At 45.7% G+C, this 251,430-nt stretch overlaps 2 protein-coding genes and 2 long non-coding RNA genes across 4 annotated transcripts; 2 read left to right on the forward strand and 2 right to left on the reverse strand.

Annotated features, from left to right (window-relative positions):
• Positions 1-3,538: 3,538 nt before the first annotated feature.
• LOC141092032 (uncharacterized) lies at positions 3,539-4,853 on the forward strand. The gene is made up of 3 exons (XR_012232660.1): positions 3,539-3,595; positions 4,279-4,345; positions 4,460-4,853. It is a non-coding gene; the product is annotated as an uncharacterized lncRNA (long non-coding RNA).
• A 53,959-nt stretch (positions 4,854-58,812) lies between these two features.
• LOC141091928 (cholesterol 24-hydroxylase-like) lies at positions 58,813-126,708 on the reverse strand. The gene is made up of 13 exons (XM_073577715.1): positions 126,632-126,708; positions 124,727-124,797; positions 123,764-123,850; positions 116,470-116,608; positions 99,311-99,421; positions 98,811-98,967; positions 98,322-98,384; positions 98,121-98,193; positions 77,087-77,171; positions 76,782-76,892; positions 75,976-76,064; positions 68,270-68,339; positions 58,813-59,652 (listed from the first exon to the last, which is right to left on the reverse strand). The coding sequence occupies exons 1-13, from the start codon at positions 126,662-126,664 to the stop codon at positions 59,491-59,493; spliced, it is 1,251 nt and encodes a 416-aa protein (XP_073433816.1). The 5' UTR covers positions 126,665-126,708; the 3' UTR covers positions 58,813-59,490.
• On the forward strand, positions 116,802-175,539 carry LOC141091929 (uncharacterized). Its single transcript, XR_012232623.1, has 3 exons — positions 116,802-117,123; positions 147,339-147,501; positions 175,403-175,539. It is a non-coding gene; the product is annotated as an uncharacterized lncRNA (long non-coding RNA).
• LOC141091925 (cholesterol 24-hydroxylase-like) lies at positions 175,116-233,129 on the reverse strand. The gene is made up of 15 exons (XM_073577710.1): positions 232,903-233,129; positions 229,716-229,793; positions 227,224-227,305; positions 225,225-225,295; positions 213,599-213,685; positions 189,628-189,766; positions 189,345-189,455; positions 187,845-188,001; positions 186,170-186,232; positions 184,547-184,619; positions 184,036-184,120; positions 182,771-182,881; positions 175,970-176,058; positions 175,820-175,886; positions 175,116-175,532 (listed from the first exon to the last, which is right to left on the reverse strand). The coding sequence occupies exons 1-15, from the start codon at positions 233,037-233,039 to the stop codon at positions 175,359-175,361; spliced, it is 1,524 nt and encodes a 507-aa protein (XP_073433811.1). The 5' UTR covers positions 233,040-233,129; the 3' UTR covers positions 175,116-175,358.
• Positions 233,130-251,430: the final 18,301 nt, after the last annotated feature.

Consider the following 251,430-nt stretch of genomic DNA (forward strand, 5'->3'; position numbering starts at 1 on the left):
TCAGTTCTCGACACTGTTGCTTCTGGCCCGGCGATAGCGTCTCAGTAATTGTGACCTCCTCCACTTTGGCTTCAGGACAGATCCCCAGGCAAGGAGGTTCCAGTGATTCCCGATCTCAAGATGATTTGAGCAAGTTCACATTTTACACCTGGTGCGGTTTCCTGCAACCGGTTTTTGCACCTTGTAATTCATGTCACCCAGTTTTTCCACCACCTCATATGGCCCTTGAAACTTGGCTAGTAACTTTCTCTTCACCGTGGGTATAAGCACTAGCATGTGGCCCCCTGGCTGGATTTGCCTCAGCCTTGCTGATCGGTTATATAATCCCGCCTGTGCTTCCTGTGTCTGGAGATGTTCCTTCACGATAGGCATCACATGAGCCATCTTCTCCTGCAACTGAACAACTTGCTCAAAAACAGGTTTCCTTGGCAATGTCCAGGAGCCCTCGCAGATGTCGACCGTACAGAAGATCGAAGTGCGAGAAGCCAGTGGAGGCTTGTGGGACGTCTCTGATGGAAAAAAGCAGAAATGAAAGTAGATAGTCCCAGTCTCAACCATTCTTTGCAACCACCTTCCTGAGCATGGACTTCAAGGTCTTATTGAAGCGTTCCACCAGGCCATCGGTTTGCGGATGGTAAACTGAGGTTCACAGCTGGGCAATTTGGAGGATTCTACTTTGCTCATAAAGACCCGTCCTAGCAAAGATATGGACAAGCTCCCGGGCAATACTCTTAGCTGAAGAGTTCCTTAGTGGCACCGCTTCGGGGTACTGGGTCGCATAATCCATGACCACTAGGATGTACTCATGGCCCTGTGAAGATTTCACTAAGGGACCTACTAGGAAAGTGAAAGCGGTTATCTGACAGATGGGGCAGGACATCTATCACAGGCAATTCGACTAAGGGGCTTTGAAAGTGAGAAGTGAAAGCGGTTATCTGACAGATGGGGCAGGACCTACAATAATTTAAGATCTCTCGGTAACATCCTGGCCAATAGAAACTCTACATTACTCTTTCCTGAGTTTTCTCCACCCCAAGATGTCCCCCAAAACATGGAAATGGGTCATGTCTAAAAACTTCCACAAGTTGGGTCCTGGAAATAACAGCTGCTCCACTATCTCACTTCCCCTCAATTCGGTCACCCGATACAACAAATCGCCAAAGTGAGGGAACCTGGTATCAGCCCCCAGCTCTTGAGCAACCCCATTACATACAGTAACATTATCAAACGCCCCCTTCAATGTAAGATTTCTAAGTTGAGCAGTCCCAAAGTTCTCTTCAGTCACTTCTAACTCAGTGAAGATGGGCTCCTCTGTCACCATCTCGTCCTCCTCTCCAGCGAGGACACAAAGGGGAACCTCCTCCATCTTTACTTTTGACAGAGTTTCTTCCAGAGGGACCTGGGTTTTGTCTGTAATACTCTGTGCAACCCCCTTTTGCCACAAGTTCCAAAACCGTGAAAAATCCCGCAACAGTATGATAGGATGTATTAAATTTTTTACTACCCCAACCTCATGGGACTTAGTACCACAGTATGTTCCCATGGTCACTCTGGCTACAGGTTAGTCCTTAGCGTCTCCGTGTATGCAATGCACGCCCACAAACTTATTAGGGATAAATTCGTGGGACAGTGTAGCACTGATTAGGGTCACTAGACTGCCAGAATCCAAAAGCCCAAGAACCATGACCCCATTGACTGACATGGTAAACGACTGCAGCCCCTTGCCTGGTTGACAGTCCACACTGCAGGCTGCATAGGAATAATAGGAGCAGCACCTGCCTAGGCGTCAGTTTATCGGTTCAGGGGACATATGACACTGGGCAGCTACGTGTCCAGGATTGTGACATCACCAACAGACCACATCCTTAATAATAGCCTTAGGGGACCCCTCAGTGGGATTGACGAGCCCCCCATTTGTGGGTCTAGCCACCCTCCATGGTAAGCCCACCCCCTTTGGGTATCCCATTACGGGAAGTGGCGATGTATGGTTTCCTGAGGGATTTCGCAACAAACTGGTATCTCTCAATCAGGCTAACCAGGCTGTGCGCATTCCAAGGGTCATCCTGGGTAACCCTGGTCTGTATTGGCCTAGGAAGGGAGTGGATGAATCGTGAATCGGTGCATCACCATCCACTCGACCATCTGGGCAATAGTGGAAGTCTCTGACTGCAACCACTTCTGGACTAGGCACAACAAGTCCAACCTTTGCAAGCGAGGGGGTTTGTCGCCAGCATATGCCCAGCAGTGGACTTGCTGAGCTCTAACGGACATCGTTACTCCCAGGCATGCCAAGATATCAGTTTTTAATTTGGTGTAATCTTTCGCATCCTGGAGGGATAAGTCATTTTTGAGCACCTCTGCCCACTGCTTTGGCAGAAGTTTTTCCCGTTCAGCCACCCTCTCAAAAACAGTCAGAAAGGCTTCCACATCATCCCCCGGGGGTCATTTTTTGCATGGTTTGTCTTACCGTTTTCTGAACGTACAAGTTATCACAAGGAGCTGGGAAGGGGACCACCAACCTCCCATGAACCACCTCTGCGAGGAGTTCCATTTGCCATGTTAGCGCCTCCTGCTGCTGTCGCTACTGCTGCTGAAGCTGCTGCTGTTGACTGGCGAGCTGGTGCTGGGGTTGGACCTGGACCAGATGGACAAGCTCCTCCAAGCTGCAGGACGTCTCGTGCGGGATGGCGAATTTTACCCAGGATATCCAGTTGTCCACAGCCACTATGCATGTTCCTGGTGTAACAAGGTGGCACGAGGTGGTAGTCGCAGGCGAGTCTACTGCAGCAGAGTCAGTCCAAACGCCGGCCCCTTGCACATAAAATGACAGTTCTGGTCCCAGACCCAGGTCACAGTGGGTTACCTCAGTTCTGCGGTTGTTCTCCATGATGAATGGCGTCCTCCAGATGTACCACACTTCATATTGTATAGGGCCAAACAGTGGTAACTTGTATTTAATAATGAAGATGTAGAAAGAAACAATAGACATAGAATTACTGCTCAGTCCCTAGTCACAGTCATGGCTGCAAAACTCCCAGTAAGCTCTATGAAGCTAAAAATCTCAGGTGAGGTACACATTCAGTCCTGGCAGTTCTGTCCCAGATAGGAGACACATATTCCCCAGAAGGGGTCCCTTCTGTCCCTGGTGAGGAGTGGGGACACACATCATGCCTCAGGCAGTCCTGCCTGAGCTCTGACCAGAAAGCCTCAGCTTCCTCTTCCTTAGAGGCTGTTGGCTCAGCCCCCTAAATTAACCCCTTCTGTTCCTGCCTCTGACATGTGCATTACAAACATATATGGCAGACAGCACAGTTGACAGAGTAAAACACAAGGGGATAACATTAATATGTTATCATACAGGTACTGCAAACAGTGTATATATATATATATACACTGTATACACTGTATATATATATATATATATATATATATATATATACTGTTTGCTGTATATTTTTTATGATTATTTTGATTATCTTCTTATTTTCATCTTTTCTCCTTCTGTTTAACTCACACATCATGGGAACAATGAAGTGGTTTTTTTTCCAGACTCTCTTGTATTCAATCCAGACAGATTCCACCCAGACGCTCCCAAGTAAATACCTTTATTACCTTTAAATAATATATTTAATATTTTTTTAAGGGAAAATCCATTATCAAATATTCAGGGGATTGAAGGGAGTTCCTTCAGTCTTAAAGATTTTCCCACCTTACTGATTTCTTGCTCTTCTAGTGCTGCCTGGATCTGTACTTGACATGCATGTGACCGCTGCAGTCAATCACTGGCCATTGGTGATTAACTGCATGGGCTACGTGTCCATATGGACAAAATAAGATATACAGAGGCAGGCTTCGTATGTACTGTACTGTCTTGGCCAAATGTATATGTGACTACTTCAGCCAATCACTGTTGGTGACCGACATGGCCATTGATTGACTGCAGTGGTCATATGCCTGTTATGTGTAAATAGGAAAAACAAAGACTGAAGGGGAGATCTGTGCAGCTCTGGAGGACAAGTGGCACGGGATCTCTAAGGTGACCATACTGAATTTAATTTTATTTTTGAGCATTTTGAATCATTTAAAAAAATGCAGTGGTGAGCTACTTCTTTAATCTTCAGGCTGGCTACAAAGAACGCCTCTATCTTTGAGGGGCCCAATACACTGTGAAATGCTTAGCCCCTATAATGTTTGGTTACCAAGGTCTAAGTGTCACCAGCGTTTCCCCAGACTGATTAACATTGCCTTGCTTTTAACTCATTTTCCTTATGCACACAGGCCATATTTTTCATACTTCCCGTTCTCTTTGGGACCACGTTCTTGCATTGGTCAAGTCTTTGCACAGGTGAGTTATGGACGTCTCTAGTGAAGATGAAGGCACCAACTGGGACAAATATAAGAACGATCCGAGGGGTATGAATCAGATATGAGTAATTATGTATGTTCTCATTGTATTCAGATGGAAGCCAAGGTTGTCATGGCCAAGCTCCTCCAGAGATTTCATTTTGAGCTTGTGGAAGGTCAGAACCTTCGAATCATGGACAGCGGCACCCTGCGACCCATGGACGGCGTGATCTGCAGACTACGACCCAGAACCAACTCAGGAAAAGCAAATAAAGTAGACTAGACTTGTATATTAGGCTGAGCCATGTGGAAAAAAGTTGCACTGATGTGTGGTTCTTGCCATGAATTGACAATGTCACTTTTTCAACTTCCCCTCCAAAAACTCACATCACAATTGCAATTTGTCTTCAACTAAAAGTCGTTATGTAGTCCCAAGCATGTAAGGGGAATGTCTGCCATTGCAACCAATTTTTTCATGCAACTTTGCTAACCCTTATGGATACACCTGCCGTTTGGCCGTTTGATGTACCGTATGCAGCTTATTTCCAGATGTATAAGTATCCATGGTTACAGACTACAAAGAACCCTTGAGTAGTCGGATTTTTCAGTCATATTTCCTTCTATCTGTTCACTACTTCTTAAGAACCCAAACAACATGTGGAGGGAATGGGTGCAAGTCTCACTGAAGAATGAAACGCCACAGAGTGTATGTTAGGCTATGTGCACACATTGCAGATGCTGCTGCGGATTTTTCCACGTGGATTTTGCTAAATCCGCAGGTAAAATGACCTGTAATAACAAACTGTAATAATCAAACAAAAAAATCAGAAATAGAAAAGGTATAAAACATTAAATGCAGATTTTAGGATTTTGGTGCAGTCTCTGGATTGAGATGGATGCAACGTTCAGGAGACATAACACAGGATCCCAGCTGAGATGAGTTTGCACATGAATAGCAGAAGTGAATAAGCAGTCACAGAAGAGCAGCTTATTACAACCACAGATGCAGGGCACTGGATAGAAGCACAGGTCCAGGGTTATAGGATAATGGATATGGGATAGGCAGCAGAGCTACGAGTCAATCAGTAGGGTTGCAACAGGCACATCCTCATCATACCAGGATACAAGCATAAGACAGGTTTTACAGGGGTAGCACAAGGATGAAGACAAATCAAAGGTTGACGGTTTATATCATATCGGGGTTAATTACCCTGCTGGTCACAAAGAGGAAGCTGTGGGGAGGAGTAACCAAATGCAAATACATAAACATTTCATTACAAAACGAACCAATAATAAAAGACAACAATAACTTACTCCCCATAAATCACAAATTGGACTAGATTAAAAAGAAAAAAAAATAAATTAATTTTTAAAGAGAAAAAAAAAAAACTTCTCTTACCAGAATCAAACCTATGAGGTTGTGGGACTAAAAGTATGTATGTGAACTAAAATCATCCACTTTAACTAGTAGTGCTATAGGCACACTATTATATTGGACTAAAAAGAGCCATCTATTTAAGATAAAAAGAGAACATTATATACACAGAAAACCAAGACCGTGAAGAACCAGACTGGTTTTCCACTTACAGTACTAACATAAGAAGTCAGGAAACCTTTTCAGAGTGACAGAAAAATAAACGCATCTGAGAAGAAATTTCACTCGAAAATATCGCACACCTCATTGAGTCCATTTGGATTTATGGTATTCAACCTATAAATCCAGTAGATTTCTCTTTTACACAAAGCCTGGAGTCTGTTAGGGGTATTAGAATCAACTCGGTCAATAGGTAAAAACCGCAAACCCGAAAAATCCCGTCCTTGTATGATAGCGCAGTGTCTGGACAGGCTGTGCTTTAAAAGTATGAAAAGAAACATTGACCCTGGTTTCTGATATTCATTTACATGTGGATGTGAAACCTAAATCAGAATTTTTTCCTACAGAGAATATGGGGAGTTTTATTAATGTATTTGGGGATCTGATATTGAAGGAATTTAAATCCTTGAAAAATTTCAATGATAAAAAATGTAACCTGACTAGATTAGAGAAAATGGCACTGAAAAATCTGGCAAACAATCGTGAAATAGTTATACGCCCAGCAGAGAAGGGTGGGGGGATTGTTATACAAGATTTTAATATTTACTGCCAAGAGGCGTTTAGAATTTTATCAGACTCAAATTTTTATTTGAAAGTAAAATCTTATCCTGGTACTAATATTCTAAAGGAGTATTTATCATTTATAAAAAATGCAAAAAAAGATGGTATCCTTAATGAGAAAGAGGGGAGGTTTTTAATGGTAAAAAACCCGAATATTCCTTTTTTTTTATCATCTCCCCTAGATACATAAAGATCTTAATAACCCCCCAGGCAGGCCCATTATATCTAGCATTGGTTCTATTTATAACGGATTGGCTGAATATATTGATTCTGTGATGAAAATCCATGTTTTTACATTACCTAGTTTTTTAAGGGACTCAGCTCACTTGATTCAGCTTCTGAAGACTGTACAATGGAAGGATTCATATATATTTGTGACTCTCGATATTACAGCACTTTATTCAAATATCCAACAGGATGTAGCTCTATCTTGTTTACTATTTTATTTGGAGTCTGATGATCGGCTTTCGGCCCCCCAAAGAACTTTTATATATAAGGGTATTTCATTATTCATGAAAAATGATTTCTTTACCTTCTTGGGTGTTTTTTATCATCAATTAACGGGTGTGGCTATGGGATCTAAAGTAGCACCAACCATTGCTAATCTTGTTATGGGACGTTTTGAGAACATTTTTATAGAGAATTCTGTTTTTAAAAACGAGATCATTTTTTATAAGCGCTTTATTGATGAATTTTAATTTGGGATAATCGGCACAATAACCTTGGTGTTTTTATTGATCATCTTAATTCTAACAAATGGGGTTTTAATTTTACTCCACATTTTAGTGATACTGCCATTGATTTTTTGGATTTAAATTTATTTATTGAATCCTGCAGTATTCACACTAAGACGTTTTTTAAGAAGGTGGACGCTAATAGTTTTTTTACATTTTGGAAGCGGGCATTATTTTAAATGGGTTTTCAATATACCAGTAAATCAGTTTAAGAGAATTAGGAGGAATTGTACTGAGGAGAAAGATTATTTGGAGCAGGCTGATTTTAAAAAAAAAAAGGTTTTATGCACAAAACTATCCAAAAAAACTTATTGAAAATTCCCTCAGACATGTACAGACTGAGTGTAATCAGGAAACGCTGCTTACAAAGAAAAAGAGCCGAGAGGAGGGGGACTTCTCGTTTAATTTTTTAACTACATTTAATAAGTGCCACAAACAAATGAAAAAATATATTAAGGAGGAATTGGCACATCCTCCGCAGTGATCCCATTTTGGGGAAGTTCTTGCCGGAGAACCCCAGGGTCACCTATAGGAGGGCTCCCACGATCAGACATATATTAGCCCCCAGTCGTTTGAAGGAAAAAACCCTGAATCCCTCTGTGAATATTAAAATAGCTAGTAATGTTGGAGTGTTTCGGTGTGGGGAACTGAAATGCCATTGTTGTAAAGGCATCACTCATAATATGCCCTCTTTCAGCTCTACCTCCACCAATGAATCCTTTCCCATATGTGAAAGGTTGTCCTGCGAGTCGGACTTTGTCATTTATTTGATACAGTGCAGCTGCAATAAGCAGTATATAGGGCGGACAACACAAACATTAAGAAAGAGAAGTAATGCACATCGTCACAATGTCAAAAAAGGCTTTATGAAGCACGGCCTGTCCAGACACTGTGCTATCACACATGGACGGGATTTTTCGGGTTTGCGGTTTTTACCTATTGACCGAGTTGATTCTAATAACCCTAACAGATTCCAGGCTTTGTGTAGAAGAGAAATCTACTGGATTTATAGGTTGAATACCATAAATCCAAATGGCCTCAATGAGGTGTGCGATATTTTCGAGTGAAATTTCTTCTCAGATGCGTTTATTTTTCTGTCACTCTGAAAAGGTTTCCTGACTTCTTATGTTAGTACTGTAAGGCTATGTGCACACGTTGCGGATTCTGCTGCGTTTCCACAGCGGTTTTGGCCCTGCGGAAACGCAGCAGTTCCGCTTACCATGTACAGTACAATGAAACCCTATGGGGTTTCAAAAACGCTGTGCTGACGGTGCGGATTTTTCCGCAGTTTACAAACCGCAGCATGTCAATTGTTTGTGCGGATTCCGCAGCGGTTTCATACCTTTACCATAGTAGAGGTGTGAAACCGCAGGGCAAAACCGCAGACCAAACCGCAGGAAAACCGCAGGTAACTTTACCTGCGGTTTTACCTGCGTTTCCGCGTGGAAAAACCCACAGCGGAATCCGCAACATTTGCACATAGCCTAAGTGGAAAACCAGTCTGGTTATGCACGGTCTTGGTTTTCTGTGTATATAATGCTCACTTTTTATCTTAAATAGATGGCTCTTTTTAGTCTAATTTAATAGTGTGCCTATAGCACTACTAGTTAAAGTGGATGATTTTAGTTCACATACATACTTTTAGTCCCACAACCTTATAGGTTTGATTCTGGTAAGAGAAGTTTTTTTTTGTTTGTTTGTTTTTTTTTATTTCTCTTTAACCCCTTCACCCCCAAGGGTGGTTTGCACATTCATGACCGGGCCAATTTTTACAATTCTGACCACTGTCCCTTTATGAGGTCATAACTCTGGAACGCTTCCATGGATCCTGGTGATTCTGACATTGTTTTCTCGTGACACATTGTACTTCATGATAGTGGTAAAATTTCATTCAAATAACTTGCGTTTATTTGTGAAAAAATGGAAATTTGGCAAAAATTTCGCAATTTTCCAACTTTGAATTTTTATGCCCTGAAATCACAGAGATACGGCACACAAAAAACTTGATAAGTAATATTTCCCACATGTTTACTTTACATCAGCTCAAATTTGGAACCAAAATTTTTCTTTGTTAGGAAGTTTATAAGGGTTAAAAATTGACCAGCGATTTCTCATTTTTGCAACACCATTTTATTTTTACGGACCACATCACATTTGAAGCCAGTTTGAGGGGTCTATATGATAGAAAATACCCAAAAGTGACACCATTCTAAAAACTGCACCGCTTAAGGTGCTCAAAACCACATTCAAGAAGTTTATTAACTCTTTAGATGCATCACAGGAATTTTTTGAATATTTAAAAAAAATGAACATCTAACTTTTTTCCACAAAAAAAATATTTCTGGTTCAATTTTTTTAATTTTACCAAGAGTAACAGGAGAAATTGGACAGCAAAAGTTATTGTGCAATTTGTCCTGAGTACGCTGATACCTGATATGTGGGGGGAACCACTGTTTCGGCGCATGGCAGAGCTCAGAAGGGAAGGAGCGCCATTTGACTTTTTCAATGCAAAATTGGCTGGAATTCAGATCGGACGCCATGTCACGTTTGGAGAGCCCCTGATGTACCTAAACAGTGGAAACCCCCCACAAGTGACCCCATTTGGGAAACTAGACAGACCCCCCAAGGAACTTATCTAGATATGTGGTGAGAACTTTGAACCCACAAGGGCTTCACAGAAGTTTATAACGTACAGCGGTACAATAAAAAAAATCTTATTTTTTCCACAAAAATGATCTTTTCACCCCCAATTTTTATTTTTCCAAGGGTAACAGGACCCTAAAAGTTATTGTGCAATTTGTCCTGAGTACGCTGATACCCCACATGTGGGGGTAAACCACTATTTGGGCGCATGGCAGAGCTCGGAAGGGAAGCAGCGTCATTTGACGTTTTTGGCTGGAATTGAGATCGGATAACATGTCGCGATTGGAAAACCCCTGATGTATGAAAACAGTGGAAACCCCCCACAAATGACACCATTTTGGAAACTAGACCCCCCAAGGAACTTATCTAGATGTGTGGTGAGAACTTTGAACCCCCCAGTGCTTCACAGAGGTTTATAACGCCCGGGCGTGAAAATAAAAAATTCGTATTTTTTCCACAAACATGATTAATTAGTCCCCAATTTTTTTATTTTCCCAAGGGTAACAGGAGAAATTGAACCCCAAAAGTTGTTGTCCAATTTGTCCTGAGTACGCTGACACCCCATATGTGGGAGAAAACTACTGTATGGGCACACGTCGGGGCTCGGAAGGGAAGTAGTGACGTTTTGGAATGCAGACTTTGATGGAATGGTTTGCGGGTGTCATGTGCGTTTGGAGAGCCCCTGATGTACCTAAACTATTGAAACTCCCCACAAATGACCCCATTTTGGACACTAGACCCCCCACGGAACTTATCTAGATGTGTGGTGAGCACTTTGAACCCCCAAGGGCTTCACAGAAGTTTATAATGCCCGGGCATGAAAATAAAAAAATTGTATTTTTTCCACAAACATGATCAATTAGTCCCTAATTTTTTTATTTTAACAAGGGTAACAGGAGAAATTGAACCCCAAAAGTTGTTGTCCAATTTGTCCTGAGTACGCTGACACCCCATATGTGGGAGAAAACTACTGTATGGACACACGTCGGGACTCGGAAGGGAAGTAGTGACGTTTTGGAATGCAGACTTTGTTGGAATGGTCTGCGGGTGTCATGTGCGTTTATAGAGCCCCTGATGTACCTAAACTATTGAAACTCCCCACAGGTTTCCCCATTTTGGACACTAGACCCCCCACGGAACTTATCTAGATGTGTGGTGAGCACTTTGAACCCCCAAGTGCTTCACAGAAGTTTATAACGCCCGGGCGTGAAAATAAAAAAATCATTTTTTTCCACAAAAATGATATTTTTGCCCCCAATTTTTTATTTTTCTAAGAATAACAGGAGATATTGGACCCCAAAAGTTGTTTTGCAATTTGTCCTTAGTAGGCTGATACCCTACATGTGGGGGTAAAACACTGTTTGGGCGCATGGCAGAGCTTGGAAGGGAAGGAGCACCATTTGACTTTTTCAACTCAGAATTGGCTGGAATTGAGATCAGACGCCATGCTGCATTTGGAGAGCACCTGATGTGCCCAAACAGTGGAATCCCCCAATTCTAACTCCAACCCTAATGCCAACACGCCCCTAACTCTAATCTCAGCCCTAACCCTAACCCTAGCCCTAACCCTAGCCCTAGCCCTAGCCCTAACCCTAGCCCTAGCCCTAGCCCTAACCCTAACCCTAGCCCTGGCCCTAACCCTAGCCCTAACCCTAATGGGAAAATGGAAATAAATACATTTTCTTTTAATTTTTTTTCCCTAAGGGGGTGATAACGGGGGTTTGATTTACTATTTATAGCGGGTTTTTATGTTTGGCAGCTGTCATACGCTAAAAGATGCTTTTTATTGTAAAAATAGTTTTTGCATCACCACATATTGAGAGCTATAATTTTTCCGTATTTTGACCCACCGAGTCATGTGAGGTCTTATTTTTTGCGGGACAAGTTGACGTTTTTATTGGTACCATTTTCGGGCACGTGACTTTTTTGATCGCTTTTTATTCCGATTTTTGGGACGCAGAATGAACAAAAACCAGCGTTTCATGAATTTCTTTTGGGGGTGCGTTTACACCGTTCCGCGTGCGGTAAAATTGATAAAGCGGTTTTATTCTTCGGGTCGGTACGGTTACAGCGATACCTCATTTAGGTCTTTTTTTATGTTTTGTCAGTTTTATGCAATGAAAACTATTTTATATAAAAAATAATTATTTTTGCATTGCTTTATTCTGCGAGCTATAACTTTTTAATTTTTTCGCTGATGATGCAGCTCGTTTTTTGCGGGACAAGATGACGTTTTCAGCGGTACCACGGACATTGCGCTGCTGTGGGGGGCTCAGGGAAGCACGGAGGGAGCCCCCTCCCTGCCGATGCTTCCCTTTAACCCCTGGTACACTGCGATCGTGTTTGATCGCGGTGTGCAAGGGGTTAACGTGTCGGGGCCGGGTGTCAGCTGTGATAATCAGCTGACACCCGGCCGCGAACAGCGGCGCTCACCACGTGGGCGCCGCTGATCGCGCTAGACGTAGTATCCTGTCCATGGGCATAGGAGCCCGGGTCTCATGGACGGGATAGTACGTCTGATGTCAGAAAGGGGTTAAAAATGTAAAAAAAATTTTTTTGTTTTGTTTTTTTCTTTTTAATCTACTCCAATTTGTGATTTATGGGGAGTAAGTTATTGTGTCTTTTAATATTGGTTCGTTTTGTAATGAAATGTTTATGTATTTGCATTTGGTTACTCCACCCGACAGCTTCCTCTTTGTGACCAGCAGGGTAATTAACCCCGATATGATATAAACCGTCAACCTTTGATTTGTCTTCATCCTTGTACATCTGACCTGAGGAAGAGGTCATGGAATGGACCTCGAAACGCGTTGGCCTTGTATGTACCATGAAATAAAGCATTGATATTGGAACCTACTCCTAGAATCGACTGGATTTCCTCCATTTGAGGGTTGAAGTATAGCAGCGCAGGAACCAGGTGTTTTTTTTTTTTTTTTCCCTTTTGGGATCTCCTCTTTGAGTAATGGAAGCAGACGCTGTCTGTCTACACCCTCCTGCTGCAGCTTCATTATATGGGATTGAGCGTATTTAGTAGTTGTGGTGCTACACAACCTTTGAGGGTGAGTACCCTGAACAATTCAAATTTTACTTATTATATCTGGTAAAGCCCTATGGGCGCGCTTTTGTGGTTTCTTTTATCTTTATAGCTTTTGCTTTATAAAATGCATGCAAAAATGAAAGTGTGAATACCTCCTTATAATTTGTACTCTGTTACCATTGAAACACACATATTAATATGGAAGCATACTCAAAATAGTTGAAGATTTCTACTCAGGATTTTTCAGAGCATACTTTTTTTTTTTGCTTTGTTTTACTTGCATTGAAGCAATAAAAATAGTTGCAAAAGTATACATGTCCTTTACCTAATTAAGTGAATGTCTGTCTATTTGATGTTTATCCATGTACATTAAATATATTCCATAGCATTATCCACAACCACTGTCTATATTTCTAGTATCTTTGTCTTAAAGAATTTCCTTTTTATGTACCTGTGCCCTTCTAATAATCATACAGGGAGTGATTTGGGTAAAATAAGAACTAATACTTTTTTATTGCTTGCTAAAGGTGAATGTTTTAGTGGAGACCGCAATATAAAAGATTCTTGTTTTAGCCCACCAGAGGTCAGACACGTGCCAGCAGACAGAAGGAAGAGAAATGTGCAACAGCAGAGAAATGTCTGCACCATAGCTAAATAACAAGTGGGGGTGAGTAGCACTCACTATAAAAGTGCACTACCTCAAGTCCTAGTATGGAGGAGCCTGTACAAAGTATTCAGCTTGAGCTGTTGTCGGTATAGTTAATTTCAGGTGAAGGAGACTGGCCTACTAGAATGAGAAAGTACCACTACTACAGAAAAAGAGTGTGTATTGCCACTACAGAGTCAAGTTAATTACTGCTAGTTTATAGTGCATCAGCAGATATAGCCAAATCAGAAGCTATCTGAAAGTTATTGCCTATGTGTGAAGATGCCACAGTAGAAATAGTTAAGAGACTGGTGTTTGAGCATGCCTGAGCATGAGAGACTAATACGTGGTAACAAATTACCAGACAACTTAATGTGGGGCATTTCTTCCAAAGGCTACTTTCACACTAGCGTTTTTTTGCGCTGCGTGCGCAGTCCAAACGCATACAAAAAACGCATCAAGCGTTTTGCATGCGTTTGCTTATTTAATGCGCATGCATTTTAACCAGTTTGTAGCCATATTGACTCTTAAAACGCATGCGATCTTAAACGCTGACGTGCGCATGTCCATGCGCACGTCTGCGTTCCCATAGGCTGTAATGTGTTATTTCGTCGCATTACGTGCGCACGCGTGCGCATACTTTTTTTGAGACAGGTCGGACAGACCAAAAATGCAACAGGTTGCGTCCAGCGCGCCTGGGTGCACACCACAAAAAACCGCATGCGCACAAAACGCATACGAACGCGTGCAAGCGCTAGACCATGCGCCCAATGTTAAAGATAGGGGATCAGGACGCATGCGCATGTACGCGCACGATGCGCTGCGTTAAAAACCGCTAGTGTGAAACCAGCCTAAGGCAACCAAAAGAAGGGCTTTGACGGTCATCACAAATGTGTGCATACTGACTATAAGACTTTGGCAACGTGGAGGAGAAGCTGCTGAAGAGATTGCCAGCAGGCTGTGACAAATGCCAGTAAAGTGTAGCAGGTGTCAGGCCACCAAATTGTCTATCTCTGTTCAAAACAATTGTTGCTTTAAAGTTTCTGTAAAAGTTTGCAACCTTCAAGTTCATTGCCTTTTGTTGAGTAAAGCTGTTGATCTATCAGTCGACAATTTTCATTCTTCCCAGAAGTGATAACTGCTTGCTGCGAGATGTGGCTAGGTGTAGGAGGAAGGGCCCCCGCCGAGTGTCCGGGCCGGAACCAAGGGGACTGTCCTCTAAGTTCCTAGGGAACCTGTTTCCCGGGGAGCAGAATTAGGGGATGGACCGCTGAGACTGACAGAACGGTAGGGGGAGGAGCCGGTATAAAAGGGGTGGAGCACGCCAGTCAGAGTGAGTCAGCAGAACGGGAGAGAAGGAGCAGGAGACCGTGGGAGCGCCAATGAGACCCGAGCAGAAACCAGAGAGGAGGACAGCTACAGGAGGGAGGCTCACGGTGGACTGCAGAGAGACGGCGCCAAGCCGACCGACAGAAGATCGCTACTTCACTCCAACCCGCGGGCGTTGCCGCCTCACTAGAGACACAGCCGCTGCCGTTCCACTCCCGACCGCGGCTGCGGCTTGTCCATTGCCGCTTGCACCCGCTTCAGTCCGTGGCAAGGGCTGGGCCGTCGCCCGCCACGGGTCCCCTAGTGCAAATGCTGGCTGCGCCAGTGGCCTACCAACCGCCACTCAGCCCCGCCACTGCCTGCTCCCATTCAGGGGATGCGGCCTCGACTCTCCAACCCCCAAGCTGTGTCCCACTGCCTTTGTCGGCTGACATCCCGCCAAAGAACCTTTCTAGGGCCTGTTGTGCCCCTGCTTCGCCTGGGCGTCGGTACGCCTGAAGACTACGCCAAATCCTCAGTTGCTGGGCCCAGCGGCTGCAACGCCGAAGCACCATCGTCCAGGACGCCGAGGGACTTCAGGATGGATAAATGACACCACATATTTAAGGACCCGTAGCCGGCCATACCGCAACCCTATAGTGACCGGCCTTTGCCGGAGTAGTCGTGTTCTTATAACCAGTGTTTGTCTGTACTGAGTCCCTACGAGGACAAGTTCTGTTATTTTGTGTGGTTGCTTAGGATAGCCCTACCGGCATCAAACCATAAAAGTTATTACTAAAAGCAAAATCCGTCTCGCGGCTCGTCACTGCATCCCTCGTACATGTCATGACCACATTTGGCGTAGTCGGCAGGATGCAGTCTCCGAGCGCAGACGACGATGCCCCAGATCAACGTGGGGCCGTAGATTCAGCAAATAACGGAGGCCCCGGTCCAGCATTTCTTTGGGGGCTATGCTAAGCAACCTGCCTAGGTTCTCCGGCAGCTGGACAGAGAATGCGAGGGCTCTTCCGAATGCATCCGATGACCCCTGACCTGGAAGCCGAGGTAGCCATCATGGCATTAGATGGGGAGGCCTGAGATTCAGTAGTGTTGAGGCCCCCGGGACACCGCAACACTTTTGCTCGGGTCTTGCGGATTCTAGAAGAGACCCATGGGGATCCAACAAAGGTGGGGGAGTTGAAGACCTGGTTGTTCAGTAGAATGCAGGGAGAGGGCGAGACCATTACCCAGTATATGAATGTCCTCCAGGAGTTATGCACATCCATTGAGCGGAAGGACGGCGTAGGGGTAGGACCTGTCTTGATACCAGTGCTGGGTGACCGGCACTTCTGGGGTTAATGTTCTGATCTGCTCTCACCTGCACACCTGGGACCTATTATGGTGGCCATTCATTGGTTCTGGGGAGGCTTCTTATAGCCTCAGGAAGCTCCCATCCCCCGTCAGTTATACTTTCGCCCTTGGCATTGTGTTGTGACCCCTGAGTGTGTTAGTGCTGTGTTCTGGTTGCTTGATTCTCTGTGTATGACTCGGTCTCTTCTCTGGATATCGCTTTGGATTCTGCTTGGTACCTTCTATGTCCGTTTGGTTTTTGATCTCTGCTTGGCCCTGACTGTCCGTTCTGTCTCATCCCTGGTACTGTATTGATATCTTGTGTATGACCCTTGGATTTGTCTGACCTTCCATCTGTTTATCCCTCCTGTACCTCGCTTGTCTGTATTGTGCTTGACCTCTGCTTTGCCCGACTCTGAGTTTTCTTCCTCCTCTGAAAGCAGGACGCTAAGCCCCACCCCCTTGCAGTCACATGACCGTTCACATGACCGTAGGTCCTGTGCCTGCTTTCTAAACTTCTACATTCAGGTCCCGTGCATCTTTATTTTCCGGCTGTTCTTGTCCCCAGGGGTCCCTGCGGTGCGGGTGAGTCCCTGCTTAGCGGAGGCTGTACACCGGCGCTGTCAGGACCCTGACATTATAACTGACCATTAAGTTTCTTGGGGTTTTTTTATGCAGAGAGTTATGGATTCCATACAGTCTCTGGCTGACCAGATGAAAAGTCTGAGTCAGATGTTTCAGGGTTTATCCCTGGAGCAGCAAGCTCTGGCTCGTTCTCAGCAGCAGGTTTCTGAGACAGTGCGGGGAGCTCTAGCTGCTGGGTCTCTGGGGGCTGGGGCGATTGATGTTGTTTTGGTGTCCCCAGAACCACCTGTTAAACTGCCTGACTTTTTTTCTGGAAACAAAAAGGAGTTCAGGGTCTTCATGGAGGGGTGCAAACTTTTTTTTAGTTTGAGACCACGTTCCTCTGGGGACGAAAGTCAGAAGGTTGGGGTCGTTATGTCTCTATTAAGAGGGTCCCCACAATCTTGGGCTTTCTCCCTCTCTCCCACTGCCCCTGAGAGAGTGTCTGTGAATGCATTTTTTGAGGCCCTTGGGCACATTTATGATGAGCCTGACCGAGTGCGATTGGCAGAGGACATGGTGATGAGTGTCTGTCAGGGGAAACACTCAGCTGAGTGGTTTTGTACTGAATTCCGCCGCTGGGCCGCAGAGGTCTCTTGGAACGACGCCGCACTCCGAGGACTCTTTCGCAGAGGCTTGTCCGAGCGGCTGCAGGATGCCTTGGCTTTACATCCCCCACCTAACTCTCTCGAGGACGCCATGACCCAGGCAGTCCGGATGGACCGCAGGCTGCGGGCCAGAGGGGTGATGCAGATGGACACTCTATTGTTCCCCAGTGGAAAAGAGACTGCCCCTGAGCTCATGGATGTAGGCGCCCTCTCCCTGAAGGATACGGAGAGGAAACGCCGGAAGGACAAGCAGTTATGCTTTTACTGAGGTAAAACGGGACATTGGAAAAGGGAGTGTCCTGATTGCCCGTCTTCAAATCCGGTCGGCGGGAAACGACTAGGTCTGGGTAGTCAACGGGGAGACTACTCAGACCCTCAGGTACCCTTTTCCTCGTTTTCTAAAGTGTTACTGCCTGTGGAACTGTTTGTGGACGGTAGTTCTTTTTCCTCTACAGCCTTCGGGGACTGCGGGTCATCGATTAATCTCATTGACTCCCAATTGGTCACACACTGCAAGATAGGGACAGTTAGGCTCAAGGTTCCGATCAAGGTGATGGCCATTGACTCCTCTCCCCTCACTAAGGAGGGAATTTGCTTTATGTCTGACTTGTTTTCGCTCAGAGTGGGAGCTACTCATGTGGAAATCCTAAGTTGTTTTGTGCTGGACAATCTACCTTCAGGGTTGGTGTTGGGCATGCCCTGGTTACAACGCCATAACCCAGTTATTTACTGGAAAACGGGGGAGATTGTTCAATGGGGGTTTAATGATTTTGAGTTATGTGATAAATCCGCACTGGTGGTTGAACCTGTTAAATCTGTGTCTGTATCATCTGTCGAGCTGGAAGGTATTCCGGAATGCCTGAAGGACTTCGAAGATGTATTCTCCGAAAGCGAGGCCGAGACGTTACCGCCACATAGACCCTTTGACTGCGCTATTGAGCTGGTCCTGGGGGCTAAATTACCTAAAGCCCGTCTGTTTAATTTGTCCGGTCCTGAGCGCTTGGCTATGAAGGAGTACATTGCTGAAAGTCTGCGCAAAGGACACATACATCCTTCAGTCTCAACTGTGGCGGCAGGTTTCTTTTTTGTAAAGAAAAAAGATGGGGGGTTACGTCCCTGTCTCGACTTCCGGGAGCTTAATCAGATTACTGTACGGAATACGTACCCCCTTTCGTTGATTCCCGATTTATGTAACCAACTATCAGGGGCAAAGTGGTTTTCTAAACTGGATCTTCGGGGGGCATATAATTTGATAAGGGTCCGAGAGGGGGATGAATGGAAAACCGCGTTCCTCACGACCGAGGGACTATTTGAAAATTTAGTCATGTCGTTTGGTCTTACCAACGCCCCCGCCATATTTCAGAATTTCATCAACGTGGTATTCTCGGATCTCATTGGTCGTTTTGTCGTTATCTATTTAGATGATATTTTGATATACTCCCCCGACAAGCATTCTCATTTGGAACATGTACGAACTGTTCTCTGTTGTGATTTCATTTTCCCCTTCATTACTGAGGCCCAAGGAACTCCCTCTTCTGGTAAAGAAAGGTAGTGAGCCTGATTATCAAACACCTGAGGCTGATGATGATGACTGGCTGAGTGGAGTTACTGACTGAATATAAGGCTGCCGAAGCCCTTCTGCCCTGCGGGTGATTTCTCTGTGGGATCCTTGGAGACCAGTCTGAATTCCTGCTCCTCTAAAGCTAAGTTTGCTGCTCGGCCTTTTGCTTTGGTGCTTTGACTTTGTTTTGCTTTGTTTTTCTGGATTTCTGCCATTCCCTGCTGGGGTGTGCTGAATTCCTTTAGCTCTGTCTTCTGAAAATACCTGAGTGCTGATTTAGTTTTTGAAGCCTAGCTGCTTCAGGGCCTTTTTCATATCAGCTTGTTGGCTTATGTCTTTGATAGGGTTTTGGCAGATTGCAGACAGCAGCCTTCCTGTCCTTTCCTATCTAGGTAGTTTTGGGCCCCGTCTTTGCTCAGTCTATCTTTCTGTCTGTGTTAGTGTTTTCATCTTGCTTCACCGTCATTATATGTTGGGGGCTGCCTATTGCTTTGGGGTCTGCTCTGGGGCAGTTTAGATTTCCCCTTTCTTTCTTTAGGCTTATTTAATTCTCCGGCTGTGATCGAGGGGTCTAGGGCATCGTAGGAACCCCCCACGGCTACTGCTAGTTGTGTTGATAGGTTCAGGGGTCTGCAATCTGATAGTTGCCAACTTCTCTGGTTTTCTGGACTTAGCTTGTATTTCTGCTTTTGCCTCCTATGGTGACTCATTCATAACAGAATCACCCGCCATACCGCAGATCCTAGGGTACTCAATAGCAGGAAAGAATTGTAAAAAAAAAAAAAAAAAAGTGTGTATATTTTTTCCTCTATATCTCTGACGCCGTAGGGGGAATTTTTTTTCTCTCAATGGAGATAAAGCAATTGTCTGATCGTGTGGAGCAGCTCGCTGCGGAAGTGCGGGGAATTTCCGCCTACCTTGCTCATTCACATGCTGCTGAACCAAAGATTCCTACACCTGATGTATTTTTTGGGGATCGGTCTAAATTTTTGAATTTCAAAAATAATTGTAAATTATTTTTTGCCTTGAAGCCTAACTCGTCAGGAGCTCCGCGCAGCAGGTTAAAATTGTCATCTCTTTGCTGCGTGGCGATCCCCAGGATTGGGCGTTTTCTTTGAAACCAAATGATCCTATTCTGACTAATGTGAACGCATTTTTTCAGGCCTTGGGGTTGTTGTATGACGAACCTAATGCCATTGATCAGGCTGAAAAGACCCTGCTGGCATTGAACCAGGGTCGTGATTCTGCAGAATTGTACTGTCAAAAATTCCGAAAGTGGGCAGTACTTACTACCTGGAATGATAATGCCTTGGCTGCTCTCTTTCGGAAGGGGTTCCCTCTGGTCTTGACGATTCTATGTCAGTAGCCATTCAGGTTGATCGGCGTTTGCGCAAACGCAAAGCTGCACGAGAGGTGTTGCCACCTGTTGAACAAATGTCTGAACCTATGCAATGTGATAGAGTTTTTTCCAGAGAGCAGCGTCAGGAGTTCAGAAGGCGTAATAAGTTGTGTTTTTTTCTGTGGAGATGCCTCGCATATTATTTCTGTCTGTCCTAAACGAGAGAAACGCTTTGCACACACGTTTTCTGTTGGGGGTGTTCAACCTAAGTTTCTTCTGGCTATTACTCTGATCTGCTCCCTGTCCACATTTTCCGCCAAGGCTTTTGTGGATTCGGGAGCAGCCCTAAACCTAATGGACTTGGATTTTGCTAAACGTTGTGGATTTCCGATGACACCTCTGCAGACGCCTATCCCTTTGAGGGGGATTGATGCTACTCCTTTGGCTAAAAATAAACCTCAGTTTTGGACCCAGGTGGTAATGCGGGTCGCCCCAGACCATCAAGAAAATTGCAGATTTTTGGTGTTGCATAATCTGCATGATACTATTGTTCTGGGGTTTCCCTGGTTACAAATTCATAATCCAGTTTTGGATTGGAAATCTGTGTCTGTGGTGAGTTGGGGTTGTCGGTGTGCCTTTAGTGAGGCTCCGGTGTTTTCCACCTCTCCTCAGTCGCATGATGTTCCTGATTATTTGGCGGACTTTTATGATGTATTTAGTGAGAATGAGTCTGCGTCTCTGCCTCCTCATAGGAGTTATGACTGTGCAATTGAACTGAGCCCGGGGTGTAAATTTCCCAAGGGTTGGCTCTTCAATTTATCTGTACCCGAGCATGAGGCTATGCGATCCTATATTAAGGAGGCGTTGGAGAAGGGTCATATTAGACCATCCTCGTCACCCTTAGGTGCCGTTTTTTTTTTTGTAGCCAAAAAGGATGGATCATTAAGACCTTGTATTGATTATCGTGCCCTCAACAAAATTACTGTTAAATATCAGTATCCGTTACCCCTGATTTCTGATCTATTCTCCAGAGTTAAAGGTGCTTGCTGGTTTACCAAGCTTGACCTCAGGGGGGCGTATAATCTTATTCGCATTAAGCATGGGGATGAATGGAAGATGGCGTTTAATACTCCGGAGGGACATTTTGAGTGCCTGGTGATGCCTTTTGGGCTCACTAATGCCCCTTCTGTCTTCCAGTGCTTCATGAACGATATTTTCCGAGATTTTGTCGATAAATTTTTGATTATCTATCTGGATGATATTTTGATCTTCTCCAAGGATTGGGATTCTCATGTGGAACATATTCGGACTGTGTTCCGGATCTTGAGGGAGAATTCCCTGTATGTCAAAGGATCTAAATGCCTTTTTGGAGTACAGAGGATTTCTTTTTTGGGATTTATTTTGTCCCCGTCAACTATTGAAATGGACCCGGCCAAGGTACAGGCCATTTACGATTGGGTTCAGCCCACTTCTTTGAAGGCCCTCCAGAAGTTTTTGGGTTTTGCTAATTTTTATCGGAAATTTATAGCAAAATTTTCTATTATTGCCAAGCCATTGACTGATTTGACTAAGAAAGGTGCTGATGTGTTAAATTGGTCTCCAGAGGCTGTTTCTTCCTTTCAGGAGCTGAAGCGAAGATTCACCTCCGCCCCGGTTTTGCGGCAACCTGATGTCTCACTTCCATTCCAGGTAGAGGTGGATGCTTCTGAGATTGGTGCAGGAGCTGTTTTGTCCCAAAAGGATCCTGTAACATCTAAAATGAATCCCTGTGCTTTCTTTTCCCAAAAGTTCTCTCCATCTGAACGTAACTATGATGTGGGGAATAGGGAACTGTTGGCCATGAAATGGGCATTTGAGGAGTGGAGACATTGGTCGGAGGGAGCTAAGCATCAAGTCGTGGTCCTCACTGACCACAAGAATTTGATTTACCTAGAGTCGGCTAAGCGCTTGAACCCTAGACAGGCTAGGTAGGCCTTGTTTTTTACACGTTCTGATTTTGTGGTTTCTTTTCTTCCTGGAACGAAGAATGTCAAGGCAGACGCCCTCTCTAGGAGCTTCTTTGCTGATTCTCCTGTGGTGACCAAGCCTGCTACCATCTTAGGCGAAGGGGTAGTTCTTTCTGCCATCTCGCCCGATTTGAGACGTACTCTGGAAGAGTTCCAGGAGGACAAACCTGAGCGTTGTCCCAGTGGAAAGTTGTATGTTCCTGACCAGTGGAAGAAGAGAGTGATGTCTGAAATTCATTGCTCTGCTTTGGCTGGTCATCCAGGTATTTTTGGTACTAGAGATCTGGTGAGTCGTTTTTTTTGGTGGCCCTCCTTGTCTCGTGATGTCAGGAATTTTGTGCAGTCCTGTGGGACGTGCTCCCGGTCTAAATTGTGTTCTCGCTCTAGTGGGTTGTTGATGCCTTTGCCTGTCCCCAAGAGGCCATGGACCCATATTTCAATGGATTTCATCTCTGATATGCCTGTCTCTCAAAGGATTACTGTTATTTGGGTGATTTGTGATAGGTTCTCTAAGATGGTTCATCTTGTACCACTCCCTAAGTTGCCGTCTTCCTCTGAGTTGGTGCCCCTGTTTTTACAACAGGTGGTTCGTTTGCACGGGATTCCTGAGAACATTGTGTCTGACAGAGGAGTCCAGTTTGTGTCTAGATTTTGGAGAACTTTCTGTTCCAGGCTGGGAATTCAGTTGTCCTCCTCTGCTTTTCACCCTCAGACCAATGGGCAGACAGAGAGAACAAACCAGACCTTGGAGTCATATTTGAGATGTTTTATTTCTGCTGATCAGGATGATTGGGTTTCATTTTTGCCCTTGGCCGAATTTGCTTTAAATAATAGAGCTAGTTCTGCCACTTTGATGTCACCTTTTTTTTGTAACTTTGGGTTTCATCCTCGATTATCTTCAGGGGAGGTGGAGCCCTCTGCCTGCCCAGGTGTTGACACTGTGGTGGAGAGAATGCACCAGATCTGGGACTAAGTGGTGGATAAGTTATCTCTCTCCCAGGAAAAGGCCCAGCGGTTTTCCAACCGACATAGGACCATTGGTCCCCAGTTTAAGGTTGGTGATATGGTGTGGTTATCATCAAAAAATATTGCTATGAAGGTGGCTTCTCCTAAGTTTAAGCCTAGATTTATTGGACCTTACAAGATTGTGGAGATTATTAATCCGGTCTCTTTTCGTTTGGCTCTTACTGTCACATTTAAAATCCATAATGTGTTCCATAAATCTTTGTTGAAGAGATTTGTTGAACCTGTTGTTCCGGGGGTGGCACCTCCAGACCCTCTATTGGTTGAAGGTAACATGGAATATGAGGTAGAGAAAGTACTGGATTCCCATCTGCCTAGACGGAGACTCCAGTATTTGGTTAAGTGGAAGGGTTATGGTCAGGAGGATAATTCTTGGGTCCCTGCCTCTGATATTCATGCCAAAAGATTGGTGCGTGCCTTTCATCGGGCTCACCCTGATCGCCCTGGTGGCGTAGTTGAGGGTTCGGTGACCCCTCCTCAAGGGGGAGGTACTGTTGTGAGTTCATTTTCCCCTTCATTACTGAGGCCCGAGGAACTCCCTCTTCTGGTAAAGAAAGGTAGTGAGCCTGATTATCAAACACCTGAGGCTGATGATGATGACTGGCTGAGTGGAGTTACTGACTGGATATAAGGCTGCCGACGCCCTTCTGCCCTGCGGGTGATTTCTCTGTGGGATCCTTGGAGACCAGTCTGAATTCCTGCTCCTCTAAAGCTAAGTTTGCTGCTCGGCCTTTTGCTTTGGTGCTTTGACTTTGTTTTGCTTTGTTTTTCTGGATTTCTGCCATTCCCTGCTGGGGTGTGCTGAATTCCTTTAGCTCTGTCTTCTGAAAATACCTGAGTGCTGATTTAGTTTTTGAAGCCTAGCTGCTTCAGGGCCTTTTTCATATCAGTTTGTTGGCTTATTTCTTTGATAGGGTTTTGGCAGATTGCAGACAGCAGCCTTCCTGTCCTTTCCTATCTAGGTAGTTTTGGGCCCCGTCTTTGCTCAGTCTATCTTTCTGTCTGTGTTAGTGTTTTCATCTTGCTTCACCGTCATTATATGTTGGGGGCTGCCTATTGCTTTGGGGTCTGCTCTGGGGCAGTTTAGATTTCCCCTTTCTTTCTTTAGGCTTATTTAATTCTCCGGCTGTGATCGAGGGGTCTAGGGCATCGTAAGAACCCCCCACGGCTACTGCTAGTTGTGTTGATAGGCTCAGGGGTCTGCAATCTGAGAGTTGCCAACTTCTCTGGTTTTCTGGACTTAGCTTGTATTTCTGCTTTTGCCTCCTACGGTGACTCATTCATAACAGTTCTCCAAAGACTGAGAGAAAATCATCTGTATGCCAAATTGGAGAAATGTGTATTCTGTGTGCAAGAATTGTCTTTTTTGGGGTTAATTGTATCCGGTGAGGGTTTTCGCATGGACCCCAAGAAGGTGCAGGCCATTGCGAATTGGGTGCAACCCCGAGATCTTAAGGGTCTTCAGCCCTTCTTGGGGTCCGCCAATTATTACCGCAAATTTATCCGGGGGTTTTCGCAAGTGGTCAAACCTCTCACGGATCTAACATGCAAAGGTGCGGATGTGAGAAATTGGTCCTCACTCACAAAAGAGGCCTTTGCGACGCTGAAAAAATGTTTTATGTCTGCTCCTGTCTTGGTACAGCCAGATCCTTCCAAGCCATTTGTGGTGGAGGTGGACGCCTCAGAGGTGGGGTGGGGGCGGTGTTGTCCCAAGGGCCTGCCACTCTAACCAAACTCAGGCCATGTGCCCTCTTTTCCAGGAAGTTCTCTGCTGCTGAAAGAAATTATGATGTAGGCAATAGAGAGCTTCTTGCGGTTCAGTTGGCGTTTGAGGAATGGAGGCACTTTTTGGTGGGGGCCAGTCACCCGGTTACTGTGATCACTGATCACAAAAATTTGTCTTACATCGAGTCTGCTAAAAGATTAACGCCCAGACAGGCCCGTTGGTCACTTTTTTTTTTCTCGTTTCCAGTTTACTATTACATTCCGTCCAGGGTCAAAGAATGTCAAGGCTGACGCCTTATCTCGTAGTTTTCAACCTGTGTCTGTCCCTGAGCCACCGTCCTCCATTCTGCACCCTGGGGTGGTGTTAGCAGGGATCTCGTCTGAATTGGAACGGGAAATTGAGGGGGGCCAAGTCGCTGGCTCCTGCGGCCAAGCCAGGGGGCAAGTTGTTTGTCCCAGAGCAACTTCGCCTTAAACTCTTGCAAGAGTTCCACGAATCCAAGTTGTGTGCTCACCCTGGTATATCAGCCACGCGACTGGCGGTGGCTAAGATCTTCTGGTGGCCTACTCCGGGTTCTGGTATAAAGAAATTCATTTCTGGTTGTGGGGTCTGCGCTCGTTCTAAAAGCTCCCATAGCCGGCCGGTGGGGAGCTGATGCCCTTGGAAGTTCCCGAAAGACCGTGGACCCATCTGTCCATGGATTTTATCACCAATCTTCCCTCTTCCAGGGGTAATATGGTGGTATGGGTAGTGGTGGACAGATTTTCTAAGCAGGCTCATTTTGTACCCCTGTCCGCATTACCTTCTGCTGAGATCTTATCCAGATTGTTTGTGCAGCATGTGGTCCGCTTGCATGGGGTACCCCTGAATGTGGTGTCTGATCGTGGTGTGCAGTTTGTGGCTAAGTTTTGGCGTGCTTTCTGCAAAAAATTAGGGATATCTCTGTCCTTTTCGTCTGCATACCATCCTGAGAGTAATGGTCAGACAGAACGCACTAATCAGTCTCTGGAACAGATCCTCAGATGTCTGACTTCTGCTAGACAGAATGACTGGTGTGATATACTGCCGTTGGCTGAATTTGCCTTCAATAGTCTGGTGAGTCAATCCACTGGTATGTCCCCTTTCTTGATCAACTATGGGTTCAGTCCTCATTTTGGTGAGTTTTCTCGTCTGGATTTGGGGTGCCCCGGGGCTGAGGACTCTGTTCAGCGGTTAAAAGAAACATGGGCAGAAGTCCAGCAGCGTATATCTAGGTCTCAAGGCAGGTATAAGTTTTTTGCGTACAGGAAACGAACACCTGGTCCCATGTTTCAGGTGGGAGAGAAAGTTTGACTCTCCACGCGAAACATTAAGTTAAAGATTCCGTCAGCCAAGTTGGGCCCCAAATTCATTGGCCCGTACAAGATTGTGGAAAACATCAACCCAGTAGCGTACAGGCTGTGCCTTCCACCCTCTTTCAAGATCCCTAACGTCTTCCATAGATCTCTACTGAAGCCGTTTGAAGCAGTCCGGGGAGAATCCGAGTCCGCTGCTCCTCCGGTTTCGGTTGAGGGACATGTGGAATATGAGATTGGTCACATTGTAGATTCTAGGTTGGTACGGCGGTCAGTACAGTACCTAGTTCATTGGAAGGGGTATGGGCCGGAGGACAGGTCATGGGTGCCGGCCCGGTTGATGCATGCTGATCGTCTGGTTTGGGCTTTCCATGCTAGGTACCCGGGAAAGCCTGGGGGTCCAGAGACCCCCCTTTGAGAGGAGGGTACTGTCATGATACCAGTGCTGGGCGACCGGCACTTCTGGGGTTAATGTTCTGATCGCAGTGCAGACTTTGGCAACGTGGAGGAGAAGCTGCTGAAGAGATTGCCAGCAGGCTGTGACAAATGCCAGTAAAGTGTAGCAGGTGTCAGGCCACCAAATTGTCTATCTCTGTTCAAAACAATTGTTGCTTTAAAGTTTCTGTAAAAGTTTGCAACCTTCAAGTTCATTGCTTTTTGTTGAGTAAAGCTGTTGATCTATCAGTCGACAATTTTCATTCTTTCCAGAAGTGATAACTGCTTGCTGGGAGATGTGGCTAGGTGTAGGAGGAAGGGCCCCCGCCGAGTGTCCGGGCCGGAACCAAGGGGACTGTCCTCTAAGTTCCTAGGGAACCTGTTTCCGGGGAGCAGAGTTAGGGGATGGACCGCTGAGACTGACAGAACGGTAGGGGGCGGAGCTGATATAAAAGGGGCGGAGCACGCCAGTCAGAGTGAGTCAGCAGAACGGGAGAGAAGGAGCAGGAGACCGTGGGAGCGCCAACGAGACCCGAGCAGAGACCAGAGAGGAGGACAGCTACAGGAGGGAGGCTCACGGTGGACTGCAGAGAGACGGCGCCAAGCCGACCGACAGAAGATCGCTGCTTCACTCCAACCCGCGGCCGTTGCCGCCTCACTACACACAGCCGCTGCCGCTCCACTCCCGACCGCAGCTGCGGCTTGTCCATTGCCGCTTGCACCCGCTTCAGTCCGTGGCAAGGGCTGGGCCGTCGCCCGCCACGGGTCCCCTAGTGCAAATGCTGGCTGCGCCAGTGGCCTACCAACCGCCACTCAGCCCCGCCGCTGCCTGCTCCCATTCAGGGGCTGCGGCCTCGACTCTCCAACCCCCAAGCTGTGTCCCGCTGCCTTTGTCGGCGGACATCCCGCCAAAGAACCTTTCTAGGGCCTGTTGTGCCCCTGCTTCGCCTGGGCGTCGGTACGCCTGAAGACTACGCCAAATCCTCAGTTGCTGGGCCCTGCGGCTGCAGCGCCGAAGCACCATCGTCCAGGACGCCGAGGGACGTCAGGATGGATAAATGACACCACATATTTAAGGACCCGTAGCCGGCCATACTGCGGCCCTATAGTGACCGGCCTTTGCCGGAGTAGTCGTGTTCTTATAACCAGTGTTTGTCTGTACTGAGTCCCTACGAGGACAAGTTCTGTTATTTTGTGTGGTTGCTTAGGATAGCCCTACCGGCATCAAACCATAAAAGTTATTACTAAAAGCAAAATCCGTCACTGCATCCCTCGTACATGTCATGACCACATTTGGCGTAGTCGGCAGGATGCAGTCTCCGAGCGCAGACGACGATGCCCCAGATCAACGTGGGGCCATAGATTCAGCAAATAACGGAGGCCCCGGTCCAGCATTTCTTTGGGGGCTATGCTAAGCAACCTGCCTAGATTCTCCGGCAGCTGGACAGAGAATGCGAGGGCTCTTCCGAATGCATCCGATGACCCCTGACCTGGAAGCCGATGTAGCCATAATGGCATTAGATGGGGAGGCCCGAGATTCAGTAATGTTGAGGCCCCCGGGACAGCGCAACACTTTTGCTCGGGTCTTGCGGATTCTAGAAGAGACCCATGGGGATCCAACAAAGGTGGGGGAGTTGAAGACCTGGTTGTTCAGTAGAATGCAGGGAGAGGGGGAGACCATCACCCAGTATATGAATGTCCTCCAGGTGTTATATACATCCATTGAGCGGAAGGACGGCGTAGGGGTAGGACCTGTCTTGATACCAATGCTGGGTGACCGGCACTTCTGGGGTTAATGTTCTGATCGCAGTGCAGGCTCTCACCTGCACACCTGGGACCTATTATGGTGGCCTCTCATTGGTTCTGGGGAGGCTTCTTATAGCCTCAGGAAGCTCCCATCCCCCGTCAGTTATACTTTCGCCCTTGGCATTGTGTGGTGACCCCTGAGTGTGTTAGTGCTGTGTTCTGGTTGCTTGATTCTCTGTGTATGACTCGGTCTCTTCTCTGGATATCGCTTTGGATTCTGCTTGGTATCTTCTATGTCCGTTTGGTTTTTGATCTCTGCTTGGCCCTGACTGTTCGTTCTGTCTCATCCCTGGTACTGTATTGATATCTTGTGTATGACCCTTGGATTTGTCTGACCTTCCGTCTGTTTATCCCTCCTGTACCTCGCTTGTCTGTATTGTGCTTGACCTCTGCTGTGCCCGACTCTGAGTTTTCTGCCTCCTCTGAAAGCAGAACGCTAAGCCCCGCCCCTTGCAGTCACATGACCACATGACCGTTCACATGACCGTAGGTCCTGTGCCTGCTTTCTAAACTTCTACATTCAGGTCCCGTGCATCTTTATTTTCCGGCTGTTCTTGTCCCCAGGGGTCCCTGCGGTGCGGGTGAGTCCCTGCTTAGCGGAGGCTCTACGCCGGCGCTGTCAGGACCCTGACAGGACCCATCGACATTACTCTACGTGGCCTGTTAGTGACTGGACTCCGAGACCCGTTAATAAAGCAGGCATTACGAGAGCAGGTCCGAGTAAACCCACGTTTTGCCTTCACTGAGGTGGGGAGTCAGGCACTTGCTCGAGAGCAGGAGCAGGAAATGACGGTCCCCGTGGGGAAGGTCTGGAATGTGGAGGCCTCTGTGACCGCTGTCGGGGAGCCCCAATGGATAGAAGAGATGAGACAAGAACTGAAGAGCATCAGGGGTGAGTTGGCCGAAGTGAAAAGAAGGGCCGAGCCCACGCCTGGTTGGCCTAGTTTCAATCCCAGGCCCGGGGGGCCTCGCAATGCCCGGAGCGGCAGGGCCTTGCAGCCCCGGTGCTATGAGTGCAGGCAGCTTGGCCATTTCGCACGAGAGTGTCCACGGCGTGGGAGGTGCCCACCCCGGTGGCCATTAAACTAGAGGGCTCCAGTCTGGGGGGACGCGGATCGGAGCCAGAAGCCACGACATGGGGTGGTGGAAGTCCCGAAGATCTGGTCACAAAATGTCCGGTGGGATGGGCAGAGGTCGAGGGCCGTGCCTAGTGGACACAGGGTCGCAAGTAACGACCATGCCTGCAACTTATTTCCGGCAGCATTTTCCCGAGGCAGCAAGACCCCAATGGGGGGTCCACAATAAGACTGGTAGCCGCCAATCAGCAGCCGGTCCCTGTCGTCGGGGTAGTTTGGATGCAAGTGACGCTGTGTGGCAAATCCCTCGGTCGCCGGGGAGTGATCCTGACCCAAGGGGAAACTAACAGCGAACATCCAGTTATCCTGGGCATGAAAATACTGCGGGAGTTTGGCAATTTACTCCTCAACGACCCCACACAAGAGACCTTGATCCAGTGGGGTTCCCGCACGGCCCAAGGGCAGGTCTTCCAGCAGTTGGTACGGGAGGCGCGAGTACTCCAGGAGTGCCAGGAGGGTGAGGCACTGGGCAAAGTCATCGCGTCAGCAGCTCCTCCGCTCGTACTGCCCCCCAGGCAGACAGTGGTGGCCCTGCCTATTCGGGCCCCAGTGCCTTTGGAGGGCGTGGAGATGCAGGTGGTGCCATGCTTTTCAGAACACCTGCCCCCTGGCATACTGGTGGCCCGCTCCCTGGCCACGGTGCGGAGAGGGACTGTCCTAGTGCGCTGCGTCAACCTAGAAGGCCAAGACATCGTCTTGAAACCCCAGGCCGAAATGGCCAAGCTGGTAAGGCCATTGGAAGAGGTGCTGCCAGCCCCTACGGTCCTGCTAAAGGTGCAACCCGAGGACCCTTGGGCAGTGACTATTCGTACTCTGCAGACTGCCGAGTCCTCGACCCAGTAGAAGGGTCGAAACATCCTGGAAAGAATGCAGGCCGAAGTCTCCGGCCTGGCTCCAGCCCAACTCCTTCAGGTAGAAACTATACTCGGACAATACCACGAGGTATTTGCCAGCCACGAGGACGATTTTGGATGCAGCACGCATGGAATTCCCACGGCGGGAACAGTCCCCATCCGGGAACGATATTGGCAGATCCCTCCACAGCTCTACCAGGAGGTGAAAACTTTACTGGGCCAAATGCTCCGGAAGGGGGTCATACGAGAAAGCCAGAACCCCTGGGTGGCCCCCATCGTGTTGGTCCGCAAAAAGGACGGCACCTTGCAATTCTGCGTGGACTGTCGGAAGTTGAACGCCTGCACCATCAAAGACTCGTACTCGCTGCCCCGCATTTAAGAGTCCCTGTCCACTTTAGGGAAGGCAATATACTTCTCGACTTTAGATCTGGCTAGTGGGTACTTGCAGGTGCCGATGTCGGAAGAAGACAGAGCCAAGACGGCGTTCATTCTTCCCATGGGACTGTTTGAGTTCAACCGGATGCCGTTTTGGGCTGGCCAATGCCCTGGGAACCTTTCAACGTCTGATGGAGCGGTGTCTGGGAGATCTCAACTTCGAAGCCACGCTGATATATCTGGATGATATCATCATCTATGCTGCCACGTTTGAGGACCACCTGCGGCAGTTGGGGCAGGTGCTCGGCCGGCTGCAGAAGTACGGTTTGAAGGTAAAACCCCAGAAATGCCACCTGTTCTGCACCCAGATCGAATATCTGGGGCATATCATCTCCGCCAAGGGCGTTAGACCGTCTCTGGAGAAATTTGCTGCCATCCAGGGATGGCCTACTCCCGAGACGGTAAAAGACGTGCGGGCCTTCTTGGGGTTGGCCGGATACAACCGTCGTTTCGTAAAGAATTTTGCACGCCGAGCCCGGGCGCTGCAGGACCTGCTAAAGGGTGCTCCTGCCGGGGTAAATGGGCGAAAGATCCACTGGCAACAACCGCAAGAAAAAGCTTTTCAAGACCTAAAGGCTGCACTCTCGGGTGCCCCAGTGTTAGCTTATGCGGATTTCTCGCAACCGTTCATCCTGCACACCGATGGGAGCCTCCACGGGCTAGGGGCTGTGTTGTCCCAAGTTCAGGATGACCGGGAGAGAGTGATCGCCTACGGTAGCCAATCACTTCATGACTCTGAGCGTAACCCTGACAATTTCAGCTCCTTTAAGCTCGAGCTCCTCGCGGTAGTGTTGGCCATGACAGAGCGGTTCGCAGAGTACCTGGCAGGCTACAAGGTGGTGGTGCGGACCGACAACAACCCGCTGGCCCATTTGGAAAACACCAAACTAGGGGCTCTGGAGCAGCGATGGGTGGCCCGGATGGCCAAGTTCAACTATAAGATCATCTATAAAAGAGGAGCAAAAAACGTACACGCTGACGACATCTCCAGGATCCGGCATACAACCCCAGAGAAAAGTCGGGCCAACAAATTGGAAGGGGAAGAGACGCCATTCGCCCTCACCGCCGCTGTGCTCACAACTGCTACACAGGAGGAATCCCAGCTAGGACCCTCACGGGGTATGCTGGAACAATCACGTGAGAGATGGATCCAACAGCAGCAAGAAGACGGAGAAGTTGGACTCTTGCGCTGATGGGTGACCACCGGCAGATTACCCACTGACTCTCAGAGACAGACCTTAACTCAGGATATGCTGCTGATGTTACGCCAATGGGAGAAACTGGTCATCAAAAAGGAGCTGTTGTGTCGTAAGGCCGTATCACGGGCGACGTCCGCAACAACTTGGCAGGTAGTCGTGCCCGAAGCCCAACTGAGTGAACTGGCTTGGGAAGCCCACGATAAAGGGGCTCATTTCGGAGCTCAAAAGACCTTGCAATGGTTGCAGCAGATAGTTTACCACCCACGCTTGCATGCTGCTGTAGAGGAAACTTGTCAGGCCTGCCGCCTATGCGAGCTAGCTAAACCACCCGTACAACGGGCCCCGTGGAAACGACAGTGACGTCAGCGCCCCTTGAGCTCTTGACAGTGGACTATCTGACCATTGGTCCCGCGTACCAGGGGTATGAACATTGTCTCGTTATGGTAGATCATTTCACCAAATTTGCCGTGGTAAGCTCCACCCAAGACCAAACTGTGGAGTCGTCCGCCTATGCAATTTGTAAAAGCTTTATCCAAGTGTACGGCTGCCCTCAACGGATACATTCAGACCAGGGAGCGTGCTTTCTGGGAAAAGTCATGGAGGAACTACATCGCCTCAATGGAATTGATAAAACCTGGATCACACCATACCACCCCCAAGGGAACGGGGCTTGCGAGTGATTTAATCGAACCTTAATTCAAATGTTGCGTACTCTGGAGAATGACCGAAAGGCCCGCTGGCCTGAGTATATACCTGTACTAGTGTGGGTCTATAACAATCGGGTACACCGGGTTACCGGCTATACCCCCTACTCACTACTATTTGGACGAGAAGGCAAAGGGATCACAGAAGTAGAATTGAACCCAAAGGAACCCCAACCCTGGACCGGGGTGTCATCATGGGTCCAAAACCACCGACACCGGTTACAGACCCTCCACCGTATCGTCCATACAAAACTCCTTGACCTAGAGCACCCATGGGGAACTCTGCCTCCGCCCACCGACTTTCAAACTGGGGATTCAGTACTCGTGCTAGACCAGTGCCCCCAGAACAAGTTAGAACCTCGGTGGGAAGAAAGCCCTTACCGAGTGTTGCACCGAATAAGCTCTGACGGGCCTGTCTACGAGATACAACCTGAGTAAGACGGGGCACTTCCCACTCGTACTGTGCACCTTAATATGCTATGACCCTGTACATCCGCTGATCCCAAGCGGCCCAAGCCTACTCCTCATGTCCCCGACCCACTGCCAACGGTCTGGGACCTGGATGACGAAGATGTTCCAGCAGTACCCGCCGACCCTCCAAGGAATGACATTTCCGTAGCCCCCATCGACCCGCCAGAATCGACCAGCCCACCACCTTCCATCACCCCAGAAAGCTCCACCACAGTCGAACTAAGACGCTCCGAGCGATCAACAGCTGGCAAAGCCCCCGAACGTTACGAACAGGATCAGTTCGTATGGCAACAAGAACTCTCGCCTCCAAAAGCCAACCCGAGCCTACTAAGGCCCTCGCCCGAGGACTGGCGAGCATACAGGATGGGGGAGTGTAGGAGGAAGGGCCCCCGCCGAGTGTCCAGGCCGGAACCAAGGGGACCGTCATCTAAGTTCCTAGAGAACCTGTTTCCGGGGAGCAGTGTTAGGGGACGGACCGCTGAGACTGACAGAGCGGTAGGGTACGGAGCCGATATAAAAAGGGCGGAGCACGCCAGTCTGAGTGAGTCAGCAGAACGGGAGAGAAGAAGCAGGAGACCGTGGCAGCGCCAGGGAGCGAGAGACCCGAGCAGAAACCAGAGAGGAGGACAGCGACGGGAGGGAGGCTCACGGTGGACTGCAGAGAGACGGCGCCAAGCCGACCGACAGAAGACCGCTGATTCACTCCAACCCGCGGCCGTTGCCGCCTCACTTCAGCTCGCGGGTGCGGCCTGCCCACAGCCACCCGCAGCCTCTGCCACCTCACCCTAGCTCGCGTCTGCGGCCTGCCCGCAGTCACCTGCGGCCGCTGCCACCTCACTCCAACTCACAGCTGCGGCCTGCCCGCTGCTACACACAGCCATTGCTGCTCCACTCCCGACCGCGGCTGCGGCTTGTCCATTGCCGCTCGCAGTCGCCACCAGCCGCTCTCCAGTCCGTGGCAAGGGCCGGCCATTGCCCGCCATGGGTCCCCTAGTGCATCCACTGGCTGCACTAGTGGCCTACCAACCGCCACTCAGCCCTGCCGCTACCTGCTCCCATTCAGGGGCTGCGGCCTCGACTCTCCAACCCCCAGGCTGTGTCCCGCTGCCTCTGTCGGGGAACATCCCGCCAAAGAACCTTTCTAGGGCCTGTTGTGCCCCTGCTTCGCCTGGGCGTCGGTACGCCCGAAGACTACGCCAGATCCTCAGCTACTGGGCTACAACGCCAAAGCACCATCGTCCAGGACGCCGAGGGATGTCAGGACGGATAAGTGACACCACATATTTAAGGACCCGTAGCCGGCCATACCGCGGCCCTATAGTGACCAGCCTTTGCCGGAGTAGTCGTGTTCTTATAACCAGTGTTTGTCTGTACTGAGTCCCTGCGAGGACAAGTTCTGTTATTTTGTGTGGTTGCTTAGGATAGCCCTACCGGCATCAAACCATATAAGCTATTACTAGAGATGAGCGAATTTGCCTTTTTTCGGGTCGAGTTGGGTTTCGTGAAACCCGACTTTCGCAAAAGTCGGGTCGAACGAAATCGGCCGATTATCGTGAAAAGTCGAAGGCCGACTGAAACACGAAACCCAATGCAAGACAATGGGGAAGCAAAGTCGGCAGGGAGTGGAGGACAGGAAACACACCTACAGTGCCCTTTTGAATGCCAAAAACATCAATTCTTATTACTGAAGCATTTCAACCTTAATTTACTTCATAATACTACAGTCATGGCCAAAAGTTTAGAGAATGACACAAATATTAATTTTTACAAAATCTACTGCTTCATTTTTTCTAATGGCAATTTGCATATACTCCAGAATGTTATAAAGAGTGATCAGCTTAACAGCAATTACTTGCAAAGTCAATATTTGCCTAGAAAATTAACTTTATCCCCCAAAACACATTTCAACATCATTGCAGCCCTGCCTTAAAAGGACCAGATAACATCGTTTCAGTGATTGCACCATTAACACAGGTGTGGGTGTTGATGAGGACAGGGCTGGAGATCAATCTGTCATGATTAAGTAAGAATGACACCACTGGACACTTTAAAAGGAGGCTGGTGCTTGGAATCATTGTTTCTCTTCTGTTAACCATGGTTATCTCTAAAGAAATACGTGCAGTCATCATTGCAGTGCACAAAAATGGCCTAACAGGGAAGAGTATTGCAGCTAGAAAGATTGCACCTCAGTCAACAATCTATCGCATCATCAAGAACTTCAAGGAGAGAGGTTCCCTTGTTGCCAAAAAGGCTCCAGGGCGCCCAAGAAAGACCAGCAAGCGCCAGGACCGTCTCTTAAAAGTGTTTCAGCTGCGGGATCGGGCTACCAGCAGTGCAGAGCTTGCTCAGGAATGGCAGCAGGCAGGTGTGAGTGCATCTGCACGCACTGTGAGGCGGAGACTCTTGGAGCAAGGCCTGGTCTCAAGGAGGGCAGCAAAGAAGCCACTTCTCTCCAGAAAAAACATCATGGACAGACTGATATTCTGCAAGAGGTACAAGGAGTGGACTGCTGAGGGCTGGGGTAAAGTCATTTTCTCTGATGAATCCCCTTTTCGATTGTTTGGGACTAGAGTTGAGCGAAACGGGTCGAAAAATTTCAAAAGTCGCCGACTTTTGGCAAAGTCGGGTTTCATGAAACGAAACCCGACCCTAGGATGAGGTCGGCCAAGAGGTCGGCGACTTACGCGCCAAAGTCGCGTTTCAAAAGTTTGTTTTGCGCTTTTTTTCAGCCAATCAGGATCCACGGACACTGTGGGCAACGTGATGACATAGGCAGGGGTCACCACCATCTTTCAGAAGGGCATGCAAGTGATTGGCTTGCTTTGGTGGGCGTCACAGGGGGTATAAAAGGGCGTGCACGCCGACCGCCATCTTACTTCTGCCGATCTCAGTATAGGGAGAGGTTGCTGCTGATTCTGTAGGGAGAGCGTTAGGCAGGGAAGAAGACAAAAAAACTGCTTCTGCTGCTAGCGATTTGGCCTGCACAACACACCAGTCACTGTGTGTGCAGTGCAAGGGGAGGCTATATAGTGGTGTATCAGTGGTGTTGGTTGTTGGGCTGCCTTCTAAGGCTTCCTGACATTCCTGCATTGCTGTTTACCCACTGCTCCGCAAACTGCTTTTTTAAAAGCAATCCCAATTTTTTTTTTTTGTCCTGCTGAGAAGAAAAAAAAACTGCTTCTGCTGCTAGCGATTTGGCCTGCACAACACACCAGTCACTGTGTGTGCAGTGCAAGGGGAGGCTATATTGTGGTGTATCAGTGGTGTTGGTTGTTGGGCTGCCTTTTAAGGTTTCCTGACAGGCTGGCATTGCTGTTTACCCACTGCTCTGCAAACTGCATTCCTAAAAGCAATCCAATCTCCCTTATCCTCTAGTCACTTTTGTCACAGCTGTGCCATCGAGCCTGTGACATAGCGCTCAGATATCAGTGGGCCTCACACAATCCAAAAGTGTCCAGTGTCCACAAGTGTCTGCAGAAATTCAAAATCTCCCTTATCCTCTCGTCACTTTTGTCACAGCTGTGCCATCGAGCCTGTGACATAGCGCTAAGATATCAGTGGGCCTCACACAATCCAAAAGTGTCCAGTGTCCACAAGTGTCTGCAGAAATTCAAAATCTCCCTTATCCTCTAGTCACTTTGGTCACAGCTGTGCCATCGAGCCTGTCACATAGCGCTCAGATATTCATTGGGCCTCACACAATCCAAAAGTGTCCAGTGTCCACAAGTGTGTGCAGAAATTCAAAATCTCCCTTATCCTCTCGTCACTTTGGTCACAGCTGTGCCATCGAGCCTGTCACATAGCGCTCAGATATTCATTGGGCCTCACACAATCCAAAAGTGTCCAGTGTCCACAAGTGTGTGCAGAAATTCAAAATCTCCCTTATCCTCTCGTCACTTTTGTCACAGCTGTGCCATCGAGCCTGTGACATAGCGCTCAGATATCAGTGGGCCTCACACAATCCAAAAGTGTCCAGTGTCCACAAGTGTCTGCAGAAATTCAAAATCTCCCTTATCCTCTCGTCACTTTTGTCACAGCTGTGCCATCGAGCCTGTGACATAGCGCTCAGATATCAGTGGGCCTCACACAATCCAAAAGTGTCCAGTGTCCACAAGTGTCTGCAGAAATTCAAAATCTCCCTTATCCTCTCGTCACTTTTGTCACAGCTGTGCCATCGAGCCTGTCACATAGCGCTCAGATATTCATTGGGCCTCACACAATCCAAAAGTGTCCAGTGTCCACAAGTGTGTGCAGAAATTCAAAATCTCCTTTGTCCTCTAGTCACTTTGGTCACAGCTGTGCCATCAAGCCTGTCACATAGCGCTCAGATATTCATTGGGCCTCACACAATCCAAAAGTGTCCAGTGTCCACAAGTGTGTGCAGAAATTCAAAATCTCCCTTATCCTCTAGTCACTTTGGTCACAGCTGTGCCATCGAGCCTGTCACATAGCGCTCAGATATCAGTGGGCCTCACACAATCCAAAAGTGTCCAGTGTCCACAAGTGTCTGCAGAAATTCAAAATCTCCCTTATCCTCTAGTCACTTTGGTCACAGCTGTGCCATCGAGCCTGTCACATAGCGCTCAGATATTCATTGGGCCTCACACAATCCAAAAGTGTCCAGTGTCCACAAGTGTGTGCAGAAATTCAAAATCTCCCTTATCCTCTCGTCACTTTTGTCACAGCTGTGCCATCGAGCCTGTGACATAGCGCTCAGATATCAGTGGGCCTCACACAATCCAAAAGTGTCCAGTGTCCACAAGTGTCTGCAGAAATTCAAAATCTCCCTTATCCTCTAGTCACTTTGGTCACAGCTGTGCCATCGAGCCTGTCACATAGCGCTCAGATATTCATTGGGCCTCACACAATCCAAAAGTGTCCAGTGTCCACAAGTGTATGCAGAAATTCAAAATCTCCCTTATCCTCTCGTCACTTTTGTCACAGCTGTGCCATCGAGCCTGTGACATAGCGCTCAGATATCAGTGGGCCTCACACAATCCAAAAGTGTCCAGTGTCCACAAGTGTCTGCAGAAATTCAAAATCTCCCTTATCCTCTAGTCACTTTGGTCACAGCTGTGCCATCGAGCCTGTCACATAGCGCTCAGATATTCATTGGGCCTCACACAATCCAAAAGTGTCCAGTGTCCACAAGTGTGTGCAGAAATTCAAAATCTCCCTTATCCTCTCGTCACTTTTGTCACAGCTGTGCCTTCGAGCCTGTGACATAGCGCTCAGATATCAGTGGGCCTCACACAATCCAAAAGTGTCCAGTGTCCACAAGTGTCTGCAGAATTTCAAAATCTCCCTTATCCTCTAGTCACTTTGGTCACAGCTGTGCCATCGAGCCTGTCACATAGCGCTCAGATATTCATTGGGCCTCACACAATCCAAAACTGTCCAGTGTCCAAAAGTGTCTGCAGAAATTCAAACTCTCCCTTATCCTCTCGTCACTTTTGTCACAGCTGTGCCATCGAGCCTGTCACATAGCGCTCAGATATCAGTGGGCCTCACACAATCCAAAAGTGTCCAGTGTCCACAAGTGTCTGCAGAAATTCAAAATCTCCCTTATCCTCTCGTCACTTTTGTCACAGCTGTGCCATCGAGCCTGTGACATAGCGCTCAGATATCAGTGGCCCTCACACAATCCAAAAGTGTCCAGTGTCCACAAGTGTCTGCAGAAATTCAAAATCTCCCTTATCCTCTCGTCACTTTTGTCACAGCTGTGCCATCGAGCCTGTGACATAGCGCTCAGATATCAGTGGCCCTCACACAATCCAAAAGTGTCCAGTGTCCACAGGTGTCTGCAGAAATTCAAAATCTCCCTTATCCTCTCATCACTTTTGTCACAGCTGTGCCATCGAGCCTGTGACATAGCGCTCAGATATCAGTGGGCCTCACACAATCCAAAAGTGTCCAGTGTCCACAAGTGTCTGCAGAAATTCAAAATCTCTCCTGTCCTATAGACACCTTGTACCTTGTTTTACATTACTATATTGTTTGTTGGATTTTGTCTACATTTCTACCAAAAATGAGGAAGGCTGGTGGAAGAGGCCGTGGAATTGGGCGGGGGTTGGCAGCTGGTAATGATGGTGTTGGTGGTGGATCTGATGGTAGTGGCAAGAGCAAAATAGGACCGAATGCAGGAGGTGTTGAGCCTGCGTCATCATCTGGCTACATAAGGCCTCGAATGTTTAGTTTTCTAGGAGTTGGCAAACCGCTTTTAAAGCCAGAGCATCAGGAAAAAGTTTTGTCTTACATTGCTGACTCAGCCTCCAGCTCTATCGCCTCCTCTTCTTCAATTGTAAAAAGTAAAAGCACTGAGTCGTCATTGGAGGCTCATGTTCATGAACCACACCTTTCCTTGTGTCCTTCACCCCAACCAAGATTGAAGGATGACGCAGGCCATACTACTGATTACTCCATGGAGCTGTTTTCACATACCATGCCTGGATTATCAAGTCAAATGGTGAATTACCCAGGCCAAGATGAATCTGACATGGAGTGCACTGATCCATCAGCGGATGGATGATTCTGCTGGTACATTCACTCAGAGCACTACATTGTCCTCGCAGTGTACAGAGCCAGATTCTGACCCTGATGAGACTCAGGTGCCCCTTCCCGCACACTATACCACCATACACGGTGACACAGAGGAAGGTGCACATGACATAGAAGAGGAGGTGATGAATGACCCAGTTGTTGACCCAGATTGGCATCCATTGGGGGAAGAGGGTGCTGCTTCCAATAGCTCAGATGAGGAGCATCCACAGCAGACATCGACATCGCAACAGCTGTTATCTGGCAGGCCCGGAGCACTCCAAAGACAGGTTCCAAACATCAAAAGAGTTGCTGGACAGCTTGTCCAGAGGGTCAAAAGATCACAGCGTGCTAGGCCGCAAAATGTCTGCCAAAGTAGGAAGAGTGCAGTGTGGCACTTTTTTGACCAAAATCCTCATGATCAGGCCAAGGTTATCTGTAAGAAGTGCGCAAAGACCTTTAGCCGAGGGAAAAATCTGAAAAATTTGAATACCAGTTGCATGCTTAGACATTTAACCAGCATGCACTTGCAAGCGTGGACACAACACCAATCCTCAAGTGCCACATGTGCAACTGATCACAACGAAGGTAGTCAGCAACGCTACATTGTTTCCCCCACTGTAAGCCCACCGGTTAGCACAGCAGCAAATGTTGAGGTGTCGTTGCAAGGCCACAGCAGTCAGGGAATCCCACTGTTATATCAACGAAAGACTGATTCTAGGCCATCAGAAAGAACACCAACTCCATCACCATCATCAACCCTCTCTCAGTCCGCCCTGTCCACCGCTACTTCCACCATATGCAGCTCTCAAGTCCAGCTCACCCTCCCAGACACTATGAGTAGGTCAAGAAAGTACTCAGTCTCTCATCCGCGTACACTGGGTTTGAACGCCCACATTGCCAAACTAATCTCGTTTGAGATGATGCCCTTTCGGTTGGTGGAAAGCACAGCTTTCCGCGAACTCATGGCCTATGCAGTACCACGCTATGACCTACCCAGTCGCCACTTCTTCTCTCGCAAAGCCATCCCAGCCCTCCACCATCATGTGAAAGACCGCATTGTCCATGCACTCAAGCAGTCAGTGAGCGGAAAGGTGCACCTCACAACTGATGCATGGTCCAGTCGGCATGGCCAGGGCCATCACTGCGCACTGGGTTAATGTGGTGGATGCAGGGTCCACAGGGGACAGCGGTGGTGGGACAGTGCTGCCTAGCCCACGGTATAGGAAACAGTTGGCTGTAGGCGTTCGACCCTCCTCCTCCTCCTCCTCCAGAAGCAAAAGCTCGTCCACAGAGCGCAGTCGTACGAGCACTCCATCTGCAGCTGCCACTGTTGCACACGATGTGTCCCCCTATCGAGCAGCTAGTGGAAAGCGTCAGCAGGCTGTGTTGCAGATGATGTGTTTGGGCAACAGACACACCGCCGAGGTGCTGGCCGAGTACTTGAAGCGACAAACTGAGTCATGGCTGGGCAGTGTACATCTTGAGGCAGGCAAGGTAGTTAGTGATAACGGCCGTAATTTTGTGGCAGCCATAGCCCTTTCAAAACTCATCCATATACCTTGCTTGGCTCACACCTTGAACCTGGTGGTGCAGTGCTTCCTCAAAAATTATCCGGAGTTAACAGCCCTGCTCCAGAAGGTGCGAAGACTGTGCGCGCACATCCGCCGGTCGCCTGTACACTCCGTTCGTATGCAGAAGCTGCAGCGATTGCTCCACCTTCCCAACCACCGCCTCATTATCGACATTGCAACAAGGTGGAACTCCACCCTGCACATGGTGGAGCGGCCTGGCGAGCAGAGGCAGGCCATAATGCATTTGTGGGAGGATACACGGCCAGGCACTTTGAGAGCAGACATGGAGTTGACAGGTGTGCAGTGGTCGAAGCTGAAAGACCTCTGTAAAGTCCTTCAGTGTTTTGAGGAATGCACACGGCTGGTAAGCACAGACGACGCCATCCTAAGCATGAGCATCCCACTTATGCGTCTGCTCATGCAAACTTTGACGCACCTTAAGGAGCAGGCATCTGCAGCCAATGTTGATGAGGAGGAAGAGGAGGAGGGAATCCTTGATGACATTCAGCCATTGTCTGCTCAGGGACCTCTCCTGGACGAGGTGGAGGAAGAAGAGGAGGAGGAGGAGGATGATGGGGATGATTACTTAGGGGAGGAGGATGCATCTCGTGGGGCAAGTGAAAATGTTGGCGTGGCAAGGTCTGGTACAGGGTTTGTGCGTGACTGGAGGGATGTGGATTTGCCAGAAAGTGCTCCTCCAACCAGCACTCGCAGTGCATCATTGACACCGGGAACATTGGCCCACATGTCAGATTATGCCTTGCAGATCCTAAAAAGGGACCCACGCATTGCCAAAATGATGAACGATGACGACTACTGGTTGGCCAGCATCCTGGATCCACGCTATAAAGGCAAATTACAAAACATCATGCCACAGGAGAACCTTGACCTAATATTGGCTAATAAACAAGCAACTCTGGTAAATCGGTTGCTTGAGGCATTCCCAGCACACAGCAGCGGTGATGGTTCTCACACGAGCCGTACGGGCCGGGGGCAGCTTGGCAGAGGTGTTCGTGGTGCACACAGCAGAAGTGGCGTTGGAGACAGGGGTTTCATGACAATGTTGTGGACTGATTTTTCAAGTACCGCTCACACAACTGTTAATACTGCATCGATGGAAAGTGACAGGAGACAGCAGTTGTCAACTATGGTTACAAACTACTTTTCCTCCCATATCGATGTTCTCCCACACAGGTCATTCCCCTTTGACTATTGGGCCGCTAAACTGGACACCTGGCCTGACTTGGCCCAATATGCCTTACAGGAGCTCGCTTGCCCAGCTGCAAGTGTGCTATCGGAAAGAGTCTTCAGTGCAGCTGGATCAATCCTGACAGAGAAAAGAACCCGTCTGTCAACCCAAAATGTGGATGATCTAACCTTCATTAAAATGAACCATGCATGGGTTTCCAAGGATTTTGTCCCACCTTCCCCTGATGACACATAGGGTGACAGAAAAATGGCTTGCTTTGGTCCACCTCTTCCTGGGACTTCACCTATTTCGCCTTTTGCATCAGCTGAATGTCCAACATCAACATATGCCACTTTCTAAAACTCCCTAACTGTGCTGCCTCCCCCCCTCCATGGCCGGGGTCACCACCTAGTGCACGACACCGTGCGAGTGCCGTTGCCCTGGACAGGTGAGTAGGCCGACTCTTGGGTGCGGGCACTGGCACAGGGTCCCTCATAGTGCAATCAAGTGTCTCTGACGGTGGTGGTGCACACCCGCCGTCAGACACACCGCCGTACTATGAGGGGCCCAGTGCCAGTACCGACGCCCACGAGTGGGCCCCCCTTGCTTGGGCAGGGCCCCAGCATTTGCAATCTTTACCTCTCCCTGCTCCTCCGCTGTGTAATCTGGGCCGTCAAATCCATACTGTGCCTGACACCGTCTGAGCCTGCCTCCTGATGTACAGACATATATTTTGAATGTGTACGCTATCCATACATGTTATCCGGGGATACGGTACCCTTTCTAACCTTTGTGCAATCACGTGCAATCCATACTGGGCCTAACATCGTCTGAGCCTGCCTCCTGATGTATAGACATATATTTTGAATGTGTACGCTATCCATACATGTTATCCGGGGATACGGTACCCTTTCTAACCTTTGTGCAATCACGTGAAATCCATACTGGGCCTAACACCATCTGAGCCTGCCTCCTGATGTATAGACATATATTTTGAATGTGTACGCTATCCATACATGTTATCCGGGGATACGGTACCCTTTCTAACCTTTGTGCAATCACGTGCAATCCATACTGGGCCTAACACCGTCTGAGCCTGCCTCCTGATGTACAGACATATATTTTGAATGTGTACGCTATCCATACATGTTATCCGGGGATACGATACCCTTTCTAACCTTTGTGCAATCACGTGCAATCCATACTGGGCCTAACACTGTCTGAGCCTGCCTCCTGATGTACAGACATATATTTTGAATGTGTACGCTAGCCATACATGTTTTCCGGGGATACGGTACCCTTTCTAACCTTTGTGCAATCACGTGCAATCCATACTGGGCCTAACACCGTCTGAGCCTGCCTCCTGATGTAAAGACATATATTTTGAATGTGTACGCTATCCATACATGTTATCCGGGGATACGGTACCCTTTCTAACCTTTTTGCAATCACGTGCAATCCATACTGGGCCTAACACCGTCTGAGCCTGCCTCCTGATGTACAGACATATATTTTGAATGTGTACGCTATCCATACATGTTATCCGGGGATACAGTACCCTTTCTAACCTTTGTGCAATCACGTGCAATCCATACTGGGCCTAACACCGTCTGAGCCTGCCTCCTGATGTATAGACATATATTTTGAATGTGTACGCTAACCATACATGTTATCTGGGGATACGGTACCCTTTCTAACCTTTGTGCAATCACGTGCAATCCATACTGGGCCTAACACCGTCTGAGCCTGCCTCCTGATGTATAGACATATATTTTGAATGTGTACGCTATCCATACATGTTATCCGGGGATACGGTACCCTTTCTAACCTTTGTGCAATCACGTGCAATCCATACTGGGCCTAACACCGTCTGAGCCTGCCTCCTGATGTATAGACATATATTTTGAATGTGTACGCTATCCATACATGTTATCCGGGGATACGGTACCCTTTCTAACCTTTGTGCAATCACGTGCAATCCATACTGGGCCTAACACCGTCTGAGCCTGCCTCCTGATGTATAGACATATATTTTGAATGTGTACGCTATCCATACATGTTATCCGGGGATACGGTACCCTTTCTAACCTTTGTGCAATCACGTGCAATCCATACTGGGCCTAACACCGTCTGAGCCTGCCTCCTGATGTATAGACATATATTTTGAATATGTATGCTATCCATACATGTTATCCGGGGATACGGTACCCTTTCTAACCTTTGTGCAATCACGTGCAATCCATACTGGGCCTAACACCGTCTGAGCCTGCCTCCTGATGTATAGACATATATTTTGAATGTGTACGCTATCCATACATGTTATCCGGGGATACGGTACCCTTTCTAACCTTTGTGCAATCACGTGCAATCCATACTGGGCCTAACACCGTCTGAGCCTGCCTCCTGATGTACAGACATATATTTTGAATGTGTACGCTATCCATACATGTTATCCGGGGATACGGTACCCTTTCTAACCTTTGTGCAATCACGTGCAATCCATACTGGGCCTAACACCGTCTGAGCCTGCCTCCTGATGTACAGACATATATTTTGAATGTGTACGCTATCCATACATGTTATCCGGGGATACGGTACCCTTTCTAACCTTTGTGCAATCACGTGCAATCCATACTGGGCCTAACACCGTCTGAGCCTGCCTCCTGATGTATAGACATATATTTTGAATGTGTACGCTATCCATACATGTTATCCGGGGATACGGTACCCTTTCTAACCTTTGTGCAATCACGTGCAATCCATACTGGGCGTGAGAACGGCTGGCGAGCTGTTAAGCAAGCTACAGCACCTGTGGTTTGCACACGTAAGTTTTTCATTTTTTCAGGAATGACGGTTAGGCCTAATTCCGGAACTGCGGTTGACCTGCACTTACTGGGAAATCATTGTTCGCGGGTAATAATTGTCATCAGTGATCCCCATCACTAACGTTGTTCAGCGGGTTATCTGCACCTGTAAGCGACAAACGCTGGCCTTTTCAGTGTAGCGCACATGCAGCCACGGACATGTAATGGCATGACACACCAGTTATTGGCCAATCTCATGTGCCAGAGCCTAACGTGTCCCTCTAGTAAGCCGGACTCGGACCGCGGGGCATGACGGAGTCTCGTTCGTTAACGGAATTAAGCTTGCAATGTGTGCATCTGTTCTGTAGCTGGCATGGTTGAGGTTTCCCAGGTGGAGTCGAATTTAACCGTAGGCTCCACTCCTGGTGGTGCCCTTCTGGACATTCCTTTAAGGTTCAGCTTTGCAACCATACTGCCCACGTAAAACAAACACTTTGCCTTCATGAACGCTGTTTGGAGGGTCATGACTCGTGGGAATAACGCCGCCCAATCAGTTAACCTGCTAGAGAGATCGTTCGTTGCTCCCAAGCATGACATCACACTCCCTAGGAAGAAGGTAATGCCACTGTGGCGACCGTACTGCTGGGGGCGACACAAGTGCACTGATGCCCAGCCACTGCTCGATGAATCTGCTGGTACATTGACCCAGACCACTACATTCCCCTCGCACGCTACACGGCCTGAATCTGACCCTGATGAAACTCAGGTTACCCTTCCCATATACAGTTCCATCTTACACGGTGACAAAGAGGAAGCTGCAGATGAAAGTGCAGGTTCGGCCCACCCGCCATCAGACACACCACCGTACTATCAGGGGCCCTGTGCCAGTGCCGTCGCCAATGAGTGGGCCCCCCCCTGCTTGCTCAGGATCACAGCACTTGCAAAGTTGAAATACTGTGCAGTGAGATGGAAGATGGGGACGACGAGGAGTCCAGACAAGTACAGGGATTCCCTAGCGAGGAGACTTATTTGATTGTTTTCAATGTTGGGACAGCAATTTTTGGGGAGCACTATACTCTGGAGAATGATAGATGGTGCCCACCATACACTGGAACATTCCAAAGGTGGACATCAGACACTGGAGCAGCATTTACAGGGCCCATTATACACTAGAGCATTAGAAATGGGGCCCATTATGTTTGGAGCATTATTTGGGCCCATAAGACAGTGGAGCTTCATCCATGGGGACCAACATATACTGTAGCATTATGTGGAGCTCATCATATACTGTTTCAAACATTATATGGGACCAATGATTCTGTATGGAGAAATAGATGGGCGTCGTCATGAGATGTAAAAAGTGAAGTATTTTTCATTGTACTATACCGCTATTTCTCTGCCGTATCGGAGCATGATGAGTTGTGGTATGTGTTAAAGGGGCGCTCTTTCGCCCAGGGCACATGAAAACCTGGAGCCAGCCCTCACCCCCACAACTTTAGCCAAATAACCCCCATTTTTCAGTGCGTAACTTGTATTATGAAGTTAATTAAGGTTGACAAGCTTAAGTAAGAAGAATTGATGCTATTGGCATTGAAATGGGCACTGCAGGTGTGTTTCCTGTCCTCCTCTCACTGCCGACTTTTATTCCCCATTGACTTACATTGGGTTTCGTGTTTCGGGACGACCCCGACTTTTCCCTATAATCGGACGATCTTGCTCGACCCGACTTTTGGAAAAGTCGGGTTTCACGAAACGAAACGCGACCCTAAAAAACCAAAAGTCGCTCAACTCTATTTGGGATATCTGGAAAACGGCTTATTCGGAGAAGACCAGGTGAGCGCTACCACCAGTCTTGTCTCATGCCAACTGTCAAGCATCCTGAAACCATTCATGTGTGGGGTGGCTTCTCAGCCAAGGGAATGGGCTCTCTCTCAGCCATGAATAAAGAATGGTACCAGAATGTCCTCCAAGAGCAACTTCTCCCAACCGTCCAAGAGCAGTTTGGCGATCAACAATGCCTTTTTCAACATGGATGATGAAAAGCACCTTGCCATAAAGCAAAGGTGATAACTAAATGGCTCAGGGAACAAAACATAGAGAATTTGGGACCATGGCCTGGAAACTCCCCAGATCTTAATCCCATTGAGAACTTGTGGTCAATCATCAAGAGACGGGTGGACAAACAAAAACCTTCAAATTCAGACAAAATAAAAGCATTGATTTTGCAAGAATGGACTGCTATCAGTCAGGATTTGATCCAGAAGTTGATTGAGAGCATGCCAGGGAGAATTGCTGAGGTCCTGAAGAAGAAGGGTCAACACTGTAAATATTGACTTGCTGCATTAACTCATTCTAACTGTCAATATAACCTTTTGTTACTCATAATATGATTGCAATTATATTTCTGTATGTGATAAAAACATCTGACAAACACACATAAAAACCAGAGGGCAGCAGATCATGTGAAAATATAATATTTGTGTCATTCTCTAAACTTTTGGCCATGACTGTAGTTACGCACTGAAAAATGGGGGTTATTTGGCTAAATTTGTGGGGGGGTAGGGCTGGCTCCAGGTTTTCATGTGCCCTGGGCCAAAGAGTCCTCCTTTAACACATAGCACAACTCATGATGCTCCGATACGGCAGAGAAATAGCGGTATAGTACAATGAAAAATATTTCACTTTTTACATCTCATGACTGATATCCATTTTAAATTCTCCAGTAGCTCCAAAAATGGACAGTATATTACTCCATACAGTATTATGGCCACCGCATAGTGTGCTATACAGAGTAATGAGGCCCATATATTTCTCCATACAGAATCATTGGTCCCATATAATGTTTGAAACAGGATATGATGAGCTCCACATAATGCTACAGTATATGTTGGTCCCCATGGATGAAGCTGCACTGTCTTATGGGCCCAAATAATGCTCTATATATAATGGGCCCCATTTCTAATGCTCTAGTATATAATGGGCCCTGTAAATGCTGCTCCAGTGTCTGATGTCCACCTTTGGAATGCTCCAGTGTATGGTGGACTCCATATATCATTCTCCAGAGTATAGTGCTCCCCAAAAATTGCTGTCCCAACATTGACAACAATTAAATTAGTCTCCTCAAATAAGTCTCCTCGCTAGGGAATCCCTGTACTAGTCTGGGCATACAGACGTAATGTCATTGCGCTCTCTGATCAGAATATCACTGTCAGGAAATGCGGAAGAGGTCATGGCAGTGGAGCAGGGAGAGGTACAGTTAGTATTTCAACTTTGCAAGTGCTGTGATCCTGAGCAAGCAGGGGGGCCCACTCGTTGGCAACGGCACTGGCACAGGGCCCCTCATAGTACTGTGGTGTGTCTGACGGCGGGTGGTCCGAACCTGCACTTTCATCTGCACCTTCCTCTTTGTCACCGTGTAAGGTGGTACAGTATATGGGAAGTGTAACCTGAGTTTCATCAGGGTCAGATTCTGGCTGTGTAAAGTGCGAGGGGAATGTAGTGTTCTGGGTCAATGTACCAGCAGAATCATCTAGCAGTGGCTGGGCATCAGTGCACTTGTGGCACTCCCAGGAGTACGGTCGCCACATTGGCATTACCTTCCTCCTAGGGAGTGTGATGTCATGCTTGGGAGCAACGAAGGATCTCTCTAGCAGTTAAACCAACACACAACACATTTCCCACTCCAAGCCAGCAGGGAGACCTCTGAACCTGACTGCTCAGGAGCTGCTCTCTGTGGTCGGGAGGAGGCAAGTTAGGGCAGTCTGTGAAGGGAAGGGGAAGTGTGTGGACGTGAGAAGGGGAGCTGGAGGATGAGCAGAGTTAAGGCTCACTCCTAGCTGGAGTGCATGGTCCGGATTCCGGTCTCCGAGTTTGTAGGGACACTGACGTTCCTGCAGCCGAAACCGGAAGAAGTAGCAGTTGTAAATGCTCTGTACACAACTAAGGCTCGGAAGCCCCAGCAGCGACGTGTGGGAGCCAGAAGGAAAAGGCTACGGCTGCCTGCCATACGAGAAAGTTCCAAAAGAGAGTCAACAGGCGGAACTTCATTGAACTCAGCACTGCGAGTACCTCAGACAAGCGTTAGAACGGAGGCCACACTACCTACCTGCAGAGAGAGAATTCCAAATTGGCTTCCAGGCTGACCAACTCCTTCTCCATCTGTACTCTGGGTCCTGGACGGCACTTACCAAGTACAGGTAAAGGAACTGCACGACTGTGTCTGTCATCTTTCTCCTGCGCCTGGCACACGGCTCTGCTACATCCTGCACTGCACACCATCTACCAACTCTTTCATCTGCCCTGCGACTACGGCCCTACCTGTGCAGGGCTTCTACATCTTAGCTGCACCAAAACATCTGTCCCAGAGAAGCGACACTGCAGCGCTGGTCAATCTAATCAGAAACCACAGGTGGCGTCACGTATCATTCACCTATAACCGTAATTCACCCCTTTGCATGGACGCCCAGGGCCACGGAACAGGTCACCACCACTGTGACACATCCCTGTGAGACACCGGCCGGGTACCGATTAACCCCACTGCCCTGGCTGGCCACCCACACTTCATGTCAGATTCATCTTGGACTGGGGAATTCACGATTTGACTTGATAACCCAGGCATGGTATGATAGAAAGAGCTACATGGACTAATGTGAAGTGTGGCCTGCTGCATCATTCACTTTGGGTGGGGGTGCAGGACACAAGGAAAGGGGTTCTTCCTGACCAGGAGCCAGCACTTGACGACTCAGTGCTTGCATTTTTTGAAACTTCAGAAGAGTAGGGCATATTTGCTGGAGTCTGTTTCGGCAATGTAAGCCAAAACCAGTTCCTCATGCTCCGGCTTTAAAAGCGGTTAACCTACTCCCAGAAAAGGTAGCCTTCCAGGCGTTCTGGAACCAGACCAAGATGCAGGCTCAACACCTCCTGCCTTAGCTGCTATTGTGCTTTTGCCACTACCATCAGATGCACCACCACCATCAGCACCAGCTGGCCCCCTCACGCCCACGTCCGTGGCCTCTTCCACCAAACTTCAAAATTTAGCACAAAATAGACACAAAATAACATCAGATATATGGCACTGTATCAGAAGCGTACAGCTCTATTCAGTCAAAGGATAATTGTCAATCTCCATATATATTCCATCAGTCACACAGAGATGCTCACAGGCTCAGTATGGATTAGACAAGAATATAAAAAGTAGACAAAGTGTACAGTATCATCAGATAGCAGGTATATATAGCATAGTTTAAACATTAACAACATACATCTATATATCAGGAGTAGTGTTGAGCCACCCCGCTACTGTTTTGGTTCGTCGCACAGGAGGCAAGTTCGTCGAATGTTCGTCGAACCACATTGAAAACAATGGCAGGCAAGCACAAACACATACAAACACATAGAAAACAATTACAAAACACCTTAAAAGGTGTCCCAAAGCCGAAAAAATGCTCAGAAGACAAAAAGTAACATGAAAAAGGGCAACTACATTTAGAAAAGAGGTGGAGGAGTAAAAGGAGGAGGTGGAGGAGACATAGATATAGGCTTGTCATGCCCTTATGAAGTCAAGAAAGGCTGGAATAAAAATGTAAAATGCAAACCAAAAAAAAAAAATTCTGAAATCACACACGATCATATACCGTCGGACTTCCCACCAATAAATTATGCCAACTGGCGATCGGGCGGCATTATTCCCACGAACCTCCAAACAGCGTCCATGAAGGCAAAGTGTTTGCTTTCCGGGGGCAGTATGATTGCAAAGCTGAACCTTAAAGGAATGTCCAAAAGGGCACCACCAGGAGTGGAGCCTGCGGCTTAATTGGACTCCACCCGGGAAACCACAACCATGCCACCTCAAGAAAAGATGCACACATTCAAAGTTTTGTTGATTCTGTGTGTGGTGTGGTATGCCCGTTTGTAGTTGTACTAGCGATTTGTCAGCTTTATTCCGTTAATGAACAAGACTCCGGCATGCCCCCGCGGTACGCGTCAAGCTTACTAGAGGGATACGCGAGGCTCTGGCACGCGAGATCGAGCAATAACAGGTCTATCATGGCCTTACATGTCCGGGGCTGCATGCGCGCTACACTGAAAGGACAGGCTTTTGTCGCTTACTGGTGCAGATAACCCGCTGAACACCGTTAGTGATGGGGATCTGTGATTCCAATTATTCCCCGAGAACGATGATTTCCCAGTAAGTGCAGGTCAACTGCAATTCCTGAATTAGGCCTAACCGGCATTCCTGAAAAAATGCAAAAAATTACGTGTCCAAACCACAGGTGCTGTAGCTTGCTTAACAGCTCGGCAGCCGTTCTCAGGCCCAGTATGGATTCGACAAGATTCTAGAAAGTTGATAAAGGGTACAGTTTCACCGGATAACACGTATATATGTAGCATAGTTTACACATTAAAAACCTATGTCTATATATCAGGAGGCAGGCTCAGACGGTCTCAGGCCCAGTATGGATTAGACGTGATTGGACAAAGGTGAGAAAGTGCACCGTATCACTGGATAACAGGTATGTATACCATAGTTTACACATTAAAAACCTATGTCTATAGATCAGGAGGCAGGCTCAGACGGTCTCAGGCCCAGTATGGATTTGACCAGATTGTAGAAAGTTGAGAAAGGGTACATTATCACTGGATAGCAGGTATATATAGCATAGTTTAAACATTTAAAATCTCCGTGTTCTCAGTATGGATTAGACAACAATCTAAAAAGTTGAAAAAAGGAAATGTATTTGAAGCGTACACCAGTATACACTTTTGGTGGTATTTTTTAATCTTCATATATATTTCTGTCTCAGTAAAAAAGTCCAGACTCTCCGCAATAGGAAATGAGATGCATACAATTACTGACATAAAGTCTAGTGATTGTAGAAATCTAGGAATTACTATTCACGGGAAAAACTTCCATCACAATTCTCAGACACGATGCTGACCCTCAATAAATTAGTGTGTGGAGACAGCAAAAACCTTTCTTTGTGAAGAAAGTGTTGCTGTATCGCAGTACCGTTTATCCCATCGCCGTTACTCATATCCATCCAATTTTGATCACAGGGAGAGATGTAAACATGGCGCTCGCTGCCTATCATGATCTGTCACGTAACTTTGGAGTGCAAAACACAGAAGCCACAGGCCGTAGGCGATTCAATTGGATTGGCATGAGAGGGCACATTTAAAAATGTGCGCTGGAATGTCCCACGTCTGTGGGTAGGAAAACTGTGAAAGCTGATGAGAAACCACCACTGCATCTCATTGTGAGTCGACGTCCATAAGAAATGGAAGCCATCGATCATCTGAAGCTAGAGCCCGGCCAGCGGGACAGGGCATAGCTATGTCTTAACCATCATCTTCTATCAGTTCACCAAATTTGTAGTGGCAGTCCCAGTGAAGGATTTGACAGCCCAGACTACACAGCGGAGGAGCAGGAAGAGGTAAATATTGCAAATGCTAGGGCCCTGCCCGAGCAAGGGGGGCCCACTCGTGGGCATCGGTACTGGCACTGGGCCCCTCATAGTACGGCGGTGTATCTGACGGGTGTGCACTCCCACCATCAGAGACAGTTGATTGCACTATGAGGGACCCTGTGCCAGTGCCCGCGCCCAAGAGTCGGCCCACCCACCTGTCCAGGGCAACGGCACTCGCACGGTTGCGTGCGCTAGGTGGTGACCCCGGCCATGGGGGGAGGAGGCAGCCCAGTTAGGGAGGTTTACAAAATGGCATATGTTGATGTGGGACATTCACCTGCTGCTAAAGGCGAAATTGGTCAAGTCCCAGGAAGAGGCGGACCAAAGAAAGTCATTTTTCTGTCAACCTTTGTGTCATCAGGGTAAGGTGTGACAAAATCCTTGGAAACCCATGCATGGTTCATTTTAATGAAGGTTACATCATCCACATTTTGGGTCGAGAGATGGGTCCTTTTTTCTGTCAGGATTGATCCAGCAGCACTGAAGACTCTTTCCGATAGCACACTTGCAGCTGGGCAAGCGAGCTCCTGTAAGGCATATTGTGCCAATTCAGGCCCGGTGTCCAGTTTAGCTGCCCAATAGTCAAATGGGAATGACCTGTGAGGGAGAACATCGATATGGGATGAGAAGTAGTTTGTAACCATAGTTGACAAGTGCTGTCTCCTGTCACTTTCAATCGATGCAGTATTACCAGTCGTGTGAGCGGGACTTGAAAAATCAGTCCACAACATGGTCATGAAACCCCTGTCTCCAACACCTCTTCCAAGCTGCCCTCGGCCCCTACGGCTCGTGTGAGAACCATCACCGCTGCTGTGTGCGGGGAATGCCTCAACCAACCGGTTTACCAGAGTTGTTTGTTTATTAGCCAATATTAGGTCAAGGTTCTCCTGTGGCATGATGTTTTGGAATTTGCCTTTATAGCGTGGATCCAGGATGCTGGCCAACCAGTAGTCGTCATCGTTCATCATTTTGGCAATGCAGGGGTCCCTTTTTAGGATCTGCAAGGCATAATCTGACATGTGGGCCAATGTACCCGGTGTCAATGATGCTCTGCGAGTGCTGGGTGGAGAAGCACTTTCTGGCAAATCCACATCCCTCCAGTAACGCACAAACCCTGTAGCAGGCCATGCCATGCCAACATTTTCTCTTGCCCCACGAGAAGCATCCTCCTCCCCTAAATAATCATCTCCATCATCATCCTCCTCCTCTTCCTCTTCTTCCTCCACCTCGTCCAGGAGAGTTCCCGGAGCAGATAATGGCTGACTGTCATCAAGGCTTCCCTCCTCCTCTTCCTCATCATCCTCGGCTGCAGACGCCTGCTCCTTAATGTGCGTCAAAGTTTGCATGAGCAGACGCATAAGTGGGATGCTCATGCTTAGGATGGCGTCGTCTGCGCTTACCAGCCATGTGCATTCCTCAAAACACTGAAGGACTTTACAGAGGTCTTTCAGCTTCGACCACTGCACACCTGTCAACTCCATGTCTGCCCTCAAAGTGCCTGCCCGTGTATCCTCCCACGAATGCATTACGGCCTGCCTCTGTTCGCACAGCTGCTCAACCATGTGCAGGGTGGAGTTCCACCTTGTTGCAATGTCGCTAATTAAGCGGTGCTTGGGAAGGTGGAGCAATCGCTGCAGCTTCTGCATACGACTGAGGTGTACCGGCTACCGGCAGATGTGCGAGCACAGTCTTCGGATCTTCTGGAGCAGGCCTGTTAACTCCGGATAATTATTGAGGAAGCACTGCACCACCAGTTTCAAGGTGTGAGCCAAGCAAGGGATGTGTCTGAGTTTTGAAAGGGCTATGGCTGCCACAATATTGCGGCCGTTATCACTAACTACCTTGCCTGCCTCAAGATGTAGACTGCCCAGCCATGACTCAGTTTGTCTCTGAAAGTAGTCGGCCAGTACCTCTGCGGTGTGTCTGTCGCCCAAACACATCATCTTCAACACAGCCTGCTGACGCTTTCCACTAGCTGATCGATAGGGGGACACCCCGTGTGCAACACTGGCAGCTGCGGATGGAGTGCTCGTGCGACTGCGTTCTGTGGACGAGCTTTCGCTTCTGGAGGAGGAGGAGGGTTGAACGCCTACAGCCAACTGTTTCCTATACCGTGGGCTAGGCAGCACTGTCCCACCACCGCTGTCCCCTGTGGACCCTGCATCCACCACATTAATCCAGTGCACAGTGATGGACACGTAACAGCCCTGGCCATGCCTACTGGACCATGCATCAGTTGTGAGGTGCACCTTTCCACTCACTGATTGCTTGAGTGCATGTACAATGCGGTCTTTCACATGAAGGTGGAGGGCTGGGATGGCTTTGTGAGAAAAGAAGTGGCGACTGGGTAGGTCATAGCGTGGTACTGCGTAGACCATGAGTTCGCGGAAAGCTGCGCTTTCAACCAACCGATAGGGCATCATCTCTAACGAGAACAGTTTGGCAATGTGGGCGTTCAAATCCAGTGTACGCAGATGAGAGGATGAGTACTTTCTTGTCCTACTCATAGTCTCTGGTAGGGTGAGCTGGACTTGAGAGCTGCATATGGTCGAACTAGCGGTGGACATGGCGGACTGAGAGAGGGTTGATGATGGTGATGGAGTTGGTGTTCTTTCTGATGGCCTAGATTCAGTCTTTCGTTGCAATAACAGTGTGATTCCCTGACTGATTTGGCCTTGCGACGACAACTCAACATTTGCTGCTGGTGGTGTGCTATCCAGTGGACTTACAGTGGGGGAAACAATGTAGTGTTGCTGACTACCTTCTTTGGGAGCAGTTGCACATGTGGTATGTTAGTTTTGGTAGTCCATCCACGCTTGCAAGTGCATGGTGGTTAAATGTCTTAGCATGCAACTGGTATTCAAATTTCTCAGATTTTTCCCTCGGCTAAAGGTCTTTGCACACTTCTTACAGATAACCTTTGCCACATTAGGATTTTGTTCAAAAAAGTGCCACACTGCACTCTTCCTACTATGGAAGACATTTTGAGGCCTTGCACGCTGTGCTATTTTGACCATCTGGCCAAGCTTTCCTGCAACTCTTTTGGTTTTTGTAACCTGTTTTTGGACTGCTCCGGGCCTGCCAGATAACAGCTGTTGTGATGTCGATGCCCGCTGCGGATGCTCCCCCTCCTCTTCTGAGATATTGGCAGCAGCACCCTCTTCCCCCAATGGATGCCAATCTGGGTCAACAACTGGGTCATCCATCACCTCCTCTTCAATGTCATGTGCACCTTCCTCTGTGTCACCGTGTATGGTGGAATAGTATGTGGGAAGGGGCACCTGAGTTTATCAGGGTCAGATTCTGCCTCAGTACACTGCGAGGACAATGTTGTGCTCTGAGTGAATGTACCAGCAGAATCATCTATCAGTGGCTGTGCATCAGTGCACTCCATGTCAGATTCATCTTGGCCTGGGTAATTCAAGATTTGACTTGATAACCCAGGCATGGTATGTGAAAACAGCTCCATGGAGTAATCTGTAGTGTGGCCTGCTGCATCCTTCAATTTTGGTTGGGGTGAAGGACACAAGGAAAGGTGTGGTTCATGACCATGAGCCTCCAATGATGACTCAGTGCTTTTATTTTTTAAAACTTCAGAAGAGGAGGCGATAGAGCTGGAGGCTGAGTCAGCAATGTAAGCCAAAACTCCGGCTTTAAAAGCGGTTTACCTACTCCCAGAAAAGGGAGCCTTCAAGGCCTTGTGGAGCCAGACGATGACGCAGGCTCAACACCTTCTGCATTAGGTGCTATTTTGCTTTTGCCACTACCAGCAGATCCACCACCAACACCAACACTATCATTACCAGCTGCCAACCCCCGCCCACTTCCACGGACTCTTCCACCACACTTCCTCATTTTTGGGGAAATGTACCCAAAAAACCACCAACTATATGGTACTATAAAACAAGGTACAAGGTGTATATAGGAGTGGGGAGAATTTGAATCTCTCTAGACTTCAGGACACAGTTGGATTCTGTCAGGCCCTGTTAATATTACACCGCAATGTGACAGGCAGATTCTGGATGGTGTATAGAGGACTGTGGAGAAATGGAATTTCTCTAGACTTCAGGACACAGTTGGATTCTGTCAGACCCTGTTTATATTACACCGCAATGTGACAGGCAGATTCTGGATGGTGTAAGAAAGGTGTATAGAGGACTGGGGAGAATTGGAATCTCTGTAGACTTCAGGACACAGTTGGATTCTGTCAGGCCCTGTTTATTTTACACCGCAATGTGACAGGCAGATTCTGGATGTTGTAAGAAAGGTGGATAGAGGACTGTGGAGAATTGGAATCTCTCTACACTTCAGGACACAGTTGGATTCTGTCAGGCCCTGTGTCTATAACATCGCAATGTGACCGGCAGAAATTGCCTAGTGTAGGACAAACTACAAGGTGTATATAGAATTGGGCAGAATTGGAATCTCCCTAGAGTGTAGGTCTGTAAGAACAGACAAACTCCTCGACTTTTCCTTACAGAGTCACACACGTAGATAGCTTCAATTTGGCCGTGATAACAGCTGTTACACGGTATTGTGTGAGGAGCGTACACCGTTGTACGGTGTGTGAAAAAATGAACGCTCACTACCTCACCAGGACAAAACAATACAATTTGGATTGCTTTTAAAAAAGCAGTTTGAACACCAGTGTGCACACAGCAATGCAGCTAGCCTTAAAAGGCAGGCTAATCACCACCAGCGCTGCTGCACAAAAGCAAAAATCTTCACCTTTCACTGCACAGTAACTACAGTGAAAAGCGCTAGCAGCAGAAGCAGTTTTTTTTTTCTTTTTGCCTTCCTAACGCTCTCCCTACAGAATCAGCAGCTGCAGCAGCTCTCCCTATTCTGAGATCAACATGAGTAACATGGCGGTCGGCGTCCCCGCCCTTTTATACCCCCTGTGATACCACACACAGCAAGCCAATCACTTGCATGCCCTTCTCCAAGATGGTGGTGACCGATGACTATGTCATCACGTTGCCCACAGTGTCCGTTCTTCCTGATTGGCTGAAAAAGGGCGCTAAAGCATCTTTTGAAACGCGACTTTGGCGCTAAAGTCGCCGACCTTGTGGCCGACCTCACGCTAAGGTCGGGTTTCGTTTCATGAAACCTGACTTTGGCGAAAGTAGGCGACTTTTGAAATTTTTCGACCCGTTTCGCTCAACTCTAACTATTACTAAAAGCATAATCCGTCTCGCAGCTCGTCACTGCATCCCTCGTACCTGCCATGACCACATAGGCACCAAGTAATGGCATTGCTCCATTGCTTCTGATATGGACTAAAAGCTTGACCGAATAAAGGGTATCCATCATTAAAAGTGTAAGGTCTGGGGTTTATTAGCTTTTGCATATCTAAATATCACCAGAACAAAATGACTAGGCATGTTGAAAAAAGCCAGAACATATGCAGCTGGAACATTCCCCCATTAGATCATCTACTGGTCACAGTAAGATCTGGTTTAGTTGGCATTAAAGGGTCATTTCCATCTATAAAAGATATTACTTACCCATAGCATAAGTGATAACTCGCTGTCCAATGGGTCTAAGGTGCCCCATTTGAATGGAACGATGGCCACATATGAGTGCCAATTGCTCTATTTAAACATGGATCTTCAGAGCCTGTTCCTAAGATTGGCGTGAGTCCCAGGGATCAGCAAGCGAACCCGTATTATAACTTGATAATTATCCTTTAATCTAATTGTGTATGACCAACTTCAGAGTATTCAGAGTAATAATAACCACAAGGCTCAATGCATTTCTGTATTAATACAAGCTTTATTGGTAAAATTGTCACAGTCATTCTTACTCTGCTCAATAAAAAACAATGAGAAATTGAAAAAAGAAAACAAAACATTCAAAATGTTGACTTTTATCTTTAGACTAATTATTACTTTTACCTACTGTTATGTATAAACATTTTACAAGTATACCAAGGAAAATCCTCATTCACACGAGTGCTGAAAAATGGGAGTCTACGTTTGGGATTTTTATTACTTTTATGCCGGTGTTTTCCTTTCGCCCTATTTTCTTTCAGCGGCAAAATTTCCACAGAGGCAACTTGCAAAATTTCCTCTAAACTATTTCGACAAAGGCAATTTCACAAAGATTAAAGCGGTTTTCCGGCATGTAACCATAGTCAACCTTTTTGAGTCTTTGGCAAAGCTTTATGAGAGCTTGTTTTTTGCAGGATGAGGGTTTTTTTGTGTTCTCCCATCATATTGCTGTACATAACGCAATGATTTTTGAGCGGTTTAAATGTATGCATTATACCATACCACAAATAACATGATACTTTTATTCTGCTGGTTGATATAGCTTTCATATAAAACACTATATTTGGCAGTGATGCAAGAGACAGAGCATCAAAAAAACTCAGAATTCGTATACTGGTATGAATGAGGACTAGTCCAGGTGTTCTTCTTTGGGAACAGGGAAGGAATTTTTATTTCTTTGCTGTCTTGAAATCTGTCCGGGGTTTCAGTCGGCAGACCACACCGTCCAAGGGGCGCAGCGTACCGGTATCAAAAAACTTAAAGCTTTGACCTTCAACCAACTCAAAATCAAATCTCTGCAAGAATTTGACCATGACGACTTTTGCCTCCATCTGTCCAGAGAGAACATAAAAATATCACCGATTTGCTGAATGTTTCCCCATTCCTTACTGATCACTTCAGTAGTTTCACGAGTAAATGACCATCTACTGTGAAAAGTGGATCCCGTTAACCACATATAGATGGTGGTCTTCCCGCCAGTGATGATAGAGACGACTGCTGAAAAATGACCTCAGAACAACGGGAGGCACAGAGGAAAATCTATACTATACACTGTGCCCCCTGATTATATGTATAATATACACTGTGCCCCCTTACTATAGGTATAATATACACTGTTCCCCTGACAACAGGTATAATATACACTGTGCCCCCTGATTATATGTACAATATACACTGTGCCCCCTGATTATATTTATAATATACACTGTGCCCCCTGACTATAAGTATAATATACACTGTATCCCCTGACTATAGGTATAATATACACTGTGCCCCCTGACTATAGGTATAATATCCACTGTGCCCCCTGACTATAAGTATAATATACACTGTGCCCCCTGACTATAGGTATAATATACACTGTATCCCCTGACAATAGGTATAATATACACTGTGCCCCCTGACTATAGGTATAATATCCACTGTGCCCCCTGACTATATGTATAATGTACACTGTGCCCCCCTGACTGTAGGTATAATATACACTGTATCCCCTGACTATAGGTATAATATACACTGTATCCCCTGACTATAGGTATAATATACACTGTGCCCCCTGACTATATGTATAATATACACTGTGCCCCCTGACTATAGGTATAATATACACTGTATCCCCTGACTATATGTATAATATACACTGTGCCCACTGACTATATGTATAATATACACTGTGCCCCCTGACTATAGGTATAATATACACTGTATCCCCTGACTATATGTATAATATACACTGTGCCCCCTGACTATAGGTATAATATACACTGTGCCCCCTGACTATATTTATAATATACACTGTGCCCCCCTGACTATAAGTATAATATACACTGTGCCCCCTTACTATAGGTATAATATACACTGTGTCCCCTGATTATACTGTATGTGCAATATACACTGTGCACCCCGATTATATGTGCAATATAAACTGTGCCCCCTGATTATATTTATAATATACACTGCGCCCCCTGACTATAAGTATAATATACACTGTTCCCCTAACAACAGGTATAATATACACTGTGCCCCCTGATTATATGTACAATATACACTGTGCCCCCTGATTATATTTATAATATACACTGTGCCCCCTGATTATATTTATAATATACACTGTGCCCCCCTGACTATAAGTGTAATATACACTGTGCCCCCTGACTATAAGTATAATATACACTGTGCCCCCTGACTATAGGTATAATATACACTGTATCCCCTGACTACAGGTATAATATACACTGTGCCCCCTGACTATAAGTATAATATACACTGTGCCCCCTGACTATAGGTATAATATACACTGTATCCCCTGACTATAGGTATAATATACACTGTGCCCCCTGACTATATGTATAATATACACTGTGCCCCCCTGACTATAGGTATAATATACACTGTATCCCCTGACTATAGGTATAATATACACTGTGCCCCCTGACTATATGTATAATATACACTGTGCCCCCTGACTATAGGTATAATATACACTGTATCCCCTGACTATATGTATAATATACACTGTGCCCCCCTGACTATAAGTATAATATACACTGTGCCCCCTGACTATATGTATAATATACACTGTTCCCTCTGACTATATGTATAATATACACTGTGCCCCCTGACTATAGGTATATTATACACTGTGCCCCCTGACTATATGTATAATATACACTGTGCCCCCCTGACTATAAGTATAATATACACTGTGCCCCCTTACTATAGGTATAATAAACACTGTGTCCCCTAATTATACTGTATGTGCAATATACACTGTGCACCCTGATTATATGTGCAATATAACCTGTGCCCCCTGATTATATTTATAATATACACTGCGCCCCCTGACTATAAGTATAATATACACTGTTCCCCTAACAACAGGTATAATATACACTGTGCCCCCTGATTATATGTACAATATACACTGTGCCCCCTGATTATATTTATAATATACACTGTGCCCCCTGATTATATTTATAATATACACTGTGCCCCCCTGACTATAAGTGTAATATACACTGTGCCCCCTGACTATAAGTATAATATACACTGTGCCGCCTGACTATAGGTATAATATACACTGTATCCCCTGGCTACAGGTATAATATACACTGTGCCCCCTGACTATAAGTATAATATACACTGTATCCCCTGACTATAGGTATAATATACACTGTGCCCCCTGACTATATGTATAATATACACTGTGCCCCCTGACTATAGGTATAATATACACTGTATCCCCTGACTATAGCTATAATATACACTGTATCCCCTGACTATCGGTATAATATACACTGTGCCCCCTGACTATATGTATAATATACACTGTGCCCCCTGACTATAGGTATAATATACACTGTATCCCCTGACTATATGTATAATATACACTGTGCCCCCCGACTATAAGTATAATATACACTGTGCCCCCTGACTATAGGTATAATATACACTGTGCCCCCTGACTATATGTATAATATACACTGTGCCCCCTGACTATATGTATAATATACACTGTGACCCCTGACTATAGGTATAATATACACTGTATCCCCTGACAATAGGTATAATATACACTGTGCCCCCTGTCTATAGGTATAATATCCACTGTGCCCCCTGACTATATGTATAATGTACACTGTGCCCCCCTGACTATAGGTATAATATACACTGTATCCCCTGACTATAGGTATAATATACACTGTATCCCCTGACTATAGGTATAATATACACTGTGCCCCCTGACTATATGTATAATATACACTGTGCCCCCTGACTATAGGTATAATATACACTGTATCCCCTGACTATATGTATAATATACACTGTGCCCACTGACTATATGTATAATATACACTGTGCCCCCTGACTATAGGTATAATATACACTGTATCCCCTGACTATATGTATAATATACACTGTGCCCCCTGACTATAGGTATAATATACACTGTGCCCCCTGACTATATTTATAATATACACAGTGCCCCCCTGACTATAAGTATAATATACACTGTGCCCCCTTACTATAGGTATATTATACACTGTGCCCCCTGACTATATGTATAATATACACTGTGCCCCCCTGACTATAAGTATAATATACACTGTGCCCCCTTACTATAGGTATAATAAACACTGTGTCCCCTGATTATACTGTATGTGCAATATACACTGTGCACCCTGATTATATGTGCAATATAACCTGTGCCCCCTGATTATATTTATAATATAAACTGCGCCCCCTGACTATAAGTATAATATACACTGTTCCCCTAACAACAGGTATAATATACACTGTGCCCCCTGATTATATGTACAATATACACTGTGCCCCCTGATTATATTTATAATATACACTGTGCCCCCTGATTATATTTATAATATACACTGTGCCCCCCTGACTATAAGTGTAATATACACTGTGCCCCCTGACTATAAGTATAATATACACTGTGCCGCCTGACTATAGGTATAATATACACTGTATCCCCTGACTACAGGTATAATATACACTGTGCCCCCTGACTATAAGTATAATATACACTGTGCCCCCTGACTATAGGTATAATATACACTGTATCCCCTGACTATAGGTATAATATACACTGTGCCCCCTGACTATATGTATAATATACACTGTGCCCCCTGACTATAGGTATAATATACACTGTATCCCCTGACTATAGCTATAATATACACTGTATCCCCTGACTATCGGTATAATATACACTGTGCCCCCTGACTATATGTATAATATACACTGTGCCCCCTGACTATAGGTATAATATACACTGTATCCCCTGACTATATGTATAATATACACTGTGCCCCCCTGACTATAAGTATAATATACACTGTGCCCCCTGACTATAGGTATAATATACACTGTGCCCCCTGACTATATGTATAATATACACTGTGCCCCCCTGACTATAAGTATAATATACACTGTGCCCCCTTACTATAGGTATAATAAACACTGTGTCCCCTGATTATACTGTATGTGCAATATACACTGTGCACCCTGATTATATGTGCAATATAACCTGTGCCCCCTGATTATATTTATAATATACACTGCGCCCCCTGACTATAAGTATAATATACACTGTTCCCCTAACAACAGGTATAATATACACTGTGCCCCCTGATTATATGTACAATATACACTGTGCCCCCTGATTATATTTATAATATACACTGTGCCCCTGATTATATTTATAATATACACTGTGCCCCCCTGACTATAAGTATAATATACACTGGGCCCCTGACTATAAGTATAATATACACTGTGCCCCCTGACTATAGGTATAATATACACTGTATCCCCTGACTACAGGTATAATATACACTGTGCCCCCTGACTATAAGTATAATATACACTGTGCCCCCTTACTATAGATATAATATACACTGTGCCCCCTTACTATAGGTATAATATACACTGTGTCCCCTGACTATAGGTATGATATAAACTGCGCCCCCTGATTATACTGTATGTGCAATATACACTGTGCCCCCTGATTATATGTGCAATATAAACTGTGCCCCCTGATTATATTTATAATATACACTGCGCCCCCTGACTATAAGTATAATATACACTGTTCCCCTAACAACAGGTATAATATACACTGTGCCCCCTGATTATATGTACAATATACACTGTGCCCCCTGATTATATTTATAATATACACTGTGCCCCCTGATTATATTTATAATATACACTGTGCCCCCCTGACTATAAGTATAATATACACTGTATCCCCTGACTATAGGTATAATATACACTGTATCCCCTGACTACAGGTATAATATACACTGTGCCCCCCTGACTATAAGTATAATATACACTGTGCCCCCTGACTATAGGTATAATATACACTGTGCCCCCTGACTATATGTATAATATACACTGTGCCCCCCTGACTATAAGTATAATATACACTGTGCCCCCTTACTATAGGTATAATAAACACTGTGTCCCCTGATTATACTGTATGTGCAATATACACTGTGCACCCTGATTATATGTGCAATATAACCTGTGCCCCCTGATTATATTTATAATATACACTGCGCCCCCTGACTATAAGTATAATATACACTGTTCCCCTAACAACAGGTATAATATACACTGTGCCCCCTGATTATATGTACAATATACACTGTGCCCCCTGATTATATTTATAATATACACTGTGCCCCTGATTATATTTATAATATACACTGTGCCCCCCTGACTATAAGTATAATATACACTGGGCCCCTGACTATAAGTATAATATACACTGTGCCCCCTGACTATAGGTATAATATACACTGTATCCCCTGACTACAGGTATAATATACACTGTGCCCCCTGACTATAAGTATAATATACACTGTGCCCCCTTACTATAGATATAATATACACTGTGCCCCCTTACTATAGGTATAATATACACTGTGTCCCCTGACTATAGGTATGATATAAACTGCGCCCCCTGATTATACTGTATGTGCAATATACACTGTGCCCCCTGATTATATGTGCAATATAAACTGTGCCCCCTGATTATATTTATAATATACACTGCGCCCCCTGACTATAAGTATAATATACACTGTTCCCCTAACAACAGGTATAATATACACTGTGCCCCCTGATTATATGTACAATATACACTGTGCCCCCTGATTATATTTATAATATACACTGTGCCCCCTGATTATATTTATAATATACACTGTGCCCCCCTGACTATAAGTATAATATACACTGTATCCCCTGACTATAGGTATAATATACACTGTATCCCCTGACTACAGGTATAATATACACTGTGCCCCCTGACTATAAGTATAATATACACTGTGCCCCCTGATTATATGTACAATATACACTGCGCCCCCTGATTATATTTATAATATACACTGTGCCCCCTGATTATATTTATAATATACACTGTGCACCCCTGACTATAAGTATAATATACACTGTATCCCCTGACTACAGGTATAATATACACTGTGCCCCCTGACTATAAGTATAATATACACTGTGCCCCCTGATTATATGTACAATATACACTGTGCCCCCTGATTATATTTATAATATACACTGTGCCCCCTGATTATATTTATAATATACACTGTACCCCCTGACTATAAGTATAATATACACTGTGCCCCCTGACTATAGGTATAATATACACTGTATCCCCTGACTACAGGTATAATATACACTGTGCCCCTTGACTATAAGTATAATATACACTGTGCCCCCTGACTATAGGTATAATATACACTGTATCCCCTGACTATAGGTATAATATACACTGTGCCCCCTGACTGTATGTATAATATACACTGTGCCCCCCTGACTATAGGTATAATATACACTGTATCCCCTGACTATAGGTATGATATACACTGTATCCCCTGACTATAGGTATAATATACACTGTATCCCCTGACTATATGTATAATATACACTGTGCCCCCCTGACTATAAGTATAATATACACTGTGCCTCCTTACTATAGATATAATATACACTGTGCCCCCTTACTATAGATATAATATACACTGTGCCCCCTTACTATAGGTATAATATACACTGTTCCCCCTGACTATAAGTATAATATGCACTGTGCCCCCTGACTTTAAGTATAATATACACTGTGCCCCCTGATTACATGTATAACATACACTGTGCCCCCTGACTATAGGTATAATATACACTGTGTCCCCTGACTATAGGTTTAATATACACTGTGCCCTCTGACTATATGTATAATATACACTGTTCCCTCTGACTATAGGTATAATATACACTGTGCCCCCTGACTATAGGTATAATATACACTGTGCCCCCTGACTATAGGTATAATATACGCTGTGTCCTCTGACTATAAGTATAATATACACTGTGCCCCCTGACTATAGGTATAATATACACTGTATCCCCTGACTACAGGTATAATATACACTGTGCCCCCTGACTATAAGTATAATATACACTGTGCCCCCCCTACTATAGATATAATATACACTGTGCCCCCTTACTATAGGTATAATATACACTGTGTCCCCTGACTATAGGTATGATATAAACTGCGCCCCCTGATTATACTGTATGTGCAATATACACTGTGCCCCCTGATTATATTTGCAATATAAACTGTGCCCCCTGATTATATTTATAATATACACTGTTACCCCTGACTATAAGTATAATATACACTGTGTTTCCTTACTATAGGTATAATATACACTGTGCCCCCTGACTATATGTATAATATACACTGTGCCCCCTGACTATAAGTATAATATACACTGTGCCACCTTACTATAGGTATAATATACACTGTGTCCCCTGACTATAGATATAATATACACTGTGCCGCCTTACTATAGATATAATATACACTGTGCCCCCTTACTATAGATATAATATACACTGTGCCCTCTTACTATAGATATAATATACACTGTGCCCCCTTACTATAGATATAATATACACTGTGCCTCCTTACTATAGATATAATATACACTGTGCCCCCTTACTATAGGTATAATATAGACTGTGCCCCCTGACTATAAGTATAATATGCACTGTGCCCCCTGACTATAAGTATAATATACACTGTGCCCCCTGATTACATGTATAACATACACTGTGCCCCCTGACTATAGGTATAATATACACTGTGTCCCCTGACTATAGGTTTAATATACACTGTGCCCTCTGACTATATGTATAATATACACTGTTCCCTCTGACTATAGGTATAATATACACTGTTTCCCCTGACTATATGTATAACATACACTGTGCCCCCTGACTATAGGTATAATATACAGTTCCCCCTGACTATAAGTATAATATACACTGTGCCCCCTAACTATAGGTATAATATGCGCTGTGTCCTCTGACTATAAGTATAATATACACTGTGCCCCCTGACTATAGGTATAATATACGCTGTGTCCTCTGACTATAAGTATAATATACACTGTGCCCCCTGATTACATGTATAATATACACTGTGCCCCCTGATTATAGGTATAATATACACTGTGTCCCCTGACTATAGGTTTAATATACACTGTGCCCCCTGACTATATGTATAATATACACTGTGCCCTGACTACAGGTATAAAAAGGGGGGCTTAAAAGAGCAAACTCCACAGCAGGGAAATAATGGAAATTCTTATCAACGCTTTTAAAAGAGAACAGAGATCAGGCTCATTTTCTGTTCTTGCTATTTGTATATAAAAACAATAAAAATATTCAGGAAATATAAGACATAAGAATAAAAGTTATTAGGTTTTGAAATATTCAGCTCCGAATTTCTAAAAAAAAAAAAAATTAGGACAGCGGTGTTACGAGTCCCTGAAATATTTTTTGCTCTCAGCAGTACAATTTGTTTAGTTCAAATTTTTAGAATCTTCCTACCTGTGAAAATACTTGTCCAATACAGGTTCGTGGCCCAAGAGAAAACGGAAAGTAAGTGTTTGAATTTGGCCTAATGGTGTAAAGATAATAAAGAAGAAATATCCAGTGCACATCAGCACAATAACAAACAGGTAATTACACAATAAAGACAAAACACGTTTACTAATAATTTACTTATTCAAAATAGAGCTTGAGTAAAGTGAACCCCAGGACATGGTGAGCTGTGACATCACCTATCTACTGTATATAGAGGTTATCAGTCCTTGAACAGGAGGGGGAGGAGGTAAGCTGTAACATCATCTATTGTGAATGGTGAATCCTGTGTTATCTACTGTATATAGAGGTGTTATCAGTCATTATACAGGAGGAGGTGAGCTGTGACATCACCTATTATGGTGGATCCTGTGCAGGGCTGGTTTTAGACAAAGTGGGACCCTAGGCAAAAGTTTAAAGTGGGGCCCCAAATGCTAACATTGTAAAATCATACATTTAGGTTACATTACATGAACAGTTGGCAGAGGGGCCTGGAGCCAGTACTGGCACTGTGGCCCCCATATTCAGGGGCCTTATATCGGCTGACGGGTCTGCCGCTATTAGCATTACACAGGAGCATTGCTAGGGTCAGAAAAGATTGGGGGGCCCAAGCCCCAAAGACAAAGAGTTGTCCCCCAACCCCCTCTTAATTTTTTTTTTTAACACTGCAGATAACACAGCAGGGCTCCCAACCGTCCTGGATCCAGCGGGACAGTCCTGATTTTGACACTCCCACCTGCGGGATTGGAGTTTTCCCGCACTGCAAATCAGCTGCCACGCCCACCTGTCATTGCAGAAGGGGCTGTATACCGATCGCCATACAGTTCCCTCTATGCACAGCACACTACAGAACAGAAGCCCTCCCCGGCTGACGTGACCAGTCACATGACTGTGACCTCATCCTATGTAACACCAGAGAGAGCAGTGATAACTCTCTGAGAACAGATAATATAGTAGATGTCACCTGCAGTCCTATGTAACACCACAGATAGTCTTACTCTGTAACGCTATGGCTATGTTCACATGCATTTTTTTCAGTAGCCAAAACCTGTTCTATTGGCAGTAAAAATGTTGCGTTCAAAACACCTGTCTTTCAGCTTGTCTTCTGGTGTTCTTTACGCTTTTTTCAGCTTTTTTTAAAGTGAGGATGTTTGCTTTGTCTACAGTATGTTTAAGACCACGTTCACGTTGAGTATTCGGTCAGTATTTCACATCAGTATGTGTAAGTCAAAACCAGGAGGGTGAGAAGTCTAGAAGTGGTGACGTGTTTCTACTATACTTTTCCTCTGATTGTTCCACTGCTGTTTCTGCATTACAAATACTGATGTGAAATACTGACCAAATACTGAACGTGTAAATGAGACCTAATAGTTTAATTCACCAAAACCACTTAAAAAATTGCAGCGAAAAATGCCGTTGCAATATCTGCAGCTTTCTTTTTTATATTCTTTCATTGCTTTCTACGGGTGAAAACACACTGAAAGAAGTGACACGCTGCAGATTTAAAAAGCGCTACAGTCCTGAAATTCAGTCAGACAAAAACAAGCGCATGCAGGAGATTTCAGAAATCTCATATGTTTTGCTGGCACTTTAAAAAGCCGCTCTTGGCCACATTCATATGCAGAATTTTTGCAGCCTTTTCTTCTGCAAATAAGAAGCTTACAGCATTTTACAGCACAAGCAATAGTGAGAGTTTCAGAAATCTCACACCCTTTTATTTTCTCCTGACTGAATTTCACACCTGCAGTGTTTTTAAATCTGCAGCGTGTCACTTCTTTCAGCAATTTTTTTCACCCGTAGAAAGCAATGAAAAACTTTTAGATAGGCTGCAAATGTCACAATGTTGTTTTTCGCTGTGGTTTTGGTGAATAAAACGAACTTTATTAAACATGTACTGTAGACAAAATGAATACTATACAAAAAAAAAACAGCAAAAGCTCTAAGGGTCTGTGTCCACAATCAGTAAACTGGATGCTGTGTACATCCGCAGCATCCAACCCGCAGCGGCCAGATGTTACAGCATAGTGGAGGGGATGAACACATGTGGAATCACCTGCATAAGATGGCAGCACTTTAGACGGAGCGCATGTCCGCTGCGTCCGAAGTGCTGCCATTTCCGAATCGTCTGCACATACCCTAAAAACGGGCATTTTGAAAGCAGTGTTTTTACTGCCAAGAGAGCTGGCTTTGGCAGCAAAAAAAAATGCACCAAAAACGCTGATTCAAATGCACACCTGTACTAGTACTATATATATGTATGGTTTACCCTTATTATTTCACATGGGAATTCATTTATTTCTATATAATAAATCCCCTGATTCAGCAGACAATATCCCTGTCTTGTGTCATCCAGACAGTAGTGACAGGAGGTCGCCCTGTGACATTACAAGCAGTGATCAGTGACTGTGGTCAGAGCTGATGCTGATCACTGCTGTATGTGTCTGTGAAGCCTGAGCCTACAGCAATCAGCACAGAGCTCTGGGACCACAGTGAGGAAATCACTGCACTCTGACCTGTTATTGCTGCTCTTACCAGGTTCTGTGGCTTCGCTTAGGCATATCCATTCTCAGGACAGTGCTAGGAGCAGCCATGATCAGGACTCAGGAGGAGACATACAGAGCTTCAGGCATCTTCCTGGCTGTCACTGTGCTGTAATCGGCCCCTCACTCTCAACTTTTAACCTAACTGCAGTGAGAAAGAGACAGGGGGCTCAAGGGGCTTTGCGAGAGACACTCCAAGACATCAGAGCAATGCACAGCATTATTCACTGCTGTACACTCTCTGGACACTTGGTAAATGGGCTGCAGATGCAGGGGGTCCCCTTTGTCGGTGGAGGCCCCAGGCATCTGCCTGGTCTGCCTGTCCCAAACGCCAGCCCTGATCCTGTGTTATCTACTGTATATAGAGGTTATTATCAGTCCTTGTACAGGAGGGGGAGGAGGTAAGCTGTGACATGACCTATTATGGTGGATCCTGAATTATCCACTGCATATAGAGGTTATCAGTCCTTGTACAGGAGGGGGAGGAGGTGAGCTGTGACATCACCTATTATGGTGTATCCTGAATTATCCACTGTATATTGAAGTTATCAGTCCTTGTACAGGAGGGGAGGAAGTAAGCTGTGACATCACCTATTATGGTGGATCCTGAATTATCTACTGTATATAGAGGTTATCAGTCCTTGTACAGGAGGGGGGAGGTAAGCTGTGACATCACTTATTATGGTGGATCCTGTGTTATCTACTGTATATAGAGGTTATCAGTCCTTGTACAGGAGGGGGAGGAGGTAAGCTGTGATATCACCTATTATGGTGGATTCTGTGTTATCTACTGTATATAGAGGTTATTATCAGTCGTTGTACAGGAGGGGGAGGAGGTAAGCTATGACATCACCTATTATGGTGGATCCTGAATTATCCACTGTATATAGAGGTTATCAGTCCTTGTACAGGAGGGGGGGAGGTAAGCTGTGACATCACCTATTATGGTGGATCCTGTGTTATCTACTGTATATAGAGGTTATTATCAGTCCTTGTACAGGAGGGGGAGGAGGTAAGCTGTGACATCACCTATTATGGTGGATCCTGTGCTATCTTCTGTATATAGAGGTTATTATCAGTCCTTGTACAGGAGGGGGAGGAGGTGATCTGTGACATCACCTATTATAGTGGATCCTGTCTTATCTACTGTATATAGAAGTGTTATCAGTCACGGTAGAGTAGGAGGAGGTGAGTTATGACATCACCGATTATGGTGGATCCTGTACTATCTGCTGTACATAGAGGTTATCAATCCTTGTACAGGAGAGGGGGAGGAGGTAAGCTGTGACATCATCTATTATGGTGGATCCTGTATTATCTGCTGTATATAGAGGTTATCAGTCCTTGTACAGGAAGGGGTGGAGGTGAGCTGTGACATCACCTATTATGGTGGATCCTGTGTTATGTACTGTATATAGAGGTGTTATCAGTCTTTGTACAGGAGGAGGAGGAGGTGAGCTGTGGCATCACCTATTATGGTGGATCTTGTGGTATGTACTGTATATAGAGGTTTTATCAGTCCTTGTACAGGAAGGGCAGGAGGTGAGCTGTGATATCACCTATTATGGTGCATCCTTTGTTATCTACTGTATATAGAAGTGTTATCAGTCCTTGTACAGGAGGAGGAGGTGAGCTGTGACATCACGTACTATGGTGGATCCTGTGTTATCTACTGTATATAGTGTTGTTAGCAGTCCTTGTGCAGGACGAAGAGGAGGTGAGCCGTGACATCACCTATTATAGTGGATCCTTCTTATCTACTGCATATAAAAGTGTTATCGGTCACTGTTAGAGGAGGAGGAGGTGAGCTGTGACATCACCTATTATGGTGGATCTTGTGGTATGTACTGTATATAGAGGTGTTATCAGTCCTTGTACAGGAGGGGTAGGAGGTGAGCTGTGACATCACCCATTATGGTGGATCCTGTGTTATCTACTGTATATAGAGGTTATCAGTCCTTGTACAGGAGGAGGATGTGAGCTGTGACATCACGTACTATGGTGAATCCTGTGTTATCTACTGTATATAGTGTTGTTAGCAGTCCTTGTGCAGGAAGAATAGGAGGTGAGCTGTGACTTCACCTATTTTAATGGATCCTGTCTTATCTGTTATGAATGGGTCACCGAGGAGGATAGCAGGCCAGGCTAAGCCACAGAAAACCAGAGAGGTTGGTAACTAAGCGGATGCAGACCTCTGATCCTGTCCCCACAACTAGCAGTAGCCGTGGAGCATACTTACGATGATCCTAGATGCCTCGGCACAGCCGGAGAGCTAACTAAGCATAAAGCAAGAAAGGGGAAATCTAAACTGCCCCGGAGCAGACCCCAAAGGAATAGATAGCCCTTAAACATATATTGTCGGTGAGACAATATGAAAACACAAACGCAGGCAGAAAAATAGACTGAGCAAACGATGGGGCCCACACTGACTAGACAGGACAGGAAGGAAAGACACTGTCTGCAATCACACATGTCTGATGCACAAAAACACGACTTCGCCCCCACTATATCAGCACTCTGGTATATTCTGAAAGCAAAGCAAAAAGAGACCAATATAAAAGGGGACAAAACAAACTGGCACATGCAGTAACATATGGGCGGTGATTCAGCAAAGCCCCAGCCGGAGCTAGCTGACCTACACAAAGCAGAGATAAACAAAACCAGATCAAATTCAAACAGAAAAGCAAGTGAACCACTTAGCTGAACATGCAGGGAAAGAGCAGGAGACTTCAGACCTCAGGAGGCACAGGAAAAAAAATCACCAGCAGGGATAGAGGGAGTCAGCTGTCTTAAATCCCAATCAGAAACCCCAGATCTCCAATCGCCTTCCTCATTATCACGTGGCAAGCCTCTGTCAATCAGATAAGCTCCACTACCTCCAGTAACCACCAGAGAGAGCCCAGAAAGAGAACTCTCAATCTGACCAGCTCCACTATCTTCAGTATTCACCAGAGGGAAGCCAGAGAGAGAATTCACAACACTTATCTACTGTATATAGAAGTGCTATCAGTCACTGTAGAGGAGGAGGAGGTGAGTTGTGACATCACCTATTGTGAATGGTGGATGCTGTGTTATCTACTATCTATAAAGGTGTTATCAGGAGGATGAGCAGGTGAGCTGTGACATCACCTATTGTGAATGGTGGATCCTTTGTTTTCTACCGTATATAGAGGTGTTATCAGTTATTGCACAGGAGGAGGAGGTGAGCTGTGACATCACCTTTTGTGAATGTTGGATCTTTTATTATCTACTGTATATGGAGGTGTTATCAGTCATTGTACAGGAGGAGGAAGATGTGAGCTGTGACACAACCTATTGTAAATGGTGGATCCTGTGTTACATACTGTATATAGAGGTGCTATCAGTCCTTGTACAGGAGGAGGAGGTGAGCTGTGATATCACCTACTATGGTGGATCCTGTCTTATCTATTTTATACAGAGGTGTTATCAATCATTGTACAGGAGGGGGAGGTGAGCTGTGACATCACCTATTGTGAATGTTGTATCTTGTGTTATCTACTGTATATAGAGGTGTTAGCAGTCATTGTACAGGAGGAGAAGGTGAGCTGTGACATCACCTAATGTGAAAGGTGGATCCTGTGTTATCCACTGTATATAGAGTTATCAGTCATTTTACAAGAGGAGGAAGACATGAGCTGTGACATCACTTATTATGGTGGATCCTGTGTTATTTACTTTATACAGAGGTGTTATCATTCATTGTACAAGAGGATGAGGAGGTGAGCTGTAACATCACCCATTGTGAATTGTGGATCTGGTGTTATCTACTGTATATAGAGTACCAAACTCTCCCCTCTCCAATCTGTCTTGAATGCTGCAGCCAGGATCATATTCCTCACCAATCGTTACACCGATGCCTCTACCTTGTGCCAGTCATTACATTGGCTACCCATCCACTCCAGAATTCAGTATAAACTTATTACCCTCACCCACAAAGCCCTCCATGGCTCAGCACCACCCTACATCTCCTCCCTTGTTTCAGTATACCACCCTACCCGCGCCCTCTGTTCTGCTGATGACCTGAGGTTAGCATCCTCAATAGTCAGAACCTCCCACTCCCGTCTCCAAGACTTTACACGTGCCTCACCAATTCTTTGGAATGTACTTCCCAGGTCAATACGATTAGTCCCCAATCCCCAAAATTTTAAGTGTGCCCTGAAAACGCATTTATTCAGACTGGCCTATCGCCTCAACACATTAACCTAATCTATCCCTGTGTGGCACAGCCAAAAGTTTTACCATAACCAGATTTCCCGCATCATGTTCCCACATGCTGTATGCATCCATTAGCCCTCTGTGTCTGTACTGTTACACACTTAACATTATGGCTGGTCCATACAATCAGGGCAACTGTTACCACCCACCTTTCGTGTCTACCTCTTTTCTCATAGACTGTAAGCTTGCGAGCAGGGCCCTCATTCCTCTTGGTATTTGTTATAATCTACTGTATGTGATTATTGTTATGCTGTAATGTTTATTGTCTGTACAAATCCCCTCTGAAATGTAAAGTGCTGCGGAATATGTCAGCGCTATAAAAATAACATTTATTATTATTATTATTATTATTATTATTATTATATTATATAGAGGTATTATCAGTCATTTTACAGGAGGAGGAAGACATGAGCTGTGACATCACCTATTGTAAATAGTGGAACCTGTGTTATGTCCTGTATATAGAGGTGTCACCAGTCACTGTACAGGAGGAGGATTTGATCTGTGTTCATCACCTATTATAAATGGGGGATCCTGTGTTATCTACTGTATATAGAGGTGTTAACAGTCATTATACTGGAGGGGGAATAGGTGAGCTGTGACGTCGCCTATTATGGTGGATCCTGTGTTATCTAGTGAAATGGTAGATCATACATTATATACTGTTTATAGAGGAGAGATGTTAAGGAGATGACTGCTGAAAGTGATGTGTCAATCTATTGGACAGTTTCAGGATTTTTCAGAAAATGTCAGGATTTTTTTATATAGAAAAATCCCACAAAATAATTTACAAATATAAATTTAACATAAAAATTAGATTTTAAACAATAGGTTCCTTTCTGAGGACACATTCCCGTTAAGATGAAAATATATATTTTATTATAGAGCCACACTTACTTAGGGGCATCAGGATGGAATCTATCAGGGTCAAAGTGCAAAGGATCTTTAAAATATTTCTCCATCCGACACATGATATATGTGTTAAACTAGAAATAAAAAGAGATTTTATTATATGATACCATCCTCACACTTATTCTAATTAGCAGTGAATAGCATTAGTGAAACTCACGGTAAAAAAGGGAATCCATAGCATATTATTTGTAAAATGTCAGGGAGACAGACCAAATTATATTTGTGGCGTTCTGTGAAATCACACCCACCAATTTCCAAAATTAGGGCACCGCTCACATTGGAAGACCACAGAACAAAGAAAGAATGCCACTTTATTATTTCTATCCCTAACTGTATCATCTGTATTTATGGTTTATTAAAGGGGTTTTGGGAAGCACTGGAGAGTATTCTTTATTATGGCAATTTTCAGCAATTAGTGTGTATTTGAAATGTTTTTATTGTCATTTAAGTGGCACTATCCCAGTGGGGCATCTTTATGGGAGTCTATGGAAAAAATGGGGAAAAAAATATGCATCTTGGAAATAAAAGGGGAAAAGATAACGGCACAAAAATGGAAACTGGCCATGATCGGAAGGGACAAACCCTTAAACACATTTAGGTACTATTCTTACTACATCTAGGACATACCAAAAGACCATTTTTACTTAGCATTGATAGTAAATTAGGTATATAAATTGAGATATTAGGAAAAGCACTAAGTATTGCCTCTCTTTGTACACTAAATATATAATATGGCATGAGGAAAGCTTTTTTTTAAGTGATAAACTTTACAATCTTATGTTTTCTCTTACCATTACATTAGATCCAGCAGGAATTCTCACTCCTTCAACAACTATTTCCTCTACTGAAAGCCTTGATGTTCCTGGTGCTGTTGGGTACAATCTCAAGGTTTCTTTTAAAACCTATAGAAGGAATATAATGAGTGACTCATATAAACCCTTTACAAGCAGCAATGTCCTCATTTATCCTTTTATTTATCAGTGTCTCGTGTAGCAAAAAGAACACACCCCACTTGTAAAATACTGACCTTATCCATTACTTGAACAGGAATATGTATATTGATTGTAAGCTCACAAGGACAAGAATCAATGAGTACCTGGGTCAAGTATCGCAGTTTTTTAAGATCTTCAAAAGCAACGTCTCGTTTAGAGCCAATAACTTCATCCACCTCAGCCTGGGCCCTAAGGAATCAGAAAATTCATGAGAATTATGAAAAAAGTCACCCTCGTCAAGCTGATTTTACAGTCTGTGAACATTACCTACAGAGAGGTGGATGTCTTTTAGTTAAATCAGAAACAAATTTTGACAATTGGGATGAATCTGACATAAACATAACTTGGAGACTGTGCTGACTCCCAATGGGTCACTAAAATACTGGTCATAAGGATTGTAACAAAGTGTCCCTGTGTAGACTGACGAGCAAAAGATTAACAATGTCTTGAACTTTCGATTTTCAGACTCCATATTTCACCATCTACTACCATTTTGAATGTGAGACTACCATCATTTTATAGACAATCATCTTGGCTATCTCTTACATAAATTTGACTTGCAACTATTTAGCATATGATTAGTTATGCAAATTCTTGTCATGTCACTACATTGCTGCTGCTTTGTTCCTAGATATCAAAATTATTTTTTTTATTATTATTTTGTTAGTATTTTATAAAACCACATTTGGCTTTCAATACTTCCTGAATCCTTCTAGACATGCTCTTGATCAGATTCACTGATATCTGATCCCAGGTCTCTTCTCAAAGTTGGTGCATACTGTTCGACTCACTTGGATATGTATACAGTGTTCCCAATCTTCCACTGTCCATTTTTTGTACTTTTTTGCCAACTTGAGCAGACATTTCTTATGACAATATTGAAGTTCAGGCTTCTTCACCTTTTTTCAGACCACCATTTCAGACTTGTGTAATGTGCGTCACATGGTGCTTGCATGATTGGGATCTAAGTATTACGAAGCATATGAGCCATCTCCACTGCCGTGTTTGCAGCGCCAGAACTGATAGAACTTGTGTTAAGCCGACTTGTTGACTCTGATGTTTTACCTGAACGGTCACCACTTGGCTTTTAAATGGATGGACAGACATCATTTCGTATTCTTCCACAGTTGACAGTCTAAGGCCCAAAACCTGGAGTAGGCAGTGAAGTCATTGTCTCATTCTCTCCTAAGAAGAAGAGGACAGTCAGGGAAGAGCAAGAGGGAATGGTGGCGGGCCTCAGGAAAGCTGGATTGCCGGACAGGGAGTCCCTAGTGCCAACAGAAGTTGTTGAGGTGGGGACAGTTTTGGCAGATTGGAGGCAGGACCTTGAAGCGCAATGTTTAACGGGAACATCAACCGGAGAGGGCTCTGCCCCATCTTGTATGCCGTAGCTGTATGTTTCTGAACTATATAGTAAAACCGAACCTGTTGAATCAGACTTAAGGTCTCCTGGTGTGTGTTTTACTAATTCTATTCCCAAGAGCAGAGATGTAACAGAGGCCATTGGCCTACAAGTAAGAGCAGAGCGCAACAACACTCATCATCACTCATGGGAAAAAAATATCTGTACACAGGGTGAATAAAAGTCAAAGCCAGACCATAGTATCGGCCCTGATCCCCCCTTTAAATGGTGCTGCGAGCAGTAACAGCAGAAAAAACAGTGAACCTATGACCTTAAAGGCGAACAAGATGGTGGACAGTGATACAAACTCCAAGATGGTGGACGGCAGCATGAGTCCCATGATGATGACGGCTGGTGGTCCAAAGCAGAGAGGTTCGACCCATTGTGGGAGTGGATGTCTGAAGTCATGAAGATAAAGTGCCCAGCCCACTGGAGTGATAATCTCAAGGATAAGGTGTGCCGGAGACAAGCTCCAATCAAGTAGAGGTGGAACATCGCAGATTGAGATGCAATCCAATAAGCAAAGTAGCCCATTGGGTGAGAAACAACGAGCGAAGGAGGTGTGTCTGGAGAGAGAGTCACAGGGAATGATAGAAGAGGTGGCAGATGAGTCACTGGTACGGCCCCTGAAAGGGCGGAGCAAATTGGGCAAAAAGTGAGCTGAGAGTAACTGGCAGATGCCAATTTGTTTACAGCACAGGACCCACAGACGCCCGTGAAGACCCCACAGTGATGGACCACGTAAGCAGAAGAAGCAGCGAAACAAAAGAAATGGAAGTATCCTTCGATGAAGAGATTATCCACCTTGCAACCTCTGGGCCGCAGCAGGAGACACCGCTGTCTATATCCATTCAGTGGCAGGCGACCCCGAAGCTGAAGGTGGGCCTGTATCAACATGAGATCCAGTTAGTCTACTGGAGCTGGATGCCTGAGGAAGACCAGATGCCGGTAATGGAGAACGTTCCCCCACCAAGTCAGACTGATCCTGTTAGGCCGACCGCATTGCATGTGAGAGAAGGGACGTTGGAAGAGAGAGAAGCCACGAAACCTGCACTTATTCCCTAAAAGAAGGCTCGATCCAAGAGGTTCGACTGGAATGATGGGAGGCAGGACACCTCAACTCCAGTGAGGCGGGCATCAAGGGGAATCCTATGGCTGCAGGAGATGCCCAATGTCATTAAGGAGTGGATGAGAACAGAATCACTGGCCTGGGAGTGTCTCACAGGGCTGAAGCGAGACCTGTTCGAGGAAAAGTGTACAGAGGGCCGGTTGGTCGATTTTAACTACATCAAGGGCTTTGGTTTCATAAAGAGCAAGGGACAGGTGATGAGGTGCATGTTAACTGGGTTAAGGTGAAGAAGGACACTTTGCCTTACTGCCTACACAGTCTTTATGTAGGTGAGAAAATCCTGTTCTGCAAAGTGTGGTGCCTCAAAGGTTGGTACGTGTTGGAGGTAACCCACTCCGCGACCAGTAAAGAAGTTGAAAAATGGAAGAAGGAGGATGATGTCGAAAGGCAACACCGGCACCAGTGCTACAACCTACCAGTGGAACCCATGTTCCAGGAGCAGAAGGGAGACAAGCAAAAGTGCCGCAAATAGGATGCAGGTACCCAGACTCCCGTTTGGGCCAAGGAAAAGAAGAAGAAACGTCCTGGTGCCAAAATATCCCATGTAGCCGGTACCGGTACTAATATTTGCCTTTCAGGGAACACCTAAGCACAGGTGTTACTGACAAGGACAGGTCTCCTGCAGGATGACCATGGGAAGTGGCAGTATACTGAACACCCGTGCAGCTGGAAGCGACCTCCATCTCTAGACTCCTATGTTACAAGGCAAGGCTACCCCTTTTCCCCTTTATTGTTTACTATCATTATGGAACCTCTGGCGGAAACTATAACAGCTAATAGTTTTATTAAAAGCATTTATGCAAGTAACAGACAGCATAAGATTGGCCTTTGTGCCTTTGTGTAGATGACACCATAGTCACAGTAACAGATCCAATTGGCTCCCTGCGTGAAACCAAAAAAAATAAAAGCTCTTTTCTCTCATATATCATACTACAAGATAGGCCTTATTGTTCTTAAGTCAGGGTCACTCGGACCCAGGGAAATCCAACTGCTCAAGGAGTTTACCTCAGTGATTCAAATTTGGTGGTCCGTTGCTGCATTGTTGCCCAGTTAAAAGAACATGGACACTCGTTCCAAGGTCCCAACCCAGTGTGGCCCACAAACAGAAAGAGAAAAGACATCGTGTACAGGAGAATAAAAGGGTAAGGGTAAGAATTAAGACTGTTGATGTAAGAGAATGGTCAGCCATAATATACTGAGCGGCCATGATGAACCAGGCATCCATCTTGTGAAAGTTAGGATACAGACTCAACTTTTACAAAAGAACTAATAAAATGTACTTTGAAATGGAGTATGTAAAATGACATCATGTCTGTTAGCAGACCTGGCAGGCGAGCAAAAAGAAGAATTGGATCAATAGGGGAATAGGGTTAACAAATATATGGTCAATGTGTGTATATGTGATATTGTTGGTAGAGAACAAACTCATTAAAATGGCAAATGCATGAATTTATTTATCAAACCTGGAAGCAGTGATAAGATTAAGGACAGTAGCTATAGACAACAATGATTTTTATGGGTTTTAATGTTGTTTGGGGATACGTTAATTAATGTCTTCATATTATGTCATTATATTCTTTGTTCTAAACCACATGGATCTCTAGAATTATCATGAAAACGCCCTCTGCGGAAAAATGCAGCTTTCTCTGTTTGTATTATGTATAAGAAGCCCCTATTACTGTTTCTCGGGGCCATTCCACCGCTATTATGCCGCTGTGGCACACCATGGCCAGGGCTGGAGCCTTTTCATCGCCAGACCTCTCAGCAAATCTTCGCCCGTCTGAATTCCTGTTTTGTGCCTGCATGCTTTAGCTCCACTGACTATCTGTACCTGTTCTGCCATATATCTCCTAATAAACTTCAACCTCAGCTTGATAAGAAGATCGTCTGCATATTTTTCCCAGCTCTTCCAGCTTTCAGTAAGAACTTTTGCTTACAGTTGAATTTCATTGAAGTATGCGATAATTTTGTGTTCTTAAGCTTGCAGAGTTCGATATGGTCGAGGACGGCCATCATTTACTGTGCAAGCATGTAAGAGGGTGAGCAGTAGCTTATGAAGACGTGATGGCAAGTTGGTTGAATTTTATAAAACTGTATTGTTTGCATATGTTATATATACAGGGAAGGAAATAATTACCGTATTTGATCCCTGCTGATTTTGTAAGTTTTCCAACTGACAAAGACATGAACAGTCTATAATTTTAAGTGTAGGTTAATTTTAACATTGAGGGATGGAATATCAAAAATAAAATCCAGAAAATCACATTGTATAAATTATATAAATTTATTTGCATTTTGCAGTGAAAAATAAGTATTTGATCCCCTACTGAGCATGAAGAGTTTTGTCTCCTACAGACCAGCTAGATGCTCCTAATCAAATCCTTACCTGCATTAAGGACAGCTGTCTTACATAGTCACCTTTATAAAAGACTCTTGTCCACAGACTCAATTAATCAGTCAGAGTCTAACCCCTTCAACATGGGCATGACCAAAGAGCTTTCTAAGGATGTCATGGACAAGATCATAGACCTGCACAAAGCTGGAATGGGCTACAAAACCATAAGTAAGACACTTGGTGAGACAACTGTTGGTGCAATAGTAAGAAAATGGAAGAAATACAAAATGACTGTCAATCGACATCGATCTGGGACACCATGCAAAATCTCATTTTGTGGGGTGTCCATGATCATGAGGAAGGTAAGAGATCAGCCTAAAAGTACATGCGGGGGAACTTGTTAATGATCTTAAGGTAGCTGGGACCACGCTGACCAAGAAAACCATTGGTAACACATTACTCTGTAATGGTTTAAAATCCTGCAGTGCCCTCAAGGTCCCCATGCTCAAGAAGGCACATGTGCAGGCCCATCTGAAGCTTGCCAATGAACATTTGGATGATTCTGTGAGTGATTGGGAGAAGGTGCTGTGGTCAGATGAGACAAAAATGTAACTATTTGGCATTAACTCAACTTGCTGTGTTTGGAGGAAGAGAAATGATGCCTATGACCCAAAGAACACCATCCCCACTCTCAAGTATGGAGGTGGATATATTATGTTTTGGGAGTGTTTCTCTGCTTGGGGCACAGGACTACTTCACCGCATCAATGTGAGAATGGATGGAGCCATGTACCTTAAAATCCTGAGTGACAACCTCCTTCCCTCCGCCAGGATATTAAAAATGGGTCACTGCTGGGTCTTCCAGCAAGACAATGACCCAAAACATACAGCCAAGGCAACAAAGGAGTGGCTCAAAAAGAAGCACATTAGGGTCATGGAGTGGCCTAGCCAGTCTCCAGTCCTTAATCCCATAGAAAACCTATGGAGGGAATTGAAGCTCTGAATTGCCACGCAACAGACTCAAAATCTTAATGATTTAGAGATGATCTGCAAAGAGGAGTGGACAAAATTCCTCCTGACATGGGCGCAAACCTCATCATCAACTACAAAAAAGTCTGACTGTTGTGCTTGCCAACAAGGGTTTTGACACCAAGCATTAAGGTGTTACGGCCGCCATGGCCACCTCCTCTCATACTCACCTTCCCGCTCCAGCGTCGCAGCCTTCCTCGGGTCGGGGCTCCGCAGCCTTCCTCGGGTCGGGGCTCATGCCATCTGACAGGCCCACGGCCAACGGCGTCTCTGCGCTCTGTGCACATGAGCCGAAAGCCGCGGATTCGTGTCATCCCCTCTCCTTGAGCTCCGGAAGCACCTCCAGACCAATGGGAGCTTGTGGCCAGGTATATAAAACCGCCCTCCTTTAATGGAGGCGCCTGATCTTAGTATAGCACAAGCATTAGGCCTGGTTACTTCTTTGCTTGCATTACCTAGTTTTCTCCCTGGTTGTCTCCCCAGCTCTGTCCTAGCCGTGCCCGCCTGTCCTGTGTTCTTGCCATGCCAGCCTTTCCTATGTCTCAGCCATGCTCACCTGTCCTGTGTTCCAGCTGTGCACTGACCACCTATCCTGTGTCCTAGCTGTGCCCGCCTGTCCTGTGTCTCAGCCATGTCCACCTGCTCTGTGTCTCAGCCGTGCCTCCTGTGTCTCGCTCCGGGTTCCCTCCGTTCCAGCTCAGTCCTGCCGTTCTGAGGTCCCTCCTAGTCCACCAGTCCCACTTCTGTTGTTCCTCCCGTACCCCGCTCAGCTCCGATACCCCGTGCTCTCTCTGTCCTGTAGAGGGGCTTTCAGCTTCCCTAAAGAGCCACCTCTCTTGGTACTGGCTATCGTGGTACTCGAACCCCAGGGCCTGCTCCTAACGATCCCTGTATAGGGGTCGGCTCCACCTGGTCCACTCGCCTGGGGGCCTCGGGTGCCAAGATCCAGAGGGTCCACTCTTGGAGACCTGCCTTGCCAAGCCGTAATATAAGTCTTGTTTGCCAGAGGGATCAAATACTTATTTCTCACTACAAAAAGGAAATAAATTTATATAATTTATACAATGTACTTTTCTGGACTTTATTTTTGATATTCTATTTCTCAATATTAAAATTAACTTATCCTTAAAATTATAGACTTCTCATTTCATTGTCAGTGGGTAAACTTACAAATCAGCAAGGGATCACATAATTATTTCCTTCACTGCTCAAAAATATAAAGGGAACATTTAAACAACAGAATATAACTCCAAGTAAATCAAACTTCTGTTAAATTAAACTGTCTACTTAGGAAGCAACACTGATTGACAATCAATTTCACATGCTGTTGTGCAAATGGAATAGACAACAGATGGAAATTATTGGCAATTATCAAGACACCCTCAATAAATGAGTGGTTCTGCAGGTGGGGACCACAGACCACATCTCAGTACCAATGCTTTCTGGCTGATGTTTTGGCCAATTTTGAATGTTGGTTGTGCTTTCAAACTCGTGGTAGCATGAAACGGATTTTACAACTCACACAAGTGGCTCAGGTAGTGCAGCTCATCCAGGATGGCACATCAATGCGAGCTGTGGCAAGGTTTGCTGTGTCTGTCAGCATAGTGTCCATAGGCTGGAGGTGCTACCAGGAGGCAGGCCAGTACACCAGGAGACGTAGAGGGGCCATAGGAGGGCAACAACCCAGCAGCAGGACCGCTACCTCCACCTTTGTGCAAGGAGGAACAGGAAGAGTACTGCCAGAGCCCTGCAAAATGACCTCCAGCAGGCCACAAATGAGCATGTGTCTGCACAAACAGTTAGAAACTGACTCCATTAGGATGGTCTGAGTGCCCGACATCCACAAATGGGGGTTGTTGTCACAGCATAACACCGTGCAGGAGGCTTGGCATTTTCCACAGAAAATCAGGATTGGCAAATTCGCCACTGGCACCCTGTGCTCTTCACAGATGAAAGCAGGTTCACACTGAGCACATGTGACAGATGTGACTGAGTCTGGAGATGTCGTGGAGAGAGATCTGCTGACCGCAACATCCTTCAGCATGACCGGTTTGGCAGTGGGTCAGTAATGGTTTGGGGTGGCATTTCTCTGGAGCGCCCTCCAGTTGCTCGCCAGAGGTTGCCTGACTGCCATTAGGTACCGAGATGAGATCCTCAGACCCCTTGTGAGATCATATGCTGGTGCGGTTGGCCCTGGGTTCCTCCTAATGCAGGACAATGCCAGACCTCATGTGGCTGGAGTGTGTCAGCAGTTCCTGCAAGATGAAGGCATAAAAACTATGGACTGTATAGTCGAAGAAGAAAAAATGCAGCACTCACCAGTTTAACTGAAAAGCTGTGCGGGTCCGGTAGAAGCATGTAATCCCGAAACGGCCGTTGTCTGGCACCTCCCTCCCCCAGCATTCCTCTAGCGTCCTGCATGTCCATAAACCTGTCGATGGAATTTATGTGAAGTAAAAGACGCACAGTTTTTCAGTTCAACTGGTGAGTGCTGCATTTTTTTCTTCTTCGACTATACATTGGATGATTCATGTTTGTTCATGCAAGCACCTCCGTTTTTTGACTGAATTGCATACGGCAATACTTCAGATAAATAGCTCCATCTGTTAATGTGGTGATTTGTGTGCCCTAGTTTGCCGTTAATCTGTTTGCTTTTCTTCTAAAGCTATGGACCGGCCCGCCCTGTTATGATTGGGTCACTGAGGAGGAAAACAAAACCAAACTAAGTCACAGAAAACCAGAGAGGTTGGTATCTAAGCGGATTGCAGACCCCTGATCCTAACCACAACACCTAGAAGTAGCCGTGGAGCGTACCTACGATGATTCTAGACGCATCGTCACAGCCGGAGGACTAAATAAGCCTAAAGCAAGAAAAGGGGAAATCTAAACTGCCCCAGAGCAGACCCCAAAGGAATAGACAGCCCCCACACATGTATTGACGGTGAAACAAGATGAAAACACAAACACAGGTAGGAAAACAGGCTGAGCAAACGATGGGGTCCACACTAACTAGAAAGGACAGGAAAGGAAATATACTGTCTGCAATCACGCCAAAGAAACCCTGCAAAAATATCCAACACTTCTGACAGCAATAAAAACCCTGAAGTCACTAGACTTCACTCACTATATCAGCACTCTGGCATATTCTGAGAACAGAGCATAAAGAGGCCAATCTAATAAGGGACAAAAAAGCAAACTGGCACATTCAGTGACATAAGAATGGAAATTCAGCACAGCCCCAGCCGGGGCTGGCTAAGCACGCAAAAACTGAATAGACCAAACCAAATGAAGTGTGAACAACAGCAGAGAACACTTAGCTTGAGAAGGCAGGAACTGAACTGGAAACTAGTACCTCAGGAGGCAGGAAAAAATCACCAGCATGGGAAAAGGGAGTCGGCTGTCTTAAATCCAGTCTGAGACTCCAGATGTCCAATCCTCGTCCTCATTATCAGGTGGTAGGTCTCTGTTAATTAGATCAGCTTCATTACCTCCTGCCACCAGCAGAGGGAGCCCGGAAAGAGAACTCACGACTCCTCTGTCAACACAACCAGCTCCTTCACCAGAAACCAGAGGCAAATTTGCAACTGGAATATTTCATTCAGAGATATCTAGGATGTGGCATTTTAGTGTTCCCTTTATTTTTTTGAGTAGCATATATATATATATATAATAGATGGAGGCCCGATGCTATCGCATTGGGAGGGCGGTAATGTCACAATGGGGGCTGCCTTTGCAGCGTTGAGAATCTCTTCCCCCATGTGCTCACCCACCTATCCACTCTCTCTTTCCCCATGTGCTGACTTCTCCCATCTGTGCTCTCTTCTTTGACCTGTCTACCCCATGTGCTATCCCCCTTGTCTGCTGTCTCTTTCCTTCCTGTGCTGTATTCTCCCCTCATGTGCTGTCCTGTTTGAGCTGTCTCACACCTGTGCTTTATCTCTCTTACCCCTGTGTCTGACTGTGTACAGAACATACCCCAGCTCCTGGGCAGGGGAGGAAGCAAAATACAATACTGACATTACATCAGGAGATCGCAGAGGATACATTTGTGAGGTAAAATATAGTTTAAAACAGGGGCAGACACAGACTGTAGTGGGCCCCTGTGCAAGAAATTTTTCGGGTCCCCCCTTACTAGCAGCAGATCCGGCAGACTTCCGCACCTCTGCTGCCTAACTGGCGACTTGTGGCACCGATCCGGCAAGCCCCTTTCATTCTCTATCGGGCTTGTGGCCGGCCACGGCAAGTGCAGTTGTGCTAGATCCGCGTTACATGGTGCCACTAAAATATACAGCGAATATGCTGCGTTTTTTAGAGCGGGAAAATCTACACAAAGTTGGATATAATATCTGTAGGGTGCTGCTGGGCTGTATTTATTATTTGCCAGTTGCAGCCTCCAAATAATATATATAGCCCACTAGCCCAGCATTTCCTCTAGTTGTTAATATATACAGCCCAGTACAGTCTCCAAATAAAATATGGTATACAGCCGAGCATAGCCTTCAGTTAATATATACAGCCCAGCACAGCCTTCAGGTAATATATACAGCCAACCACAGCCTCCAGGTGATATATACAGCCCAGCACAGCCTCCAGTTAATATATACAGCCCAGCACAGCTCCAGTTAATATATACAGTACAGCAACAGCCTTCAGATAATATATACAGCGCCCAGCACAGACTCCAGGAAATATATAATACAGCCCAGCAAAGCCTCCAGTTAATATATACAGTTCAGCATAGCTTTAAGGTAATAGATACAGTCCAGCATAGCCTTCAGGTAATATACACAGCCTCCAGGTGACATACAGTTGTGGCCAAAAGTATTGACACCCCTGCAATTCTGTCAGATAATACTCAGTTTCTTCCTGAAAATGATTGCAAACACAAATTCGTTGGTATTATTATCTTAATTTAATTTGTCTTAAATGAAAAAACACAAAAAGAATTGTCCTAAAGCCAAATTGGATATAATTCCACACCAAACATAAAAAAGAGGGTGGACAAAAGTATTGGCACTGTTCGAAAAATCATGTGATGCTTCTCTAATTTGTGTAATTAACAGCACCTGTAACTTACCTGTGGCACCTAACAGGTGTTGGCAATAACTAAATCACACTTGCAGCCAGTTGTACCACATTGAGCATGGAGAAAAGAAAGAAGACCAAAGAACTGTCTGAGGATTTGAGAAACCAAATTGTGAGGAAGCGTGAGCAATCTCAAGGTTACAAGTCCATCTCCAAAGACCTGAATGTTCCTGTGTCTACCGTGCACAGTGTCATCAAGAAGTTTAAAGCCCATGGCACTGTGGCTAACCTCCCTAGATGTGGACGGAAAAGAAAAATTGACAAGAGATTTTAACGCAAGATTGTGCGGATGTTGGATAAAGAACCTCAACTAACATCCAAACAAGTTCAAGCTGCCCTGCAGTCCGAAGGTACAACAGTGTCAACCCGTACTATCCGTCGGCGTCTGAATGAAAAGTGACTGTATGGTAGGAGACCCAGGAAGACCCCACTTCTTACCCCGAGACATAAAAAAGCCAGGCTGGAGTTTGCCAAAACTTACCTGAAAAAGCCTAAAACGTTTTGGAAAAATGTTCTCTGGTCAGATGAGACAAAAGTAGAGCTTTTTGGGCAAAGGCATCAACATAGAGTTTACAGGAGAAAAAAAGAGGCATTCAAAGAAAAGAACACGGTCCCGACAGTCAAACATGGCTGAGGTTCCCTGATGTTTTGGCGTTGCTTTGCTGCCTCTGGCACTGGACTGCTTGACCGTGTGCATGGCATTATGAAGTCAGAAGACTACCAACAAATTTTGCAGCATAATGTAGGGCCCAGTGTGAGAAAGCTGGGTCTCCCTCAGAGGTCATGGGTCTTCCAGCAGGACAATGACCCAAAACACACTTCAAAAAACACTAGAAAATGGTTTGAGAGAAAGCACTGAGGACTTCTAAGGTGGCCAGCAATGAGTCCAGACCTGAATCCCATAGAACACCTGTGGAGAGATCTAAAAATGGCAGTTTGGAGAAGGCACCCTTCAAATATTAGGGACCTGGAGCAGTTTGCCAAAGAAGAATGGTCTAAAATTCCAGCAGAGCATTGTAAGAAACTCATTGATGGTTATCAGAAGCGTTTGGTCGCAGTTATTTTGGCTAAAGGTTGAGCAACCAAGTACTAGGCTGAGGGTGCCAATACTTTTGTCTGGCCCATTTTTGGAGTTTTGTGTGAAATGATCAATGTTTTGCTTCATTCTCTTTCGTGTTTTTTCATTTAAGACAAATTAAATGAAGATAATAATACCAAAGAATTTGTGTTTGCAATCATTTTCAGGAAGAAGCTGAGTATTATCTGACAGATTTGCAGTGGTGTCAATACTTTTGGCCACAACTGTATACAGGCCAGCATAGCCTCCACTCCAAGTAATATATACAGTTCAGCATAGCTTTATGGTAATAGATACAGTCCAGCATAGCCTTCAGGTAATAGATATAGCCCAGCATAGCCTCTATATAATATATATAGCCCAAGACAGCCTCCAGGTAATATACAGTATATAGGCACCCCCATTTCCCTTTGTTTCATAATGCTCTCCACCAAATGCAGTCTACTTTTGGCATAGTGCTTCTCGCCCTATATGGCACCCCCAGTTTATGCTGCTTCTCCCCATGTGCCCCCCCCCCCAGTTTATGCTGCTTCTCCCCCTATGTGGGCCACCTGATTCAGGTTTCTTCTCCTCCCATGAGCTGCCCCATTCATGAGCAGCCAAGCATCTCTCCCAGGGGCCCAACATTCATGAGCAGCCAAGCATCTCCCCTAGGGCCCCCCATTCATTAGCAGCCAAAGCCATGCTTCTCCCCAGGCCAGGGCCCCCCCATTCATGAGCAGCCAGGCCATGCTTCTCCCCAGGCCAGGGGCCCCCCATTCATGAGCAGCCATACTTCACCCCAGGGGCCCCCCTATTCATGAGCAGCCAATGCCATGCTTCTCCCCAGGCCAGGCCCCCCCCATTCATGAGCAGCCATGCTTCTCCCCAGGGGCCCAACATTCATGAGCAGCCAAGCATCTCCCCTAGGGCCCCCCATTCATTAGCAGCCAAAGCCATGCTTCTCCCCAGGACAGGGCCCCCCCCATTCATGAGCAGCCAGGCGATGCTTCTCCCCAGGCCAGGGGCCCCCCCATTCATGAGCAGCCATGCTTCACCCCAGGGGCCCCCCTATTCATGAGCAGCCAAGGCCATGCTTCTCCCCAGGCCAGGCCCCCCCATTCATGAGCAGCCATGCTTCTCCCCAGGGCCCCCCCCTTCATGAGCAGCCAAGGCCATGTTTCTCCCCAGGCCAGGCCCCCCTTTCATGAGCAGACAGGCCATGCTTCTTCCAAGGCCACAGGCCCCCCATTCATGATCAGCCAGGTCATCATGCTTCAGTTCTCCCCCAGGATGGAGTCCCCCAAAATCATGCCTGCCATGCTTCAGTTTTCTCCCCCACCCAAGGAGCCCCCCAAAATCATGCCTGTCTCCTCGGTCCCAGTCCCTCAGTCCTGCTCAGCTCCAGTACTCTTACCTTGTGCAGGCAGGCAGGGCAGGCCAGAGTCCAGACCAAGAGGATCCACCTGTCTGCACTCTGCACATTCCTCCTGACTGAGCTGCTGCTATGGGCAGGGGCATGGTCACACAGACTCAGACAGACACGTGATGTCACACACTGACCTGCGGCTGAACTGCAGCCACCGTCTGGCCGGCGCCACAGGGTAGGCAGTGTGAGTGACAGTCAGACAGTCTGTCTACCCTCCTCTCCTAGCCCACGGCACTGACGCTGCTTTATGATCTCTGATGATCTCTCACCTCAGCCCTCAGGGCTGGCTCCTCTGCACTGGGCCGCACTGGCACGCAGCCTCAGGAGGAGTCAGACCCCTCCCGTTGCCTCCTGCGGGGGGGCTGCTCTCCTCTCCTCCTTGCTGGCTCTGCGGCGCTCGCTCTCCACAAGTCCACATGGCTAATTTGCATGAATAATTAGCCATGCGGTGCTGGAGGCTGGAGGGGCCCCCTCTCCCCCGGGGCCCCCGTGCAATGAACCAGCTGCACCGGCGGTAGGTCCGCCCCTGGTTTAAAAACAGTCAATTAAATATTTTACCTCACAAAATGAATCCTCTGTGATCCCCTACTGTAATATCAGTATTGTCTTTTGCTTCCTTCCCTGCCCAGGAGATGTGGTATGCTCCGTACATGGTCAGACACTGACAATTTTTAAAATGAACTTTCGTTTGTGGGAAAACTCCATTAATGTGACCGGCTTCCTCTGCCTGTAGACACGTTGCGCATCTACCGCCTAGATCAGCCGAATGATTCATGGCGCCTGCACAGAATTTGCACAGGTGCAGTGTGGCGGTGTTCCACTGGTGGTACTGCGCAAGAGGCTGTGTGAGTGTGTGAGAGTGTGTGTGTGTGTGTGTGTGTGTGTGTGAGTGTGTGTGAGTTTGAGTGTGTGAGTGTGACTGTGAGAGTGTGAATGTGAATGTGAGTGTGTGTGTGAGTGTGTGTGTGTTAGTGTGAGTTTGAGTGTGTGAGTGTGACTGTGAGAGTGTGAATGTGAGTGAGTGTGAGAGTGTGTGAGTGTGTGAGTGTGACTGTGAGTGTGTGAGCGTGTGAGTATGTGAGAGAGAGTGTGAGTGTCAGTGTGTGAGTGTATGAGTGTGAGTGTGATAACATATGTGTATGTTATCCTTATGGCCAGTTTGTGTCTCAGTTTCGTGGAGGTTTAACCTCAAGGCCGTCCCCAGGGAGAGGGGAGGGCTGTCCAATAAAGGAAACATTGGAAGGCGTTAGGGATATATTTAGTACACACTAAGTAAGGTACAGTTACATGGTTTGGGAATAGCTCACATACTGGAAGGCATTATAGAAAACAAACAGGAGAAGCACTTCCTAGATGGGGGTCTCAGATAGTGTTAGTGAAAGGTTCAAGTTCAGTTCACGTACAAGCTGCAATGGGTCCTAATAGTGTCAAGCTGCCAAACAGCAGGCGGGAACATCGGAAGCCTAGAGCAGATCCCTGAACGATATGGGACCTATGGTCAGGAGTAGGCATTGGGGTCCATGTCTCATTCTCTCCTAAGAAGAAAAGGAAGGTCGGGTAAGAGCGAAAGGGAACAGTGGCAGGCCTCAAGAAAGCTGGGTTGCAGGACGGGGAGTCCCAAACGCTAACAGGAGCTGTTGAGGTGGGGATGGTTAGGGCAGACCGGAGGCAGGTGTGACGATAGTCACTTTTCAAGGCCAAGCCATGAGTCAGGATAATCAAGAGGTCCAAGGTCAGAAGCCAGGATGGTACATCATAAACAGAAGTAAGAGACAAAAGCATATTAATGTAATGTTCCGAGGTCAGAATACCAGGAGGATAGTGGATCAGAGCAGAATGGGTTAACCCCTTAACGACCAGAGGTATTTTTGGTTTTGCATTTTCAGTTTTTGCTCCCCTTCTTCCCAGAGCCATAACTTTTTTACTTTTGAACAACACCATTGCTTTTACCATGTCGTGTACTCGAAAATGGGAAAAAAAATTCCAAATGCGGTGAAATTGCAAAAAAAAGTGCAATCCCACACTTGTTTTTTGGTTTTTTTTCACCATGTTCACCAAATGATAAAACTGACCTGCAATTATGATTCTCCAGGTCATTATGAGTTCAAAGACACCAAACATGTCTAGATTCTTTTTTATTTAAGTGGTGAAAAAAAATTCCAAAGTTTGTAAAAAAAAAAAATTATTGTGCTTTTTTCTGATTACCATAGCGTCTCCATTTTTTGTGATCTCAGGTTGGGTAAGGGCTTATTTTTTGCGTGCTGAGCTGACGTTTGTAATGATACCATTTTGGTGTAGATACGATCTTTTGATCGCCAGTTATTGCATTATAATGCAATGCTGCAGCGACCATAAAAACCTTATTCTGGCGTTTTTACTTTTTTTCTCGTTATGCTGTTTAGCGATCAGGTTAATTCTTTAATCATATTGATAGATCGGGCAATTCTGAACATGGCGATACCAAATATGTTTATGTTTGATTTTTTTGTAATTATTTTATCTTGAATGGGGTGAATAGGGGGTGATTTGAAGTGTTATATTTTTTAAAATTATTTTCTCCATGGGACACTAGAAGCTGCACTTGTCCAATTGACTCAGCTACATAGAGGCAATGATCAGATCGCCTGTATGTGGCAGAATTGCTCACATGCTATGAGCGCCAACCACCGGGCGGCGCTCATAGCAATCTTGCTATGACAACCATAGAGGTCTGTTGGAGACGTCTGGTTGTCATGCCAACCCATTGGTGAACTGCGATCAAGTGACGGGTTCACCGATGGGTGGATTTCAGGTGCACTGGCCGGAAGCGCGTGTTAAATGCCGCTATCAGAGTTTGACAGCGACATTTAACGGGTTAATAGTTGCGGGTGGATCGCGATTCCATCCGCGGCTGTTCCGGGCACATGTCACCTGTTCAAAACAGCTGACATATTCTGAAAAAGATGTGGGCTCACTGCCGGAGCCCACATCAAAGGGAGGGAGTCTGACATTGGTGTAAATTTACGCCCAATATCGGAAAGGGCTTACAGAGATGGATGGGGAGAATGAGGTCCAAGGTCAGGCAACGAAAGATCAACATACAGAACTTGAGGCAGAGAGGAAACAAACCATTCTAGCTGAACGTACATCTGGCAGAGGTCTGGGAAAAACAGCTCATTTAAGTAGCCTGGCAATCATCTGGGATTATAAACAATTATAAACACTTGGAGAAAGCCAGCTCCTCCCAGTCTCAGATTGGATAGTCCAGCAGTCAATAAACACACTGACAGCTCAGCATGCCCCTGTACTAGATTGGATGGCAGAGCTGTTAGTAACTGCATCCCAGATACACTGAGGTGTGGAACCGTGACAGCAGGACCTTGAAGTGTACTATTTAATGGAAAAATATTCAGAATTGAGAGTTCTCAGTGGTTGATACCTTTTAATGGCTAACTGAAAAGATGGTAACACATTGCAAGCTTTCGAGACTACTCAGGTCTCTTCATCATACATTGACTAATACAAAATCTGAAGAATCACATATTTATGCACAGCACAGAAAAAATGCAATAGATGAGACAAGAGACGTGAAGCAGAATTATGATTATGGGAGAGGGATAGACATAACTATTGGAACAGTTCATAGATAAGGAGTCTGGATGTTTTATTGTCCTCTGATTGCGGTCTGGTTCTGTGTTCTGATGCCCCACAAGGTCTTAGGAGCAAATTCCTTAATTGATGTAAAAAGACATAAATCCATGCGACACATTCATTCCTGCATTAAGAGTGCCAAAGGTCATCATGAATTTGTACTCACGGATTCTTCTCTTTCTCTGAGATGTGAAGTTACCTTTCAATACCAGTAATTTCATGTCTATGGTGCTGTGATCAGGCATACAAAAATGTTTTGCCACAGGTAGATCCATTCTTTATTCTCTTATTGTGTGGCGATGAGAATTGATCCTTGTTCTAAGCTTTTGCCCTGTCTCCCCCACATACAGACTCCCAGTTGGACATTTAGTACAAATAATTAAGTACACGACATGAATGAATGTGTCGCATGGATTTATGTCTTTTTACATCAATTAAGGAATTTGCTCCTAAGACCTTGTGGGGCATCACAACACAGAACCAGACCGCAATCAGAGGACAATAAAACATCCAGACTCCTTATCTATGAACTGTTCCAATATTTATGTCTATCCCTCTCCCATAATCATAATTCTGCTTCACGTCACTTGTCTTATCTATTACATTTTTTCTGTGCTGTGTTGTGCATAAATATGTGATTCTTCAGATTTTGTATTAGTCAATGCCTGATGAAGAAACATGTAAATCAACAGCCGCGGAGACACCATCACATGTTTCTCAACGCAAGCAATGACTACCAGGTCTTTCACCGGGAAGGAACAACCACGGGAAGGGCAGTCTCCAATGAAGGAAACCACCTATGCCAAAACATGGTATCCATCCACAGACAGCTGTTTCGGGGTATTGCCCCTCATCAGTGTGGAGTAGGAAACTGGCTAGTAGGAGCAATGCCTAGTAAAAGACTGCGAAAATGAGGATGAGTGACCTCATGGAGATCAACATCCAGCACTGCGGAGACACCATCACATGTTTCTCAACGCAGTGATTCTAGAGCAATGCACCCATCCCTTATGGGAAATATGCAAAAACATGTAAATCAACAGCCGCGGAGACACCATCACATGTTTCTCAACGCAAGCAATGACTAGCCAGGTCTTTCACCGGGAAGGAACAACCACGGGAAGGGCAGACTCCAATGAAGGAAACCACCTATGCCAAAACATGGTATCCATCCACAGCCAGCTGTTTCGGGGTATTGCCCCTCATCAGTGTGGAGTAGGAAACTGGCTAGTAGGAGCAATGCCTAGTAAAAGACTGCGAAAATGAGGATGAGTGACCTCATGGAGATCAACATCCAGCACTGCGGAGACACCATCACATGTTTCTCAACGCAGTGATTCTAGAGCAATGCCCCCATCCCTTATGGGAAATATGCAAAAACATGTAAATCAACAGCCGCGGAGACACCATCACATGTTTCTCAACGCAAGCAATGACTAGCCAGGTCTTTCACCGGGAAGGAACAACCACGGGAAGGGCAGACTCCAATGAAGGAAACCACCTATGCCAAAACATGGTATCCATCCACAGCCAGCTGTTTCGGGGTATTGCCCCTCATCAGTGTGGAGTAGGAAACTGGCTAGTAGGAGCAATGCCTAGTAAAAGACTGCGAAAATGAGGATGAGTGACCTCATGGAGATCAACATCCAGCACTGCGGAGACACCATCACATGTTTCTCAACGCAGTGATTCTAGAGCAATGCCCCCATCCCTTATGGGAAATATGCAAAAACATGTAAATCAACAGCCGCGGAGACACCATCACATGTATCTCAACGCAAGCAATGACTAGCCAGGTCTTTCACCGGGAAGGAACAACCACGGGAAGGGCAGTCTCCAATGAAGGAAATAGGTGGTTTCCTTCATTGGAGACTGCCCTTCCCATGGTTGTTCCTTCCCGGTGAAAGACCTGGCTAGTCATTGCTTGCGTTGAGAAACATGTGATGGTGTCTCAGCGGCTGTTGATTTACATGTTTTTGCATATTTCCCATAAGGGTTGGGGGCATTGCTCTAGAATCACTGCGTTGAGAAACATGTGATGGTGTCTCCGCAGTGCTGGATGTTGATCTCCATGAGGTCACTCATCCTCATTTTCGCAGTCTTTTACTAGGCATTGCTCCTACTAGCCAGTTTCCTACTCCACACTGATGAGGGGCAATACCCCGAAACAGCTGTCTGTGGATGGATACCATGTTTTGACATAGGTGGTTTCCTTCATTGGAGACTGCCCTTCCCGTGGTTGTTCCTTCCCGGTGAAAGACCTGGCTAGTCATTGCTTGCGTTGAGAAACATGTGATGGTGTCTCCGCGGCTGTTGATTTACATGTTTTTGCATATTTCTCATAAGGGATGGGGGCATTGCTCTAGAATCACTGCGTTGAGAAATATGTGATGGTGTCTCCGCAGTGCTGGATGTTGATCTCCATGAGGTCACTCATCCTCATTTTCGCAGTCTTTTACTAGGCATTGCTCCTACTAGCCAGTTTCCTACTCCACACTGATGAGGGGCAATACCCCGAAACAGCTGTCTGTGGATGGATACCATGTTTTGGCATAGGTGGTTTCCTTCATTGGAGACTGCCCTTCCCGTGGTTGTTCCTTCCCGGTGAAAGACCTGGCTAGTCATTGCTTGCGTTGAGAAACATGTGATGGTGTCTCCGCGGCTGTTGATTTACATGTTTTTGCATATTTCCCATAAGGGATGGGGGCATTGCTCTAGAATCACTGCGTTGAGAAACATGTGATGGTGTCTCCGCAGTGCTGGATGTTGATCTCCATGAGGTCACTCATCCTCATTTTCAATGCCTGATGAAGAGACCTGAGTAGTCTTGAAAGCTTGCAATTTGTTACCATCTTTTCAGTTAACCATTAAAAACTATCAACCACTGAGGACTCTCAATTCTAAATATTCTTCTATCTACTGGCTAACATGGTACAAAGATATACATCTCTCCTATTTAATGGAAACATCAACCGAAGTGGACTCTGCCCCATACTGTATGCTTTAGCATATGTATCTGAACTATATAGTAAAACCGACCCTTTTGAACCGGACCCATGGTCTCCTGGTGTTTCTGTTACAAATCCTTGTCCCAAGGGCAGAGATGTAGCAGAGTCCTCCGAGCAGGGTCAGAGACTTGCAAACTAAAAAACCGGGGAACCTACCTAGAGCCTTCTGGTCTACAAGTGAGAGCAGAGCGCATGCAACAGCACAACACTCATGGGAAAAATATCCGTGTACAAGAGAGGTTTCAGGGTAAAGAGAAGTCAGAATCTGCCGACAGCACCAGCCCTAAACCCACTTTCAAGTGATGCTTCGAGCAAACTAAGAAAACGGGGAACCTACCAAGAGGCTTCCGGTTTACAAGTGAGAGCAGAGAGTATGCAACACCATGTACAAAAGGGGCTTCAGGGTGAAGAGAAGTCAGAACTGGCCCATAGCACTGGTCCTGAGCCCCCCTTCACACATACGGAATTATCTCTCTGCTCAGATGCAAGAAGTCTCTCACAGCCATCAAAATAGTAAGACAGTAGAGAGCCGAGGTGTTGGCCAACTTTAGTCTTTCAACTTGAAGAACAAGGATCTGGCATTGAAATGTAACTGCTCAATCCTTCTCATCTGGCAGATGGTGTGGGGAAGCACCTATACACATTAGAATTCAGCCAGTCCTGCTGAGAGTCAGTTTGACATAAAATAATGTGTCCTGGGGGCTTTTACTCTCTTTATAGTTACTGTCTAAAATAAAGTTCACCATAAACATTAGATAGTTATCAGCCAGAACAACAATATTATATCAAACTTGCAGAAACTACAGTATGTCAAGATAAAAATAAAATGATCATATTGGTTGTTCAGGCAAAAAGTAAGAAAACTCTACTGCTCCTTAAAACCAAAATTTACTTTTTACATAGAATTAAATAACGTGTTTCAAGGAATCAGACTGATGTATAAGAAAAATTGATACCCATCATCTTTGATACCAAAATGTTCCTCTGCTGGATAGCCCATTAAAAGTTAATGGTTAGGTCAACGAATTGACTTACTTAGCTAGCACCTCCGGATACCTGCCTAATTCCATCACAGCAAATGATAGCTGGTTTGCTGTCGTTTCTTGTCCTGAAACCATTTACAAATCAAGAATCAACATCTTTGTACAATATATAGTGGATACTGTAGATAGATAGATAGATAGATAGATAAAACAAACACAAACTAATAACACTTCAGAAGTCAGATTTACTAACCTGCAATGAAGAATGCCACAAAATTATCTATCAAATCTTCGAGAGTGCAGCTTTCATGCAGTTCTGAAAAAAAACAAATAGTATATGTTCAGTATATTGGATGAGAAAGTCTACAAGAAGCATAATGAAGGATGACATTATATGACTGTGTGCACCAAGCAAGCACATTTCTAGATAACTATCAATACGGCCGCTAACAGAAACATCAATAATCCGCTGACATTCCGCTTTACCGGAGTTCGGTAGTTGCAATATGTGAATATAAAAATTTTTTACACTTTGGCAAATAAGCGCCAAAATCCAAATATATTAAAGTTGGCACATGGATGTGATTTGTAATATCCATTGATCAACCACTTGCTGTGTACAGGGTATTCCTTCCATTGTCATGTCTTCCTGTGGAGTGGAATTTTATTATTGAGATAGGAAATTACTACATTTTTAATTTTAATGTTCTGCACAGTTGAGTCGGCATTTTTGGGACTATACCTGCAGATTTAAGGATGTGTGTGAGGATATCTCTAGGAGTCTCTTCTCCTTCTTCAACAGCTTTGATCCTTTGTAGAATGCGTTTTTTGCCTTCTTTTCTCAGAACGTCCAGACTTTTTCTTACTTCTTTGATTAAGCGTTGTTTGGATGGATAGAACTATAAGGAATAGAGATATTGATGGTGACCAATTTTTGTCACCTTCATTATGTACATTGATATGTAATATATGGGACCTATATACAGAGGGTGAAATCAGTATTGAACATGTCACCATATATATTTACTTAGAAAATTGGTGACGTGTTCAGTGTTTATTTCACTCGCCAAGGAAGTTCACCAGCTCACCAATTTAGTAGTGGGAGACCTTCCATGTTTTCCCCACGTTGACCTGCTAGGTACGCCTCTGTTTCCTCTCTTCCATCAGTGATAACAAGACATAGGAGAGCTCAAGTACCCAGTATTAACTTAATAAGAATATTGCAACATATGTAATACAAACCTGTGCCAAAAAATCTCGGGATAAAAGCATTCCTTGCATAACCTTTGTGATAGTTTGAGGAAATTGTATTTTCTCATTTAAAATAGATTGTACGTCCATAGCAAAAGCGATCTAAAAATATGAACAAAGAATACAATGGTTAGGCAACTGAATAGTCCGGGTGTTATCATTTCTAGTCTTTGCAGCGACCATTGGAGCGGCTGGGGTTCAGACTGGTCAGAATTAGTAACACTTTTATTCTCTATTAAGGATCTCTCCAGGAATAGAAAAAAACAATGAAAATATCAGTGTCAGGAACACCACACTGAACTTGCTCACTGAGCCAGTGTGCGTATCCTGAGTAAAGCGAACAGTGCTCCAAGATACCTGTGGAGCGGGCAGCAGCCGAGTAGACGTGTACTTCAGAGCTGCAGGACCTGAAGCACATGACTGCTAGGGGCGTGGCCTAAACTCCAGAGAGCTAGGAGCTGCAAGATAACACCTAACAGGGTAACTGCGACACAAAGTTACCAGGGGGCATAGACAGGGAGAATAGTCAAGACGTAGCCAATGAGTCACATACAGAGATAGCTGCAAAGGTACAAGAGGGGCGAGCAGAGAGTAGTCAGGTCACAGGCAATGAGTCATACACAGAGATAATAACGCAGTACAAAATCGACAGGCAAACTCACAACGGGAAACAGAACCGGGTCAGAACCATATAAACAAGCTATAACAACAAACAGGCACACAGGGGTCAGCACACTAGGCCAAAGGCAAAAGTATAACTGGCAGGAATTGAAGCTTCCCAGGGGTTTAAGAAGCTCTCCCAGAACCAGAAAGAGGCCACAATCATTAACCCCAGGTGTGCAGGTCAAAACCTGCACCGAGCTCCAGACATTAACCCCAGGTGTGCAGCTCAAAAACCTGCACTGGGATCATGACAGTACCCCCCTCTCAACGGGGGGCCTCTGGACCCCCAGGCTTCCCCGGGTACTTGGCATGGAAAGCCCGAACCAGACGATCTGCATGTACCGAGCGAGCAGGGACCCATGAGCGCTCCTCTGGCCCATATCCCTTCCAGTGGACCAGGTACTGCAAAGAGCGGCGCACCTGCCGAGAGTCCACAATATGTCCGACCTCATACTCCAATTGACCCTCCACCAGCACTGGGGCAACAACAGACTCAGAGTTCTCTTTGACAGATCCTGCGGGTTTCAACAGAGATTTATGGAACACATTGGATATTTTTAAGGAGGCGGGGAGACGCAACCTATATGCCACTGGGTTGACTATCTCCATAATCTCGTACGGACCAATGAACTTTGGTCCCAACTTAGCTGATGGTACCTTTATGTTGATGTTACGTGTGGAGAGCCAAACCTTCTCTCCCACCTGAAACATGTCTCCCGAGGCTCTCTTTTTGTCAGCAAAATATTTGTATCTCCCCTGGGCCCGAGAGATATTACGCCGGACTTCAGCCCAGAGGTTTTTTAACCGTTGAACGGACCCCTCTGCCCCTGGACAACTGAAATCCACCCGAGAAAACTCTCCAAAATGCGGATTAAACCCATAGTTAATCAGGAATGGGAACATGTTGGTGGACTGACTTACCCGGTTGTTAAAAGCGAATTCAGCCAACGGTAACGCATCACACCAATCCTCCTGTCTGGCGGAGGTCAGACACGTGAGAATTTGTTCCAGGGATTGATTGGTGCGTTCTGTCTGACCATTACTCTCCGGGTGATATGCCGACGAGAAGGAGAGTGAGATGCCCAATTTCATACAGAACGCCCTTCAAAATTTGGCCACAAACTGCACACCTCTGTCAGACAGAACATTCAGGGGTACCCCATGCAATCGGACTACACGCTGCACAAACAACCTTGACAATGTTTCTGCTGAGGGTAATGCTGCCAAGGGAATGAAATGGGCCTGTTTAGAAAACCTATCCACCACCACCCAGATCACGGTATTGCCCCTGGAAGGTGGAAGGCCGGTAATAAAATTCATGGAAAGATGGGTCCATGGCCTATCAGCTATCAGGAACCGGTAAAGGTATGAGTTCCCCAGCCGGTCGGTTATGCGAGCTTTTGGAACGGGCACACAGGCCACTAAAAACCCCTGGCTACTGCCTCTCTAGTGGCCGTGATACCTGGATGAGCACTCAGCCTAGACTCATGAAACTCCTGCAGAAGTCTAGGCCGCAATGAATCTGGAACAAAGAGTTTATCCCCTGGCCTGGTTGCCGGAGCTAGGGCCTGAGCCCTTAGAATTTCTTGTTCCAACTCAGTTGAGACCCCCGCCACTACCACCCCTGGGGGAAGAATGGAGGACGGCGGCTCAGGGGGAGACACTGGATCAAAACTTCTGGACAGGGCATCCACTTTAACATTTTTGGACCCCGGTCGAAAAGTAATAGAGAACTGAAATCGTGAAATAAAAAGTGACCAACGGGCTTGTCTAGGAGTAAGCCTCTTAGCAGATTCAAGGTATGCCAAATTTTTTGATCCGTGACAACCGTGATAGGGTGAGCTGCCCCTTCCAAAAAGTGCCTCCATTCCTCAAACGCCAGCTTGACCGCAAGAAGTTCCCTATTGCCTACATCATAGTTTTTCTCAGCTGAAGAGAACTTCTTGGATAAGAAGGCACAGGGTTTGAGATTGGTAAGGGTGGCCGGACCCTGGGACAGCACAGCCCCCACCCCCACTTCAGAAGCATCCACCTCCACAATGAATGGTTTGGACGGGTCAGGTTGTACCGACACCGGGGCAGAAATGAAACATTTCTTAATCGCTGAGAAGGATTCCTTAGCGAGTACAGACCAATTTTTTACACCAGCGCCCTTCTGGGTAAGATCCGTGAGTGGTTTAACCACTTGTGAGAAACCTTTAATGAACCTCCGGTAATAGTTCGCAAATCCTAAGAAGCGCTGGAGCCCCTTGAGATCTCGAGGCTGAACCCAGTCAGCGATCGCCAGCACCTTCTTAGGATCTATACGAAACCCCTCAAGGACACAATCAACCCCAAAAAAGACAGCTCCTGTGCAAAAAACGAACATTTTTCCAATTTAGCGAACAATTGGTTCTCCCTGAGTCTCTGGAGAGCTGTCTTTAGATGTTGCAAGTGAGATTGACTGTCCGGGGAATACACCAAAATGTCATCCAAATAAATAATAACAAAACGGCCTATCAGATCAGAAAACACAACATTGATGAAATTTTGGAAAATAGCGGGTGCATTAGTTAACCCAAATGGCATTACCAGGTTCTCAAAGAGTCCTTCTGATGTGAGGAATGCAGTTTTCCACCCGTCCCCTTCCCAAACCCTTATCAGATTGTAGGCCCCCCGCAGATCTAACTTGGAGAACCATTGGGCCCCAGCTAACTGGTTACATAAGTCTGGGATGAGGGGAAGCGGGTAAAAGTTCCTAACCGTTCTCTTGTTCAGTTCCCGAAAGTCGAGGCAAGGCCGCAAACCACCATCTTTTTTCTTCACAAAGAAGAACCCTGCTGCCACAGGTGACACAGAAGGCCTGATATGCCCTTTGCGGAGACTCTCAGCTATGTACTCCTTCATGGCTGGGTGCTCAGGCCCAGACAAATTGAACAATCGAGCCTTAGGTAACTTGGCTCCAGGCACTAAATCAATGGCACAATCGTAGGGTCTATGTGGTGGCAGCGCCTCAGCCTCACTTTCGGAAAAAACGTCTTCGAAATCCTTCAGGTACTCCGGAATACCTTCCAGACCGACAGACGACACAGACACGGATTTAACAGCGTTAACAAGATGTCCCAGGTTGCCACATTTATTATTGCATCCCCATTGAGTGATTTCCCCTGTAACCCAATCAATGGTAGGATTATGGCGTTGAAGCCAAGGTATCCCCAGTACCAGTCCTGCAGGCAAGTTATCTAGCACAAGACAACATAGTTTTTCCACATGAGTGGAACCCACTTTTAAAGAAAAAAGTTCAGACCTGCAACAGATACCGTCTTGGGTAAGAGGTGACAAGTCAATTGCCACAAGTTTAACAGGATCGTGAATCCTGACTGTCCCTATCTTATTAAGAGTCATAACCTTGGTACCAATCAGGTTCACAGCAGAACCGCAGTCAATAAAAGCAGTAGTCTGAACAGGACCATAACCAAGTTCCAGTTCCACCTGCAGCACCATTTTTGCACATGAGGAAAATTGTACCTGAAGGTCTGGGTAGCCTCCTCGACTACTACCCAGACCTAGTCGTTTCCCGCCATCTTGGAGGATGACGGACAGGAGGGGCAGTCCTTATTCCAGTGTCCAGATTCCCCACAATAGAAGCACAACTGCTTTTCCCGGCGGCGTCTCCTTTCCTTTCCCTCACAGGTGACAGCGCTCACCTCCATATCCATAGGAAGAGTCCGGGTCTCATCTCCACTGAAGAATAATGGTGTTTCCCGTTGCATAATGCCTCTAGCCCGCAGCCTGCGATCCATGCGAACTGCTTGGATCATGGCATCCTCCAGGGAGTCAGGCAGAGGATGAAGTGCCAAAGCATCCTTCAGACGTTCACACAGGCCTCTGTGGAACAGCCCCCGAAGGGCGGCATCACGCCAGGAAATCTCGGCTGCCCAACGTCTGAATTCAGTACAGAACCATTTGGCAGAGTGCTCCCCCTGACAGACACTCATCACCTTGTCCTTAGCCAACCGCACTCTATCAGGCTCATCATAAATAAACCCTAAGGCTTCAAAAAACGCATCCAGAGACATTCTCTCAGGGGCAGAAGAGGAAAGCGAAAATGCCCAGGCTTGTGGGGACCCCCTAAGCAGGGACATAACCACCCCCACCCTCTGTTTCTCATCCCCAGAGGAGCGGGGTCTCAAAGAGAAAAAGAGCTTACAGCCCTCCTTAAATGCCCTGAAATCATCCTTGTTACCAGAAAATGTATCTGGCAAATTAACCGGGGATTCGGGTGGGACTAAAATGACATCTCTATTCCCCACCTGCTGGAAGCCTGCGGAAAGCACCCCCTGAACTGAGCCCTCCACCCGCCGTTGGGACTGGGCCAGAGCATGGTGTTCCAAACTAAGCTTCTGCAGCGACTGAGTCAAGCATTTCACCTGCTCAGATAAAGCACACATTGGGTCCATGCTGCCGACGTGAGGAGAGAAGAAAAAAATTGTAGGCCAGTTATAATGTCAGGAACACCGCACTGAACTTGCTCACTGAGCGAGTGTGCGTGTCCTGAGTAAAGCGAACAGTGCTCCAAGATACCTGTGGAGCGGGCAGCAGCCGAGTAGACGTGTACTTCAGAGCCGCAGGACCTGAAGTACATGACTGCTAGGGGCGTGGTCTAAATTCCAGAGAGCTAGGAGCTGCAAGATAACACCTAACAGGGTAACTGCGAGACAAAGTTACCAGGGGGCATAGACAGGGAGAATAGTAAAGACGTAGCCATTGAGTCACACACAGAGATAGCTGCAAAGGTACAAGAGGGTCGAGCCGAGAGTAGTCAGGTCACAGGCAATGAGTCATACACAGAGATAATAACGCAGTACAAAATCAACAGGCAAACTCACAACGGTAAACAGAACCGGGTCAGAACCATATAAACAAGCTATAACAACAAACAGGCACACAGGGGTCAGCACACTAGGCCAAAGGCAAAAGTATAACTGGCAGGGATTGAAGCTTCCCAGGGGTTTAAGAAGCTCTCCCAGAACCAGAAAGAGGCCACAATCATTAACCCCAGGTGTGCAGGTCAAAACCTGCACCGAGCTCCAGACATTAACCCCAGGTGTGCAGCTCAAAAACCTGCACTGGGATCATGACAATCAGTATCAATACATTTCTAAATACCTTTAATTAGCACATTACTCTTGTTTTTTTCAAGGGAAGAAATCACTGTGGCTCATTAAAAAGAACTACAATGTCTTGTTACATTGAAAAAAAAAGTGTTTCATAAAATTCATTGGACAGAAGCTTTTGAGCACATGCATCAGGAAATTCAGCTGCTGTGTCCTGGAGAGAGTGTGATAGTACGTGATATATAGGCTTTTTCTTGGTCACAGCAGCCACTTTAGATAGACGGGGTGGACAGCAATGTGAGCAGCCTCTTCTTACCTCAGCACCCCTGATTGTTATGAATGGGTCACCGAGGAGGAGAGCGCAAAAGGCTATGCCACCAGAACACCAGAGAAGTTGGTCGCTCAGCGGATTGCAGACCCCTGATCTTAACAACACAACTAGCAGTAGCAGTGGAGCGTTCCTACGATGCCCTAGATGCCTTGTCACAGCCGGAGGACTAACTAAGCCTAAAGACAGAAAGGTGAAATCTAAACTGCCCCGGAGCAGATCCCCAAAGGAATAGACAGCCCCCAAACATATATTGTCGGTGAGACAAGATGAAGCACAAACACAGACAGAAAATAGACTGAGCAAATAGAATCATAGAATCATAGAATCGTAGAGTTGGAAGGGACCTCCTGGGCCATCTGGTCCAACCCCCTGCTCAAAGCAGGATTCGCTAAATCATCCCAGTCAGATGTCTGTCCAGCCTCTGTTTGAAGACTTCCATTGAAGGAGAACTCACCACTTCTCGTGGCAGCCTGTTCCACTCATTGATCACTCTAACTGTCAAAAAGTTTTTTCTAATATCTAATCTGTGTCTCCTCCCATTCAGTTTCATCCCATTGCTTCTAGTCTTTCCTTGTGCAAATGAGAATAAAGTTGATCCTTCTACAATGTGACAGCCCTTTAGATATTTGTAGACAGCTATTAAGTCTCCTCTCAGTCTTCTCTTTTGCAAACTAAACATTCCCAAATCCTGCAACCTTTCCTCATAAGACAGGGTTTGCAGACCGGTCACCATTCTGGTCGCTCTTTTCTGAACTTGCTCCAGTTTGTTGATGTCTTTTTTAAAATGTGGTGCCCAAAACTGGACACAATATTCCAGATGAGGTCTGACCAAAGAGGAGTAGAGGGAAATAATGACTTCACGTGATCTAGACTGTATGCTTCTGTTAATACATCCTAGAATTGCATTTGCCTTTTTTGCTGCTGCATCACACTGTTGACTCATATTCAGTCTGTGATCTATTAGTATACCCAAGTCTTTTTCACATGTGCTGTCACTTAGCCCTATTCCTCCCATTCTATATATGCTTTTTCCATTTTTATTGCCCAGATGTAGTACTTTGCATTTCTCCCTGTTAAAAACCATTCTGTTTGTTGCTGCCCACTTCTCCAGTTTATTTAAATCTTTTTGAATCCTCTCTCTCTCTTCTCTAGTATTAGCTATCCCTCCTAGCTTTGTGTCATCAGCAAATTTAATCAGTTTACCCTCAATTCCTTCATCTAAATCGTTGATAAAGATGTTGAACAATACAGGGCCCAGGGCAGAGCCCTGTGGTACCCCACTTGAGACATTCTTCCAACTGGATGTGCAGCCATTTACGACCACTCTTTGGGTCCGATCACTAAGCCAGTTATGAATCCACCTAACAGTTGCCTTGTCCATTCCATACTTAATCATTTTTTCAATAAGGATTGTATGAGAGACTTTGTCAAATGCTTTGCTGAAGTCAAGATATACTATATCTACAGCATTTCCTTGATCCACCCAATCAGTGATACCGTCATAGAAGGAAATTAAGTTAGTCTGACATGACTTATTAGTTACAAACCCATGCTGACTCTGTTTAATCACTTCATTCTTATCCAGGTATTGACATACATGTTGTTTAATAATTTGTTCAAAGATCTTTCCTGGTATAGAAGTCAGACTCACCGGCCTATAGTTACCTGGGTCCACCTTCTTCCCCTTTTTGAAGATAGGAACAACATTTGCTCTTCTCCAGTCTTCTGGCACTTCTCCTGTTCTCCAAGAATTTTCAAAGATTATAGAGAGGGGTTCAAAAATTTCTTCTGCTATCTCCTTCAGTACTCTGGGGTGTAATTCATCTGGACCTGGAGACTTGAATTCATTTAGGCTAGCTAAGTGTTTCCTCACTATCTTTCTGTTTATAGATATCCTGGATTCTTCTATTCCCTTAATAGGACAGTGAATAACAGTTGATGTTACATTTCCTTTCTGAGAGAAAACAGATGCAAAATAGGAATTTAAAAGTTCAGCCTTCTCAACATCCTGTCTTACCATTTCATCATTTTCATCCTGTAAAAATCCTATAGCATCTTTGACTTTTCTTTTACTTTTGACATATCCCCAAAATCCTTTATTATTGCTTTTGACATCTCTTGCAAGCCTCAATTCATTTTCAGCTTTAGATAATCTGATTTGTGCCCTGCAGGTTCTGCAGACAGCATTATATTCTTCTTTAGATATGCCTCCCTCTTTCCATTTTATAAACATTTTTTTCTTCCTTTTTAGCATGTGCTTAAGTTCTGTGTTCATCCATCCTGGTTTCCTTAACTGCTTCCTATTCTTCCCTCTTTTCGGAATTGTTAACAACTGTGCTTTGAGAATTTTATTTTTCAAGATTTCCCATCCTTCCTGGACATTTTTGTCTTTAAGGATATCCAGCCATTGGATTCCTCCAATTCTCTTTCTGAATCCCTTAAAATCTGCCTTTCTGAAATCTAACCTTGACGTCTGAGTCTTCACAGGTCTTCCGCCTCTAGTTATCCAAAATTCTAAAATAGCATGGTCGCTACCTCCTAGGGTCCCAGCCACTTTTACCTCCTCAACCATTTCCTCCCTGTTTATAAGGATTAGATCCAAGGTAGCAGTTCCCCTTGTTTTCTCCCTTACCTTTTGGAAGATAAAGTTGTCAGCAAGAGAGGATAAGAATTTCCTTGACCTGTTAGTTTTGCCTGAGAGAGATTCCCAACAAATGTCTGGATAGTTGAAATCTCCCATGACAACTATGTCATATTTTTTGGAGAACTTGGCCATTTGATGCATAAAGAGTTCATCCATAGCTTCAGCTTGCACAGGCGGCCTGTAGTAAATGCCTACAATGGTGTCCTTTCCATTGTTCTGTCCTTGTATTCTTACCCAAACAGTTTCCACAGAACTCCCAGTCTCTGAAGCTTCAATCTCTGTGCAGATATACGCGTTTCTAACATACAATGCGACACCCCCATACAATGATGGGGCCCACACTGACTAGATAGGACAGGACAGAAAAGGCACCCCTGACAGCAAGGCAAAAGCAGATGCAAAGGGTTTAGCAAATGACACTTAGCTGAAAAAATGCAGGATCAGGCAGCAGACAGAACTCCTCAGTAAGCAAAGAAAGGAGTATCACCGGCAGTCACTGAGAGAAGTCTACTCGCTTATGTAGTCCCAGTCACTACCACCACTCCTCCAATTATCTTCTGCAGCTGTTGGGTTAACATCATGTTGACCAGCACCACTACCAGCAGTATCCACCAGAGGGAGCCTTGCCTCAAAATTCGGATCAAGAGAGCTCACAACAGTACCCCCCCTTGAGGAGGGGTCACCGAACCCTCATCCACACCACCAGGCCGATCAGGATGGGCCCGGTGAAAAGCACAAACCAATCTCTCGGCATGAATATCGGAAGCAGAGACCCAAGAATTATCCTCCTGGCAATAACCTTTCCACTTGACCAAGTACTGGAGTCTCCGTCTAGCCAGACGAGAGTCCATCATTTTCTCTACCTCATACTCCAAATTACCCTCAACCAATACAAGGTCAGGGGGCGCCGCCACAGGAACTACTGGCTCCACAAACCTTTTCAACAATGATTTGTGAAAAACATTATGAATCTTGAACGTACCTGGAAGAGCCAAACAGAAAGAAACGGGGTTAAGGATTTCCAAAATCTTATAAGGTCCAATGAACCTTGGCTTGAATTTTGGAGATGCAACCTTCATCGGAATATTTTTTGAGGACAACCAAACCATATCACCCACTTTGAACCATGGACCAAAAGTCCTGTGCCGGTTGAAAAACCGTTGGGCCTTTTCCTGAGAGTGGGACAACTTGTCCACTACTTGGTCCCAAATCTGCTGCATTCTGTCCACCACAGAATCCACACTTGGGTAAGCAGAAGCCTCCACCTGCCCCTAAAAAAATCGAGGATGAAAACCAAAATTACAGAAAAACGGAGACATCAAAGTGGCGGAACTAGCTCTATTGTTTAGTGCGAATTCGGCCAATGGCCGAAATGAGACCCAGTCATCCTGATCAGCAGATATAAAACATCTCAAATAGGATTCCAAAGTCTGGTTTGTTCTCTCAGTTTGTCCATTGGTCTGAGGATGAAATACAGAGGAGAAAGATAACTGAATTCCCAGTTTAGAACAAAAGGCCCTCCAAAATCTGGAAACAAACTGGACTCCTCTGTCTGACACAATGTTCTCAGGAATCCCATGCAAACTAACCACCTGTTGTAAAAACAGGGGCACCAACTCAGAAGAAGATGGCAACTTCGGGAGTGGTACAAGATGAACCATCTTGGAAAATCTATCACAAATCACCCAGATAACAGTTATTCTCTGAGAGACCGGGAGATCAGAAATAAAATCTATTGAAATATGGGTCCATGGCCTGCTGGGCACCGGCAGGGGCATCAACAAACCACTAGAACGAGAACAGGACTTGGACCTGGAACAAGTCCCACAGGACTGCACAAAATTCTCGACATCACGAGATAAGGCAGGCCACCAAAAAGACTCACCAAATCTCTGGTACCAAAAATACCCGGATGACCAGCCAGCGCAGAGCAATGAATTTCAGCCATCACTCTTTTTCTCCACTGGTCAGGGACATACAATTTCCCCACAGGGCATCGTTCAGGCTTGTCCTCCTTTAATTGCTCCAGGGCAAGTCTCAAATCAGGTGAAATGGTGGAAAGAACCACACCCTCACCCAGAATGGTAGTAGGCTCGGTCACATCAAGAGAATCCGCAAAGAAACACCTAGAAAGGGCGTCCGCCTTAACATTCTTAGTGCCTGGAAGAAAGGTGACCACAAAATTAAAGCGCGTGAAAAACAAGGCCCACCTAGCTTGTCTAGGATTCAAGCGCTTGGCTGATTCAAGATAAATCAAATTCTTGTGGTCGGTAAGGACCACAACTTGATGTCTAGCTCCCTCCAACCAATGTTTCCACTCTTCAAATGCCCACTTCATGGCCAACAACTCTCGATTCCCCACGTCATAGTTACGTTCAGATGGGGAAAATTTTCGAGAAAAGAAGGCACAGGGATTCATCTTAGAGGTTACCGGATCCCTCTGAGACAAAACGGCTCCTGCACCAATCTCAGAAGCATCTACCTCCACCTGAAATGGAAGTGAAATATCAGGTTGCCGCAGAACCGGAGCAGAAGTGAATCCCCGCTTAAGCTCCTGAAACGCCGAGACTGCCTCTGGAGGCCAATTCGCCACATCAGCGCCTTTTTTGGTCAAATCCGTCAGTGGTTTACAATACCAGAAAAATTATAAATTTACGATAGAAATTAGAAAAACTCAAAAACTTCTGAAGAGCCTTCAGAGAAGTGGGCTGAACCCAACCATAGATGGCCTGTACCTTGGCCGGGTCCATTTCAATAGCAGATGGGGACAAAATGAATCCCAAAAACTAAATCCTCTGTACACCAAAGAGACATTTAGATCCCCTAACATACAGAGTATTTTCTCTCAAGATCCGGAACACAGTCTGAACATGTTCCACATGAGAATCCCAATCACTGGAAAAAATCAAAATATCATCCAGATAAATGATCAAAAACTTATCCACAAAGTCCCGGAAAATATAATTCATAAAAGACTGGAAGACGGAAGGGGCATTAGTGAGCCCAAAAGGCATCACCAGGCACTCAAAATGTCCCTCCGGAGTATTAAAAGCCGTCTTCCATTCATCCCCGTGCTTGATGCGAATAATATTATACGCCCCCCTAAGGTCAAGTTTGGTAAACCAACAAGCACTTTTGACCCTGGAAAATAAATAAGAAATCAGGGGCAACACGTACTGATATTTAACAGTGATCTTATTAAGGGAGCGATAGTCAATACATGGCCTTAATGAGCCATCTTTCTTGGCCACAAAAAAAAAAACAGCACCTAAAGTTGAAGAGGATGGTCTTATATGAATGACCCTTCTCTAATGACTCCTTGATATAAGATCGCATAGCATCATGTTCAGGTACCGATAAGTTGAAAAGCCGACCTTTGGGAAATTTACACCCGGCATCAACTCAATTGCACAATCATAACTCCTATGAGGAGGCAAAGACGCGGACTTACTCTCACTAAATACGTCAGAAAAATCAGCCAAATAGTCCAGAACATCTTGAGACTGGGGAGAGGTGGAGAAAACAGGAGTGTCACCGAGAGCACATTGACAACCCCAACTCACCACAGACACAGATTTCCAATCCAACACAGGATTATGGGTCTACAACCACGGAAAACCTAGTACAATAATATCATGTAAATTGTGCAACACCAAAAATTTACAATTCACTTGGTGGTCCAGGGCGACCCGCATAATCCCATGGGTCCAAAACTGGGATTTATTCTCCGCCAAAGGGGTAGCATCAATACCCCTCAAAGGAATAGGGGTCCGAAGGGGCACCATAGGAAAACCACAACGCTTAGCGAAGTCAAAATCCATCAGATTCAAAGCTGCTCCAGAATCCACAAATGCCTTAGCGGAAAATGTAGACAAGGAGCAGATCAAGGTAACAGCCAAAAGGAACTTAGGCTGCACACTGCCCATCGCAAATGAGTAAGCAAAACATTTCTCTCGTTTAGGGCAGGCTAAAATAGCATGAGAAGCAACTCCACAAAAGAAGCATAACTTATTACGCCTTCTAAACTCTTGATATTGCGCCCTAAACAAAACCCTATCACATTGCATGTGTTCAGAGGTTTGTTCGAAAGGCGATACCGCCTCTCGCGTAGTTTTACGTTCTCATAAACGTCGATCAACTTGAATGGCCAATGACATAAAGTCGTCAAGACCAGAAGGGACAGGGAATCCCACCATAACATCCTTTATGGATTCTGCCAGACCTTTCCGAAAGAGAGCCGCTAGGGCATCATCATTCCATTTAGTAAGGACCGCCCACTTTTGGAATTTTTGACAATATAACTCAGCATCATCTTGACCCTGTTTTAATGCCAATAAGGTTTTCTCAGCTTGATCAATAGCATTAGGCTCATCATACAATAACCCCAGGGCTTGAAAAAACGCATCTACATTAGCCAGAATAGGATCTCCAGGTGTCAGTGAAAAGGTCCAGTCCTGGGGATCGCCGCGCAGCAGGGAAATGGCAATTTTGCTGCACTGAGCTCCCCGAGGAGTTATGCTTCAAAGCAAGAAACAGTTTACAATTATTCTTAAAGTTCCGAAATTTAGACCGATCCCCAGAAAACACATCAGGAGTGGGGAACTTTGGTTCTACAACAGATGATTGGGCGAGATAAGCAGAAATTCTCTGCACTTCAGCAGCGAGCTGCTCAACACGATCGGACAATTGCCTAGTCTCCATTAAGGAAAAAATACTCCTACGGCCCCAGAGAAAAAAGAGGAAAAAATATATAAAAAATTCTGAAATTTTTTTTTTTTTGCAATTCTTTCCATCTTTTGAGTACCCTAGAATCTACAGTTTGGCAGGTGATTCTGTTATGAATGGGTCACCGAAGAGGAGAGTGCAATAGGCTATGCCACCAGAACACTAGAGAGGTTGGTCGCTCAGTGGATTGCAGACCCCTGATCTTAACAACACAACTAGCAGTAGCCGTGGAGCGTTCCTACGATGCCCTAGACGCCTCGTCACAGCCGGAAGACTAACTAAGTCTAAAGACAGAAAGGTGAAATCTAAACTGCCCCAGAGCAGATCCCCACAGGAATAGACAGCCCCCAAACATATATTGTCGGTGAGACAAGATGAAGCACAAACACAGACAGAAAATAGACTGAGCAAATGATGGGGCCCAAACTGACTAGATAGGACAGGACAGAAAAGGCACTGTCTGCAAACAGGCAAAAACCCTAATAATTCCAACACAACTGATGTACAAAAATACTGAGGTTTGAACAACCTCGCCCCCACTATATCAGCACTAAGGTGTGAACTGGCGGCTAGCAACAGGCTAATACAGCAGGGGACTGAGCAAACAAACACAAGATACAAAAATGCAGGGCAGGAGCCAGCAGCCCCAGGGGGAGCAAGCTGACCCCTGACAGCAAGGCAAAAGCAGATGCAAAGGGTTGAGCAAATTACACTTAGCTGAAAAAATGCAGGATCAGGCAGCAGACAGAACTCCTCAGTAAGGAAAGAAAGGAGTATCACCGGCAGTCACTGAGAGAAGTCTACTCGCTTATGTAGTCCCAGTCACTACCGCGACTCCTCCAATTATCTTCTGCAGCTGTTGGGTTAGCATCATGTTGACCAGCACCACTACCAGCAGTATCCACCAGAGGGAGCCTTGCCTCAAAAGTCGGATCAAGAGAGCTCACAACACCTGATATCTCCAGTATTAGATCAGATAGACAGGGTGGACAGCTATATGAGCGGCCTCTTCTTACCTCTGTTCCCCTGGTATCTCCATGACTACATCAGATAGACAGGGTGGACAACAGTCTGAGCAGCCTCTTCTTACCTCAGCACTTCTGGTATCTCCAGTGTTATATCAGACGGACAGAGCAGACAGCAGTGTGAGCAGCCTCATCTTACCTCAGCACCCCTGGTATCCACAGTATTACCTCAGGTAGATAGGGTGGACAGCAATGTGAGCAGCCTCATCTTATCTCAGTACTCCTGGCATCTCCAGTATGACAGGATGAACAGCAGTGTGAGCAGCCTCTTCTTACTTCAGCACTTCTGGTATCTCCAGTATTAGATCAGATAGACAGGGTGGACAGCAGTCTGAGCAGCTGTAAGGGGTGTGTTGAGGGGCTAAGTTATGCCCTGCATCTCTTCACATTCTTTCCTAATAAAGTGGGTACGTTTTATGTGCAAAGTGATGTGTTATGTGGTACTGTTTTATTGTGTATTAATATGTTAAACAATGTAATGATGTTTGTGTACTGTGTAAGTTATGTATCTCTATGGGCTAGAGTTAGAGATATGGAAATACAGCGATAGAGTAAGGTTTAGCAATAGTAATGGGTAATATATGGTTTTGTACAGTAGAGGGACACTGTAGATTAGAAGATAAGGTTAGGATAAGAAATGGTTTCAGCCGGAGTAGTGACAGTGTAGTTACTGGGCGGGGTCAGAATAGTGGCAGTTAGAGACACTCCCTGTTTTCAGTCAGTTAGAGTGTGGGACGAGGTGAAGTGAGGTTGCTGAGGTGAAAAATTCAAGAGAAATCCAGTGATCCAGGGCCTTGGGGGCTGGAAGTTATTTGGACACAAAGGAAAAAGTGCAGCAAGGAAGAAACAGCAACTTGGTTCAGCGGAAAATCCCAAAACGTCCGAGACCTACGGTCTGGAAAAGGTTTGAAAGCGGCATCCTTGATTTCGACCTCAGAGGTGAAAATGGGCAGGGAACCCCGGGCACGAACTAGCGTGGCTAAACAGGACGCTGTGGTACCGGAGGATACGGTACAGGAATAAAGAATGAGAGAAGAACAAGGGACTGCACAAAGGAAAGGAACTGTGATCATTGAGGAACACTGTGCAATGTCTGTCACTGGACTGGATATGTTAAGTAAAGTTATTTTGTTAAAAAAGACCTTGGACTCTGTAAATCACTGTGTGATGTCTGGAAACGGGACCCGGCAACCTGAGGAGAACTCTAACCTAAAAGTGAGTGAATTACACTGCACACACATCACACAGCATTTGGGATGTTTTAATTTCTTTGCGGGGTGCCAGGGTGTGCCGGAACAGCAGCGTCTCGCATTGACTACCACCCTGGTCACCTCACACAGCCTCTTCTTACCTTAGCCCTTCTGGTATCTCTAGTATTAGATCAAATACACAGGATAGACAGCAGCGTGAGCAGCCTCTTCTTACCTCAGTACTTCTGGTATCTCCAGTATTATATCAAATTGACAGAGTAGACAGTAGTGTGAGCAGCCTCTTCTTACCTCAGCACTTCCGGTATCTCCAGTATTTCATCAAATTGACAGAGTAGACAGTAGTGTGAATAGCCTCTTCTTACCTCAGCACTTCCGGTATCTCCAGTATTTCATCAAATTGACAGAGTAGACAGTAGTGTGAACAGCCTCTTCTTACCTCAGCACTTCCGGTATCTCCAGTATTTCATCAAATTGACAGAGTAGACAGTAGTGTGAACAGCCTCTTCTTACCTCAGCACTTCCGGTATCTCCAGTATTTCATCAAATTGACAGAGTAGACAGTAGTGTGAACAGCCTCTTCTTACCTCAGCACTTCCGGTATCTCCAGTATTTCATCAAATTGACAGAGTAGACAGCAGTGTGAACAGCCTTTTCTTACCTCAGCACCCTTGGTATCTACAGTATTACCTCAGATAGACAGGGTGGACAACAATGTGGGCAGCCTCATCTTATCTCAACACTCCTGGTATCTCCAGTAATGCCAGGTGGACAGCAGTGTCAGCAGCCTTTTCTTTTGTCATGAACCATTGTATCTCAAGTATTAGATGAGATTGACATGGTAGACAGCAGTCTGAGCAGCCTCTTCTTACCTGAGCACTTCGGATATCTCCAGTATTAGATCAGATAGTCAGGGAGAACAGAAGTGTGAGCAACCTCTTCTTACCTCAGAACTCCTGGTGTCTCCAATATTAGATCAGAATATCCACTAGGAGCACAACTTCCTACACATGAAGAGCTTCTACTGCACATGCTAAATGGGCCCCTGTTCTGATTACTAAAAGAATTACCTCCTTAGACAAAATCAATGGGATTTCCTAATTAAAGGTTTATAAAATCATGTTTGTTCTTTTTTTAGGAGAACCCCTTTAAGATGGCAATACCGTTTACTTAGAAGTCACTTAAAAATGACTCCTCTCCATACACATGCACACTCGACTTAGCTGAGCTTGCATGTATTGTGAATTGGGAGAGTGCAGTATGACACTGCCATGCACCTTTGGTGGTGCAATGTCTACAATGGGAACAAAAGGATGGAGAGTGGAAATTTAGAGAAGCCCATACACATAAGATGGTTGGCCAGTCAAGTACCGTAATTATAAATCAGATCCACACACGCAGTACAATGATGTCACCAGACCCAACTCACAATATTTGATATGAAATGTTCAGAGATACCTTAGCAATGATATCCAGCGTCACTCTACCAAACATTTGGTGCATTTTAATTTGCTGTTTCCAGTCGGCCATTTCTAATAGTTTATCCACCATATCTTCAGCTTTTTCGTTGAAAGTTTGCATTGATCCCATCAAAAAGCTGCAAATAAAGGGGCAAAATATATAATTTTACAGGTGCTAAAGTCTCCACATATACTGCAAGCAGGCTCGGTCTGGCCTGGCGGGGTAGCGGGTAAATGCCCGGTAGGCTCCAAGGGGTCGCTAGGGCCCTTTTAAAATACTGCCCCTTTAATGCTGTGGGCCCTTTAAAAGCGCGTCCCAGCATTTGCAGGAATGCGCGTGCACATTATAACATAGCGGGCGCCGGGCGTACCCCCTGTGAGGCCCGCTCTGGCGCGGCGTCGGGCGGACGCTGGCGCCTGGCTGGCTCTTGCTCCGGCGGCTACACAATGACTCACCGGCCCCCGGCTCCAGGACCTCTCCGCGTGACGTCGGTCACTGTGTTCTTGCTGGGCAGTGACATGGCACCGCGCTCTGCTTTCTGGCTGCTGGCTGGCTGGCTAATAGCTCTCTGCTCTCCCTGCTGCTCCCGCTCGGTCGCTCACTCCTACGCAGTGCAGCGCTGCTCTGCTCTCTCTCTGGCTGCCGGCTCCGGTGAGTAAAGTACTCTTGGGTGACCCTGACTCCTCAGTCTGTGTCCTTCTACTCCTCCTGTCAGTCTGACTCTGTCTCTGCCGGCTCTCGCTGTCCTGCAGTGCCGGCCCGGGCCCCGCTCTGTGGTGGTGTGTGATTGTGTTTGTGGGCTCCCTCTGTCATACTCCTGCCCTTCGGCCTGCCCTGTGTAGAGCTGCTCTGATGTCTCTGCACCCTCCCTGGTGATGGGGCCCCACTGAGAGGAAAAATAGGTTTCTGGGGCCCCACGCAACGGTGGTCGCCCCTATGCTGTGTTAATAGTACGTCACCATCCTCCCTGGAAGTGCCGGCTACCTGATGGGGTCCCACTGAGAGGGAAAATAGATTTCTGGGGGCCCCCACGGTGTTCGCCGATGCCTAAGTTGTATAACTTACACAGCATAGGCGTTAGCGACCACCGTGGGGGCCCCAGGAACCTATTTTTCCTTTCATTGTGGCCCCATCAGGTAGCCGGCACTTCCAGGGAGGATGGTGAGATACTATTACACTTACACTAAGTGTAATAGTATCTCACCATCCTCCCTGGAAGTGCCGGCTACCTGATGGGGCCACAATGAGAGGAAAAATAGGTTTCTGGGGGCCCCATGGTTGTCGCCTACGCAGTTTAATAGTATATTATTCTCATCGCCATGCTCCCTGGAAGCTGTGCCGGAGCAGAGGAGGCCATAGTATGCTGCATGGAGGAGCAGGGGGCCCATAATACTGTATGAAGGAGCAGGTGCCCCATAATACTGTATGGAGGAGCATTATATGGGGCCCATAACACTGTATGGCGGACTATGTGGTGCCCATAATACTGTATAGTGGACTATGTGGGTGCTCATAATACTGTACGGAGGACTATGTGGTTGCCCATAATACTGTATGGTGGACAATGTGGTTGCCCATAATACTGTATGGAGCACTATGTGGTTGCACAAAATACTGTATGGTGGACTATGTGGTGCCCATAATACTGTATGCTGGACTATGAGGTGCTCATAATACTGTATGGCGGACTATGTGGGTGCTCATAATACTGTATAGCAGACTATGTGGGTGCTCAAAATACTATATGGTGGACTATGTGGTTTCCCATAATACTGTATGGTGGACTATGTGGGTGCTCATAATACTGTATGGAGGACTATGTGGTTGCCCATAATACTGTATGGCGGACTATGTGGTTGCCCATAATACTGTATGGCGGACTATGTGGTTGCCCATAATACTGTATGGTGGACTATGTGGTTGCCCATAATACTGTATGGTGGACTATGTGGATGCTCATAATACTGTATGGTGGACTATGTGGGTGCTCATGATACTGTATGGAGGACTATGTGGTTGCCCATAATACTGTATGGTGGACAATGTGGTTGCCCATAATACTGTATGGTGGACAATGTGGTTGCCCATAATACTGTATGGTGGACAATGTGGTTGCCCATAATACTGTTTGGTGGACAATGTGGTTGCCCATAATACTGTATGGTGGACAATGTGGTTGCCCATAATACTGTATGGCGGACTATGTGGTTGCCCATAATACTGTATGGCGGACTATGTGGTTGCCCATAATACTGTATGGCGGACTATGTTGTTGCCTATAATACTGTATGGTGGACTATGTGGTTGCCCATAATACTGTATGTTGGACTATGTGGATGCTCATAATACTGTATGGTGGACTATGTGGGTGCTCATGATACTGTATGGAGGACTATGTGGTTGCCCATAATACTGTATGGTGGACAATGTGGTTGCCCATAATACTGTATGGTGGACAATGTGGTTGCCCATAATACTGTATGGCGGACTATGTGGTTGCCCATAATACTGTATGGCGGACTATGTGGTTGCCCATAATACTGTATGGTGGACTATGTGGTTGCCCATAATACTGTATGGTGGACTATGTGGATGCTCATAATACTGTATGGTGGACTATGTGGGTGCTCATGATACTGTATGGCGGACTATGTGGTTGCCCATAATACTGTATGGCGGACTATGTGGTTGCCCATAATACTGTATGGCGGACTATGTTGTTGCCCATAATACTGTATGGCGGACTATGTTGTTGCCCATAATACTGTATGGCGGACTATGTGGTTGCCTATAATACTGTATGGCGGACTATGTGAGTGCTCATAATACTGTATGGAAGACTATGTGGTTTCCCATAATACTGTATGGCGGACTATGTGGTGCCCATAATACTGTATGCTGGACTATGAGGTGCCCATAATACTGTATGGTGGACTATGTGGGTGCTCATAATACTGTATGGTGGACTATGTGGGTGCTCAAAATACTATATGGCAGACTATGTGCTTTCCCATAATACTGTATGGTGGACTATGTGGGTGCTCATAATACTGTATGGCGGACTATGTGGTTGCCCATATTACTGTATGGCGGACTATGTGGTTGCCCATAATACTGTATGGAGGACTATGTGGTTGCCCATAATACTGTATGCTGGACTATGAGGTGCCCATAATACTGTATGGCGGACTATCTCACTTCCAGGGAGGATGGTGAGATACTATTACACTTAGTGTAAGTGTAATAGTATCTCACCATCCTCCCTGGAAGTGCCGGCTACCTGATGGGGCCACAATGAGAGTAAAAATAGGTTTCTGGGGGCCCATGTTGGTCGCCTATGCAGTGTGTAATAGTATATCATAATCTCACCATCCTCCCTGGAATGCCGGCTACCTGATGGGGCCACAATGAGAGGAAAAATAGGTTTCTGGGGGCCCCATGGTTGTCGCTTACGCAGTTTAATAGTATATCATTCTCATCACCATGCTCCCTGGAAGCTGTGCCGGAGCAGAGGAGGCCATAGTATGCTGCATGGAGGAGCAGGGGGCCCATAATACTGTATGAAGGAGCAGGTGCCCCATAATACTGTATGGAGGAGCATTATATGGGGCCCATAACACTGTATGGCGGACTATGTGGTGCCCATAATACTGTATAGTGGACTATGTGGGAGCTCATAATACTGTATGGTGGACTATGTGGTTGCCCATAATACTGTATGGTGGACTATGTGGTTGCCCATAATACTGTATGGAGCACTATGTGGTTGCCCATAATACTGTATGTTGGACTATGTGGTGCCCATAATACTGTATGCTGGACTATGAGGTGCTTATAATACTGTATGGCGGACTATGTAGGTGCTCATAATACTGTATAGCAGACTATGTGGGTGCTCAAAATACTATATGGCGGACTATGTGGTGCCCATAATACTGTATGCTGGACTTTGAGGTGCCCATAATACTGTATGGTGGACTATGTGGTTGATCATAATACTGTATGGTGGACAATGTGGTTGCCCATAATACTGTATGGAGGACTATGTGGGTGCTCATAATACTGTATGGAGGACTATGTGGGTGCTCATAATACTGTATGGAGGACTATGTGGTTGATCATAATACTGTATGGTGGACAATGTGGTTGCCCATAATACTGTATGGTGGACTATGTGGGTGCTCATAATACTGTATGGAGGACTATGTGGTTGCCCATAATACTGTATGGCGGACTATATGGTTGCCCATAATACTGTATGGCGGACTATGTGGTTGCCCATAATACTGTATGGCGGACTATGTGGTTGCCCATAATACTGTATGATGGACTATGTGGGTGCTCATAATACTGTATGGCGGACTATGTGCTTTCCCATAATACTGTATGATGGACTATGTGGGTGCTCATAATACTGTATGGCGGACTATGTGGTTGCCCATATTACTGTATGGTGGACTATGTGGCTGCCCATAATACTGTATGGCAGACTATGTGGTGCCCATAATACTGTATGCTGGACTATGAGGTGCCCATAATACTGTATGGCGGACCATGTGGGTGCTCATAATACTGTATGGTGGACTATGTGGGTGCTCAAAATACTATATGGCAGACTATGTGCTTTCCCATAATACTGTATGGTGGACTATGTGGGTGCTCATAATACTGTATGGCGGACTATGTGGTTGCCCATATTACTGTATGGCGGACTATGTGGTTGCCCATAATACTGTATGGTGGACTATGTGTGTGCTAATAATACTGTATGGAGGACTATGTGGTTGCCCATAATACTGTATGGTGGACAATGTGGTTGCCCATAATACTGTATGGCGGACTATGTGGTGCCCATAATACTGTATTCTGGACTATGAGGTGCCCATTATACTGTATGGCAGACTATGTGGGTGCTCATAATATTGTATGTTGGACTATGTGGTTGCCCATAATATTGTATGGCGGACTATGTGGACCCAATCGGCAGAATGTGGAGCTTTTATCCCCATTAGACTGGAGTGGCATGTCTGACTTGATCACTGATCCATTCATTCCCTCAGCGGCTGAACTTGTTTTTTTATAGAAGACCCAAAGAGAATGAATGGAGCTTCGGTCAGATATCCCACCTGCCACTCCATTTTAAAATGGGGATAAGTGTCCTGTCAGGGATAAAACTTCCTCATTCTTCCAATCGGTGCAGTTTCTAATGGTCGGACCTAAGCGATCACCTATCCTGTGGAGCCCATGGATCGGTGATAACTTGTTTTAACCAAAGAACCCCATTAATGTAAGCTACTGTAATTATACATCCCAGTTATGGGAGCGCACAGTAGATGTGCAGGAGCCGCCTGTGTTTTACAGCCAATGCTCCATTATAATGGGGATAATGACTGACAGATATTTGCATATAACTGTAGGGTGGGCCCCTAGAGTCCATTCCCCTGGTGGGCCCAGACACCCCAGTCCGACCCTGACTGTAAGTAATATTTAGGTGGACTGGTAGGAGTTGTCTATTATATTCTAATCTTGGACATTCTGGATATTGATGAAATATGGCCTCATACATGGTGTAGCAGAGCCAGGTAGGACAGAGTTAAGTCCTAGCTCTGCAGGATTTGATTAGATGTACCTGACTGTGTTCACTAGGTATGTCAGTCTACTGGATGAAGCAGAGTCAAGTCTGCTTGAGCTTGTGAATGACCAGCCAAGATGTGAGCTGTAGCTTGAAGTGAGATGTGCTGGAGTTTCTCTTTGAATAGAGACTACATGGGTCAACTAGGAAAGCTGCGCCGTCTGTGTGTTGGAGCTGCAGAGAAACATGTGGAAGCTCCAGGCTGTTTAGTGAGAACAGTGCATGGAGTTGAATACTTCTGTTTGGCGCTGGAAGCTGCTGAAGCTCAAGCTGAAGGGGATACCGACACGTGGTATAACCGTCTGTACCTCTTCTGTGTATAAAGTTTGCTCCGGAAGAAAGGACTGTTTGAGTGAGCCCGTACTAATATGTGTCTGTTAAATGAATTGATAATTTGCTTTGATCCTTTGTGCTCAGAAGAGGCTGTTTCTGCTTTTAAATCTCTTGAAGTTTTATGAAACCAATAAAACTGCGCCTCTTTGGACCAAACCACATTGCCTATGTGATTTCTACCTAATGCCTACCTGAGAGAGTGAATCCCTACAATGGTTATGATTACATCACTACTGGTTGGTACTTAAAAGGGCTTACCAGTCATTTTAGCAATGTGACAGTAGGAAAGCAAACTTAGAAAAGAAAAAAAGAAGGCATATTTACCACCAGAATCCACCCTTGTTCCAGTGCCACCACTGCAACAATGTACACCAGACTGGAAGCAGTGACATCCCAACCACCAGTGACCTGACTGCAGCTCAGCAGTGGCTTCAGGAGTCTGATGACTGGTGGGTATGACATCTTCTCTTGCAGTCTAGCGGGTGCTATTAAAGTGGTAGCGTTGGAGATGGATTCTAGGAGTAAGTATACCTTTTTGTTTTCTAAAGTCGGCAGAATCAATCTCCACTACAACACTGCTGATCCAACAGTCACCAACAGACTGTAAAAAATTATGCTCCGACCACTAATGACCTGATCCTGCAGCCATTCAGCAGTCCAGTTACTGATGGAAATGACATTATCGCCTCTGTTTCAGCAGAAACCATTGAAACGGCAGTGCTGGAGTTGAGGATGGATTCTGGGAATGAATGACCTTTATTTTCTTTGCTAAGGTTGGGAGAAATCATCCCCACTTTACCACTGCTGATCCTACAATCTTCACAGTGTGGAAGCAATGATGTCCCGACCAACAGAGACCTAACCTAATCCTACAGCCAGTCAGTAGCTGGTGGTCATAACATTCTTTCTTCCAGTCTGGCAGAGACCACAAGGATATGGATTCACGGAGAAAGTATGTCTACATTCTATATTTTCTAAGGATGGTTTCCCACTGTTACGCTTTTAAAAAGACCAGAAAACCCCTTTAAAGGGTTCCATACACTTTGGATCTATGTTGGCCAAACCCATCAATTTTGTCTGGAATGGGTGACCATTTAATGTTCTTTTAACTTTCCCTGACAAATGATGTCGGGGAACAAGAATTAGGCATGTTGAAATTTAATACCCAATCAACATAATCTGTTGGGGAAGAGCTGGGAGAGCCCATACACATTAAACTGTCAGCAAATTAGGCAATATTATCGTTTTCTGTTGACATTAGTCTTATATGTACGGGGGTCTTTAAGTCTTAGGTTTTGCCAACAGTGCTGACTCAAAAGTACTTACCTTTTGCTGAATGCTGGATCCATAAGTCTCCTTTGTTTGTGCCAGTGGTCATAATCCACATCTGTTAGCAAACTTTTACCCATAAATCTGAAAGTAGGAATTGAGACAGTAAAAAGAAACATGTGAATACTAGTATTGAGATTACATGTCAAAGGGGATGTGCTGCAGAGGACCAGAGAAGATGGAAGTCTGCAGAGACGGGCTGTGAATGAGAAAAGTCATCATGGCGCCTGGACAGGATGAAGAAGAAAAGAAAGAGAACGACTCCAGAAACAATGTTATCTATAAGGTACCTGGATGTAATTTTTTTTTGTTGTGATACTGATCTTTTCCCAAAATTCTGAAAGTAGGAATTACCACAGTAGAGTAAATAAAATTGAAAAAATATGTGAAAACTAGTATTGAGGTAACATGTCAACTATGAGATCACAAGAAGTTGGATGTTAGTCTACTGCATATTAAGGAAATAACAGAAGTGAGTCAAGAAGGCCCGAACACTTCAACACTGGAATACGGTGGACTTGAGTGTTCCGCTAAGTCCCAAAACCTCCATAAAGGGTCACCAGGGCAAGGAAATGGGCAATGTACAACAAAAAACTTTTCATATCTTACAAGAAAATGGACATTGATGTATTACCATTGGCTGCACAGTATCCCATGATATCATAGAAGTCTGGGCCACATTCATCTTCCTAGATATATATTTTGGGTTCATCTGGGTAAAGTGACAATTTAGTTAACAGTTCAGTGAACTTAGATCTACTGTAGGTTGAGCTTTCTCAGTCCAAATCCAAAGTCTTCACTGATACCACCTGATGTGATGTTTAAAGTAATTATGGTATTTTTATATGACAGTGGGGTCATTTTGCACCAATGTCGAAGTACAACTTTATCGCCTCTGTTTGACAAACTTTAGTAATCAAAATTCTAGATATTACTATAACTATGATGACCAATTGTTACCTCGCTCCAAATATGAAATGCAGACGTACATAGAAATCATCTTTGGTGTATTTTGGTGACAATAAGAATTCCTATAAAAAAATAAACATCGAGCATGAGCATACAACGGAGGATCCAACTGATAAGTACAACCAGTGCTACACAAGAGGGGAAACAAAAGGTTTTAATTTACAAAACGAAGTTTGAATAAGTGCTGTCTTAAGGATCTTTGGTTGCCTTTTGCTGTCAGAGGTAGAGGTTTTCTCAGTTTAACCATTTGCATTACACAGATGCTAGCTAAAAGTAGGCTTTAGAAAAACTGTAAAATATTGTAAACCTGGCCTCTTCCGTCACCAACATCAGCTCAAATCTATGACCCCGCTGGTAGCTTCATGATGTGGGTTTGAGAGGCAGCAGAGGGCATAAAAGTCATCAATGCTCTGCTGACTCCACAATGGCAAAGTCCAAACCTCCTTTGGTATTAATGTAAGGCTGTGTGTGGCGTTAACCATGGGTGAGGTACTCATCTCTCACACCACAGCAGATTACATGAAGGTGGAGGTCCTGGCTGGGTGTGTAAGGTTGTGGGGGGGCAGTACGTCCTTGCAGACCTCATGTAACCAATGTTGTTAGTTGGCCAGGAACAGATGTTTAACAGTTCAATGAGGGAGACCACCAGTTGAAAATAAACCTTTTACTGAATATTAACTTGGTGAGGATCATATGCAGGATATAGGGGGTAAATATCTTCTCAAATGTTTCTTTCACAATACGCAACATTTTCCTCACACAAATTCAATCCTTTTCTCTTCTCTCTGCTTACTTGGTCTTCACTATTCCTTACTACTTCAACACAACCCAGCTCAGTTCAGATAGCAAGAGTCCTTACTCAACCCACAGTTCCATGTCTTCTTTTGCCCTCTAGGGAGCTATGGTGCCTGTATGTTGGGTACTTATCTTCTCTTCTACTGATGTTCTGGAACTCCCGCTCAGGGCACTCTCTCCGTCTTACATACTCTGTCCCTTCTAGGCCGTTACCTTTACGAGTTATAGACTCTAGGCCGAACTGCTAGGAGTCCTCTCCTTGAAATCTTCTCCGGAAATTCAAAGTGTGACTCAGTTACTTTCCTTGTTTTTGCTCCAGATCACGCTACACCTGTCTCTCTGTCTCTTCTCATGGCTAAAGATATCCACGAAGTGTGGTACTGCTCATTCTGGACCTTAGGTCCTCTTAGTATACACTATGGGCTCTTTCTGTCATTAAACTTTGTCTCCCCCTTCAATTTAGCCCCATTCCACTCTGGGTTAGTCCCAACCATTAACTCTCACTCTCCCTACTGTCCAATGTAATGTTACCTGCCAGGAGAACATTACCTGCCTGACTGCATTGTGCCTGCTGTAAAGTTTGGTGGAGGACGATAATGCTGTGGGGATGTATTTCAGGGATGGTCCTTTAGTTCCAGTGAAAAGAAACCATACTGCTTAAACATGCAATACATTTTGGAAAATTATAGCATCCTGCTTTGTGGGAACAGTTTGGAGAAGGCTCTTTCCTATTTCCTGTGACTGTACCCAGTGCACAGGGTCCATACAGAAATGGTTGAGGGAGATGGTGTGAAAGAACATGAATAGCCGCACAGAGCCTGGACCTCAACCTCAACTAAGATGTTTGGTATGAACCAGGTGGAGGTTGTGAGTCAGGTCTCTCCTCCAACATCAGTGTCTGTCACCACAAATGCTCATCTGGATGAATGGGGGATAATTCCCACAAACCCTGTTAAAATCTTGTAGATAGGCTTCAAAGAAGAGCAAAAGCTGTTATAGCTGCAAAGGAAGTCAGAAAATGAGAGGTTAGAAAAGCTCTTGAAGGTGGGATGTGGAGGGGGCACAATAATTGGGTACATGTAAAACTGTTTGATAGCTTACCTTAACACCTTCAGGGCTAATAACCCAGACCATCACCTTGTGTATCGCATTAAGGCGTATTACAGGACCATACTTCTCAATCCTAGAAAATCAATAGTAAATTGAAACATGAATACTTTTGTGTGTGTGTATGTGTATATATATATATATATATATATATTAATCTAGAATTATAATGTAGAAATAAATCATGTGTGGATCTGGGACTGAAAACATTATCAAGAACAGTCTTTTTAAAGGAGGTTTACAGGTAACTTTTATGGTCGGCTTTAGGAAGGGAACCAAGTCTTCATTATAAGTAAAAAGTCAACTATACATTAATTCTATATCCAAAAAGACAAAAGAAGTTAAGCCATAAAATACATAACCTTTATTAAAGCACAATGGCCAAACAATAAAAACACAATAAAAGGAGATGCATTACCCCCTGGGACGAAGCTAGAGTGAAACGCGCGTCGGGGACTGTGCCTTATAAGGTTGTATGTTTCCTTTATGCACTCTGCACTTTATATACTATGTGAGCTGCTGAGATCACTGCAATGTGGACATTGCTTACTATGTTAGCACTAGCTTTACTTAGCTGCTATTTGCACTGTATGCCATACATGCATTATATATTGTACACATATTGGTCAGTGTTTACACTTTATATTTTACTCATTTTGTGAGGTTTTTTCATATTGGGAGACCTACGGTGTATATTTTTGGTATGTGCTGCTAGTTATGTACATGCATTGTGCACTAATTTATTAGTAGTGGTGAGATAACTGTACATGTGAAATATCTTTCGTTACCACTTCTTGCAGAGTGGATATAGAGTTTACCATGTAGGCAGTTTTTTATTAGTATTCACTATGATATTATACTAAGTTTACTCTTGTACTTCCTACTGGTATCTGTCTACCACATGGTAATATATGTACATACTTACCTTGTTTGGCTTTATTGGACTTGCATCTCCTTTTATTGTGTTTTTATTGTTTGACCATTGTGCTTTAATAAAGGTTATGTATTTTATGGCTTAACTTCTTTTGTCTTTTTGGATATAGTTGCATTTGTGAAGTGCCATTCCTGTTAGGCCCTATTATTTGGATATATTATACATTAATTCTGCTTATTATTTAGAAGAAGGAGCTAGATAGACCCCAAAAATAAGTTTTTCCCTTCAGTCATTAGGAGCAAGTATAGGTAATATCCAAGAGGGATCCTACACCTGTATAGACAGGTGTGTGCCTGTACAAATTATTATTATTGTGCAGTTGTATAGCGCCATTTATTCCATGGCGCTTTACATGTGAAAAGGGGAAATATAGACAAGTATAATAAACATGTGTAAGACAAGGAACACGCAAGTACAGTCTACAGGTCAAGTCCTATCAGTTTAATTAAACACAGCTGGATTCCAATGAAGGAGTAGAACCATCTCAAGGAGGATCACAAGGAAATGGACAGCATGTGACTTAATATGAGTGTCTGAGCAAAGGGTCTGAATACTTATGACCATGTGATAGTTCAGTTTTTCCTTTTTAATAAATTTGCAAAAATGTCGACATTTCTGTTTTTTTTCAGTCAAGATGGGGTGCAGAGTGTACATTAATGAGAAAAAAAATGAACTTTTTTGAATTTACCAAATGGCTGCAATGAAACAAAGAGTGAAAATTTAAAGGGGTCTGAATACTTTTCGTACCCACTGTAAATTGAGGCTCTGATCGGCTCCATTCGAACTAAAGAAGTCAAAACATAAGGAGGACATTAATTTTAAATTACCGTCATCTGATCCTATCAATATCAGTTTGATGGGTCTACTATCTAATATGTATGGGGGTCTTAACTTTTCCTAATAGCAAATATCATGGGAAAGAAGGATGGTGCTGTTGGATTTCAACATGCCCTATCATTTTGATTTCAGGGTAGATAAAACGCGAGATCAGAAATGCCATATTGAACTATATATCATTCAATGTGATGTTGATACAACTGGATCTTTGGGTGAAGCAGGAATCATAAGCCCCCTGCCCCACCACCCTCTGTCCTTCTGCAGAGCTACAGCTTACAAGTCATCAGTGTCACGGCGTAGGCGTCCTAATGATGTCCCCGTATTGCGCTGCCGTTGCTGGCCAGATTTATGTGTCGGCGAGATGACTCAGCCCCTTGTATATAAACTTAGCATGAAGAAGGTAATATTATTTTTTGGGTGCATAATTACTTATTGAGGGGGTACTAGTATTTACTTAACAGGGTATTCAGGGGACATTATTTGATTGAAAGGGGGATGCAGGGAGTACTAATACATGTCTTGCCCCATGCACTGGAAAGCCACACTACGCCATTGCTTGTGAGTACAAATTAATTTGGCATTGAAATATTGAAATACAACTTTCCCTAGACAAGAAACATTGCGGGAGATTCGGAAAACCCACATATAAATCAGATAGTTGGCAGAATTGGCTATCTTTTCTCAAATGTGTAAGGAGGCCTTAAGGTTTAAGGATAAAGACCCTGGTGACAAGTGATTAGCTCAAAAGTCCCCTCCAAATGTAGGACCTTGGTGGCCAAATATGTTGTGGAAGCTAAATCTCCTATTCGACCAGTGTGAGCTTGAGTGATCCTAAAGGGCAGTCGGTAAACCAATGGAGGATTTTTCTTCTAACTTGATACTTACTTTGACTTACGTTGTATGAAATAACTTGATATCTACTTGGACTTTCATTGTGGAGAAGTTATCGGTATGAGATGAGGATAAAAAACGCTTTAGCTTTCAATTTGGAATTGGGTTCTTCATGGTCCCCATGGACTAATAATTAGCCTGCCCCTAGTGTAGGGCACATTATGTATAATTTAGCAAAGGATAAGGATGGAAAGAATAAGAAGGGACAGGATGAGAGAACTTTGAACGGTCATCATAATCAAGGTGAATACCTAAAGGTTAATACTCATAAAACTAATCCTTTGATACATTGAGTAAATATTTGGCATTAAGATACATACCACTCAAAGAAGGGGTCATAAATGATCTCTTTATTTTCCATCATCCTAACTAATGCGCCTGCGTGTCCCAAGAAGAAACTGCAAATAAAATAAAACACAAAATTTAAATTACCTATATCAATACAGGTACTGTATTACTATTTTGTTACAAGTAAGGCAAGTTTCACACTAGCTTTCGTGGGCGCAACGCAGGGCCGCCGCTAAGCCCCGTCCCCGGCCGCTCCCCCTCCGGTCAGTTCCTCCTCTGATCGCATGAGGCTGCATGCGATCAACGTATCCTATATTTAGCATTGGATACGCTGATCGTGTGCTGACCGTGCGCTGGTCTGATTTTCCTGGTGCTGCGGCCAGAGCACAAAAATGCAACACAGCGCGTTTTTTGTGCGCTGGGCACAGCGCCAGCAAAATCAGAGAAGCGCACGGTCAGCGCATGATCAGCGAATCCAATGCTAAATATAGGATACGCTGATCGCATGCAGCCTCATGCGATCAGAGGAGGAACTGACCGGAGGGGGAGCGGCCGGGGACGGGGCTTAGCGGCGACCCTGCGCTGCGCCCACGAACGCTAGTGTGAAACTAGCCTAAGAAGGCTAAAATGACCAATAATCTCTATCAACACTGTTCATCTACAGACAGATTTGAGATATTGATGAGAGGCAAAAGTCCATAATAACAAAGCAATAGACGAATGCTAATAATATAGAAAGTGCTTTGTAAATAGGATTCAGTTCTCTAGCAAAAGCTTACATGGTGCACAATGAAGAAGGATCAGTCAGCAACGATTCTCAATACCAATATTTTTACGGATTACATTTAGCCGCAGTGTTGTGAGCGAGATGTCACAAAGTCATATTCAAGTGCATGCAGACGAAATCTGCGGGGTAAATTAACCACTTCTGCAGATTTTCTGTCGAAGGTATCATCACAGATTTGCATTCCATAGGGCAAAATATGTGCTTATTTTCGGCAATAAAATCTGTCGCTGTTTCATTTTTTTAGGGGGGAGAGGAATCTAAGTTTGTGTTACGCATTGCATATTTGCTAACAAAAAACCACAGAGAATGGCGGAGAAAAAACGAGCAGGAGTCAGTGGTGAAAAAGATATATATATATATATATATATATATATAATCAACAGTATATAAAATAATACTAAAAAATAGTAATTTTATAAATAACCTTTATTGATTAATGGCACAAAAAAACACATAATACCAGTGCATAATATAATAAAATAAGCAAGACACATAACCGCAGATGGATATACAAAGGACTCCATATGTGCAAAAATCTTATAAATAAAATATTAAAATGATGGAGACCCATCCAGTAAATGAATGCATAGGCTTAAGTAATGCAAACAGGTAAATTGCACAAAAACCCACAAGGTCCTAATAAAGTGTATATATAACCATAATAAGTAAAAACCGTGTGCAGCAATAGTACAAAAATAAAAGGGATTATGGCTGAAGTGAACACCACACAAGGTGAAACCAGTGCTATTATTTGGGCAAATATACCTATAAGCTGTAAAAATAGGAAGCGGTGTGCCGGCAAGAACGCGCCACGACGCGCGTTTTGGATTTAGTCTCCTTCGTCAGTTATTGCACTGGTTTCACCTTGCATGGCGTTCACTTCAGCCATAATCCCAACGGATCCATCGCCCATAGGCGTCCATTATAGCACATGGCGGAAAGCGACAGATCCGTTACTATCCGCTGTTTCAACGCAGGCAAAAAACGTTCCATTGTCTGTCCACACAAGACAGCGGACGACAAAATTATAACGGATCTGCCAAAAAAAATGGCGGATCTGATTTTTTTTCTAAAAACGGCGGATTTTGACTGACGTCAAACAACTGAAGTGAGAAAGAGGCCTTATGAGCTGCTGTCACCTGTAACGTGCGCTCCCCTCCCCCACAGTGTAAGCAGCAGAGGGAGATAGATGACTCCCTGCTGCAGCTGCAATGGTTGAAGGAGGGCCCCCCTGCAAGCCTAAAAATAAGTGTAAATGGGGGGCCTTTAGTCTGGGGAGGGGGAGGGGCTAAGTTACTCCCCCTGTATCACCCTGACTGCACTACCTCCCCCTGTATCACTCTGACTGCGCCACCTCCCCCTGTATCACCCTGACTGCGCCACCTCCCCCTATATCACCCTGACTGCGCCACCTCCCCCTGTATCACCCTGACTGAGCCCCTCTACCCCTGTACCACCCCTGACTGCGCCACCTCCCCCTGTATCATCCTGATTGAGCCTCTTTCCCCCTGTATTATTTCTGACTGAACTACCTCCCCCTGTATCACCCCTCACTGACTGTCTCCTCCCTCTATATCACCCCTGACTGCGCCACCTCCCCCTGTATCACCATGACTGCACCACCTCCCCCTGACTGCACCACCCCTCCCTGTACCACCCTGACTGCACCACCACCCTCTGTATCACCCTGACTTCGCCACCTCCATCTGTATCACACTGACTGATCCCCTTTCTCACTGTATTACCCCTGACTGACTGCATCACCTCCCCCTGTATCACCCTGACTGTGCCACCTCCCCCTGTATCACCCTGACTGCACCATCTCCCTCTGTATCACACTGACTGTGCTACCTCCCTCTGTATCACACAGACTGAGCCCCTCTCTCACTGTATTACCCCTGACTGACTGCATCACCTCCCCCTGTATCAGCCTGACTGTACCACCTCCGTCTGTATCACACTGACTGCGCCACCTCCCTGTATCACACTGACTGAGCCCCTGTCTCACTGTATTATTCCTGACTGACTGCATCACCTCCCCCTGTATAACCCTGACTGCGCCACCTCCCCCTGTATCACCCCTCTCACTGTATTACCCCTGACTGACTGCATCACCTCCCCCTGTATCACCCTGACTGCGCTCCTCCCCCTGTATCACCCTGACTGCGCTCCTCCCCCTGTATCACCCTGACTGCGCTCCTCCCCCTGTATCACCCTGACTGTGCCACCTCCCTCTGTATCACCCTGACTGCACCACCTCCCTCTGTATCACACTGACTGAGCCCCTCTCTCACTGTATTACCCCTGACTGACTGCACCACCTCCCTCTGTATCACCCTGACTGCGCCTCCTCCCTCTATATCACCATGACTGCGCCACCTTCCCCTGTATCACCCTGACTGCACCACCTCCTTCTGTATCACCCTGACTGTGCCACCTCCCCCTGTATCACCCTGACTGCACCACCTCCCTCTGTATCACACTGACTGAGCCCCTCTCTCACTGTATTACCCCTGACTGACTGCACCACCTCCCTCTGTATCACCCTGACTGCGCCATCTCCCTCTATATCACCATGACTGCGCCACCTTCCCCTGTATCACCCTGACTGCACCACCTCCTTCTGTATCACCCTAACTGTGCCACCTCCCTCTGTATCATACAGACAGTGCCCCTCTCTCACTGTATTACCCCTGACTGACTGCGCCACCTCCCCCTGTATCACCCTGACTGCGCCACCTCCCCCTGTATCACCCTGACTGAGCCCCTCTACCCCTGTACCACCCCTGACTGCGCCACCTCCCCCTGTATCATCCTGATTGAGCCTCTTTCCCCCTGTATTATTTCTGACTGAACTACCTCCCCCTGTATCACCCCTCACTGACTGTCTCCTCCCTCTATATCACCCCTGACTGCGCCACCTCCCCCTGTATCACCATGACTGCACCACCTCCCCCTGACTGCACCACCCCTCCCTGTACCACCCTGACTGCACCACCACCCTCTGTATCACCCTGACTTCGCCACCTCCATCTGTATCACACTGACTGAGCCCCTTTCTCACTGTATTACCCCTGACTGACTGCATCACCTCCCCCTGTATCACCCTGACTGTGCCACCTCCCTCTGTATCACACTGACTGAGTCCCTCTCACTGTATTACCCCTGACTGACTGCACCACCTCCCTCTGTATCACCCTGACTGCGCCACCTTCCCCTGTATCACCATGACTGCACCACCTCCTTCTGTATCACCCTGACTGTGCCACCTCCCTCTGTATCACACAGACTGAGCCCCTCTCTCACTGTATTACCCCTGACTGACTGCATCACCTCCCCCTGTATCAGCCTGACTGTACCACCTCCCTCTGTATCACAGTGACTGCGCCACCTCCCTGTATCACACTGACTGAGCCCCTGTCTCACTGTATTATTCCTGACTGACTGCATCACCTTCCCCAGTATAACCCTGACTGCGCCACCTCCCCCTGTATCACCCCTCTCACTGTATTACCCCTGACTGACTGCATCACCTCCCCCTGTATCACCCTGACTGCACTCCTCCCCCTGTATCACCCTGACTGTGCCACCTCCCCCTGTATCACCCTGACTGCACCACCTCCCTCTGTATCACACTGACTGAGCCCCTCTCTCACTGTATTACCCCTGACTGACTGCACCACCTCCCTCTGTATCACCCTGACTGCGCCATCTCCCTCTATATCACCATGACTGCGCCACCTTCCCCTGTATCACCCTGACTGCACCACCTCCTTCTGTATCACCCTAACTGTGCCACCTCCCTCTGTATCATACAGACAGAGCCCCTCTCTCACTGTATTACCCCTGACTGACTGCATCACCTCCCCCTGTATCACCCTGACTGCGCCACCTCCCCCTGTATCACCCTGACTGCACCACCTCCCTCTGTATCACCCTGACTGCGCCACCTCCCTGTATCACACTGACTGAGCCCCTGTCTCACTGTATTATTCCTGACTGACTGCATCACCTCCCCCTGTATAACCCTGACTGTGTCACCTCCCCCTGTATCACCCTGACTGCATCACCTCCCTCTGTATCACCCTGACTGCACCTCCCTCTATCACACTGACTGAGCCACTGTCTCACTGTATTATTCCTGACTGACTGCATCACCTCCTCCTGTATCACCCTGACTGTGCTACCTCCCCCTGTATCACCCTGACTGCACCTCCCTCTATCACACTGACTGAGCCACTGTCTCACTGTATAATTCCTGACTGACTGCATCACCTCCCCCTGTATTACCCTGACTGTGTCACCTCCCCCTGTATCACCCTGACTGCATCACCTCCCTCTGTATCACCTTGACTGCGCCACCTCCCTCTGTATCACACTGACTGAGCCCCTGTCTCACTGTATAATTCCTGACTGACTGCATCACCTCCCCCTGTATTACCCTGACTGTGCTACCTCCCCCTGTATCACTCTGACTGTGCCACCTCCCCCTGTATCACCCTGACTGCACCTCCCTCTATCACACTGACTGAGCCACTGTCTCACTGTATTATTCCTGACTGACTGCATCACCTCCTCCTGTATCACCCTGACTGTGCTACCTCCCCCTGTATCACACTGACCGCACCACCTCCCTCTGTATCACCCTGACTGCGTCACCTCACTCTATCACACTGACTGAGCCTCTTTCTCACTGTATTATTCCTGACTGCACCACCTCCCTCTGTATCACCCTGACTGCACCACCTCCTTCTGTATCACCCTAACTGTGCCACCTCCCTCTGTATCATACAGACAGAGCCCCTCTCTCACTGTATTACCCCTGACTGACTGCATCACCTCCCCCTGTATCACCCTGACTGTGCCACCTCCCCCTGTATCACCCTGACTGCACCACCTCCCTCTGTATCACCCTGACTGCGCCACCTCCCTGTATCACACTGACTGAGCCCCTGTCTCACTGTATTATTCCTGACTGACTGCATCACCTCCCCCTGTATTACCCTGACTGTGCTACCTCCCCCTATATCACCCTGACTGTGCCACCTCCCCCTGTATCACCCTGACTGCGCCACCTCCCTCTCACACTGACTGAGCACCTGTCTCACTGTATTATTCCTGACTGACTGCATCACCTCCCCTGTATCATCCTGACTGCGCTACCTCCCCCTGTATCACTCTGACTGTGCCACCTCCCCCTGTATCACCCTGACTGCACCTCCCTCTATCACACTGACTGAGTCACTGTCTCACTGTATTATTCCTGACTGACTGCATCACCTCCTCCTGTATCACCCTGACTGTGCTACCTCCCCCTGTATCACACTGACCGCACCACCTCCCTCTGTATCACCCTGACTGCGTCACCTCGCTCTATCACACTGACTGAGCCTCTTTCTCACTGTATTATTCCTGACTGCACCACCTCCCTCTGTATCACCCTGACTGCGCCACCTCCCCCTATATCACCCTGACTGCACCACCTCCCTCTGTATCTGTGGCGCCCCTGAGGCTCAGTCGCCACAGAGGTACTGCACCTCCTTCTGAGGTGTGGTATCCCACCAACCAGGTAAGGTGGAGGCTCCTGACCACGCTCCAACACCTGCACTCCACACCACAAAGTAGTGTAACAAAGCACCTTCGGCGGCTCCCTGCTGGGAGTATAGCAAAGCACCCATTGGTGGCTCCCTGCTTTGGAACACGAAACGTGCTGGGAGGTGGGTGGAGTTAGATTACATTACAAAGAGCGGGAAGAGTTTAGGACAACAGTCAGTCAGTCGGTAGAGAGTTGGAGAGAAGAAGATCCCTGAGAGGGGGATGGAAGGATGGAAGTGCTGCAGCAGATCCCAGTGACCTGGGTCTGCTGGCACTGGAAAGGAAGAGAGAAAGCACATAGACTGAAAGCCTGATTCTCCATTAAAAAGAAAGACTAGTACGGAACGTGAGGAGTAAAAGGGAACAGAGGACGTGGGTTAGAGGAGAACCCTTCCTAGAAGTTCCAAGCGCAAGGCCGGGGCCCGGTCCCCGAGGTTGTATGGATACTAATGGTCCTGCAGCAGACACCGGAGGAATAGAAGTAGTGACCACTTTATTCCCACACAAGACTTGGGGGCACAACAGCAACTGGATAGTGAGCCGGGACTTAGTAGCAAGAAGTCCCCGAAGCAGGCTACAGCTGTCTGCCGTACAAGTAGGGTTCATAAGAACATCGGACAGGAGGAACTCCAGTGTAACTCAGTACTAGGAGTACTTCACTCAAAGGCGCTATAAGAGGAGACGTTCAGAAAAGGCACAGATGTTGGCGGAGTGTTGGAAAGGATTATTCCATCTGGCCTGGAGGTTGACTGAGTCCCTGACCCGGAGGACACGGCACGGAAGCGGGCACCTGTTTTCACAACAGACTGACAGTAAAGCTTTGGAACTACATGCCCTGGTGTCCTCCACTTATTCCCGCGCCAACCTGCCCAGCACTGCTACATCCCTTGCGCCTGACACTACACCATCTACGTCTCACTTCACCTACTCTGCCCTGGGACTACAGCCCTGCCTGTGGAGGGCTATAACATTACTGCTGCACCACACCATCTGTCCCAGAGGATCTGTCTGCAGCGTTGGCTTACATCTTCATTGCCGAACACCACAGGTGGCGTCACGACTAGAGTTGAGCAAAACGGGTCGAAAAATTTCAAAAGTCGCCGACTTTTAGCAAAGTCGGGTTTCATGAAACGAAACCCGACCCTAGGATGAGGTCGGCCACGAGGTCGGCGACTTACGCGCCAAAGTCGCGTTTCAAAAGTTTGTTTTGCGCTCTTTTTCAGCCAATCAGGATCCACGGACACTGTGGGCAACGTGATGACATAGGCACGGGTCACCACCATCTTTCAGAAGGGCATGCAAGTGATTGGCTTGCTTTGGTGGGCGTCACAGGGGGTATAAAAGGGCGTGCACGCCGACCGCCATCTTACTTCTGCCGATCTTAGCATAGGGAGAGGTTGCTGCTGATTCTGTAGGGAGAGTGTTAGGCAGGGAAGAAGAAAAAAAAACTGCTTCTGCTGCTAGCGATTGTGCCCGTACAACACACCAGTCACTGTGTGTGCAGTGCAAGGGGAGGCTATATTGTGGTGTATCAGTGGTGTTGGTTGTTGGGCTGCCTTCTAAGGCTTCCTGACAGCTGCATTGCTGTTTACCCACTGCTCTGCAAACTGCTTTTTTAAAAGCAATCCCAATTTTTTTTTTTTTTTTGTCCTGCTGAGGTACTGAGCATGCATTTTTTCACACCATACAGCGGTGTACGCTCCTCACACAGTACCGTGTAACGGCTGTTATCACAGCCACAGTGAAGCTATCTGTGTCACTCTGTGAGAATAAGTCGAGGACATGTTCCGTTCTTACAGACCTGCACTCTAGGGAGATTCCTACTCTGCCCAATTCTACATACACCTTGTAGTTTGTGATACACTAGCCAATTTCTGCCTGTGACATAGCGCTGTGATATTCAGTGGGCCTCACACAATCCAAAAGTGTCCAGTGTCCACAAGTGTCTGCAGAAATTCAAAATCTCCCTTATCCTCTAGTCACTTTGGTCACAGCTGTGCCATCGAGCCTGTGACATAGCGCTCAGATATTCAGTGGGCCTCACACAATCTAAAAGTGTCCAGTGTCTGCAGAAATTCAAAATCTCACCTATCCTCTAGTCACTTTGGTCACAGCTGTGCCATCGAGCCTGTGACATAGCGCTCAGATATTCAGTGGGCCTCACACAATCCAATAGTGTCCAGTGTCCACAAGTGTCTGCAGAAATTCAAAATCTCACTTATCCTCTAGTCACTTTGGTCACAGCTGTGCCATCGAGCCTGTGACATAGCGCTCAGATATTCAGTGGGCCTCACACAATCCAAAAGTGTCCAGTGTCCACTAGTGTGAGCAGAAATTCAAAATCTCACTTATCCTCTAGTCACTTTGGTCACAGCTGTGCCATCGAGCCTGTGACATAGCGCTCAGATATTCAGGGGGCCTCACACAATCCAAAAGTGTCCAGTGTCTGCAGAAATTCAAAATCTCACTTATCCTCTAGTCACTTTGGTCACAGCTGTGCCATCGAGCCTGTGACATAGCGCTCAGATATTCAGTGGGCCTCACACAATCCAAAAGTGTCCAGTGTCCACAAGTGTCTGCAGAAATTCAAAATCTCACTTATCCTCTAGTCACTTTGGTCACAGCTGTGCCATCGAGCCTGTGACATAGCGCTCAGATATTCAGTGGGCCTCACACAATCCAAAAGTGTCCAGTGTCCACTAGTGTGAGCAGAAATTCAAAATCTCCCCTGTCCTATAGACACCTTGTACCTTGTTTTACATTACTATACAGTTTGTTGGATTTTGTCTACATTTATACCAAAAATGAGGAAGGCTGGTGGAAGAGGCCGTGGAATTGGGCGGGGGTTGGCAGCTGGTAATGATGGTGTTGGTGGTGGATCTGATGGTAGTGGCAAGAGCAAAATAGGACCGAATGCAGGTGTTGAGCCTGCGTCATCGTCTGGCTCCATAAGGCTTCGAAGGCTTAGTTTTGTAGGAGTTGGCAAACCGCTTTTAAAGCCAGAGCATCAGGAAAAAGTTTTGTCTTACATTGCTGACTCAGCCTCCAGCTCTATCGCCTCCTCTTCTTCAGTTGTAAAAAGTAAAAGCACTGAGTCGTCATTGGAGGCTCATGTTCATGAACCACACCTTTCCTTGTGTCCTTCACCCCAACCAAGATTGAAGGATGACGCAGGCCATACTACTGATTACTCCATGGATCTGTTTTCACATACCATGCCTGGATTATCAAGTCAAATGGTGAATTACCCAGGCCAAGATGAATCTGACATGGAGTGCACTGATGCACAGCCGCTGATGGATGATTCTGCTGGTACATTCACTCAGAGCACTACATTGTCCTCGCAGTGTACAGAGCCAGATTCTGACCCTGATGAGACTCAGGTGCCCCTTCCCGCACACTATACCACCATACACGGTGACACAGAGGAAGGTGCACATGACATTGAAGAGGAGGTGATGGATGACCCAGTTGTTGACCCAGATTGGCATCCATTGGGGGAAGAGGGTGCTGCTTCCAATAGCTCAGATGAGGAGCATCCACAGCAGACTTCGACATCGCAACAGCTGTTATCTGGCAGGCCCGGAGCACTCCAAAGACAGGTTCCAAAAATCAAAAGAGTTGCTGGACAGCTTGTCCAGAGGGTCAAAAGATCACAGCGTGCTAGGCCGCAAAATGTCTGCCAAAGTAGGAAGAGTGCAGTGTGGCACTTTTTTGAACAAAATCCTCATGATCAGGCCAAGGTTATCTGTAAGAAGTGCGCAAAGACCTTTAGCCGAGGGAAAAATCTGAAAAATTTGAATACCAGTTGCATGCTTAGACATTTAACCAGCATGCACTTGCAAGCGTGGACACAACACCAATCCTCAAGTGCCACATGTGCAACTGATCACAACGAAGGTAGTCAGCAACGCTACATTGTTTCCCCCACTGTAAGCCCACCGGTTAGCACAGCAGCAAATGTTGAGGTGTCGTTGCAAGGCCACAGCAGTCAGGGAATCCCACTGTTATATCAACGAAAGACTGATTCTAGGCCATCAGAAAGAACACCAACTCCATCACCATCATCAACCCTCTCTCAGTCCGCCCTGTCCACCGCTACTTCCACCATATGCAGCTCTCAAGTCCAGCTCACCCTCCCAGACACTATGAGTAGGTCAAGAAAGTACTCAGTCTCTCATCCGCGTACACTGGGTTTGAACGCCCACATTGCCAAACTAATCTCGTTTGAGATGATGCCCTTTCGGTTGGTGGAAAGCGCAGCTTTCCGCGAACTCATGGCCTATGCAGTACCACGCTATGACCTACCCAGTCGCCACTTCTTCTCTCGCAAAGCCATCCCAGCCCTCCACCATCATGTGAAAGACCGCATTGTCCATGCACTCAAGCAGTCAGTGAGCGGAAAGGTGCACCTCACAACTGATGCATGGTCCAGTCGGCATGGCCAGGGCCGTTACGTGTCCATCACTGCGCACTGGGTTAATGTGGTGGATGCAGGGTCCACAGGGGACAGCGGACAGTGCTGCCTAGCCCACGGTATAGGAAACAGTTGGCTGTAGGCGTTCGACCCTCCTCCTCCTCCTCCTCCTCCAGAAGCGAAAGCTCGTCCACAGAGCGCAGTCGTACGAGCACTCCATCTGCAGCTGCCACTGTTGCACACGAGGTGTCCCCCTATCGAGCAGCTAGTGGAAAGCGTCAGCAGGCTGTGTTGCAGATGATGTGTTTGGGCGACAGACACACCGCCGAGGTGCTGGCCGAGTACTTGAAGCGACAAACTGAGTCATGGCTGGGCAGTGTACATCTTAAGGAAGGCAAAGTAGTTAGTGTTAACGGCCGTAATTTTGTGGCAGCCATAGCCCTTTCAAAACTCAGCCACATACCTTGCTTGGCTCACACCTTGAACCTGGTGGTGCAGTGCTTCCTCAAAAATTATCCGGAGTTAACAGCCCTGCTCCAGAAGGTGCGAAGACTGTGCGCGCACATCCGCCGGTCGCCTGTACACTCCGTTCGTATGCAGAAGCTGCAGCGATTGCTCCACCTTCCCAACCACCGCCTCATTATCGACATTGCAACAAGGTGGAACTCCACCCTGCACATGGTGGAGCGGCTGTGCGAGCAGAGGCAGGCCATAATGCATTTGTGGGAGGATACACGGCCAGGCACTTTGAGAGCAGACATGGAGTAGACAGGTGTGCAGTGGTCGAAGCTGAAAGACCTCTGTAAAGTCCTTCAGTGTTTTGAGGAATGCACACGGCTGGTAAGCGCAGACGACGCCATCCTAAGCATGAGCATCCCACTTATGCGTCTGCTCATGCAAACTTTGACGCACCTTAAGGAGCAGGCTTCTGCAGCCAATGTTATGAGGAGGAAGAGGAGGAGGGAATCCTTGATGACATTCAGCCATTGTCTGCTCAGGGACCTCTCCTGGACGAGGTGGAGGAAGAAGAGGAGGAGGAGGATGATGGGGATGATTACTTAGGGGAGGAGGATGCATCTCGTGGGGCAAGTGAAAATGTTGGCGTGGCAAGGTCTGGTACAGGGTTTGTGCGTGACTGGAGGGATGTGGGTTTGCCAGAAAGTGCTCCTCCAACCAGCACTCGCAGTGCATCATTGACACCGGGAACATTGGCCCACATGTCAGATTATGCCTTGCAGATCCTAAAAAGGGACCCACGCATTGCCAAAATGATGAACGATGACGACTACTGGTTGGCCAGCATCCTGGATCCACGCTATAAAGGCAAATTACAAAACATCATGCCACAGGAGAACCTTGACCTAATATTGGCTAATAAGCAAGCAACTCTGGTAAATCGGTTGCTTGAGGCATTCCCAGCACACAGCAGCGGTGATGGTTCTCACACGAGTCGTACGGGCCGGGGTCAGCTTGGCAGAGGTGTTCGTGGTGCACACAGCAGAAGTGGCGTTGGAGACAGGGGTTTCATGACAATGTTGTGGACTGATTTTTCAAGTACTGCTCACACAACTGGTAATACTGCATCGATGGAAAGTGACAGGAGACAGCAGTTGTCAACTATGGTTACAAACTACTTTTCCTCCCATATCGATGTTCTCCCACACAGGTCATTCCCCTTTGACTATTGGGCCGCTAAACTGGACACCTGGCCTGAATTGGCCCAATATGCCTTACAGGAGCTCGCTTGCCCAGCTGCAAGTGTGCTATCGGAAAGAGTCTTCAGTGCAGCTGGATCAATCCTGACAGAAAAAAGGACCCGTCTGTCAACCCAAAATGTGGATGATCTAACCTTCATTAAAATGAACCACGCATGGGTTTCCAAGGATTTTGTCCCACCTTCCCCTGATGACACATAGGGTGACAGAAAAATGGCTTGCTTTGGTCCACCTCTTCCTGGGACTTGACCTATTTCACCTTTTGCATCAGCTGAATGTCCAACATCAACATATGCCACTTTCTAAAACTCCCTAACTGTGCTGCCTCCCCCCCCCCCATGGCCGGGGTCACCACCTAGCGCACGACACCGTGCGAGTGCCGTTGCCCTGGACAGGTGGGTAGGCCGACTCTTGGGCACGGGCACTGGCACAGGGTCTCTCCTAGTGCAATCAAGTGTCTCTGACGGTGGTGGTGCACACCCGCCGTCAGACACACCGCCGTACTATGAGGGGCCCAGTGCCAGTACCGATGCCCACGAGTGGGCCCCCCTTGCTTGGGCAGGGCCCCAGCATTTGCAATCTTTACCTCTCCCTGCTCCTCCGCTGTGTAGTCTGGCTGTCAAATCCATACTGTGCCTGACACCGTCTGAGCCTGCCTCCTGATGTGTAGACATATATTTTGAATGTGTACACTATCCATACATGTTATCTGGGGATACGGTACCCTTTCTAACCTTTGTGCAATCACGTGCAATACATACTGGGCCTAACACCGTCTGAGCCTACCTCCTGATGTATAGACATATATTTTGAATTTGTACGCTATCCATACATGTTATCTGGGGATACGGTACCCTTTCTAACCTTTGTGCAATCACGTGCAATCCATACTGGGCCTAACACCGTCTGAGCCTGCCTCCTGATGTATAGACATATATTTTGAATGTGTACGCTATCCATACATGTTATCTGGGGATACGGTACCCTTTCTAACCTTTGTGCAATCACGTGCAATACATACTGGGCCTAACACCGTCTGAGCCTACTTCCTGATGTATAGACATATATTTTGAATGTGTACGCTATCCATACATGTTATCTGGGGATACGGTACCCTTTCTAACCTTTGTGCAATCACGTGTAATCCATACTGGGCGTGAGAACGGCTGGCGAGCTGTTAAGCAAGCTACAGCACCTGTGGTTTGCACACGTAAGTTTTTCATTTTTTCAAGAATGACGGTTAGGCCTAATTCCGGAACTGCGGTTGACCTGCACTTACTGGGAAATCATTGTTCGCGGGTAATAATTGTAATCAGTGATCCCCATCACTAACGTTGTTCAGCGGGTTATCTGCACCTGTAAGCGACAAACGCAGGCCTTTTCAGTGTAGCGCACATGCAGCCACGGACATGTAAGGGCATGACACACCAGTTATTGGCCAATCTCATGTGCCAGAGCCTCACGTGTCCCTCTAGTAAGCCGGACTCGGACCGCGGGGCATGACGGAGTCTCGTTCGTTAACGGAATTAAGCTTGCAATGTGTGCATCTGTTCTGTAGCTGGCATGGTTGAGGTTTCCCAGGTGGAGTCGAATTTAACCGTAGGCTCCACTCCTGGTGTTGCCCTTCTGGACATTCCTTTAAGGTTCAGCTTTGCAACCATACTGCCCACGTAAAACAAACACTTTGCCTTCATGAACGCTGTTTGGAGGGTCATGACTCATGGGAATAACGCCGCCCAATCAGTTAACCTGCTAGAGAGATCGTTCGTTGCTCCCAAGCATGACATCACACTCCCTAGGAAGAAGGTAATGCCACTGTGGCGATCGTACTCCTGGGGGCGACACAAGTGCACTGATGCCCAGCCACTGCTCGATGAATCTGCTGGTACATTGACCCAGACCACTACATTCCCCTCGCACGCTACACGGCCTGAATCTGACCCTGATGAAACTCAGGTTACCCTTCCCATATACAGTTCCATCTTACACGGTGACAAAGAGGAAGCTGCAGATGAAAGTGCAGGTTCGGCCCACCCGCCATCAGACACACCACCGTACTATCAGGGGCCCTGTGCCAGTGCCGTCCCAAACGAGTGGGCCCCCCCTGCTTGCTCAGGATCACAGCATATGCAAAGTTGAAATACTGTGCAGTGAGATGGAAGATGGGGACGATGAGGAGTCCAGACAAGTACAGGGATTCCCTAGCGAGGAGACTTATTTGATTGTTTTCAATGTTGGGACAGCAATTTTTGGGGAGGACTATACTCTGGAGAATGATAGATGGGGCCCACCATACACTGGAACATTCCAAAGGTGGACATCAGACACTGGAGCAGCATTTACAGGGCCCATTATACACTAGAGCATTAGAAATGGGGCCCATTATGTTTGGAGCATTATTTGGGCCCATAAGACAGTGGAGCTTCATCCATGGGGACCAACATATACTGTAGCATTATGTGGAGCTCATCATATACTGTTTCAAACATTAGATGGGACCAATGATTCTGTATGGAGAAATAGATGGGCCTCGTCATGAGATGTAAAAAGTGAAGTATTTTTCATTGTACTATACCGCTATTTCTCTGCCGTATCGGAGCATGATGAGTTGTGGTATGTGTTAAAGGGGCGCTCTTTCGCCCAGGGCACATGAAAACCTGGAGCCAGCCCTCCCCCCCCCCACAACTGTAGCCAAATAACCCCCATTTTTCAGTGCGTAACTTGTATTATGAAGTTAATTAAGGTTGACAAGCTTAAGTAAGAAGAATTGATGCTTTTGGCATTCAAATGGGCACTGTTGGTGTGTTTCCTGTCCTCCTCTCACTGCCGACTTTTATTCCCCATTGACTTACATTGGGTTTCGTGTTTCGGGACGACCCCGACTTTTCCCTATAATCGGATGATCTTGCTCGACCCGACTTTTGGAAAAGTCGGGTTTCACGAAACGAAACGCGACCCTAAAAAAACAAAAGTCGCTCAACTCTAGTCACGACTTACACATTGACACTGAACATTTACAATGGGCGCCCAGGGTCACGGGCCGGGTCCCAGCTACCGTGACATCTCCCATTGAGGATCATCAGGCCCGGTACCGAGTACCCCACAGCCCTTGGTGTGAGGGCGACCCATATCACCCTGACTGCATCACCTCCCTCTGCATCACCTCCCTCTGTATCACCCTGACTGCACCACCTCCGTCTGTATCACCCTGACTGCACCACCTCCGTCTGTATCACCCTGACTGCACCACCTCCCTCTGTATCACCCTGACTGTGCCACCTCCCCCTGTATCACCCTGACTGTGCCACCTCCCCCTGTATCACCCTGACTGCGCCACCTCCCCCTGTATCACCCTGACTGCGCCACCTCCCCCTGTATCACCCTGACTGCGCCACCTCCCCCTGTATCACCCTGACTGCGCCACCTCCCCCTGTATCACCCTGATTGAGCCCCTCTCCCCCTTTATCACCCTGACTGCGCCACCTCCCCCTGTATCACCCTGATTGAACCCCTCTCCCCCTTTATCACCCCTGACTAAAACTTTTCTTTCCCTACTACTAACAAAATGAGGCTCTTCATAAAACGTTATGGTCTTGTAGGTGGGAGAGCGATTTCTGTAAAAAGTATATGGGGGGGATGTGAGGGAAAACTCTTTCGATATTACTCCAATGTCGTATAAAAGTGATTTAGGACCCCCACCACTAGAAGAGGGGGCATTCCCATAATGTATTTGCTGCTGAAATCAAACAGCAAATTAACAGCGGAAATATCCACACAGACATTGTGCAGCTATTGCTGCGTTTACTACTATGTAATGTCGCACCTTTACCACTGACCTTGTTCTTTGTATTGCAAAGGATGAAACTGGTAGTGAATATGTTAAATCTGTATCAGTCAATTCCCGCCGTGGATTTTCTCAGCGTATACATGGGATGTCATAAAATCCCCTCCACTGCACTGGTGCTATAACACATTGGCCTAGTGGTTAATAAACTCCAGGGAACATTTATCATTGAGTTTGAACCAAAATGTGGGCGCCAACCCCTGCTATATCATTAAGACGTGTACTACCTTATGTTATGACCTGATATTAGTGTGTTATATTGCACAGTTGGTGGCCTTGTATTTATTTATATGAAGCTACATAGTGGGCCCCAAGAATGATTTTCTCTGGTGGGCCCAAGATGATCCAGTCAGACGATGAGTGGAGGTATACTAATTTATGATATATATTTGGTGATATATATATTTTATTTTAATAATTTAATTGATGGTATTACGCCCTCTTGTTTAATTGCATATTTGCTGCAGATTGTTTTCCACTCGGATTTGCAGGTGGAAATTCCACAGTGTAATTCAGTACCAGGTAAGTAGATGAGACCTTAATAAAAAAAAAAAATCTACATGTTGCATATAAAAGTCTGCATCGAAAATCACCAGAATGATCAATTCTTTGCATCAGATTTGTCATAGATTATTCCCAAAGGATAAAATAGGCAACAAGATCCACCCCAAACTCCCCAAGAAAGTTGCACAACTTACCTTATTCTGGGAGGTCCAGGGATGTGGTCATACTTCAAGTGGGTGTAGTATATGTATCCGGAGAACAGAAGGAAAGCTACTAAAGCTACTATTAGGAGCAGAAGAAGAGCCCCAGTAAGGAGACCCAAAGCTCCCATGTTCTTTTGCTCTGTGGTGCTTCAACTTGTTCTCTGCTGAGCATCAGAAGTGGACAGAGGTTGTCTATTATATATGGCTAGGTTAGAAACCATCAGAAAGAAAACCCCTCCCCCAGGGGATTATGAGTGAGTATATGAAAGAGCTTAGTGAGGAAGGGATCTAAGGGGCACTGCTCAAAGCGTCTGACAAAATCAAGTCCAACAGAAACAATAAATCAGTAGAGGAAGTAAGTGGTTAAACTAACTTTATGTGTCTGATATCTGATCAATGTTTAAGACTGTTCTTCCCAGATAAACAGGAGCTGACAAAGTATCAGTTGCAACCAAGATTCTAGAAGTGTTTACTGGTTTTAGTGAAATCGCTGAATATAAGCTAAGATCAGAAAAACAGGAAAAAATGTAAGCTGGCCCAATATTTATGGCCATAACTGTCTATCACTCCCCCATAATGATAATTCTGCTTCACGTCACATGGGTCAATTTTTATATATGCAACTGCACAGTATGGGGCATAATTATATTCTACCATATATAACACTATTATTTTTTTTGGCACAGTGCATGTATCTGCGGCAAAAGCGAGCGGCTGATGACAACTCTGAGAAATTGTAAGATGAGTCGATGGCCAGTGAAGTCATCATGACGGTCAGGGCCGAAGAAAGATCGAATCAAGGCCAGAAGTCACAATGATGGTCTGGGCAAAACAAAGAAAACCACTCCGGTAAGAGAAAATATTACCTATAAGTCGCTGAATGTAAATGTGTACTCTGTTACCAACTGTAATTATTACTGTAGCACTGACTGCAGGGTTTAAGGAAAGTAAAACAAACCCCAAACTATTCTTTAATTATATAAACAGTAAAATGATTAAAATTGATGGTGTCGGCCCTTTAAAGAACAATGAGGGTGAAACCATAGAGAGCGATGTGGGAAAAGCAAATGTTTTAAATACTTTTTTCTCAACAGTGTTCACACAGGAAAATGATTTGCCAGGGGAAATGCAGAGTGACAATGTAAACTCCCCATTAAGTATTACCTGCCTAACCCAGGAAGAAGTGCAGAACCGCCTTAGTAAGATTAAAATTGACAAATCACCAGGCCCTGATGGCATTCACCCTCGGGTATTAAGGGAGTTAAGTAATGTGATAGACAGACCTCTATTCCTTATATTTAAAGACTCTATAGAAACAGGGTCTGTTCCTTTTGATTGGCGGCAGGCAAATGTGGTTCCAATATTCAAAAAGGGGTGTAAAAGGGAACCTGGAAACTATAGGCCGGTAAGCTTAACATCTGTTGTGGGTAAAATTTTTGAAGGGTTTCTAAGGAATACCATTATGGAATATCTCAATGTTAATAAATGTTTAACTCCATATCAACATGGATTTATGAAGGATCGCTCCTGTCAAACTAACCTGATCAGCTTCTATGAGGATGTAAGCTCTCAAATGGACCAAGGAGAATCATTGGATGTCATTTATCTCGACTTCTCTAAAGCATTTGACACTGTCCCACATAAAAGATTGGTAAGTAAGATGAGAAAGCTTGGGCTAGGGGAAAATGTGTGTAGATGGGTAGGTAGCTGGCTTAGTGATAGAAAACAAAGAGTGGTTATTAATGGTGCATACTCAGATTGGGCCAGGGTTACTAGTGGGGTACCACAGGGTTCTGTATTGGGCCCCCTAATATTTAATATATTTATTAATGATCTAGTGGATGGCTTACACAGTAAAATATCAGTATATGCAGATGATACAAAACTATGTAAGGTAGTTAACACAAAGGAGGACAGTTTGCAACTACAGACAGATTTGCGTAAATTGGAGAATTGGGCTGAAAAATGGCAAATGAGGTTTAACACAGATAAGTGTAAGGTTATGCACATGGGAAGGAGAAACAGATGCTACAATTACTTACTAAATGGGAAACTGCTGGGGAAATCAGACATGGAAAAAGACTTAGGCATCTTAGTCAATAAGAAGCTAAATTGAAGTGCCCAGTGTCAGGCAGCTGCCACCAAAGCAAATAGGGTCATGGGATGCATTAGAAGAGGTCTGGGGACACGAGATGAAAACATAATTCTCCCTCTGTACAAATCACTCGTCAGACCACACTTGGAGTATTGTGTGCAATTTTGGACGCCGGTGCTCAAGAAAGACATTACTGAACTTGAAAGGGTTCAAAGGCGGGCTACTAAAATGATAAATGGAGTTGTTCACTACAATACCCAGAAAGGTTATCTAAATTAGGTCTATTTACTCTAGAAAAGAGAAGACTTAGGGGAGACCTAATATATATGTACAAGTATATCAGAGGGCTATACAGAGATCTCTCCAATGAACTGTTTGTACCAAGGACTGTGACAAGAACAAGGGGGCATTCTCTTCGTTTGGAGGAAAGACAATTTCTGCACCAGCATAGAAGAGGGTTCTTCACAGTAAGAGCAGTGAGGCTCTGGAATTCTCTTCCTGAGGAAGTGGTGATGGCCAACTCACTGATTGAATTTACGAAAGGAATGGATGCTTTTCTTGTGAGTAACAGTATAGAAGGATACGAATAACATAATATTATAGGTAGATGGTTGACCTAGCTTAGGGGAAGGAATTTTTTTCCCTATGGAGAAAATTGGCTTCTACTTTGTGGGTTTTTTGCTTTCCCCAGGATCAACAATGCAGAACAGCTGCACTAAAAATAGGCTGAACTAGATGGACATAAGGTCTTCCTTCAGCCTTCAAAACTATGTTACTATGTTACTATGTTTGAAGCATTATAATAGGTGACAAAATTCTGGTTTGTGAAACAACAACTTCAAACATACCCTTACCATATTTACGGTGACACGGGGAGTAGCCTAGTACAGTGCCAATTTATATGCAATCGGTTAACCAGACTTTGCATTTAATCTTCGTACTGAACTTAATTGTGGGTCTGAGTTTATGTACTGAGCTAGGTAGGCTCCTAGGCTGAATTTATTTACTGGGCTTAGTTCTGAAGTCATATTATGAGTTTCATTCTCTTGCTGTATATATGTAATGAACCTAGTTCTACTACTGTATTTTAGTAGATTGGATCTGTTGCTGTGTATATGTTATAAACCTGGTTGTAGTACTCTATTTTTCTAATGAGCTTGGTTCTGATGCAGTATATAGTTAATGATCTTGGTTCTAGTGCTGTATTAAATTAAGGAGTTTGATTTTGGTGCTGTATTTATTTTATGAGCTTAATTCTGGTTCTGTTTTTATGTTATGAGCTTTCTTCTGATTCTATATTTATGTTATGAGCTTTTTTCTGGTTCTGATGCTGTGTATATGTAATGAGCTTGGTTCTGTATTTATGATATGTGGTTTGGTGGTTATGTAATAAGCATAGTTCTGGTGCTGTATTTATTTTATGTTAAAGCTTGTTTCTGATCTTGTATTTATGTTTTGAGCTTTGTTCTATATTTATGTTATGAGCTTTGTTTTGGTACGCTTTTTATTTGTTGAGCTTAGTTTGGCACTATGTCTATGTGGTGAGGTTAAGGAAAAAGGTTATGTCCAAAAACACTATTTACCTGCAGATATAGAATTAATTTGGAGGTAAATAGCTTTACAATTCTGCCTGAATGCTTTACTTAGGCTAGAGTCACACGAGCATATGTTCTCTTGTGCGAGAGAATCGGGCTGATTAGGCAAATGGAACTCAGTTCAAACTCTGTCAAAGTTTGAGTCGAGTGTCAGTGCAATGTGCTCCAATTGTCTTAGGCCTCTTTCACACATCAGGTTTTCGCCGTCAGGCGCGATCCGGCGCTTTTGACAGAAACCGGATCCGGCGAAATGCAATGCCGGATCCGTTTTCCCCCCCATTGACTTGCATTTGCGCCGGATCGCGCCGGATGGCCATGCGTTTCATCCGGTTTTCGCCAGATCCGGCAATGTGTCGCGATCCGGCGTCTGGAAAAAACGGTGACTGTAACGTTTTTTGTCTCCGTCGAAAAAGCCGGACACGCCGGATCCGGCGCGTCCGGCTTTTTCACACAACGAAAGCCTATGAGCGCCGCAATGCGCCGGATCCGGCGAAAGCCGGATCCGTCGGCCGGATCCGGTTTTTTGGTCTGAGCATGCTCAGTAGCTCTGCCCACAAGACATATATAAAAGCAAGACAGTGGGACCCACAGCCACACCCAACATGCCACCCAAGACAGCAACCAGGCGCAGGAGAAGGCAGGAGACCACTGCAGCACCATCCGCACCACCACCACCCCAAATGGAGCAGCAAATAGAACATGCTGAGGAGGGGAGGCCAGCAGCAGATGAGAGACGGTAATTATCAAATCCCCCATTCCTCCAAACTAGGGCTATTGAATATCAAGATATTCATTGGCCCTTTGTTTCTCTTTATTCAACAGCCGCCCAAGAGATGCAGCAGCAGCAGCAGCAGCACTGGCTTCACTGGCAGCAGCTGTAACACCACCCACAGCCATGGAGTCTGGCCAGCAAGAGGACAGCACATCTTCTGGGAGCCCTCCCTCGCATCGTCAGCGTTTGACGGTAAGTTTTTATTTCCAAAATCCATCTTCTCTGTAATATATGTCTATTCATTGCCTTTTATTTCAAAACAGGAATCACAAGATGAAGAGGAGCTCCCAGAAGAAGAAGGAAGGGGTGGACAGACACTTGGAGTGGGCTCACAATTCGTAAGTTTTTTGCATCAAACGCAGAAACACAACATCACACTACACACAACACATAGAAAACAATGTTCTGCAGACCACACACAGCAAACAAATGCCTACATCCAAAGACATAACTTTTTTTGTTTTCTTCTCTAGTCTTCCCAATCTGGTGCTTGGCCAAGAGGTCCTCGCAGTGCCTCCCAGGGTCGTCGGCGACAGCAACGCGGCGGTCACCAGCGTGTAAGTATAAATATTTTTGCTTTGTTTTTTTGCACTTTTTATTTCATTTCTTTTGTGGAGGCTAATTATGTTATTTTTGTCTTTTTCTTTAACAGCCTTCACAGCGTGCTCCCGACTCTGACGGTGAGGATGGAGGGATTGATGTGGACCGCCTCATCGATCTCGTCAGAGAAAGGGAGCCGCTCTGGAATATGGCTGACCGCCGCCACGCTGACCTGATTGTTACCCGACGACTCTGGGAGGAAATCTGTTCTCTCCTTGTGGGCCGCTGGGAGGACCTCGAAGCTCGGGCCCAGATTAAAGAGCGTAAGTATATACAGTACCGGTTGCTTGATGTAAACCAGTGTTTCCCGAACTCCAGTCCTCGTGGTCCCCACGGATCATGTGTTCAGGATTTCTATTTACTATAGAAATCATGAAAACATGACCCCTGGGGACCATGAGGACTGGAGTTTGGGAAACACTGATGTTGTATACTAACCACTCCTTTCTTGTTTCAGGGAACAGAATTGTGAATCGGTGGCGGTCTGTGAGGGATCGTTTCAAGAAGGAGTTCAATAAAGAGATGCGGGCCCCGAGTGGATCTGGAGGACGCAGGAGCAAGTACAAGTACGCAGAAGCCCTGTCGTTCCTCCGGGAAACAATGGTCACCAGAAGGTAAATATTACACACCACATGTGAAAAAAAATGTTATATGTAAAAAAATTTTTCAGCCAGGGCCATACCATGTCAGTATTTTAATTGTTTTTTTTTCTCTTTATTCCACAGCACGGTGAGCAGCACTCGGGAGCCGGCACGATTGGACCCTTCTGAGGCGATCCCTGAGGAGACCGGCACCGAGGGACACTTCGACCGCCCCGGTACATCTGCACCTTCCCAGCCTTCACACACATTCGACCCATCTGTCCCATCCACCAGCACAGGAGCATCGTGGCCGCCTACATTACATGAAGCTGCTGGTGAGGAGATCGCTTTCCCTTTACCCCACCCTTCTGCCCCTGCCACCTCTAGTACACCTGCGGGTACTGGGCGGCAGCGGCAGAGGGGTCAGGAAAAGACTTATGCGCCAGAGTTCTTGCATCTGAATGCATCTTTCCAGAACTGTCTAAAAGTCTTGTCAGAGCAAATATCCGCAGGCTATCAGCAGATCAACTCCAGCATTCTGGAGGTGAAGACACTTCTGCAAACCATGCATTCAGAAGCAAGATCTTCGCCAAACCACACCTTTTTCAGGTCTGTTGTGGAGCGCATGGAAACGCTCTCTCCTGCCCAGCAGATGCATGTAATGCATTCATGCCACGCTGCTCTCCAGCAAGTTACCTCCCAACCTCCTCCTCCTCCCACCACAGTAGTTCCTCCACCTGCACCCCCTCCAGCCACTTTCCATCCTCCCCCTCCTATTACATCTACACCCCCTCCAGCCACTTTCCATCCTCCCCCTCCTATTACATCTACACCCCCTCCAGCCACTTTCCATCCTCCCCCTCCTATTAGATACCATCCACCTCCAGCCACTTTCCATCCTCCCCCTCCTATTACATACCATCCACCTCCCCAGCACCATCCACCTCCCCAGCACCATCCACCTCCCCAGCACCAGCAACCTCCCCAGCACCAGCAACCTCCCCAGCACCAGCAACCTCACCAGTACCAGCAACCTCCACAGTACCTGCAAACTCCCCAGTACCAGCAACCTCCCCAGTACCAGACATCTCCCCACTTCCAGCAACCTGCCCCGTACCAGACATCTCCCCACTTCCAGCAACCTGCCCCGTACCAAACTCCTTCCCCATACAACTTGCCATCAACATCATCTGCTCCTACAGTCCCTGCCCAACCCTCCACTCCACCACCCACCACCTCTTCTGCTTCCCACATGTCCACCCATTCTGTAGTTTTTTCCACACCTTCACCTCTAACTGTTCCTTCCCCACCACGATCCCAGTCCTCTCTCCACACTCCCAGTGTCGAAGTGTCCCGCAGCCCCTACAGCAGTATTTCCACCACACACTACACAGAATTATAATGTGTGTATTTAAATAAAAATGACCAGTTTTATGGTTTCAGTTTTATAGTTTCAAAGTTTTATTAAACAAGTTTATTAAAATTTTAAAAAAGTTTACTAAAAAAAACATTTTTCAATAAAAGTTAAATTATTTTACACTGGTTGTCTGTCATTTCTTTCTGCGGCGAAAAAGGTTAAATACAGGGTATTTAAAAGGTGAAATGGTATTCAAAACTAGGTATATAACTGTGGGTAAATTTTAGCTTTTTGCCACAGTTGTGTTCCTGGTTGTGTTTGAAGCAAAGTATTTCACCTAAAAAGTTGTGTTTATTGTTGGTGATTTCCTAACAATGTACACAACTTTTGTTAAAAGGTGAAATACTTTGCATAAAACACAACCAGGTACACACCTGTGGCCTAAAGCTAAAAATAGAGACCATGACAAGATAGCCAACTTTGGTTGGCAAAGGTATATACTGTTGGTCCAGAAGGTACACAAGTTTGGTTAGGGCACAAATCTTTCACACTCTGTCATCCTGCCAGTGTACTCTGCCTTGAGGTGACATAAAGTATAGTGCAAAATTGTCCCTCATTACTGAAACCGTCACAGAACTTCTAGTGGTAATGTCATGGTAATCTTGCAAGGTGGTTTCTTCAGAGGTGTCCTCAATGGAAATGGGTTCCTTGCAGATAACAAAATTGTGGAGTACCACGCACGCTTTGATCACCTCGTCCACAGTTTCTGTCTTGAGGTTGATCGCAGTCAATAGGACCCGCCATTTGGCTGTCAGAATACCAAAGGTACATTCAACCATTCTTCTTGCTCTTGTGAGGCGGTAATTAAAAATGCGTTTTGGTCTTGTCAATCCTCTGCTAGAGTACGGTTTCAAAAGGTGTTCTGACAGCTGGAAGGCTTCATCCCCTACACAGACAAATGGCATAGGTGGACCAGATGTTTGCGGCAGCGGTCTAGGTGGTGGGAACTGGAAGGTGTTTCCATACAGTTTACGCCCCATGGCAGACAGTTTGAAAACTTGAGAGTCATTGGAGCGGCCATAGGCCCCAATATCAACCGCAATAAATTTGTATTCCGCGTCAGCGATGGCCATGAGGACAATTGAAAAATATTTCTTGTAATTGAAATATTCCGATCCCGATCCAGCTGGCTTTACAATGCGGATATGTTTCCCGTCCACAGCGCCCAAGCAGTTTGGAAACTGACATATCTGTTGAAACTTGTCAGCAATTTCAATCCACCTCTCTGTTGTGGGCTCTGGTAAAAACTCTTCAGCTAAGGAGTCCCACAGTGCACGGCATGTGTACTTCACAATTCCAGATATGGTGGAAATCCCGAGTCTGTACTGGAAATGCAGTGACGAAAGGGATTCTCCAGTTGCAAGAAATCTGTGGGGAATTAAAAAACAATAAATTAGTTTTAAATCACAGCATTACATACCAAAACTGACCTATAACACTTGGAGATACAAATTACCACCAACAAGATTGCAGTGAAAGTGTGCTCTGATGCGATCATATCCAATAAATGTGGCTTACCTTAAAGTCACCATCAGACGCTCTGCGGGTGAAACAGAGAAGCGGCAATAGGTGTCCGCTTTTCTTATGAGGTGTGCAATGCGCTCCACCAAGTAATCAAAATTCTCCATTTTCATCCTAACATATCCAAAAAATTTATCCGGGTTTCGTCGAAGGTCCATGCATAGTGTAGAATAGACCCCACGCGTCATTCTCTTGGCTGTGATGGGGTGGATCCACAAACTTTGTCTACGATGCCTGATGCGCTGCTGTCTCGCTCTCTCCTTCTCCAGAACAATCACCCTCAAACGATTCGCCTCCGCTGTAAAATCCGCCAAATTCTTCAAAATATTTCCAATCACAACATCCATCTTCGCCAGTAACTTGCTCTTCTCTCCAACCTGCACTTTCTCCTCTACAACCTGTCAAAGAAGGGCTGTAGGAACACGCTATATATAGTTTTCCAGTAGCCAATCCCGTTCGGAAGGCCACAAGGGTCAATTTTAAAAACCGGATCCGGCGTAATCCGTCGAAAAAACGGATAGAAAAACGGATGAACCGGATGAGACGGATCCGGTTTTGTCTGTCCAGAAAAAGACGGATCCGGCAGAAAACCGGATCCGTCACATCCGGTTTTCAGAAACATTTGCCGGATCCGGCGTTCCGGCACGACGCCGGATCGCGCCTGACGCCGAAAACCTGATGTGTGAAAGTAGCCTTACATTAAAGAATCGCCGAGGTGCCGAGGAGACGGATAAAACATCAGATAGCATTCGACCATGTTATACCCTCATGTGAGCAAGCCCTTAAAGTGCAGCTACTGGGAGAAAATCATCTTATATCTTCCCAGCAGTGGCTGGCTTTCAGTCATAGGAGCATGCACATAGTGATTATAGTTATTGTAGTTTAATTCACGGGATTTGTTTAGAAAGTGCTCACCAAAAGACTAATAACATTAAAATTAACTTTTCTTAGAATAATTATAACCAACCATCAAAGATTATATATGTGAAGCCTAACCAGGCAACTAAAATTTCTGACCTACAATGGTCTGATACCTGGGTGTACCTGGTTCATACAATTGTCCCCAGATCAAACCCTGCCTACCAGCGGAGCTTGGCACCATGACTTAAACCCAAAATGGCTCCCTCGCTCAACGGCGGTTTTCCCTGATGACCGTACGAGTCCCTACTCAGCTACTGGCAAAATAGGGTACCACACCAAATGAGGCAACCTATTACTCCAATAAAACACCACCTATTTCCAAACCTCATTAGATAAGCCTGGGCCAAATAAGCAGTCCAACATATATAGGAGTGACAAGGGTAAGGAATTATTTGAGGGCAGCCAAAGTTAAAAAATGCCAACAATATGAGTAAGGAACCAACAAAACCAAAAATCACCACAATATAAGTGAAATGAAGAGACAATCAATAACCAAAGAATTGTCCTTGATTAAAAGCCAGGGAAGAGAGGTGTTATGAATGTGTTAACTACAACTCACCCTCTAAAGTGCCTATTGGAGAAGTCCCTTCCTGGCTGCAGAGGTTGGCATCCTAGCGTCAGACACAAATGGCGCCCTCGCTCAACCAGGACTGTCCCTCACTGACCCCTCAATCTTTCCCTCCACAAAGTGCCTATACAAAAAAATGCCAACAAAAGATGGGGAAAAGTGTGTTGAGCGGTAAATCCAGGGTGTACCTTGTTGAAACTGCTCAATAAATAATAATAAATTCCTTCAAAAACACACAGGGAATTTGGAGTAAGATTGTAAATGGACTCCAAAGTTTAAATGTCTTAAAGGTACAAAAGAGATTGGGCGGTGTAGATATATATAAGGAAATGGCTGCCCTAAGAGGCTCGACACCTGTAGGCTATGTAGATATATATAAGAAGATGGCTGTCCTAAGACGCTCCACACCAATATTCACTATAACCTCAATTGAAAAAAAAATCAAATATACAGTAGGTACAGCAACCCTGTTTTTCAAAATACAATGATAAACCAGTGTGTATATTAATGCTCGGTTCCAATACACATTATCAGGTCAATCAACCGTAACCCATGGGATGTACCTTAGCGAAAAAATACTACATAAGGGCAATATATATATAAAATAATCAGCTATTGCATCCTTCCCAAACATATATATTCAGCCTTATTTAGTCAGCTTAAAGGTGCAAGGTGCAAACTGATTAGACTAAATGCAGAGAGACATGCCAGAAGAGGCTCAACATCAGTTCACACGGTAATCACTTTTCAGCAGAAAATCATACATAGATATAGCCCTGGTTTTTGTATTAATATATAGATATCCTTAAGGTTTGGTTCCATCTCATGTTGCCAGGTCATTAACCCCAGCCCAAAGGATATACCGTAACAGAAATCCTACAAGAGACAGTATAAACAGAATACTCAACTATTGCACCATGCCCAAAGTGGGTCAGCAAATAGACTTAAAAACAAAAGATAGTGATAAACTTATTCATAAACATATAAATTCAGCCTCAACACGTTTCCCTCCCATGATAAAAGTTTGTTAAGAGACATATGGGAATTTCTGTGTATATTTATGACATTAGAGATAGATACAGCGTCTGGTTGCAAGTGTGAATGAAGAAGGGGCAGTGGTGCCTTTAAATAGCTCTGAAAACCAGCCATTTGGAATCTAGGGGAATAAACTACAGAATGGTCACATACCCTTTTGTTACAAGTTTGTCCTTGTTTCAGATACTGCACATGTCTTAATTAAAATACACACACTAGAGGCCTTTCAGGGTAAACTCTGGCGGCGCATGCGCAGCAACCCACCCAAGTGTCCATGATATCTAGTGTACTTTCTGGACATGGTGTGTTCCCCACGGCGCACACGCCATCCAAAGATAGCGGCGCCTGTGCAGTGCCGACCGATGTGTCAGTGACTTCTAAATGTGAGTCCAACTGCACACGCGTCTCCACAGAGTCGGCTGCACGTACGTGGATGCGCCAGGAATGTCAGCCCCAGGATGATTAGCGGTTGGCGACGCCTGCGCACTGCATCTTAGGGGTATATAATGACACGCATGCGTCATCTGGAGCTTTTGGCACCTGCACAGATGTGAATAAATGTCCACATCAGTGCAGTTATTAATGCAGCACCCGTCACATGGAACTGACAGCGCCTGCGCAGATATGAATATACTGAAAATCTACTGTAAGAGCTTCAGTGGCCCCCAAGGGGCTAAATGATGGTCTAACGTATGGTTGTTTCATTTGAGAATATCTATTTTCCCATATCAGAAATATCTTTTTCTCTACCCATGGTTAATTTAGAAACGGTCTCATGTTAAAGCACAGGCCTACAAGACGGTTTGTGCCAGTTAAATAACGGCCCTGTTTGGTGAGGGTTTGAGTATGACATCAATATAAGCATCATAACCATAAAACATTGTTTGATGTACTCCTTGCATCAGGTTTAAGTTTTGTTGTGTAGAAAAAGCTGTATAGTATAATATCAATGGGTCTGTATAGGGCTAATAGCAGCCCTGAGTTTGTACTCTAACCCCGGATTAAACTATATATTAGTTCATCAAGTTGAATATAATCTCTAGGGCACTTACTTTACCCTCTTTGAGTTTAGATATACTGTATGTGGTTACATGTAGTTCAAATACAGCAATAACCTACTTCTGAATTTGATGTGATATGTGTAAATATCAGATCAGATAACAATTGTGAGATAATGGGGGAGGCACCTGGCCTGAAAAGTATGCTGCATATAATAAGGACACACTGACCAAAGGTGTATGTGTGCTGCAGATCAATAGCTGCACTGATGTGGACGTGTTATCCTCTGCACTGGTGCCGCAAGCTCCGGATGACGCGTGCATGTTAGGTATACCCCTAGGATGCAGTGGGCTGGCGGTGCCGACCGCTAATTAACCTGGGGCTGACGATCCTGGCATATCCAAGCAGGCGCAGCTAGCTCTGTGGAGACGCGTGCACAGTTGGAGTCACATTTAGATGTTTGGCACATCGATCGGCACTGCGCAGGCGCCGCTATCTTTGAACGGTGCGTGCACGGTGCAGCATACACCATATCCGGATGGTACACTAGATATCTTGGACACTTGGGTGGGCTGCTGCGCATGCGCCCCCAGCGTTTACCCTGAAAGGCCTCCAGTGTGTGTATTTTAATTAAGACATGAGCAGTATCCGAAATGGGGACAAACTTGTAACAAAAGGGTATGTGACAAACCTCTATAGTTTATTCCCCTAGATTCCTAATGACTGGTTTTTGAAGTTATTTAAAGGCAACACTGCCCCTTATTCACTCACATCTGCGACCAGGCCCTGTATCTATCTCTGATGTCTTGAGTGGACACAGAAATCCCCATATGCCTCCTGAAAACTTTCATCATGGGAGGGAAACGCTTCGAGGCTGATTTAATTTATTTACGAATAATTCACATAAGTTTATCACTATCATGGGAGGGAAACGTGTTGAGGCTGAATTTATATGTTTATGAATAAGTTTATCACTATCTTTTGTTTTTAAGTCTATTTGCTGACCCACTTTGGGCATGGTGTAATAGTTGAGTATTCTGTGTATATTGCCTCTTGCAGGATTCATAGATGATGTTTTTATTATTTGGCAAGGCACCGAGTCTGGCTTCTTAGACTTCATCGGTGAGCTTAACAGAAATAATTTAAATATTAAGCACACGTATAAGATCAGCTCTCATGAGATTTATTTTTTGGACGTTAAAATAATGGTGGATGGGGGGGCAGAGTACAGATGGATGTTTACCGTAAGGAAACCTCGGTCAATTCACTTTTACATGCTACATCTGCCCACACCCCATCCACCAAACAAGCAGTGCCCATCGGGCAATTTCTGAGAATGAAGAGAGTGCGCTCTACCGATGGGGCCTTCTAAGGCCAGGCTCGGGACCTGAGCTCCAGATTCCGTGAGCGTGGCTATAGTAATCGGTGCATTAAAAGAGGGTACCGTCGGGCTCGGGGGACTCCCCGGAACCAAATCCTTGGTGGATCTGGCCGTACTGGCAAAAATGGTAAAAAGGATTTTACGTTAAGATTTATTTCCACGTTAAATGATCAGTGGTACGGTATGCGCCAGATCCTGCAGAAACATTGGTCAGTCCTCCAGACTGACCCATCCCTAAATCGGGTTCTGCCATCATATCCACTAATGACAGCAAGAAGGGTTAAGAATCTTAAGGACCTATTGGTCAGGAGCCACTATGTAGAAGCCCCTTCAAAGGATTTCTTTGGGCCCCAAAGCAGAGATGGGGTTGCTTTCCGTGCGGCTCTTGCTGCGCTTGTGCAAATATTTGTCATGCCACTTCGTTTATGTCAGCTGATGGCAATAATGAGTACCAAATTGTTAGGTGTCAGATTCCTGCAGCGGCACTACAGGAATCCAGAGCCTCACATGCTGCTCTGCAGCATGCCATTCCTGAGGTTAAGTCCCTCTGCCGCTCCACTGAGCATGCTCACGAGACAATCTCCTATTGGAAGTCAGGAGTCACGTGCTCAGGTCCTTCTCCAGATCTGATTGGTCCATCTCAGAGATCTGGATGGTAGCGGCAGCTCACGGCTATAAAAGACCCGCATGGCCACTCGGCCATGCGCTAGTATAGACTCTTCTTGCTAGATGTGTGAATGGTGATGGATGTATGACTCTGGTGACTGACTTATTAAGATTCCCCTCCCTCTGATATTACGCATGTGGATAGGGAACTAGGGAAAGAGTCAGCGCCAGTCAGTGGCAAGCCATAGGCCACAGTGCACACCGCACCTCTACACTAGCGTCCGATGGTGTCACGTCTCACACGGCACTATCGCTTAGCGGCTGTGTCTGTCGCCGCGCTGCAGCCAGCAGCACTTACCGGCGTCCGCAGTAGCGACGCCGCATGCAAGGTAGGTCTAGACGGACACTGACCCCAGTCTTGGGCCCGTGTCCTGTGACCGGATACCGTGCGTGCAATTTCGCTGAGACCTGTGAGTCTAACAGGCTCGGCGTTTGTTTATGTTACAGCGGCTCTGTGAGTTAACAGAGTCCGCTCTGTGCACATCGGGTGACGTTGAACCCGTGTGCGTTATACCGCCATATAGCGTGTCTGCCATTAAATAGCAGCAGTGTTTTCACCTTCTGCACGGTGGACCCCGAGCGGCGAACGCACTTTATTATTTATTTATTTAGTGTGTTCCGCCGTTCCTAACACCAAATATTGTCTTATATTTCGTGTAGTACGAAATACTTGGTCTACTATGCACTATGTCCCTGTAAATTAATTTACGTAGGCCTGACATCCCGTGAACTTCGCGTCAGGACGCGCGAACACGTGAGGAACATAGTGGCGGCAAAGGATTCCACGGATATTTCTAGTCTGAAGGCAATCCCTAGGCACTTCAGGGTGTGCCATGGCTCGAACCCAGCTGGCTTCTCGGTACGTGGCATAGACCGTATTCACTGTGGAGCCAGAGGTGCATATTTTAAACGAGCATTGGAACAACTGGAGTGCCGGTGGATAGCGACTCTGGGTACAATGTCTCCACAGGGGCTCAATGAGCAATTGTCGTTTACACCTTTTCTCTAATGATCCTCAGTCTCCGTTTTTTAAATTAATTGCATGCTATGTGCAAGTTTTAATTTTATTTTATATTTGTCTAACCAGTTGTCCACAAGAGGTCGTGATTTCCTGACACTTAGAATCTTGGTCATATGACTGCGCATATAATGGGATATGAAAAAGAGTCATGGAAGATTTGGATGCAGCCCTGGAAATATTCTGTTTTTAATGAACTTTGCAGAGTCCTTATTTATGCTGCATTTTTCTGTGTTATTGCCCTTGTGTGATGTTTACTAATTGTTGACAAATGTATAAATGTTAGTCTGGGACTAATCCACACTTACTATCAATTACAATTGTCTCTGCACATGCACGGTGGTGTCCTACCTGTCGTGTCCCTGAACGTGCCCGTTGTGTGTCTGTGCATCCATGGCAACGGCCACTGTGCTGACATACATCGGGCTCCGAAATATCCGGAATTGACGCGACGGGACTATGGAGACCTTCTGCGCATGTGCGGTTTTTAAAAATGGCACACACCACAATCTTCCCTAATTTATATCCCTATACAGTGGGGCAAAAAAGTATTTAGTCAGTCAGCAATAGTGCAAGTTCCACCACTTAAAAAGATGAGAGGCGTCTGTAATTTACATCATAGGTAGACCTCAACTATGGGAGACAAACTGAGAAAAAAAAATCCAGAAAATCACATTGTCTGTTTTTTTTTTCATTTTATTTGCATATTATGGTGGAAAATAAGTATTTGGTCAGAAACAAGCAATCAAGATTTCTGGCTCTCACAGACCTGTAACTTCTTCTTTAAGAGTCTCCTCTTTCCTCCACTCATTACCTGTAGTAATGGCACCTGTTTCAACTTGTTATCAGTATAAAAAGACACCTGTGCACACCCTCAAACAGTCTGACTCCAAACTCCACTATGGTGAAGACCAAAGAGCTGTCAAAGGACACCAGAAACAAAATTGTAGCCCTGCACCAGGCTGGGAAGACTGAATCTGCAATAGCCAACCAGCTGGAGTGAAGAAATCAACTGTGGGAGCAATAATTAGAAAATGGAAGACATACAAGACCACTGATAATCTCCCTCGATCTGGTGCTCCACGCAAAATCCCACCCCGTGGGGTCAGAATGATCACAAGAACGGTGAGCAAAAATCCCAGAACCACGCGGGGGAACCTAGTGAATGAACTGCAGAGAGCTGGGACCAATGTAACAAGGCCTACCATAAGTAACACACTACGCCACCATGGACTCAGATCCTGCAGTGCCAGACGTGTCCCACTGCTTAAGCCTGTACATGTCCGGGCCCGTCTGAAGTTTGCTAGAGAGCATTTGGATGATCCAGAGGAGTTTTGGGAGAATGTCCTATGGTCTGATGAAACCAAACTGGAACTGTTTGGTAGAAACACAACTTGTCGTGTTTGGAGGAAAAAAAATTCTGAGTTGCATCCATCAAACACCATACCTACTGTAAAGCATGGTGGTGGAAACATCATGCTTTGGGGCTGTTTCTCTGCAAAGGGGCCAGGACGACTGATCCGGGTACATGAAAGAATGAATGGGGCCATGTATCGTGAGATTTTGAGTGCAAACCTCCTTCCATCAGCAAGGGCATTGAATATGAAACGTGGCTGGGTCTTTCAACATGACAATGATCCAAAGCACACCGCCAGGGCAACGAAGGAGTGGCTTCGTAAGAAGCATTTCAAGGTCCTGGAGTGGCCTAGCCAGTCTCCAGATCTCAACCCTATAGAAAACCTTTGGAGGGAGTTGAAAGTCCGTGTTGCCAAGCGAAAAGCCAAAAACATCACTGCTCTAGAGGAGATCTGCATGGAGGAATGGGCCAACATACCAACAACAGTGTGTGGCAACCTTGTGAAGACTTACAGAAAACGTTTGACCTCTGTCATTGCCAACAAAGGATATATCACAAAGTATTGAGATGAAATTTTGTTTCTGACCAAATACTTATTTTCCACCATAATATGCAAATAAAATGAAAAAAAACAGACAATGTGATTTTCTGGATTTTTTTTTCTCAGTTTGTCTCCCATAGTTGAGGTCTACCTATGATGTAAATTACAGACGCCTCTCATCTTTTTAAGTGGTGGAACTTGCACTATTGCTGACTGACTAAATACTTTTTTGCCCCACTGTATAAAGGGTGCATGTGCCATAGCAGCCACCACACAGCCCCCCGAGGAAGCCTTGCTGGGCGAAAAGCATCAGGCATTGGTGAGTCACATCAAGACCCCACATGGGTGATGACATAATTGGAATGGCATTATAAAAGGCACTTTACGGGGTGGTTTGGTCATCTGGGGTCCCAGGGGTCAGCACTTGCATTTGTAAACCCGAATGTTTATACATACTTCTTCTCCCCTCTAGGTGGGAGTTCCCTTGATCATTTGATTGCATGTAGTTTTTATATATGCTTCTAGCTGAAGAGCCCGGCGCTGCCCGGGCATAGTAACTAACTATGGTTAGTTGTAACAAATTATAATGATTAAATCTATATAGATATAAAGCTGAGTGAAGAGCCACACCCATTCCGCATAGCCACATTCACTATAATATCCCACATCATCCCATCAGCCAGAGCTACCGGACTACTACCCATAATATCCCACATCATCCCGTCAGCCAGAGCCACTGGACTACTACTCCTAATATCCCACATCATCCCATCAGCCAGAGGCACTGGACAACTACCACTAATATCCCACATCATCCCGACAGCCTGGAGTCAGAACCAGAGCGCTGAGCGGAACGGTCCTAACTTTCATACCGGGGATCCCTTTAAGAGAGGCCTGGCGTCAGAACAAGAGCGCTGAGTGGGTTTGCCCTGACTTCCATACCAATGATCCCTTTAATAGAAGTCTGAGGTGAGAATCAGAGCGCTGAGGAATTTACCCTAACTTCCATACCGGAGATCCCTTTAAGAGAGGCCTGGGGTCAGTACCAAAGCACAGAGTGGATTTTCGCTCACTTCGGTACCGAGGATCCCTTTTAGAGGGGACTTGGGTCAGAACCAGAGCGCTGAGTGGATTTGCCCTAACTTCCATACCGGGGATCCCTTTAAGAGAGCCCGGGGTCAGTACCAGAGCATTTGAAGGCAATTGCCCTGACTTCCATACCAGGGATACCTTTAAGAGAGGCCTGGGGTCAGAATTAAAGTGCTGGATGGATTTGCCCTGACTTCCATACCGGAGATCCCTTTAAGAAAGGCCTGGGGTCAGTACCAAAGTACAGAGTGGATTTCCCCTAAATTCCATACCAATGATCCCTTTAAGAGACCCTGGGGTCAGTACCAAAGCGCTGGATGGATTTGCTCTGACTTCCATACCAATGATCCCTTTAAGAGGGAAGATGTGCCTACGGTATGGAGGATGTGTGATGTGTATATGGGCACAGGAGGGGGGATTCATTTCTGTCATGTGATCTCTGCTCCTTTCAGGGGGCAGACAATGGCTGGGGAGCTTATGTTCCCAGGGATGCTATATTTCTCCCACCATGTCAGTGTCTCCTGAGGTGTTGTCAAGTGGGAAAACTGTTGGTCATAGCATCCAATTACAGCTCAGCTCCTTTTGAACAGCTCTGGTGAAATGAAAGATGCTTCGTGATTGGTTGGTGATACACACACACACAATCATTTTTATATATAGAGATTGATGTACTTGTGACTTTTTCAGCAATCTTGATCAGGGGTTACTGTGACGGTTCTTCTTATAACCCCTTAATCCCCAACTCTATATGTACCTAACTACAGGCAATTATACAAGATTGCCATATACTAATTTGTACTATATATGTATAAAATCTATACCTGATGCATTTCTCTTGTGTCTTTCCACCATGGATATACACTCATTCTGATTAACTTTGTACTGTGTTATTTGTAATTTTCAATAAAATAACTGTTTTTTATTCTTGTGAGTAAAAAGTGACATTTTTAATACAAACTAGTCTCTTTTTGGGGCATTTTGACTCCAGTATTCTCCGTAGGTTCTATTTCATGGGAAGTTGCCCAATAATTGTGATGATGTTATAAGTGATCTTTGGCAGGTATGATATCCCTTGTTGCATGTATATTGCCTCTTGTAGGATTTCTGTTACGTTATATCCTTTGGGCTGCGGTTAATGACATGGCAATGTGCAATGGATCCGAACCTTAAGGATATCTATATATTAATTCAAACATCAGGACTGCTGTATCTACAGTCATGGCCAAAAGTTTTGAGAATGACACAAATATTAATTTTTACAAAGTCTACTGCTTCATTTTTTCTAATGGCAATTTGCATATACTCCAGAATGTTATAAAGAGTGATCAGCTTAACAGCAATTACTTGCAAAGTCAATATTTGCCTAGAAAATGAACTTTATCCCCCAAAACACATTTCAACATCATTGCAGCCCTGCCTTAAAAGGACCAGCTAACATCGTTTCAGTGATTGCTCCATTAACACAGATGTGGGTGTTGATGAGGACAGGGCTGGAGATCAATCTGTCATGATTAAGTAAGAATGACACCACTGGACACTTTAAAAGGAGGCTGGTGCTTGGCATCATTGTTTCTCTTCTGTTAACCATGGTTATCTCTAAAGAAACACGTGCAGTCATCATTGCACTGCACAAAAATGGCCTAACAGGGAAGAGTATCGCAGCTAGAAAGATTGCACCTCAGTCAACAATCTATCGCATCATCAAGAACTTCAAGGAGAGAGGTTCCCTTGTTGCCAAAAAGGCTCCAGGGCACCCAAGAAAGACCAGCAAGTGCCAGGACCGTCTCTTAAAAGTGTTTCAGCTGCGGGATCAGCCACCAGCAGTGCAGAGCTTGCTCAGGAATGGCAGCAGGCAGGTGTGAGTGCATCTGCACGCACTGTGAGGCGGAGTGTTATGATTGAGTCACCGTAGGAGGCAAAAATAGAAATGCTAGCTAAGTCCAGAAAACCAGAGAAGTTGGCAGCTATCGGATTGCAGACCCCTGAACCTATCAACACAACTAGCAGTAGCCATGGGGGGCTCCTACGATGCCCTAGGCCCCTCGATCACAGCCGGAGGACTACATAGCCTAAAGACAGAAAGCGAAATCTAAACTGCCCCAGAGCAGACCCCAAAGCAAAAGGCAGCCCCCCACATATAATGACGGTGAAGCAAGAAGAAAGAACAAAACACAGACAGAAAGATAGACTGAGCAAAGATGGGGCCCAAGCTAGCTTAGATAGGAAAGGACAGGAAGGCTGTTGTCTGCAATCCATGAAAAAACCTATGAAAATAAGAGCCAACAAACTGACAGTAAAAAAGGCCCTGAAGACGCTAGGCTTCAAAAAAGGCTATGTCAGTACTCAGGAATATTCTGAAGACAGAGCAACAGGCAAAAGGAGATTCAGCTCACCCCAGGAGGGAATTGCAGAATCCAGAAAAGCAAGGAAAACAAAACACTAATGCAAAAAGGCAAAGCAGAAATCTTAGCTTTAGATGAGCAGGAATCAGACTGGTTTCCTAGAAGTCCACAGAGAAATCACCCGCAGGCCAGAAGGGCGTCGGCAGCCTTATATCCAGTCATTAACTCCACTCAGCCAGTCATCATCATCAGCCCCAGGTGTCTGACAATCAGGCTCACTACCTTTCTTCACCAGAAGAGGGAGTTCCTCGGGCCTCAGTAGTGAAGGGGAAAATGAACTCACAACAGCGGAGACTCTTGGAGCAAGGCCTGGTCTCAAGGAGGGCAGCAAAGAAGCCACTTCTCTCCAGGAAAAACATCATGGACAGACTGATATTCTGCAAGAGGTACAGGGAGTGGACTGCTGAGGACTGGGGTAAAGTCATGTTCTCTGATGAATCCCCTTTTCGATTGTTTGGGACAGCTGGAAAACGGCTTATTCGGAGAAGACCAGGTGAGCGCTACCACCAGTCTTGTCTCATGCCAAATGTCAAGCATCCTGAAACCATTCATGTGTGGGGTTGCTTCTCAGCCAAGGGAATGGGCTCTCTCTCAGTCTTGCCTAAAAACACAGCCATGAATAAAGAATGGTACCAGAATGTCCTCCAAGAGCAACTTCTCCCAACCGTCCAAGAGCAGTTTGGCGATCAACAATGCCTTTTTCAACATGATGGAGCACCTTGCCATAAAGCAAAGGTGATAACTAAATGGCTCAGGGAACAAAACATAGAGATTTTGGGACCATGGCCTGGAAACTCCCCAGATCTTAATCCCATTGAGAACTTGTGGTCAATCATCAAGAGACGGGTGGACAAACAAAAACCTTCAAATTCAGACAAAATAAAAGCATTGATTTTGCAAGAATGGACTGCTATCAGTCAGGATTTGATCCAGAAGTTGATTGAGAGCATGCCAGGGAGAATTGCTGAGGTCCTGAAGAAGAAGGGTCAACACTGCAAATATTGACTTGCTGCATTAACTCATTCTAACTGTCAATATAACCTTTTGTTACTCATAATATGATTGCAATTATATTTCTGTATGTGATAAAAACATCTGACAAACACACATAAAAACCAGAGGGCAGCAGATCATGTGAAAATATAATATTTGTGTCATTCTCAAAACTTTTGGCCATGACTGTATGTATGATTTTCTGCTGAAAAGTGATTACCGTGTGAACTGATATTGAGACTCTTCTGGCATGTCTCTCTGCATTTAGTCTAATCAGTTTGCACCTTGCACCTTTAAGCTGACTAAATAAGGCTGAATATATATGTTTGGGCAGGATGGAATAGCTGATTATTTTATATATATTGCCCTTATGTAGGATTTTTTTTGCTAAGGTACATCCCATGGGTTACGGTTGAATGACCTGATAATGTGTATTGGAACCGAGCCTTAAAGATATATACACACAGGTTTATCATTAGATCCAAATATTCCAGCACGTCTTCTTAATTAAAAATAGAATCTTTATTGAGAAATCTTCAATAAAAATCCAAAAGCAGGATACAGGTTAAAAAACCATGGTAAAGACAGGCATTTACGCGTTTCAACTCAACAGAGTCTTACTCATAAAGACTCTGTTGAGTTGAAACGCGTAAATGCCTGTCTTTACCATGGTTTTTTAACCTGTATCCTGCTTTTGGATTTTTAATGAAGATTTCTCAATAAAGATTCTATTTTTAAGTAAGAGATGTGCTGGAATATTTGGATCTTTGCATTTATGTCAGCTTGTGACATTTCCTAGCACCTTCATCAAAGAACTGCCTCCAACGTGACAAGTAAAATGGTGAGCTGAATATATTTGTTTTTGGACATGTTTATCATTGCATTTTGAAAAAACAGGGTTGCTGTACCTGCATTTGTGTGGAGCCTCTTAGGACAGCTATCTTCTTATATATATTTACATAGCCTACAGGTGTCGAGCCTCTTAGGGCAGCAATTTCCTTATATATTTCTACACAGCCCAATCACTTTTGTACCTTTAAGACGTTTAAACTTTGGAGTCCATTTACAATCTTACTCCAAATTCCCTGTGTGTTTTTGGAGGAATTTATTATTATTTATTGAGCAGTTCCAACAAGGTACACCCTCGTATTACCACTCAACACACTGCCGCCCATCTCCCCATCTTTTCTTGGCACATTTTTGTATAAGCGCTTTGTGAAGGGAAAGATTGAGGGGTCAGTGAGGGACAGTACTGGTTGAGGGGGGTGCCATTTGCATCTTATTCTAGTGCGCCAACCTCTGCAGCCAGAAAGGGACTTTTCTATTAGGGACTTTAGAGGGTGAGTTGTAGTTAACACATCCATAACACCACCCCCTCTCTTCCCTGACTTTTAATTAATGACGATTTTTGGTTACTGATTGTGTGGCGCCCTGAGGCTCAGTCGCCACAGAGGTACTGCACCTTCTCCTCAGGTGTAGTGCCACACCATCCAGGTAACGGGGGAACTCCTTTCCACGCTCTAACACTCGCACCGCACACAACAGGGTAGTTCTGCACAACCACATTGCGGCTCAGTGCTTAGAGAGTAGCAGAGACCTCTGGTGGTTCCCTGCTTGGAACATTGGATGTGCTGGGAGGTGGGTGGAGTTGAGATATATAAAAGAGTGGGAAAGTGTAGGATTAGGGGTTCAGTCTGACAGGACGTCAGCGAGGAAGGAAGCCACTCGGGAGGATTAGGGATCCCTGGGAGAAGGGATGGAGGAAGGAGTGCTGCAGCTGCCTCAGTGATCTGAGCGAGCTGTCACGGGAAAGGAACAGAAGGAGAAAGACGTAGAACTGCAACCTAAGCTTCCATAAGAGAGAGAAGGATCAGTACGGAATGAAGGAGTAGGAGAACAGAGAGGAGACATGGGTTGGAAGAGGAACCCTGCCTATAGGTTCTCAGCGCAAGGCCGGGGCCCGGTCCCCGAGGTTGTATGGACACTTATGGTTCTGCAGCAGACACCGGTGGAGTAGTTGGCTGTAAATGCACTACTCCCAACTAAGACTTGGGGCACAACAGCAATTGAATAGAGAGCCAGGACTCCGGTGAAAGGAGTCCCCGAGAGAGGCTACAGCTGTCTGCCATACGAGTAGAATTGTTAGGAACATCTGACAGGAGGAACTCCAGAGTATCACGGTACTGGAGATCTTCACAATTTAAGGCGCAATAGAGGAGTCGTTCAGGAAAGGTACATGTTGGCGGAGTGTTGGAGAGGAGCTTTCCATCTGGCCTGGGGGTTGGCTGAGTCTCTGACCCGGAGGACACGGCTTGGAGGCAGGCACCCTTGTGTACCACAGACTGTGAGTAAAGCCTTGGAACTGCAAGCTTCGGTGTCCTCCATTCATTCTTGCGCCAACTCGCTCAGCACTGCTACATCTGGGTATCATCCTTTACACTGCCTGCGCCTCTTCACAATCATTACAACTACAATGCCCTGGGACACCAGCCCTGCCTGTGGAGGGCTATACCATCACTGCTGCATCCTACCATCTGTCCCAGGGGATCTGTCTGCAGCGTCGGCTTAACACCTCCCTTGCCGAACACCACAGGTGGCATCACAAACTATTCCATTAACTACAACTACATTCCCCCCATTACTTGGGCGCGCAGGGCCATGGACTGGGTCACCGCTGCTGTGACAAATTCCCCTGACACCGGCCCGGTACCGAGTACTCCGCAGCCCTGGGAGGGCGACCCAACTTGGCGTCACGAACAGGATGACGAGACCCGATGCCATCGGGTTCTGTGTGCCTGAGATTTGTTGGACTTTATACTTTTGAAAATGTGCAGAAGACCTGATTTGATGGACTGTAAAATGGACATTAGAAATGGCCGTTGGCGTGGAGAAGAAGGGCGTGAAGAGATGGGAGGTCCTAGGAAAAGACCGCAAAGAGTCTTGGGCCTCCCCTGCCTGAATTACTACGTGACAGCTACTTGGCCCACCCCCCGAGGGGTTCATATACTGGCTTGGTATGGAGGCGCTGGAAGAAGACGCCGCCCCCGGAAGGAGGGGCAGAAGAAGCCAGTGGCGGGAAAGGGGCCGAGGCAGGAAGAACGCCAGAACGCCATTTTGAGTCGGATCTCCCTGGCTCCATGGCTGAAGGTTTCAACCCGATCTCAGAAATGAACCTCCAGCAGCTGGAGGACGAAATCGCCCAGCTGACGTGCCGTCTGCGACTGAGGCAGGAGGCCTTATGGAGACTGAGCAGGCCGCATGCCCAGGAGGGGCCTACATCTGCGGTGACTGCCGCCGCTGCACCGGAGCAGAGACCACACCGCCAGGAGGCCCCAGATACGTCTGATGTCCTGACAACTGGGAAGGCCCTGGGGTGCACCACGGTCGCAGCGGCTGGCCAGGTCGTGCTAGATCTGGTCTGGGACCAGGATATCAGTCACCAGGGGGGAACACCGGAACCCCTGAAGGTGGCGCCGCAGTACCCTACCAGCCTGGATCGGTCCCAGGAAGAGCGGGAGGAAGAGGAGAACTGGGCCCAATGTCAAGCCACCATCCGGCAACTGGCAGCCTTCCTATTGAACTAAGCGATCATGAACTTGGAGTGATACAAAAACTTTTATTGTAAATAGTTGCACCTTTTTAGGTGCCCTCTCTTGGTTTTACATAATGACACTTTGCGAAGATGATGTCAAGATTTTACATAAGGACACTTTGCGAAGATGATGTCTACCTCAAAGGACACTGCAAGAAATCCCGTCTGGCAGCGGTGTCCAGCACTTACGAGAATCTTTGAATGTTTTACTGTAAAGTATTTGATAATGTGTTTTATGAGAGTATTAGTAACTAGGGTCTATACATGCAACACAGTTGCACTCCAGGTCAGCAGGGGGAGCTCTGAACCGGAATTCAGGGGAGGAGTGCTCTCTGAGGGCCAAGAGGAAGGAGTGGGCAGTTAGTAAATGGCTTTTAGATAGAGTGAGAAATGTTTTGATAGAGAATTAAGAATAAAGAATTGAACATGACAGGTGACGGACCAGGTACTTGCGGTCAGCGTCTTGCGTCTAGAAGAGAGAGAAAATGATAAAGAAATGTGTTACAGAATACAGCACATTTGAATTAAGGAAAATTTGCACTGTTTAACTTAGAATTTTAGATAGGATTGTTTGTAACGTTCAAGAAATAATGCCTCCTTTACTAGGAAGATTAGTATAAGAATTGTTTACGCAGCATTATAAAATTTTGTATGTTCCTGTACTGTCAACTTTGTTGTCTTGCAGCCCGCAGATGTGCTGTGTTTAACGGGGGGTATGTGGCGCCCCTGAGGCTCAGTCGCCACAGAGGTACTGCACCTTCTCCTAAGGTGTAGTGCCCCACCATCCAGGTAACGGGGGGAACTCCTTTCCACGCTCCAACATGCGCACCCCACACAACAGGGTTGTTCTGCACAACCACATTGCGGCTCAGTGCTTATAGAGTAGCAGAGCACCTTTGGTGGTTCCCTGCTTGGAACACTGGATGTGCTGGGAGGTGGGTGGAGTTGAGATATATAAAAGAGTGGGAAAGTGTAGGATTAGGGGTTCAGTCTGACGGGAGGTCAGCGAGGAAGGAAGCCACTCGGGAGGAGTGGGGATCCCTGGGAGAAGGGATGGAGGAAGGAGTGCTGCAGCTGCCTCAGTGATCTGAGTGAGCTGGCACGGGAAAGGAACAGAAGGAGAAAGACGTAGAACTGCAACCTAAGGTTCCATAAGAGAGAGAAGGATCAGTACGGAACGAAGGAGTAGGAGAACAGAGAGGAGACGTGGGTTGGAAGAGGAACCCTGCCTATAGGTTCTCAGCGCAAGGCCGGGGCCCGGTCCCCGAGGTTGTATGGACACTTATGGTTCTGCAGCAGACACCGGTGAAATAGTAGGCTGTAAATGCACTACTCCCAACTAAGACTTGGGGCACAACAGCAATTGAATAGAGAGTCAGGACTCCGGTGAAAGGAGTCCCCGAGAGAGGCTATAGCTGTCTGCCATACGAGTAGAACTGTTAGGAACATCTGACAGGAGGAACTCCAGAGTACCACGGTACTGGAGATCTTCACAATTTAAGGCACAATAGAGGAGTCGTTCAGGAAAGGTACATGTTGGCGGAGTGTTGGAGAGGAGCTTTCCATCTAGCCTGGGGGTTGGCTGAGTCTCTGACCCGGAGGACACGGCTCGGAGGCAGGCACCCTTGTGTACCACAGACTGTGAGTAAAGCCTTGGAACTGCAAGCTTCGGTGTCCTCCATTCATTCTTGCGCCAACTCGCTCAGCACTGCTACATCTGGGTATCATCCTTTACACTGCCTGCGCCTCTCCACAATCATTACAACTACACTGCCCTGGGACACCAGCCCTGCCTGTGGAGGGCTATACCATCACTGCTGCATCCTACCGTCTGTCCCAGGGGATCTGTCTGCAGCGTCGGCTTAACACCTCCCTTGCCGAACACCACAGGTGGCACCACAAACTATTCCATTCCATTAACTACAACTACATTCCCCCCAATACTTGGGCGCCAAGGGCCACGGACAGGGTCACCGCTGCTGTGATACATTCCCCTGACACCGGCCTGGTAGCGAGTACCCCGCAGCCCTGGGAGGGCGACCCAATTGTCTCTTCATTTCACTTATATTGTGGTGATTTTTGGTTTTGTAGGTTACTTTACTCATATGGTTGGCATTTTTGAACTTGAACTTTGGCTGCCCTCACATAATTCCATACCCTTGTCCCTCCTATATATGTTGGACTGCTCATTTGGCCCAGGCTTATCTAACTAGGTTTGGAAATAGCCGGTCTTTTATTGGAGTAATAGGTTGCCTCATTTGGTGTGGTACAGTATTTTGCTACTAGCTGAATAGGTACTCCTAGGGTCATCAGGGAAAGCCGCCGTCAAACAGGGGCGACATTTTGCTTTCAAGTCATGGTGCCAACCTCCACTGATAGGCAGGGTTTGATCAGGAGACAATAGGGTGAGCCAGGTACTCCCAGGACCCCCCTCTTTATGGTATCAGATGGTTGTGGGTCAGCAATTTTACTCTTCACATAAATAATTTTTGATAGTTGTTTATACTTATTCTAATAAAATTAAATTTTTAGTGGTATTAGTCTTTTGGTGAGCACTGATTACAGTTATTGCCTAGGATGCATTGAGCACAGCTGTACCCACTCTCTGACACTTTGATTGACAACTCGCTCTGCATCATTTGTGTACAGAGTAGACTGTCAAAGTGCTTAGTGCTCTGCTCACTGTATATTTAGCGACAACTATAATCGCTCGCTGCTCTGCTCCATGACTGAAAGTAAGCGGCTCCCAGTAGCTGTGCTTTTAGTATTAAGAGGCTATGTGGCATTTTAATACAATTTGCTTGCAGATTAGCTCTATATTTGCAGGTCAATAGTGTTTTTGGACATGACAGGTTCCCTTTAGTTCAGATTCTGTATTGATTTACTAAGGTTGGTTATGGTGTTGTTTATATGTAATGATCTTTGTTCAGGTACTCTGTGTTATGAACTTGGCTTTGATCCATATGTATGCTATAAGCTTAGTTGTGATGCTGTATTTATGTACTGAGTTTAGTCCTAGTGCTGCATTTATATTATAAGTTTGGTTCTGTTGCTGTATTTATGTTATGAACTTGGTTCTGATGATGTGTATGTGAAATTAGCTTGCGTGATGAATGTATTTTATGAGTTTGGTCCTGGTGTTATATATGTACCACAAGCAGGGTGTTGGTGTTGTATTTTTGTAATGAGCTTAGTTTTATAAAATAAAAAGCCAGTGATTTTCTGTGCAGAATCGCAACACATTGGCCATGTGTGAAAAGGACAGGTCAGAAAACTTCTTTAAACCTTTACTCTACATTTACAAGATTTAAAACTTTAGATCATGTGTTATACATTTATTGTTTTACATACAATTTTATTTAGTCATACCTGTAACAAATATTGCAATGCTTACCATACTGTATATTCATTATCTACTGTATATAGACATTGGAGTCTGTCTGTAGAATATTACGGTAACAATCTGCTGATTGTATTATGCAATATAAAAAAGTGCTTATCCAAACTGCTAGACGTTTAGTTCAATAATAGTCTAGTCATATTGTTATAAATTCGGTTAAAATTTATTTTAGTTTTTGATTATTTTTGAATTTGTGTTCTTCTCGAGGTCTCAGTCTACAGACTACACCATCCAAAGGACGAAGGGTCCCTGTATCCAAAATCCTGAAGCTCTGTCCTTCCACCAGCTCAAACTCAAATCTCTGCAGAAGCTTGGCCATTACGACTTTCGCTTCCATCTGTACAGAAAGAAAACATTGATATTATATGGGGGAAGGACAATATTCTGTTTGTAGCTGTCCAAAGTATGCTTTCTTTTTCCATTCTGATCATTTTAGTGGTGTCTTTCCACTTGGACACTTCTCCATTTTTGTTACTTCAACTAGGTTTCAACATGTCTGATCCCTTTTTAAAAGGAGGATAAGCAACTGCCAGAGGTAAGAAATTTTACAAGCTCCAAAAAAATATTGTTCTTGAGCAATCTCTTCCCAGGAACATCTTTATTCACTTCTTATTCTTAACTCACCTGGGCAAAAACTTGTCCAATACATGATCGTGGTCCAAGAGAAAATGGAAAGTAGGCATAGCCAGGTCTAAAAAAAAATAATAATGATATTAGCACTGCATAATACACAGGGTAATAAGGATGATATTACAGTCCTGACAGGACACTTACTTGGGAGCGTCAGGATGAAATCTGTCTGGATTGAAGACCAAGGGATCATGATAGAATTTCTCCATTCGGCCCATGATGTAAGAATTGAACTACAAAGAGAAAATTATGTTACCACCTTCTAATACCATATACTGCCTAACTATAAAGAATACCTAAGATGCATCTACTTTAATAGTAAACTATTTACTAATAGTACAATAAAGTTATGAAGAATCTAAATGTAATCTATTCAATCCCGAGTATGATTAAAGCATACCTGTCTGTCATAGGCGCACATGAAGAATAACACTATTTATGGCCATTATATGACTTGTATCATATAGATTTCACCAATTTTCTATCTCTAACTTTCAGTTGTCTCTAAGTTAGTGGAGACTAGCGGATATGATGTTCCTCAAAAACTGCACTCCCAGATATAAGCGATTCCTCTTCTCCTGTCTCGATGTAGTAAAAGTTCTGAAGCAGCTGCAGTTTGGAGGACATTAAACTGCAGTACTGTTCAGTGTAGCTGTGAATCCAACTTGGGGGTGAAATAAAACACTTTCTAAAAAGCAGAAGCACATCTGCTTCACTCTGCACCTTTCTCCTCCCCCTCTCCTCTCTTTATAGGCTTCAATAGGAGGTGTAACCTCCTATTGAAAACCAGGGGAAGAGTCTCGAGGAGATCATTTGCATATTCCCAGTGCCTTCTGGGATAAGTGAAGAGTCTCCGCGAGCTCAACGATCACTGGGTTTTGGCGGTTGCAGCTGAAAAGAGGAAATCGGAAAACCAGGGGAAGAGTCTTGAGGAGATCATTTGCATATTCCCAGTGCCTTCTGGGATAAGTGAAGAGTCTCCGCGAGCTCAACGATCACTGGGTTTTGGCGGTTGCAGCTGAAAAGAGGAAATCGGAAAACCAGGGGAAGAGTCTTGAGGAGATCATTTGCATATTCCCAGTGCCTTCTGGGATAAGTGAAGAGTCTCCGCGAGCTCAACGATCACTGGGTTTTGGCGGTTGCAGCTGAAAAGAGGAAATCGGAAAACCAGGAGAAGAGTCTTGAGGAGATCATTTGCATATTCCCAGTGCCTTCTGAGATAAGTGAAGAGTCTCCGCGAGCTCAACGATCACTGGGTTTTGGCGGTTGCAGCTAAAAAGAGGAAATCGGAAAACCAGGGGAAGAGTCTTGAGGAGATCATTTGCATATTCCCAGTGCCTTCTGGGATAAGTGAAGAGTCTCCGCGAGCTCAACGATCACTGGGTTTTGGCGGTTGCAGCTAAAAAGAGGAAATCGGAAAACCAGGGGAAGAGTCTTGAGGAGATCATTTGCATATTCCCAGTGCCTTCTGGGATAAGTGAAGAGTCTCCGCGAGCTCAACGATCACTGGGTTTTGGCGGTTGCAGCTGAAAAGAGGAAATCGGAAAACCAGGGGAAGAGTCTTGAGGAGATCATTTGCATATTCCCAGTGCCTTCTGGGATAAGTGAAGAGTCTCCGCGAGCTCAACGATCACTGGGTTTTGGCGGTTGCAGCTGAAAAGAGGAAATCGGAAAAACCGCGCGCCGAAATTTGGCTCATCTTTCATCGTTTTTAAGAAATCTCAAGATGGAAGAGGCCAGGAGCCATTTGGTGAGCTGCATTTCTTGCTACATGTTCACAGATTTACCAGTGGAAAAGCCAAACTTCACATGCCACAAATGCAAGCTTGTGTCCCTGTTGGAGGAAAAGTTGCAAAATCTCGAAGAGAGGTTAGCTACGTTGAAGATCATTAAGGAAGGTGAAGAGTTCTTGGACAGAGCAGAATTATCTCTTCATGTTACAGAAAGAGAAGAAATTCGAAGTGCACCTGAAGAAACAGAGGAATGGAGACATGTGACCCAGAGAAGCAGGAGGATCAGGAGGCAGTCAGCACCCATACTGCTCAGAAACCAGTACCAGGCTCTCACGCAGGAAAACGATAAAGAAATACATCAGGATAAGACTTTGCCAACAAACAGCAACCTTGTACGCCCTCAGAGTCCTCCTGGATGGAGAAAGAAAAATGTTGTGAAGAAGAAACGGAGAGTGGTGGTCATGGGGGATTCCCTGCTGAGAGGAACAGAGGCCGCTATCTGCAGACCGGATATAACTACAAGAGAAATGTGCTGTCTTCCAGGTGCAAAAATTAAAGATGTGTCTGACAGGCTATCAGGACTCTTCAGACCTACAGATGACTACCCATTCCTGCTACTACATGTGGGGACAAATGACACCGCAAGAAACGACCTGGAAATCATCTGCAGAGACTTTGAAGACTTAGGCAAGAAAGTGAAAGAACTGGGAGCGCAGGTGGTCTTCTCTTCCATCCTCCCAGTGGATGGCCATGGAACAAGGAGGTGGAATAAGATTCTGCAGGTGAACAACTGGCTCCTTCGATGGTGCCGTCAGCAACGATTTGGATTTCTGGATCACGGAGTGAACTACTTATACGATGGACTACTTGCTAGAGATGGGGTGCACCTTACGAAGACTGGAAAGCATGTATTTGGAAGTCGCCTTGCTACACTTGTAAGGAGAGCTTTAAACTAGAACAACATGGGAAGGGAAGCAAAAGACCAGAAAAAGCCATACACCTGACAAATGCTATTGAGAACTCTGCTATTAGAAGTGGAAAGGAAGAAAAAAGACAAAAGAATCTAATTAATAAAAATATTGGAGAAAGAGAAACCAATCACAAACTAAAATGTTTCTATACTAATGCACAAAGCATGGGCAACAAACAAGGAGAATTGGAACTACTAACACAGGAACAGAAATATGATGTAATTGGAATCACTGAAACTTGGTGGGACAATACACATGATTGTAATACAAGACTAGAAGGATACAACTTATTTGCAAGAAACAGACTTGATAAACGAGGAGGGGGTGTCGCATTGTATGTTCGAAACGCGTATATCTGCACAGAGATTGAAGCTTCAGAGACTGGGAGTTCTGTGGAAACTGTTTGGGTAAGAATACAAGGACAGAACAATGGAAAGGACACCATTGTAGGCATTTACTACAGGCCGCCTGTGCAAGCCGAAGATATAGATGAACTCTTTATGCATCAGATGGCCAAGTTCTCCAAAAAATATGACATAGTTGTCATGGGAGATTTCAACTATCCAGACATTTGTTGGGAATCTCTCTCAGGCAAAACTAACAGGTCAAGGAAATTCTTATCCTCTCTTGCTGACAACTTTATCTTCCAAAAGGTAAGGGAGAAAACAAGGGGAACTGCTACCTTGGATCTAATCCTTATAAACAGGGAGGAAATGGTTGAGGAGGTAAAAGTGGCTGGGACCCTAGGAGGTAGCGACCATGCTATTTTAGAATTTTGGATTACTAGAGGTGGAAGACCTGTGAAGACTCAGACGTCAAGGTTAGATTTCAGAAAGGCAGATTTTAAGGGATTCAGAAAGAGAATTGGAGGGATCCAATGGCTGGATATCCTTAAAGACAAAAATGTCCAGGAAGGATGGGAAATCTTGAAAAATGAAATTCTCAAAGCACAGTTGTTAACAATTCCGAAAAGAGGGAAGAATAGGAAGCATTTAAGGAAACCAGGATGGATGAACACAGAACTTAAGCACATGCTAAAAAGGAAGAAAAAAATGTTTATAAAATGGAAAGAGGGAGGCATATCTAAAGAAGAATATAATGCTGTCTGCAGAACCTGCAGGGCACAAATCAGATTAGCTAAAGCTGAAAATGAACTGAGGCTTGCAAGAGATGTCAAAAGCAATAATAAAGGATTTTGGGGATATGTCAAAAGTAAAAGAAAAGTCAAAGATGCTATAGGATTTTTACAGGATGAAAATGATGAAATGGTAAGACAGGATGTTGAGAAGGCTGAACTTTTAAATTCCTATTTTGCATCTGTTTTCTCTCAGAAAGGAAATGCAACATCAACTGTTATTCACTGTCCTATTAAGGGAATAGAAGAATCCAGGATATCTATAAACAGAAAGATAGTGAGGAAACACTTAGCTAACCTAAATGAATTCAAGTCTCCAGGTCCAGATGAATTACACCCCAGAGTACTGAAGGAGATAGCAGAAGAAATTTTTGAACCCCTCTCCATAATCTTTGAAAATTCTTGGAGAACAGGAGAAGTGCCAGAAGACTGGAGAAGAGCAAATGTTGTTCCTATCTTCAAAAAGGGGAAGAAGGTGGACCCAGGCAACTATAGGCCGGTGAGTCTGACTTCTATACCAGGAAAGATCTTTGAACAAATTATTAAACAACATGTATGTCAATACCTGGATAAGAATGAAGTGATTAAACAGAGTCAGCATGGGTTTCTAACTAATAAGTCATGTCAGACTAACTTAATTTCCTTCTATGACGGTATCACTGATTGGGTGGATCAAGGAAATGCTGTAGATATAGTATATCTTGACTTCAGCAAAGCATTTGACAAAGTCTCTCATACAATCCTTATTGAAAAAATGACTAAGTATGGAATGGACAAGGCAACTGTTAGGTGGATTCATAACTGGCTTAGTGATCGGACCCAAAGAGTGGTCGTAAATGGCTGCACATCCAGTTGGAAGAATGTGTCAAGTGGGGTACCACAGGGCTCTGTCCTGGGCCCTGTATTGTTCAACATCTTTATCAACGATTTAGATGAAGGAATTGAGGGTAAACTGATTAAATTTGCTGATGACACAAAGCTAGGAGGGATAGCTAATACTAGAGAAGAGAGGATTCAAAAAGATTTAAATAAACTGGAGAAGTGGGCAGCAACTAACAGAATGGTTTTTAACAGGGAGAAATGCAAAGTACTACATCTGGGGAATAAAAATGAAAAAAGCATATATAGAATGGGAGGAATAGGGCTAAGTGACAGCACATGTGAAAAAGACTTGGGTATACTAATAGATCACAGACTGAATATGAGTCAACAGTGTGATGCAGCAGCAAAAAAGGCAAATGCAATTCTAGGATGTATTAACAGAAGCATACAGTCTAGATCATGTGAAGTCATTATTTCCCTCTACTCCTCTTTGGTCAGACCTCATCTGGAATATTGTGTCCAGTTTTGGGCACCACATTTTAAAAAAGACATCAACAAACTGGAGCAAGTTCAGAAAAGAGCGACCAGAATGGTGACCGGTCTGCAAACCCTGTCTTATGAGGAAAGGTTGCAGGATTTGGGAATGTTTAGTTTGCAAAAGAGAAGACTGAGAGGAGACTTAATAGCTGTCTACAAATATCTAAAGGGCTGTCACATTGTAGAAGGATCAACTTTATTCTCATTTGCACAAGGAAAGACTAGAAGCAATGGGATGAAACTGAATGGGAAGAGACACAGATTAGATATTAGAAAAAACTTTTTGACAGTTAGAGTGATCAATGAGTGGAACAGGCTGCCACGAGAAGTGGTGAGTTCTCCTTCAATGGAAGTCTTCAAACAGAGGCTGGACAGACATCTGACTGGGATGATTTAGCGAATCCTGCTTTGAGCAGGGGGATGGACCAGATGGCCCAGGAGGTCCCTTCAAACTCTACGATTCTATGATTCTAACCTTATCACTCAGTGAATTTGCAGTTTGTCTTATTTAGATCAAGATGGATTTGATTTGTTTTTCGAAGTGAATGATGAGTTGTGGAAGCAGCAAATGGGATGAAGTTGCTCATAAATAAGCGCAAAACAAAGGCATAGATAGTGCCTGACGAAGGATTAGCTCCGAAATGCGCGTCAGGTGGACGCGCTAACCCTGACGCCCCTGTATAGGACCCTCATTTCAGGTACTAGCTATGCCTTTCTTTTGGGCTTATTATGCATGATAAGTTATAAGGTGCCATTCATGTTTAGCATCACCTGATGTATCAGGGCTAATTGATAAGGGTCCTATACCGAATAAGCTTTATTATTGTGGGTTTCTTTCAGTTACAGGCCATATGTATGGGGATATTTCTTATTAGAAATATAGCAAAAAATGCCAATTTTTTGGTCAAAAAATGACACATATATCTCACCCCAAAACTTATATGTCTATACAGCAGTAAGTGAGGTTAAAAAATAACTTTTAATATGTAACTTAAAAGCTCCAAAACGATAATGTCACCAATAGTGATTAAAAGGATGCCAATAAATGGGTAATCCCTAAGAAGAGATGGGAACACCCAAACGCATCAATCAGGATATAAAACGTTGCTAATGTATCATATCAGGCAACAATTTATAAACAGGATACAGCATTTAACAGTTAGCACACAATGCCATAACCAAATGCATATATGTCTATTGTGTTTGGCTAAACCAAAAGAGGTTTATAGCCACAAAATACTAGAAGGTGAGATATATAAAATAGGAACGATCTCACCGGTTTTTGCAGACGGCCAGGAGTCTCCAGGGATACTCTGTGTACACACAGGGAGGTAGCGATAGGAAGACAATACCCTGTCAAATCCCTCAAAAACTAACCATCATCTGATCCCCAGACTCCTGCCCTTACAAGGGCAGTCCACAGCTCACCCTATATTGCACATGCCCTGCACTCTCCCTTAGAAGAGCGTCCCAACGCGTTTCATCCAAGTAAATCTTCAGGGGACTAACTTGTTGCATCACTTTACTTGTTAAATAGAGATTTGTATTTTAATATACATGGACTTTTGGTTGTATTTGTGGTCCTCACAGACCACTCCCCCCTTTTTTCACTTTAACTACTGATGTATGTAAAGTTTGTTGAAATGACAGTGAATATTTAAGGAAATCCTAAGTCTGCTCGGACTAATAAAAGACCACCATTTCAGCCCTTCTGAGGAACTCTGAATCGCCACTGTCTACGACCTACCATCAAAGTTGTCCTAGGAGGAATTCTCACTCCTTCGATCACCATTTCCTCCTCTAGGACTCTGGATGTCCCAGGAGCTGTAGGGTATAACCTCAAAGTTTCCTTTAAGACCTGGTAAAAGAAAAGGTAGAAAAAAATTAGTTACATAGTTATGAAGTGCCAAGAGAACAGAGCAGCTTTCTGCTTTCGCTTTCTTGTTAGCAAGAATTCAAGAAGAAGTGAACATACTATGGCGGCTCATAAGTTCATTTCAATCTTCTTTTCCCTGTGGACTGTAAAAATGATGGGATGCAACTTTCTAATAATGCAGTAAGATTTTGATTCTGAAGCTTGGAGGGGGAAATATGCCTTGATGTAATATTAAAACACTGGGCAAAGTAACTTTACTACAGATAACTTAAAGGGTAGCTTCAGTTTTTAAAAAGTTTGATAAGTTGTAGCCACTATTTTGTAGGGTTGAGAGAAAAGATTTGCAGGACCTAGTCCAGCGGTCAGATTTCGTAAGACCAGAGCACTACAAGCCTCTTAGTAGGGTCATGTGCATATCAAGTCGCCACAATGACATTGCTCCGGACCTACAAATCCATGAGGTGTTACAGATGTCGGTAGGTAGGAGGTTCAGTGGGCTGGTACGGTATATACAGACTACCCATTCAGTCTCTGGAACTGTATATACAGACTACCCATTCAGTCTCTGGAACTGTAAATAGTTTGCTTAACACTATTAAGTACTTTTAATGGAGGGGTCCTTTTACTCAAAGGAAAAGGCAAAAGTGCCCAGCCTATCTACGAGTACAAGTAAAGTGAAGAACTGAGCCATCGACTTTCTACTTAGCCCTTCCAATGCTTTGCTCAAGCTCTAGTAATATTTTGTTCAATTATTGGAGATCTCCAGACCCAGAGCCCCCAGCACCAATCAAGACCAAGTTCCTGTGGATACATCATATTAAACCTTTTTAAAAAATGTAATGAAACTTTAATCTAATATTGGTAAAGTTACTTTGCTATATTTATTATAGTTGAATATAATTTTTTAATATATTTTGTAGATGTTTGTTACCCTGGATTGTGGCTTTCAAGTATAGCAATTGTGGCAACGCTTTGCCTGATATGATGAGTACTAACAACGTAATGGTAATGTTTCAGATCCAAATGTGAACAGAGCCTAATTTCAAGATGAATCTTTATGGGGTTTTTATTTGCGTTAAGTATGGTTGTAATTAAGAATATTTTAAGTCACTTTGTTGCTGCATCTGGGTGAGTACCTGGGACAGATATTGCAATTTTCCAAGATCTTCATATTCAATGTCTCTTTTGGAGCCAATAACTTCATCCACTTCAGCCTGGACCCTGAGGAACCAAAATGATTATCTGTCCAAGTAGCAATGTACTATATTGGTTCTGTAGTTATTGTTTTTATCTTATAATCTGGAATGCTTGGTAAAAAATGTTTTGCCCAGTTTCACCCCGCAGATGTGTTGTCAGATGTGTTGACCGTACTCCAAGAGACTGTGACTTTTTGATCTTGTAAGAAACATTGATTCTTGCTTATTAATGTAAGTTAAAATTGCTTGTCTATCACTTTGCAAAAATGGCCAAGAATTGAACTTCTTGTTAAAAAAAGTGACCCTGGCATATCCCTCAGAGCCATATTGACCTGGTACATAAGTGTTTTGCCTCTGTGGTTTCTCGTCGTACCTATTGAATGCGATGTCAATAGCAGACACTTTGTAGAGTAGATCAGGCTACTATATCAATGGTAGAAATATAAGCTACCTTGTCAGGATCTCTGGGTTACATGCTAACTCCATCACCGCAAAGGAAAGCTGGTTGGCTGTTGTTTCTTGCCCTGAAACCATATGCAAATCAATATTCCAATTCTTAGCATCATAAAGAAAGAGTGATAGATAGATAAACTGAAATATCACATGGTCATAAGTATTCAGACCCTTTGCTCAGTATTGAGTAGAAGCACCCTTTTGAGCTAGTACAGCCATGAGCCTTCTTGGGAATGATGCAACAAGTTTCTCAAACCTGGATTTGAGGATCCTCTGCCATTCTTCCTTGCAGAACCTCTCCAGTTCCGTCAGGTTGGATGGTGAACATTGGTGGACTGTCATTTTCAGGTCTCTCCAGAGATGCTCAATTGGGTTTAGGTCAGGTCTCTGGCTGGGCCAGTCAAGAATCGTCACAGAGTTGTTCTGAAGCCACTTTGTTATTTTAGCTGTGTGCTTAGGGTCATTGTCTTGTTGGAAGGGGAACCTTCAGCCAAGTCTGAGGTCCAGAGCACTCTGTAAGAGGTTTTCATCCAGGATATATCTGTACTTGGCCGCATTCATGTTTCCTTCAATTGCAGCCAGTCTTCCTTTCCCCTGAGCTGAAAAACACCCCCATAGCATGATGCTGCCACCATCATGTTTCACTGTTGGGATTGTATTGCGTAGGTGACGAGCAGTGCCTGGTTTTGTCCACACATTCTGCTTAGAATTATCACCAAAAAGTTCTATCTTTGTCTCATCAGACCAGAGAATCTTATTTCTCATAGTCTGGGAGTCCTTCATGTGTATTTTTAGCAAACTCTATGCAGGCTTTCATATGTCTTGCACTGAGGAGAGGCTACTGTCTGGCCACTCTGCCATAAAGCCCTGACTGGTGGAGGGCTGCAGTGATAGTTGACTTCGTGGAACTTTCTCCCATCTCCCTACTGCATCTATGGAGCTCGGTCACAGTAATCTTGGGGTTCGTCTTTGCCTCTCTCCCCAAGGCTCTTCTCCCACAATTGCTCAGTTTGGCTGGATGGCCAGGTCTAGGAAGACTTCGGCGGTCCCAGACGTCTTCCATTTAAGGATTATGGAGGCCACTGTGCTCTTAGGAACCTTGAGTACTGTAGAAATTCTTTTGTAACCTTGGCCAGGTCTGTGCCTTGCCACAATTCTGTCTCTGAGCTCCTTGGCCAGTTCCTTTGACCTCATGATTCTCATTTGGTCTGACATGCACTGTGAGCTGTGAGGTATTATATAGACAGGTGTGTAGCTTTCCAAATCAGGTCCTATCAGTTTAATTAAACACAGCTGGACTCCAATGAAGGTGTACAACCATTTCAAGGAGGATCACAAGGAAATGGACAGCATGTAACTTAAATATGAGTGTCTGAGCAAAGGGTCTGAATACTTATGACCATGTGATATTTCAGTTTTTCTTTTTTAATAAATTTGCAAAATTTCTAGATTTCTGTTTTTTTTTCAGTCAAGATGGGGTGCAGAGTGTACATTAATGAGAAAAAAAATGAACTTTTTTTTTGAATTTACCAAGTGGATGCAATGAAACAAAGAGTGAAAAACGAGGTCTGAATACTTTCCATACCCACTGTAGATACTTTACATAGATAGAATTACTGACCTGCTATGAAGAATGTGACAAAGTTATCTATTAAATCCTCCTGACTGCAACCATCTTCCAACTCTGAAAGAAGAAATAGAAGGAGATGATGAGAATCCAGAACAACATAATCATACATAGAGATTAAGCGTATTAGGAACACATCTTACCAAGTCTCAGGCGGTTTTGTTTTATATCATCAACTGTGGCTCAGGAGGTGAATACTATAATTTTAACAAAGCCACTCGTAGTATCTATCTAAAGAAAAAACAGCAGCGCTCTGTAAGGGCCAAGACATATGAAAACACTGGAAGCATTAAATATAAGTTGGAAATTTTGATATGATATGAAAGTGGCATGTCTAGTAAGATGTGGCAGTACCACAGCAAGTATTCCAGGGTCCTGAAGCAGCAAAATAGCCCCAGACCATCTAACAACCACCACCAAATTTTATTGTTGATATGATGTTCCTTTTTTGAAATGCTGTGTTACTTCTACGTCAGATGTAATGGAACATACACCTTGCAAACAGTTCAACTTTTGTCTCGTCAGTCCACAGAGTATTCTCCCAAAAGTCTTTGGGATCATTACGATGTTTCCTGTAAAAGACTGAGCCGAGCCTTTATGTTCTTATTGCTCAGCAGTGGTTTTCTTCTTGGAACTCTGCCATGCAGGCCATTTATGCCCAGTCTTTTTCTTATGGTGGAGTCATTAACACTGACCTTAAGTGAGGAAAGTGAGTCCTGCAGTTCCTTGGATCTGGGGTCTTTTGTGACCTCTTGGATGAGTCGTCTCTGCGCTCTTGGGGTAATTTTGGTTGGTCGGACACTCCTGGGAAGGTTCACCACTGTTCCATGTTTTTGCCATTTGTGGATAAAGGTCCTCATTGTGGTTCATTGGAGTCCCACAGCCTTAGAAATGGCTTTATAACCTTTTCCAAACTGATAGATCTCAATTACTTTGCTTCTTACTTCTTTAGATTGCGGCATGATGTCTAGCTTCTAAGGATTTTTTTTGTCTACTTCACTTTGTCAGGCAGGACCTATTTAAGTGATTTCTTGATTGATAACTGAGGTGGCAGTAATCAGGCCTTGGAGTAGCTCGAGAATTGAATTCAGCATCCCAAAAATGTGATATACCTCAGTTAATTTATGTTTTAAGGGGGTTGGGTGGGGGCAGTCACTTTATCAAACGCAGCGCCCTGTAGGTTTGGATTTCTTTTCCCCTTAGTAATAAAGACCTTCATTAAAAAAAACTTAATTTTGTGTTTACTTTTGTTATCTTTGTCTAATATTTCAATTTGTTTGGTGATCTGAAACATTTAAGTGTGACAAACATGCAAAAGAATAAGAAATCAGGAAGGGGCAAACACTTTTTCACATAACTGTATCTATCATTTAATACATCTATCTGTTTATTTATATATCTATAAATAGCTGGAATCCGATGAACAGTAAGTGATGGCATAGACTGTTATTACTTATTACAGAGAAGCCCTTTAAGTTTCTCATTTAGACAATATTTGCATTTCCCATGTTACCCTATCAGTTGTATAGTCTACTGATGTTTGTACCACCTACAAATAACTGTATTATTATTACTATTATTAGTATATTTATTCTAAATATTAAGGATGGAGGTGTAACACTAACATAATACACCCTTCATTACAATGCCTTAATTTCTCAGGACATACCTGCCCCTTTAAGAATCTGTGTGAGGATATCCACAGGTATGTCCTCCCCATCCTGAATTGCCTTCATCCTTCTCTTTATACACTCCTGGCCAGTTTTCCTCAGGAGTTTGATGTTCTCTTTGACGTCTCTAATGAAGGCCTGTTTTCCTGGAGTATACTAAAGAAGGAAACATGCGTGGTTTTATCCAGTAACTAATAACAGAGTTCAGTTGTGATATTTTAAAGGTCAATCATTTTTTGATCATTTGATCACAGGTTGAAACAGGCAGCAAGTGCTTAATTTCTCTGCTACGCCCCCAGAGTGGAAATAAAGTATTACATACTTCCTATTGAAATCAATGGGCTGACTAATAAATGGCCAACAAGCTAAGTCCTCCAGGCACATGCTTGGTGGTCACAGCCCCTTCTGCTAAAAATAGAAACTGAAGCTTGCTCTGATCGCTGCTGTATAAGCACTTAAGTACCATTGTCAGTGTTAAATTGATTTATTGCATGGCACAGTCATAAATACCACTGTGGTATTAAATTTAATGAGTGCGTGGCGAGGTCATTCTGGTGCCTATCACAATCATTCCATTAGCCATCATCCCCTTCTGTGACAAGATCTGAATTAGCTGATGGGTTAGCAACGTCAGGAGGAAGGCTTCTAAAAGCCATAGCTCGGCTTCGTAGGAGTTCAGTAATTGTACTATATACATCAGTAGCATAGTACCATGGTACTGCAGTATATAGAGAAAGCGATCAAATGATTGCAGGTTGAAAAACCCTAAAGAAAAACTAAAAAGAAGTTTTAAAACTATAAAAAAAAAAGTTTAAATCAACTTCCCAATTAAAAAAAAGAAGATATTTTTAATTTTTGAAAATATTAACATACGGTAATTGATATTTTAGTGTCCGTAAAAGTCCGTTAAAATTACGGGCCTCAGAAAATGGTGAAACATTTTTTCTTTTTCACAAAGTTCAAAATTTTTTTAACAACTGAAACAGAAAAAACCCTATAAGGGCTCATACTCACTTGTGAGAGACTCGCACGATTCTCGCACCAGTCTCTCGCATGAAAACCTGGCAGTGCCGCCGGCACTGGGACCGGAGCGTGCGGCTACAAGGAAATACATGTAGCCGCACGCTCCGGTTCGAGTGACGGAGGCAGTGCCACGTTTTCATGCGAGAGACACGCGCGAGAATCGTGCAAGTCTCTCGCAAGTGAGTATGAGCCCTAAGTTTGATATCGCCATAATTGTACTGACCTGGGAAATAATGTTACTGCGTCACTTTTACGCCACAATCAACTACATAAAATAAAACTCAAAATAAAATAGCAGGCTTGCAGGACTTTATCATTCCACTAAGAATTTTTTCCCTTTTTTCGGTACATTGCAAAATCCAAAACTACAATTCTGAAAGCCCAAAAATGAAAAATCGTATGTACATGCAGGGGTTGTTTATTATGTGTGTGTTTGCCTCCTCGCTGTGTATAAGTCAGCTGCGTATAATAAATACCATCGCTAAAGGATTCCGTGTCTCGATCATTCCTTTCATAACAGTTGAAATAGCTTTGGGGAATGGCGTCTGGTCATCATGAAGAGAATTCAGCTCCATCCCAAAGGCGACCTGGAAAAGGCAAATAATAAGACAAAAAGGTTAATTATAGTAAAAACTTTCCTACCTTTCAAGGGTGTTAAGGGTATGGGGCAGATAAGCAGCGCATATTTCAGGACGGACAACTCCTATAAGCAGTTTTCTAATATTTTCAGGCACAAATTTGAAGATTGTCCATAGGTACCTTGGCAATGACATCCAGGGTGAGTCTGCTCAGCATCTCGTGCATTCCAACCTGACTCTTTCCATCTGCCTTATCCCCCAGCTTGTCCACCAGGTCTTCTGCTTTTTCGTTGAAAGTTCCCATTAATCCTATCAGGTAACTTTGAAATAAAATAATTAAATAAACCACAAGATGGATTTCATCAACCAAGGTATCATTGTAATCAGTATAACGGCGCCGACCTGACACTTTCAATAGGTTACTGTGTACAATCCTGCTGACAGGTTCCCTTTAACAAAGTGGGTGTGGTTCTCAGTAGACACCCACAGAGAAAAGTTGAGTACCACTCCCATTTAGCTAACAAAACTAGAATTATATACAGGTTTGAGGCCATATCTCAGGAATGGAGAGGTGCAGAAACAGAAAAACAAAACGCCGGATTCAGGAGGACAGCGGCATTAACAGGTTAAAAATGTACAAATTTAAGACAAGTAACAGGACCTGATTAATTTGAACACCAATGTGGAAAGAAAAAAAAGTAGTTTCATAAGCGCTGCCAGACAACAAGAGAAAAGAGATGCCGTTAATAATTCAATGTATTTATATAGGCAATGCGTTTCAGAGTCTATCTGACTGCTTCATCAGGCACGTAAAAGTCAGGATGTCGGTCTTGACCTTATATATGGGTCAATCCTTACATAGGATAACATGATAGGTGTATAGTAAGATTATAACAATTACATATAAATAAAAATAAAAAACTACACAAAAATACAAATTTCACATTTGATTTTAACAATTACAAAAAACAAAACAGATACAAAATTATTAATATTTGCATATAATAAGAATTTGATCATGTCCAAAAACATTAAAAACTGTCCTTAGGTAAATTTTACTAGTACTATGAGGTAATAGAAAGTGTAGATTTGTCTAGATCTGATATAATAGTGAAATGATATTATAATATCGAGTTGATAAGCCCATAAAACATATTAAGAGAAGGGAAAAAGGGAAATGGGGAAGTAAGGAAAGGTGGTAGAATAGAAATCATGCTGTATTTTCAATGCATTTATTTAGTCCATCAGGGGCTAACGTAGCTAATTTGAAAATCCAATACGATTACACATAATGCTGGACAGAGCATTTCAATGTGAAACGGGCATGAGGTGTGCTTGGTCCCTGGACATCATATCTCCTAAGGTATAAATTGTCTTTTCATGCAGACATGCATATGTGTATTGGAAATGGCATGTTAACTAATAAGGCTATGTTTATACCATAATATGCGTGAGTGGCACTGCTTTGCCAGACATCCTATTTTGCAGCTGATTAAATATTAATCCTTGTACTTTGCTCCTTGCTTCACTTTCCTGTGTGATGTGTATACTTATATGTATGTGCCCATACTTTAAAGTGTCTTTGTTACTTTCTCTTATGACACTGCATAAAACTATTGCTGATATTATGTGTATGGTGTTTACGTAATATTTTATTCATTTTTGTCCAGATATTAGGGGGGAATGTTCAAGGGTAAGGCCTCTGTTTTAGAGGTATTTAATTTATATCCCGACACTTGTCGATACTCCTTCAAAGTGACTATGAGGTTGGGGAGTGTTATATGAAGTTTAATGAGGGTCAGTAAAATGTCATCAGCAAATAATGAAATCTAAAATACCTTATTTTGGACGTCAAGATAATAATATCTCAGGGGTAGAAGTATCATTGCCGCTAGAGGCTACACATTACCTTACATATAGCAGGGGGAAAGAGGGCATCCCTGCCTTGTGCCACTCGATATGAGAAAAGAGGGGGAGACACAAAAGGGCAATTTAATCGAGGCTGATGGGGATCTATACAATGTCTTTAATGCCATAAAAAAGTTCCCGAAATACCAAATGTTTTCACTGTCTCAAACAAGAAAGACCAGTTAAGTCGGCCAAATGACTTCTCTGTGTCAAAACTTAAAAAAGCGTTTGCGTTTTATTTTTGTTGGACACATCAATCAAATCTATCGCCCTTCAGGTGTTGTCCCCTCCCTCTCTACCTTTCGCATAGATAGGTCTTTCAACTTATTTCTAATCTCTACCATGTTCCTCAAAACCTGCAGCTGCAGTAAGTTTATGTTCTTCTGTTTTGAGTTGCAAAGAAAGATTATTTTCAAGTTTGGCATTAAGGCATATAAATGTGAAAAACATGAAGTGTGACTAGTGTAATGCAATTGAGTGCATCCATTTCCTCATTTTGATATGTAAGCTGTTTTTTGATATGCACCTGTTCAGACTAGTTCTAGATGTGCCGTCAGTTTTTTGTTATTTGTATGTTAGCTTTCTGACTGAGCACTCCGCCCTTCACCATGCTGTCATTTTAATTCCATCCAATCACATTTGGTTCCGATCTTCCTACAAATATATGCTTGACCAAGTTATTAGCCAGAGGTAAGTGTTCACACTAGGCAGTTAGGTCAGGGAACTATTCGTTCATGAGACTACCTTGACGTTGGTGAATGGGCTCACATTTTTTGGCCAAATTTTGTGCTAAGCATCTCATGTGTTTTTCCTAAATTTCAAAAGCCATTACGCTATTCACACTTCATGTATTTCACATTGATATGCCTTAATGCAATTGAGTGGAACCATTTCCTCATTTTGTTGTGGAGGGCCGACATTAATTCTACTCAATATTAATAAGGATATATTATAATTATTGATAAATTGTATCACTTAATATTGAGCAGAATTAAGTATGCTAATGAAAGGAGGTGGAAGGTCCCCTCAGCTGCCCGCCCTCTCCTCCTTCCGTATGACCCCCAGTGCACTTTAAGTAATGAAGGTGTTTCTGTACCAATGTATATATGTTGTTATGTGTTCTCCTTTAATCTGCTGTAATCTGCCATGTGTCTATGTATATACAGTGGGGAAAAAAAGTATTTAGTCAGTCAGCAATAGTGCAAGTTCCACCACTTAAAAAGATGAGAGGCGTCTGTAATTTACATCATAGGTAGACCTCAACTATGGGAGACAAACTGAGAAAAAAAAATCCAGAAAATCACATTGTCTGTTTTTCATTTTATTTGCATATTATGGTGGAAAATAAGTATTTGGTCAGAAACAAGCAATCAAGATTTCTGGTTCACACAGACCTGTAACTTCTTTAAGAGTCTCCTCTTTCCTCCACTCATTACCTGTAGTAATGGCACCTGTTTCAACTTGTTATCAGTATAAAAAGACACCTGTGCACACCCTCAAACAGTCTGACTCCAAACTCCACTATGGTGAAGACCAAAGAGCTGTCAAAGGACACCAGAAACAAAATTATAGCCCTGCACCAGGCTGGGAAGACTGAATCTGCAATAGCCAACCAGCTTGGAGTGAAGAAATAAACTGTGGGAGCAATAATTAGAAAATGGAAGACATACAAGACCACTGATAATCTCCCTCGATCTGGTGCTCCACGCAAAATCCCACCCCGTGGGGTCAGAATGATCACAAGAACGGTGAGCAAAAATCCCAGAACCACGCGGGGGGACCTAGTGAATGAACTGCAGAGAGCTGGGACCAATGTAACAAGGCCTACCATAAGTAACACACTACGCCACCATGGACTCAGATCCTGCAGTGCCAGACGTGTCCCACTGCTTAAGCCTGTACATGTCCGGGCCCGTCTGAAGTTTGCTAGAGAGCATTTGGATGATCCAGAGGAGTTTTGGGAGAATGTCCTATGGTCTGATGAAACCAAACTGGAACTGTTTGGTAGAAACACAACTTGTCGTGTTTGGAGGAAAAAGAATACTGAGTTGCATCCATCAAACACCATACCTACTGTAAAGCATGGTGGTGGAAACATCATGCTTTGGGGCTGTTTCTCTGCAAAGGGGCCAGGACGACTGATCCGGGTACATGAAAGAATGAATGGGGCCATGTATCGTGAGATTTTGAGTGCAAACCTCCTTCCATCAGCAAGGGCATTGAAGATGAAACGTGGCTGGGTCTTTCAACATGACAATGATCCAAAGCACACCGCCAGGGCAATGAAGGAGTGGCTTTGTAAGAAGCATTTCAAGGTCCTGGAGTGGCCTAGCCAGTCTCCAGATCTCAACCCTATAGAAAACCTTTGGAGGGAGTTGAAAGTCCGTGTTGCCAAGCGAAAAGCCAAAAACATCACTGCTCTAGAGGAGATCTGCATGGAGGAATGGGCCAACATACCAACAACAGTGTGTGGCAACCTTGTGGAGACTTACAGAAAACGTTTGACCTCTGTCATTGCCAACAAAGGATATATCACAAAGTATTGAGATGAAATTTTGTTTCTGACCAAATACTTATTTTCCACCATAATATGCAAATAAAATGAAAAAAAAAACAGACAATGTGATTTTCTGGATTTTTTTTTCTCAGTTTGTCTCCCATAGTTGAGGTCTACCTATGATGTAAATTACAGACGCCTCTCATCTTTTTAAGTGGTGGAACTTGCACTATTGCTGACTGACTAAATACTTTTTTTCCCCACTGTATGTTGCTATGTTCTGTTGCTAGCTCAGGGACAGCAATAATTAACAGTTGTGGACTGGGCTTGCAGCCACAAGGTGAAAGGAAGCTACAGCTTCCTCAGAACTGCCGAGATCATTAACCAGTGCAGACGTACAGACAGTCGAGGCACTGCCAGACCCCCCAGATGGGAGAGGTCTGTTGCTTCGGGCTAAATATCACCAATGACTAAAAAAGGACTACAACACAGGCTCTCTGTACTTTAGAGGGGCCTTCACTGAAGGGGTCTCAGGTGCCCAGATTCCAGAGGTTGGATGATTGTGATCCTCGGCTGCTGCGGCCTTTGTGGGTACGGTTGCAGCAAATGTCAGGGTGAGAGCAATAAATCCAGTGTTGAAAATTTGTCTTTTATGTCCATCCTTAATCCTTTGTTCAATAAAAAGTCACGTCTTCCCTGTTGGAATATAGCTGCATCTATGGACTCTTAATTGCCTGGACTGCTGAGGCCCGAGGAGAGAAGGTCACTCTGCTTGGGGGAAAGACCGAATCCATCCCAGATTGCATGTACAAGGGGCTGAGGTGTCTACAGACTGTGTTTAGTGGGTGACCTTGGTTCGGACTACCACCCCGGTGCCCCTGGTCTTACACTGAAATCCCCCTATATATCGTTTGAACCCGAGTACAGCCCCTCCTGTATATCATATGAGCCCCCCAACAGCCCCTTATATACTGTAAGAGCCTCACACAGCCTCCCCCCATATGCATCATGAGCCCCACACAGCTTCCCCCATATGCAGCATGTGTCCCACACAGCCTCCCCCATATGCACCATGAGCCCCACGCAGCCTCCCTATACATAGCATGGGCCCCAGAGCCTCCCCATGTACAGCATAAGCCCCATACAACCTCCCTATATACACTGCATGAGCTTCACACAGCCTCCTCATATACACTACATGAGCCCGACACAGCCTCCTCATATACACTACATTAGCCTCACACAGCCTCCCTATATACACTGCATGAGCCCTACACAGCCTCTCTATATACACTGCATGAGCCCCACACAGCCTCACTATATACACTACATGAGCAACACACAGCCTCCCTATATACACTGCATGAGCCCCACACCGCCTCCCTATAAACAGCATAAGCCCCACACAGCCTCTCTATATACACTGCATGAGCACCACACAACCTCCATATATACACTGCATGAACTTCACACAGCCTCACTATATACACTGCATGAGCTCCACACAGCCTTCATATATACACTGCAAGAGCCACACATAGCATCCCTATATACACTGCATGAGCTCCACACAGCCTCCTCATATACTGCATGAGCCCCACACAGCCTCCCTATATACACTGCATAGCCTCCCATGTGCAGCATGACGCCCCCATAGCCTCCCCATACGCAGCATGACACCCCCATAGCCTCCCCATGCCCACCCAAACATCCCATACAAATAAAAAAAAAAGAATGCATACTCACCTCGGTCCCGTTCCCCAGTGCTCTGCTTCTCTCCCTGCCTCCGGTGCGCTGACTCTCAGCAGTACACAGCCGAAGTGATGAAATGACGTAATCGTGTCAGCTGTTTCTGTTAGGGCTGGCGGAAAGCACTAAATTATAAAATAATAGTAGGTGCGTTCGTAGCCCGGGGTCCACCGTGCAGAGGTGGTACACTGCTGCTAAGTAATGGCGGAAGAATTAAGCGGTGTGAAACCAGTCACACATAGGTTATGTCACCCAATGTGAACAGAGCGAACTCTGTTACTGCACAGAGCCGCACCACCGCTGAAAGTAGATGCCGGAGCCTGTTAACTCACAGAGCTCGGCCAAAAGAGCGCACAGTGTACGGCCACAGAACTCTACCCCAAGGACACGGGGTTAGAGTCCTTCTAGGCCCACTGAACGCGCGGCGTCGCTGCCGCGAGCACCGCTGTAGACGCTGGCTATGGAGCACGTGCACTGAGGCGTGCTGAGTCCCTGGTGAGGCCAGATGCCTGACTCTACCTCATACCTACCTACACCTAAGCCTGGGCACTAGCAGGCTAGGCTGCACAACACATGCGTACCAAGGGTAGGGGTTTCTTAATGAGTCAGTCACCAGAGACATTCATACGTGCATACATCACTCACTCCACATAGTCTGTAAATACAGTCTACTAGCGCATGGGCGAGCGGCCATGCGAACCTTTTATAGCCACAGGCGTCTGGGACCTTCCTGGCTTCTCGGATGGGCCAATCCGAACACGAGCAGGACCTGAGCACGTGACCCTCGATCTCCAATGGGAGATCACTCCACGGGCATGCTCAGTGGCCCGACATGAGGACTTAGTCCCTGAAGAATCTTGCTGCTGAGCAGCATGCATTGTCATAGCTGTGCCAGAGGCGGCAACAGCAAGCAAACCCACGGAGTTGGCCTGGGCAGAGCGCCGGGACAGACGAATCTGCTGAGCAGGCTCCACTGTGGCCGAAGAAGAATAGGAGACCGCTGGGTGCAAGGCTATGGATTCCTGCTGTGCAGTGGCAGGAACCCGATGCCTAACATTACCCCCCCTCCTAGGGCCCCCTCCCCTCTGAGCCTTGCTATGCTCAAACGCCGCAATGAGGAGCGGAGCGTGGATGTACTCCACTGGTTCCCAGGTCCGAGCTTCTGGACCATGACCCTTTCAGTCCACCAAATAAAACTTTTTGCCCGCATCACCTTGCATCCCACGATGGCATTGAACTCAAACTCATCCGAAGACAAGCCTGATGTCCCGGCAGATGACTCGGAGAACAGGGACAAGTGAACAGGCTTAAGGAGGGACACGTGGAATGTATCAGAGATAGCCAAGTGTGGTGGAAGGGCCAGACGGTAGACCACAGAGCTGATCTGCTCGAGGACCTTGAAGGGGCCAATGTAGCGCGGTGCGAACTTAGCGGACTCTACCCGCAGCCTGATGTTTCGGGCGGAGAGCCACACCAAGTCGCCAGGGGCAAAAGTCTGAGCATGGCGCTGGTGTGCATCAGCGGAGGTCCTCATTCTCTCCTTGGAAGCCCGGATAGCATCCTGGGTGCAATCCCAAATGTTGCGTGCCTCCACCGCCCAGTCTGCCACCCTGGAGTCGGTGGATGACACGGGCATGGGCACAGGGACGCGCGGATGCTGGCCGTAATTTAGGAGGAATGGGGTCTGACCAGTGGAGTCGGCCACAGCATTGTTCAAAGCGAACTCTGCCCACTGCAGCAAGGATGCCCAGTCGTCCTGCCTGGCCGAGAAAAAATGTCGAAGATATGTGATCAGGGTCTGGTTGGCTCTCTCTACCAACCCGTTCGTCTCGGGATGATAGGCCGAGGAGAGATTCAGCTCAATGCTGAGCAGGGAACAAAGCTCTCTCCAAAACCGGGACGCAAACTGAGGACCCCGGTCACTGACAATCTTGTCCGGCCTGCCATGCAGGCGGAAAACGTGCTTAATGAACAATACTGCCAGGCCCTGCGCAGAAGGTAACCGGGAGAGAGGTATCAGGCGCACCATCTTAGAGAAATGGTCGGTGACAACCCAAATGACCATGCTGCCACTGGACTTGGGTAGCCCCACCACAAAATCCATACCCACCATCTCCCAGGGCCTGTCAGCTACTAGCAGAGCAAAAAGAAGCCCAGCGGGCCGCTGCCGAGAGGACCTATTCTGGGCGCAAGAGACACACGCCTGAATATAGTCCCTGACGTCATGGGCCATATGCGGCCAACAGTACGTCCTCGCCAAAAGCTCAGAGGTCCATTTTATCCCAAAATGTCCACCCACCCTGGACGAATGAGCTCAAGAGAGGACCTCCGGTCGCAGACAGGCAGGGACAAATGTCTTGCCTGGAGGTACTCACTCAAGGGCAACCGGAGCCACAGTTCACAGGCTCTCGGATGGGACGATCAGCCGAGGCTCCTCCTCCTCTTCCTCCGATGACACCACAGAGCGGGAGAGAGCATCGGCCCGGACGTTCTTCTCCCCGGAGAGAAAATAGAGGGTGAAGTGGAACCGGGAAAACAACAAAGACCATCTGGCCTGGCGAGAAATTAGTCGCTGGGCTGTTTGTAAATACACCAAGTTTTTGTGGTCGGTGAACACCTGGAAAGGATGGCGAGCCCCCTCCAGGAGGTGTCTCCACTCCGAGAAGGCCAACTTCATCGCTAGCAACTCCCTGTCCCCGATGGCATAATTCCTCTCTGCCGGTGTGAAGGTCTTGGAGAAAAAGAAGCATGGGTGCTTCCAACCTTGCGTGTCCTTCTAAACAGGACCGCTCCAGCACCGACGGAAGAGGCATCCACTTCCAGAATGAAGGACTTATCTACATCAGGGCGATGTAGAATGGGAGCACTAGCGAAATGGGACTTAATGGAGGAGAAGGCCTTGGAGACCAGTTCCGACCACAACTTGGGGTTTGCACCCTTCTTGGTGAGGGCTACCACGGGTGCTACCAAAGTCGAGAAGTGGGGGATGAATGGGCAATAGTAATTTATGAACCCCATAAAGCGCTGCACCGCTTTGAGAGAATGAGGTTCCTGCCAATCCATCACCGCCTGTAGCTTGGCAGGATCCATGGACAACCCCCAGGTGGAGATAATATAGCCCAGGAAAGGCAAGGACTCCTGCTCAAACACACACTTCTCCAACTTGGCATAGAGGGAGTTTGCCCGCAGGCAATCGAAAACTTTGCAAACATCTCTCCGGTGGGAGTCAATATCTGGTGAGTAGATGAGAATATCATCCAGCTAGACTACAACCGAGGTGGTAAGCATATCCCGGAAGATATCGTTCACAAAGTCTTGGAAGACGGCTGGGGCATTACAGAGGCCGAAGGGCATCACCAAGTATTCATAGTGCCCATCCCTGGTGTTGAATGCCGTCTTCCATTTGTCCCCATCACGGATGCGAATCTGGTTGTAAGCCCCCCGCAGATCAAGTTTTGTAAACACTCTTGCTCCCCGTAGCCTATCAAACAGCTCTGATATCAGGGGCAGAGGATACTTATTGTTAACGGTGATGGCGTTAAGACCCCTGTAATCAATGCAAGGACGTAGTTCCCCACTCTTCTTCTGGACAAAGAAGAATCCCGCCCCCGCTGGTGACACTGACTTCCTAATGAATCCTCTTGCCAGATTCTCCCTGATGTATTGAGACATGGCATCTGTCTCCAGGAGAGATAGGGGATAGACTCGCCCCGGGGAGGCTCAGCACCAGGCAAGAGGTCAATAGGACAGTCATAGGGGCGATGCGGTGGTAGGGTCTCCGCCACCTTTTTGGAGAACACGTCCGCATACTGTCGATAGTGTTTGGGGAGCGAGGAGAGATCTGCGGGAACCTCGGTGGAGGCAACCTGAATGCACTCCCTCAGACATCTACCCTCACATGATTTACTCCACCCAATAATCCTCCCTGAGGACCACTCTATATGGGGGGAGTGGTACCGCAACCAGGGGACCCCTAGAAGTACCTGGTCAATACACTCGGGCATGACGAGGAGGGATATCGTCTCCTGATGAGATGGAGCAACTGAGAGTAACAAGGGGGTGGTCTGGTGGGTTATCTGTGAGGGTAGAGTGGCATCGTTCACCACTCTGACGGTGACTGGTGTACATTTAGACATCATAACAGAGGTACAGCGTGCCGTTGAGCCAAGACTGATGACATGAAATTGCCCTCTGCCCCGGAATCCACGCAAACCTCCACCTCCAGAGTGGAAGAATCAACCTCAAGTGTCCCCTTAAAGGACAGCTTGGAGGACAACGCCGCTGATTCTAGAGCGCCGCCTCCTACGACCACTAGGCGCGAGCGTTCTCCCAGCTGCTGTGGGCACCGGTTGGCAAGGTGACCGGACTGCCGGCAAACATGACAGCTCACAGGAGCTCGAGCGGACCGGGGCCTGGATCCCTCACGGGAAGCCCCCTGACGCTCGGATGCCCGATCGGAAGATTCCAGAGGTTTAGCAAAGCTAGGTAACAATCTAAACCTCTGCCTACACTGGGCCCGCTCCAACCTTCGCTCATCGAAGCGAAGATCAATACGGGTGGAGACAGTGATAAGCTCCTCCAGTGAAGCGGGAATCTCCCTGGTGGCCAGAGCATCCTTCACATGGCCAGCCAAACCTCTCCAGAATGCCAGAATGAGGACCTTATCTGGCCACTCTAACTCTGAGGCCAGCGTCCGGAACTGGATGGCAAAGTGGCTGACCATGGACGAGCCCTGTGATAATGCCAGCAGCCGGAGCGCGGTGTCATGGGTGACTCGTGGCCCCAGGAAGACCTGCTTCAGAGTGTCCAAGAACCGCGAGACACTCTGCACCACATGATCACCACGCTCCTACAGCGGTGTGGCCCACTCCAAAGCCCTGCCCGACAAGAGAGAAATAATAAATCCCACTTTAGCCCACTCAGAGGGGAATCGTGCGGCCTGCAGCTCCAGCTGTATAGAGCACTGGCTTACGAAACCCCTACAAGAAGCACTATCACCCGAGAACTTCTCGGGCAGCGGGAGGCGGGACAAAGTCGGGGCAGGGATGGCTGTGGTCACACGGGAGATAGCCTCTGTGGCTGCCTGAACAGCGACCGCAGTAACATCCGCAGCTGAGGCTGAACGCTCGAGAGCCGCCAATCTGCCCTGCAGCTGCCGGATGTACTGCAGCAGTCGCTGTTCATCCGCCATTATTAGCCAGACCCTGGCGCTAGTATAATGTTAGGGCTGGCTCAAGGCACCAAATTATAAAATATTAGTAGATGTATTCGCAGCCCGGGGTCCACCGTGCAGAGGTGGTACATTGCTGCTAAGTAATGGCGGAAGAATTAAGCGGTGTGAAACGAGTCACATGTGGGTTACGTCACTCAATGTGAACAGAGCGAACTCTGTTACTGCACAGAGCCGCACCACCGCTGAAAGTAGATGCCGGAGCCTGTTAACTCACAGAGCTTGGCCAAAAGAGCGCACAGTGTACGGCCACAGAACTCTACCCCAAGGACACGGGGTTAGAGTCCTTCTAGGCCCACTGAACGCGCGGAGTCGCTGCCACGAGCACCGCTATAGACGCTGGCTATGGAGCATGTGCACTGAGGCGTGCCGAGTCCCTGGTGAGGCCAGATGCCTGACTCAACCTCAGACCTACCTACACCTAAGCCTGGGCGCTAGCAGGCTTGGCTGCACAACACATGCATACCAAGGGTAGGGGTTTCTTAATGAGTCAGTCACCATTCATACGTGCATACATCACTCACTCCACATAGTCTGTAAATACAGTCTATACTAGTGCATGGGCGAGCGGCCATGCGAACCTTTTATAGCCACGGGCGTCCGGGACCTTCCTGGCTTCTCGGATGGGCCAATCTGAACAAGAGCAGGACCTGAGCACGTGACCCTCGATCTCCAATGGGAGATCACTCCACGGGCATGTTCAGTGGCCCGACATGAGGACTTAGTCCCTGGAGAATCTCGCTGCTGAGCAGCATGCATTGTCATAGCTGTGCCAGAGGCGGCAGCAGCAAGCAAACCCACGGAGTTGGCCTGGGCAGAGCGCCGGGACCGACGAATCTGCTGAGCAGGCTCCACTGCAGCCGAAGAAGAATGGGAGACCGCTGGGTGCAAGGCTCTGGATTCCTGCTGTGCAGTGGCAGGAACCCGACGCCTAACAGTTTCACACGTTGATTGATGGAGGAAGTGGTCGGAGGCCCCACCTCCACCAAAGAAGTCAGCGCAGATGGAGGCAACAAGCGGGTGGGCAGAGTGCTGTAAGAGGAGGGCAGCCGAGGACACCTGGGTGTTGTGAGTTCATTTTCCCTCTTCACCGTTGATGTCTGATGAACTCCCTCTTCTGGTGAAGGAAGGTAGTGAGGCTGATTACCAAACACCTGATCTGGTAGATGATGAGTGGGTAACAGGAACTGCTGACTGGATATAAGGCAGCTGACGCCCTTCTGAGTCGCTGGTGATTTCTCTGCTGGATTCTTGGAGACCAGTCTGATTCCTGCTTCCCAAAGATAAGTTTTTGCTCTGCTATTGAACTTATTAGTTTTGTTTACCTTGTTTTTTGGAGTTCAGCCATCCCCGGTCAGGGGTGTGCTGAGTTCCATTTTTGTCTCTGATCAGTTTGTCTCTTTGCTCTGTCTTCAGAATTTACCTGAGTGCTGATATAGTCATTTTGAAGTCCTAGCGACTTCAGGGCCTGTTTTTCCTATCAGACGGTTGGGACATTTTTTTGTAGGGTTTTTTATGGATTGCAGACAGCAGCTTTTCTATCCTGTCCTTTTTAGTTAGCTTGGGCCCCATCGTTTGCTCAACCTATCTTTCTATCTGTGTTAGTGTTTTCATCTTGCTTCACCGTCATTATATGTTGGGGGCTGCCTATTGCTTTGGGGTCTGCTCTGGGGCAGTTTAGATTTCCCCTTTCTTTCTTTAGGCCTATTTAGTTCTCCGGCTGTGATCGAGGGGTCTAGGGAATCGTAGGAGCCCCCCACGGCTACTGTTAGTTGTTGTGGATAGGATCAGGGGTCTGCAATCCGATAGCTTCCAACCTCTCCGGTTTTCTGGACTTAGCTTGTATTTTTGTTTTTTCCTCCCTCAGTGACTCATTCATAACACCGGGGCTCTGGTGTCCTGACGTCCTCCCACAGAAATACCTTCAGCATCTACCGGTGTACCTGTTCTTGTTGCAGGTCCATGGTCAGGAATTCCACAGCGGTGAGACCCAGCTCCTGCACACTTGTTTCCAGTGCATGAAGATGAAATAACGGACACAGATACCTGTTCTGATGCAAAATAAATGCTTTTACCTTCTTTTTCAATGGTAATGGGCACATCAGTTACAACACAGTCCACACAGCATTCCCCCTGCTCTTTCCCTTTCTTACTTTCTTCGCCCTCACACACATTACCGGGTAGTAGCGCCCTTGGTGGTACTGCAGCTTCTCTACTGTAGGACCTCAGTACATATGGGATCCCGCTCATCCGTTTCGCCTCGGACTTGCCAGCTTCAGCCCTATTGAGGATCTGCCACATCATGAACATTCTGCACCTGCATGACTTTTGGACCACGGTTCCTTCTCCGTTCCTGCTGCTGACGTGAACTGTAACTTCCCCAGGTGCTCCGGTCTTATCCAGCACCTATCTGACTGTGCCTGTGCGTCTTCACTTAAACAACATTGCATAGCTGCTATGTTGTCCTGGGCTTAGAGCCCTTGTGGACCTGTCGGGCGTGCTCTCCCTTCTGACTTATTCCTATCACCTACACTAGCTTAACCCATAGCATCGCCTCCTACAGTTTACCCTAAGCAAACTTCCTAACAGCTATACCTAATAAGGCCCACTATCTAGTGGCCCATTCCATAACTATGCTTAGCCATTCCATGAACTCTATACTATAAGTGCCCTCCTCTAATGTTCCCAAAGGAAGCACTATCTTAGGCTAGTTTCACACTTGCGCCATTTTGCGCAGCGCTTCAAGCACACATGAAACGCATGCAAAAAACGCTTGCAAACGCTTGTAAATGCTGTGATTTTTCATCGCATCATCGTGCACATTTCGACAAAAATCGCAGCGTTTGTATGCGTTTTCAAGCGTTTTTCCATGCGTTTGCGTTTTTTATGCGCACGGGTTGTCTAGGTATCACATTTCACAGGAGGAAAATCCTTGAAAAATTCTTGCAACAGACACCACCAATGAGACATCAGTGGGCGTGTGTTATGGGAATTCTTTATATAGACCCTGTTTACAGCCAAATTCATCACATTTGCTTGCTTTTTTCTCTTGTCAACATGGATCTGCGTTGGAAGAGTTTTCACTTCAACTTGGATCTGGACATCAGGATGGCTCAGTCTTATGAAGTTGCTTGTCATCAACAAAGGGAGAGAGAGACACAGCGAAGACGGCAGCGGCGGCGCTTGTGGATACATCCGATTATTGAACTCCGGGAGAGCCGTGGAGCATACCACACCCTCTACAGCGAGCTCCAGGCAAACCCGGAGAAATTTACTGATTATACCCGGATGTCCCAACAAAGCTTCAGTGATTTTCTTGGTCGTGTCCAAGAAGCCATCCGGAGACAGGACACACAGCTCCGTCGTGCGATAACTCCTGAGGAACGGCTTCTGGTCACATTACGGTACGTAATATTGCAAAACCAATGCCTGCATAATTTTCTTTGTTGTGACATCTACTATTCCAAAGCTGGCAGAATTATTGTTCTGCCATGTAGTAAACAAAAGGCTTCAGTATTATTTTTATGACATGTAGTAAACAAAAGGCTGCATAATTATTTTTATGCCATGCATTTTTTTTTTTTTTAATTTTTTGTTGTTTTTAAAAATCCATATACATAAATATTAATTTTTGTTCTCTCGGTTTCCCAGATTCCTGGCTACTGGAGAGAGCCTCTCTTCACTCCACTTCCAGTACCGGATTGGAATCTCCACCTTGTCGGGAATTGTTGCGGACACCTGCCGGACTTTGTGGAATGTTCTCTGCCCATGCCCACCGCCGAAAAGTGGATGGAAATAGCAGAAAAATTCTGGACAGTCTGCAATTTCCCCAAGTGTTTGGGAGCGGTTGATGGGAAACGCATCCGGATTATCAAACCAAAAAGAACTGGATCTGAGTACTATAACTATAAAAAGTACTTTTCTACAGTACTCATGGCCATTGCAGAAGAGAGATTGCATGTTTGTTGCAGTGGACATTGGGGCATATGGCCGTGGGAATGACTCCCAGGCTTTTAAGAACTCTGACATGGGCCGGAGGTTGTATGGCAACCATTTCAATTTCCCCATGCCACGGCCTCTTCCCAACACCGAAGCTCCACCACAGCCATTTGTAATGGTTGGGGATGAGGCATTCCAGATGTGCCAAAACCTGCTCAAACCCTACTCCAGCCGGGACTTGGACCACACCAAAAAAAAAAATTTTAATTACAGGCTGACCTGGGCCAGAAGAACTGTAGAGTGTGCCTTTCGTCTACTTGTCTCCAGATGGCGCATTCTCGGCACAGCCATTAATCTGAAACTGGAAACAGTGGATGAGGTGGTGAAGGCCTGTGTGGTTCTACATAATTTTGTGATGGCTAAAGAGCACCCGAACTTTGAATTCGATGATGCAGCTCCTAACCCATTGCCTGAATTCACTCAGCACCCTCTCAGGTCATCCGTTGAAGTTGGCCAAATGAGGGACCAATTTGCGGCCTACTTCATCTCAGATGTAGGTCGGGTGGACTGGCAAGATCAAATGGTGTAAAAATATTTTCTTGTGTGTATGTTAATAAAAAAACTGTTTTGATACCAGTACCGAGTGCTCTCTGTCTTTTTACACCAATACAATAATCAACTGGCCAGGTGTACCAGAGAATTCATGATGCTGTGTTTTGAATTTACTAGTACTCCTGACCAGGTGACTATACATACACACACACAAGTTGTATGACCTTCATCATCTCTACAGTTTGTGTTCAATTTGCAGCGATGGAGATAATACAAGTAATATTTGTGTCACCTGTAGTGTTGAGCATTCCGATACCGCAAGTATTTTTTCGATATCGGAAGTCGGCATCGGAATCGGAAGTTCAAAGTTGATTGACAGCCTGACGTCATCATGATGCGCGGTGTGTGCGCATCATGATGCGCCGTCATTTCGGGCCTTCCGGGGGTCTCTGCCGGCCTGCCGGGGGGCTGTGCCGGCCTGCCGGGGGGCTGTGTGGACTGCCCGGGGTCTGTGCCGGCCTGCCGGGGGGCTGTGCCGGCCTGCCGGTGGTCTGTGCACCCTGTGGGGGTCTGTACCGGCCTGCCGGGGGGCTGTGCCGGCCTACCGGGGGGCTGTGCTGATGTCCGGGGGTCTGTGCAAGCATCGTCCGATGGGACTACAAGTCCCATCTGGCGATGCCTGCTACCATGACAGTGATTGACACATTAGCCAATGATGGGACAGTAGTAGTCCCATCATCCGGCTAATGTGTTAAATGTTAAAAAAAAAAAAAATACTACATACATACTACATGCATGCTACATACATACTACATGCTACATACATACTACATACATACTACATACATACTACATACATACCACATATATACTACATACATACTACATACATAACACATATATACTACATACATACTACATACATACTACATACATACTACATACATACTACATATATACTACATGCATGCTACATACATACTACATGCTACATACATACTACATATATACTACATGCATGCTACATACATACTACATGCTACATACATACTACATACATACTACATGCATGCTACATACATACTACATGCTACATACATACTACATATATACTACATGCATGCTACATACATACTACATGCTACATACATACTACATATATACTACATACATACTACATACATACTACATGCTACATACATACTACATACATACTACATACATACTACATGCATGCTACATACATACTACATGCTACATACATACTACATATATACTACATGCTACATACATACTACATATATACTACATACATACTACATACATACTACATGCTACATACATAACACATATATACTACATGCATGCTACATACATACTGCATGCTACATGCATGCTACATACATACTACATACATACTACATGCTACATACATGCCACATATATACTACATACATACTACATACAATACATTCATACAATACATACATAGACATACAGTACATATAACATAGAGTAACATACTTACCAATACTTGTCACATTGTTCCCCGAAGCCATTGTCTTTTACGGAATAAATATTAACATAACAAACCACAAAAATACTCACCCACGATCCGAAGCAGTCCACGAGTGTGTCCCACGACGATCTTGGGTAGAGAACTGCAGCATCAGCTGTTGCTGCCGTTCTCTACGGGCTGCAGGAATCCAATGACGGAAGGTAGGTATCCTTCCGCACTGTATTCCTCCGCCACTTAAAAAAAAAAAAAGTCCCTAGTCTCACTTTATGCCATTGCTGCGTGGGAATTTTGGGATTGGGATACTTTGGGGGTGTGGAGAGACGAGGAATGGCTGGAAGTTGAGGAAGGGGTTCTAGGGGAAGGGGCGATGAAAGTAGTGGGGGAAGGGAGATCAGGGATGGAACTGGAGGCAGGGTGAGACATATTAGGAGGAGATGGGGGAAGGACAAACAAAGTCTTTTGTTTTTTTGGCCTCTTTGGGGCAGGAGTCTCCTGCCTGGACAGACTTCCACCGTGTGACCGCCTTACATTGCTCGACCGCCTTGAACTGGTGGACCGTGGCCTTGATGGGTAAAAAAGGGAATGTGGGTCACCCCTCTGATGCTCGGTGGTGGCGGTGCTCCTAGAAGGAGAAGAAGTGGTTGCTGTGCTCCTAGAAGGAGGAGAAGTCATGGCGGTGCTCCTAGAAGGAAGAGAAGTCGTGTTGGTGCTCCTAGAAGGAGAAGTGGTGGTGCTCCTAGGAAGAGAAGTGGTGACGTTGCTCCTAGGAGGAGAAGTGGTGGCAGTGCTCCTAAAATGATGAGGAGTGATGGCGGTGCTCCTAGAAGGAGGAGAAGTGTTGGCGGTGCTCCTACAATGAAGAGGAGTGGTGGCGGTGCTCCTAGAATGATGAGGAGTGGTGGCGGTGCTCCTAGAAGGAGGAGAAGTGGTGGCGGTGCTCCTAGGAGGAGAAGTGGTGGCAGTGCTCCTACAATGATGAGGAGTGTTGGCGGTGCTCCTACAATGATGAGGAGTGGTGGCGGTGCTCCTAGAATGATGAGGAGTGGTGGCGGTGCTCCTAGATGGAGAAGTAGTGGCAGTGCTCGGAACAAGAGAATAGGTGGCGGTGGTCCAAGCAGGTTCTGCGGTGGCAGTGCTTCAAGATGGTTGACTGGTGGCGGAGGTGGTGCTCCAGACAGGAGCAGCGCTTGCCATGATGGTGGCGGGGGTGGAGTGTCCAGCAGCACTCGGCATTGGTGTGGTGTAGTGGTGTCCGGCTTGACTTGGAATGCAGGTGGCCGTGCAGTGGTATGCAGCAGAAGTCGGTAGTGAGGTGTAGCGAGTCAGTGGTGCCACAGTTGGAAATGACACCACTGACTGCTGCACGTACCGATTCTGCTGCATAGCCTGCAAGTAAGCAGTGTTGCAGGCCTGCAACACATTCAGCTGTTGCTCTGGACTAAGGTGTTCTGCCATGCCCCGTTCAATTTTACTGAAAAAATGGTGCGCTGGTCTGTTGAGGTCGGCCTCCAGCCGGTCAAGGCGCTGGTCAACAGAGTGGAAGCGGTGTTCCATGTGGGTAAAACCGCATTCCTTGAGTGAAAAACCGCTTTCCACTCTGTCTAACAGCGCCTTGAGGCTGGCATGAAAGGCCTCGCTCAAGTGCATGAACTCGGGCATGACAAGAGTCAAAGCAGGAATAATACAGCAGTACAATACACAATGCAGTCACTGTTGATCCTGAGGACACTGTTGTGTTTCCTGCTGGAATATATCTAGCAGGAAACACAACAGTATCTGTTATGAACGGGTCGCCGAGGAGGAAATAAAAAACAACAAGCTAAGTCTCAGAAAACCAAAGAGGTTGGTAACTATGCAGACTGCAGACCCCTGATCCTAACACGCAACTAGGAGCAGTCGTGGAGCGTTCCTATGGTGGTCCTAGATGCCTCGTCACAACCGGAGAGCTAAATAAGCCTAAAGCAGGAAAAGAGGAAAACTAACTGCCCCAGAGCAGACCCCAAAGGAAAGACAGCCCCCCACATGTATTGACGGTGAAACAAGATGAAAACACAAAGGCAGGAAAATAGGCTGAGCAAACGATGGGGCCAAACTAACTAGAAAGGACAGGAAAGGAAAGACACTGTCTGCAATCTGCCAAAAACCCTACCAAAATGTCCAACACAACTGATAGCAAAATTGACCCTGAAGTCACTGGACTTCTCCCACTATATCAGCACTCTGAAACATTCTGAGACAGAGCAAAAAGAGGTCAATCTAATAAGGGACAAAAAAAAGGCAATTTGGCAAATACAGATAAATAAGAGTGGAAATTCAGCAAAGCCCAGCCGGGCTGGCTCACCACACAAAAAACTGAACTGACCAACAAGAGCAAGTGTGAACATTAGCAAAAACAAACTTAACTTGAGAAGACTGGAACTGAGCTGAGTCCAAGGCCTGAGAAGCAGACTGAATCACCAGCACCAGGATAGGGCGTCGGCTGTCTTATATCTAGTCTGATACTCCAGAGATCCAATCGTTATCTTCCTCACAATGTGGCAGATCACTACCAATTAAACCAACCTCACTACCTCCTGTCACCACCAGAGGGAGAACGGAAGGAGAACTCTCAACTGGTGGAGCAGAAAATTAGCTCATAACAAGTATCATCAGGAACAAGAGTCAAAGCAGGAACAATACAGCAATACAATACACAATGCAGTCACTGTTGATCCTGGTGACACTGTTGTGTTTCCTGCTAGAATATATCTAGCAGGAAACACAACAGTATCATCAGGAACAATACAGCAGTACAATACACAATGCAGTCACTGTTGATCCTGATGACACTGTTGTGCTTCCTGCTAGAATATATCTAGCAGGAAACACAACAGTATCATCAGGAACAAGAGTCAATGCTGCATCACAGAGCATGGAAATACTTACTAAACACCTTTTTGGAAGTTGGAGAGGCGCTGTCCCAGCCATCTATCAACGCTGCGGCCACCTCATCCCAGAGTTTCTGGGTCACCACAGTGTCCTTGTAGTGCTGGTCATGGCTGTTCCACAGCGGGACACGCTCCTGGACCAGGCGGATCAGGTACTCGTCCAGATAGACGTCTTCATCCCGTTGTGGAACCTAGAAAAAAAATACATTATAATCTTGGAAATTTTTTTGAAGGAAAAAGATAGAAAAATAGAAATAAAAGAAGCAAGATAGAAGATGAAAAACAGGACAGAAAAAAAGGAAGAGAAAAAATAAATTAAAAAAAATGGACATTGAAAGACTGTATACTTACATTCCGTCTCCTCGACGGGACTTGGCTAGGCTGCTCCGGCTGTTCGGCCTCACTTGCCGGGTCCTATGATGATGTCTGTAAAGAACAAAAATTATTACACATTTGTAGAGGCAGCTATACTTACCCAAAGGCAGGAAGATACTCACCTCACACTCGGTTTGGGCCAGTTCTTGCTGGGATGGAAAGTATTCCAATCCCGAAGACATGCTGCAATTTTAAAAAAAAAAACATTAGTACATAATAAATTTGAAAGGACAGGCAGACATTAGGTCTAACAATACTCACATTTTGGCTGCTGCAGCTTGGATCCAAAGTTGGAAGGCTGTCTTGTCTCTTCAAGGCTGTCTGTAGAGTAGTGGTCTGACAGTGCAGACACCTTCTTTTATCTAGACTCCTCTCAAACAATGTTGCTTGTGTAGTGGGTGGTTTAAACAAATGTCTAGACATTGTTTACTCTAAAACCACGTGAGCGCAAAAAGCGCTGACGTGCACACGTCCATGCACACGCATGCAACCCCATAGACTGTAATGTTATTTTTTTGCGCATTCCGTGCTCACACGTGCGCATGCGATTTTTTAACGAGGTTGGGCGGAATAAAAAATGCAACATGTAGCGTCTTGCGCGTCTGGGCGCACACCTGAAAAATGCGCAGCACACGACAACGCTGATGAACGCATGCAAGCGCTAGACCCTGCGCCGGCCATGTTAAATATTGGGGACCATTGCGCGTGTGCCCGATAGCGCGCGATGCGCTGTGCGATAAAACGCTAGTGTGAAACCAGCCTTACCCTAATCTGCACAGAAATACAATAATCATAACAAAGCACAATATCTTACAGTATGTACAATATGGTAACATATAACGTGGCAATACCAAAAAGACAGTCGGTAATACACAGTCGTGTAGCAGTACCGAAGTATAACAGTATATTTACATTAAAGATCTTAAAGGGGAGGAGGCATTAAAGGGGTATTCTATTCCAATCCCCTATAGTGCGGACCGTGGGCATCTGGTTTCCAGCCCCACGGCTGTCTCGGTCCGAGGGCCAAACGTGGCCCACATGCTGCACTTTGCCTAGGTCTGCTTATGAAGGGTTTTTAAAAAAATATTTTAAGTAACAAAACACCCAAAAATCATTTAAATTTGCTATCAGTTGAACCATACTGACCCATAGAACAAAGTTACTTAAATGTTAGGATGGAAAACAAACACTAAAAACAATATCAGAATTAGTGTTTTGTTTTTTTATATGCCAACCCACTTGGATTTTTTTTCCATTTTTCTGTAAATTATATCGTAAAATATAAAACTACAACTCATCCTGAAAAAAACAAGCCTTCATATGTTTATATGGCTATGTCAATGGGCTATTAACAAAAAAAAAACAAATGTTGACTCTTGAAAAAAGGTGAGGAAAGAAACAAAAGTGCAAAAAATAAAAATCGCCGGGTGTTTGAGTGCTTGGCCGGGGTCACACTTGCGAGAAACTCACACGAGTCTCGCGTCTCAATACCCAACACTGCCGCTGACACTCGGACCGGAGCGCTAAGCTGCATAGAAATACATGCAGCCGCACACTCCTGTCCCGAATGCTGGGTATTGATATGCGAGACTCGTGCGAGTTTCTCACAAGTGTGACCCCGCCCTTTAAGGGAAAACCCAAAGCAGTGCTAAACATCTTACTGTTATTATATTAGAAAAATATTAAGTAAAGTTAAAAGGGGTTGCCGGTTTCAGAAAACATGTGTACTCAAACGGTTTGTTTTTAAAGAAAAAAAAAAAGTTTACTTTACTCACCCTTCTTGGATCCAGTACTGAGTCTCCGCCGCAGCACCTGGTATTGTCTGCAGGGCTGCTGATGTTACATTGAAAGGACTGCAGACAATCAGAGTGCACAACCACTTTGAGCTGCTCGTGTCGTCTACTTTGGCAGACCTACTGCGCTCACCTTTGTTTTTTTGTTTTATTTCAATGATCTTTTTATTGATAGCTTAAAAGTATAACAACACCGATCAAGAAGTATTCCGTTTTCATACACAAGTGTACAGACGGTGTAATACCAGTAACAAAGATATATTATATTTTTTATTTTTTTTTGCAGCAAAAGAAAAAAGGACAGAGAAAAGAAAGAGAGAAATAAGTAGAGAGGGAGTAGAGGAAGCAGTAAGAGAGAATACAGGAGGGGTTAGGAGGGGGGGTCTGACAATATCACAGGTTGAGTTTCGTGCGGCTCATGGATTGAAGGAGGATCTGTATTTGATCCATAAGCGCCAGTTTTCTTCGGAGTGCTGTGAATGATTCACCGAGGCAACAACTTCGGTCATATGAAACAATTGGTCTACCTTTGACAGCAGTTGGTGGAGAGAAGGAGTCTGGATTGAAACCCAATAAGTGGGGATTAAAAGTTTGGTCGCAGCAATAATATTAAGAATTAGTATGGAAGTCCCCTGCTTGGAACTCAAAGGGAGGTTTAGTAAAGCTGTTTCCGGCATTAGCAACACTGAGATCTCTGTTATGTCACTAACAAGTTTCTCTGTTAACTCCCAGAAGGGTTGGATGGCAGGACACGTCCACCAAATATGTAAGAAATCTCCCTTACTCTCCTCAGAGCGCCAACAACTGTCCTGCGCCCCAGACCGCCAAACGCAGGTCTGCACTGGTGTAGTGTACCATCGTGATACAATTTTGAAAGCATTCTCTTGAATTTTCACACAGCTCATTGGGCCATGAGAATGCGCATAGATGTGATCAATTTGTGATTGTGAGAGTTTATAGCCCAAGTCTTTTTCCCAATGTGCAATGTAAGCTCTCCTCGGGGGCAGATCTTTAGATAGAAGCATCAGGAGATTGTGGTTTCATATGGTGTTAGTTTGCGTAAGGTGTCTGGGCAGTAACGTATGTTTTTCAATATCTCTCTCAGAGAGTTATATTGTAGAAAATTAATGCTCGAGGGTGTCAAGAGGTCGTTCAATTCCGATAACGGGAGGAGCGCCCCCCCAGTCATAATCTGGTCAATGGAAATATGTCCCAGTCTCCGCGCTAGGTCCCCTCCCTCCCTCAGAACATCCAACGGAGGTTGTAAGACGTCTGAGAGTCTCAGTAATGGGGACGAGGGAGGAGTCAAGAAGGCATGGAGATTCGACCAGACCCTAAGCAAAGCTCGGGTCAGGGGGTTGGAGAAAGAGAAAAACTTCCATCCCTTGGTACATGTTAGTAAAAGGGACCTAAGAGGCACAGGCGAGATAAGGTTTTTTATGTTGACCCAATATTTGTCACTTGTGTTTCTTATCAAGTCTACCGACCGGGAAAGCACAGCTGCATAATAATAGTTTTTAATGTCAGGGGCTCCCATCCCCCCCCTGACTGCGCTCACCTTTGACAGCGTATTTTGAAAAGAACCATATTAGATTGGTGGCTGACCACCTATGGAGAAGCGGCTGTGTAATGATTCTGTCACGTATCGAAAAGAAGTTCTTACGTTCTGCTGAATGCTGGGTCCATAATCCTCCTCTGTTTGTGCCAGTGCTCGTAATCCCGATCAGTCACTAAACCGGTTCCCATAAATCTGTAAAGGGGATAAAAAATTATAAAGAAAATACAATATGCACTAGGTAATTATCAGTTTTGTAGATATACAGAATATATAGACAGGGATTTTTATGGACTGAACACTTACAGGGGTTGTATCAAGGTCATAAGTTATCCCCGTCCGATAGAACAGAGGATGACTGACTGTTGGAAGTCCACCACTATGTATTCCATCTGTATAGCTTCCTATGGATGAGAGTCTCAGTCTGGCCCCATCCTGCTCTGCCCTTATTGACATTGACATCATTTGACATATGGTAAGGTTTTAATACTAGAGACAGGTTAGGACCATCCCGATGGGTACACCTTGTCGCTGTGGGATGCTTTTATGCTTTTTTATTTAATCAAAATAGCATTAACTAAGAACGTATGTTATTTATATGTATTATTATTACCATTTACTGATTTACTTACTGTAGGGTATATGCTCATTTTATATTTTTTGTTTGGGTTTTGTCTCAGATTACATAGCAATGACCTGCTGACAGATTCATTTTAACACAAGTCAACAATACTGCCAACAATTATGATTTTACCCCTTCTCCATTCATTGTTTATGAGATTGCTGGATAGATCAGAGCACTGTGCTCAGTTTTCTACAGCTGTTACATAGACAATGAATGGAGCGGAGGCCGGCCATGTACAACTCCACTCCATTCAAGACAGATTTGCAGAGCAAGGTTCTCAGGATATATGAATGGGGATAACTTGTTATTTTGGGAATAATTCTTTTAGTCTCTCTGCACTGGACACCATCCCATTGACTCACCAAATACTGTGTCCTACGTTGTGAAGAAACCAGATTGTATCTTAATTTCCCAGACAACCATGGTTTTGCAAACCAAGAAGAATTGAGTTTTTATCTGTATATTGGCTTGTGGATTTGTGTTTATGTCTGGTGGGTCAAGAAGACATACTTGCATACCATTTAACTTATTGTGAAGGGTCCCGTTACATTTAGCGAAGCACCAGCGATCCCGACAACGATACGACCTAGTCAGGATCACTGGTGCATCGCTAAGGCTGTGTGCACACGTAGCGATTTTTAAGCGTTTTTGCCGTGATTTTTGGCGCAAAAACGCTTAAAAATCGTGCACAGAACGCCCCCCATGCATTCCTATGGCATTCCGCACATGCTGTGTTAATGCTGCGCTATTTTCCGTGGCGGAAACGCATCGCGGAAAAAATCGCAGCATGCTCATTCTTTGTGCGGAATCGCAAAGAATTGCCGCGATTCCGCACCCATAGGAATTCATGAGAATCGCTTACTTCCCGCATGTGGCTATGCCCACCATGCGGGAAGTTAAGCGTCTCATGTGCGGTTGGTACCCACGGTGTGGAGGAGAGGAGACTGTCCTCCAGGCCCTGGGTACCATACCCCTGTAAAAAAAGAATAAAAAATAAAAAATCGGGGTATATTTACCTTCCGGCGTCCCGCGATACATTCCCGGCCTAAGCGTTCCCAGTAATGCCTTGCGGAAAGGCCCTTTAATGACGTAGTCTCGCGTGACTCTAGCGGTCTCGCGAGATCGCTATAGCAACGCGAGACTACCTCATCACAGGTCTCGCAAGGCATTACTGGGAACGCTGAGGCCCGGGAATGCAGAGCGGGACGCCGGAAGGTAAATATCCACCGAATTTTTTATTTTTTTTAGCATTTTAACATTCTATCTTTTACTATTGAGGCCGCATAGGCGGCCTCAATAGTAAAAACCTGGTCACACTCGTCAAACACTATGTTTGACGAGTGTGACCAACCTGTCAATCACTTTCCAAGCGATGCTTCAAATCGCTTAGAAAGTGCTTGAATATCGCATGCGAAAATCGCGGCAAAATCGCGGTAAAATCGCGGTGAAATCGCGCGGAAAAAACGCGCGATTTCTGGGAAGGAGTCCGGTTTTTAGTAAGCGTTTTAAAATGCTACGTGTGCACATAGCCTAAATGGTCGCTAGTGAGCTGCCAAACAGGCAGATCTCACCAGTGATGCAGCAGCGATAAGGCTGTGTGCACACGTAGCGATTTTTAAGCGTTTTTGCCGTGATTTTCGGCGCGAAAACACTGCGAAAACGCTTAAAAATCGTGTACAGAACGCCCCCCATGCATTCCTATGGCATTCCGCACATGCTGTGCTAATGCTGCGATTTTTTCCGCGGCGGAATCGCATCGCGGAAAAAAATCGCAGCATGCTCATTCTTTGTGCGGAATCGCAAAGAATTGCCGCGATTCCGCACCCATAGGAATTCATGAGAATCGCTTACTTCCCGCATGTGGCTATGCCCACCATGCGGGAAGTTAAGCGTCTCATGTGCGGTTGGTACCCATGGTGTGGAGGAGAGGAGACTGTCCTCCAGGCCCTGGGTACCATACCCCTGTAAAAAAAGAATAAAAAATAAAAAATCGGGGTATATTTACCTTCCGGCGTCCCGCGATGCATTCCCGGCCTAAGCGTTCCCAGTAATGCCTTGCGGCAAGGCCCTGTAATGACGTAGTCTCGCGTGACTCTAGCGGTCTCGCGAGATCGCTATAGCAACGCGAGACTACCTCATCACAGGTCTCGCAAGGCATTACTGGGAACGCTGAGGCCCGGGAATGCAGCGCGGGATGCCGGAAGGTAAATATACACCGATTTTTTTATTTTTTTTAGCATTTTAACATTCTATCTTTTACTATTGATGCCGCATAGGCGGCCTCAATAGTAAAAACCTGGTCACACTAGTCAAACACTATGTTTGATGAGTGTGACCAACCTGTCAATCACTTTCCATGCGATGCTTCAAATCGCTTGGAAAGTGCTTGAATATCGCACGCGAAAATCGCGGCAAAATCGCGATCATAATCTCGGTAAAATCGCGGTGAAATCGCGCGGAAAAAACCGCGCGATTTCTGGGAAGGAGTCCGGTTTTTAGTAAGCGTTTTAAAACGCTACGTGTGCACATAGCCTAAGGCTGGTTTCACACTTGCGTTTTTTTGCGCTGCGTTTTTGCGCAAACATGCGCATGCGTTTTTTTCCTATATTTAAAATGGGTGCGCATAGTCATGCGAACCTGCCAGTAACCTTTTTTTTTTCCTTGGCTGTGTGCCAAAGGTGGTTTTGCCCCCGGTGGCCATTAGGGTCATTGCACTGTGGTGATTTCAGTTGTAGTTTTCCCCCCGGTGGCCATTAGGGTCATTGCACGTTGGTTACCTTAGTTTGTGCACTTAATTATGTAACAGGTGTGATAGCTCTATAAGAGAGTATCAGGTGTGTTGATCACTGTTGGTGATAGTGTTCATTTCAACCATCCTTGGTGGAGGAAGGAGCTGGAGAGCATTCCTTGCAGCACTGTCTTAGCCCTGGTGTGGAAGGAATCATATGGGATTTCCTTGTAGCTCTGACAAAGCTTGGTGGCAGCGATTCAGGAGGAGAGCTGCATGCTGGTGGTGGACTCTGTTGCCAGGAGCAAGTGCAACAGAGTAAAGCTAAGTTCTGTTTCACCGTTTGTGCTTTTTCCTTAGTGTGTATTAGTACAGCGGTGGGGCCAGTGCCTGCGCCACCCAGCTCCCTAGCAAGGGATAGATGTAGGGTGTGCTAGGGCGACAGGTTCATGATCAGCGCCCGGTGCGGAACCGGTATAGGGAACGTTAGGAGCGTTAGGGACACTGACTCAGGTGAGTGCAGGAGGTCTCCACGTCCCCTTTCCCTATCGCAGGGCCCACCATTGTAACTGTTTCCCTACCTCTTGTCTTGTCGTTTTAGTTACCGGCCTGCGAGCCATGTCACACAGGACAGTATCACGTGCCGCGTCCTGCTGTTTTAGTTACCGGCCTGCTGGTCGCGTCACACAGGACGGGTCCACGTGACACTGAGCAATTCAAACACTACTTATGTTATGATTGGGTCACCGAGGAGGAAAGCAAGACCAAGCTAAGCCACAGAAAACTAGAGAGGTTGGTAACTAAGCGAATTGCAGACCCCTGATCCTATCCACACAACTAGCAGTAGCCGTGGAGTGTACCTACGATGATTCTAGACACCTCAACACAGCTGGAGAACTAAATAAGCCTAAAGCAAGAAAGGGAAAATCTAAACTGCCCCAGAGCAGACCCCAAAGGAATAGACAGCCCCCCAACATACATTGTCAGTGAGACAAGATGGAAACACAAACCTAGGCAGGAAAATAGGCTGAGCAAACGATGGGGACCACACTAACTAGACAGGACAGGAAAGGAAAGACACTGTCTGCAATCACGCAAAAAACCCTGCAAAAAATGCCTAACACGTCTGATAGAAAAATACTGAAACCACTAGACTTCGCCCACTATATCAGCACTCTGGCATATTGTGAAAGCAGAGCAAAAAGAGGCCAATCTAGTAAGGGACAAAAACAAACTGGCACAAACAGTAACATAAGGATGGGAATTCAGCACAGCCCCAGCCGGGACTGGCTGACCACACAAAACTGAACAGACAAAACCAAATCAAATGTGAACAATAGCAAAAGAACACTTAGCTTGAGCATGCAGGGACTGAGCTGGAACTAAGACCTCAGGAGGCAGGAAAAAATCACCAGCAGGGATAGTGGGAGTCGGCTGTCTTAAATCCAGTCAAAAACTCCAGATGTCCAATCGTCCTCCTCATTATCAGGTGGCAGGCCTCTGTTAATTAGATCAGCTCCATTACCTCCTGTAACCACCAGAGGGAGCCTGGAAAGAGAACTCGCGACCCCTCTGTCAATACAACCAGTTCCACTACCTTCACTAGCAACCAGAGGTAGGCCAGAAAGTGAATTCACAACAGTACCCCCCCCTTGAGGAGGGGTCACCGAACCCTCATCCACGCCACCAGGCCGATCAGGACGGGCCCAGTGAAAAGCACGGGGTATCATGGGAAAACCACAACGTTTAGCAAATCAATCTACAAAAGCCTTAGCGGAAAATGTAGACAAGGAGCAGATCAGAGTAATTGCCAAAAGGAACTTAGGTTGTACACTGCCCACAGCAAATGTGTGCGCAAAACGTTTTTCTCATTTAGGGCAGACAGAAGTAGTATGAAAGGCGTCTCCACAGAAAAAACACAGCTTATTACGCCTTCTAAACTCCTGACGTTGCGCCCTAGACAAAACCCATCACATTGCATGGGTTCAGACGTTTGTTCAAAAGGTGGCAACGCCTCTCGTGTAGTTTTACGCTCACGTAAACGCCAATCAACTTGAATGGCCAATGACATAGAATCGTCAAGACAAGAGGGAACAGGAAATCCCACCATAACATCTTTTACAGTTTCTGATTAACCCTTCCGAAAGAGAGCTGCTAAGGCACTGTCATTCGCGGTAGTAAGGACCGCCCACTTTCGGAATTTTTAACAGTATAACTCTGCAGAATCCTGACCCTGGTTCAATGCCAATAAGGTTTTCTCAGCTTGATCAATAGCATTAGGTTCATCATACAGCAACCACAAGGCTTGAAAAAGTGCGTCCACATTAGTCAGAATAGGATTTCCAGGTGTCAGAGAAAAAGCCCAAAACTGGGGATCGCCGCGCAGCAAGGAGATGACAATTTTAACCTGCTGCACAGAGCTCCCTGATGAGTTAGGCTTCAAGGCAAGAAATAGTTTACAATTATTCTTTAAATTCAAAAATTTAGACCGATACCCAGAAAACACATCAGGAGTAGAGATTTTTGGTTCAACAGCAGGTGATTGAGCGAGATAGGTGGAAATTCCCCGCACTTCAGCAGCGAGCTGCTCAACACGATCAGACAATTGCTTAATCTCCATTAAGGAAAAAAAAATCCTCCTACGACCCCAGTGAAAAAGAGGAAAAAATATATATTAAAAAAAAAAATTCTGACACTTTTTTTTACAATTCTCTCCTGCTTTTGAGTACCCTAGAATCTGCGGTTTAGGCTGGTGATTCTGTTATGATTGGGTCACCGAGGAGGAAAGCAAGACCAAGCTAAGCCAGAGAAAACCAGAGAGGTTGGTAACTAACCGGATTGCAGACCCCTGATCCTATCCACACAACTAGCAGTAGCCGTGGAGTGTACCTTCGATGATTCTAGACGCCTCGACACAGCCGGAGAAATAAATAAGCCTAAAGCAAGAGGGGAAAGCTAAACTGCCCCAGAGCAGACCCCAAAGGAATAGACAGTCCCCAAACATATATTGTCGGTGAGACAAGATGGAAACCAAAATGCAGGTAGGAAAATAGGCTGAGCAAACGATGGGGCACACACTAACTAGACAGGACAGGAAAGGAAAGACACTGTCTGCAATCACGCAAAAACCCTGCAAAAAATGCCCAACATGTCTGATAGAAAAATACCGAAGTCACTAGACTTCACCCACTATATCAGCACTCTGGCATATTCTGAGAGCAGAGCAAAAAGAGGCCAATCTAGTAAGGGACAAAAGCAAACTGGCACAAACAGTAACATAAGGATGGGAATTCAGCACAGCCCCAGCCGGGACTGGCTGACCACACAAAACTGAACAGACAAAACCAAATCAAATGTGAACAATAGCAAAAGAACACTTAGCTTGAGCATGCAGGGACTGAGCTGGAACTAAGACCTCAGGAGGCAGGAAAAAATCACCAGCAGGGATAGAGGGAGTCGGCTGTCTTAAATCCAGTCAAAAACTCCAGATGTCCAATCGTCCTCCTCATTATCAGGTGGCAGGCCTCTGTTAATTAGATCAGCTCCATTACCTCCTGTAACCATCAGAGGGAGCCCGGAAAGAGAACTTGCGACCCCTCTGTCAATACAACCAGTTCCACTACCTTCACTAGCAACCAGAGGTACGCTAGAAAGTGAATTCACAACAACCTAGCTGTGGCCAAGTTTACCATCTTCACGGACAACAACCCGCTGACTCACTTGGAAACCGCAAAACTAGGTGCGCTGGAGCAGCGATGGATGGCCCGGCTGTCCAACTACAAGTTTATCATCAAGTACCGAGCGGGATACAAAAATGCCAATGCTGATGCACTGTCCATAATGCCCAATCTGCCAGATGGGGGAGAAGATCCTGAGGCACTCGACGAAATTGAGTTACCTGCCTTTCACTGGCCAATTGCGGCCCAACGTGCTCAAGGAGTGAAAAACAAGCTCTACATCATGAAAGAGGCCACACTAAATCCAATGGTCTTGGAAGCGTACCATGATGGGGCAGGACACTTCGGATGGAAGAAGTTGGAGACCCTACTCTGAGAGAGATTTTACTGGGCTGGTATGAGGAAGGCCATTGAAAATTGGTGTCGGGAGTGTGGACAATGTAACCTGCGCAGGAAGGACCGTAACAGCCAGCGAGCTCAATTACAGCCAATCATCACCAAACAGCCACTTGAGTTGGTAGCCTTAGACCATGTGAATCTGGTCCCAAGCCGTTCAGGCTATGTCTACGCTCTCACCATCATTGACCACTACTCAAGGTTCCTGGCAGTCATGCCTGTCAAGGATCAAACAGCCAAGGCAGCAGCCAGAGCGTTCCAACAGCACTTTTGTCGACCACGCAGTTACCCTGAGCGAGTGCTTACAGATCAAGGCCCAGCCTTTGAGGCAGAAGTGTTCCAGGAGCTCTGTAACTTGTACGGCTGCAAGAAGATCAGGACAACACCGTATCATCCACAGACCAATGGCATGTGTGAAAAGATGAACCAAGTGGTAATTGACCTATTGAAGACTTTGCCCTTGGAAGAAAGAAATCTGTGGCCAGAGAGGTTGCCAGATCTGGTAGATCTCTACGCATTCTTGTAAATTCCACCAACTGTAATCCAGCCTACTTTATGAGAACAAGGCCTGGCAAGTTACCTATTGACTTGGACATGGGAGTCCTGACACCTGAGGTGATGTCACCAGATGCTGACTGGGATATAGAGCGGCAGCAGCAGTACCGTAAAGTGCAAGAGTGCGTAGAGAAGTGTTTAGCTCAAGCAAGACAGAGGCAGGAAAAGAACTACAATCAACACGCACCTGCAGTTCCCTTGTCGCGAGGAGAACAGGTCCTAAAGAAAACGAGGAGGATGCACAAATTGGATGACCAATGGAAGGCTGAACCCTACACAGTCTTACCTTCAAGTTTTGATAATACCAAGATGTTCTGTCTCCAACATCTGATTTATTACCTGCTTGTTAATGTTTTCAGTGTTTCTGGCTCCATCTAGTGACCAGAGTCATAACCGCAGTGTTGTGTTTTAGTTTCACTTTGTTATTTCCCTCCATTTGCAGTGCATTCTGGTAAGGCTGCAATGCACCTTGGTAGCCTTTTGCAAAGGATTATGGTTACTTCAGCTCCCATTTTCCCTCCAGTCCACCATTTTCCTTCTGCCTGCATTCAGGAAGCATCTCATTTTTCTTCTCCCCTTGCGACAGCATCGCTGGTATGTACTTATGTTTCCTGTATCCAATTCCTGTCTCATATTATTATTATTATTTATTTATATAGCACCATTGATTCCATGGTGCTGTACATGAGAAGGGGTTACATACAAATTACAGTTATCACTTACAGTAAACAAACTAACAATGACAGACTGATACAGAGGGGAGAGAGGACCCTGCCCTTTCGGGCTTACATGCTACAGGATGGTGGGGAAGGAGACAGTAGGTTGGTGGGTTGCAGCAATTCCGGTGTTGGTTGAGGTGATATCACCGGTAGTGGTGAGAGAGAAGGAGGTAGCGGGGTCATTGCAGGCTGTAGGCTTTCTTGAAGAGGTGGGTTTTCAGGTTCCATCTGAAGGATCCAAATGTGGTTGATAGTCGGACTTGTTGGGGAAAAGAATTTCAGAGAATAGTGGCTATTCGGGAGAAGTCTTGGAGGCGGTTGGGTGAGGAGTGAATAAGTGTGGAGGAGAGGAGGAGGTCTTGGGAGGACCGGAGATTACGTGAGGGAAGGTATCGGGAGATTAGTTCAGAGACATATGGGGGAGACAGGTTATAGATGGCCTTGTAGGTCAGCATTAGTAATTTGAACTGGATACGCTGAGGGAATGGGAGCCAGTGAAGAGATTTGCAGAGGGGAGAAGTGGAGGAGTAGCCAGGAGAGAGATGAATTAGTAGGGCTGCAGAGTTAAGGATGGACTGGAGAGGTGCGAGGGTGTTAGCAGGGAGACCACAGAAAAGGATGTTGCAGTAGTCGAGGCGGGAGATGATGTTAGCCTCCTTAGTTAGATCTCCCCTGGTTAGCTATTAGTGCAGATGATGTATTATGTATATATGAATCCCTGATGAACCCAGTATTGATTGTATGCATATGTTTGCTTGTAGTTCCACCGCGCCAATATACCACCACGTTCAATAAAGCACAGATTCAACCTACAGTCTCCTTATTGGACCCCAGTATATCGGTTTAGCTGCCTATATAACTACATGAATTCTGCTTCATTTAGTGAGGACAGAACACAAGGTATGCCTTATAAGTAAGGATGGAGGAGAAACCTCATCAGCAGTGTCAATGGATCATCTATTGCGTGCCCTGACCAACTAAAGGAAAGGATGGGAGAGCAAAACAACCTTCAACCCATAGAAGAAGAAGAAAAGGTCAGCACTGTACTCCGTGAATTCCCTGCAAATTGGACAAGAGTGGACCAAGCCATCGTAGTCCCTGTCCTAATCTTTCCCCAGCCTACTGCAAATGAAGTAGCAGAGACTCAAGACAATCCTGAAAATCGGCAAGTTCAGGCAGCGGATGCCACACGAGCAGTGGAGCAAGAGAATCCTTGCCCTGCCAGTGGTGAATCTGTCGTGCCCACAGAGAGTCTAAGAGTTCGCAGACGGCTACTACCCAGTTTACCAACAGCAGTAACAGGCCCACCAAACCTAAATAGGCCATTAGAAGTACCCATGCTAAGCAGATCTATCCATAGTACAAAAGGTGAGCTCCCAGCTAGGTATAGAAATTAAAGTGAAAATAGAAAATGTAAACAGTACATGTAAATATAAAATGTAAATATGCAACTTTTCAAGTATATGTGCCTACAGAGACTCTGTAAGAATCCTTGAGCAATCTCAGTTTGTTTTGATGGACAATTGGGCCACAGGCTATGTGTGGCCAAAACTATACTTGTATATAGTTACCAACTGCTCAGGAATGGACCATGGACAATGACGCATGGACTAATCATCACAAGGACTATTTTTGAGCTATGGTTTTCGTAATTTTTCATTTTTGTAATCTTGTAACAGTTATAATTGTTCATTTGTTAATATGTTTGTTCATGTTTCCTCAATCTGGGAGTACTGAATTGCACTAGGGGGAATGTGGTGCCCCAGGAGTACGGTCGCCACAGTGGCATTACCTCCCTCCTAGGGAGTGTGATGTCATGCTTGGAAGCAATGAAAGGGTCTCTCTATCAGGTAGTTCCAGCACACAGCACAGTTCCTGCTCCGGGCCAGCAGAGGGAGCTCTGAACCCAACTGCTGAGGAGCTGCTCTCTGTGGTCAGGAATAGGAAGTTAGTTAGTTGGTGCAGAGAGAGGGAAGAGTGTGGACGTGTGGAGATGAGCTGGGGGCTGGAGCAGAGCTCACCCCTAAGCTGAAGCGCATTGACCGGACTCCAGAGTCCGAGGCTGTGTGGATACTAAAAGTCCCACAGCAGAAATTGGAGGAACAAGAGGCTGCAAATGCTCTGTTCCCATCTGAGACTCGACGACATAGCAGCAACGTGTGTGAGCCAGAGAGAGAGGGCTAAAGCTGCCTGTCATGCGAGTGGAGTTCTAGGTAACAGACAGAAAGAGGAACTTGTGTGGAGTTCAGAACCGCAAGTACTTCAGAATAACACTAGAAAGGAGACCTCACAACCCATCTGCATAGAAAGATTCCCAAGTTGCTTCCAGGCTGACTAACTCCTGTACCCTCTGTAATCTGAATCCTGCACTGTACCTACAAAGCACAGTAAAAGGTAAAAAAAACTGCTCTCTGTTGTGTCTTTTTAATTCTCCCTTCATCACCTTCACAGCACTGCTACATCTCTTTCTACCTACTACTTCCCCATCTATTCCTCAACATCTTCCTCATTTGTCCTGGGACTCAGCTCTGTCTGTGGAGAGCTATTCCACCTCTGCTGCATCCCACCATCTGTCCCAGAGGATCTGCACTGCAGCACTGGTCCCTTCTGACCAGATACCACAGGTGGCGTCATGAATTCTTATTACCAAAAACTTTTATCTTCGTCATCCCTTGTAAATAATCCCCTTCCATTGGATGCCCAGGGCCATGGACCAGGTCACCGCCGCTGTGACACTGTCCCTTTAAGACACCGGCCCAGTACCAAGTATCCCACTTGCCCTGGCGGGCGCTCCATCTACATTTCATTTTTTTTCTAGTCAAGATGGGGTGCAGAGTGTACATTAATGAGAAAAGAAATGAACTTTTTTGAATTTACCTAATGGCTGCAATGAAAGAAAGAGTGAAAAATTTAAAGGGGTCTGAATACTTTCCGTACCCACTGTATGTGGCTGCCTGTATTTGCAACGTTGCTTCACTTTTTATTTTAGATGCAAAAGAGGAAATGTTCTGTAAAATCTGTAAGCCATTGTTACCTTGTTCCAAACAAATTTTCAATTCGTTTATAGAAAGCGTCTTTGGCGTATTTTGGTGACATCAAGAATTCCTGTATAAAAAAAAAAAATTACTGTAAAATGGGATAAAAATACGAGTATTAATCCACTGTGTGATTTTGGTTATGTTCACATAACACTTCTGCCCCACATTAGTGACTCCGTTGAAGAGTCCATCTGAATACTGTTCTGTATGGAACCCTGATGATGCCACTCACTACATTAAGGCAGATAGTCTGGCCTCCTTTCCGTCTATATTTTTTGTGTCATCTACGGTAAATATAATTTAGCCACTGCTGGAATGGAGGCCAGACAGAGTACAAAGTGCAAACAAATAAAAGCGTGCTATGCCGCTTAATGATCTTTGCCTTACTCCAATATCACTAGTAGAAAGAGTGTAGGTTAAATAATAATAGGAGTACAAAGGAAATTTGTCTGCCTCTTTGTAGTGAATGGCTCCATCAGGTTTTCATCCGAATTTCATATTTCAAGACTTTAGATGAAAGTCCCGACAAAGTCACTAACGTGATAAAAACATAATATGTAGTGATAAGAGAGAAACTTGAGGCGTTCTGTGAAAAAGGAGCCTATAACCCCAAAGGAGTCCAGACACTGAGCCGTGTGCTATGGTTTTTATTCAGGTGTAGGCAAAAACAACACATTTCAGGGAAGGACAGTCCCTTTCATCAGGCATCTACTTCTAACAGAGTTATGTATCTATATATTAATCAGAGATGTAATTATTTATATCTTGCTCGGATATTTCTGGCCAGGATTAGGAACTTTACTAGAGGCTCGTTTGTATCCGCAAATTCAGTAAGAACATCCAAGCTTTAATAATAAGGTTGACATTATTTCCAGCAGTACCCTTTGAACTCATCAAAACGTGATTTTCAAAAAGATATAAATTGCTCCTAGAATACTATGAATGATGCTGTGGTATACATGACAAAGGGGAAGATCTGCCGTTAAAAGATTGGTAGGTATTACTGTACCAGAAACGTGTTGTGATACACTTGACGAAGTGAACGTTCCGTCCCTGAAACATGTTAAAAAGTTGGTTTGATTACCGGATGAATGGGAAGGTTTGTTTTCAAAATACGTTAAAAGATTGGTGAAATATACCAGACAAAGGGAACAGTCCGTCCCCAAAACGAGATAAATGATTGGTGAGATATAATCGATGATGATGATATAACTGATGAAGTTGACAGTTCATTCCCGAAATGCATTGTTTTTGCTTACACTCTAATATAAACCACAGCACACACTCAGTGATTTCCTCCTATCGCTAAACTGATCACAAAACCCAAGTCAGGAGATCAGTCGAGGAGAGGACCAGCTGACGCCCAACTACAACTATTTGTATTCACAGCACATTTGGATATTATGCTCCCATCATAACTGTATCTGGTGAAAGTTTAATTATTATCTTCACCTCCCTAGTGTTCATAAGATGGGACTCTATGAAGCACTATTTCTATTTTGTTTTCTACAGTCATTAAAATGTTATGTGAACATAGCATGCAATGAGTATCAGGCCCTGCCGGTCATATAGGTAGAAGTAAGACAAGTACAGGGTCGGCCATTTATGTGGATACACCTAAATTAAATGGCAATGGTTGGTGATATCAACTTCCTGTTTGTAGCACATTAGTATATGGGAGGGGGAAAACTTTTCAAGATGGGTGGTGACCATGACGGCCATTTTGAAGTCAGCCATTTTGGATGCAACTTTATAAATGGCCTACCCAGGTGTATCCATATAAATGGCCCACCCTGTATATTCAGTTCTATTGGCTGAGATACATTGGCACATAGAATATTAGCTGTGGATAGACAGTATAGGGGGGAAGATATGGTAGACTTGGCGACATTATTGGCTTGGTCAAACACATTGACATCTCAGTCACCTCAATAAGCAGCACAAAAGCTGCATGATGTGACTTATATGACTACATAGACATGTTTGGCTACTTGCCTTAACTCCTTCTGGGCTGACAACAAGGACCATTACATTGTGTAATCCATTAACCCGTATGACTGGACCATACTTCTCAACCCTAGAAGAAAAATGATATTATGAAATTACAGAAAAGTGTGAGTTAACCAATCCTAAGAGGAAATGGCAGACACAGTGCAACGCCTTTTAGTATGAAGCTTTCCCGGAAATCGGCTGATTGTGGTAACTCTGACTTCTCAGCCACTGTGATATTGGCATAACGCAGATGAGTCATCACAGCTTCTATCCTGCAAATTATTCTTCATGGATTTCCCTCCTTTTTATAGCCTGATGTGCCTCTACCCTCCCTGAGACAGAAGATGCATTCTCCACTGTGCTTATTTTGGTGATCAATATATAACCCCTCCCGCTATCTCTAACACTGAGATAGTGGAGAGTAGAGCAGAAAGGGCCATCAAAACCAGGAGCAAGAGCCCTAACAGATTTGTAGAATTTTCTGAAAGTGTTACGCTGGGTAAAGGGCTTAAAGACACTCTGCAACAGTAAAATGATAGAACATTTTTAAAACAAACTATTTAGAAAGTTACTTATCTTTGCATTTAGGAAGCAAATAAAGACTATCATTCAAATGGACTGATCCAGGAAGGAAAAGGATAATCCTTCAAGCGCAACCAAAAATCTATGGTGCATTACAATAATAGTCCTGTTAGGAGTCAGGTTTCTGCGGTCGCTATGCAGGAATCCAGACCATCACATTCTGCAGTCTCCTGCTGTTTATCTACTGCAAAGGAGATTGCAGAGGAGATTGCCTTGCAGCAAATCTCTCCAGAGGCTAAGTCCTTCCATCCACCTTCTGAGCATGCTCATGAGACGATCTCCCATTGGAGATCGGGAGTCATGTGCTCAGGTCCCGCTCCAGATCTCATTGGTCCATCTCGGAGATCTGGAAGCTTCCGGAAGGTCCCGGGTGCTATAAAAAGTGTGCATGGCTGTTCCGCCATGTGCTAGTATAGACCATACTTGCTGCTGTGTGAATGACGATGAATGCATGATTCTGGTGAATGACTCATTTGAAACCCCTACCCTTTGATATTACGCTTGTGTGAGGGATTGAGTTCAGTACCAGCGCCAGCGCGCCTCTGCTTCATTGTCCACAGCTGCTAGCGTCCGACATTGCGCTTGCATCTAGCATTGTCGTATAGCGGCAGTGTCCTACGCCATGCTGCAGTAGCAGTCCACTTAAGCGTTCGCGGCTGCGACGCTACACACACGGTAGGTCTAGAAGGACTTAGTACCGCCATCTTTGGCTATTCCTGTGACCCTATACCGTGTGTGTAACCACTCTGAGTACTTGTGACTTTAACAGGCTCAGCTCTTTTATGTTCTTAGGCATCTCTGTGATGTAACAGAGATTGCTCTGTGCACTTGGGTGACGGTTAACCCTGTGCACAATACCGCCATATTGCTTCTGCCACCACTTAGCAGCGGTTATATCACCTACTGCACGGTGGACCCCGAGCGGTGAACTCACTTTATTAGTTTTTTATTTTAGTGCGTTCCGCCGTTCCTAACAAGTCCATTCTTACTAGGACAATACAAATGTGCATACAAAACAATTAGATTTGTGTACACTCCTATGTCCCAAGTATTGAAGCATTTTTTATGTTTATTACAGTTTTGCCACTAGTTTTGCCACTATTTTAGATTTGTCCTTTTTTGTACTATACTATTATTCCAGTCCTATTATCTGCCTATGGCTCCCAACTTCTGGTTCTCCAGCTGTTACAAATGTACTGTACAACTTTTACACCCCATTTTAATGAAGATTTCTGCTTTCGCTGATAGACTTTACACCATATTTTTGAAAATGACACATTGTTTTATTAATTTGACGTACGGTAAGTTGAAAAATGCTTTTTTTGCTCTCTTGAACCTTTGGTAATGTAAAATGTTGCAATATCTCTTTGAATAAACTTTGCAATGCCCCGCATTAATCTTCAGCCTTGCAGAAAAATGTAGTTAGACAGATTTTATACTCCACAGAGGGTACTGAAGTAGCATTGCGTAAAAATGTTGCTATATTTGCAGATGAATCAGCTGAAAATATCTGGACAATGAAAGCCACACCAATATGTTGAACAATCCCCAGCAAAAAACGACAAGGACTGAAAGAACTATAGAGTATAAAATACCCATCACATTAGATTAAAGTTGTCTGAACTTGCTGATTTCAGATGAATCACTTTACCATCTAATTTGTATGAGGGCCTCCCAGTTTTCGCGCTATAGATGACGTTGAGGAAGTGCAGGATCAGCCACTGGAATTTCAACAACCAATCATTTTGTTTGGTGGATATCACAGAGAACACAGGAGCTCTCAGCTGAGTGTGAGATTGCGCTGTGGAATGGCATTTACTTCTTATAGTCGCACTCACTTTGTAAAACTGAAGAGATAGACCTTTCGGAAGAGCTAGTAACGAATTATCACTGGTCATTATCTGATAACTTACCATTCCAGAAAGGTGTCATATATGACCAGGTTATTCCTCATCTGCTTAATTATTGTGGGAGAGTGTCCAAACAGGAAACTGAAAAATATGCAAAGTCTACATGACATAATTATTTATCACTTTGGCGCTGTTACTTAAGTTTTATTATGACCATGGGTATAAATACATATGCCGATTTTCTGGCATTTTTGCAACAATCACATTAAAGGACACATCAATAATGGTGTTATTTAATACATAACTGTATGTATGGAGCAATAGAAAAGTGTTGTGTAACACAGTAATCTCATATACAGAAACTAGTTAGAGCTGCTACAACCAGGAGAACAAGTTTTTTTGATGAGCCATCATTTTGGGGAAAAAAAATAATGCTTAAGAAACTCAGCTGACTTGTTATTCACCAAGCAGCATGACTGCAAAAAAACACAACATAAATGTATTTGGGAGTGGCCGTCCTTCAGCTGCCGTTGACGTTCACTTCAATGGGAGTTGAGCTGCAGTACACGAGAATGGACGGTGTATAGAGGTGTGGTGTTACGACTCTACACTGTGCACATCCGGTCACTATAAAAGCTAATCGGTGACGGTGCCGACTTCCATTGACCTGATATTTAAGACCTATCAGAAGGAGAAATCATCAATGTCTAGGTCCTAGGAAACCTTGCTAATAATTGTAGAAAAAAAGTTCTGCTAATCGTGAATAAACTTTGCATTTTGTAGCAGCAGCGCCTCTGCCTGCAGTCCCTCTCTCCCTGCAGAGACACCAGAGTACTCAAATGCAACGGCTCCCATCCTGCTACTTCCGGGTCTGCTGCTGCCCGAGGTGCGTGCACCGCAAGCAGGTCTCCAGGCACTGTACTTAGGGTGCATATACACTTCCTTTTTCTTAAAGGGGCCACGTGTATTCCTCTAAACTGTCCCCAGCCAATAGCTGGAGGTCACTTACTATTTAAAGCACCTCCTCCAACATGTAGGTGCCTGTGCAATGTTGTGAGTTTGTTCCTAACATTCTTGTCAGTTCTCAAGTCTCAGTGCTTGTATCTCAGCCTGCTGCACCCTCCAGTGCTCACCTCAACGGCAACCAAGCTTGCAGCACCTGCCAGTGCTTACCTCAATGGCAGCCGGTCCAGTTGCACCCGCCAGTGCTCACCTCAACGGCAGCTGGTCCAGTTGCACCTGCCAGTGTTCATCTCTCCATCAGCCGGTCCACTCTGCTCCTGCGGTTCCTGTAATCTTCTCTGCCTGCCTGCATCTGTTGGAACTCCTTCGGTCCGTCACAGATACCTGTTCCTTGAGGTCAGCTGCCATCTACCCAAGGTCAGTCCAGGAGTAGCATCTGGACCACCCTCCTTGTCTCTCCTCAGATCTCAGTGTCGTTAGCCTCTGTGCATTTGTGGTCAGATTAGGTGAGGCTCCTAGTCACGCCCCTCCAGGTCTTTCTTGGGCTTCAGCACAGTGGTTCCTCCACCCTGCTTGTTACACATTTTCTTAACCCACCAAGATCCCTACAGACCCATGACTTTTTACAGCTGAGCGTTTGGCTACTGTATAATTGGAATAGGAAGCTGATTTGCCGGTTAAGACTGGATCTACACAGAGATACAGTATGTGCAGTGTGACTTTGAGATCAGGGTGTCGTGGTGCATTCTGTGACCTTCCTCAACTGCGACTGAGAGTTGCAAATGTGATTGAATTTCTGTCCCTGTTTACATGTTGCATGCCACACACTTGCTATAGACTTTAATGCAAATTGCATGGGAATGCAAATTGTCTGCAGTTTAGCTGCTAGTTACTAAATAGTCAGTGACAGCAAGTCGCATAATTGTTTTTGTTTGAGTGTTGGAGAATTGCTATTGCGCAACACATGTCACTGTGTTGCCACAATTTAAAATTGAGGAACCAAATGTACCAGCTGTCTATAATGACCAGGGGCATAACGATCACGATCGCAGAGGGTACAACTACCACCAAGCTTATGCAGGAAGGGAGCCCGCCGAGGCTCCAGTGACTATTTCAGTTAGATAAGTGTCTGAGGACACACATTCAGCTGAAAAGTTTTGCAGTGCAGAGACCCACGGAGTCCCTGCACTGCACACCAACAGCGGAAGTCGGCATGCAAGTCTGAGGTGGCACATAGCAATTACGTCATGCGTCGCTCATAGCAGGCACACCAAAGTCACTGCCAGCCTTGGCGCCGGCTATAGAAGAGGACACTGAGCGTTGTGGAAGTTGAGGAAGGTAAGAAGAATCTTTCTTTTTTTTTTTTTCAAAAGTGTTACAGAACAGCACCTGAACATGGAACATTATTACAAGATGGGCCCAAGAGGGGGGATATACCAGGATGGGGGACATTATTACTGAAAGGGGACTGGATGGGGATGTTATACCAGGATGAGGGAAATTATACCAGGAAGGGGCCTAGAATGAGAACATTATGCCAGAAAGGGGTCAAGGAGGGAAACATTATACTGGGAAGGGGCCCAGGATGGAGGACATTATACCAGGAAGGTGCCCAGGATGGGGGATATTATACCAGGAAGGGGGCAGGATAGGGATTTTTTTTTACAACAAGGGGCTTCACGATGGGGGACATTATACCATGAAGGGGCCCATGATGTTGGACATTATTACTGGAAGGAGTATAAAATGAGAAACATTCCTATTGGAAATGGACACAGGATGCTGGACATTATTATTGCAACAGGTCAAGCATGGAGGACATTAGTCTTGGAGGGGGCACAGAATTAAGGGCATTATACCAAGATGGGTGACATTGGTACAGCATGGGGGACATTATTACATTATAGGGGGGGAACACGAATGTCTTTATAATATTTAGCACGCTACAAAGGTCCATACATCTAATCAACATTTATATGAGAGCCAAGGTCCACATTTTGCCCCAGGACCATCGAACACTAGTTATGCCACTGATGATGACAGTAGTATTTAGCATGCATGGTATATAATGCACCAGTACAATACCCACATTAAGAGCTTGTTAGACCCAGAAACGGGGTCCCAGCATGACTGCAGAACCTCCATTCCCTATTGCTAAACTATAGGAGAGGGAGATGTGCCTACATTTGACATCTGAACCTATGAAATTTAAATGCTGTCAATGCAAATATGCAAGCTATTGTTGTCAGCGGTGTGTTTTCCAGTTTACTCGCTTCTAAATCCTTACCTGTCTCTAGGGGGACCAGGGATGTGGTCATACTTCATGTGTGTATAGTAGATGTAGCCACAATAAAGCAGGAAACAGATGGAGACCAGGATCAGAAGCAAAATAACAGCTCCCATTATAAAACTCCACACCCCCATGTCTTCTTTTATGGAGCCGAGTATCAGAACAGGACAGAGGCTGATTTACTGTAACACAACCCAAGCTAGGAGCAGCAGGCTATACAATCAGTCCCAGCGTCCCTCCCCCAGAAGCAAAAGGAGGTGTTTATTACATTCTTGGGCAGAGGCCCTTTACATAAAGGAAAGCATATATTTCCTAGACAGAATGAGGCACATGATTGTGTGAACGCTTTCTAAAGAGCAACAATGACACAATTCTGCTAAACTATTTATAGATTGTTATATAGCGGTATAGACACAGATACAAAGTGTTACACGGTTACACCCACATAACGTAAGAAAGAAAAAGTTTAAATTAGCAACACCATAAAACTAATAAAAGCAATTCTATAAATTCTAATAAAAATCACATTGACTTAAAGAGGTGCTGTCACCATGTCAAAAGTGGCAAGTTCACTCTCATATTTTATTCTCACTGCTCCCCTGAGTATTCTGTGTTTTTTTTTACTGTTACTGTATTCATGTTATCTTGGTTCTGATGCTTTGGTTATGTTGTGAGTTTAGTCTAGTGCTTTATATATAATAACCTTAGCTTTGGTGCTGTGTTTATGTTATGAGCTTGGTTCTGGTGCTGTGGTTATGTTGTGAATTTAACCTAGTGCTGTTTCTATAATGAGATTTGTTTTGGTGCTGTTTGTTTTGAGCTTGGTTCTGTTGCTGTAGTTATGTTGTGAGTAGAGTTTAGCAACTTTTGGTTTTTTAGGGTCGAGTTTCATTTCGTGAAACCCGACTTTTCCAAAAGTCGGGTCGAGCAAGATCGGCCAATTATAGGGAAAAGTCGGGGTCGTCCCGAAACACGAAACCCAATGTAAGTCAATTGGGAATAAAAGTCGGCAGTGAGAGGAGGACAGGAAACACACCTACAGTGCCCATTTGAATGCCAAAAGCATCAATTCTTCTTACTTAAGCTTGTCAACCTTAATTAACTTCATAATACAAGTTACGCACTGAAAAATGGGGGTTATTTGGCTAAAGTTGTGGGGGGGTAGGGCTGGCTCCAGGTTTTCATGTGCCTTGGGCGAAAGAGCGCCCCTTTAACACATACTACAACTCATCATGCTCCGATACGGCAGAGAAATAGCGGTATAGTACAATGAAAAATACTTCACTTTTTACATCACATGACGAGGCCCATCTATTTCTCCATACAGAATCATTGGTCCCATATAATGTTTGAAACAGTATATGATGAGCTCCACATAATGCTACAGTATATGTTGGTCCCCATGGATGAAGCTCCACTGTCTTATGGGCCCAAATAATGCTCCAAACATAATGGGCCCCATTTCTAATGCTCTAGTGTATAATGGGCCCTGTAAATGCTGCTCCAGTGTCTGATGTCCACCTTTGGAATGTTCCAGTGTATGGTGGGCCCCATCTATCATTCTCCAGAGTATAGTGCTCCCCAAAAATTGCTGTCCCAACATTGAAAACAATCAAATAAGTCTCCTCGCTAGGGAATCCCTGTACTAGTCTGGACTCCTCGTCGTCCCCATCTTCCATCTCACTGCACAGTATTTCAACCTTGCAAGTGCTGTGATCCTGAGCAAGCAGGGGGGGCCCACTTGTTGGCGATGGCACTGGCACAGGGCCCCTGATAGTACGGTGGTGTGTCTGATGGCGGGTGGGCCGAACCTGCACTTTCATCTGCAGCTTCCTCTTTGTCACCGTGTAAGATGGAACTGTATATGGGAAGGGTAACCTGAGTTTCATCAGGGTCAGATTCAGGCCGTGTAGCGTGCGAGGGGAATGTAGTGGTCTGGGTCAATGTACCAGCAGATCCATCGAGCAGTGGCTGGGCATCAGTGCACTTGTGTCGCCCCCAGGAGTACGGTCGCCACAGTGGCATTACCTTCCTCCTAGGGAGTGTGATGTCATGCTTGGGAGCAACGAAGGATCTCTCTAGCAGGTTAACTGATTGGGCGGCGTTATTCCCACGAGTCATGACCCTCCAAACAGCGTTCATGAAGGCAAAGTGTTTGTTTTACGTGGGCAGTATGGTTGCAAAGCTGAACCTTAAAGGAATGTCCAGAAGGGCACCACCAGGAGTGGAGCCTACAGTTAAATTCGACTCCACCTGGGAAATCTCAACCATGCCAGCTACAGAACAGATGCACACATTGCAAGCTTAATTCCGTTAACGAACGAGACTCCGTCATGCCCCGCGGTCCGAGTCCGGCTTACTAGAGGGACACGTGAGGCTCTGGCACATGAGATTGGCCAATAACTGGTGTGTCATGCCCTTACATGTCTGTGGCTGCATGTGCGCTACACTGAAAAGGCCAGCGTTTGTCGCTTACAGGTGCAGATAACCCGCTGAACAACGTTAGTGATGGGGATCACTGATTACAATTATTACCCGCGAACGATGATTTCCCAGTAAGTGCAGGTCAACCGCAGTTCCGGAATTAGGCCTAACCGTCATTCCTGAAAAAAAGAAAAACTTACGTGTGCAAACCACAGGTGCTGTAGCTTGCTTAACAGCTCGCCAGCCGTTCTCACACCCAGTATGGATTACACGTGATTGCACAAAGGTGAGAAAGGGTACCGTATCCCCGGATAACATGTATGGATAGCGTACACATTCAAAATATATGTCTATACATCAGGAGGCAGGCTCAGACGGTGTTAGGCCCAGTATGGATTGCACGTGATTGCACAAAGGTGAGAAAGGGTACCGTATCCCCGGATAACATGTATGGATAGCGTACACATTCAAAATATATGTCTATACATCAGGAGGCAGGCTCAGACGGTGTTAGGCCCAGTATGGCTTGTACGTGATTGCACAAAGGTGAGAAAGGGTACCGTATCCCCGGATAACATGTATGGATAGCGTACACATTCAAAATATATGTCTATACATCAGGAGGCAGGCTCAGACGGTGTTAGGCCCAGTATGGATTGCACGTGATTGCACAAAGGTGAGAAAGGGTACCGTATCCCCGGATAACATGTATGGATAGCGTACACATTCAAAATATATGTCTATACATCAGGAGGCAGGCTCAGACGGTGTCAGGCACAGTATGGATTTGACGGCCCAGACTACACAGCGGAGGAGCAGGGAGAGGTAAAGATTGCAAATGCTGGGGCCCTGCCCAAGCAAGGGGGGCCCACTCGTGGGCGTCGGTACTGGCACTGGGCCCCTCATAGTACGGCGGTGTGTCTGACGGCGGGTGTGCACCACCACCGTCAGAGACACTTGATTGCACTATGAGGGACCCTGTGCCAGTGCCCGCGCCCAAGAGTCGGCCTACCCACCTGTCCAGGGCAACGGCACTCGCACGGTGTCGTGCACTAGGTGGTGACCCCGGCCATGGGGGGGGAGGCAGCACAGTTAGGGAGTTTTAGAAAGTGGCATATGTTGATGTTGGACATTCAGCTGATGCAAAAGGCGAAATAGGTCAAGTCCCAGGAAGAGGTGGACCAAAGCAAGCCATTTTTCTGTCACCCTATGTGTCATCAGGGGAAGGTGGGACAAAATCCTTGGAAACCCATGCATGGTTCATTTTAATGAAGGTTAGATCATCCACATTTTGGGTTGACAGACGGGTCCTTTTTTCTGTCAGGATTGATCCAGCTGCACTGAAGACTCTTTCCGATAGCACGCTTGCAGCTGGGCAAGCGAGCTCCTGTAAGGCATATTGTGCCAATTCAGGCCAGGTGTCCAATTTAGCGGCCCAATAGTCAAAGGGGAATGACCTGTGTGGGAGAACATCGATATGGGAGGAAAAGTAGTTTGTAACCATAGTTGACAACTGCTGTCCCCTGTCACTTTCCATCGATGCAGTATTACCAGTTGTGTGAGCGGTACTTGAAAAATCAGTCCACAACATTGTCATGAAACCCCTGTCTCCAACGCCACTTCTGCTGTGTGCACCATGAACACCTCTGCCAAGCTGCCCCCGGCCCGTACGGCTCGTGTGAGAACCATCACCGCTGCTGTGTGCTGGGAATGCCTCAAGCAACCGATTTACCAGAGTTGCTTGTTTATTAGCCAATATTAGGTCAAGGTTCTCCTGTGGCATGATGTTTTGTAATTTGCCTTTATAGCGTGGATCCAGGATGCTGGCCAACCAGTAGTCGTCATCGTTCATCATTTTGGCAATGCGGGGGTCCCTTTTTAGGATCTGCAAGGCATAATCTGACATGTGGGCCAATGTTCCCGGTGTCAATGATGCACTGCGAGTGCTGGGTGGAGGAGCACTTTCTGGCAAATCCACATCCCTCCAGTCACGCACAAACCCTGTACCAGACCTTGCCACGCCAACATTTTCACTTGCCCCACGAGATGCATCCTCCTCCCCTAAGTAATCATCCCCATCATCATCCTCCTCCTCCTATTCTTCCTCCACCTCGTCCAGGAGAGGTCCCTGAGCAGACAATGGCTGAATGTCATCACGGATTCCCTCCTCCTCTTCCTCCTCATCAACATTGGCTGCAGACGCCTGCTCCTTAAGGTGCGTCAAAGTTTGCATGAGCAGACGCATAAGTGGGATGCTCATGCTTAGGATGGCGTCGTCTGCGCTTACCAGCCGTGTGCATTCCTCAAAACACTGAAGGACTTTACAGAGGTCTTTCAGCTTCGACCACTGCACACCTGTCAACTCCATGTCTGCTCTCAAAGTGCCTGGCCGTGTATCCTCCCACAAATGCATTATGGCCTGCCTCTGCTCGCACAGCCGCTCCACCATGTGCAGGGTGGAGTTCCACCTTGTTGCAATGTCGATAATGAGGCGGTGGTTGGGAAGGTGGAGCAATCGCTGCAGCTTCTGCATACGAACGGAGTGTACAGGCGACCGGCGGATGTGCGCGCACAGTCTTCGCACCTTCTGGAGCAGGGCTGTTAACTCCGGATAATTTTTGAGGAAGCACTGCACCACCAGGTTCAAGGTGTGAGCCAAGCAAGGTATGTGGCTGAGTTTTGAAAGGGCTATGGCTGCCACAAAATTACGGCCGTTATCACTAACTACCTTGCCTGCCTCAAGATGTACACTGCCCAGCCATGAATCAGTTTGTCGCTTCAAGTACTCGGCCAGCACCTCGGCGGTGTGTCTGTCGCCCAAACACATCATCTGCAACACAGCCTGCTGACGCTTTCCACTAGCTGCTCGATAGGGGGACACCTCGTGTGCAATAGTGGCAGCTGCAGATGGAGTGCTCGTACGACGTACGACAAGCTTTCGCTTCTGGAGGAGGAGGAGGAGGGTCGAACGCCTACAGCCAACTGTTTCCTATACCGTGGGCTAGGCAGCACTGTCCCACCACCGCTGTCCCCTCTGGACCCTGCATCCACCACATTAACCCAGTGCGCAGTGATGGACACGTAACGGCCCTGGCCATGCCGACTGGACCATGCATCAGTTGTGAGGTGCACCTTTCCACTCACTGACTGCTTGAGTGCATGGACAATGCGGTCTTTTACATGATGGTGGAGGGCTGGGATGGCTTTGCGAGAGAAGAAGTGGCGACTGGGTAGGTCATAGCGTGGTACTGCATAGGCCATGAGTTCGCGGAAAGCTGCGCTTTCCACCAACCGATAGGGCATCATCTCAAACGAGATTAGTTTGGCAATGTGGGCGTTCAAACCCAGTGTACGCGGATGAGAGACTGAGTACTTTCTTGACCTACTCATAGTGTCTGGGAGGGTGAGCTGGACTTGAGAGCTGCATATGGTGGAAGTAGCGGTGGACAGGGCGGACTGAGAGAGGGTTGATGATGGTGATGGAGTTGGTGTTCTTTCTGATGGCGTAGATTCAGTATTTTGTTGATATAACAGTGGGATTCCCTGACTGCTGTGGCCTTGCAACGACACCTCAACATTTGCTGCTGTGCTAACCGGTGGGCTTACAGTGGGGGAAACAATGTAGCGTTGCTGACTACCTTCTTTGTGATCAGTTGCACATGTGGCACTTGAGGTTTGGTGTTGTGTCCACGCTTGCAAGTGCATGCTGGTTAAATGTCTAAGCATGCAACTGGTATTCAAATTTTTCAGATTTTTCCCTCGGCTAAAGGTCTTTGCGCACTTTTTACAGATAACCTTGGCCTGATCATGAGGATTTTGTTCAAAAAAGTGCCACACTGCACTCTTCCTACTTTGGCAGACATTTTGCGGCCTAGCACGCTGTGATCTTTTGACCCTCTGGACAAGCTGTCCAGCAACTCTTTTAATTTTTGGAACCTGTCTTTGGAGTGCTCCGGGCCTGCCAGATAACAGCTGTTGCGATGTCGATGTCTGCTGTAGATGCTCCTCATCTGAGCTATTGGAAGCAGCACCCTCTTCCCCCAATGGATGCCAATCTGGGTCAACAACTGGGTCATCCATCACCTCCTCTTCAATGTCATGTGCACCTTCCTCTGTGTCACCGTGTATAGTGGTATAGTGTGCGGGAAGGGGCACCTGAGTCTCATCAGGGTCAGAATCTGGCTCTGTACACTGCGAGGACAATGTAGCGCTCTGAGTGAATGTACCAGCAGAATCATCTATCAGCGGCTGTGCATCAGTGCACTCCATGTCAGATTCATCTTGGCCTGGGTAATTCACCATTTTACTTGATAATCCAGGCATGGTATGTGAAAACAGCTCCATGGAGTAATCAGTAGTATGGCCTGCGTCATCCTTCAATCTTGGTTGGGGTGAAGGACACAAGGAAAGGTGTGGTTCATGAACATGAGCCTCCAATGACGACTCAGTGCTTTTATTATTTACAACTTCAGAAGAGGAGGCGATAGAGCTGGAGGCTGAGTCAGCAATGTAAGACAAAACTTTTTCCTGAAGCTCTGGCTTTAAAAGCGGTTTGCCAACTCCTAGAAAACTAAGCCTTCGAGGCCTTGTGGAGCCAGACGATGACGCAGGCTCAACACCTCCTGCATTCAGTCCTATTTTGCTTTTGCCAATACCATCAGATCCACCACCAACACCATCATTACCAGCTGCCAACCCCCGCCCAATTCCACGGCCTTTTCCACCAGCCTTCCTCATTTTTGGTAGAAATGTAGACAAAATCCAACAAACTATATAGTAATGTAAAACAAGGTACAAGGTGTCTATAGGACAGGGGAGATTTTGAATATCTACAGACACTTGTGGACACTGGACACTTTTGGATTGTGTGAGGCCCACTGAATATCACAGCGCTATGTCACTGGCTCGATGTCGCAGGTGTGAAAAATGTCACTAGAGGATAACGGAGATTTTGAATTTCTGCACACACTTGTGGACACTGGACACTTTTGGATTGTGTGAGGCCCACTGAATATCAGAGCGCTATGTCACAGGCTCGATGGCACAGGTGTGAAAAAAGTGACTACAGGATAAGGGAGATTTTGAATTTCTGCACACACTAGTGGACACTGGACACTTTTGGATTGTGTGAGGCCCACTGAATATCAGAGCGCTATGTCACAGGCTCGATGGCACAGGTGTGAAAAAAGTGACTACAGGATAAGGGAGATTTTGAATTTCTGCACACACTAGTGGACACTGGACACTTTTGGATTGTGTGAGGCCCACTGAATATCAGAGCGCTATGTCACAGGCTCGATGGCACAGGTGTGAAAAAAGTGACTACAGGATAAGGGAGATTTTGAATTTCTGCACACACTAGTGGACACTGGACACTTTTGGATTGTGTGAGGCCCACTGAATATCAGAGTGCTATGTCACAGGCTCGATGGCACAGGTGTGAAAAAAGTGACTACAGGATAAGGGAGATTTTGAATTTCTGCACACACTAGTGGACACTGGACACTTTTGGATTGTGTGAGGCCCAATGAATATCAGAGCGCTATGTCACAGGCTCGATGGCACAGGTGTGAAAAAAGTGACTACAGGATAAGGGAGATTTTGAATTTCTGCACACACTTGTGGACACTGGACACATTTGGATTGTGTGAGGCCCACTGAATATCAGAGTGCTATGTCATCGGCAGAAATTGGCTAGTGTATCACAAACTACAAGGTGTATGTAGAATTGGGCAGAATAGGAATCTCCCTAGAGTGTAGGTCTGTAAGAACGGAACAAGTCCTCCACTTATCCTTCCACAGTGACACACAGATAGCTTCACTGTGGCCATGATAACAGCCGTTACACGGTACTGAGAGGAGCATGCACGTACACGGCTGTCCGGTGTACGTAAAATTGTCAAGCTCCGTGTTTTTTAAGTATACGGACTGACACACGCTGTCTCTCTATAGTTTTGAATGTGATCAAACAGCAAATATATTTAACTGTTTGAAAGCTAGACAAAACTAGTAGGTGCAGGTCGGTAAGAACGGAACATGTCCTCGACTTATTCTCACAGAGTGACACACAGCTTCACTGTGGCCGTGATAACAGCCGTTACACGGTACTGAGAGGAGCGTGCACGTACACGGCTCTCCGGTGTACGTAAAATTGTCAAGCTCCGTGTTTTTAAGTATACGGACTGACACACGCTGTCTCTCTATAGTTTTGAATGTGATCAAACAGCAAATATATTTAACTGTTTGAAAGCTAGACAAAACTAGTAGGTGCAGGTCTGTAAGAACGGAACATGTCCTCGACTTATTCTCACAGAGTGACACACAGATAGCTTCACTGTGGCTGTGATAACAGCCATTACACGGTACTGTGTGAGGAGCGTACACTGCTGTATGGTGTGAAAAAATGCACGCTCAGTACCTCAGCAGGACAAAAAAAAAAATTGGGATTGCTTTTAAAAAAGCAGTTTGCAGAGCAGTGGGTAAACAGCAATGCAGCTGTCAGGAAGCCTTAGAAGGCAGCCTAACAACCAACACCGCTGATCCACCACAATATAGCCTCCCCTTGCACTGCACACACAGTGACTGGTGTGTTGTACAGGCAAAATCGCTAGCAGCAGAAGCAGTTTTTTTTTCTTCTTCCCTGCCTAACGCTCTCCCTAAAGAATCAGCAGCAGCAACCTCTCCCTATGCTAAGATCGGCAGAAGTAAGATGGCGGTCGGTGTGCACGCCCTTTTATAACCCCTGTGACGCCCACCAAAGCAAGCCAATCACTTGCATGCCCTTCTGAAAGATGGTGGTGACCCCTGCCTATGTCATCACGTTGCCCACAGTGTCTGTGGATCCTGATTGGCTGAAAAAGAATCAACATTTTGACAATTTACTCTATATTGAATGTGAGCACCACATGCTGAAATCCCTGCACTTACAGCCTTGTTTGTTATTAATGGGGTTATTAATGGTTGTCTGAGGAATGTTCTGCTGTGCTGAATGCACATGACAAATCATCAAAATCCACTACTAGCAGCTCCAGTTGTAATTTTCAACTAATGACATCCCAGATGTGTCAATGGGATACAAGTATACAAGTCCAGAAACACTGAAAGCCATTGTGGCATGTTTAGGTCATGTAGGTTGCTCAAAGAAGCAGCAGGAATATGCAGTCTGGTGTTGCAATTTTGAAAAATGGCTCATTTCAAATTTCCTTGTGAAGGACTCTTGATAACATTGCCCACATGGTTTCCAGACCAATCTCCAGATATCAATGCACCCAAGACGAGAACAGGACTTATTGCTAAGGAGGATAGACCTCCATTCCAGTCTCAATTGCAGTCTTCCACTGCACCATGATAGCCTTTGAGAGCAGTGTTGTGAGGTCAATGGACCACCTGCAGGTGAGCATCTGACTCGTAGCCCAATGACGTGCAAACGCTTTCTGATAGTTTGCATAGACTCTGACATCATTGGCTTGGTGAGGTCTAATTTCACTTGCAGTACAGAATCCATGACTACATGCCATTCTTCAAATCTAATGGGCAGTGATATGTAAAAGCCGTCACAAGGGAACATCATACTGGTTGTACTCCCAGGATTCTAAGGTAAGGTAATGTAACTGGACTATGTACTGAGGCTAATTCTGTTACTGCATTTATGTTTATTATGGATCTACTCCATGACTCGATCAGGTGACCTCTGACTGTAGGGTCGGTTTCCCTCTCGGTTGGACCATGGCCTTTGCTGTTTCTGTCCAACTGCTGATAATGCTCTTGTCTTTCTTTTTCTTGCTGTTTTGTTTCCGTACAGGTGTTTTCACTTCCTAATTTGGTTTGTCCTGTCACATTGTAGGAGGGGCTATTTATACGCTCCCGGAATTTGCAGTCTTTGCTGACTATATTCCATGCTAGATGGATGTTTGGACTCCCAGCTCCTCAGTCAAGGATTATCTTGCTGAGGTTTTCTCTATTGCTTTCCCTGCTGTTTCTTTGCGTGTTCCCTATCCCAGCACTCTTCTCATTTTATTACATTTAGGGCCTGGGGGTTTCCACATATACCAAAGATCCTTTCTTTTTCTTCCATCTTTCATGTATAACTGTGTGAACACGTCCTAAGCCCAGTGTCTCACCTTTTGTCTTTGTTCACTACGTCATGTTGATGTTGTTTTGGGTTACACTCTGTGTATAGTTGAGGGTGTAGTTAAAGGGTTTTTTCCAGAAACAAATCTTCATTTTAATCCTCAGATCTTGGAATAATAATAATTTCCACAATTGGATGTGTTTAACCCCTTTACTCCCAAGGGTGGTTTGCACGTTAACTCCCGGGCCAATTTTTACAATTCTGACCACTGTCCCTTTATGAGGTAATAACTCTGGAATGCTTTCATGGATCCCGGTGATTCTGACAATGTTTTCTCGTGACATATTGTACTTCATGATAGTGGTAAAATTTCATTCATATAACTTGCGTTTATTCATGAAAAAAATGGAAATTTGGTGAAAATTTTGAAAATTTTGCAATTTTCCAACTTTGAATTTTTATGCTCTTAAATCACAGAGATATGGCACACAAAAAAACTTAATAAGTAACATTTCCTACATGTTTAATTTACATCAGCACAATTTGGGAACCAAAATTTTTTTTGTTAGGAAGTTATAAGGGTTAAAAGTTGACTAGCGATTTCTCATTTTTACAACACCATTTTATTTTTACGGACCACATCACATATGAAGTCACTTTGAGAGGTCTATATGACAGAAAATACCCAAAAGTGACACCATTCTAAAAACTGCACCCCTCAAGGTGCTCAAAACCACATTCAAGAAGTTTATTAACCCTTCAGGTACTTTACAGGAATTTTTTGAACGTTTAAAAAAAATGAACATTTACCTTTTTTTCACAAAAAAAATTACTTCAGGTTCAATGTTTTTATTTTACCAAGGGTATCAGGAGAAATTGGACTGCAAAAGTTATTGTGTAATTTGTCCTGAGTACGCCGATACCTGATATTTGGGGGGAACCACTGTCTGGGCGCATGGCAGAGCTCGGAAGGGAACAAGCATCGTTTGACTTTTTCACGGCAAAATTGGCTGGAATTCAGATTGGAGGCCATGCCACGTTTGGAGAGCCCCTGATGTGCCTAAACAGTGGAAACCCCCCACAAGTGACCCCATTTTGGAAACTAGACCCCCCAATGAACTTATCTAGATATGTGGTGAGCACTTTGAACCCCCAAGGGCTTCACAGAAGTTTATAAAGTACAGCCGTACAATTAAAAAAATCATTTTTTTCCACAAAAATGATCTTTTCACCCCCAATTTTTATTTTCCCAAGAGTAACAGGACCCCAAAAGTTATTGTGCAATTTGTCCTGAGTACGCTGATACCCCATATATGGGGGTAAACCACTATTTGGGCACATGGCAGAGCTTGGAAGGGAAGCAGCGCCATTTAACTTTTTTGGCTGGAATTGAGATCGGACGCCATGTCGCGTTTGGAAAGCCCCTGATGTGCCAAAACAGTGGAAACCCCCCAATTCTAACTCCAACCCTAACCCTAACTCTAGCCATAGCCCTAACCCTAATGGGAAAATGGAAATAAAATTAAAAAAATTATATATTATTTTTCCCTAACTAAGGGGGTGATAACTGGGGGTTTGATTTACTATTTATGGTGGGTTTTCATGTTTGGCAGCTGTCGCACGCTAATTTTTCCATATTTTGACCCACCGAGTCATGTGAGGTCTTATTTTTTGCGGGACAAGTTGACGTTTTTATTGGTACCATTTTCGGGCACGTGACATTTTTTGATCGCTTTTTATTCCGATTTTTGGGACGCAGAATGAACAAAAAACAGCGTTTCATGTATTTCTTTTTGGGGGGTGCGTTTACACCGTTCCGCGTGCCGTAAAATTTATAAAGCAGTTTTATTCTTCGGGTCAGTACGGTTACAGCGATACCTCATTTATGTCATTTTTTTATGTTTTGGCGGTTTTATGCAATGAAAACAATTTTATATCAAAAATAATTATTTTTGCATCGCTTTACTCTGCGAGCTATAACTTTTTTTTTTTCGCTGATGACACTGTGTGGTGGCTCATTTTTTGCATGACAAGACATTTTCAGCTGTACCATGGATATTTATATGCGTCTTTTTGATTGCGCGTTATTGCACTTTTTGTTCAGCGGTATGATAATAAATCATTTTTTTCTTGTTTTTTATTTTTTAAGGGGTTCGCTAAAGGGGTAAACTAATGGGACAGTGTTATAGGGTGGGTCATTATGGACGCGGCAATACCAAATATGTGTACTTTTAGTGTTTTTTTGTTTTTTATTTTCAAAAAATGTATTTATTAGGGAATTTTTTTTTTTTAATTATTTTTACACTTTATTTTTTTTTTACTTTATTATAATGTCCCATGGGGGACATCACTGTCCTGTGACAGATCGCTGATCTGTCACATCACAGATCGTGTGACAGATCGCTGATCTGTCACATCACAGATCACTGTGACAGGCACTGCTGCAGACTTCCTCATGCCTGCGCTCTGCGGGCAGCGAGGAAGCCAGCTCCCTGCAGGCCCCCGAAGGTCCCCGTCGCCATATTGGATCCGGGGACCTGTAGGGAAGGCGACCCCCGCAGCGGCGCTGCACATTGCGCTGCTGTGGGGGTCGCAGGGAAGCACGGAGGGAGCCCCCTTCCTGCCGATGCTTCCTTTAACCCCCGGTACACCGCGATCATGTTTGATCGCGGTGTGCCAGGGGTTAGCGTGTCGGGGGCGGTCCGTGACCGCCCCTGACACATTGTGCCGGGTGTCAGCTGTGATAATTAGCTGACACCCGGACGCGATCAGCTGCGCTCCCCCCGTGAGCGCAGCTGATCGCATTAGACGTACTACTCCGTCCTTTGGGACTTAGGTCCCAGGTCACATGGACGGAATATTACATCCATTGTAGGAAAGGGGTTAAATAAAGGAATCTTGTTTCTGGCACAAGATGAGCAGGATGCAGTGAATTCCCAGACATCTTGGCGAAGCGATGGCCACCAATAATGGCGGGAAATAAGAGAGAAAGTCTTCTTGGTTCTAGCATGTTCAGCAATCCTGGAGGAATGTCCCCAACGTAAGACTCTCACCCTGTCACAGTCCAACACAAAGGTTTTGCCAGGTGGTGGGGTGATTATATTCAGAGGAGCCACGGTGATAATTCTTGCCGGATCAATGATATGTGCTGGTCTCTCCTCTATGTCCACAGGCTGGAACGACCTTGAGAGGGCATCAACTTTGACGTTCTTATTTCCAGGTCGAAAGTGAAGCTCAAAGTCGAAACGTCCAAAGAACAAGGACCATCTGGCTTGGCGATGATTGAGCCTTTGGGCCGATAGAATGTAGGCCAAATTCTTGTTTTAGGGTCTGGAAGGCATTTTCAGACTCAGAGGGCCAGAGGTTGGGGTTGGTTCCCTTGCGAACAAGGGCTGAGATTGGCTTAGTCAAGGAGGAGAAATGGGGAATAAATTGCCGATAATAGTTGGCAAAACATAGAAATCGCTGGATTGCCTTTACTCCAAGGGGGAGTGGCCAGTTAAGGACGGCGTACACCTTCTCAGGATCCATCTTCAGGCCGGAATCTGAGGCGATATAACCAAGAAAAGGCAACGAGGGCTGTTCGAAGATGCACTTTTCCAACTTGTCAAAAAGATGATTCTCTCTTTGACGCTGCAAAACTTGACGAACATCTCGTCTGTGGGCCAATAGATCGGGAGAAAAGATGAGGACGTCGTCCAAGTAAACCACGACACTAGATTAGAGAAGGTCTCGAAAAATATCATTTACAAATTCTTGAAAAACTGCAGGAGCGTTGCAAAGGCCGAACGGCATAGCCAAATACTCATAGTGACCATCAGGCATATTGAATGCGGTCTTCTACTCATCCCCAACACAAATTCGGACCAAATTATAGGCCCCACGATGGTCAAGTTTGGTAAACACACGTGCTCCTCTCAGGCGGTCAAAGAGCTCCGGGATAAGTGGCAAGGCGTATTTGCTTTTTACCGTAATGTTGTTCAGGCCTCTGTAGTCAATACAAGGATGAAGGGAGCCATCCTTCTTCTTTACAAAGAAGAAGAATGCGCCAGCAGGTGAGGAAGACTTCCGAATGAAGCCTTTAGCCAAATTTTCTTGAACGTACTCAGACATGGCTTGAGTCTCTGCAGGCAAAAGAGGATAGATTCTCCCTCTAGGAGGAACGGCACCTGGGGCAAGGTCAATGGGGCAGTCGTAGGGTCGGTGCGGAGGAAGGTTCTCTGCCTCCCTCTTGTCAAAGACATCCATGAAGTAGCCATAAACGGAGGGCAACCCGGAGGGGACGGAAAGGGAACGGGAACCACCTACGGGAAGCACTGGCAACAGACACCGCTCCTGGCAGGAATCTCCCCAGCGCAGAATATTGCCTTTATGCCAATTCAAGGTGGGCTTGTGAGTCCGCAACCAAGGAAGGCCAAGAAGGACTGGATAGGAGATGCCCGCTAAAACATAGAATGAAATTTTTTACCTGTGTAAAGCCCCTACCTGAAACTCTACCTCCTGCGTAACCTGAGTAATAGTCTCCTGTAAGGGTTTGCCATCCATGGATGCAAGGATCCAAGGATTTTCTAAAGTCCTCACAGGGACAGAAAATGTAATAACCTCCTCGAGCCTAATAAAGTTTCCCGCTGCACCCGAATCTACATAGGCTGTGACAGAAAAACGTTTACCACCAACATGCAGCAAGGCGGACAAGGTGAAGGGTAGAGAGGTATCACATACACCTAGGGAGGCCTCTCTTACCTGGCCTAGGAGAAGGAGTTTTCCGGACATTCAGGACAGGCTCGGAGCAAATGGGATGCACTCCCGCAATAGAGGCAAAGACCCTGGGTGCGTCTCTCCTTACGATGTTGCTGGATAGCTTAAGCTGATCCACTTGTATCGGCCGGGCGCAGAGGCAGAGGTGGATGTCCCGGGCCGAGGACTGGGTGGTCTATGAGTGGACAGAGAAGGACGAGGAATTCTTCTCTCACGGGCACGCTCCTGGAAGCGGATATCAATTTGGGTGGCTAAAGAAATTAGGTCTTCCAAGGTAGTTGGGGTATCGCGGCCTGCTAACTTGTCCTTTAATCGCCCAGAAAGACCTAGCCAGAAAGCTCCCACCAGTGCCTCATTGTTCCAGCCCAAATCAGAAGACAGAGTACGGAACCGTATGGTGTACTGACCAACCGTTAGGGACACCTGGTGGAGGTTAAAAAGTGACTCTGTAGTAGGAGCGAGGCGACCCGGCTCATGGAATACTCGACTAAAGGTCTCCAGGAAGGTTGACAGCTGAAAGACCACGGGGTCGTCACGCTCCCAGAGGGGATTAACCCATGATAGAGCATCTCCCTCCAGGTGGGAAACGATGAAGGCCTCCTTGGCCTGATCCGTAGGATATTGCTGAGGCAGCAGGTCGAAATAGAGATGGCACTGGTTCAAGAACCCCCGACACAGTTTAGGGTCGCCATTGTACCAGGGTGGTTTCGCTAAATGGGGAGGGGGGTGAGGAGTCACAGCTTGGTCGGAAGACAAGGCGGCCAACTGCAAGGAGAGCAGACGGTCGTCCACCGAGGCCATATAACTAAGAATATGGGCCTGGGTGTCTCGTTGCTGGGCCAATTCTTGTTGCAGTCCAGCAAGCTGAGAAGCGTTCCCTGGATCAGTGGTTTGTAGCACAGACAGCCCAGAGTTCATAGACTTCATGAGCGACATAATACGCGTCTGATTCTCCCGCAAATATACTAGCTCCTTCTGGGTGGCCGAGGCTCCAGCCGGGTCCATGGCCTGATTATACTGTTACAGAGAGGGTTTGTTAGAGAAAAACCCGAGAGTGGACCCTCTGGGTCATGGCTCCAGAGCCCCCAAGGACGAGCAGACCAGGTGAAGACCACCCCCTATACAGGGAGTATTAGAAGCAGGCCCAAGGGAGGTGGAACCACAACAGCCAGAGCCAAAGGGGCAACTCAGGGCAGGGCTGAGGGAGAACGGGAAAGCAGGACCGGAGATAGTACACTGAAACGGGAGGTACAGGGGGGTCAACGTAACCAGAGAAACCAGGACTGGCAGGGGCTTGAGCTGTAAAGGAAAAAGAGGGAATAAATAAGGAAGAAGCTATAGGATGGTACCGGATATGTGGACCCACCACAGAAGACACAGGAGCGCAGATGAACACAGCTGAGACACAAGGCAGACAGACAGGCAGGCAGGGCAGGGGCACAGGGCTGACAGGCAAGGCCAGACTCGGCTGGGACACAGAGCTGACAGGCACAGCTGAGACACAGAGCTGACAGGCACGGCTGAGACACAGAGCTGACAGGCACGGCTGAGACACAGAGCTGACAGGCAAAAGGTTAAGGGCCTGAGTTGTGGGTGGGCGCCAGGCGCAAAGATGCTGGCGCTAATCCGCTAAGAAAATCAGGCGTCTTACCTTAGCAGACACCGTACAGAAATACCCGGTGGGCGCCGCCATGTTGGGGGAGGAGCCACCGAGTCAGAGCTCCCAGGGACCCTTGCAAATGAGAGAGTTCAAGCGCGCATGTGCAGAGCACCGACGCACCAAGACCCGAACTGAGCAGCAGCAGGGACGCGACGAGGAGCGGGAACACGCCAGTGAGTAAAGGCGGTGTCTGTGACACACACACAATTTGCCTTCTTCACTTTCCCTAGCTTCTCAATGTCATCTTTCAGAACATCCCCGAGTCGTTCCGTCCCAGTCTGCATCACAGCATTCTCCCTGTCCAGTTTCACCATCTTTGGGAGTTTCCCCTGTCTGCCCATGTAGCAAGCTGCCTCATGTTGAGCGATCTGTGCTGCCGTACTGCTGCCAACTATCTCACTACCATCTGCAGTGTAGTGCTCTGTACTGCAGTGTTCTGCACTGCTGTCATCTGTGGCCCTCAGGCCCTGAATGGCTGGGCTTGTGTCCTTAAACGTTACACAGCTAACTGCCCTGTCAGGGCTACATAGCCCAACTAACTAAAATGTTGGATGCGACCTGACTTAACCACAGTTAGCCCCTCCTACTTTTAACTATTTACATGCTATTACACACTACCCCCATCTAGTGGACCAACTGGGGTACTACACTTTCCCTACCATATAACAATATACATTTGTATAACAATACATTAATATATGCACATCAATACAGGACAGTCTTGTTAACCCCTTACACTAGGGGTGTGGAATCTTTTTTCTGCCAAGGGCCATTTGGATATTTATACCATCCTTCGGGGGCCGTACTAACTCCGCCCACAAAGTACATCCTGACTCTCGCACTGGTTTCAGGATATAATCTTTCATTGCATACCCTTCAGTGTTCAGTAGTGAACACTGTGTGTGTATGCTCACAGAGCAAGAAGAAATTAATGAGCTGGTGGCAGTCAAAATACAACTCCCTGCCAAAGCACTGCAGTCTCTGAGAATCTGCCCAGGGGCCGGATAAAAGGTCATTAAGGGCCATAAATGGCCCTGGGGCCTGAGGTTCCCCACCCCTGCCTTACACTGTACTGGCCTATCTCCTGGAATCTGCTCCATGCTCTGGACATTGTGCTGACAGACACAGCAACTATTCTTGCCACAGCTTGCATTGATGTGCCATCCTGGATGAGCTCCACTATCTGAGCAATTTATGTGGGTTGTACAGTAGACACTGCCTCATGCTACTGTACCTCTAGGAGTGAGAGCAATGGCAAAATGCAAAAGTGACTGAAACAACAGCCAAAAATGATGAGAACAAAGAAATGGTCTGTGGTCACCACCTGCTGAACCACTCCTTTATAGGGGTTGTCGTGCTAATTGCCTATCATTTCTACCTATTGTCTGTTGCATTTGCACAACAGCAGGAGAAATTAATTCGCAATCAGTTTTGTTTCATAAGTGGACAGGTTGATTTCACAGAAGTGTGATTGACTTGGAGTTACATTGTGCTGTTTAAGTGTGCCCTTTATTATTTTGAGATGCAGTATATAATGAGTTTTATTCTGGTGCTGTGTATAAGTAATCTTACCTTGGTTTTGGTTCTTTATATATGTAAGAAGCTTAGCTAT

The sequence above is a fragment of the Dendrobates tinctorius genome, unplaced genomic scaffold (assembly GCF_039654945.1).
Source record: "Dendrobates tinctorius isolate UK_male_01 unplaced genomic scaffold, ASM3965494v1 ptg000057l, whole genome shotgun sequence".
NCBI lineage: Eukaryota > Metazoa > Chordata > Amphibia > Anura > Dendrobatidae > Dendrobates > Dendrobates tinctorius.

Coding starts and splice junctions, on each gene's coding strand:
- LOC141091925 (XM_073577710.1), bottom strand. CDS start 233,039: ATGGGGGTGTGGAGTTTTATAATGGGAGCTGTTATTTTGCTTCTGATC. Junction 225,296..227,223: donor TCAGCCCAGAAGGAGTTAAG/GCAAGTAGCCAA, acceptor TTTTTTATACAG/GAATTCTTGATGTCACCAAA. Junction 175,887..175,969: donor TTTCATCCTGACGCTCCCAA/GTAAGTGTCCTG, acceptor ATTTTTTTTTAG/ACCTGGCTATGCCTACTTTC.
- LOC141091928 (XM_073577715.1), bottom strand. CDS start 126,664: ATGGTCTGGGTTATTAGCCCTGAAGGTGTTAAG. Junction 98,968..99,310: donor CCCGAGATTTTTTGGCACAG/GTTTGTATTACA, acceptor TATTCCTTATAG/TTCTATCCATCCAAACAACG. Junction 76,893..77,086: donor AACTGCGATACTTGACCCAG/GTACTCATTGAT, acceptor TTCCTTCTATAG/GTTTTAAAAGAAACCTTGAG.